We start from the raw sequence: 279,576 nt of genomic DNA, 5'->3' as shown, positions 1-279,576 counted from the left end.
ATCCCTCTCTTGTTCCGCTGGCCTACAGCTTACCTTTCGGACACAGTGCTTTAAATGCGGAATTCTTATACGAAAGTGCAGTCAGCTTATTTATCTTCATGTCACAACCATTCGATGATGATATCACATATTTTCCTGCTAGTGTATTGCATATCCCTTCTAGAAGCACTCATTCTATATCATGACTCTACCTCCCACTAACTTCAATACCACTTCCTGGTCAAACTATCTATAGACCAGCATGTTGAAAAGTTGAAATATAGTATCTTGATCGATGATCACATGAATTAGACTCGGCGTAGAGTGGATGAAAAGCATACCTGTATTAATGATGCAGTAGTCTCGCATGTAGACATAAATTAACATTCGTAACCGGTCCCAAAACGACACGAGGTTTCGATGTTCCAGTGAACGATGAGAAACATTAATTGAAAAACAACACAATCATTATTTCAAATATGTAGAACTGGAATTTGAAAAACAACTATAATTAGCCGAGGAGATTTGCGACAAAGCTACCACTTCCCCTATTGAGATGATTTCGCTTCACCAATTTAGCCCATATGCACAACTTGTACATTACATATAAAAATGAAAAGTATGGGATTTGATAAGGATAATGATGATTCCTTCCTCCCGATTTCCCGAAACGCCGTGTCCATGCATCACTCGTAACTCATCCATCTAGCATGTAGCTGCTAGTACCCTTGGTCGTATAATAACCCCCATTTGTAGATCCATCCTACATATTTGTTCCCTATAACCTATTTTCCCACACCGATTCCCCATCCCTGTTTCCATCTCATGATATCATCACAAATCATTCTTCGCACCCCGAACTCTTTCATGCCTCTCCCCTAATCATCCATTCTGTAAACCTGATAACTCATAATCATCATCCAGAACAAAAAGACAACCCCAATCAACATAAACGCCCACGCCGCAATCCAGCTCTGACAAATTGAGTGCTGCATCAACCACGCCAAAGTCGACGAGTAAGGGCCACTCTGCGGATTTGCAGTAACATACAAATTGCAGTTTCCATTTACGTTTCCCGTTGGACCCCAGAGTTCAATACTCCACACAATCAATCCTACTAGCCATAATACAAAGAGTATAAAAGTCCCTAATATAACGATACCGGGAAGCAATTGACGCTGCGAGATGAGCCAGAGCATAATAAGTAGAAATACGACACCGAGGGAAGCAGAGACGACCCAGTATGAGAAATACCAGGGGACATGGAGATGTAGCTGATTTTGGACAGCGACAAAGTAGGCGGAGATACCGAGGATGGTGCAGGAAGCGATTAGCATCATGAGGATCCAGAAGTTCAATTGAAGAGGCGGCCAGCGGTATTTTGTGCGAGTGCGGGTCAGGAGGACGGTGGAGCGATCGCGGATGCCGCTTGAGGATGAGGAGAGTGTTGAGACCATTTTTGCGGTGTTTAGTTGGTAGTATTGGTTATGTCGAAGAAAGTTATGCCAAATCGAGTTCTTCTATTTCCCAGCACTCTTTTGGTAACTCTCTGTTTGTACTTCGATTATCGTCTAGTTGGTTTCTGAATTTTATGCGAATCCAATCCACAAGTTTGAAGTCGCAATTGTGTCTTCTCCAAAGAATTCCTTCTTTTCGTTCTCGACCGTTATCAAAAACTTGCGATTCCAGGACTCTTTCCTATTTATATCCTTTCCTTTCCCTCTCACGAAAGAAATATCCACACCCAATCTCAGTCTCGAGAACAAATCTCGTATGATAACTCGTCCAAGCTCGTCCACGTCAATCCCCCTCGTATGTTATAATACCGGTGAATGAATGTTGTGTTGTCGTTCAATTTATTCGGTTTATGTTCCACTCAGACTCGAAAATCAGTGCACCTTGCAAGGTACTCGAACCAAGGGGACGTGCAGCTCAGAAATCTTCCGCTGGTACCTGTCTTACTATATTTGCTGGTACCGAGATAGTTTGATTGATTGATATCGTCGCGAAACTTTAGATGATGACTTTCGAAGTATGTATGATAGAGAAATGCAAGAAAAAGCTCAGAGAAAAGAAGAAAAAAACTAGAATATCGACGCGCATTAATACACCACCCATTTTCGCGGTGTGAATAATGTAAGGTTAATTGGGCGCTTAGTATTGGCGGGGGGTTGGGAAGCTGGGATGAAGTGCAAGGCACAGCGCATCACTAAAGCCTAAGAAAATAATTATGAGGCTGGTAGTACTTGGGTACTCGGTATGGAAAACATTGGAGATTCGGGACTTGGAGATCGGAGAATTGATTATATTTTTAGTAGCAGTTGTATCGGTGACGACAATGAGTTTTATCATCGGCGGTGAACTAATCAAGAGCGGGGAAATTTTGAAATGTTTTTGTATTGATTTCGTCGATGATTTGTACATCTATCTTGACTTCTTAAGCATGTGAAAGTAAAGTGATCCACCTGCCCCTCTATCCTTCTGAGTTGCGAAGTATTACCGTAAATGAAAGATCAAGTCCCATTATCTCAGGGCCACCCAAGGAATCCAATACCAAATGTATAAATAGTCAACCTCGATCTAAGGGTATATTCTTTCAAATGTCTCTTCAAGTATCCATTCCCAGTATCCGAAACACCAACTTAAAGCAAGCTCTCACCCAAAGCACATCTAACCAAAGAGCATCCAGCTCTAACAGTTTCATGTGCTCCAATATCATTGACACCAGGTTCAAGTGTAGGGTTGACTTCCACCAAATCCATAGCGATCAAAGAACCAGTCTCGTGAACACATTCAGCAATATAATCGCCTTCTCGCAAGGTCAAACCTCCACGAACTGGTGTACCAGTTGAGGGAGCGTATGTAGGATCAAGAGCGTCGACATCGAAGGAGAGATGGATTGGGGTATCGTTGCCGATGTGACCGAGTGCCATTTCCATAACTCTGCCAATACCATGTCTGTGATAGAATATTAGTGAACGCGTACAGAGTGAATTAGTGCGACGGGAACACAAACCTATCAATGTCATGCATACTGAATGCCTTAATTCCATTATCACGGAGGATCTTCTTCTCTCCTCTATCAACATCTCTCAAGCCGATGTAAACAATCTTCTTTACGCTGACCATATGCTCATCCTTCAACCACCCAAAGATCTCTGGCTTCTCTTCTCGTGCGAGACGTGTCAAGAATGCAACGGGCATACCGTGAACATTTCCAGAACCCGAAGTTTCTGGGGTATTGATATCGGCATGTGCGTCAACCCAGATCAAGGCCATTTCTCTTCCTAAACGTTCACGAATTGCTTTCGCAGTTCCGGATACTGAGCCAATGGCAATAGAATGATCACCACCGAGAGTCAAGACACAACGACCCTCCTTGGCATGTTCGTAAACTTGTTCAGAAAGCTTTTGTGTGACTGCAGAGACTCCGCGAGGGTTCTTCATGTTTCGGTGATCTGGATCCTCGGTAGGAATCAACTCTTTGTAAGAATGAACAGTGTTATCATGGTGAAGTTTGTATCCTAATTCCTCTTCGAGTTGATCCAGAAGACCACTTTTGATAAGTGCTGAGGGTGCGGCATCAACTCCCGGTTTACACTGTGTTGATTAGATTAGTTGGTGGCTCTGAGAGGGAGCAGAAGAGAGAGGGGAGGGCAACTTACTTGTCCACCTGAGAATCCAACAGCGACGACACCAAGTTGATCGGCCTTTGATAAGAACTTTGGTTGAACCATTGATGTGGTAGTCATTTTGACGGGATTTGTTGTAATGTACAATAAGATGAGGTTATTGTTGGTTTATTAGTTTTGTACGAATTAGTTGATTCAAGTTTCTTGATAGTTATCGATAGCGGAGTGTTAGTGGTGGGGAGGTAGTGATAGGACCTTTTTGGGGTAGATGTGTATTAACCACTTTTTGGGGGTGAATCGAGAGATGGAATTTAAGAATTTGAGAATTTAAAATGCAATAGAAAGAGAACAGAAAGAGAAAAGGAAACGTTGAGGTATTTGTAGAAAAAGAAATTTCTCTCCAACCGCTTCTACCTCTTTTCATAAAGTAATCGGTGGGCTCTTCCAAGATTAGCTTACGGGACTCTCTAACACTTCTCTCACCCAAATTTTCCAAATTTGACCCCTAAGCGCAGGTATTCGCGAGTGCACAATCGCGTCTAACACTTAAAGGAAGTTCCTTTCCACAGTTTCCCCTAAGTGATAATATACACGAGATGAGACAGATCCCATGATAAATCGAAAAGATTAGGGGCACCAATGAGGAAAGTATTTGTAAAGGTGTCAAGAAACGTTCGGAGTAACACGGAAACGAGCAACTTTGACGCTTTTGATGATTTGAATGTAATGGCATGGTGACATTGACGTTGTGGTGATGTTGATCGGTACTCATTTGATTGAATTTGGATAAGATGAATCTCATGGCGATGACTTGGTTTGACTCGAAAATGGGTCCGAGAGTTCCAAGAAGAACATGATTCAGATGATCGATTGTAGGAATGTTTATTCACGATGAGAAACAAGAGATCTAAACTCTTCTCATAAATCATTCCTCACTCAACGTGAAGAGGAGGGTTCAAAGAGGTTAAGTTATTGAATTCCGTTTATGATTTTCACATGAATGAGGGGAATTTGGAGGGGAACGTCTATTGAGGTTTAGCGCCAAGATCATGTGTTGGCTACTCTTCCTTTCGGCTTTAAGATAACAGCACTGTCATCCATTGAATCAATCCAAAGCAAAGCACATCGAATATTCACATCCAAAGAGTAGGTAATTGAAGATGCTTTATTCAGACTACCATGTCTTTACTTTTATACTTAAAGGATTGCAAGGAAAGATTAAAGGAACCCGAGAATTATTCCATCGTTCAAAGCATATAACAGAAATGGAAGTCGAGCTTTCTACCTTAAAGCCACCCATTCAAGGAAATGGAACTGTTGGTACTGGCACGGGGACCAGAAGAATCTCCAAACTCGGAGGGGAACCTTGAAGATATTCTCAAATCGAATAGTTCACTCTTTTTTGAAGGGCTTTCGACCTCAATTCCTTGTCTGGTCTCTTGGTGGAAAGCACTACATCGCCCTCATAAAACCATGAACCATAATACTTTGCTGGTTCGTACACTTCGTTGACGGTGAATTACGGGTATTCACAAAATCTATCGAATTATTACGGTAGCTAAAAACATAAAATCTCCGAGAATCTGAGGACGCCTACGCTCTTGTACTCTTCGAGCATCCCGGAAAACATTCTTTCGAGCACCATCAGCGTGCATTTTGATACTCACCCCCAAATCAACATGGAGGCAAGGCATGACCCAGAGGGTCGGAAAGTTCTTAAAACAACCATTAATAACCTCGAATACCTCTATGACGGCGAGAACGTTACGTATTTTGGACACAAGTTCATAGAGCTATGTCTTGGCGATGACAATCGTAACAGACCTGTTGAGTTCTGGAAGGCTCAACTCGCATTTCGAGGCTTTTCACCAAGAGGAAACGATATCAAGGCTCTCAAGCAACGTCTGGTTAATTCTAATACCGTTCAACCGGATACCATGGTCAAGCAAGGCATTCAGAAAATGATGAGGGCCTATCGCAAGAAGGATCGTGAAAATGAGGAGCCAGAACACCAAGCTCGACAGGCTCGACACGTGGAAGAGGGTGACCGGGAAGAAGATGAGGATTCTGATGAAGAACCTTTGGAAGACAATGAGGAAGAAGACAATGGCGAGGGAGAAGATGAGGAGGGAGAAGATGACGAGGGAGAAGATGAGGAGGGAGAAGATGACGAGGGAGAAGATGACGAGGGAGAAGATGGTGCCGAGGCAGATAAAGATTCTGAAGAATACGACAACGATGTTGATGATTCCGACGAGGAACTTAACGATGGACCATGGGATATCACCGGACACTGGGAATTGGAATGCAAAACTATGTCTTCAAACTACGGTCAATCGGAACCATACACCTTTGACATCTTCTCTGCACCACGCGGACAAGCCCGGCAAGTCTTCGGCCGTTTCAACCTTGGGGAATTCAAGGGTATAATCCGGTTTGCTCGTGGACGCAACTCTGCCGATCGAAACGAGTATCTTCTCAATCAGCAATTCGATCCATGGACTGCGGATAATACAAGACTCTATCGATGGAGAGGCAAAGATTGTCAGGACATCATTCAACTCGGCTCTGATTCACGTTCTTACACAATGACATTCTCGTGCGGCGGTAAAAGAGTCAACGGTGTCTGGGGCACACACGATGGGGATCCAGGAACTGTGGAATTTACTGGGCGAAAGGTCTCGGAGGAAGACATATTTACAGGGAGTGGGATTTTACACGAGTGGACGAATCACAATCAGCATGCGTATGATGCAGCTAATAAGGCAAGATGGAGATGATGCATTGTGAGGATATAATACGAGACGTAGATTGACTGACGGACTTTTGTTTATCACTGCGAGTAAGAGCCGACATTGAGTTGATAGCAGGCATGTTGGTGATGATAGACAGTAATCAATGGATGGGTTAACAATGGGTTGCGGTAGTTCTATAGTGGAATATCGTGGCATGTAGATGGATCAATAGTAGTGATGACAGATTCATTGGTACCAGAAGCACAGCTGAGTTGACAATTACCATGGAAAACTTTGTATTCTCATGATCCTATTCCGCCCTTCTTTTGTGAGTCGAACCTAATCATTTGACTCGGTGAATCTCACATCACGACAAAAGCTTTTCGAGATGGATCAAATTCGCCATGTCTAAATCTCACAGAGGTCACAGGATACATTTACAAAAATCTTTCCGATGTCAGTCAAAATTTTAAACTTTTCATTTCAATATTTTCTAATTCAAAGCGACGTTCCTAAGTTTGTACATAGACTTGTAATGCTACTAACGAACCCATTCATTAAAATCTGGGTTCGGGCGAGGAGAACCTCTCGGCCTGCCACAGCAGCGTTTGTGGCTGGATGTCGGTTTGCCGGGCAGTCCCGCTTTCCGATGTTCTCTGGGAAAAAAAGTGATCTATGCGAAAGTAGGTAGTTCCTTTTTCGGCGATTTCGACCATCTTTAAATTGGGTGTTCTTTACTCTAACCAAGACAATCTAGCAAAGACAGAGACGATGTATCTTTGAGCGTCGGAAGGCCATGAAAAAGCGCTCGGATCAAATTATCCATCAACACTCGATACAGTTCACAATCTAGGCGCCCTCTACTATGACCAAGGTAAGCTAACAGAGGCAGAGAAGAGGTGGCTTCGAGCGCTGAGAAAGCATTGGGACCAGACCATACATCAACACTCGGTATAGTTCACAATCTAGGCGTTCTCTACTATAACCAAGGCAAGCTAGCACAGGCGGAGATAATGTCTCTTCGAGCACTGAAAGGCAGGGAGAAGATACTTGGACCAAACCATATATCAACACTCAATACAGTCAACAATCTAGGCAATCTCTATTCTAGCCAAGGCAAGCTAGCAGAGGCAGAGAAGATGTATCTTCGAGCGCTGGAAGGTTATGAGAACGCTCTTGGCCCTGTACTCGTCTTATCTTATCTACCGGCATTGAACACTATGTTTGTCTTTGGAGACCTCTTCTCGCAGACTGACCGGAAAGACGTAGCAAGGGAGATGTATAATCGAGCATTATCTAGATACACTATTGTCCAAGGGCCTCTCTCAAAACTCTCTAGGGAAGTTGAAGATCGGCTTCAAGCGTTGCAAGTTGCATCTGTTGAGTCGAATATGGGTCGAGACGAGTTCATAGTGCCTGAAGTAGCGAATTCGAAGTCTTTGAAGTAGAAAATCCGCAAGCTAGGAAGGCGGCTGAAGGTTAAATAAGCAATAAGGGCTTCTTTCTCATGAATCTGCCATCGTCTTACAGGTATTGGTGTAGGTAGAGACAGCAGATCGGATATCTTTAACTTCTGGTCTAGAATCGATCTGGTGATCGCCGTTGCAATAATCCTAGCCACAATCTCAGCAACTCTTCGAATATTGGTGATGACCTCTTTTGAAAGGGAACTGGTGAGGCGAAGCAATAGAAGCACTTAGGTCATTACCTCGATCAGAAGTGAATATACTAATGCTTTATTCTACACCAAGGCAATGTTAAGGTTTCAACTTTCGGCCTTGAAAGGAAATGGGCTTATTAATCAGGAACGTGCCGAAGTCTTGTCCCCTCCGTAGATGAGCGTAATGTCTTGGCGTACGTCACCACTTCCACCCCACATGCACAATTAACCCTTAATGAAATCATCCAACCAGAACGTTCCATCCAGCCCCATGTTACCCCTCTAAACCGGATTCGTAAATATGCTCAGCAGCGACGAAACGGCGAAACCAAGCTTCAGTTCAAAGAACGGAAAGAACCAAGGCATATAAGCCGTTGATGCGCTAGTAAATGATGGCGTTTTTAGTATACGGAAGGGTATATAAGTCCCCTCATTTACGACTTGGCTTGACTTCTATTCATCAACACCAACAACTTCACACTCAATCAACACTCAAGCAACTACACAACTTTTCAAACACCCAAACACCCAAATCAACTTCATCGCAATGGATTTCGTCAAAGGTGCCCTCAAGAGTGGATCAGGAAGCTCAGGAAGCACTGGTAACACCAACCAAGCTGCTGGTGGTGCCGGAAAGGAGGATTATGGTGATAAGGGTTTGTTTGCCCCTCTCCCCCCCTCTCTCCCCATACTTTCGACGTACTTCGCAGTTGGCAGTCTACAATCGATAATCTGCGAATATCATATTAACAATGTACTCAGCTCTCGACTTCATCGAGAAGAAGACCGGTCACACTATGACCCGCGATCAGAATGAGAAGATCACCGACGGTGCTAGAGGGTTGTATGAGAAGCAGACTGGGTACGTTCTTTCATCTCCCCTATTCTTGCAACCCATTCCATATGCTATGAATTTCACTAACATTACCCCGCATGTAGATCCCAAGTCAACCCCAAGTTCTCCAACTAGATTACGATGTTCATGATGCATGATGGGAGGCTAGGGCGGATTGATGTTATACCATAGTTATGATTGGATGGGGTTTGGGATGGAATGGAATGGAATGGGTTATGGGTCATTACGAGATTTAATGAATTGATATCACACAACAATGTCCCACTTCTTCGTGAAGATCAAAGTGATCAATGGAATATTTGATTGATGCATAGCGATGAGATGGGATCTGAAGTCAGAAATTTCCATTCTCATGGCCATCATGCACCAGTAATCCATTCTTGTAAAATTGTTTCCCCAGTTCCATTCATTGATCCGCCCCCGGAATCCCTCTTTCCAATGATAGACAATGCAGCTATTGCTTTTCCACGCGATCGGTAAATAATTCAAGTATGATAAATACTAGCTTCTTGTCCGGCTCGTTAAGTATATTATCAAGAAGGTTAGGGGAGCTTGGAGGGGTAAGTTCTGCGTGACTGGCATTAACTTCATGGGCCAACTACGCTTATGTGAGGCTGAATCCCACTCTTCGTTGCTTACAATGACAATCCCAGTGCCAAACAGCCCATGCTACATATATTTTCAGGCTACCCCATCACCCGGAGGCATAGTAAGATTGTTCTTTGCCTTATTTAGTCGATAGGTTATGAGCCTTTCAACTGGTCACGCGCCGTTGTCATGATACATAAATCGCATCGCCCGACTTCGAATTTGGATATATTTACGATGGGATCTAGTAGGTGTTATAAATTGTTTGCTGTACAAGTCTCCTGGCAGTATCAATGCTTTAAATATCGAGAACACGCACAAAATGAGTAATCTAGGAGAAGACATCGCCACAGCATCAACATTCGGGTCTTCACCCCTCTTAGTTTCTCCGTCAGGTGATACTATCCCTCTCTCGACTGGATATATCCCTCTTCTCACAAACTATACATTGGAAGACGAATCTAGAAAAGAATTTCGAAAAGAAAATAAAGATGTCGAAAAAGATTCTCCAATTTACTTCTCAACACTCGAACTCGTACGTGATAATCAGTTCCTGCTACTCACCGGGCCCAGTGGGAGCGGCAAAACGACTTTCGCAAAACATCTTGCTTTTCGCCTAGCGACTACCACTACGAAATCAATTGGAGGTGGTTCTTATGTGAGAAATGGGCCAACTCATGTTCGGAACGAGTCTTGGGATTTTGAAGGTACCGATACGATACCCTGCTATTTTCCCATCTCTAGCGTCTCTCAATTCTCGATATTGCTTCTGGAAACGCTGCCTCAACTTATTGAGAGCTGCAGGGATAGTAGCAAGCCAGCGTGTCTATTGATCATTCTTGATTCTATCGAGTCTCTTGGAGAAGAAGGGCCACAACTTTTAAAATCTATGGTCCATCTAACCCAGAATCACGAACAAGCATCATAAAAAAACTACTCCTTCTCGGAGAAAGCAGCGTCGTGAAGAATTGGATTTTAGGTTCCGAAATAACAAGACACCATATACTACCACTTTCCCAAGTCAAGAGACGCATGTTCTTGCGCAATATAACTGGCTCCAATATCGAATACAAAGACATCGAGATCGGAATCGGTGACGCGGCAAGTCTCCCAGCATATTTTGCGCTTGCGTTAGAGACCGCTCATCATGGAGGAAAGGCAGAGGATTTATTGGATGAGTGGCTCCACGTTGTGCTTTCTGAAAACTATAATGATAGAAGAATCACACGAGAGGCATTGGATCATTCAACCCAGGAAGCGGAGCAGGACATTCCAACTCCATTTTCGTGTAGATTGACGATCAGGAATCCAGCGGTCTTCTCGAAAGCAATACAACACTTATTAGCTGCGCGCCAGCTTGTTGAAGATGACACGCAAGTAGCTATTGATCTATTTAATCAAAATCCTTGCTTGCCAGAACCGATTATTCGTAGTTGGTTAGTACGCCTTAGAGATATAGGAAGCCCAGAGCTACTTAAATCTCTTGAAGGACTGGTTGCAGGTTCTGGGGTAAATGCACAACTAGGCGCGCTATTAGTTTCAGATTTCATCTCTTCGTCCAGTCCACTGCATCAACGAGTTTCCAATCACATACTAGCGATCATCAAAGAAGGCACATTACCCATCACCCAAAGACTAAAAGCCGGCCGTACAATTTCTCTACTTGGAGATCCTCGAGATCTAACATCACTCACTACCGTTCCTTCCAACACATTCACAATCGGTTCTTCCACCCACCCAAATTCATCACCTCCCCGTTCTATCACCATTTCCTCGTACCGTATCGGCGTCTTCCCAGTTGTGAATCGAGAATATGCGATTTTTATCAAAGAAACAGGACGGAAAAGGAATAGTCCTGATGGTTTACCCCCCTCTAAAGATAATTTCCCGGCTACAGATCTCACCTGGTACGATGCGCGCGCGTATTGTACCTGGTTAACAGCACGCTGGCAAGCATCCGGGAAGATTGCTCTCGATGAGGAAGTCCGTTTACCCACTGAGCCGGAATGGGAAATTGCTGCTCGAGGTTCTCAGGTATCTGGCAATGAAATAGAATCATTGTATCCATGGGGCACAGAATGGAGCGCGGGTTATGTTAATTTCAAAGGGTTACCATTCACCGAGCGATGTTCCGTTGGTTTATTCCCTAAGAATGTTTCTCCATTCGGATGTTTCTATATGGTGGGGAATGTGTGGGAAAGGTGCAGTACATCGTGGGGTGAAGATGTGAGTACATCATCTTTTTCATATCCCTATCAAGGAGATGATGGACGGGAAAATGCAGATGCGGATGCGAAAATTAGAAGGGTGATAAATGGAGGATGTTTTGGTAGTTCGAGAGTAGAGGTTTCTTGTACGTGTCGTGGGAGTCTTGAACCGATGGAATGGCGGCGCGAGAATGGCTTTAGAATTGTGGTTGCAAATACAGGAAAACAAATTGAGTTGTTGGAGATATAGGTGACTCTATATTGCTGTGCACAAGTATATGATTGTTCTTTTGGGTGTTGCGATGATCATTTGTTAAAAGTGCATCATTAATGCGGAGCTGAGAATACTCCAAGCCAAGAAGTATTGACAATTATTGTGAGACAATCAAGTCATGATCAGGTCAAAGACGTGCGAAAATGAGGTCCTTCACAAATGAATAAGTGTTGTCCGGTTCATCGCGAGAAAAAGAGTTCCCCTCTTCCAAGATGCTCGAAGGTCGTATCTAGAGTATATGAAGCTTGAATAAATTGGTTCAATATTCGTAACGATGTATTGAGTTGAGAGCAAGAATTACATGGTAAATCTGTTCAAATACTCGAGAAATTACCCCAGTCAGGAACAAAATACCAACGGCAGTCGCGATATCACCTCCTGTTCTTGTGGACACTGGAGAGTCTTAATATTCTTTGAAATTGTGCTAATAACTGTGTAGTGCGATATTTCTTAGTTGTTGGAGTGAAGAAAAGAATAAAAAACATTGTGAGCCATCGCTCGTCGAATTTGTGCCAAATAAAAACCTGTCCCATTGACTATGATCTAGCAATGTAATCAGCACACCAAAGCCGCAAACCGATATGATTGAATGTCTTCTTATTGACCCGGTGGAGAACCCAAATGCGTGGATAAGAGCAGGCAGAAAGAAATCTCATGACCCTTGGAGATTTCCTGAATATCCAAAGGAAGAAAACAACTCCCAGACTACATAGAATAGCAGCAACTATGAGAAAAACTTTCCACGAAGCGCCACTGCCAGTCATCTCACTGATGTTCATACCGAAAAAGGATGTTACCAAAGAGAAAGGGAGAAATACGAAGGCAAGGATCGAGAGCCTCCCTAGCGAATTTGCCTTCTCCAGCGACTTCCTGGATTCCTTCAGAGAAAGATTTCCAACGTTCATTTGTAAAGTGTCGCGGACATGTTGTTCTAATCGATATGCCTCCTTTAATGACTTTCTATGTTGTCGTAACATATTCTTGATTTTTTGATTGTCATTATGACCATACTCAATCACACCCTGAGCTATCATTTGATCCTGATAGTCCTCGATCCTTGAAGTGATCTTCTCAAAACTTTCCAGAGACCCGCGACCATTATGCCATGCTTTCAACAAAGTGTCGTCCTGGTGAGCTCGGGATACAGCAGATAGTTTATAGTCGAGATCAGAGATCCATGATTGAAGACTCCAGTTCATATATTCGACATCTCGAGAAAAATAATCCTCCATGTCTTTTATTACTGGTACCAAGAGCTCCAAAGGGTTTTTCACCACGGATTCGACTTCTGAGTTGGTCATTCCACCCAAGAGTCGAGTGATTGCGTGCAAAAATTCTTCGGCTGTCTTAGGAATTCCTCTGTCTTTATCCACATTGCGAAAGAGAAGTTTATGGTAGTTGATAACCACTATGGTGTGTCAGTTTTGCATAAACTATTAGTTGGAATTTCAACAAACCAGTATTAAAAGTCGCATTTTTAATGCAGTAGACTGTGCAACAGGGGGTTGAGTGCTCTGTAGAATATTCAAATCCGAATTTTAAATATTGTTCAACTCCGTCAAGTTTCCCACCCGCGGCCCATGAGGACCTATCTTTTGGATAGCCCCCTATTGGATCCAGTACATGATAGAAGAAAGAGGGCAGGACCTTATACAAACTTCCTAGAATCCCAGCCGTGGCGGGATGGACTATTTGTGGTCGGTAAAATTCTCTGTAATTTCGCTTGGAGATGGAAATATCACACGCCAGGAAAAGAATCACTCTTGTATGTCTCAGAGATGGAATATTCCTGAGTTTGCTATTGAACGATGACTTGGAATGTTCAGTATCGAAGGTGAATTTGCTAGATTCAGGAAGGACGCCCGCGTCGGAACTCATGTCATTGATGATAGCCCAGCCACCATCGTGAGCATGACTGTCGGTGGTCAGAATTTCGGAGCCGATTGCGGAATATCTGTGCAAATTCAAAGTTAGCTTGCGTGCAAATCATATTCTATCGATTGTTGATATGCACCTGGGGTTTTCCTTCGCAAGTTCCGAAACTTTTTCCAAATACGGGAATTGTGCCTGGGAATTTAAAGGATGAGAAGCCATGTTTCCGGATACAAATTTCGTGTTACTTGAAGCCGTAAGTATAGTGTATTGTGTGTCAGGATGAATTAGAGCGATTGCTGAGTCTTTATCCTCCAGGAAATCGGCCAGCTCAGCTTGAGCTTTGGAATACCCCACATTGAAAAAACTCACACGTACCGTTTGTGATACCCATCACCAATCATCTTGTAATTTACCACCTGTGCCTGTGAGTGGAGTGTGGCATACTTTCTGGCCGCACGAGGGCCTGAATAACTGCTAAGTTTTGAAGTTGAGAGATGATTAAGAGACCAATACGCAGTTTAGAGGCGATTTTGTGATTCTGCAGTCATGAAATGAACATTTGATGATTTTTTGTCTACGAGCATAAAGATTTGTCCATCTCCCTCATCAATTTAATTTGGCTCGGGTCAATACATGGTAAGATTCTTGATCTATTATATGGGTCTTGAAATGGCAGCTCTTGGTGCTAGTTTGAATCACAGTAATTGCGAAGTGAATGAAGTCATTACAGAAGTGTAACTGTGGAAATAATTGATCCCAAAGATCCGCCCTTGCCAGAAATTTGCGGTCATATCACCGTTTTGCATGGATGGTTGGCAGAGCCTAGAGTTTTGGCTAAACCATAGTTAAGTCTGACGATACAAAGCAACTTTGCAAGTGAAATGATTGAAGAACTTGCGAAGGTGGAACAGGATAAAGCTCTTCAGAAGTGTCGGTTATGGATACTATCATTTTGCCCAAGTTGAGAATTTTGGCAATGAAATTGCGATACCATCAATCACTTGTAATTGCGTTATATTGAGGTTTGGAATAGATTGTAGAGTGTGATTGCTGATTGTGACCATTGGGCTTTAGGATAGAGATACGGCTGGTTAATTCGATACCCAGCGTCGAGCGATAAGCTAGCTGTAACTGCCATTGGTTGTGTCAAAATTGATTATGGCATGTGTGAATATCCAGCTGCATAATATTCTCCAACAGATGATAAGTAAGAACTTAAGGGGAATGATAGCCTCTAAACATAGACAAATGTTTGACTGATACAGAACAGTCCCGATAAGATGGTAGCGAGAGTCTTACATGCAAGTGAGACAGGCATTCAGTAGGATTTTGAATGAGACGATAGGATGACTTCATTGTAATGAGTCCATGAGAACACACTTGACTACTCCGTAAAGTGCAAGGCCAAAAGGAAAAACTTTCCTTCTCGGTGATAATCCTAAGATTCAGGTTGGAAAAACGAACTGTCCATACCAGTGTATCCCTTTGATGCCATTGTGAATAGGAGACCACAGATCTCGACTACAGATCTCAACTACAAGACCTGTATAATCAGACAAACAGACAAACAGACGAAACAGCATAAACCTCTAGACGACTGTAAACACCAGAGCCGTCGCTTATCTGTCAAATACTGTGTTAATTGTATTGATACCCGATACCTGCCCAGTCCTTGCAGTGTGTTGAGAGAGAATGTTGGCGTTATGGCGGGGTGAAATGTTTTGAGTTCTCGCCCACGCGAGCTTGACTCCTTCAGTAGCGTGTGTTTGGGTCGATGTTTGATAGTCCGTGCAGCTTTGACGGGTGTGAAACATTGTTGGTCGCCCTGACAAAAACTGACCCCGGTAACATTGAACCGAATGTTTTCTAGACTTACCGATACTAGGCATTGATAGACTTTCTTGTTGACAACGAATAACGATTTTATATGCACGTCAATTATTGAAAAGATCACAGCGGAGCAAAAGGTGAACATCGAAAACCTCTTAATTGATATTCTATGAATATTGCGGCAACGAGAACATGCTATACAAACCATACGATCAATTTCTCATTACCTCACCAACTCCCTAGACTTGTTCGTCGCTGCTATCATCATTTCAGCCAATTCAATTTATCCACTACGGTCGAGCGCATTACTCCTGACGAAAAGAACACAGCATACAGCATAGCATACGAAACCTGCGACCAAGTACAAATCGATATACAGCGAATGCGACGCGTTGAACTATCTGCAAGGCAAGATGGCGGAGGGAGATAATTACACAATGTCGAGTTTGTCAACAATGTCGGAAACTGATTCACGGCCACGAACTGCACGACAGGATTCGGAAAATGAAGCTTTTACATTTCATAATATTGGCGATTTAATGGCAGATAGAAGTGATAATGACGATTCGATATCTATGAACTCACAAGCTTTCGAGCAGAATAGTCAAACGGAATCTTACGACCATAGGAATTTACCTACTCTGTCCCCTCCCACTGATAGCAGTGTACTTTATGCACATAGCGACAACGGAGATAATCGAAGTGAGGGTCTGCTGAGTGCCGTGGATGCAAAGGCAATGGAACAACACTTGGACAATGTCGAATCAAGTTTCCTCCCGAGTGTTTCACCAATTGGTAAACATGGCAAGGCTGGTGCCGATGATACATATTTATTTGATGCGGGTCGGAATGGTGAAGAGTCCCCCGCAATGGAAGCACAAACTCCTAAGAAGAAGACATTTGGAATTAATGAAAATGGGGGCCATGGTTCTCCGACACCCTCTTCACCTCCCACTCCAGATGGTGCATACAAAACTCCAGGCCCTGCCCCTCGATATTCTGTGCAAGGAGAACACGATGATTCGGAACAAATTGGAAACACGACTTCTAACCTCGAAACTCTTTCGTCGTCCCCAACAGCCGCTGCCGCTGCAAGGACCATATCTCGAGCCATGTCAATGGCAAGCATGGGAGAGAATTTCGAAACAGCAGCACAATCCACCTCTCAATCACAGCAACAATCAGATGAGGAAGAGGATATGGAAGCTACACCCACAAGATCGCGCCAAAATTTACGTGCATTTGTCCAATCGGTGAATGATAGCTCAAGCCTACCCCATGACTCACCGGCTAGGAGTACAAACAAGCATTTAACAGTTGATGCCGGTACGACCCCAGGCGCCGCACTTTCAACACGCAATACAACTAGACCCAAATTTCTCACCAGTCGACATTCAAGTCAGCGATCTTCTGTGTCCTCTTTCATAACAAATTCTGAGAATCAAGACGATCGAAGCGATGTGACAGTTGGTGCAGATTATGCTTTGCAATCCGGAGGCGCACTTCCTTCCGGGGGGTTATCTAGAAGTGGAAGTATGACTTTATCTAGGACTATAAGCTTGGGAAGTATGGCATCTGGTATTGACGAAGGCGGAGATTCATTTGGAAGAGTGGAGGGACCATTGGCGACACTAGCCGAAGAAGATTCAACCCGTGGGAGGAGTGAAAATCAGACGAATTCTGCTCCAGAAACACCTCGTGCATCTAGTCGACCCATGGACCCACCTACTGATACAATCATCGCACGCCACGTTCGCAATGTCCAAGTGCCCGAATCAATGGCTAAAGACTTTCGTACGAAGCATGGCGTACACACACCCAGCAAGTCGGCAAGCTTTGCAGCATCCGCTCTGGGCCAAAGAACTGGTAAAAATCTGACTTTGAAGGAACAGAGCAGCACGATCGAAAGACTATCTAAGGAGAATTTTGACTTGAAATTGAAAGTTATGTTTCTCAGTGATCGATTAGACAAGCTTTCTGAGGAAGGTGTTAAGGAAATGATATCTGAGAATGTTGAGCTCAAGACAGGTCTAGCCGTCATGCAAAGAGATAACAAAGCTCTTCGTAAAAAGGTAAAAGACCTTGAGAAACAACTCAAAGATGACGAAGACCGACCATCCACAGCTCGATCAGGTACATCTACAGAAGGAAGTCAGAAGTGGTATCAAGAAGGCGCTTTTGAACGGGAGGAGGAGCTTCTTTACTTACGAGAGAAGGTTGAAGAATATGTGACGGAAATTGAGAGGTTAAGGAATGAGAGTCTTGCTCGGGAAAACGAGAAGAGAAATCTTACCGATTTGGTTCGTACAATGGGTGAAAGGCGAGGTCAAGATATTGAAACACGTGAAGAAATGGATGTCTGGAAAGATCTCCTTGAGCAAGAAACTGCCCGCAGAGAGCAAAGTGATGATGAGATAAAGGCTCTTCGGGAAGAGATTTTCCGACTGAAATCAGAGACGGCTACCGGAGGACAAGGATTGGGTCACACGACCCATATTTACAACATCACAAAGAGACGCGTCGGATCACCTTCGAGATCAAATTCCAATATGTCTGATCGCATGACAGATGATAGGAATGGTACATATAGCTCAGCAAGCACGTTAGCCGAGGAGATTAAACGGGATAATGAACAACTTCGACATGAAAATGCAGAGCTAAGACGAGAAGTCGGAGCACAGACATCAATGCTGACTTCAAGAAACCGCGAAAAAGAACGGCTTTATCAAGAAATCGAGGAGTTAAAGCTTGGCCAAAGAAGAGGTGGTACATCGGTGGCCGGCGAGAGCATATTTGAACGATCAGCATCACGAGCACACGAACGATCCTCGTCCAGGACTAGTGCGGGTACAAGACAGACGAGTATGAATGAGGCTGAACGCGAAGATTTCGAGAACAAGCAAGCCGAACTTCGAGACAGAATTAACAGCCTCAAGATACATAATCAGGACTTACAACGTGAACTCGAGTCTTGTATGGAAGATTTTGAGACTGCCGTGGAGCACAAGAAGGAAGCCGAAGGTCTAGCTCAAGAATTACAAGAAGCCTTGGATGTTGCCGAGAATGATCTACTCACAATGCAAGCAGACCGAGATGAAGCACTTCAGGGTCAAGAAGAAGCCGAGCTAATGTTTGAATCTTTACGTAAAGAAGCTCAAGAAGAACTTGATGGCTTTGCTGCAGAACAAGAGGAAGCTAACGCTGAGATTGAACGTCTTTCGGCTGAGGTCGCTGATGAGAAAGAGAACTTCAATGCGTTGCAGAATGAGATGAGAGAGATGAGTGATATAGTTGTTAGACTGGAGGATGATCACGAAAGAAAATCTAAAAAGATTCAAGATCTTGAAAGAGAATTGGATGAAGCCAATAGAGAACTTGAGGAAATCGAGAAGAATTATGTCGAATCTAACGAAAAGGTCAATCGATTGAATGTGCAGCAAGAATCGAGTCAAAATGAAATTGCATTCCTTCGAGAAGAACAGGATGGAGATAAGATCAAGATTGGGGATCTTGAGGCCGCTATTCGGAACTTGGAGAATGCTCTTCATGAAGAGCAAGAACGTTCTAGAGAACTTGATGAACGTCTTCATGAGGAAAGACATCAAAGAGAAATTGTTGCTAGTCAAGAAAAGCAAGAAGTTCAACAATTCGTCAATGATCTTAATCGTGAAGCAACGACCGCCAAGGATGAAGCTAGAAGATTACGAAAGAATCTTACTTCAAGAGAAGTGGAAGCTGCAGAGTGGAAACAGAGGCTTATGGAACTTGAGAGTAATCTCAGGGAGGCCCTTGGTGATCTGAATGGTACCAGGTCAAGTCTATTGAATGTAAGTTTGCTTCATTTTATTCTTTCGCGGGTTCTAAACTAATTTCTACAGTCCATTGCAAAACTTCAACGCGAACTCGAAAACACCATTCGAGATTTAGACTCCACCAAAGCTTCTCTCGCCGAAAAGGAACGTATGATCAAACAACGTGATGACCTCTTGGAGTCTCACGCTCTTGAGTCTCGCAAACTGGCAGATATGCTAGACAAAGAACGACAAACTCATCGTCTCACCAAAAATCAATACGAAACATCTCAGAAGACATCCTCTCACACAACTCGCACTCTCTCACAACAAGAATCTCGTGTTCTAGAACTCGAAACTTCACGTCAACAAGATAGGAGAAAGATAGCACAGCTAGAAAACAATTTCAAAGAACAACTGACGGAGAGAAATAACTTGCTCCTAGGTTTATGGGGTAGACTTTCAAGTCTTTGTGGTACAGATTGGTCCCATAATAATTCCCTCATCAACGGTCGTGCACTTCCATCTCTCGAGGCTGTTTCTACCATGTTCCCAGGTTTCTCAAAGAACTTGTTAGCGGCAGTCAAAACAATCGAAACATTAGTTGGTGATTTCAGAGGAAGAGTCAAGGATCTAGATAGGAGATTGTGGAAAGAATACTCGACCCTTGAAAATCGATTTGAGATGCAGACGAAGAAATTGGATAGATTGGAAACGATGGCGAGGAGTGCAGTGCCATTTAGTAGTATGGATAGTAGGGCGGAGGTGGTCAAGTTGAAGGACTTGAATAGGTCTTTGAAAACGGAAATATCAAGTTTAAAGGCTGCCAATGAAGTCAGATCTGGCGCTTACGAAACTTCTACTTCGCCATCACCATCTATTCCTACTGGACCTCGTCGTCGCATCGATAACTCTTTATCCAGATCCTCAACCATGACACGTCACTCATCTGCAGCTTCAAATTCTCGATCCCAATCTCAAGCGAATGGAGAGATGAATACACCAACGCGGTCAAACACGTTGACGCGAGTTGAAAGTAGTACAGGTGAATCAAGAGAAGAGGAATACAAACCTGATTTGCGCTGGCAAGTTAGATTACAGGAATTGGAGTATAAGTTGAAGGCGGAAAGAGAAGCGAGAAAATTGGATCGTACGAGTGCGGCGCAGAGACTGAGGGAGAAGGATAGGGAGAATAAGGAATTGCAGGAGGAGATGGAGAGGGGGAGGGTTAGAGGGGATAGGGGAAAGTGAAGGGGATAAGGGGAGGCTTGTTAAAGTCGAGAAAAAAACGTGGTGGGGTTAGGGGAAGGGAGTTGAGTGAAGATAGGAAGGAGTATAGGCGTAGGTGAATGGAAAAGGCGAATAGGAATAGGAATGGGAAAGGAAATATAGACTCATGAGGGTTATATCGAAGAGATGGTATGAATGGCGTTTTCGGCTCTGGTGATATCTTTCTTGGGTGTAGGTATGTATGCACCCTGTATGTAGCACAGCAAGCACAGCGCGGCGCATGGCGTTTGGCGTTTGATGTTGGTTAGGATGTGAGGGTGAATGGGGATGCGAAAGGTAGACAGTACTAGTGCTCATACTCGAATGGGGAGAGGAGAGGAGAGAAGGGATAGGAAAGGAATAAAATGAAATGAAATGAAATTCAATAGAATGAAGTGAAATTCAATAACATTCAATAAAATACAAATGATTATCTATCTATCTACCTACCTACCTATCTATCTATTTATGAGAATTTAGAAGTGAAATACGGTACACGGTATACTTTTATTAATGCTATTCGAGCTGAGGCGAGTGGAACGTAGTAGCGTAGTAGAGTATAGAGGAGTAGAGAAGTAGAGTAGACTCGTATACTCTCATTCATCCTGTAATGGTGATAGTAATAGTAATAATGAGAATGAGAATAATAAGGATAATAATCCATCTATTTATTTATTCATCTACAATGATAGTCAACTGCTATCAGCCGAAACGTGTTTTTATATTAAAACTCATTATTTATATATAAGAATTTTTTGATAATTTATAATAAAATACAAGTATTTTTTATATAAATTTATTGAGTTTTATAAAGGATCTAACAAAAATAAAAGGTAATCTTTTCTTTAGATTTTATCAATTGAATTATAAAGATTTAAAATCATATTCTTTTGAAAATAATAAGATTAACTAATGAAATAAACGAAAATCAAATAACTTTTTTGATATGTTGATTTAATTATATAAATTTTTATATAGTACGGAATTCACCGTATAGTATAACCTTACAGTACTAATCCCAGTATTCCTCCGGAGTACTTATTCCTGTGATCATTAAAGCTATTTCATTTATTTTATTTGTATATTTTATATATCTAATTAAACAAATATCTTATTCAATCAGAATATATAAATCAAATATAATCCTTATAATTATATCTCAAGTTAATCTAATTTATTATTACTTTATATATCTACCTTCTAATTTACCTTCTAATTAAAGTAATTATTAGATCTAGCTATTACCTTCGTAATATTATAATATAAATTTCAGAGGATTCTAAACTATTGAAAATATCAAATATTATGATAAAAATTCTATAAAAAGAAATTTTAAAAAGAACTTGATTTATAAATTAATAAAGATTTCAGTATTTGAAAATATAGTAAAACAATGATTTTTAATATAAAAATACTTTTTGCTAATAGTAGTTAGTATATACTATGTCTATTTATTTATTTATTTATTTATTTATTTATTTTATTATTTATTTATTTATTTATTTATTTATTTATTTATTTATTTATTTATTTATTTATTTATTCATTTATTTATTTATTTATTTATTTATTTATTTATTTATTTATTTATTTATTATTTTATGTATTTATTTATTTATTTATTTATTTATTTATTTATTTATTTATTATTTTTTTATTTCTTTATTTATTATTTATTCATTTATTTATTTATTTATTTTATTCTTATTTATGTCTTTTTCTCTTTATTTTCTTTCTTTCTTTATTTAATTTATATTTTATTTAGTTATTTATTTATTTAGTTCTTCTGTCTTTTTTTATCTATTATTTATTTATATCTTTATTTATTTTTATTAATTATTCATTTGTTTATTTATTCACTTAATATATCCATCAGCTCAAGTAAATAAAATAAATAGAAGGAAGTACGAGTATCTATAGTACTAAAACACTTCTTTCTACGTAATCAATAATCATTTTACATCAAAACCTATTATATAAATATATCTAGTTTTAATAAAAATAATACAACTATTATAAAGCTATTTATACTTTTACATTTATTCCTATTTACTATTTAATAAAAAATATTCGAATAATTTTCAAAAAATTTATTTTATTTATTATAAAATATTGATTGAAAGTTTTCAAGAATTTTGAATAATGAAATTTTATAATAAAAATAAGTAAGTTTTTAAAAAACAATTTAATATCAAGATTTTAAAGATATATATTATATTTTGTAACGATTTTAAAAAAGATTGAATTTTGTACTTAATTTTATTAATTTATAAATTATTCATTTCTTAAATTATAATATTATAAAATTTATTCAAAAGAATAATAATTTATTTATTTATTCATTAAAAAGTAATAAAATAACTTTTTTTTTGATTGTATTTTTGAGATCGACTAAGTAGAAGTATATGGTTATTATACCTATCTCGTTTCGATAAATTATTTAGATTTGATTACTCATTTATTTATATAGATAATCAATTAGAATATCAGAAGTTCCTAGGAATATATATATATAGATATATAGATATATGATTTTTATTATATAATTAAGATTCTTAAAGGGGTATATAGATAGATAGACAAATAGATAGATAGATAGGTAGATAACTATATTAAGAATCATTATTATAATTATACATCTTTATTTTCTAATTAACTAACTAACTTTCCCTTGCCTATTATTCATTCTCCTAATTAATTATAGGACAAGAGCTATGCGATATTTATGTATTAATAGTCGGCTCTTATAAACGACCAACTAGTTCCTAATTAGGGAAAGCAAATGTTTCCGGAAAGCAAATTGTCCTTATAAGATTTTGATATAGATTTTGTAATTTTTATTAAAAAATATCTGAATTTTATAAATAATATTATAAATTTTAAAACAATTCAAAAAAATCTAATATTATTAAAAAGCTATAATCTTATTAAATATATTTATATAAAAAGTCCAAAAATCATTCAAAAATTAAAGATTGTATATTAAAAATAAACTAGATTTCTAATAAAATTGAATGATTTTAGTATATTTTATATTCAAAATCTTATAAGAACAATTTACTTTTCGGGGATATTTACTTTCCCCGATTAGAAATTAGTCGGTCGAAGAACCAACTATTAGTTTATCTATTCACTCATCGATTTTCAAAATCATAAAGAATTTAATCTAAACTTTCAAGCTAATCTATTTCATTTCATCTCATCTCATCATTGAGATTCTTTCCATCTAATCTATGGGTATAATCACTACAAGTACCGTACTCATTTCCTCCTTAATTTTCGCCTATTTTCGCTCATCACAAAAAGATAATCCTCGCTCAAAAATCAAGACAAACACACCCCCCTTTATCTCTTTTCGTCCCTTTTATCTTCCTCTCTATCAACCGTCTTCATCTTTCCGGTCTAAAAACCCGTTCTCTTCAACACTCCCAAAATTTCAATACCAAAACGCCCCGACTCATTGTTTGAGTCATTTCCATTACACCATTCGCCACCCGCTTTGGATTCCTCAAAAACGCTATTTTGCATGCCATACACATGTAATTTTCCCTATGCCAGTCATTTTCCCAGCCGAAAAGAATGAAAGCCCTATTCCATAAAACGAAACGAAATCGAAGAAACCTCCCCACCTCACTCCTCAACCACCGTTCCTCACTCCTCTTCTCACAAATCCATCACAAAAGATCTTTCACAAATCCCAAATTTGCTCTATTATCATTAGAGACGCGTGCGTACTCCAACAATAACCTCAACACATAAATCTGCATATCCTCTCTCCTCAATACCTTATTCGCCCACTCTTGTCCTGCCATTGCAATTCTCTCCGCTTCCTTATCATGTCCTTCAATTCTAAAGTTCTCTCCTTCATACCCTAAGAAATATTGCATGATACCATAAAAATCCATATATCTATTATCCATTGGAACGAAATGCTTCCAAGCAATAAGTCGTGAATCGTGCCATTCGCGGAAAATAGTTGCTTTGATTGGTAAACTCGAAGAAAGTAAGAAACCTCTATATCTTCCTGAGAAAGAATTGCCATCAATGTCAGGAATGTACTTGTTCTTGAATTGTTCACTCATTTTCCGTCCTTCCTTGATCGAGAAATATGGATCCGTATATGGACATGTCCCATCTTCTCGATTTTCATCACACATCAATTCGATAAATGCTGTATCAGACCATTCATGTACCCAATCCCCCAATCGATTTTCTTGTTGTGCACCGATATTATACATCGAAGTTGGAAGGGCGAAATTTGGAGGAATCGTTTCCCAAGATTCGGCTCGAGATACTGATGTATGATTTGTCATGGAGACGAAGCGATGTCGTTGAAATCCTTTCCAATTATCTTCTTTGTTTCGTCCTCCGGTAGCGACACCTCTCCAGATGGCCTTGTTTAATTTTTGATGCCAAGGAACTCCATGATCATCACCACCTGTGAATCTCTCCTCTTTTACCCAATACATTGGTGCCGGTAATAGAATTTCGTTATTTGTTGGAAGTTTGGAACCACCGAAAAGAGGATATAACTCTTGAGTTGAAGAAATTGAGAGAGGATTAATCATCATTCCGTGAAGAGATTGTAAATCTGGTTGATGACAAAAATCGGCCGAGAGGCTATAATTCGAAACATAACCTTTAAAGGTATGTAAGGAAGAATGACCCATGGAAATAGCAGGTGTTTTCGAAAAGTCCGTCATAACCTCAGCTCGACGTGCAAGACTATCTGGATGACAACCTCTGGTAGCAATTTTCCAATATGGACCTATTGGAGTCAATAAACCAAACGCAGAATCTCTCATCGTCTCAACATACCTGAAGTTTCCCATTCTCTCTTGGGTGCGTCTGGTTCCCCACTTCCAGGACGTCTTGGAGCAGGCAAACTTCCGTAATCCTGAGAGACTACATTGACATCTGCAAGTTGCCTCGTAGCTCTCTCCACTTCCATATTCTCATTAATCAATTCCCATTGAGCCACCATTCTTGGTTCATCCATCGCATTGAGTGGGATATCCATATCTGGCAAATCTTTTTGTATAGTTCCAATCAATTGCAACCAAATTTGTGTCCAGAACCAATCACTATCTGCCGTTGCATTACCATTTCGAATACTTATCACCATGCCAGCATCTCTAGCTTGCGTTCTCATTCTGGCGGGAGTCACACCCCAATATGGACCTAAATCATGATATATTTGATCAAAGAAATCTTCAACCATGACGGCATCATTGTCTTGGGCAAATTTAAACCATGCATCAAATCCTGGGGGTGGATGTCTCCCTCTTCGTTTGCGATATTCTGCAGCGGCGGCATTAATATCATGACTTTCTTTTTGCAATAATTCATCAAACGTCTTTTCTGCATCGGCGATTAAAGTATCGATAGGATGTTCTTGCTTCGGTTTGGCAATGGGTAATTCGTTATTGGAAAGAGATTCCGAGTAGGGTGTGGAAGATACTTTGGATGTTGGAGGATCAGGTACTGTGGGGGTTACATATGTGAACGATGGCGATTCTGATGAACTTTTAAAGTAAAAGATTAGGAGAAGGATTCCTATTGCGCCAATGATATATCGTAGGAAACCTCCGGCTCTTCTAGGAGGGCCAGGGTACGTCATGAGGATGGGTGAAGATACTGGCATTCTTCAATGATGATGATATATGATTGTGAGAGAATTGATTGAGAGAAGGGCCAAGGAAGCAGTATAGAATTTGATAATGGTCGACCAATTGTCGAAATCGAAAGGGCAATGGCAATGTTAACGTCAATGGCAATGACAATCGCAATTGAAATGTTCGATATTGAATCTGGACCCTGAGTGTGAGTGGATAGCTTGGAAATTCGCGATGAGCCGAAGCTGTAAGATGGCGTTTGCGGGAGGATCGGGTGGACTAGATTTTGGATGGATGGAAATCTAACTCAAGTCGGAAAGGATGGCGTGGAAAAGAAAGACGGTGGTGAAAAGGACGTTTGAGAAAGGGTTGACGGTTACAGGATAGAAAAAAGAAAAGAATGTCGAGGATAATGATATCCAGTAGAGATGATTGAGAAAAAGAGTGAAGAGTGAAGAGAGACAATATTGAATTGGTGGATGTTGATCAATTAACTTTCTGATTTCTTCGTTTGGTCGTTTGTTCTTTCTTTCCTGGGACTTTCTAGTGTGAAAGGTGCCGCGTTGACAGCTGCAATTAAGTGGAGATGGGATGAGATGGGATGGGATGGGATGGATATAAAGGAGAAGAGTGAGAGTGAGAGAGATACGATCGATATGATACGATGGATACTCCAAGAATGAATGAATGACAGAATGATAAATCAATAAATGAATGAATAGAGTATAATGTCTCCCTCGAAAATCCGTTGAAAGGTTTAGATCATAATCGTTTCGTGATTTGATATCGTGAATTGGAACGAAGGATGGATGTGTAAGACGGAAGTTGTCAAAGCACGGGCGATGGATATGACGACTATCAATTCATTTGATGGTGAGTATGATTTAACAAGATTGACGTTGGAGAAGTATAATAGTAATTCTTCTCCACCCAGAAAGTGATCCAGTTTTCCAATCATGTAGGAGGAATGATGAATTGGAGGGATTGAAGAGAGAGGAGAAGAAGAGAGGACGAAAAAGAGTGTCTGTGTGTATATGGGTGGGTGGTAGAGAAGAGAATCCGAGAGAGGAGAGGAGAGGAGAGGAGGGGAGGGGAGCAGAGAGAAAGCGGGAGGAAGAGTAAATTGATAAAGATTAACGGGAAAATTATGGAACTTCTGGTACACGGTAAGAGGGGAAAGCTTCTTAAGAAGTGGATATGGATATGGATGTGGATATGGATATGGATATGGATACAAAGAAGGGAAGATGATCTCTCTGTGAAATGTCGAGGGGGTTTCCTGGAAGAATTGAAGCTTGACTTGGAGTTCTGGTTAGGTATTCATTCTGTATGTAGTCTTTAGTCTGGAGTTTTTACTCTCTTTGAATTCTCTACTCTACTCTACTCTACTCTCTTCTCTAGGTATATAAATTAAATAATATAATAAATGATAGAAAGTGGAAATATGAAAACATCCAAACATCCAAACATCCACACATCCAAAGATAAAAAGAGGGGTTCCAAGGTTATTCTACGAGTATTGTTTGGAAAGTTATTACGATGCACCGTTTGATTGATGAGGGTGCCCCAGTGTGCGTCAGATAGATGAAGAAAAGATGGTTCCCTTCCCATTGATCGTCGTGATCTTCTATTTCCCAAGGCTTGTTAGGTGCAAAGGCCTCGTCCGGGTCGGTATATGATTGATGGATGGATGGATGAATAGATTAATATACTTGGGTAGGTCTTTCGAATGAGTTGAATGCTTCTGGTTGAGAGTAAATGTGTACTGTGTTTGTGTTTGTGTTTGTGTTTGTGTTTGTGTTTGTATTCCCATATGAGATTCCTTTCAACCCTCACCCCGTCTGCGATCAAAGGAAGTTTCAGCCGATGGAGGATATTAAATGAGATGAATGAGATGAATAAGATAAATGAAATAAATGAGATAAATAATATAATTGATATAAATGATACCCAGAGATCGTATCTTGTATAACATTATCATATATCATCCATTCATTCATTCACTCATATTCAATATACACAAACACCCATCCAAACACAAACACACACATCCATGCATTTCCCTCTTCTTCCGAATGCTTTCATTTTATTTTCATCTCCATCGTCTTAATTCCCTCATCCATCATGTCATGTTGATCTCCGGCATTAAGATTAGGTATCTCCAAATTCTTTTTCTGTTTCTCGATCAATCTCATTTCATCCCATCGATACCCTCACAACCATCCGACGTCAAACGCTTCCCATTGACTGCGAAGCATAATAACGTCGAACATCAAGAGAAAAAGAAAAGTCGTGCTGGTTGGTACAGGGCGGGCCAAGGAAATGGCGTGGTGGGGTACATGGGTAAGGATAATCATTGGGTTTGGGTTATGCATTTGCATTATGATATATTATAGAGATGATACCTGTAAGATATCTTTATTTATTTATTCCTCCTTCCTTTTTCTAGAAAAATACACAGTAATTAATTATATAAGTATCTAAATATTGTTGATATACTTTTCATCATTATACTTTAATCTTATAATACATACATACCTAGTACTCTCGAATATACACAATATACATCATATCAAACTCACTTCCCTACCATCGACCATCCCATCCATACCTCCCTAGTACTCCATAATCCCCAATGATATTCCTCTCCCATCACGGATCAACATCAAAACGTTACAACCCGACCATCAATCCCTCTTCTCTCCCTTCTCAATGGTGCTTACCCTCACCTCTTGAAACACATTATGAATCAATCAATCAATCACTTTTACATCTCTTTTCATCTCAACCATTCAATACATGAAAGATCATGGATACTCGAGTAATGGACAACAAATCTTTCTTCTGTATGTAACCTATCCTATCTAGTCCGAGGACGCTTTTATTAACTACCTACATACATATATATCGTAATTAATTAATGATTTGAAGAATTGAATTCAATCAATTCGCTCTTCCATACAAATGTAACTCAATCTCCAATTCCATCAATTCCCATTCATTCATTCATTCCCATTCATTCCATCTCTTCTCTTCTCTTCCCTCTCAATTCTCTATACACAAACCCCTTCCATCCATGCATCTCCTCAAAACTTCCAATACATACATTAACCCATATATTACCATCTACCTACCTACCTACCTAGATAAGTAAAGCATAGTAAAGCATAGTAAAGCATAGCATAGTAAAGCATAGCATAACATTACTGAAACCAAACAATCCAACCAACCATCCAACCATCCATCCATCCATCCATCCATCCATCCATCCATCTAAAAATAAAAATAAAAATAAAAATAAAAATAAAAATAAAAATAAAAATAAAAATAAAAATAAAAATAAAAATAAAAATAAAAATAAAAATAAAAATAAAAATAAAAATAAAAATAAAAATAAAAATAAAAATAAAAATAAAAATAAAAATAAAAATAAAAATAAAAATAAAAATAAAAATAAAAATAAAAATAAAAATAAAAATAAAAATAAAAATAAAAATAAAAATAAAAATAAAAATAAAAATAAAAATAAAAATAAAAATAAAAATAAAAATAAAAATAAAAATAAAAATAAAAATAAAAATAAAAATAAAAATAAAAATAAAAATAAAAATAAAAATAAAAATAAAAATAAAAATAAAAATCTCATTCAAACTTCTACTATCTATTTATCCATCCATCCATCTCAAACTCTCAGCCCAAAATAGCCTTAAATCAAGCTTTTCCTCTATCGTTTCACTATCAAATCAAATAAATAAATCAAATAAATCAAGCAGTAAGTACATGAACTCAACAACCCATCTACATCCTCTCTGGGAAAGAAATATTTGTTTCTATATTACATCTCTTCCTCGCATATATTAACGGGATCTAGATTTTTTGGTTGTTTGATTCTTTGTGGTAGGGCGGGTGGGTGTGTACATATGGTATGGTATGGTATAGGATGGGATGGGATGGGATGGATAGGTATGGATGTGAATGGGTAGGTACAGGATGGGTAGGTACAGCATGTGTAACGATATGCCGTATAGTAAGTACACTGGTGGTATAATAGTAAGAGTTGAGACCCCGGCTTATCACACACTACCCTTTTTCATAATAAAATCCCTATAAAAAAGTCGTTTTCCTATATAAGCTTATTTCTTTTATAATTTATCTAATAACTCAAAAATTGATTTGAAATCTTTTATATAAGGAATTATTAGTTTGAGAGAGATACGGAAAACATGGTTTTTACTATATATAGGCCCCTAAATATCTATTTATATTCAATCTAAAAAACTAGCTAAATAAAGGGAATAGTAGATTTTATATAGACACTACTAAAAAAACTAATTTCCTTCGCTTTCACCTAAATACCTTTAATACAGTTGCTATTATATAAAAGTCATTCCCTTAAAATAAATTCCTTTAAATAAATTCCCTTATTTATATACTCAGAACTCTCTTTTATAGCTTCAAATACAATAACGAAAAAGAAATTCGTGAAATCATAAATATCCTCTATCTACTGATTAAAGTCCCTAACCTCTTACCAACAGAACCAATCCCTTCCTTTTCTTAATTCTATTCTACTCACTTTATTGCCTTAATATCAATCTTATTCGTATTAATCAGATTAGTAAAAGCTTGATACAATTTTCCTTTCGTTATTACATCAATTGGATTAATTGAATTATCAATCTAGATTACCTTAATAATCTTTTTTTGCTTATAGAATTGATATAATATTATGATATCAATTATTAATCTCTTTTTATTAATTATTTCTAGTTTTATGAATAGATTGTATAATGACTTGAAATTAGTATACAAAACTAATAGAATCTCCTTATTGAGAATAATACTAATTGTAAAAGTAATTGTTATATTGATATCGAATTTCTGAATTAATTTGTATAGTTTAAATACTAAAATATTATATGTAATTCTTTTATATTTGATAGATAATTAATAGATAATATTAGTATTATTGTATTTATTTATTATTATAATTATATAGTTTATCTGGAATAAATAATTCTTATTATTTATAAAAAAAATATCAGCAAAAACAATAATCTTAAGTGAATTTAAATTAAATAATATATATTTGAATTCTTTAATAGAGTTTTCTTTTTGCTATTTAATATGCTTATTCAATATCACAATATTATTTTTGCTGGGTTGAATTATCTATACTACTATAAATAGATTGAAAAATGCTTTAGATTGGTATATAATTATAATATATACTTCGCGAACTCGTTGTACAATATATTATTTATATATAAAAGTATACTTCTAAACCTTGCTATATGTATTATGTATATTCATGAATTCAATAGATATAAACTACAAATTGTTGTATTACTTCTTCTAATCGAAATAAATATTATTGCCTTTAAGTATAAAAATGATATTATTAAACTTCAATAAATAATTGTAAATGAGTTTTTTACAATCCTTAATCATAAAACCAATCTGTTTGAGTTGTTTATTTTTAATTTGTATAAATATATTATCTCTAATGATAAGTATATTATCTATTTGAAATCCTACAATATTAAATCTAGTTCCCTTATTATTAATATGTAATAAATAAGGGTCATATATGGATTACTGTATTTTAAGCTTTTTGTAGTGATGGGTATGGTATATCCAAAACCAATGATTTTCTGTTTTAGGAATACTATACAATAGTTTAATAACTAATAAGATTATATTAATTAATAAATCTATCTTTTTCGGAGTATAGATATAAAAAATACAATACAAGTTCGAAGTGGATTGAGTGTATGTCTGAATAATATCTCGAATATATACTTTTGTGCCTGTTTTTCAAATGCTTATAATTAATGAAATTAAAATATATTGATATGATTGTTGAATTATCAGGGATTGTATTAATACAGATATTTTATCAATATTATTGTATACTTAAATAACTAGCCTTGACTTACAAAATTCAGTATTTATTTCCCTTATTTTTAATCTCATTAATAAACTACAACTTGAAAATACATATACCAAAAGGAACATCCGAAAGTGGTACAACCTTAAATATACTTTTAACTATCAATCCATCAATTTCCTTTTTTCTGAATTCTTTATACAAAATAGGATTCTTAGGATTAGTAGTAAAACATTTGAGGTAATAATCTTATATATAAGCTTAAATCTGAAATATAACTACTTACAGAAAAGATGTTAGAATAGGAATCTAATTATTTTTAAATAAATCCAAAAAAGATTTCTTTAGATTCATTATATACATAACCACTGCTTTTGGGGGAGGTAATATAACTTTATCAGATTTTGACAAAGTTATCTTGAAATCAATATCATAATCAATTTCCTTAATCTCCTCAATACATCCAGTTTCTAATTGTTTATAATACGGTTTTACCAATGTAGACCTAAATCTTATAGATTCATAAAATAAATCAAGAATATATATTTCTCTTTTTATACTAATAAATAAAAAAGATTCTTTCCATTTACCAATAACTGTTCCATTACCTTTCCTCCAAATTAAAACCTTACTATTCAATAATAAATCATGAAGTATAGTTGTAAAGAATCCATTATATATATTCAAAATCTCTTATATTTGTATAAAACTATATAGTCTGTAAACCTTTATTATAACTTTAAAAATCACAACAGCATATTATTAAATAATAAATGTCGAAAAGCTGATATTAACCATACAAGGAAATATCCCAAAAACAAATAAAGTAGGTATTAAATCATCAGATCTAGTAATATCATTAATTGCTTTTATAACTATCTGAAGTATAACTGCCTTGTAAATACTAAGTTTATGAATTTCTTTATAAATAATTTCATAAGATCTATATAATAATATATAAAATCTCTTAACAATATTAATTAAATAATATATTTTTATAAAAACTGTCTTTATCTGAATAAACATTAATATAAAATATTATTAAAACTCTTTTCTAATAAAATTGATACCAGCATTATGAGTAATATACTCTGGTAAATTAACATATATATCGATTCAGTATTTACAGAGTTTATTCTATGTATGCTTTGTAGATATATTATTTAGCCATTGAGTAGCTTAAAAATATATAGCTTTATCAACAATATATAGGATTGGATTATTATTGATATAAAGTATATTAACAAATATAATATAATTAAACTCAAAATCTTTATCAAATAAAGAAAATTTGAATTTACCAAACGATTTACTATAAATTTGATAATAATAATAAAACTTAATAAGCTATTTGATCACTTTAAAGTTCTTATTATACCCAAAGTATTTAAGCATTTTATGGAATTTATATACAGATAAATAGCCGAATTGATAATGAATTTGTTACAATTTAATTTTGGTGAGATAGTAATTATTACTATTAACAGAATGATTAATCAATCTTTCAATATTAATATTCTATAGTAGAAATATATAACCAAATCGTCGATATATAGAATAAACGCTTTTAGATATAATAACAATATTATCAAGATTATCATACTTAAACCTAAGTTTATCCATATCAATTAAAAAGAGTAAAAACAAAAGGTTGGTTTTTATTACATTTTATTCTACCTTTTCAAATAAAAGCTTAGTATAAAACAAATTGATAGAAATTATTACTCCAATACCATACTGAATTATTATTTATTCAATAATAATTATATTATACTCAATATCCTTAATCTTCTTTTATACTAAATACTAATTATATCAACAGATAATCTCTCAGTTATACCCATATCGATTATAATGCTAAAGAATATATCAGCACCATATCGCTTATTGTTTATATTAAATATCTCAACTATTAACTTATAAGCACTTATAGTATTATTGAAATTAATTATTACTAAAGAATTATTATAAGCACCTATAAAAATAAAGAATGTCCTAGAGACCCTTCCAGAATCATTTATATTAATAAAATATTGATTAATAAAATAATTATTATTATTATTACTATTATTATCACTATTATTATTTTAATTATCTTCTTATTCAATATCAATAATAAACTACTCATATCGCTTTATAAAATTCTTATTATCAAAATTATTATATTTAATATAATAATTTGTTTTAAATTAGTCTTTTTCTTTTTATATATACTTATAATATCTATAACCCTTCTTCTTATAACCAGAGAAATAACAATTGTCCTTACCCTTATCAATTAATACAGAGAAAGATTATTATCCGATATATTTATTATAAGATTTTCGAAAGAAGGAATTTGAAGATTTATTATTATAGAAATATCGATTTATAAGAAATATCTTAGATAATATATCCTATTTTAGAAATGCTTTTCAATAAGAATTAATAATTTACTTAATCTAATTAATAAACTTTATAATAATTAAATAAAGATTATGTATTATAAAATAATACTTCAAAATACTATTATATATAAATAAGATCCTAATATAATATAATTAGAAATTATATATATTCCTGGAAATAGTATACTGAATAAAGCATAAATCTATAATTATTATATTAAACATTTTCTAAAATTCTTTAATCAAATTCTTTTTAATATAATCCTTAAAAATAATTCTATTCTACTTAAAAAGTATATTTTACTAATATTCAGATTTTTGAAATTATTAATTATTATTTTACATATACCCTTATATATTTTAAAAAGAATACTAAAATTAGCTTAATAAAAGTCTCTAGTAATATCTAAAAGTATAATAAAGAAAACTATCAAAATTATTTTAATTAATACAAATACCCTATAACAATATTCTACAAATATAAAGATCTTCAACTAAAAAGAATTATCAATATTCTTATACCTATTATTATCTTTATAGATCTTAAAGAAATTAATAAAATAATAACTCTAATTACATTAATCATCTTTTTAATAATTGAAATAATCAAAATAACCTTTATTTCCATTATCTCTACCATTACCTTTACCATTACCTCTACCATTACTTCTATTACCTCTACCACCATTATTACCTCAACCACCATCCCCATCATTATCATTTGAACTGTTATTATTATTAAATAATTCTGCAGGAATATTAATCAATGAAACTCTAAAACCTGATAAAGATATATTTCATATATTCCCAAATTAAAATAGAGATTAAAATAAAGCTGATCCTCCCATTATTGAGCTACTTATAACTTTATCAAATTTTAGCAAAATTAATTAACTAATTGTATCACCATCCTGAGGTTTGGGAGATTCGATTTGTAATCTCGAATTAAGTTTAACAAGGAGATAAGCTTATTTCATTAATACAAATAGTTATATTTTATTAAACTGATATTCCAGAAATTGATTTATAATTTAATTATAATATTTGTTACAATCAAATACTTCTATAAGAGTATCCTCAATACTTATATTAATATTAATATAAACTCTATAACATTACAAAACTATACAAAAGTCATATAATATTAGCTTGTTAATATTCCTTAATATACTTTTATAAACACACTCAAAATCAGATATAACTATATCCTGAAAAGATATATTGATAATCCCTATCTTCAAATATATAGTAATTTTAAAAAGAAAGTATTTGTTAGCCTAGTATTCTATTTTTAATTTAAATACATATTCTTTATAGAATTGTTTGGTTTTATTAAAATCCTTTAGAAAAGTATAATTTTAAAGTTCTTTTTTGAATCCCAAATTCTTAATTTTTTGAGTTTTTTTTTCTTTAATTAATACTTTATTAAAAGGAATATAAGGATTAGGGGAAGCGATAAGATAAGAATAAGAAAAAACATTAATTAGATTTAGATTTCTATAAAGAGAAATATTGAAATCTATTTATAAAGAATTAATACTATTAATCATTATATCGATATATTCTCTTATACCAATGAATTGATTAAATGAAACTAGTTTTTTATTAATATCAGGTTTCTTGTTAGCTTGTTTAAAGCTAACACTAGTACTTATCTGGGATATTATAATGCTAACAACAGAAAATAAAAGAAATAAAAGTGAAAAAAGTATTTTAAATAAATAAGTTAAGTAATTTATAATATTACTAATTAATATTAATTTGAAAGAAATATGGAAGATATAGTTTCTACTATATATAAGCCCCTAAATATCTATTTATATTCAATTTAAAAAGCTAGCTAAATGAAGGGAATAGTAGGCTTTATATAAACACTACTGAAAGAGCTAGTCTCCTTTGCTTTCGCCTAAATACCTTTAATACAGTTATTATTATACGGAAGTCATTCCCTTAAAGTGAATTCCTTTAAGTGAATTCCCTTGTTCATATAGGAATTATTATATTTAAAATCTTGAAAAATAAATAGATTATTTTTAGCATTTTTTTTTTGATATAGTTATAGGTTTTCAAAGTTGAAATTTTTTAAAATTTAGTATATATAATGCTTTTTCTATACAAAAAAAATCGATTTTTTAGATTTTTTAAAAATTCTAATTTTAAAAACCTATAATTATATTAAAAAAAATACTAAAAATAATCTATTCATTTTTTTTAAATAATTTCAATAATTAATTATAAAATATATCAATTTCAATAATTTAATTTTTATATTTATTTAAATAATATATAGTTCAAAAGTTGAAGAAATGAAGGTTTTTGGTGTATTTTCAACTAGTATACAATAAGCCGGGGCCTCAACTCTTATAATATAATATAATAATCTAGAATCTAGAATCTCAATATTTGATATTTGATATTTAATAATTGATTATATACTTTATCTCTACGATAAATAAGTATAATTTATTTAACAAGCAAGTAAGTATAGAATTTATCGTATAGATAAAAGAAAAAGAGCTTCTATAAGTATAATATAAAAATTCTATTCGAAGTACCTAGCCATAGTTATTTATTTTTTCAATATTATAAGATTGAATGTCCGGAGTATCTTTCTTTCTTTCTTGTATTTTAGATTAAAATTTGTTTTATATATATTATACGCGGAAAATACATACTAACTATATATCTATTATAGCTAGTATTTATAAATCCTCTTTATATAGTTTAGAAAAAACAATTAGTTTTTATTAATTTAATTTCTTCTATATTATAAAGTAATAACTAGAGTCTTCTATCTCTTTTCTTTATTAAAGATACTATATCTATAATAATTTTTTATAATATATATATATATATATATATATTACGGAATTCACTATAATATAACCCTATAATACTAATTCTAATACTCCTTTAGAGTACTTATTCCTATAATTACTAAAACTATTTCATTTCTTTTATTTATATACTCTATATATCTAATTAGATAAGTCCTTTATTTAATCAAAATATATAAATCAAATATAATTCTTATAATTATATCTTAAATTAATCTAGTTTATTATTACTCTATATACCTATCTTCTAATTAAAGTAATTATTAGATCTAGCTATTACCTTTGTAATAAGATATATATAAGAATTTATTATATTACATTCTTTCTATCTAGTATTATATCAATTATAATTATAATTATCTGAAAGACTTCTTTCTATTAATATAGTATCTATTTATAATATAATATAATATTATTATTGTATATATATATATATTATAATCCTCATCTCTCGCTCATCTCATTTTATAATACTCTACTCGTCTCTATTCCTTCTAGATATTATTCTTTATATTATATAAAAAATAAAGCTCAATAAATAGATAAATAAATAGATAAATAGATAAATAGATAAATAGATAAATAGATAAATAGATAAATAGATAAATAGATAAATAGATAAATAGATAAATAGATAAATAGATAAATAGATAAATAGATAGATAAATAAATAGATAAATAGATAGATAAATAAATAGATAAATAAATAGATAAATGAATAGATAATATAAGCGAAACTTAGTATAGATTATAGGGCCTCTTTTTATAGCTAGTATTTATAGGTCTTTTTTATATAGTTTGAAAAGAAGTTATTACGATCACATACTAAAGTATATCATAGAGGTTAAATAACTAGAATAAGAAAGCTAAAGAGGAAAAAAATCTTTAAAGAATATCTTTATCTCTTATATACGTCTAGTTCAAGCTAATCTTGAACTAGGCTGTGATGAGTCATCATGTGTGTCATGTGATATTTGTTACAGAAGTAATTAGTTCTTATTTACTTTCTTATATATTTTGTAAAATGTTATATAAAACTTTTCTCTCTTTTTTTTTACTAAAAGTATTATATTTTAATAACTTATTTATAATATTTACAAAAAATTACTTTATAATTCTATTACTATCTATTCTTTATAATAAATAAATAGATAGATAGATATTAAATATATATATAATATCTAGTATATTCCTTATAAATTTCAAATCTATTACTATTTATTTATTATTGATATTGTATATTATTGATATTCTATATTATTGATATTCTATATTATTGATATTCTATATTATTAATATTCTATATTATTAATATTTGATATTTATATCTTATATCTAGATATATAAACTTCTCTAAATATTCTAGATATAAGATATAAATATCTAGATATTCAATTTAACTTTTTAACTACGAGTTTATATACGGAAAGTATTTAGCCTATGGATATTTTGCTTTTGCTTTTGCTTTTTTATTTAAGGGTTTAAGGATTTAAGGATTTAAAAGTTTTGAGAGATAAAGATTAAAGATTAAAGATTAAAGATTAAAGATTAAAGATTAAAGATTAAAGATTAAAGATTAAAGATTAAAGATTAAAGATTAAAGATTAAAGATTAAAGATTAAAGATTAAAGATTAAAGATTAAAGATTAAAGATTAAAGATTAAAGATTAAAGATTAAAGATTAAAGATTTATATAAATCAATGAATAATAAGTAGATAGTAAGTAGTAAATAGAAGTTATAATTTATAAGTAATAATTTATATATTTTATTCTATCTTTACTCTATATTCTTTATTATTAATACTCAATACTCAATTCTTTAAACTCAATGTTATATGTATATTTTTTAAAGTCGAATTTGTATGTTTTTATTTCAACTCTTTAGTTGAGAGTTCTTTAGGGGGGAGGTTCATTGTATTTTGAATTGTGATTTATAAGTACTAGAGGGGGGAGGGGGTTGTTTCTATATGTAGGTTTTGATGGGGATGTTGTAATAAGAATATTATAATAAGGATGTTGTAATAAGGATGTTATAATGAGGATGTGATGAGGAGGATAGGGAGGGAGATGAGGGGGAGAGGGAAATATATAATAAATAGATAGGTAGATACGAATACAACAAGAATAGTATCTCCTGTATTTGTCTTCTCTTTCTTTCTCTTTCTCTCTTTCTCTCTATCAATACAAGAATGAAGTCTAAGTATAAGGGATTATTTTCTATTAGATAAGTAAATCACCTCTCTCTGTTTACTATCATATTTTCTTCCTATCATTTTTCAATGTATTGGATTTAGCCGTCATTCTCATTCTCATTCTCATGTTCGGTTTTTTTTTTACTTTACACTCTCTAACTACCACTTTGCAAGAAATTTCCATGCTTTATATATATATAAAAAGAAAAGATAGTTTGAAAAGATAATAGAATTCGAATTCGAAATCTATAAATGTACGAGTTGGATTACTGAATATGCATGTCTACATCTAATACGCACATACTCACAAGACGTCACTTATCAACCAACCCTAAAACCAAAGCACTTTGGTATCAGTCCCATTCAAATAGTATTTCAAATTAGTCCACACGCGAGGAAATTCACTCCAGGACATCGTGAAGCTCTTGAAGATTTGACTATAACTAAAATCTGTACATCCTCTTGGATTCACAAAAAACGCGTGGAGTTACTTAAAGGTACGAGTGAGTTGAGACGGAAGCGGGAATACTAAACCTCAATATGCAATGTGAGGATGATTCGATGTCCCTGTTCAGTAATCAGATTATGATTTTTTGCTTGATAGATCTATTGTTTGACGAATATGTAATAGTATACTATAGATACCCAATCTGTATTACGCAACCTTTGATAACTCGAGGAGAGTGGTATTTCGACTCCCTCCCTAGCTGTCAATCTCCTTAAAGTTTGTTATCTTTTCCTTTCTCTGCTGGATTTTTTTGCGGGATTTTCCTCCCGATTCATTGCTATTTACTGGGTGGGCTAGACCATAGCATGTAGATTGACATTCTGTGGATTAATGGCTCAACTCCTGTGGTTTGCTCTACTTCTTCTAGGAAAGGGCGTCTAGTTTCTTGAGTGTGATGATCGGGTTATTTTATGAGAAATATGAATATTGAGAACAATTCGATAAGAGAAAATGATTTAGAAAATACGGGATGGTAATTGAAATAAGCGATGGTGGAAAGGGGGATCCTTGAGTTTGCTAGCGAAAATCATAACTAACAACCTGAATTCCTCATTGTCGCCTCGAAAATGATGAAATATTAATCAAAGAATTGGAAAGATTTACTGGTAACATCGATGCAGTTTTATCCATCCTCCTTGTTTCCTAGTTTCCGATAAGAAAGATATCGACAGTAAACAGGTCGTGTAATCGTCTCAAATTAGCTTGCCATACAGCGATCAAAATCAATCTGGCTACGTATCATAGGGTCTATTGCAAACTGGATTTCTTTCTGATATGACAGTTTATCTTATCCTACTTCCTGATTCCTCCAACGAGTACTTTCGTAGGTGGACACAGATGTAGGACATAAAACGAGAAACTTCCTGTCTGCTTATATACTTCCATTTCGAACATTCTCAGCTTCTATTGGAACGATCGGCATTCGAATATAGGATTTGATATTACTAATTCTCTCCTTACTATCTCCACACAGAGATATCTAGATCGCGGATCAGATTAAGTATATCGAGCCCCTGATATTTTCTTTTTCAACACCTATCTACAATTCACTATAATCTTCACACACTCTCCCATCCGCTGATCTATAAAAAGATAAATATATCTCAAACTTTAGGATAGATAACGAGCTATTGACTAAATGTTTGAACACAGATCAAGAATACCGGTACATCCTTCATCTATTCGCCACTCAGGCTCGATCTAAGGTGTTATTTTGAAATTTCCAAGACTTTCACGGATATGTGCATCTTTGCTAATAAATAGAAATAATGAATTCGGAATTACAACAGTCGTTGGGATTCACGACAGCAGCAATGTGTATTGCAGTGGAGGACGATGAGAAAATTTATCGCTATATATGTAAGAGTGATATAATCAGTAGCCATGAAAATCCCAATCCTATACTATCCTATCCCTTCTTCCACTCACAATACGGAATTCAACATACAATAGTTTTAGTTTCAGGAATCAAAAGAAACCCAAATATCTCATCGTCTTGCATACTCGATTTTCAAGTACATCTTGTAAAGTGACTTATACTAGAGAGTCGAGATCAGGCGCTTCATGGCCATGTATTTTGCTTCTGCTTTGGATTCCTGGGGATGTTAAATTATTCGGGTCTAGTTTGATTTCATTGATTCACTTGTAAATGGAAAAGAGCATCATGATAAGCGATGTGGATATAAAAGAGACTAAATATGTTATTCGTCCTCCTTCAATTTTACGGATCAACCCAGTGAAAACCCACAGACAGGGTTTCGTCCTTCACGTTTTTGATTGATAAAGCAAGGGAATAAAGGAATCCAATTCGCGTGAAGTGAAGGTCATGTATTTCATGTAATTCAGTCTTGCAGAGTGTAACGGCAACAACAACGAATGTTTTTCGATGATGACGATATATCGAGAGACAGCGGGGATAGATTTTACCTTGAATTTGAGACAGAATAGTAATAGTAAGATAGATTAATAGCAAGAGTGCCAAATCAAATCAAGACCAGAGAGAAACAAAGACTTCAACATCTCTCGATACTCAAGTTTCCAATCAGACATAAACGCTATTCTCAATGTCCAATATACTTAAAATCAAAGCTCACTGTTCTGAAAGAAACTATTCCCTTTTTATAGAACGTCAATCTCCAGGCTAGCCTCTGGTGTACTTAAGTGTATGGAGACACTATCGTGCCAACAATAAGTGGTGAATCTTGCTTTACTACTTGAGCCTTGCGGGTCCGAAAATTCGTATATTCTCCATCAAAATAGACTTACAAAAAGCCCGGGAAAAAGATTCCGAGGTTTTGAACCTGGAAGAGGATAAGAGGAAGAGATTGTAGAGTCAGGAAACACAGCGTGGTGAAAGTAAAAGTTCTTGACAGCTTCGTGGTCTACTAAATCATTTGCTGTTCACTTCTTTCGCTTTCTCTAACTCAGATATTCGATACGATTTAAGAGCATAAGTGAGTAGAGGCATCTACCATCAAGCTTGTCAAATCTTTTAGTATTTGACAGCAAAATATATTTAGTAACTAGCCTAGAGTAAGGTAAACGATACACTGGCAATAATAAATCCCATTAATCAAAAAGAAATAAACGCTGTCATGTTTATCAGAGGAAGACCTGTGTCAGATCAATATCATTTAGCTGCTTCTGATATAAATGCTTCTCTCTGGCCCGGTCGACAGGTAGCTCCTTGGAAGGATATGTGTCTTTTAAAAGGTAAGTGTTGTGGAGTAAGAGAAGACGGACCACTTGATCTTTTTATAGAAGGGAATTACTTATTGATTGTAGGACAGGAGCAGAAAGTGGCCTTAGTGATCATGAAATTTCAACAGTCTAACGTCTAAACATGCATCATTGTGCTTTTTCCCGCTCGCAATGTTTCCTATTGATGGCTAAAAGCCACAATATACAGACTTCTCCAGTCAGCTCTTACAATATCTTGTAAATCCCCTTATGATCGTGAGCCTTCAAATTTGCATGCATTTGATTCGCCTCAGCTGCCTGCATCATCAACGGAAAAATGTCACTCCCACTAACCACCAAACTTTTTCCTCTTGCCATCGCTATCTTATCATCCACACTAAAGCCCATAGCCATTCCACTGGAAGGTTTATCATGCTTTGCCAATGTACTTTCATAAAGTGCAACCGCATCAGTCCATTCCTTCTCAGCACCCCACATACCGGGCAATCCCATACTAATTCTCGCATCCAATGAGCCTAGCCAGACAGAATCGATGCTTTCGCCGCATTCGGTAAGAATAGCATCGAGATTCTGGATTGCTTCGAGAGTTTCAATTTGGATTATTATGGCGGCTTGGTTATTTACGTTTTCCCAGATGGATTTGGAGGAATCAATGGTGGTGTCCGAGATACCCATTAGGTATCGAGCTGGAGGTGCTGAACGAGTACCATTTCGAACGGCGCCAAATTTGGCGGATGAGATGATTTGTTTGGCTTGTTCTACTGTATCGACTTGGGGGACGAGAATGGAGGCACCAGCATCTAGGGCATAGCCTATCGATGCGTGATCATGGCCTGACACACTACATATTATCAGTATAGATTTTTGAATGTAGTTATATGGGAACATACCGAACGATTGCAAAACTCTTTCCCTCGCTCATGAATTGAACATCATGAACCATTTGCGTCATAGTTTCCACACTCATGGAAGTATGTTCCCAATCAATCCATACGCAATCATAACCCAATTGAGCTGCTACTTTTGCAATAGGTGGCGAAGGTAGAGCGACGAAAAATCCAACTAGTGGTGCGATCTTTCCATCGTGTGCATCGCGGATAGCATCACGGGCTCTATGAGGTTGAAGAAGGGAGGGAGCTCTGTAGGCTAGGACTCCTTGATGAGAACTGGAGCCAACACCGTTTGTTAATGAGTCAATAACGGCGTTCATGGTGAAATGTGTAGTGAGGTTTGTTTGTCTTGAATAAAGAAGAGATGGATGGATGAATGAAACAGACTTTACTTCCCTTAACATCCTCCCCCTTTTTATATCTTTCGAACACGGCATAATCTCACGTTCATCGAGCAGTTAGTAATCATTTCCTGTAACAATATTGTCAGAACATCGCTGCATCTATCCCTTTCAGTAACACAAATGTTGATATCCAACAATATTGACGTAGAGTGGGCCCATGTTCATGTTCAAGTGCTTACAATAGCGTCGTTACGAGTACTTAGTGAGACTGCCGTTAGTGTGTGGGGCGTTGGATCACGAATTTAGGGTATGGTCCGCCATGTGGTGGAGTTCCGAGTGGTTAGAGACGCTAGAGATCCCCGTTTGACGTACTGATACTCACGGTTATTGATAGCCTGAAAGACAAGTGCTTACGATAGGTATCTTATATTGGAAACGATTCTCAATTCGGGAAAGAGGTATGCAGGATTAGTGATTCTGAATAATAAGACGATGATTAAATGATTGATCACTTCGTTGCATAGCATATGAACTTGGGATGGACAATTAGTCCGCCACTTGGCTTACTTGGTTTATAGGCTGTAAACATTATTTGCCGTCCCGTGCATCAGCCCTACCTACGGCGTAGCAATGGTCCAGAACGTTACACGATCTGAGCCACTTCTATCACTTTGTAAGCCTTTAATTAACCATACAACCACCTAACTTGATCATGTCTCACCGCCCAGATACTTCGCGTATTGTTTGAGATTTTCCAAAGGATTAGTATTTCAGGGTTTGACATGTGTCCTAATAAGCAAATCATAAGGATAAACTTATACGTGGGGCAATAACTGCCACGGACTCCTGCTTGCCGATTCGCTTACCAACGAGCCAACCCCATTGTGAGCATCCCTTGTCATCCATACAGTCATCGTGGAGCCCTAACTCCACAATCACCTCGATTCCATCTAAGAGTTCAGAAACATGGAGAAACGAAGAGCCCGGACTCACTCTGGACGGAAAAACGGACACACCAAAAATATGTTATCACTTCCGAAATTCATTTTTAAATCATAATCGATATTTTTAATCTTTGTTTGAAGCAGATTATTTACAGGTTGATATTCTATAATATGATTTTATTATATTTAATTTACTATATTATTTCAAATTATTATTGAATTTTGAATTAATAGTGTTTTGAAGAAAGTCTTGATTTTAGCGGCTTTGATGTGCCCGTTTTTCCGTCCAGAGTGAGCCGGAGTCCGCGGTTAAGAAACCTTATAGTCATCCCCCATGCATGTACAAGTTTAATACAACGCCATTGTTACTCTCCGGTGGGGAATCAGTGCTTTATTGGGGCATTATGGGAAGGTACAAGTATCTGAATACCTCCACCCCCGCCGAGGAACGGAAACGGTACCAGATTTTTAAGTCGTATTTGCCGTTGTGTCAGCGGGGTTAATCGGTCGAATAGTGGGTTATCTCCATATTTATAGTAGGTCTTCGGATTTGCTGTTTATTTTATTTCCATTCCCGATCCCATCTTGATGTCATGCTTTCATACTTTATCGATCAACGCTTTCAAACTTGCTCTTGAATGAGAATATTGGTGACTGGCATGCGGCCCAATACGATCCCAGTATCTCCAGCAAGAGTCCCAACACTCCAAGCTAACAGCGTTGAGTAGAATGGCCAAAGTATCTCATCGAGCAAATTGATGAATGTCGACGATGACTTTGAGAGCGACTGTGCAAGTGGGGCAGTATAAATAGCTCCTGTTGTATCATGAAGATATCTCTAGAGTTGGAAGCAGAATGCAGGTGGAAGATTCTATTTTCTTGAAGGCCAACCCTGGATCTTGTTTTCACCAAAGAGTAGGGACCTTTTCATACCCATGCTCTCTTTCATTCTTGCTTGAGCCTACACAACAATTCAATAACCGAAAGTCTCCAGAGCAAGCTCCTTTACACAGACAAAGTTTAGAACCAATAAATGAACTATAAAATGAACTATAAGATGACTCTTGGCCGTGATATGGACTTGCGATGACAGTGTACCCTGGCCGTCATGAATCATATGTATGATGCAGGAGGCTGTCTGAGTTAGGCAGCTTATAGCGTATCACAAGTTTTTGTCCATCTTGTTGTATCATACATATAGTATACCGTGGTTGATATTCACTTTCGAAAGATGGATATATCAAAGCAATCAATGACAATGATAATGCTCTTTCAAGGCTAGCGATGCTACACTCCCGCTATCAAAATGTTCTGTCATTTTGTGTAGAATTCTATCAATCGAATCAGCTTTCCAGGGCATGTAACGAAGTTCTAGCAATTGACCTCAATCAAGAATACATGGCTAAGTCATCAAGCCTGGTTGGTAGTTGCCACCTGGTCTGTGATGAGGTAGTATAAAAGTTATCCAGAGAGGTCAAAGTTGAGGAATGCATGTTATTTGTACTTTCCAGCCATTATTTTCGGTCCCGAGTGGAAACAATTTAGCGAACCTCGAAGTGTCGCATCACATCTTTAGTTGATATTGGAGAAATATAAAACTTAGGCTGTATCGCCCTTGATAAGTTCCTAATTATTGCACGTACCACGGCGAAAGAATGAGGCAAGATCTGTCTTTGAGACGGGCAAGATGGAATATCACAATCTAGCACAATGCTTAGCAAAAAGATCGGTCGGGCCTCAATTTTTATATTATCTACAGAAGTAATGGTGTATATTCGTGGCGACAATGTGATTCAGAACTAGCAACAACGGCAAGATTAGTAAAGCATACGACTGCACTTAAATCAGATGGCTGAGGGGAGGGAGGAAGTGCGTAGGCTTTTGTCAAAATATGACTTGGTTTGCATCTTCGCTGGAAATTACAGCTCACCATGCTTGACTCCAAGTATGTTTTTATTCGTTTCATATTAGCTGAAGCAAGCGGAGTGATCTACAATGGAACTTGGAAAGACAAGTTTCAGATATCTATGATACCCATTTGCACAAAGACTGGAAGGTAATCAACCGGACAGTCAATCACATTGTGCGTAAGCGAAGAACCATATTTCTATGGGGCAGAAACTTTCGAGTATAAGTGTAGTTGCAATGATGAAAGACTATGTATGTATCTTCCAGCGTCGTACACTTAACTTTCCAAGGCACTTGTGCTTCCTCTGAGTGATCCGACAATAAAGGTGACTGATTCGTCTTCTTGGAGAACTCCTAGAACTGCCTCGACATCTAGACGGAAGTTTTCCGACTTTTGCTTCTATATTCAGTTACAGACCACGGTGAGAACGGAAAATTAATTCCATGAAACCATAACGTATTGTATCTCCGACAACACTAGCAGTAACTAACAATACTAGTGTTTGTGCGACATGCATTCCAAACAGACGATTGCAGCTAGAATTTAATTAAATCTCCATTCAATTACAACCCCAAGAAAGATAGACACCCTTAACCTAGGCACTCTAGTACATCGTCGGATCTCTCATATGACATCTTCTCTGCTGGGGTCTACACGCACAAAAATTAAGATCTCAACAATTGGAAGATATTTATGTACTGACCTAGGGCTAGCTAGTGTAGATATGAGTGAATCTATGTTCAATGAGTGGGGGCTTAATTTATAAGTCATGAGGCACGGGGCATGATAGTATCAGGGAAAAGCATCAAACTTCGAAATCTTTTGTAGCTTTCATATTTAAAGGCAAGGGTTAAGCAAGAAGCCCAAAATACAATAAAATCACCCTATACAGGCGGTCATAGAGCAATAGTCAAAATACACTGGTCAGCCACATCGAGGACTTTAATTTTGCAGTGAAATTGTATAATGTGGGTAGAAGTTGCCTCTTGCATGATTCTTAGCCTACAGATAGTAGTGATATATACAAGATGAGGGAAGAAAATTCAACTGGTAGCAAGCCGAATGAATGACAATCAAGTATACAACTCCCAGCGACAATAACAACGATAACAAAAAACTCAATGCCACCACTCAAAACTATTAGCATTCAATTTGGATTCTAGTGGACTTCGGAGAATATGTGGGAAAGTGAAGCAGCATCTACGTAACAGGGTGGCATTAGAGAAGAAAATGGCAAGGAAACACAAGAGGTAATATGAAGACTAGTTAGAAATCGTGTCCGGTTTACCTGTGAGGTAAACATATTCATATCTTTGATATTTCTGCTGAGTAGAGTAGATGGAGACATGGAGCTCACTCGCTTGTTTGCAAGTGTATTTCATGTTGAACGTCATGGATGTAATGTAGGAGTATCTTGACTTCACCACCCAATCATAACGGGGGTCTGCGAAATGAATCATCACGGGTCTTGAAATGGAGAAAGCGAGGTAGGTAAGGATCAGTAAGTAACATGCAACAATCAAAGTTAAAAGTGAGGTTGAACTGCATATTGAAACAGTTCGTTTGAACTTTGAGCTCAGTTCAAGCGGTGGAAGGCATAATCTGGAGCGTACGACCAAACTGTAGAGAACCAACCTAAGTCGAATCAAACTAGGAATATCGAGAGGAACTGATGGCCTTGTTCTTGTCCCAGCGATCTCTCTCCAAGGAATAGAACTCTTCCGTAATGAGCGGTCACTACCGGTGTCCGACATGGCAGTAAAATTTAAAAAAAAAACCCAACAAAGAGTCAGAAGTATCACGAATGGAAGCAAAATATGACAACAACTCCATAATCCGGGTATCAAAAAATATACAGCCTCATAAATCGTGAAGTCAAATGGAGATACTCATCCCACCATGCTCAGAATCAGTACCTGGGAGCTCATCTCAATAACCCTCCTAGATCTCTTTCCATCCCGGTTACCCTCTCTTCTAATGCCTTCTTCTTCATTTCCAGCTCCCTGATCTCCCTCTCCTCTCTCCTCAAGTCTTCATCCGTGATCTCTATCTCTGATGGTTCCTCGTTCACCTGCTGATTGTCCTCCTCACCACTCTCAGTGTCATTCCCTCTATTCATCCTCTCTAATTCTCTTGTCTGTTTCTGCACCTTCTGTTCATGTCGCTTCACGCTCTCCCTTAATTGCGCATATCTACTGCGTAATCCTCTTATCCTCTCTGGAACCCCTTGTACAGGATACACTCCATTCAATTTCTCCGCTCCCTTCAATAAAACTTCGATATCAATTTCCCCCTTCCCAGTCTCAGTTTTGCGAACCTGAGAGTGTAACTCTGCGCCAAGTACAGCGGCAACAGCAGTATTTCGCCGAGGTGCTCGACCGTTAGGACCAGACGCAGGAGCTACCTCGCCGGATGTTACATTGAAGACTGTTTGGCGGCGGGACTTGGATGGTTTGAGCTCGGGAGCTATTTGGGTTGGAGGTGGTGGGGGCGGAGGAACAGAAAAGAGGGCGCGTTCATGAGGTTCGGTGTCGCGAATTAGGGCGGTAATGTCTTGATTGGAGAGGAGAGCATTGGTAAAGATCTGAGGAGGGGGAAAGCTGTGGTAGCGGGGTTAGTAGTTCGAATTAGTTTGAGCGAGAGCAGCAGTTACTTACGGTAATGAAGCTATTGAATCAGCCGAGAGAGCAATTTGCTCCAAATGTCTCTCTAACAAAGACATTGTAAAAGTCTAAAGGTTGTGTAGTATCGCGTGGCAGTATGATTGATGGATTTGAAGGTTATCAGTGTCTAAAGTCATTATTTACAATCACTAGGCACTGCACTTCATAATTATCGGCAAGGGTATCAAGACGCGGGACAAAATCCCGAGACCGGATTAGATAATCATCCGAAGCAGAGGAAACGGAAACTAGGTTGTCCAATTTTAATCACATGATATGCACTTCTCTTCTACAATCACGAATCACATCTTGACTTTTCTTCCCTTGTCCAAAGCAAATCTTCTGCACCTTTCACGGCAACATGATGTATTCCAATTGTATTTGTATCTCTCTTGTCTCCCATACCGGTATACATATACGTTCTCTCTCTCCCGCCTCTTTTTTCTCTTAGAAAGTTTCGATCGATCTGAACAACGCATTCTTGACTTTAATTTGAATCAACAATTGCAATTGGTAGATGTATAATCGTTCAAGCATGAGAGATGCATTGTTTGCATATTATCTATCCTTGACGATTTTCGTCTTCCATAAACCCCATCGTCAATCTTTCTCTTCCAGATTTCTTTTTCTTGTTTTCCAAATTTGATTATTGCTCAATTTTGGTTGCTTCCCCCCTTCATCTCTTAATGCTGCTTGTTGCTTATTTATCAATTTGGAGTTACTGACAACACATACATCGCAACACCATTCTTTCTTTCTTGCCCTGGAGGATACTCGGAAAAGCCATGGTAGGATAGGATAAAGCTATTTATTCCCTTTTCTTGAGGATTCGAAGTGCGTTTTCGTCTCGAACATTTCACACGCGAGGGAAATTTGCTTTTTCATGCTTGGGAATGATCGAAAATTGCCATCCAATCCATCTTTCCATCCAATATAAACTTCCCCAAGGAGCCACCATACATATACATATTCCACATGTTCAAACAATCCAACCAACTGACCGCATAGTGAGTGCATCAATGATCGATTGGCGGCATTGACGATTGACGACTCGCCGCCCACTCCTCATTTATCTACCGATACAACCATAAACTAAAGCACGCAAGAAAAAGCAACTCGTCATTAGTCTCTTCTCTTCTTTCGTCCATTGGTGAAGCTTATTCCTTGGTTATTTCTGCCCAATACCTATAGGCTGATCTATACCACCAACGGGTCCATTGTCCGTCCATGTATCTCTTATCTTGCTTGCTTTGATTGAAAGTTATTGTTGGCTGCTTCTACTTTCTTCCTCCTTCATCCAACTTCTTTCAACTCGAGGTTTACCCGAACATTCGGGTCAAACTTTTTTCTCCCACCCCTCCAACGCTCCCAACTGGTTACCAGAACACCTCTTCTTCAGGGTATTGATCTACGGCATCAGGAAAGTGTGGAGACAAAAAACGCATAAGAATATTCTTTCGGCTTCCCGCAAGTTGCAACACGCACTTTTTTCTTTCGGAAAAACTTATATTATTTTTTGGCCTTTTCTGATATACCCATTCCTCGAACGCCTCATCCTCAACATTTCGAAACAAGTTTGGTCCCCTTTTCATCTATCTAATAAATACCTGACGGTCTCAGTTCAATTGACCCACATTCAATTTATTTTTATAATTGAATTCGATGTTTATCATTGGTCGCCTTGTTTACTTAGATCTACAAGTTACGCTGACCCTTGTATCTTCAACCAGGACCTGGTCCCTCAGATCCCTCGTTAACCAGCTCTGAGACCGGACTTGTCTCCTTTTGACGGTTGACGATAGCCTCGAATCCGTAATTGCGAGGTTTCTTGGCACCCCAAGCTCATCTCGAGATTATCATGAACTGTGACCCTCCAGATCTTCCTTCTCCTGCCAGGAGAGATTCACCACCAGTTCTTAAACCTTGACCTCAATCGCAACGTACACATCTTTCACGCGCAGAACACGAAAATCTGATCGCTTTAGTCTACTTGAGGATTCGCAAAATCGCAGCTGTCAAACATGCGACCTACGACTCCCAATTTCAATTTCGCTCAAAGTGTTGGCCCTTCATCACCACCCGAGACCCCGACTAATTCCACCTTTACCTTCACACCTCAACGACCATCAATGAACTTTCCTCGTCCCTCACCTAAAACAAATGGGATTATACCTAATGGTCCAGGGCCCCACTTCAGTTACAATCGAGTCGAAGACTTATCTCCACGATCTACTTCTCCCTCCTCCGAATCCTCGGGCAGCGCAAGTCCGCCGCGATCAGAGAGTTCCCAACGCGCACAATCACCACTTTCATCACCTATCCACAGGCATTCACGGGTAGTGGAAAAGGGCAATTTTACGTTGGAAGAAATAACAGACAGCGACCTCGAGGGCTACGATTGCGACGAGGAACTTATAATACGACCCCACCAGTACGAAGACGCTGAGTCCGACGGAGGACATATTGCGCCTATATCTACACCAGCTGAGCTCGATCCACATTTCATCAGTGATCTACGCGATCTTACTGCACACGATTGCACAGACGCTTTTAACAATGAAGAACAAGACGGCTCGCCATTGGATGAGCATGAAGCTTGGGTACAGCGCAATCGGGAAGAACGTCGTCGTCGACGCCGCAGTTCAGCTACTGTACAAAAACGATCACTTGCGCAAAGTATCGGGAGCGATACTGACGATGAGGATTTAAAGCCGGATCATATAAGCGCAAATGAGGCGGGATCTAGTGCTAGAAGACTACGAAGAAAAACGTTCAATCATGGGGGAGATAAACGGGCGAGTCTTATATTTGATGATCCACCACCCCGGATTCCAGAATTGGAAGAACCAGATAGCTGCGAGGAAGTCCTTGAGGATGATACAGAATTGGATGATTTAAGAGAATTGCCATATTATGTCTTGGATGAATCTATGGATATCGACTCTTCTTCTTGAAAGTAATCCGAATTCAGGGTCATAAACATCTTTTGGTGAAAGATGATGAAGGTGTGCAGATCGGCGAGTATGGACATGAAAAGGGGGTGACGAATTAATGAATTATGAACAAGGTGGCATTTCATTGCATGAAGGCATAATACATATGACGGTGGCATATTTTTTTTTTTACATTTTTCAGCGAGACTTATCACTAGGTGGATTTCTTCATACGTTTGGTCCATTATCCATTCACATCAAACATAGCATTGCATAGTGGATGTAAGGATAGCAGTACCGGCCAATAGAGCCTGGGAATCCTGACTGAAACTCATGGTTTCGGGGTTTGTTTTATAGACTGGGTGGGGAGAGGTCAAAACGATCATGGCAAAAGACATAGGAGAATGCAAATAGATATACCTTTTATCGATATAAACCCGAGGCTATTGTATGTGGTTGTATTGGGATATAGATGTTTGGATGATCTGGGATCCGGGATCTGACGTTGAAGTAGAAGTTGTTAAGACTTTGAACTCCGTATGAACTGACGATCGATAGATATTGATAATCATATCTGGGAATATCGCTACAACTAAGCTGTTATGTTTGGTCTGGCAGTGACTATCTAGTTAAACAATACTCAATATCTAGCTTCTCGTCCAGAACAATGTGATAAAAGTGGCCAAAGACTTTGTTGGAGATTTTAGATATTTAAATTTGCCTATGAAATAAGTTACATGATAGAAAGAAGTCAATAAGGAAGTCTTCATAGTAAGTACCTATACCTATCTAGGTATTCAACAATGAGTTGATACAGTGGATCTCTTTGGATCAATAGGTGCAGTTTGTAAAATGTCTGATTCTGATAGACTGGTTGAAGAAGTGATTTAATGGCATTATCTATCTCGTCAAAGTTTAAACGATTTCAAGAATGGAAAGTAGGTTAGTGGAATACTGCAGTTAACAACGACGAATAGAGAAATGTATGAGGCGGCAAGAGTCGGTTGATTCAATTAGAAGTTCTTATAGATTTATTATAGAGACAAATTATGATCCCCAATGAGTTGATCCATGAACCAATGAAAAGTGTCCCCCAGAAGTTTGAACATGTACCTACCTACCTAGTACCTGTGGACATTGTAGATGTCCATCTGATATTCCCCATGGGAAAATACATAGGCTTAATAAATGTATGTGTACTGGCAAAAGACATCCTAGACTGGCGCTCGGACGATATTTATTAGCGCTTCCGAGTGAGATCTATAAAGCCATCTCTCGTACAATGTCTACCTTACCTCATCATTTAACCACCAAAAATTGAATTTATCAGACATTTGACGACCTTTTACAGAAGAACACATGTGGTGTTAATCAATATAGACGGCCCTTATTACTGTTATCATTTAAATCATCTGTCATCATCTCACAACATGAATACTACTTACCTCCCAGGTCATGGACCTCAGCCTTCGACTACTATACAACAACGACCACCGACATTATTTAAGCCCGAAATGATGCGCCAGCTACCTGCAAATATTTTTACGGAAGAGGAGAAAGTTAAATGGGAACACGGGTTGAAAGGACTTTGGGCTCATGTTGAAAATAATCCTCTTGATTCATTGGCACATCAAGACGCCAAGCGGAAATTGGTTGAGTTTTCGAAGTCAGTATCATCCAGGATAGTACAATATCGCACACAGCAGCAACAGCGCCAGATACAGGCCCAGCAGAATCAGCAGAATCAGCAGAATCAACAAAGTCAGCAGAATCAGCAGAGTCAGCAGAATCAGCAGAATCAGCAAAACCAGGCGCAAACTCAGCAGGTTCAACAAAATCAACAGAATCAACAACAGACTCAGCAACAGAATCAGCGAAGCCCACAGGCGCAACAAGCACCACAACCTACAACAGCTCCATCCAATGAGGCACCTCAGCAAGAACCAGCTCTACAACAGCAGGAACAAGCCGCACCGTCACAGGATAATCAAGCTACTGGTTTCAATGCTGGAACTTCTTCTCAACAGCAAGCAAGGCCTCAAGTTACTGCTCAGATGCCAGAGAAGATTCTGCAGCACGTCAGAGCATTTCCATGGAATGCCCCACAACACTTAACCCCGCAATCACCAGAATGGACTAAATGGATGGCAGAGATTAAAAACAAGTATGCAAAAGGCCTGATGCAGATGGAAAAGACAAATATACAGGCGAAGAGTATGGAAGATTATATTAGAAAGAAAAGAGAAGAAGGGACTGCAACGGAACAAGATGAAGCGGAACATCAGACGAGATTAGCAGAGGTTAAAAAACAACATCATATGGCCAAGAAGTTCGTGGATGACATTAGAGAGAGCCAGAAACGTATCGGATCAGGAAACGCTCATCAAGGTCAAAATCAGCATCCTCAACAAGCTCCTGCACCTGGCCCATCCAATGGAAATGCAGATGTTACTACAAGCCAGGGTGGGCAAGGAGCTCCAGGTACCACCCAAATGAATCAAACACAAGGAGCTCCCAGGCCACCTATGAATTTGCAGCAGCCACCAAACCCAGCGTTGCAGAATACTCAGACTGTCAATGCTGCTATTGAACAAGCTCGTAATCAACAAATGGGTGGCGGTAATCGACCTCCTGGGCCACAAGGACAGCCATCCCAAGGTCCACAAGTTCCTACGCCGAACGCACCTCCTCATCCAACTATGCCTCAATCTCAACCTGGGCAGGCGCAAAGTATCAAAACCGAACCAACAATGCCAGGTCCAATCAACACCGCCATTACTCAAATGCAAAACAACCAGCAACGTCCGGGCCAAACAAATTCTCCTCAATCAGCCATTCCTCAATCAGCCAACTCTATCAATGCACCAAACCCACCTGGACCACCAAGAGCTCTAACCCATCAAGCGGCACTACAAACTGCGGCTCAAAGTTATTCCAGCGCGGGTGGTCAAACGAACACACCTAATACGGTCATGGGTCACTCGCATACTCACCCGAATACTATGCCCAGGGAACAACAAAATCCAAGCTCAACAAAACTTCCAATTCCCAAACATTTGCCAGAAAGAGCAATCGCACCCCCACAGCCTGTCCAAATGGGTCAATCACGTCCTTCATTTACTGGTGGTCCATCAGGTGCTGGTAACGGAGTTATGGGTCAACCAGTTATTGCCAAGACTCCAGGTTACGTCCTGGATGGCGAAGGTGACCGCGTTTTGAGTAAGAAGAAATTGGATGAGCTTGTTAGACAAGTTACCGGTGGCGGAGAGAATATTGCAGGTGGCGGTCTGACTGCTGAAGTCGAAGAGGTATGAAATTTCCCTGTATTCCCATTACATTGATTTTCGAGCTCGTCCTTACTACCCCTGTCGCGGATACATAATACACCATGATTACGAATGGGCTGAAATTAATATAAACTAACACGATCTACTAGTCCATTCTTACAGTCGCCGACAACTTCGTCGATCAAGTCCTTCAAGCCGCGTGTAAGAACGCCAAGGAACGTGGCTCTAAAATTTTGGAAATCCGTGACATTCAACTCACTCTCGAGCGCGGTTACAATATTCGTATCCCAGGTTACGCCAGTGATGAGATTCGAACCGTCCGTAAGATCGCACCAAGCTCTGGATGGATCAACAAGATGAGCGCCGTTCAAGCTGCAAAGGTCACGGGTGGAAAGGGTAGTGATTAAAAATGCTGTCCATAATTCCAGAAGGCGTTTTTCTATTTGTTTATCCAGGATGTCCGATACATCTTCATCACTTCGCAATGATGATTCAAATTGACGAAAAGGAAAATGATCATTATGAATATGAATCGGGATAAATTTCTTAGGAGTCACTATACTATCAGGGCATGGGATGGATGATAATTGGTGTTAGGCTATTCATCTTAAATTGATGTGCATATGGCATGGAATGTCGTTGGCGTTGGAGGAGTGTTATTATGATGTTTTGAAATCATAATCTGTATTCTCTCTGGGTATGTGTCGGTCTTCTAATCAGATAGGTACTAAGATACCAAGGTACTACCTAAACACCATGGCACTTCATTAATCTTAATACAAGTTCACTATGATGTGATGTCTATGATTTCCTATGATCATTATGATAATGATGATGTGACGTTCAATAATGAATCTATCGCCGTCATCTGCTACTGTCTTTTATTGCAATGGCCTCCCACATTGGAATTAATGTCGCGTTCTACAACTCTGTCTACCGAGTACTGACCTATCCTGACGAGAGTATTTTTTGAATCTCTACACTAATCTACTGACCTTGTTCATTAACGTGCAAAATTTGCTCATCATTAAAGCCTCGTCTCGTCAAGGACCCGAGTGATGTCCTGTGTTGACACGTGATTCAGATGTGATCTCGTGCTTTAGGTCGGCGGCTGATACGAGATTAGAATCTTGGTTGATATCAGGATGGGCGGGTGATGGATTAGTCGTTGAAGTTATATTGTGAAGCTTTTATTAATAAAATTGGCAATTGGTATGTACGTTTGTGGTTGCAAATAATCAGTATTATGTACGTCAACGTTCTTCAATGATGTTTAAAAAGCCATTTTTTCGGTGTTCCACATTAGCTGGCTTGCAGGTTCCTTCGCCAGCTTGCAGTCGCCCAGCTCCCCAGGCACCCGATGACTCGCGTTAAAACAGCATCAATGGTCGCTAAGTGTAGCCGTAATAATCTTGAGCTTTGATGTTGTAAAGGTAATCCAAGATGTGAACGACAGCTACAACAACCATTGACAACTCAACTACATAACACCCTTTTTAATCAATAACCCTTTCAAACTCCTGTGATACCTTATACTCACAGAGTTATATTCTGTGAATAAGAGACTGATTATATCACTTTTAAAATCATCCAACGCGACTCGAAGAAAAGTACCTTAGCTCTACCACCCATCAGTCTAGGTTTACAAAAGGGCGACGTCAACCTTCAAATATACTCTTTATTCCGCAGTTATGCCTGGCAAAACACCATACAAGAAGGGCACAGATCCAGTCGAAAATGGTATCAACGGTGCGAAGAAGGATGATGCAAAGAGCTCATTGAAAGGTGGAAAGGGAAAGAAGACCAAGGAAGGCGAGGAGGAGATGACAGTCGTCGTACCACCATCAAAGAGTTCTAAATTATCAGCTCCTCCTCCGAAAGACGGTGATGGAGATGTAGCTATGGATGGCTCCGCGGAGGTCGAAGAAGGTGCAGGTGTTGAGAAGATTGATCCGGTGGCCAAGGCTGTTGCTGGTAAGTCAAGCAATCACCCAACATATATAAATAAGTATCTATCCACCAACAATAGCTAACATTTTACTTCTTTCGCAGATATCAAGAGCAATTTTCCATTATTAGAGAAAGCTGTTGCTTTGTTTGATGCTAGATACACACTCCGAGCCCTCAGATCTATTTCCTCTATTCGAAAACATCTCACGGCTGATATTCTGGCGCAAGTTATTACGGAAACTTACCCTACCGCAACTCAACAAGCAAAGGCTTTACTCATAGGTATTGACAGAGAGAATGCCACATTTAACAAGGCATCATCAAGTGAGATGGAAATCGATTCTGATTCAAAATCTGCCAAAAACGGGAAGAAGGAACCAAAAGAAATCATTCCGGAGATTGATATTTTCCTCAGCATCCTCGTACAAATCTTCTTCCTTGACAATAAGATGAATGAGAAGGGCTTTACACTTTCCAAGCATGTCACAACAGTCATTCATGGACTCAACCGCCGAACACTGGATTCTCTCTCCGCTCGCGTGTACTTTTACTGGTCTTTGTTCGCTGAACAATTGGCACCTCTTCCACCTTCTCCAGCTTCTCCAATTGTTGCTATTCGACCAGCTCTTCTTTCTGGCTTACGGACTGCTGTTCTACGAAAAGACATCGATACCCAATCAACTGTTATCGTACTTCTCCTACGAAATTATCTATCAACCTCCCATATCACTCAAGCTGATCTTCTCATCTCGCATACCAAATTCCCCGAAAGCGCCTCGAACAACCAAGTTGCAAGATATTTATACTACTTGGGACGAATCAGGGCCATTCAATTGAGATACACTGAGGCTCATGAACATTTGACAGCCGCAACTCGCAAAGCTCCTTCGAGTCCGAGTGCTGCAGGATTCTCACAAACTGCAACGAAGTTACTTCTTGTGGTTGAGTTGTTGATGGGGGATATTCCTGACCGTGCAACATTCAGAATCGCTAGTCTCGAGCGTGCTTTACAACCATATCTTAACCTCGTTCAAGCGGTTCGAGTAGGGTTGATTGCAGAATTCGAGGCTGTGATCACTCAACATGCGGAGACTTTTAGACGTGATGGCACTTATACCTTAATCCTTCGTCTACGACAAAACGTCATTAAAACCGGTATTCGAATGATGTCCTTGTCGTACTCGAGGATCTCTCTCCGAGATATCTGCATACGCTTGAAGCTCAATAGTGAGGAATCTGCGGAATACATCGTTGCAAAGGCAATCCGTGATGGTGTCATTGAGGCAACTTTGGATCGTGAGAAGGGGTTCATGAAGAGTAAGGAAGTTGGAGATGTCTATGCTACTAGGGAGCCTGGTGAAGCATTCCATGATCGTATTCGTGCTTGTCTTGCTCTTCACGATGAGAGTGTTAAGGTATATTTTCTTCTCTTATCTTACTGTGGCATGTATTATATACTAATTCGTATAACCACAGGCTATGAGATTCCCAATGAATCAACATCGATTGGAACTCAAGAATGCTCAAGAAGCAAGAGAACGCGAACGCGAAATGGCAAAGGAAATTCAAGACGGTGATTTGGATGAAGATGACCTTGGCGGAGACTTTGAAGGCATGTAAGATGAGACTTGAGGAGCGGAATGGAAGGCCTTCGAAGGTGTATACAAACCCGAATGCGAATGCAACTTGTAGCATGAGATGGTGAAGGGAAGAGAGAGAATTGGTTTGGTGGCACTTCATACACTTCTACCAGAACTTGTTTTGCTACTATTACCTCGTTCCCAATCTGGGATTTCTTTCCAGGAATTGAGAAGATTACAACCTACGACATACAGATGGCTGGAGGTTGGAAATTGGACCATGAAATGAAGGAAATTCCACTGCTACATTAGTTTTTTTTTTACTTTTTACACCTTGACTGAACTTTATTTGCATGCGAGGCAACGCATTTGGACGTACAATATCTATGCAGATGCTGGCCGGGGGTTAATGACTAGAAGTGTTATTTTTGTAAAATGACAATCCTTTTGATGCGTTACATAATATGGGAGAAAGTTTCTGTTTCTAATTTGTGGTTACTGTGACGATGATGTGTGATGTGTTTAACAACTATTGACCGGTGCTATGCAGAGCTTTGGACTGGGACAAGGTATGTGGATGATGTGGGTGGATAAAATATATATGGTAGCCTTGCAGCATCTTGGTGGAGAGCCTTGTGGATACAGAAGCCTTGTCGCGGTGCGGTGATGTAAACATTCTTAAAACAACTTCGACGCGATCAATGAATCTGAGAAATTTTATAGAGTGAATGATTCACTTATGGCAAAGGGAATTTTGAGCGAAGGAAGAGGAAGAGGGAATTTCAATTGTACCGCTAGAAAAAGATACGGTAGCAGAAAAAAGGTCGAAAGTTTAATTTTCCCATAATAACTACAAAAGTGGCAGCTGTAATCGAGAGCTTGAACATTACATTACAAGCTTCGCAATCCACGAATACAAATCTACCTCGTCACAAACAAAACGAACAAATATTGACGCAGCGCGCACTTCTTGACGGTGGTGATTAGAACTGCAGATAGGTTTAATTATCTCAGGTTTGCGACAATAAATCTGCTGGAGAGAACAAGCAGGAGTTTCTAGCAAATTAACCTTATCACCAGAAGAATTGCGATTCAATCCATTGCAAGGACGGCAACAGCGACGAGATTTCCACACAATCACAGCGGGAGTTGTTCCGTACAATTACGATATAATACCAAGGTTATAATTGGACAACATATCAATCCCTAAATTCCGAAATCAATTAACAATTTTGGGTGTGGTGGATTTCACAATTTGACCTTACCACCAGGGCCTCTGAGCTATTTACCCCCCCTTTTCAACCAAATATCGGAGAAAGTACGATACGATGCCATCACGAACCCTCCGAAAGCGCTCGCATAGAGCAAGCTCACGCGATACACATTCCAATTCAAATCCCGACCCAAACGCAAATACAAATACAAATACAAATGCTTCACCAGATACAATCACGGTACGAACTACGACGACAACAACTACTACAATGATGGTTGATAAGGATGGTGTTGAGGTTGAGGGTAGTAGGAGAGTCAGTGGAGGAAGAACAAGTAATGGTGGGAGAACAAGCACTGGTTCTGGAGAGAAAAGACAGAGAGGATTGGCGGAATTTGGTATTACGAGAAGTCCACATCCGCAAGGAAAGAAACGCGCGCGTGAGATCGAGGGAGAGGGAGAGGAAGAGGAAGAGGGGGGCGAGGATGGGAATACCATGAATGGTGGAAACATGGCGAATGAAACAAATGGAATAACAATTGGTCCAATGAGCTCTACCCAAGATCAAGAGGATACAAATACACCCAAACGCAGAAGAATCAGCACAACGAGTCGGGTTAATGGTTCGATTACTGTTACTGGAACTGGAGAGAGGGAAACACCAAGGGAAAGAGCCAGGGAAAGAGATGTTACAGTCAGCATGGAGAACTCATTACCTTCGCCCCCTGCTGAAGCAGGCGATAATGAGCATCATGGAAATCCGGCTGAGGTTGATGTTGGAGAAATAAGTTCGCCTTCTGAAAATAGAAGTGGTGGAAGTACTGGGACAGAGGCGGAGACGGCGAAGAATGTTGACGAGAAAGAGAATGATGAGGAAAAAGATGAACAAAGGGAAAGAAATATCGATGAAGTTGTTTTTGGAGATTTATGCTTCAAGAGTTGGTATTCGAGTTTTTACACCCGCGATGTCATCGGAAATGGAATGATAGAAAATCATTCTCAGAGTGTAAGTCAAGGAAGTGGAAAAAGCAGCAAGAGTGGAAAGAGCGGCAAGAGTGGTAAGAGTGGGAAAGGGGGAGACAGAGATTCGAGAGGACCAAAGGGTTTGCAGGTTGATAGATTGTTTGTCTGCAATTGGTGCTTTGGATATACAGTCCATGGAGGGGAGATGACGAAACATAGAGAATGCTGTGAGCGTAAAGGAAGAGTGCCTGGAAATTGTGTTTATGAACATGATGAAAACGGAGAATGGAGTGTTTGGGAAGTGGATGGAGAGGTTGAGGGTGTAAGTTTTCTTCTCTTCCTCCTGGTTGTCTTGATTGCACTTCTATACCGACATCATTCGAAAAATCTCTACTAATATCGCCGCAAAGACATTCTCGCAATCCCTGTCTCTCTTCGCCAAACTCTTCCTGGATAATAAATCGGTCCTCTACGATGTGCAGTCTTTTAATTATTTTCTTCTCGTTCACACCAATCCCGGTACGAAAGAACAACAAATCGTAGGGTTCTTCTCAAAGGAAAAGATGTCATGGGATAATAATAATCTAGCTTGTATTCTTGTTTTTCCTCCATGGCAAAAGAAGGGATTGGGAAGTATTTTGATAGGCACGAGTTATGAAATTAGTAGGAGAGAAGGACTACTTGGAGGACCGGAGAAACCAATTAGTGAGTTAGGAAAGAAGGGGTATGGGAGGTTTTGGGGGGCAGAGGTAGCGAGGTGGTTGTTGGAATGTGAGGTTGGTGTGGATACTTTAATGGGAGAGGATGAGGTAGTGGATGAGGAAGAGGAGCTTGATGTTGAGGTGATTAAAGTGGAAAAGAAACCACCGGCGAAGAAACCATCGGGGAAGGGAATGGGAAAGGGTTGGAGAAAGGGTATGAAGGGTGTGGGCATGCAGCCTCAATCTCTTTCTCAACCATCCTCTCAGTCAAAGGAAAATCCAGGACCAGCACCGAAATTAACGCCAAAAGCAACAAAATCGACGCCAAAATTACCCGTAACACCGCCCATGGAAGATACCTGCGGCGCAACTACTGTGGAAGCTATTAGTAAAGGCACATGGATAGCAGTAGACGATGTTCTTGGCGTCCTCAGATCAATGGGCGTACTTGAAACAGTCGGTGGCTCAAACAGAGATAAATCGGGAAAGACGAGTGCAAGTACACTAGGGGGAAGAATTGAGAAAGCGGGGAAAAGATATAAAGTTAAAGTAGATAAAGAACAAATCCGCAAGTGGGTAGAGAAAGAAGGATTGAGTTTGGAGAAGTGTGTAAGGGAAGAGGGGTTTGTAGAGGGATATGGATATGCGGTTAGTGATGTGAGTGGAGTCAGTGGCGAAGGGAGCTTGATGGAAAGTATTGAGGGGAGTGGGGAAGAGGTTGATGAGGCGGGAGAGGAGGATGAGTTGGCGTGAGAGGAGCTAAAAGAACATGGTATAAACCGGAATAGGTGTTTCGGTGTCTTTGGTGATAAATTTTAAGGGATCCAATTCGGTCGGAGTTGGTTGGGCTCATGGGGACTTATCGGTTTGGATTCAGTTTATTGTTTATTAGATACCATAGCGAGAGTCGTTTGAACCCAAGACTAAATATAAGTGCATTGATTTGATTTACTCTTCCTAGGCTATCATGAGTTCATGTGTGTGCATGGATACTAGATGATAACCCATTGTTTGGACTTGATTCAAATGCTCGAGTTCATTCTACTCTCGTAAAAGGGATGGTGATGGGATTGATAACATAGGAATTGAAGGATGGGCAGTAGGACTAAAGAGCAGAGAGGATTTGCATTTTGGGCAAGGGGTTTCAGAATCAGATTGTTGAAGATAGTGAAGGTAGGAGAGGGGGGGTATGATAAGAAATATTAATGTATTAGAATAAATTTGTCGATGGCTTGGATGCTTGGGAAGTCAATTGCAGAGTTTGAGAGGATTAGACTCATAATGTCAATGATAAAGATTGGTATAATTTTCAGCAAGAATAAGTGGTAAAAGTTTGATTGAGAAGACTAAAAGACAAAGCTAACTAGCAAAGGCAAATTAATGTTGAATTAATGTTTGATTGCCAAAGCAGAGAGTGTTGTATCTTCCTTGGTGAAAAATTTGGGAAGGGAAATAAGTTTTAGAGATATAGGAAACTAAGAGAAATCATTGTACTAGAGAGAGAAGCTAGAAGTGAGAGGCCGTCTCCTCAACTCCAGGCGAATTTTGAAGAACCATTCAAGGCAGAGGACAACCTCCAAAATGCAAATCGTCATTTGCAATAGCTTCCGCTTGATTAATCACTGTACTTCCATCCATCCGCTTACCTTTCAAAAAAACATGTTTGGTGAACAAAACCGTTACACTCTTTGGCGGAACTTCAAATCTCTCTGTCACCTCCGACTCTGTAAACTCGGTCAACGAGCTAGAACTTGAGGTCGTAAACTGATAGTTAAGCGTCACATTAACTTCGACGAGTTTGAATCCATGCGAAGCGCTGATTTCGACGCCAACGCTGTGAGACATCTCATCAGTCTTTGTCTTACTCAACCCGTATTTGATTTTCTTTTCGCGACTGAAAGGACCACTGCCGTCATTGCTCCAAACGCCTTCTGCGACCCAGCTTGTTCCCTTGCTGATTTCAATGAATGGGTTTGAAATTCCTTCGATGCAACGGGGATCGCTAACCGGATAATAGCATGTAAGTGGAAGACACACGCTAGCATTCTCAACTACATCGTAGCGTTTTCCGGTGTTGGGAATGGTAGTAGGGGTTACTTTGGGAACGCCTTGAGTGAATTCTTTAAAGGCGTTTGGGATTTTCAGCTGAGGAACGACAGCTATTCCGGTATTGGGCTTGGTAGGGGTGTAGTTGGGTGTTAAGTGGCCGCGGAATGTATCGGCAAAGACGGGAATATATTCACTCCCATCAACGCCGTTGTCACTGGGAAGAATATTCCAGATGGAGAGGCCTTGCCCGAAATCAGCACCACTGCCATTCCATGGACGAGTATCCATGTAAGTGCCGTACCCGACTAGGTCGGCACGTAAGCACCATACCAGACTGTTGAGATTGGGTTTGTTGAGGCTCTGGACCATTACATCACCCATTGAAACATAGCCAGATGGGGCAACGCTTTAGAGATAACAGTCAGCACCATTACATGGATCAAAGAGATATAACTCAAATCACACATCTTTCTCTGAGTGCAGGAAAATTCATGGGGGGCAAAGAGAGTGCATCAAGTTTTGGAATATGACTTACGGCCGCCACAGAATCGCTGCGACACTTCCACTCCCACCACCATACCCCCAAATTCTAGTCCAGTCAACAGGCCTTTTAACAGCGGTCCGACCTCCACTCGTGTTTGGATTGGCGCCGACTAGGAGCGCAGCTCGAAAATTTGTTTCGCCTTGATTGTTGCGATCGCTAAGACAAATCGAACCCATTGCGTAAAGGTCACCTTGTGGATTGGGGTGCCAAAATGTGCATCCTTGGGTAGAGCCGAAATGTCGATTATCCCATCCGAATGTGAAATCTTTGGTCAGGGTGACCCTAAGATCTCCGTAGTCGCGGGTCTGGTTGGGCATTTTGTTCTAAGGGCGAGTATTGATGATGATTGTAGTGAAATAACGCCTTCAAGGCTTTCTTTGGGACTTTCGTGTGATTTTGAATGTTATTAAGAATGTTGATCTGATTGCGTTGAGAAGGTATGTCTGGTCTCTTATATAAATATAGACCGGAACAAAGTTTTGCCTCATCTTGATAGGAGTTGAAATGGTTACACTACGAGCGGTTTTTGTGTGTCTCTGATACGCACCAATTCTGAATGCAGTGGCAGCCAAGGAGAGGGGTTATAGCTAGCCACAATTAACCATAGTGATAGCTGATGAGGGATTGCATAAAACTTTTATTTGATTGAATAGCCTAGATTGATGTTGGGTAGAAATCATCATGTACAGCATCAACTGGTCACCCGAGATTCAAACCGTAGATCAAAGGCTTGAATCATTAACTGAAGTTTTAAGTCTAAAAACTGGAATCTCTACTGGAGAAATGTAAACAAAATGAGAATGTATATATAGATTATAAATTTAATATATTGGGGTGGAATCGGAACACGAAAAAACCAAGGAAAGATTTTCTTGAAAAAACCCATTAATCTCTATTATATTTGAAGCAGAATATTAATCTCTACCCCCTCCCGAAATTACTGAAATAATATTTACCCAAATTAAAAAGATATCATTATTGATATTAAAAAAGAAAATCTAATATATCTATATTAGAATTATTAATATCAATATTATTAATATCAATATTATTAATATCAATATTATTAATATCAATATTATTAATATCAATATTATTAATATTATTAATATTAAATTTATTATATTGAATATAATTAATAAAAAAAAAATTATAAATTCCTATAATGATTTAGACTTTTTAATATTCAAAATTTTTATAAAAAAAATCTCAATTATAAAGAAAAAGACTTTTAAATATAAAAAAAATAAAGGATAGAAACTTTTCAAAAAACTTTGCTTGTTTCAAAAAATATTTTATAAAAGATATATTAATATATATAGCAATTGATATCCTATCGATATATTTATAATTATTTTATACAAAAAAAGAAAAAAGTCAGATCTTTTATTTCATTATAATATATTGTTTTGAATATATAATACTTCATTTCAGTATATAATATTACTGCGAAAATACCAATTTCGATACTATCTCGTACATCTCGCATAGTAGACGATACATTATTAACTATAATAAGAGGAGTAGTAACCTTCTATTATAAAGTATATATTACTAAAAACAATAACATACAAAACTATTATATTCTATTATTTCAATTCTATTCAGATTTTAGTATATTGAATGTAAATTGAGATCAGCTATATGATTATTATACTTTATAGTATAAGATTAAATCCCCTTTATTAATAGAATAATATTAATAAAACAAAAAGAAATAAGAAATATTAGGTTTTAAAAAGAAATTATATGTTATTAATATATTATGAGAGAAGGTAAATATAAGGTTCATAAATAATAAATTAGGGGGTTATAATAGAATAGTAATTTTTTAAAAAAGATTCAAAAAATCAAAAGATAAAAACAACTTTTTAAAAAGAATATAATATTACAACTAATTATAGTTTTTATAATATTTTGAAAAGAATTTAAAAAAAAAAGGATTATTGTATTAAATAAAGAGTATAGAGTTTTTATAAATATATTAAAAGGATTTATAAACGAAAGGTTTTTTGAATAGAATAGATTTATTGCTTAGAAACCTATCAGTCATTTTGCAATCCTTACAGTTTGAAGAAATTGCCATTTCAATTTCAAACTAGGATCCAAGATTCTCCTCCAAGGAGCAAATTATTATATGAATCCAGCAAGATTTCTGGATCCAAACCAGTCCTTTATCTTAATATTATGTGTGATACATGAATCTTGATTTAGTGCAATATAATCAATCAGGTTGTATGAGAGGAGGCCTCAACACCCGCTCACTGCGAGTACTGACAACTGTCGTTGAAATACCGCATATGCGACTACTAATAAGAAGGAGAGGGGTGTGTAACTCTTACATCAAACCGGGAGGAGAAGGTAGGTGAGAGTCTTGAGCACAACAGCATATCAATCAAAACTTTAAATTTGAACTTGATTTATTTGCCCTTGACTACCAACCTCCCACATTCTTCATGTCTGGGAACTTCGCAAGTCATGAGGGCAAGAGGATTCTGGAGAGCGTGCCAACCATCTTGACTGCATTACCACAAAAAAGTGCTTTGCAAATTATATGGTGCAGCGCAATTGGGTTGGCTGCATGTTGCGCTCTTTTCAAGTTGACACAATGAAAAGGTACATTCGTTACATAACATATGTATGCTCGTAATTGCTGAAATTGAATACTTGATGGTGCGGATGTTGGTTTTAGATATGTGCTAAAATTCCGAACCAAGCCAAACAGTAGGTAATGCGATAAACGGGATATATACACACATTTTGATCTGCTTTCATAATTCTATCTTCTTAGTCATTTCCCAGTCAAACTTTTGACGTTGGTATTAACTTTTTCTGATAGACGGAAAAACACATTCGTGTGTGGAACATCCCCCCGCAACCTTGTTGCGTATAAGATGCACGCCACTAGAAGTAGATATCGCCCGCCTCTTGTTGCAGAAGGTAACAAATCTCCCTCAATGCAGGTTTCATCCTGCCGAATATCGTATGGATTAATATTCGCTTTAGATCTCTATCGTAATTCCTAGAACGACTCAATGTTGTGCGCTGGATAAACTGAAGGTCTATTTTCCCAGTGAAGATCGTATGATTAAGGCATACAGCCGAATTTACCAATGATCCTAGACAGGCTTTCTGCTTCTCGCTACCAAGTTACGTATCAGCGAAGATGGCAATTGGTTATGAAATGGATTTCGCACACTGTGTGCGACTGCGACTAATCTTGAAGATTGTCAGAGGTATAGTCAAGCAGCCTACTTTCATACCCCTCCGGCGGGCAACACTAGTGATATGTCCTAATGTTCTGAGTAATTTGTTGATAGTTGTATGCGACTGCCTCCTTTGAGATATGTTTGGGCCTCAACATTAGGGTGGGGGCTGGCTTGGCTCGCAGAAGGGAGGTTACACTGTGGTGTTGCTTCGCCTGAGAGGCGGCTATGACTTACTTCAACTTGACTTTGCTGCTGTTTCAGGAGATCTCCCTCAAGGGGGAGAGGGTCATACTGGTAGACACAAACCTGGTAAACTACACATCAACATGACGTCTTCCTCCTAGAACCTCTGTGATCGAATCCCTTCTTTCATCATTCTCATGTGATACCTAGAGGTCAATGTCAGTTTCCATCCGTGTCCCATTTCTACCCTGGTTCTTGTCTACTTTAAATTTGGATAGGAGATCGAGCATTTATTGCGTGCTGAAATCAAGGAGGACAATTATGTCTGCTCTTTTCAGATCCTGCTCCAACTTTGGATAATAGATCCATATGATAACAGAAGGCTTTGAATGAAGGCGGTGACTCAACTCCAGTATATGGATGTGGGCGCCGTCAATATGATTGTTCAGCTTGATTCTTGAAGGGGTTCGCATTAAGTATTGAATTCAGAATGGGCCCAGGTACTCTTGGTTAGTCAATTCAATATTTCCAGAGATGTTGACCATCCCTCGGATGCATTGTGATGGTAATCTTTTCCCGTGGATTCGTCTCATCCTTCGTTCGTTCAGCCATTCATGTGCTTGAGAATAGCTTGGCAAGTCCCAAATTTGGCGTTTTTGACATTTCACGACATTGTAGTCAAAGCCAAGATATTCATGTTTTGTAATTTACACAATGCCGCCAAGCTGTGGGGGGAAAATTGAGGAATTGGAGAATGGATCTGATGATCACGTTTAATCACGTGTGCTAAATGATGTAATTCCCTGGCGTCTGCAGGGGACATGGAGGAGCGCAAGAAACTTCTTCCAACGTTTCTCATGCCCCGATTTCTTTTTTTGTTTCAATAACAAGGATAAACTCCAATTTATCTTCTTGTTCCATCCTCGACATCCCTCATGATGTTGACTAGAAAGATTATTAATGGCTCGATAGTAATCTCACGATCAGCGATTTTCTTACCCAAAAATTCAATGCACGTGAGATTGCCAACTCGTGGCACTTTGGCTTGGACTTCTGTATCTAGAGAATATCATGATGATGCGATTTCGAACTCCATTTCAAAAATGGCTGCGAAGGAAGAAATATCAGTGGAGGGTGCAGAGGGGCAGGTTATTGAGAGGTCAACTGAAGTGGCGGGAAAAGAGGTAGATGGAAAACATGGGGGAGAATTCGAGAAGAGGAGGAAGACAATTGCGGAAATGGATGAAGAGTTAATGGCGAAGATGGAAGGAAGAGAGGGTGCAGCTGGAGTTTCATATGAAGGGGGGAAGCCGGTGACCGATGGATTTGGGAGGGGCGTGAAGAGTAATATGTTTAGGGTCATTTGAGGAGGTCAAGGTTGAATTTGCATGGAAATGATGGAGGACAGAAGTCCCTGTGGAAGAGAACGATCAAGAAGTGAGAACTTGAGGTTTCGCAAGATACGAATTCCGAAGTCCGCATTGCATTACCACAATATCAAACTACTGTTAATGCATGCCTATCAAAGTCGTCGAATCACCATTTTGAGCGTCTCAACGTGTTTCCAGTAATGGAAGTCGCTTTAAAAGAATAAAAAGGCTGCATGCTTTCAAGTTAAGAAGTCGCGAGTTCACACGCCATTTTAATCACAGGAGTTCCCCCTTTATCAAACGCGGCAATTAGAAACCACAGCCAGGTCTCGACTACCTTCACAAATCCCTAAGAAATTTATGTCTCCAATCCTATTAATTACGCCTACAAGTTATTATCTATTAGAAAATGTGTCTTTGTTTATTCTGGCTTAAATGCAAGTGTAAAGTCTTTCGACGAGACCAGAATGGCAGTCACAATCAATATGTCACTAATGATCGAATATCTCAATCCGGGAGCGAATCACAGCCAACGCGTCTAGGAAGGAAACAAGAGAAGAGGCACAACACAACGAGAAAAGTTCGTTCTCATAATTCAAGCAAACCAAAAAATCCCAATAACATTACCCAAAGAGCAAATTTTGGCATAGAAAAGAAGAGTGGTACGAAAGCATCTCATTTACCCAGACTGAGAAGAACGAAGACTGTCAGAATTACGAGAGACTCAAGAAGGAATACAGGCTTTTGAGCGAGGAGAAAGATGGACGATCGCCAGGAGAGGGAAGCGGGAAGCGGTAATTCATCACAGACAGATATCCTCGGACACGACGTCGATGATTCAAGAGCGAAAAGAGATTTCCTAACAGGGACTTCAGCTGACACTTCAGAGACGGAAAGCCACCCTCTAAAGAAGAGAAAGGTTCAACCTGCGGATTTCGAACGTAGCATGCAAGACAGCGTTGCAGCGTGCAGCAATGTGTTCAATCCTTCATCGACCGACAATTTTGACGCTATAACGCATTCAAATGCCGATCGGAGTCATAAAGGTAGTTCAAACGGGACGGATACTTGTTCAAATAGGAATGAGAAACCTCGTTGGCAAGTTCGTTCACTCCCATTGAGCTCCCGAACCTATAAACGGCAGCATTTAGTTAGAAAAGAACGACGGAGAAACTGCAACATTAGCTCTTCTGCTGTCAATTTTTGTAATTAGGAGCAGTTCGATCGAAATAAAATATTCTCAACAACCAAACTAACTCGGAATGAGAATAGCGTTCAAGTCTGCCTAAAGCAAGCTGGAACCAACGACCAAGAAATAGAGAGCTACTATGACGGGTTTTGTCATACAACGACCCCTATCACCTATCTTCTACAGTCAGCAGAGGAAAAGATCAGTGAAACAATGATTGGAAACGACTTTTATTGTCGAAACGGGAGTAATACATTTTTGGAGAGTTGAAGGAAAGAAGGACCTAGCACATTTTGTGTTGCGACCACTTCCTCGTCTTGATTGGGGGATCGGCGAGGATTCAACACTCGGTTCTTACGAAGGGCCTTTGCTGACTTTAGTGGAGAAACGGTGGCCAAAAAATAAGGGTGATAAAAGCGATTTGCGTTGTGGAGAAGGCGGCTCTTGTAATGGACGAGTTGGAAGAATACATGTCTACGTATGTCTTATGAATTTTCTTCTTCCTTCGCCTCTATGCGCCTCTCTAAGTTGGCCGCGAAGAGCAACTTGCACAATTCCTGAATCGAGACCGAATAGCTACTGCAGATGGTATCTACGCAGTTGTAGACAGCGATGAGGGGTCTCATCTCGCATATCACATTGCAAGCGCTTCATGGGGTAGAGATTCTAAATCCCTTTCGAGTCTCGGCGTTCGCGTAAAAGGATCATTCATATGCTGAGTCGAGAACCCAAAAGCATCAGGTACAGATATTGATAAACCGCGTCTTTATTGGAAATGGTTGCAAGAGGAATTTAGGGGGTTGTTATGGACAGCCTTAGTACAGGAGCATTTGGTTATGGAAGGTTCTAAACATCTGCTTATTCGTGGAAAATCGAAGAATGAGAAAGTCAAAGAGGATAACATAGAAGAGAAGTTAAATAATGCAGAATTCGTAGCAGATTTTGAGAAAGAATTGATTGACTTAGATTATGCGGTAAGTTATTTCTTTTTCTGACCAACCATTTTCAAGCGGTATATTCACATCACAAGGAATGGGTCAAAAACTTCTCCAAGCTCCTGCGCCAAAGGAAACCAGGACTCCTTTGACATGTGCTTGTAGTAAGCAATATATGGATGTAGCTGCAAGTATTCTGGTGTTAGGGTCTCTATATTGCGCCTTTGGGGGACGATCATCCCATCTTCGAACTATTCGAGGCTGTAAAAGATGAAGTTTCTAACCAATGGTACTCTTGGGAATGGATGCGCTCTACTTGAGCACGCTACCAGCGTAAATTTTGTATAAATTTCTGCAGGTTTTCCGAGTGATTTGTTGTCTGAATCGTGAGGGCGATTGTAGAAATTTGAGGTTGGCACAGGTTTCAGCATAGCATCATTGAAGCTGTATGACTGAGAGGTAATATCAGATTCGCGAATGGGTTATCTTTAAGAAGAGTGCATGATTTGGCTTGCTTTACGTCAACATAACCCTGTGTGATATGGAATAGAGTGAGGCTAACAACAAGAGGATGGCATATATGACAAAGCAAACATAGGATAAAAACAGTCTAGACAACACAAAATTCAATGCCATTACTTTTGAATCCTGATCCAAAGTACGATCAGTACTTGGGAAAGTATTATCTGTTCAACGAGGATATTGGTGCTCAGTTGACCATAGAGTTCGAGAAGTAAGGTAATAATGGGGGTCCAAGTTTGTGAAGTAACGAATATTTTTCAACAGGACATGTCATAATGAACCATTTCAAATCAATTTATGATCTGACTAACCTCTTTTGAGGAAATTTCTACACTGATTTGAACGTAGTGAGATATCCCGGAGTCGCAGAAGAGCTAGCAACAGACTTTCCTCTATTGTAGCTTGCCATGGCTTCCCCTTGTAATTTTGAGACAGCAGATATGCAACATTAGGTTCTTGAGGGCTCTGAGTGGCGGATGATTTGCAATTTGTCGTTTCCCGATTACCGATATGAGGGAGCTAAGAGAGCTAGGAGATGTTCTCTGGTCTGGGGTATGATCGGACTTGTGGACTTGATATAGTGGATTGTGGATCTTTTCGGATGAGGTATGCCATTTAAATCTTTACCCAGACAATTATATGACATTCCATCTGTGTCTGTGATTCTATATCGTAAGCAATGAAGCTTCATCGTGCTGTTTTAGGTTGAATTAGAAGTCCTTCGGTATGGTATAACATACACTGTACTGACTAAGGAGAGTGGGGATATTTGTCGCATATGCAACCTGGTCATGAATTCAATTGAGGGAAGTAGAAACAAAATGGTATACATTGTATTACGTGTTTCTCACTTCAATACTCATTTTGTCCAATAATATGAAGTATCAAGCTCTCTTATTGTCGCCGAAGCTACCGCATAAATCAACGCATAAATGTGCACTGCCTAGCCGTAGCCATGTTGAAATATCTTTTTCTAACTAGATATGCAGTCAAAAATCTCGCACAAAAGCCTTGTACGTACAACTCATGATTTCATTGTGGTGATATATGAAGAATGAGCTTCTTTCTATGATTTGCAGTACTCAGTTGGAATTTCATCAAGGTATATTACCAACAAACAAACGATTTACTATCACAAGAAGTGACCATATACCTCAATGATCCTGAGAAATATGGCCTCACAGTCATGTATCATATCATACCTCACTTACAGATATCCTCTGCAGTACGTCATGCAGACCAAGTAGCGGAAATCTATGAAGTATTGTTGCATATCTGTAGCTAGGGCAGGGGGTGTTGACTTCGGCTATCATTACCCAATGTTATTCTCTGAGTTGTAGTAAGAGTTGAGGCCCCGGCTTATCGCACACTAGCCGAAAACACACCAAAAATCTTCATTTCTTCAACTTTTAAATTATATATTATTTTAATAAATATAAAAGTTAAATTATTGAAATTGATTTGTATTATAATTGATTATTGAAATTGTTGAAAAAAATAAATAAATTATTTTTAGTAATTTTTGTTATATAGTTGTAGGCTTTTAAAGTTAGAATTTCAAAAAATTTCAAAAAAATCGATTTTTTTGTATGAGAAAAGTGTTATATGTAATAGATTTTGAAAATTTTCAATTTTGAGATTCTATAACTTTTTTTAAAAAAATATTAAAAATAATCTATTCAATTTTTAAGATTATTTATATAATCAATTTTTATATATATAATTTTGAAATCATTTTTTTAATTATTAAATAAATTATAAAAGAAATTAGTTTATATAGGAAAACGACTTTTTTGTAGAGATTTTATCACAATAAAGGGTGGTATGCGATAAGCCGAGGCCTCAACTCTTACATTAGTATGCTACCCAATTGACCCCAGTCCTTGTTCGAAGGAAGTTGTTTGTTGCATATCTAGGCCAGGGTCGGGCACCTTCTCCTCTGTTAAATTTTCTGAAATTTTTATGGCCTACCTATATTTGTTTGATAACAGAGAGGGAACATTTTCCATCTTTGAATTGAGTTTGTAAGAGGGTTAAAAGTTGCAGAAATAACTTGTGTCTGTCGAAACATTACTTTGATGCAGTTGTTATGGGATCTGAGTCTCATTGTGAATGAGAGTCCTGCTGTCATAATAGTAGTCAAAGGGGGTTTTTATCATTATACAATCATCACAACTGTATGTATCTTTTTTGAAGACTGAGGAATGGGATGAGGAAACACTTTGTCTACTGTTCAATTGTCAACATGGAATCTTGAACTTTTAAGTGTCCTAGGAATATGAAAGGAATTATAATTGCAGCTAAATATGAGATCAGGTACCATGGCAAACTACATTCGTTATGTATTCCGATGATGCACTGGCCATGTTGTCTTTCTCGTCACAGACTAAGATTTTCAGGAAAGGAAGTTGTTGCTAAGACTTCTAGACAGGGGTCTTAGGAGTCAAACTTCTTCCAATCAAAGAGATCAAAGTAGTATTGTTGCACATCTCAAGCCTAAGCAGGGGTCCCTATAATGATGTTCCTAGGATTAAAAGATGAAGTCAAGATTCCTATGAGGTTCCATTACAGGGGTAAATGGTCAGAGAAGTCTCTCCGAATCCAGTAGTTGAACAAAAAACTCTTTTGTTGCATATCGGATCCTGGGTAGGGATCTGAAAGATTCTACTAGCTCCAAACTTAATAACTTTAACCCCCTTCCTCTACCTGGGAAAATCACTGGACCTGTTTATCCTCCTATCCCCCAATTGAATCACAAGACATCAGCTATGTTGTATGCCACAAGCCCAGGTAGAGGTCTGAGATAAGGTTCCACTAGCTCAAAGTATAATACAATATTCCTTGCCTTCAGCATTATTTAACTAATAATTCTGCTTTGTTGCAAGTCGCAAACCAAGACAAGGGTCAATAAGGTTTTGTCTTTTCCTGATCAAGACTGAATATACAGTTTTGTTGCACGTCTGCACAGGGGACAGGGATTCATCTCTAGTCCATCATCCACTAGTTGCCGCCTGTCAGATGAGAAAGTCAATATGGCACTTGAGTAGCTGATCACCTAGGAAACCTCTAATTTCAGACACATAATTAACTCTAACTTTAAACACATACTGAGATCGTTGCATCATCCATTTGCAGTACTAGGAATGCAAGTGTGAATTGTAGCTAGAATTTGTTGATTGGTTACAACTTCATGATCACATATCTAGCTATACAAGATTGATATTAACAAGTTTTTGTGGAATCTGTGATAAGATGAACTGTCAAATTTCTATCTCAGTGCTCGGACTGCTGTCTTAGATCTTCACTTCTCAAGCCCGAGGTTAAAGCTCATTTTGGGACCATCCCTCCAATTCATTTTGACAATGGTGATGACATGACCATCTTCAACTTTGAAAGACTTGTTTATTTTATTCACTTTCTCGAATTGCTTGCTCGCTCGCTGCTTTTGTTGGTTTTCTCACCGCCGGAACCCTCTTCAACCACCATGACAAAAAAAAACGAAAGTCTTCCATGTTAGTACCCATGTAGTGTACGAAGAAGAGTTATTAGTCAATGAAAGTCTCTGTTGATTCAAATTCTCTTTCTGATTGATTGTAGGTTTGTGTACATTGGTCATGTGATTTCGTTTATGTTTAGGGGAGGTTCTGCTTCAGGCCATTTTCATCCAAAATATCTGCTCTTGATGGGAATAGAATAAGACATACTGGCTCAGCCAGTTAATAGAGCTGCAAGAATGACCTCTGGATACTAGTCACAAATATTATTCTGGAAGTTTGGCAGAATACTATGGGATCCACCACCTCTTGAAGAGCGGCCACAACCTTGATTCTGTTTCCCGAGGCAACCTCAAAATTCCAAAGTACTTCTGGATTCTCTAGCGTGATTGAGAGACAGGGATTAAAATTAAGGCCATAACGAGATGAACGATAATCTGTGAGTCTTCAATCTTCTGTGCTGCTCATGATCAACTTTTAATCCTCCACATTTAGAAAGGAACTTCTTCCAAATCTTCATGTGATATCTCAAAGCAATGGAGAGTACGCGTTGGAACTCTTATTCAGTCCTCTAAGTAAACAAAGTATGTGAAAATCTTCCCTTCTTACCATTCATCCTTTCATACCTTCAAACTCTGCCTTTGTCACTTGGCTTGGACTGTGAAAAATTGTCTTGAAGCCTTGTTTGAAATTAGTGCCGCAGTCATTACTAGTTTTTGAAAGTGTTCCAGGTAGCTAACAGCTTACAGAATCAATGAGAAGAAGGATACAAGCCCTTAGGGTCGCTGCACAAACACCTAAGAGTGAGTCAAAATCCATTGAGTACAATCAATCAATCACCGGATATTCCTGAATATTCATGTATCAGCTTGATATGTTATCATCTATGAGACAATCAAGATACGAATGATGCTTTGCGCCATCTGCCAGTCTTTTAAACCGCCTTGCGAACCTCATTTTTCTTCCAAACTCAACGAGCGCGTACTGACTTTACACTTTTAGTTCATCAAATACTCTATGCAATAAATCGCTGGTTACCAGAATCTCACCTATACTTAATATTGAGGGTATATGATGGATCTTTGGTGGGTGCTTGATTGGGCGTAGGCCATCGGCAGCACTCACTTGATGTTCCTCTGCTACTCCTTAGTTGGTTGTAGTATGAACCTGGTTGCTTTTATACATACGACAGAGGCGGGTAAAGTTGGGATCCGATTCTCTACTGTGAAAGTATATCTCTTCAGCAAAGTTGTGTTTCAGACAACATGGTTCTTAGTAAAGGTGGCCAAGAAAATTGATGACTTCAATATACCTAGATGGTGTAGAGAAGAGATCAGACTTCTGATTTGTCTTGACAAAGACTTATATTGTCTCGAATTTCAAACCGTTCACACACATGTGAGTTGCTTCCTCTCTTGTGCTCCAGTGGCGGTATTGTACTCCATTTCGCGGAATTTTCATCTCAAAGTAAGATGGTTCAACTCGCACAAATTACTGATTCTCAATAGATAGAATTTGAGTCTAAACTTTTCTTTTGAACAATGGGGTCGTCAGTTTGTACAGACTGGCGGTACAAACTGATGGCCCTATTAAGGCATCGATAGATGTAATGACGAAGTAAGGTAAGACAACATACTATCACAACCCCTTTTACGGCGAGCGCTGCGAAGAAGTAAAAACATGAGATCTCTGTACACGCCACGCAATAATGAAGAACTTTTCTGATAAATGACTCTGTAGGGATAAAGCAATCTACTTGCTTCGATTACAAATGCGATGAGAGAATGGCTCTCTTAACAGTCTACAAAATGCGTGGAACATGGGTTGTGGCTGGTCCCGCCCTGTTCGCAGCAAGGAAAACTCTGGTCTTTCGAAGGACATCCTCCATGAGACTAGTTTCAAAAGCACCATTCGAGAATCCAGGGAGAGCTGGTGTGTATAGCTCCCTCTGGATTATCGAATGGCGTTTCGAGTCGTGCAAACCGATTACACACATAATTCTGACAAATGCTGCGCAAGTGGAAGGGGGGGCGTGGCAATGGCTACGATCAGCCAAGGAAAGCAAACCCACAATATGGTATTCACCCCGCTTATCAACTTGTTTTTGATCACGATCAACTCGATCTTGGATATACCTATGTCTCTCATTATTCGCCACATTCTCAACAGCAACAAGCATCGGGTCCAAAAGGCACGAAAATTCAGCAACCTGATCCCGCTGGAGATAACTTTGATATGGAAAGCAACCCTCTCAAGGACCCCGTCAACATTCTAGGTCGTGACTTCAGACTTTCTGAAGCTCTTTCGTATTCCTGGACCAGAGGGTCAAAAGGAGCTGGCAGATAGGTGATAGATTCCACACTCTGTAATATTTCTAATACATTACTAACTAGACATCTGCAGCCTCCGGTGGTTTACCTCCGCACAAACCAAAGGGTTTTGAGACTGCTCCAGCACGAGGGCTGATAAGCAAGCTGCGGGTTGGCGGGTGTAGAGGAGAAGCATTTGACTTTCCTGAAGATCGGGCTAACAGGCACGACAAGGGGGGGGTAGGAGTGAGGGAGGTGTGAATGAGGAGGAGTTTCCTTTCTTGGTCCTGGAGTCACCTTGTGTGACGAGGTTGCTCACTAGATAGTATATAGAACCAGTCTGTGGGTGATGTCATCCTAGTTGAGGACCTTGTACTCAGGGGATTTCAGGACGAGGTTCTTGACAAGGACGACTAGAAAGGTGACAGGAAGCTTACCGAGAAGAAATCAGAGATCGCTACATTGAAGGTTGATAACCTTGATAGCAGCTGATTTTGTTTTCTTCTCGGGGAGCTTCTTACCTCCTCTAGGCTGAATGGCAAGCTACTTCCGTCCAAAGTTGTCATTGACATCTTTGACCTTCTCTTCAAGCAAGTCTCGCAACAATCCGCGCCCAACTTCGAGACAAGCACATCTTTATGTAGAGTTAATATCCTTGAAGTCTTTGTTTACCTATCCTTCTATTCAGTACAGTCTTTGATTGATGCTTATAATAGAGGTCCCCAACGTGATAACATGCATGGTGCTGTCCTATGATGGTGAGTCTAATCTCCCCGATGACACAAAATTCTCGAAATCGTAGAATATGATCTGGATTGACACCAAAAGATGTTGTAGTAAGACCTGGATGACTAAATACAGACCGCTTCCATTTTAGCATTAGCGAAATTCTGCCCATCAATCTGCGAACAGGCTTCCCCACAAATAATCGGCCGCATCTCCAAGTCCAAAGAGCCGATCGGGACACATTTACGAAGCTCTCAGCCCAAGCTTTCTTCTCCCCAAAGTAATTTTATATTGAATAAGATTGATATATCACCCTTTATTATAAATCCTACCGAAACACTTGTTGACAGATAATTTACATTTTAGATCTTTTACCATTTTCAACCTTCACAATTCAAAAACATATTAAACAAAACTCGAGTCCACTTCAATACATCAGTTGCGAGACAGACATATTTCATATTTCGCAATCGCAAACGTCAAAATGGTATGTACTTTTACTTTTCCCCTCGTATTAAACTTCGGGGGCACTGTGTTTTCCAGAATCGTTTGGCTTTTGATTCTTCTCTACCTCTTCTTCTAATTCGCATTGAACATCTCCCTTTAAAAACTCCGATCGCTATTCTAGCTTCTTAAATCCAAAAACCCTCAAACTAACCCTCTTCCCTAGGTTCAAACACCCGCCCAACGCAAAGCAAACCTCAAGTTCGCTGCCGTCAATGAGAACAAACAAGGAAAATCAGAAGCTCAATTGCACAAGAAGGAGTTGAAGAAACAGAAGAGCCCTATTAGTAAGGGTTGGTTATGTAGGTTTTGACTTCTCCTTGTGTCTTTACTTCATAGAAGGGAAGATGGAAAAGAAATTGAGGGCTGCGGAGGAAAGGCAGGCCGGTCAGAGGACTGAGAAGAGGGGCAATTCAAGCAGAAGTTTAATTGGTGTGGGAAATGGGCGTTTCTCAATCGCTCATCGAATGTCTGTCAAAGAATCTTGGGCGGAAGCAGAAGTCCAATGGACAGACAGGAAGAAGTCACAGCCCAGCGAAATGTGCATCATGGAGGAATTTTGAGAGATATCACTATGCGCAAGACTCAAGCTAACAACTCAATCAATAGACCTATTCGCATTTATCCTTATTGGCGGATTATTTGTCGACCTCCTTTTCCGCGTAGTTTCCTATTTCAGCGGCGGTAAATAAGCGCATCGCATTCTATCTTATTCAATTCATTCATTCGATTCTCGCGATCATATATGCCAACTAAAAACGGAGGAACTGGGGATTTGCATTGTATGCAACCCAAATCATGTCGCAGTAGACGGAGGCTTACGAGCTATCGATATTCTAGGGGTTGGACTTAGTCTGCAATTGAGAAAAGCAATTGCGAAATTTGTGGATGGGAGTTTTATTTGGGTCTCGTTTTCTTATTCCATTTTTTGTATCCGTCAAAAGTAACCGGATTTCGATGGTCAAGGGGGGTTTTCATATGGGATCAATATCAATGAATGATTGATTTAGCGCTCCATATACATGTCAATTGAACATATTTCAAGTTCGAAAAGATATCTGGAACGAAATTGCGATATGCCTTAAATATCTTGATGTCTTCCATTTCCGTGCACATCTTCACTGGCGGATCGAAAGTCAATAATTCCGGCACAGCTACGAATATGTATACCTACCTGCTTGATTTCATGAACGGATGTTGCTTTACAAAATCTAGCTATATCCTGCATTAAAATATATTTATCTTTCATTTGGTTCTATCTATCTACTCATCAACTCGCTCAATCTAGAAGTCGAGGAGATACAAGATGGTGAGAGATGAAGGCAACTTTTAGGACTCCCATAACCCTGAAATGATAGGTAACATAAACAGTTAATCCAATGGATATCAAGATTCTACTTCATCAGCCCAGCGAAACAGATTACCCGCTCCTATCTCATTCAATTACCCGCTTGAATGTAGCCCTATGCGCCCAAACCTCTCCTCTTCCCACCTCCATCATGTTTCATCTTCATCCCATAATCATACTGTCTCTCCAACTCACTCTGCACTTTCTGAATATCTCCCTTGCCCTTAGCTTCCACCCCCTTTCCACTGACAGCGCCGCCCTTTCCAGCCCCAAGCAATCTCAAAAACTTGCTTTTCCTTTGCGCATCCCCATCTAGCGCATCTGCATTCCACTGAGCCGCTACTTCTTTCTCAACTTTTGGTTCCTCAGGCTCTTCAGTGGGTTTGGACTTCTTCTTCTTCGAAGATTCCTTTTCCTCCTTGGAGCGCTTGCGTTTTTTGCTTTCCTCTGCTACTGGTTCTGGTTGAGGAGTTTCCTCTTTGACAACGACAGGGGTGGATTTAGCCGCCTTTTCAGCCTTCTTGCGGGCTTTCTTCTCTTCTTTAGTTTCCTCTATTGGTTCTGTGACCGCGGCCGGTGTTGGTTCGTCGGCGACCACTTTTGCGGCCTTTTCGGCCTTCTTGCGAGCTTTCCTCTCTTCTTTACTTTCCTCCACTGCTTCGGATGTTTCCTTTTCGGCCTTTTCAGCCTTCTTACGGGCCTTCTTCTGTTCCTTCGTTTCCTCAGGTTGATTTAGTGCCATCTCCAGACTACCCAATAAATCGACACCTCCTTCATCCTCGTCCTCCTTGACGTTCTCTGTCGCAGGCGCATCTCCATTCTCTTCAGCTTTCTTGGCCCTCTCAGCCCTCCTTAATTCCTTCCTTGCTTTTCTATTTTGCTTTCCCTTCAAACTTACTACTCCCAGCTTCGCCTCTTCCTCTTTCTTTGCCCTTTTTTCGGCTTTCTTTTCGGCTTTGCGCTTTATACGGGCTTCTTTCAATGCGGCCTTTTGTTCTTCGGTCATTACTTTTGGCTCTTTCTCATATACACCCATTATTTTCTCTTGTTTTCGTGTATCCTTCCTGACACGCTGTATTTCTTTTTTGACGATTGCGTTTAATTGGCTCTCGTCTAGGTTAAATCTGGGTTTCTGTTTCTTCTCTTCTCGTTTCTTGGCCTTGGTCTCCTCGGAATCTTCTTCGTTATCGCTCTCGGAGTCAGAATCGGAATCGGAATCGGAGTCAGAATCACTATTCGATTCATTTTCAGAATCAGAAGCTTCTTCATCATCCTTGTCATCATCGTTGTCGCCCAAAATCTCGTTCTTTGCTGCAATGGGATCGAAAACAACACCCATTTTCTGTGCGTTTCTTCTCTTCGCCTTCATTAACCTCCTGAATTTAGCTTCTTCCCTTTGCCTTCTTCTAAGATCCCTCTTTGCATTTCCAGCTTCTCTCTTAGCCATCGCGATCCTCTGCTCGATTTGTCCATCCGAAATATCCCATAATGCTAACCAATTCAGCTCTCCTTCCGGTAGAGCGACTCCCTCTGGAATAATCGGTTTAGGTGGAACAGGTTTTGGTTCGTACATTTTCTTCTTCTTGAGTGCCGTCTTCGAAATATGTGATTTCTTCTCTCCATCAAGAAGATGAAGTCGTTCCGGATTGATACCTTCTGGCACAGCAGTATCTTCATTTTGGACCGACTGCTTCCCTTCGGCAAGTTCTTGTTTCCTCTCCAAGCTCTTCTTACTCTTCACGGTTCCATCTTCCAATGTAACTACCTCTCCCACATTAAAGGAAACTCCACTAGGATCATGGACCGCGGCCAATTTCTGGGCTTGGTTGACGGCGTTCAAGCGAATCTTGTAACGTTCGACGTCGATTGCGTGAAGACGATTTCTCTCCTTGTTCTTGTTGTATTTTTCTGGGTTACGAGTCTAGAAGCCCAAATTGAATCAGTTTCTTCCGCCCTACCAGCCAAAATTAGAAATTCGAAGACTTACAGCTCGTCTAGTCATGATACCATTCAATTTTCTAGCCTTCTTTGCATCGGACTTGGCCTTCTTCTTCTCTTTCTTCGCCGCATTTCGTACTTCGCGCGCAATTCGCGATCGCTCCTCTGTATTCCCAGTTCATTAGAATTTTCTATCCCACTTCAAACGAGGCAAAAGCATCTCAATTCTATGGCCGGGCCATATCCTAATGGATATGCAAAGAACAAATGAACCTACCTTTAGTAGCTCCAATAACCTTCGGCTTTCCAGCGGAAAGAGACTTAGCTCTATAACCCGCATCGCGCTTTTTCATAGGTTGATCGAACTCATGAGTCTTATCCACTCCCCCGAGAGGAATGAAGTTTGCTGAGGTTGCCATATTGTCTATGTGTAAAAGAATTACACTCGGAAAAAATCTGGCAGAACGAGAGTTTTGAATTTTGATATGCGATTGGGAATCTTTTTTTTGCTCGTTGTTGGTCCGAGCTCTAGGCTCCGATAAGGATAAGGATTGTGGTCACGTGTACTAGCCCCCCTTTCCTACAGATTGGATGCGCGAATCTGAATCAACGTAGGAATGTCAAGTACCAAGACTATAATCAAAGCAAGGAATTCTGCATACTTCAAAGTCAATTGAGAGAGAAAATATCGAATACTTTGTACAAATGCATTCACATGGATTACCTACAGAACTACATTGTGATCAAAACTCAAAAGTTTTTAGCCCATGACTACCTTTGTGGTATCTGTTGCAAGCTCCATACGCCATTGAATGCTTCCTAAACGCTATGCATATTACGCCTGTTCCACGACCCCTTCTTCTACCTTTGGCTTCTTCTTTTTCTTCTTCGGCTTTACGACATCTGTAGTCGTTGGAGCCATGGAAATTTCGCCTTCGCCTTCTCCTTCGTCAACTACAATTTTCTTGGCCTTTTTCTTTTTCTTAACCACTGTCGCTACTTCGCCTTCGACTGGTTTGGTCTTCTTCTTCGTCTTCTTCTTCACCACCGTTCCTTCTGGTGGAACATCTTGTGCAGCATGGATTCTCTCATTTGCTCGCTGCATCTCCAATCGAAGTCTTTCTACCTCTTTCATAGCCTTTACCATCTCAGCATCCTCTTTCTGCTGCCGCTCAAAGTCAATTCCGCTAGTATTGTCACCCTCAAGGGAAAATTGGCCAATATGACTCGAGTCTACTTGTAAAAGGGATTGTTTCCCTTTTGTCATTCGCGCCTTGATGGGTCCATCAGTACTGTTTTCGGAATCGTTTGCGGGCGTAGAAGTTCCACTCAGATTCAGAGTTTCATCGGCAGCCACTTGTATTCGTTGACGAGGCTTTTTCGAGGGCTTTTTAGTTTTTATTGTATTTAGACTTGTCTTGCCCAGGTCTAGCTGCATGATTGGTATGGCATCGATATCTAAATCTGGTCCATTGTTGGTTTGAATAATGTTATGAAGAGGCGTTGAAGTGCCAGAGATACTACCATCAGTCGGTGCAATGTAAAAAGGATCATCTCTATTTCTTTCAAGTCTTTCCGCTTTCCGTCGCGCAACGATATCTGGATCTAGGTATGACTCTTCGCTGCCTTGTTGATAAGACTGGGCAGGCTGGTCGGGACTTCCGCCAAGACGATTGATAGCAGGTTCATTTGATGAAATTGAAGTAGGCTCCGGTTTCTGATGATAATAGACTTCGAATTCGTCGTTTTCGGGCTCATCGAAGGATATCATGTCTACATTGCGCAGTAGGTTGTGCAAATTTGGATTGATTGGCTGATCAAGATCCAAATTAGATGGCAACGGAACATTTTTCTGCGCACTAGCTGCAACTGAGTTTAATTCCTGCCCCCTGAATAGAGAAGGGAGTGCTTGTGTAAGTAAAAGTGGTGCATCTTGCTGAACCGATTCCGAGGACGGCTCTTGACCATTTGTCGCTTCCGCTGCCAACTTTAACAGCTCTGAAAATTCAACTGCCCTCTCCTGGACCTCTAAATCGGGGTGCATTGCTAGGGGTTCAATGGCATTTATGATGCGTGCCATTAACAGTGACATCATTGTCTTCCGTTCAACCGTCCATAATGAATGCTCGTCATCGGCTATGATCGCAAAAACCTTTGGTAATGCTTGGAGGTACACAATGAGACTCTCAGCAGACGTTGACACCTTGGCAATATGCAGTAAGGCTGCCATTGTATTTTCTGGGGACTCCAAATAAGAAGCGTACTCCCCAATCATCCATGATATCGGACGAAGTGCTCCGTTTCCGGAGCTAACTTGACTCGACGTATCGTTAAAAGCTAGTATCAGTATTGAATCAGCAGCCCTGGCCGCTTGAGATCGAACTGCTTTTACCTTAACGGCAACATTTCGCAATTCATCTCCAATTCTTTCAGAAATATCGTCATCTGAGGATTCATCCATTTCTTGGTTTGAGGTCGCATTTGTGATCGGAGCATTCCTGACGAGTTGAATTAAAATATCGATATACCAGTCAAAATCGACGAGATTAGCATAATTATTTATCGAGCACATTTGGAGTATTCTGGTGATGACATCCACCTTATAGTCATCAGGCAATAACAAATCTTGTGATGCCCCCCTATCAGACCTGATGGCAACTTCCGGGGCCTCATCGTCTGAATCTGCTTCGGGTTCAATGTGACCAGCTGGTCGAGGATTTGAACTACTTGCAGGCATTGAGGGGGAACTTCGGAGTTGTCTCATCAACCTCCCAACAATCGACATCAAATTGTCGCTGCTGACCATGCCTACAACTAAGTCTAATGCGCGTAAGCGAATTGAGATATCAGGACTATCGATACAGTCCATTATTACATCTTCTTGTTGAGCGACAAGAAATGGGTGAGTAACAACAATCTTGTTGAAAGCGAGTAGAGCGACATATTTTACTGTAAATCTTTAGCATCAGTCATTTTCTGAGGAACTCAAGACTTACGATTAGGATCTCCCTCAACCATAATCATACCCCGCAACTTGCTCACACAAAGAGTGGCTATCTCTTCCCCGCCTGCCGATTCCTCACTGCTTCCTAGAATTCCGCCTAATATAATACCATTTATACATTCATATAGCAGTGACATTGCTGGAGTGGTTCGAATGATAGATGTCAGTGGTGGTAAAAGTTTTTTGACCAATCTTGGCTCAAGCGGAGTCAAGGTAGCGAACTAGACGTGTGTCAAAATATAGTTCCTAGTACAAGATTTGAAACTAACCAGTTTGATGAGTTTGATGGCCATCCAATTATTTCCACTATCAACAAGGAGCTCGAACAGCCTCGGGGCGAGTGGTAAGAAGTCTTGAGGTCTCCGCCATCCCAATTCACAAACCACATTGACAATTGCAGCTGTAACACTTGGATCTTCGCCTTCATCCATCAATCGCTCTTTGATTTTTGGCCATGCCGGACGTAATGTTTCTGGATAGACTAGAGCCAATCTATAAAGTGTGACAATAGTTTTCTTGCGAATTGTTGGATGGGAATGTGTCATTCGAGGTAACAAGTCTGAGAGAACCGATAGCGCAAGTGAAGGAGTAATGACATGCGGTAATGTTATGATTGGTAGAGACATTGTTGTCGGTGTCGCGGAACTCAAATCCTGTATATGCCTAAGTACAATACTTAAGAATCACTTAGAATATCGTACCTTCTTCAAGAGGTTTGTAGCCAACATCAGAACTTCAGTATCCGGTCGGAAACTCTGCACAGCGCCCAAATATCCGACTCGTTTCTGCAGGTATTTTGGCGAGGACATAACTTCGAGAACATGAAAGGAAGCCCATGACATATCATGTCCAAACATTTCCAGGTAAACCAGTTTCAGCAAGGCCGTAGCCTTGAGGTCTGCGTTTTATCCGTCAGTTAAAATGCACCCCCTTCTTCTGCCATAGATTCTAACCCATGTCGGATCCTTTGATTTCCGCACGACATTCTTTCAAACTATTTTGAATGTACTCCTTCTCGTTGCCTTTGTGGTTTCGCAGACCTCGAATGAGGTCATACAACGACTTTTCAAACCTGTTAAAGCTTTAGTACATTATCCTGAATGAAAGTATGGTTGTTCCGAGCAAGGGCGTACATCTTTGAGGGCTTATATTTGTATCGAGTGGTCCTCCATTAAGAAATTGGATTAACGGAGCGTTGAATGTTCAGCAGATACGACGCGCATGACTTGAGGCTTCCTGATATTTGGCGGAGATTAGAAACCAAATGTGATTGTTCCAATGCTGTAATGAGTTTCTTCTATGTTGACTGAAGATGCAAGTGTCCATCCGATACCCATCCCCCCACTAGCTTTACACCGCCCGCATCGATAAAGATATTAAGGCATTAACATCACAGATAAGGCATAAACTTTGAGAAACGTCAAAACAGCCGTGAGAGCTAAACTTTATGTGGAGAGCTTCACAATCACAAGCTGTCCCTACTTTAATCGATCTTACAACCCCAGATTTTCATACTGTACTCTTCTTCTTCCACAAAAGCCACATCTAGAACTTCCGAAATACTACAATCATGTCCTCTGCACTCTTACACCCACCTGCACATCTCCCGCCAGCACTGGCCTTACAAAACTCTCAGCAAGCTCCCTCTATATTGCGAAACACACCTTCATCGATATCATCATGGTCCTTAAGCTCGATTTGGACGGCTGCGGAATCACCAGAATTGTGGACTACTTACGAAAACCTATTAATGTCATGCTTGCGAACTGGTGATGAGAAATCTGCGCAGCTATGTATCAAGCGACTCCAGGAAAGGTTCGGGGTTGAAAACGAGCGGATTATGGCAATGAGAGGATTACTCTGTGAAGTCAACGCAGAAGACAATGCAGCATTACAAAAAGTACTGGACGGATACGAACAAAACTTGTCGGATAATCCAAATAACATGGTAAGCTTACTCGAACGTGTTTCCACAAAAACACTTACTGAGCTGTGTAGCCTATCTTGAAACGTCGTATTTCGGTTCTCAGGTCACTTGGAAAAACCTCAGAGGCAATTACCGCACTCAATGAGTTGTTGGACTTATCCCCCACGGATGCAGAATCCTGGGCAGAGTTGGCAGATCTTTATGTTTCGCAGGGCATGTATCCACAAGGAATTTTTGCATTGGAAGAGGTCCTGCTCATCACACCTAATGCATGGAATGTGGGCGGCCTAGTATCTTTCTTGGAAGCTGTAAATATGCTAACAACTAACCGCAGATGCACGCCCGACTCGGAGAGATTCTATACATTGCCGCAGGTGTGAATGATTCGAACTCGGACCGGTACCTTGCAGACTCTTTGCGAAGGTTTTGTAGAAGCATCGAATTATGTGATGACTATCTTCGTGGATACTATGGCTTGAAACTGGTTGGTCTAACCTCTATTTTGACAAATCACTTCTAACACACCATAGGCTAGTAGTCAACTTCTCCGCAAGCCCCCAACAAGTCGAAACAGCAAACCAGATAATAATCTGCCCTTCCCAGATACAAACACAATCGAGAAGCTGAATGAGACGGCTACATCTAAATTATCGGAAATCGTCCGACGAAGTGCTGCTAAAGAACCTGGCTGGGAGGGTTATGACGAAGCTTCCCTCATCGCCGCTCGTGAATTATTGAATAGAGATTCGGGTTCTATTACTCGTTGATATTCATAGAAATTGATCAGTTCTCAGAATGTGGAACATGCAAGGCACATCATCTTGATCCTGGAGACACAAGATCCACATTTTGGAACATGAATTCCCATCATTATTTTCAACGTCGGATGTATGCACTCGCACATTCAAAAGTGCAAGGTTCGATATGGTTTTTCAATTCGAAAATTTCTTCCATCTAAAAATTACGGTTACGACTTGCATGAGAATGTTACCGTTCAAATCCGTCATTTCAAATGTCATGGGCTAGAATTGGACAATCGAAAGGTAGGTTACAAGCCCCTCCCGAGGTCGTGGCACCAGTAGGAGCGCATTCATGGATTTCGGTGCCCAATCATTGAATTGGCGATTAGCTTTGCCACATTGGGCAAGAGGCTCGGAATTCTTGGGCATCTTTAGGCTGTTAAAAAAAGGCGGTGACGAGGTTTTTTTTAGGCGGCTCTGATTATCTGAACCTATCCGAACCTGAAAGAAACAATTCAGAGATGAGTCTTTTAGAATCGTGACAACGCACGGGTTTGGAAGGCCTGGTATATGTAGATAGAGTCAGCCTTGAGGGTGGTCGATTACAGCTGACACCGCAATAATTCCTTGATTTTTATCCCGAATACTACACAAGTTGTATCTATACATGAGAGTTTCCCATTGTCCAATCTGCTGTGCAACATCGTGGAGCCCTAGTTGTATATTTCAACATTCAAATATGCAGAAACATCATCAATCTAATCACAAGACCAACTACACCAAGAGGAAAGGCTGAAGGAACCAACCACACAAGCCCGAAGTTCCAGAATCAAAAAATCAAAAACCGCGAAGTGATACTTTTCCCTTTCGGTCCACAATTCACGCAGTTCTGCATGTTAAATTAATAAAAAAAAGCCAAACTCATGACTTTTCTGACACTTTTACTCTTCCCATAAGAGCCCAAGGGCTTTAAATTCGTACCCGGTTCGCAAGTCTTTTTACCCCTTCATCAGCAGACGAAGCGAATTTGTACCGGAATCTTCCATCTTTACCCCCCAAACTTGAATTCATCACCTCGTCCCCCCTAGCAACAGAGTACCATCCATCCAATATTTATTTGTCCTTCACATCATTCATCCTCTCGTTGAAACAAAGTCTTCTAACGGATTGAGAACAATTATTACATTAACAACCAATCCGTCTCCACTACGGAAGACTCTGAATAAGAAAGCAAAAATACACAAACTATCTCACAACATGAAGTCTACATAAACTACACAACATCATATCACACCGTCAATCTCTTTTTCCTCCTCTTTCATTTGATTTGAAATTCCCAGAAACCGAAAACCAAGTCAGTGGTACCGGAGTGATCATATCAACATACCACAGAGTACTCGAGTACTCACACATAAAATCAGTGTTTGATTATTACCATTGCCATACAGTTATTACCCCTCAGGACGACTAATTGGAAGACCCGTTCTTTTTTCTCCAGGTGTTCCATCTATTCTTTACTCCCCTCCATACACGGACCATTCATCATTTCCTCTCCGGCTTCCCCTCCCTTCTAGTATTCTTCTGGTTTCATAATCGTCTAGACTTCTAATATCGACTGCGGATAAAACCCCATTTGGAGATTCTTTTGGATCATTTTCTTCCTTGGAGTACCTAGGATCTCAATATCATACCTCGGATCATCTTACCTTTTGGACAACTTCACAAGGAAAGAAAGGTATGTTACAGTAGTTCGATCTTCACATAACTCAAGATATCAGATAGGCGATCAATCTTTTCTGTTACTTGAGAACTTCTATCGTTTCTTCCAGATCAACATCTTCTCCATGAACTGATCCCTTGATCCTTGTACTACAGTGTATGTGCAATGGCTCTTCAACCTTGTATACCGATAATGCTCGCTCTTTTCTCCATTTGCCGCGAGTGTGTGCCAATTTTGAAATGTCGCTAGGTACGAGGGTACTAGGTATATGAGACGTAAGAGTACCCAAAAGGATGCATATGGACTTCATTGATGAGAAAGAGAAAATCGAAATAGGAAGAACCTGGCAGCCTAGGAAACAATCGAAGGAATTAGAAAATACTACCTTACCTACTCGAACTAGCAGACGAATAACCGTCCAGCTCAGTTTGGATTGGTTGACAACGAATAATAAGAAATATACGCTAAAATATTCGACCCCTCGCAGCAGAAAAGGATCCGGGAAAGCTACTCGTGGCTACGTACAGACAGTACTTCTAGCCACTGCTGCCCACAGACCAAACCCAAAAAATTATAATCCACCACACCACAACTACTCCGTACACACACACACCTACCATCATCCATCATCCATCATTCATCATCCACCCATCCACCCATCCACCCATCAACTCATCCACTCATCCACTCATCCACTCTCTCACCCACCCACTTATTACATCCATTCAAGATCCACACACCACATTTTTATTTCTTGATTTCCCTTTCCCCTCCAAACCCTCTCTCGAAGACTCAATCCTCACTTATCGATAAAAATCTCTCCGCCACATTCTTCGAACATAAACCATCTCGTTCGAATAACAACACCGACAGTCGACAGTCGACAGTCGACGATTTCATCAGCGGTGTTACTTATCATATTAATATTTCAAAGTATCACTAAACATCGCCGCTTACATCTCCGATCAACACAACCTTGGATTGTCATAAACTATCTTAGCATACCCGTCGATTGATCAATACCGAACCACTTAACTAGTTAAGTTCGCGACGGCCCGCACAACCACTACAATTTATTATTACCTCTTCACTCAAACTACCAAAAGTTTGACACGACGCCGTCCAACCTTAAAAATCAATTGATTTTAGTGCTTTGACGTTGAGTCGCTTCTTCGTCTGCATCTTCTGCATACAATTCGTATAAACTTCACAGATTTTTCTGCAATACATTATCGGCAGTCCAATCCAGAACATTCTTCAAGAAGTTGTGAGGTGGGACATAGCTTGGGCGAAGACTCCCCCCCCCCCTTCAACAACCCATTTTCAAGGATATCTTCACTCCGACATTCTCGAATCGAGAGTCGTGGGTGGGAGATAATTCCTTGAAAGAGACATCCCGATGCCGTAAGTACCTAAATTCACAACATAACTGTTACACTGATAGTTGCGACATGGTTAGCGGTCTAGCTTCACCTATGCTGACTCTTTTATTCCCCATAGTCTTCGTACAAGGGGTCCAACAACTCGAATCACAATCGATACTCCTAATACCCAAAGTCCATATACTACCCCATCACACTCTACTTCAAATTCTAGATCCAATTCATTCTCCGAAGGATCGTCGGGTCACATTCGCTCAGACGATAGTCACGACTTTTCAGACAATTCCCAAGACTCTTGGAACGGACTAGATTATTCAGACGATATCGAACCCTCTGAATCTGCTTCACGGCCACGCGCACAGGCAAGATACATAGACAGAGGACAAATTAGTTCCCGAGAACATAGTACAGGTCGTCCAGCTCCCAGTGAACGTGCACACTCAAATTACGATCGCCCCGCACGCCGTCATACTCCGGCCGCTGAACGAAATCACCGCCCGTCTGCTTCTAGAGTGCACCGGCACACAGCACCGGGACCAGTAACAACCGTGGATCAACTAGATGACTATCCAGGCTATGGCCGAGGCTATCCTGCTCAGCAAACCGCTCCGTATGGTGGTAGAGTAGCGCCTCCGCCTGGATATGCCCCAAATGGATACCCCGCTAGTGCAAGTACCCAATATGCACCACCTTTTGGCAATCCCGCTGTTGCTCCTCCACCAGGGCCTGGTCCAGGAGCTTTAACACATTATGGTGGCGGATATCCTCAACAACAATACAACCAAAGTTCAAATCCATTTGCACCACAAAACCAGACTTCATTTGCACCGCAACCTTCCCCAAGTCCAGGCGGAGCCAGCTATTTCAACAGCCATAGCAGACACGATCCAATGGCGTCTAGGCACGACCCAATGGCATCTAGACATGATCCAATGGCATCTAGACATGATCCTATGGCATCCAGGCATGATCCAATGGCTGGACACAGTGGGCACAACACTCCTGCTGGATATCCTGGCCATCCTAATCAAGAGCTTATGCATTATGCACCCCAGCAAGGCTACCCCGGTAATCAGCCTTATGGTGGAGGTCAAGGCTATCCAGGGTACCCAGGATACATGCCTCCTGCTATGTCTCCGGGAATGTCTCCAGGAATGTCTCCAGGTATGCAGGCATTGCAACATGGACATCACGGACAACAACATGGACAGCATGGACAGCAAAATATGGCAATGGCTCCAGCAGGGATGCAATACTTCCCTCCTCAGTTTTCCCCGCCAGCTCCTGAGCCAGCACCAGCTGCCTCGCCAGTACCAGTGATTGATATTGAGTTGGAGAAGAAAATGGTTTTGATGGAGGAACAAATGAAAAATGCTAAGATAGAGTCTGATAGGGCTAAAGAGCAAGCAGAGGCCGCCCAAAAAGCATCTGAAGCTGCACAGAAGGCCTTGGCCGACAAGGAGGCACGAGAACTCAAAGAGAAATTGGATGCCGAAGAAGCTGCTGCAGCTGCACAAAAGCTAGCAGACGAGAGGGCTGAATGGGCAAGGAAAGCTAATGAAGCCCAAGCCGCCATTGAGAAGAGGGCCGCCGAGAAACAAGCCGAGTTAGAAAAGAGGGCTGCGGATATGGAGGCTGATTTAAAAAAGAAGGCCGCTGAAGCTGAAGCTGATTTGAAGAAGCGAATGGAAGAAGCTCAAACCTTACTAGCGGCTAAACTCGCACAGGAAGCAAAAGCGGAAAAAGAGGCCGCTGATGCCGCTGCTCAAGCTGCCTTGAAGGCCGAATGGGAGAAGAAGGCATCTGAAGCACAAGCGGATCTAATGAAGAAAGCCGCGACAATGGAAGCAGATCTCAAAAAGATGGCTGCCGATAATGAAGCTGATTTGAAGAAGAAAATGGAAGAGGCACAATCAGCTTTGGCCGCCAAATTAGCGAAAGAAGCTAAGGATGCTGCAGACGCTGCAGAGGCCGCACAAGCCGCGGCTATCAAAGCTGAATGGGAAGCTAAAATCGAGGCTGAGAAACAATTGGCATTGGCAAAGGGCGCCGCAGATGCATTGAAAGCTAAGGAAGATGAAGCAAAAGCTAGAGCAGCCGAAGAGGAAGAAGCAAAGAAGAAAGCAGATGAGTTAGCCGCTGCTATCGCCGCCGCGACCGCGGCTGCCACTGCGGCTGCAAATGCTGCTAATCCACCACCACCGCCTGCTCCACCAGCGGATGAGAAAAAGAAACCTATCAAATTCAAGGATGCCGTAGGCAGAAAATTCAGCTTCCCATTCCAGTTGTGTGCAACATGGGCTGTAAGTTATTCTTTCATTGTTCTTTCCCTTTAAAAATACAATGCAATAAGTTGTTAACAATTTTGTACAGGGCATGGAAGAATTGATCAAACAAGCTTTCCTTCACGTCGATATTATTGGTCCCCACGTTCAAGAAGGTCACTATGATTTGATCGGACCCAATGGTGAGATTATTCTACCACAAATATGGGAAACAGTGATCGAACCCGATTGGGCGATCACTATGCATATGTGGCCAATCCCAGAACCGCCAAGGCCAGCACCTCCACCTGGACCTCCTGGACCACCCCCAATGAATCCAAATGGTAGGCCCCGAAGTTCCCATGGATATTCTCATCATCATTTTCCTAACCGTCCTCCAACAGCACCCCCCAATGGCGTCCGACCTCCTGGGCCTCCCCCTGGTGTAGCTATGCCACCTGGAGCTGGACCTAGACCACCACCGCCGCCGCCAGGACTTGGAGGTCCTCCTCCTCCTCCTCTTCCTCCCTTTATGTCTCACCCAAGCGGCCCACCCGGGCCAAGAATCGTAACGGTCAAACCAAAAAAGAAGGAGTCCGGAATGTTGGAATGGATGGCAGGCAGGAAGCCTACACCTTCATCTAAAAGTATATAATCTACCTTACATATCTTTGGACCACATTACTTACTGAACAAATAGGTCGATCCAAAAAATAAATATTACGAAAATTGGTGTCACGTGAACCACTCACTTAAATCCTCATTGCCCCTTTGAACGCTAGGAGTGCCATAATAATAGCGACGATTTCGTAATCGAAAACTTTCTGACCTCAAGATTCTTTACCTGGAACTGGATCCAGGTCATGTAGATTCCATATGTCAATTCTGGCTGGGAGGCAGTATCTCAAAAGCTAGAGCTATTTCCTTTTGTGAGTTTTTGTGTGGGCGACGGGTTGCGTTTTGTCGAATTCTTAATTTTTGTTCAAAGGCATAGATCTTTCTACCTCAAAAAGGCGGATCGTTTCCTCTACACCAAAGATGAAGCTAATGTGTTTACATTCTTCGATATTTTCAATGTTTTTTTTTTTCATCTAGCTAATGTCTTTCAGCGTGCTTTTGTTTTTTAATTTTCTTAATATTTCGGGGGTTTCTCATTTGATACCATCTTGGGATATACAAATTTTCTATTGCGTTTTGAACTTCTATTTTGCTTTTAACGAAGGACAAGTTTTGGATGGGGAAAGGAGATATGACACCAAATGATTACGAACAGATGAGATAAGAACATGAACGAGAGATGAAAGGGTTGGATGGTGTTGGATAGGTAGGGAAATGGATGGCGCATCATTTCTTGTTTTATATCTTTACGGCATGAAATGGTGTTGAGTTTTTTTTACAATGAGGCATTACTTCATCCTTTTATTTTTAGCTGTAGTTCTTTTTTTGTCCGTCAATGTTATAGAATGTTTATAGGACTATGACTATTCTGTATTTGTTTCTAGCTCGTTTCTTTTCTTACAGATGAGATGCGGAGTATAGCAATACACGGGGAAGAAGTTTGAGGGATCAGGTTGAGTGGAAGATTGAATAGGGAGGAGATGAGAGGAAAGCAAGCAATTTGAATGGAAGAGATTTGTATTCTTTTTGGAGGAGGATGAGGGGCAAATATCATTAGGTATCTGGCAGTACTGTAAGAGAGGGGGGAGATCAAGATGCGGGGAGTGAAGTGCAGCGAGTCGGAGTACAGTAGTAGCTTTTACACAAACAAATATATTTACATCTTAAGAAAATACGTTATTGTCCAACCTCTCCAAGGTATTTTCTAAAGCTGTCTCACTGTGTATTACATGCACACACCACGCGAAGTGGTACGCGCTCCATGCAATTAAAATCCAGTCTCGATCTTCATGCCAAGTGAAAACGGATATACATATACATACGCATGACTCGGTCACTTTCGGAATATGTCGATGTGTTCTCGGCTCGCTCTAAAAACGTGAATACCCGCTATAGCGCAGTAGTACAGAGTTTTTACAAACGTGTAGATCATGTATGTATGTATGTATGCATGTATGTATGTATATGTGCATGGGTGAAGGCACTGGAGGGGAAAGGGGGGGGGGGGGAAGAAGAAAAATGTGGATTTGTATGGATGGATGGGTGAGTTGTGTTGTGTTGTGAATGTCCTTTTTTTTTCTTTGTACTCGGTGAGGTGGGTGGGCTAGGTGCCTACTGGGTGCGGGTGAGGGTTGCTGGGCCGGGTGTGTAATGTGGATGGTCATGTGGGTGGTCATGTGGGTGGTCATGTGAGGGGTGAGTGGTTTTGAAGTTGCTGGTTAGTGGTGAATGAGTGGATTGGTGCGCTGGAATAAGTTTCTGTATGGATTTTACGTATGGTTCAACCGATTGGGTTGGGTTGAGAGTGGTGATCTTTTAGATTTGGGCTTAGGCTTAGGTTTATTTTTGGGGGCTGGGTAGCGGGACGGGGGAGAGGGATAGGTAGGCTCGGTAGGTAGGGGAGGTTGATTCTGCGATTTTAGGACGGGAGCAGAAATGGAAGTCGTTTGAGTGTAGTGAATTAGATAGCTTCTGCTTCGGTACCTGAATCGCTGAATGAGATTGTGTGATTTTCATGTTGAGTGCTTGAAGGAGTGAGAAATTCGATGGAGTACATACTTGATATTAAAATGTGGTAGCGAGATAGGCTCACCGGGAAATTGAAATGTAGAATAGGCAGAAGGGAGGGATTGTGTACTATTTCGACTAGTAAATCAATGGATTTGTAGGTGTATACTTACTCATTGGAGCTTAATCAAACATGTGTTTTGATAGTAATATATGTATTGTATACTGTTGGGATAGGGATCATGTGACTGACCGCGCTAGCGCATGCGCTAGCGCCCCCGCACTATAGCATATACGTTCGTAGCCTTTAGCTTTTAGAACCTTAAGCAATATTATAACAGTGTGAATCATTAGTACTATATTACTTCACCATCCCCATGGTGATACCAACATATACGAAATTTGCTCACTCGCAAACTTTTACACGGTTGAGAGTATATTTACTTTTCTTGTAGTGTCTCAATATGGATTTAAATATCTATTTATGGGTTTAGAGATGGAGAAAAATATAAATTGAATAAACTTTTTTTTTTCATTATGAATCTGATTCTTAAAAATATAATATATCTTTGATGGAAATGGAAACTTGAGCAGATGCTAAGGAAATACTTCACAATCCAGAATATTGTTTTTAGGAATCTGTTCTGGAAATGTGAGGATTGGGTGCTCACCGGGAGCTCTCGGGCTGATTTGACGAGGTCATTCGTTTAAGTTTTCTATAGAAGACTGTATGAGTGCTGATGTGGTGAGTATATGGATTCTTCACGTTCATATGAGTATAATGGATATTTTTAAAGCTTTGAGGGGGCCAACAAATGACCATCATATTAGTTCGAATGATAGTGGTGTAAGTATTAAAGTATTTCAGAGGTAGAGTTGATCTCCTCGCTTTTGTATACATACCTCTATTCTAGAAGGCTACAACAATATCTAATTGCGAAACGCAACTTCTTACATATGATGGTGTATATCAGACTTCATGTATTATGTCTTAAAGTCTCAATTCATCTAGGGCTAGAAGTCTCAACATCAGTTCGCATGTACTATTATACTGAATGCGATGACGAGCAGCATGTAAAGTCTTGATTCACTCATATGCCAGACGATAAGAGGCTGGTGACAGTATTTCAAATTCATAATCAAATATATACCTATGAGGAATTATGTAGTATATTTATCTATTCTACGGAAAAAGGTAGTACTCAACCCAAAAACCCCTTGAAACTCCTGCGATATACTTATATTCCTGCACGCGCACATGAACCTACTCTGAGTATATTAATTAATTATCGGTCATAGGCGCGGCGGTCTCAGATCCCCTCGAAACATGCTGAAGTCAGTATAGACTCAATGCCAATCTCAAGGTAAGAGTTCTAGCCCCTGCTCACCACACATGTAACACTTTTCCAACTAAAATATAAGATTATTCACCTTTTCATATCCTAGTTTATTTACTATAATAAAAAAAAAAATTAAAAAAAAAATTCAAAAAGATTTAAAATTATTAAAATTACTCGAAAAAATATATCATTTATTTTTAAATATTTTTATAATAATGTTTTTAAAAGATTAAAATTGAAAATTCAAAAAAATTCGAAAAATTCGCTTATTTTGTATAGGAAAAACATTACAAATTAAAAATTCTGAACTTTTTTAATTAAAAGCTTATATAACTTTTCAACAAAAATGATTAAAAATAAATTAGAAATTTTTATATATAAAAAATAAGTTAGATTATCTATTAGCAATTTATTTTAATTTGATATCAAGAATTATATTAATTGTTTAATATTTTAATTTATATAACAAAATATGAATTTTGCAGGGATTATATCACAAAACATTACGGTGTGTGGTGAGTATGTTCGATAACTCTTATATATCGTAGAGGTAGGTAGGATCTGATCCAGACACATTACGCGAGCGGCGAAAGTAATTGGTAGAGCTCAAGAGGTTGGCCAGTATAGTAGACACTTAGTCTAACCTCTGACTAAGTGGTGTGTATACTATATACTGAGGGGTGCAGTAGATGTATTTAACTCACAAGTCAAGAATTGAAGCATATTTACCGGCGGCCTGGCGAGTACACACAGCTTCGAGTTTTGGGGTGGCATTTTAATTGCCGAAGACTTGAAGGATGAAGAATAGTGATATCCAGCACCTGGATGTAGAATTTAAAATCACGTGTTGGTTTAGAGATGGCATAGATTGGACATAGTAAAAATGCCAACCTTGGGGACAGCCGAGAACTTGTCTGGAGGCAACAACCGTAGAAATAAAAAATTGAGATGTGCAACAAAACTTTTTCGGCCTCGTCTTATTGACTGCAAGTCTTTCTGACACAGTATTTGCGCCGTATAATTCACAGCTTGTGAGGAGAAAATTATTATCCGAATATTCATTTGAGATACACAATCAAATTCCGGTAGAATATTATTTTTGAATATTTTCTTCCATGTCACTTATATGTAGGAGCCCAATAGTGGAGGAGTATCGCACAGCAGTATAGGGATGACGGGAAGTCTGTCAGAAGCAAGAGTATGTACAATTCCTACTAAGAATCACTATTATTGTAGTAGATGTAGGAGACGTCGATGCCGTATCTTGGGAAGATTGGGGATGCATGAAGCTCATAAAAAAACAGATGGCTTGCGTTTTAGATTTCCAGGAAGTTCAAGACTGATCAGGTGGGATCGATTCAATCATCAAACTTATTGACAATCTGTAATGATGGAGGAAATAGGATCGGCGATAAAATACTTGCGGTCGGGAATCAGATGTAATGTATAGTTATCCCGAACTATTCATCGTGAGAGACGAAGAGTAAGCCGTTTGCGCTTGATGAGTCTTCAAGATTTAACTTGCGAATTCAGAGAGCTGGAGACAAGAGCCGGAGTAGATGAATCGCTAAACCTGTTGACTCAACTTATTTTTTGTGGACGCTGTGTTCAGGCGCAGTTGGGTGATGAAGCGAGCGGGTAGTAAGGTAGCAAGGTACGAGAAGCAGCCAGAACGAGTAAAGAAGAAAATGGAAGGTAGTATCATTTCTGTGCTATATTTGGCCTGATGATCGGGGGGTGGGGTGAAGGCTAAGGCTGTTCGTGAAATTTATGCTGCACTGCAATATACTATCTTGATTGTGACTCCTTACCATACTGACTACCCATAATGTGAGTAGGTAGGTATGTATAGTTAGCTAGGGTATAGGTAACGTGAAGGTGCCAACAAGTAAATCGACATGGGGCAGTTAGACGATGTTCACTGGAAGATAATAGCAAGGGATCTGAGCCCCGGTCAAAACGATTCACTGACTGAGATTGGAGCAAAACATTCAACGAACTGTGTTAGAGACGGATGTCCAGAGATACGTTTCTCAATGCGTGGTTGCATTTGGTAATTGAAACTGTTTAGAGTAGATTGTGGGAAGATTCTGAGTCTTTGCGGGAAAATCTTTCAAATGAGTGTTGTGGGGTAGGAAACTAAGAGATACTAAAGAGGAAATTTTTGGTAATGCCTGGACGTCATGGGAACTGAATGCGTGGGGAAAAGATAGCACGATTAGTTGTAATTGCGCACTTGCAAATCAATGCTCAAGAAATATCTAGACTGGACTCTCGAGAAATGTGGATTGTGATTGAAAGATGCGGACTGCTGAAATCGAATTGTGAGATCCAAAAAAAGGCCATTGAAGCTTGTCAGGTTCTGGAATAGTGACGAAAGCAAAACTCCTCCACCCATGTCCATATCCACCATATCGAATGCCGGATATCGTATAATATCCTCGGTGTCGCTTGTATTAATTTGTCGGTATGAAGGCACCTCCAGATTCACATCACAATTGACCCAACATTCTCCAAGTATTCTCATGATCGGCAACTGAGATTTTGTCAAAATGTACATTTTATTCACGTTTGCAACGTGGAAAGCAAGCTTCATAAACATTTTTTAATGGAGATGCTGCATTCCTAGCTCATGATGCGACTAGACCATGTAAATAAACCCCATTCCGACCCGATGACGCTGAAGAATTGTTCAAAATCCTGTGATAAATGTTAGCTCGCCCAATTCTGCACACAAAACTCCCCCAAGAAAAAAACATACTGAGAGGAGTGAAGAACCATCTGTTCTTTCCTGATGTGTATCTCTCCTCCAAAGCCTTCTTGACGGTCTTCTTGGCCTCCTCACGTTGAGAAACCTCCTTGAAGGTATCTGCGGAAACGACACCCTTCAATCCCTCCAACTCAAGAGTGTAACGTGTTGGCATCAAGTGGTTGTAGTTGATGACCTTGATGAAAGGCTTGACCTTGCTGCGCTTGGTTTGCTTGGCCTTGGACATACGGCGGGTGATTTGCGATGGGTAACGCTCGATACCGGCGACCAATGCGTGAGGGTATGGGTGGGACTTGTTGCCGGCATCCTGGGGTTGGATGATCACGACCTGTAATTATTCCTCCATCAGCAAATATTCCTTACAACTCCAATTCGTGTAGTCCATTTGTCGTCGCTCTTTGGTTCATAAAATTGCTCGATTGAATTCGTAATTTCGTGGGAAATGGTAAATAAATGGTGAAGAGTGAAAATTTACCTTCTTTCCGGCATATCTGCCTCTGGTGATGATGGCAACACGGCCGGTCTTGAGGACTATAAGTTCAAATTAGAATCTTCGTAATCTCGCGATCTATCATTCCGGAGTAAACGTACACTTCATGGCGACTGTGGTTAGTTGTCGAAGGGTTTGTCGTAGTCGTAGTTAATTCGAGGTTATTCAGAATTCTTTTCCTAAAATCTAGCTCGGTGCGAAAGAGCCCTCGCTTATCATACACGTGATGGTGGCGCTAAATGTATGTGGCTGGTAGAAAAAAAGATGTGGCTGTCGAGTAAGAGCCCAATTAGGATTTGATTGGTTATCAATTGTCCGTTCAAATTTCATCCTATTGATTGATTCGCGCTAATCAATTTATCCCAAAACGGTCTGTGCTCAATGGTTGCCCCGCTGCGTCCCCAGCCAGCTCATGAAAAGTAAATAAACAGTTCCTGACCGCCGTGTTTTACTTTATGGATTCCTTTCAAACTTCTTAATGAAAAACCCAGAGACACTCTATGCTCAGTCGATACCCAATGCCACTTGGCAATAACAATTAATACAATCATAACCCCCCTTGACTTTTTGCATAATTTGGGGTTTATTCCCATACTTTCTTCACATCAACAAGTCACTCCATTATATTTGGATTTTGTATCGCGAAGTTCCTCGAGTACATACATACTACTGGATCTTCTCCACAATATCAACATTCCACATAAACACATTCCGGGGATTTATCCTCCGCAATGCCTTCTTCAGAGAGAGAATCTTCTCGCGATGGCGATAGACTTGCTCTTGTACATAGAAATTCCGCGCATTCCATATCCTCATCAATAGATTCTGGACGAGCAATTGTTCCAATGTAAGCTTTTATTTATCTCATCTATGGGTCAATGCAATTCTGACTGTGATTTTACAGGTGGGATAGTTCTGATCCAGAACGCGCACCTCCTCCACTTCCCATGAACCCCTCATCCCCGAGTGTCTCATCACGAGGAACTTCGGCTGCTATCAAGTCTGCACATGCGGCACTTACTGAAAGAGCTCGCGACAATACTTATTTCATCAACATACCACCCCCAAAACGCCTCACAGAACCATCTCCCGAACGTTTACTGATCAAGGGTACTGCTCCCGGTCATAAACGAATGCAATCTCTGCAAAATGGTAGCGTTAGAGATTTGAGTAGTTTTATTGAAAGTGGAACTTTCGGTCCATTGAAACCTCCAGAGAAAATAACAGCAAGACCTCCTACACCACACGCCAGCAAGGATTTCTCATTCGACCAGTCGCCAGAGAAGTTTACCGACAAGATGTCAGATAAAGATTCGGTTCGAGCCACTACACCTACCAAAAGAGCCGAGTCGCCTCGGGAAAGACGCGACTCTATGCATGTACGACCTTCACTGCGCCGGCCACCCCATGGTGGGTATGGCGAAAACACGCCTCCTCAATCAGCCACGATGCAGGCTCTTCACAACATGACGACTAAGGAGACAGATCCACCTCTTGCCAATGTTACCAATGGCTCTACTGCTTTAGTGCGACAGCCTCAAACGTTCGATGCCATATCAAATCAAATTCTCAGTCTCACCAGTATATGTACCAGCCTTCAGCGGGAGATGGCGCAATTGAGTAGAAGAAGTAAAGATAACGCGACGGATCTAGTCAGCCTTAAGGAAGCGACGAATGCCAGGGATGAGGATATACGCAAGAGTCTCCGAGAACTGGTGACTGGCTTGTCTGATGCTGGCTCCGAGCGTACATTATATGGAGGCAACAATCTTTACGCGGATAGCAAAGGACACGCTTCACCGTCCTCATCACGAAATTCGAAAGGATTTTCGCTTCCTCGAATCCCTAGCCCAAACAGCTTCGCTGCTTCATTGGACCGAGAAACCTTATTATCCACACCACTTACGAGAGATCACGGTCGAGAACATATTAGCGACGCTGCTGCGCATGCTGCTAGTGTGGCTCTGCTCGAGAAGGTACTGCGAGAGATGGGCACTAAGGAAGGACAGGAGCTGTTAATATCTCGACTTACGGAAATCGCTGAGCAGCTTGGCCGAGAAGGCATGTCGACAGCCAAAAAACTAGAGGACTTGGTGGAATTTATCAAGAAAAACACTGAAATTTCTCAAGCTCTAATTGCCCGTCACAACAACAATCGCGAACAAGAGACCAGGGGACGTAAATACAGCTTTGAAGAGGATTCGTCGAGATTAGAGCTGGATTTCGATAGGCCGGCTTCTGTCGCACAGAAACTAGAGGCTCTTGTCGCAACTGGAGCAAACAGAGACAGGCGCAAGTCACAAGGACCTAATCGATCGGGTGAAGTATTAGGTGATGATGTCATTCAAGTTATACGAAGTGTCAAGGATAGCGTCGCTCAAGGAGGTGGCCTTACCGCGGAAGTCAAGGCGCTTGTTCGAGAACTTCGTGGTGAGGTTTTAGGTATGGGACGAGAGATTGGCAGAAAATTGGATCAAGCCAGCAAGGATGGAGCTTCCAATGGTGCTGATGTCAGTATTGTCGTTCAAAATGGTCTGGAGGAATTGAAAGAGCATATGAATCAACTCATCCGTGAAAGTCGTCGACAAAACTCCGCTTCCGCTTCTACACAAAAGATCGACTACAAAGAAGTCTATAACGTGGTACGCTCGGCGGTAACTGAAAAATCCGAATCAAAAGAAGATATTATCGATGCAGTTCGAGAAGCTTGGGAAAACTACAAACCGGATATCGAATTGCAGCATTTTGGTCTCGAGCGAGAGGAACTATTGGCATGCTTGAAGGAGGGCATTCAAGAATTCGCGCCTCAGAATGAACCCGGAGCAACGCGACAGGAAGTCTTTGCCGCAGTCATTGAAGGATTGAAGCATTTCACTCCACCGCCAGTTGATAACGAATCTCTATCCCGAGACGAAATCCTCGACGCCGTTCGTGAATGCCTTGAGGAGTTTGAGTTTCCAGCTGCACCAATGCCAGAGCCTCGCGAACCTGAAGTCACCAGAGACGACATGCTTGATGCTGTAGCAGAAGGTCTTAGAACTTTCGACTTTTCTGCAAATCCTACGGCACTCAGTGCAGAGGTTCTTCAAGGTTTCACTCAAACTGAAATGATTCAAGCCGTTAGAGAGGGTCTCAAAGAATTCGACTTTGCTGCTCTCAATCGTGGTCATGATGACATCACAAGAGACGATATGGTGACTGCTATTCGAGAAGGGCTCCAAGCATTTGGACTTGCTAACCAGAATCGTGAAGTGGATGGAGGTGTCACTCGAGATGATGTGGTAGGCGCAGTTACTGAAAGCCTACACACGTTTGACTTCTCCGGTAGTATTCATCCACCACATCATGACGAAGAGGCCATCACTCGCGACGACATGTTCGAAGCTGTAAGAGCAGGTCTTGAAAGCTTCGAATTTCCCACTTTAAGCAGAGAGGTCGGAGATAGTATTAGCCGAGAAGACGTTTTTGATGCCGTGAAAGAGAGTCTCCACAATTTTAACTTTGGCGCACTAATACCAGCCTCTGACCCCGAGGAAAAAGAAACAGGAATTTCTCGGGAGGATGTCTTCGAGGCTGTTAAGGATGGCCTGCAAACATTTGATTCCGCTCTCACACGCGAGGTTGGTGGAAACACCGGCATTAATCGCGGCGACATCCTTGACGCTGTGAAAGAGGGACTTCATACTTTTGATTCTGCTCTTACTAGGGACGTGAGTGGAAGCGGCAATCTTACACGCAACGATGTAATGGATGCTGTCAAGGATGTTTTGACTACTTTCGATTCAGCTCTCATCCGAGGAAATGCCGAGACTGGAGCAAGCCGCGAAGAAATCGTCGATGCAATGCAGGAAGTCATGACCAAATTCCATGGTTCATCTATAGCTCAAAGCCCAAGTCAAGGAATTACTCGCGATGATGTTGTCGATGCTGTACAAGAGGTTCTAGAAGGATTCAACTCGGCTCTAACCAAAAGCGTTGGAGGTCCTGCAACTCGTGCTGAAGTTTTCGAGGCTATCAAAGTTGGTCTTGAAACACATGAATCTAGTGGTGGCATAACTCGGAATGACGTCCATGAAGTTATCAAAGAGAATCTTCAGAGCTACCACATCGAAAGTGCCCTAACCCGCGACGAAGTTGTGGAGGCCGTCCAAGAAGTATTGACGGCATTCGATTCTGCATTAACCAAAGACGCCTCTTCAACAGTTACACGAGATGATGTCCTTGGGGCAGTGAAAGAAGGACTTCAAGCGCAGACATCTAGTATCACTCGCGATGAAGTTCTCCAAGCCATAAAGGACGGCCTTCAATCGAAAGAAATTGCATCAACTCGCGAGGATGTCGATTCAATTACTCGGGATGATGTATTTGATGCTGTGAAGAACGGATTTGAGATTCATGACATTGGAGGAAGCATCACCCGGGATGACATTCTCGAAGCAGTCAAAGGTGCTAGTTTCACTCGTGAAGACATACTTGATGCTGTGAAAGATGGACTCCAAACCTTCGATTCGGCTTTGACAAGAGGTGTCACACCTACATGTACTAAAGCTGATGTTTTTGAGGCTGTACGAGTTGGTCTACAATCTCAAAGATTCCCACCAACAGTCACGCGTGATGATGTATTCGAAGCCGTGTCAGATGGCCTTCAGACATTCAACTCCGCCATTGTTAGTGTTAGAGAGGCAAATGCTAGCAAAGGCGACGTCTTTGACGCTGTCAAGGAAGGTTTCGAAACATTCAACAACGCTCTTACTCTTGATATCCCAGTAGGTGTTAGTCGTGAGGATGTTCTAGATGCAGTGAAGGAGGGGCTACAAACATTTGACTCGGCGCTCACTAAAGAAAATGATGTCAAGGTTAACCGAGAAGATATTCTTGAAGCAGTCAAAGAAGGCCTCGAAAACTTTGATTTCGCTGCTGCTAAGGCGTCCACCGAATTGAGCCGAGAAGTTGTGGAAAACATCACCCGCGACGATGTTATTGCAGCCGTGAAAGCAGGATTAGAAAGCTCACCTCAATCTGTTGACAACTTTACAGCTCAAGTCTCCGAACGCATACGTGAAATCATGGACTCTATACAAACCGAATTCAAGACAGTTTCGGATGAAGCAAAACAACAAGTCGTTGCAAATGGACGCAGCTCCGAGCAATTACTCGATGCAACTAAAGATGGATTTGAGAAGCTCCGCTCTGACATCGAAGCTTACGTTGATCGAGCCTCTGATGTCACAGGCAAAGATGAGATTCTGGAAAACATGCGGGATAACTTCGCCACGCTTCGTTCCGAAGTGGAAGAACTTATTTCCAAAAGTTCAACTACTGGCTTCGAAAATGTTAACAGTGAACTTGAGCATCTTCGAGGTTCTATCGCGTCAGCATTGGTTCGATCAGGAGCAAATGATGACAAGGATGAGATTCTTGATGCCTTGAAGGAAGGTTTCGATGGTCTTAAAGCTGGTATGGAAGTTTCCCGATCACGAGATGTTGACGAAGAAAATATGCCAGGAACCGGAGAAATCATCGACGCTCTGCAAGACGGGTTCTCTGTTCTTAAAGCCGAGGTTGAAAAGGTTGCCAACAAGCCTATCGATATGACTGTTAATCATGAAATTCTCGACACACTTAAGAAAGGCCTAGAGAATGTCAAAGCCGATCTTGAAATTCTCAAAGAGAATCATAAGAATGAGCAAGCGCTGGCAGAAATCTCTGATCGTGCATTGGTTCCAGCTACCGACAGCCTCTCTCATAATGATATTGGGAATCTAGAGATGCTCATTACCCAGCTTGGCATCAAAGTAGCAGCACTCGAGTCGAAGGAACAACCTGCACCACAACTTGCTCCTGGTTCTGTGACCAAAGAAGATTTAGCCAAAGTCGAGGAGCTACTTCGAAATGTTCAAGATAAAGTGGAGGGAGTTGTTGCGCGTGAGGTTATCCCCGATGAAGCTAGAGTCAAGAAGGAGGACCTTGACGCTATTGAGATTTTGCTTCACAATACAAAAGCTAAGCTTGATGAGATCGATCCTGAACAATCCGCTAGGAAGGAGGACATTGAGACTATGGGTGTTTTTGTTCTTGAAACCCGAGACGGTGTGACTGCATTGATTGAACATCTCGAGGAAGTCTCGAAGAAAGATGACCTCACTTCGATCGAAACTGTCGTCGGCGAGGTCATGACTGCCCTTGCAGAACTAAAGGAGCAGGTCGGTAACGAATTCAAGAGTTTAGACAAGGTCACAAAGACGGACGTTGAAGCTGTTGAATCTGTATGCCTTGATATTAAATCTGCTATCGAGCAAACCGTCCTTCCAGAATTTGCAGCTTTAGCCACAAAAGATGAAGTTACCACACTGGGTACTTTGGTTAAGGAAACCGCCGGTCGAATTGAATTACATGCAACAACGAATGCCAAAGCTTTCGAGGACCGACAGGCCGAGACTGTTGGTGTTAGTGAACGCGTTACAGAAGTCAAATCTTTCCTCATGGAATTCAGAGATGCAGTTAAAGAGAAGCTTGACGAAGGTACAGCCAATGTCGAGACAGTCCGCACATTCCTTGAAGGCCTTGGAAAAACTATCAACAAAAATGACACTATATCCGAAGATCTCCAAGCAATGTTCCATGCTATGACGGAAGAGTTTGAAAAGACCAATGCTGGTATGGTCGGATCTAAGCTCGAGACTGATGAAAAGTTTCAACAAACATGGGATAAGCTTGATTCACATTTTGATGAAAAGTTCACTGAAATCATTACCAAGTATGACGAGCTCCAGAACTTCTTGGAAGAAAGAGCCACAGCTGGTGTTGAAAAAACAACAGAAGTTGAGGCTAATATCTTGAGCACGAAGCAAGTGGCCGAGGATGTCAAGGGCCTACTTGATACGTTAATAATTGCTGTGACAGATGCTTCCGAAAAGATAGAAGAAACTTCAAAGACAGTTTTCAACCGAGTTGATGAGACTTTCATCAGAGTAGAGGAAACTCACGCCGATGCTAAGGCCGAGCACCAGCTCACACGTGAACAAATCTTGAAGACTTTGGGTGTTGTAGAAGGAGTTCATGGAACTGTGACGGAGTATAATCCCCAAATTCTTGACATGATCAAGGATGTTCTCAATATGGTTGGTCAGCATTACGAACATTCAAAGAATTCAGTAGAGACAATTCAGGAGAAGATCGCCGAAATTCCTCCTCCACCAGAGATCCCACCTCCTGTCGAATACGATGATACACCTGTTCACGAGAAGCTTGATAAGCTTGTGGATCATGTGCAAGAAGCTGGAAAGTCTGTAGCACAATTGGAGATGCTTGACAAGATACATCGACAAATGCTGTCAACTGCTGCAGAAGTTTCTCAATTTGTCTCCACCCAAACCCAAAAAATTGCAGATGAACATGAAAGCAAGGAACAAGCTGCCGCAGAAGCTGCCATTGCCCTCGAAAGACGTCTAGTTCAAAAGGAACAGGTTGAGGCATCAATTGCTTCACTCAAAGGGGAAGAGAGAGCTATGAAGGAATATATTACCAAGCTTAAGACTGACAAGGAAGATTTGCTTCATCAAAAGATGAGACTTTCTTCTGATGTTTCTAGCTTGGAAACAGCTTTAAGAATCCGCCGTGAAGAATTACAGGAGATGGAAGAAAGAGCCGAAGGTCTTGAGAGACGCATCCTTGAGGGAGTCATTGATCATTCTCGAGCTCTTTTATTGGCGAATGGTAATCGAAAGAAAGCACGAGATCCCATGAGTCGTAAACGAAACCCTGCTCAACGCAATTCAACGGCTCATTCTATCGCCTCGAGTGTCGCTTCAAAAACTCCATCGATTACACAAGGTGCTGTTAATATGGCAATGAAGAATCGCTCTCCTACCAAAGGACCTCAAGCCAATCAGGCACAAAGACGCATTCTTTCCCTGAGTCAAATTAACAATAATCTTTCAACTGGTAATTTCAAACGCACTCACAGTGTCAAACAACCCAGTGCTTCTAATCCACGTAAAACTAGCTGGGGAGGAGACTCAAACAAAACTAGCAATTATGGGGAACTGAACAAGGAGAATCTGGCATTGAAAGAGTACGAAGATGAGGATGAAGAAAACAAAGAACTAGTCCATCTTTCTGATCACGAGGGCGGAAATCAAAGCGATTCAAACACGATGAGGAGAAGCAGCCATGGTACTACTGTTATCACTGGAAATGAAGGAACAGAGTATTCGGAGAGTCTTGATGGTGGTGGAAGAGATCGAGATGAGGATAGAGATGGGGAGGAGGGATCAGAATCGGATTATGAAACAGAAACAGACTTGGGAACTAATAGTCATTTGGGTACCGAAAGTGAATTGTCGAGTAGTAGTTTGGGACATGGAAAGGGAAAGGACTATAATGCGGTGGTATTGTATGAAGAGGAAGTTGTTTAGTTCATTGGTCATTGGAGATGAGGGAATTGATATGGAGAGTATTGGATTTTATGGAGAGGCTTCTCGTAAGCTACAAATTTATGCGGTAATGGTCTAATTCTTGTATCTTTCTTGACCCACTTACTCGCCTTGGGAAACGGAGGAAGGGGTGGCTTTTTTTTCGTCACAAAGCAGGGGATTACGACAGAACCTACAATATACCCTAGTATGTCGGTTTCTTGATGAAGTCCTGATTCAAGTTTATGACTGTTACATTTTTTTCTTTTCTATGAACAGCGTTTTAGCGATTAGTATATTTTATATCCTTTTGGTTGTGGTATTTTCAATTTCAAAGATTCCCTTGCGAAGGCGGTATTCTAGGTATTTAGATTAGTAGTATTACAAGTACAACTTTTCTCTTCTCATAACTTCTCTCTTGGTATCATTCATTGCATGCATTGTGAGTAGAGAAGTGAATCCGTCGCCATCAGTATCTTAAATACTAACATAATTACTCGCATCGACATAAAACCACCCATACTACCATTCTGAAGTTACTCCCTCTTCAAAACTTTCCTCCCCGCCATCCATGGCCACAAAACTTCGGGCACCCTGACCTCTCTCCTCTTCTCATCCCATCCATTCTCTAAGATAGCAGCCACGATCCTCGGCACCGCAAGCGCCGTCCCATTAACCGTCCACGGAAATGCAATTTTCCCTCCATTCTTATCAATATCAACTCTCGTCGCCAATCTCCTACTTTGATAATCCCCACAGATACTTAAGGATGTCACTTCGCCCCATCCATTATCTCTTTCTCTGCGCGAGGGAAAGAAGGCTTCGATATCTATTTTGCGCATAGCTGAGGCACCGAGATCGGTAGAGGGCATTTCGAGGATCCGACAGTGAAGACCGAGGGAGGTGAGGATGGTGGTTTGGAGGGAGAGCATTTCGTTGAATATTTCTGTGGTTTCTGGGAGGGAAGGAGAGGTCCAGGCGAACATTTCGACTTTGGTGAATTCGTGAACTCGGTAGAGACCTTTGGTGTCGATACCACGGGCGCCAGCTTCGGCGCGATAACAGCGGGACGTGGCGATTGTTTTCAAGGGAAGGAGAGATTCGTGGATAGTCGTGTTTGCTTTCATTCCCGCGAGAGGGATTTCGGCGGTTCCAGCGAGGGAGTATGTTGGTTTTGCAGTTTCGGCATCGGAAGGGGATTGGGCGATGGAGTAAATTTGTTGTTCGTCTGATTGATCGCGGGGTTGGAAACCGCATGCTGATGCGATGTGGGAATAGACCATTGAGGGAGGAGAAACGATGGACCAGCCTTTTGAGAGAGCGAGAGAGAGGGAATATTGGATCAAGGCTTGTTCGAGGAGTGCGGCGCCATTAAGTAAATAATACCATCCCCAACCGGAAGTATTTGCTGCAGAGGAGAAGTCAAGGAGATTCAATTCGCTACCTATGTGGACGTGAGACCGCCATACTCGATCTGAGGAGGCGGCTTTGGGTTCGGGATGTTCGTTGATGGTTCCTATTACTTTTGGTTCTGAGCCGCGGGGAGTGGAATCGGATGTAAGATTTGGAATTGCAGATGCGAGAGTATTGATTTCTGTCATGAGCATCGATTCTGAAGATTCTATTTCGGAGATTTTATCCTTCAAACTTCTAGCTTCTGCGATAATCTCCTCTTTGGAAAGGGCGCGTAACTTTTGAATTTCTTCTGACCCGTCATCTCGTATTGATTTTGGATTTGCAAGTTGGAGTTTTAATTTATTATTTCTTTCTCGTAATGCTCTTCCATCGCGTTGATGTTCGTGCCATTGTTCGAATAAACTTATGATTTTAGCTGGGTATGTTGATTGCACTTTGTAATTCCTTTCTAGACAACTTTTTTCATACAACTCTGGATTGGTTCGTATGTGTTTTATATCGATGGATTGTTTGGGTGCTATAGAGGGTTTAGGTATTTCGGAACGTAAACGTGGAGAGACATGGTATGAACGACGAGGAGATGGTCGCAAGAGGGATTGAAATTGACATCGTAAACACGTAAAACGGTTTACCGTTGACATTTTGGATATTGAGGGGGAAAGGATGGTGGGATGATATTATTTTTTGGAAGCTTAGAGCTAGCTGTTGAAACTAAGAATATGAGCTGAGCTTATTATTGGGTGAATCTAAAATGCGGGGTTCCGTCGGTCAAACGATTTTCCGACCCCTTCGCCAAAAAAGTTGCAACCAACACCAAAAAAACAGACCAGATGGGACTTCAGATTCAAAAAAGGATAACAAAACAACGAAATGTCCAAAAATTGATTTTAAGATCGGATTCAAACCGATTGAACTCAGGGTTACTCCCTACGTAGGGCTCGAACCTACAGCCTCAAGATTAGTCATCAATATAAGATATTTGATAGAAGTCTTGCGCGCTACCATTGCGCCAGCAGGGAAATCAGAAGATTTCTTTGTAGATTGTTGAGGAAGCCTGCCTAATTTTAATATATTACCCACAATACATTGGCTCGCGTATCAAAAGCCGGGGGTTTCATGCCCCTCATTAAATGACAGTAGTAAAACTTGCTTCAGACTACGAGTATAATCTTTCAATAATCTCACTCGAAAATACAAGTCTAAACGACCATTACATCTTCAAGTTACAATTGTATATCGACAGATCTCATGTGAATCCATCGCTGGAGCATTATTTAACTACTAATATTGAGTCGAAACATCAAGAAATAACATAAGGCCTACTAAGTGAGTGTATTCGATTTTATTATCCCGACGATAGCTTCACTCATGAACTAGACACTTACAAATGAATTACAGAGAAAAAGCCCATACAGTCTAAAAAATCATACACATCTAAATCAAAATATGATATAATTATCTAAATAATTCTTCGAATTTTTCTAAAAAAAAAATGATTAGCTTTCTACTATTGCTTTCCTATTCATTTGAAATTAGCATAGTAAATTTCACACCTGAAATAAATCATCACATTATTTAGATAATACTTCTTGAGGTTTCTTTCGACCATTTCTTTATACTCAAGTGCCTCCCGACTGCGGAGGAAAGCGACGTTCGAACTGAGTATGTTTTCGATCAACCTCACTCTGATCGATGTGTCGGCACACGTCTTATGCTGAAGCTCTAGCTATATTTCGAGGCTCCACATATAGTTACCATGGTACTCATTGTTCACCAAGCATCACTTCAAGACCAAGTCAAGTAACATGGAATTAAATGCTTTACATGAGTGGACTATGAAACTGCGAGAAGACGGAAGTTTATTGAACCATTGTTTCGCGTACTTTATCGCTCTTAAAGTAGCCATTCGACGGAGTTTCAATACTGTGTTCCTTTTACGAAAAAGGTAAAGAAAATGTAAATAAAGGATGAATTCGCGCCGTAAAGGCTACAACGACATGTAGAAATGGTCAGAGGGCGGATACAGGATTAGAGGAGGTGTAGGGGGAGTGCGAGAGAAGAGGATAGACGATCCCAAGGAGGGCCAGGAGGACCATGAGGAGAGATCTCAAAGAGAAGAGGGGAGGTCGGGACGTACTGTAGGTCTCCTTCTCTGAAAATTTGCTATGTCTCTGTCAAGCGCAAGGGATACAATTTGCGGCATTGAAATGATTTTTGCATTATATTTGAGTACCACAAGCTTGTTGTTATTCAACCTCCATATTCCTTTGATCCCTCTCTCTCTTGCATTTATCGATTACAATATTCACAAGAGACGTTGGTCATATACCTCTCTATTTTTCTGAGTGCGGAGACCGAAGAGAGATTTGTAGTACATTCAAATTATAATTTGGTATCTTTTGATATTGCATGTTCTATCTCATGAATGCTTGAAGTCATGCTTTGGATGAAGTGAGGTTGAATTCGGCTTAGACCAATACCCAACTACCCGTGGACCTACCTGATAGTAATACGGATTCCGACACGCTTCACTTGTCATATTCAACTTCACCATCACATCATAGAGTTTCTCAACTTCTGAGTTTTCACATGGGGAGCAGGGACATCTTCATCAATATCGCGAATACAATAAAAAGAAGCAGAAGTAGAAGTATTTACCGACGATTACCACATAATAAGTATCTTCATTGAATAACGAAAGCCAGACTCAGTAATCACACTTCAATCTACAACGAAGAACCTTCAGTACTCGGTCTATCACCAGAGTTTTTCTCAACCAAGGACTACAATTTTTCAATATACTACCCGCATAAATCTCTTGCTCCTTTGATTTAAAATACACATATGCTTTACCAACAGTCTGGCAGGCTTCATCAGTATCATAGCTCGATCTCACAAACTCATCCATCTCTTTTTTCAACCCAGAGACCATAACTGAGGAATTTTCGAATGAGGTTTCAATATCAGCTTTTACTTGTAAGGCCTGGTTGAAGAGTCGACGTATTTCTTCACGTGCCACAGCCGATTCACCTAATCTGACAGCGGTGATATCTTTATCAGAGTTCCCAATATTGTCATATGCATAGATGCTTGTAGTCCCTGGAGCATGCGTTGCAAGCTCTCTTGCTTCCTCGGTCCCTTCGTTTTGTCGTGTTTCAATAATTGCGGTCCTCCTGAATGAATACATAGTGAAGCGCTGAACAAAACCAAGCGTGAGAAGCGTGGTACTCAAGCGGGGATTTAAAGCGGCCGTCTTCATTGCCTTGGCCTCAAAAAGACTATCCCCCTTTGTACTTTGCAATAATATGAGATGAGCGTTAATGCGGTCTACCTTTGGTAGCTGGAATGTCTTGCATAAATGCAACGATTCAATGGTAGGAAATTCGGGGCCAAACGAGCCGCGTTGGAAGGCTAATCCAGTGAGAATAAATGCGAGGTCTAAGTGGTACCGAGTTGTCTTGGTTGGAAGGAATGTAAAAGTTCTTTGTGGATCAAATCTCATCTTTCCATGTGGGTCGCGGTATCCTTTAATGTATCTGAAAAGCAGTCTAACTGCGATACCTACAAGATATGTTAGTACCATCGACCAAAGTGGCTCAGTATAATAGACCAACTTACCTCGGTTGCCAGGAGTAATATAAAAATCTACATCACTCCATCTCAATGTTTCGTCCACAAGGATGTTTTGTTCTGGGTCTGTGATGAGGAAGTAATATTCCGGTGTCAAGCATAATGTTCAACTGGTAGCGAATGTTCCTATCCAACAACCCATCTCGGGCTTCACAAACGACCTGAGAAAATCGAAGGTAGGCATTGAACGATAAGTTACCTACCCTCTTATCGGGATGGTAAAGCTTCAATAGTTCTTTGCACACATGGGTTATATCGTCGGTGGTCGCACCGCGAGCGATCCCCAATTTCTGGTAATAATTGTGAGAAATAACGGGGGCTATCCTATTCAGATGTTAGTAACCAAGGTAGCTTGGTTGTGATAATTGATCTCACTTGTTGGTTTGCTGCGCGAAGGCGACAGCTTCCTTCCTACCGGGGGTCCTTGGTTGCTTCGTGGATGTTGTTGTTTTTTCTAAAAGAAAAAAACCGAGTTTGTGGGTATTTCTGTAAAGTGATCTTGGTTAGCGCGAATTTGAGATTTCGGAAGCGAACTATAATGAAGTTGAAGATGAGAAGGAGTGAAGGTGAGGTGTTGGAGAGGAGCTCCGGTCCCGTGACCCTTGGTATAGCAAATATCTCCAAGGGTCACGGGATTGCGCGACATTGATCCCTCCCCCAGGTATGTTATCTTAATGTTTATAATAATGAGCGGATATTTTATTAGAAAAACTTATTAGAAAAACTTATTAGAAAAACTTATTAGAAAAACTTATTAGAAAAACTTATTAGAAAAACTTATTAGAAAAACTTATTAAAAAATTTATCAGAAAAACTTATTAGAAAAACTTATATCTTTATCTATATTACTTTTTGTGTGAATAAGGGAATTCATTCAAAGGAATTCACTTCAAAGGATTCACTTCAATACAAAGGCAACTGTATTAAGGTTATTAGGCGAAAGCGAAGAAAACTAACTCTTTCAATAGTGCCTATATAAGGCCTACTATTTCCCTCATTTAGCTAGCTTCTCAGATTGAATATAAATAAATATTTAGAGGCCTATATATAATAGGAACCATATCTTTCATATCTTTTTCAAATCAACACTAATTAGTAATATCACAAATTACTTATTTATTCGAAATACCTTTTTACTCTTACTTCTTTTACTTTCATTATAATATCCCGGGCAAACACTAGCACTAGCTTTAAACAAACCGGCAAGAAACCCGAAATTGATAAGAAACCTGATACTGGTAAGAAACTGATTCTATTCGATCAATCTACCAGCATAGGAGAATATATCGATATAATGATTGATAATACTGATCCTCTATAAACAGGTTTCAGTATTTTCTTTTATAAAGATCTGAATTTAATCAATACTTTTTCTTATTCTCATCTTATCGTTCCCCCTAACCCCTATATTCTTTTTGACAAAGTATCAACTAAAGAAAGAAAAGCTTAGAAAACTAAGGATTTGGGGTTCAAAGAAGAACTTCAGGATTATACTTTTTCAAAGGATTTTAATAAAGCTAAACAATTCTATAAAGAATATATATTCAGATTGGGAATAGAATATTATATTAATAAATACTTTCTTTTTAGAAAAACTGTATATTCGGATATGAGGATTACTAATATATCTCTTCAGGATATAGTTATATCTGATTTCGATTATATTTATAAAGGTATACTAAGGAATATTGATAAGCTAATATTATATAACTTTTATATAATTCTATAATGTTATAGAGTTTATATTAATATCAATATAAATATCGAGAATACTTTTATAAAAATATTTGATTGTAACAAATATTATAATTAGATTATAAATCAACTTCTGGAATATTAGTTTATTGAAATATAATTATTTGTATTAACGAAATAGGCTTACTTTTTTATTGGATTCGATTTGAGATTATAAGTCGAATTTTCTGAATCTAAAGATGGTGATATAGTTGGTTAATTAACTTTATCGAAACCTGGTAAAGTTGTAGGTGATATGATAGGAGGATTAGTTTTATTCTAATTTTTATTTCAATTTGGGGATATACGAAATATATCTTTATCAGGTTTTAGAATTCCATTAGTTGATATTCCTATAGGATTATTTAATAACGATGATAGTTCAGATAATAATAATAATAATAATAATGGTCGAAATAATAACGGTGATAGAGGCAATAAAGATAGTAATAGAAGTAATGGTAGAGATGATGAGAATAAGGATTATTATAATTATTTTAATTACTAAAAAGATAATTAATGTAATTAGAATTATTATTTTATTAATCTTTCTAAAATCTATAAAGATGATAATAAGTATAAGAATATTGATAATTCTTTTCAATTAAAGATTTCTATATTTATAGAGTATTGTTATAGAATATTTATATCAATTGAAATAATTCTGGTAGTTTTTTCGATTATATTTTTAGATATAGCTAGAGATTTTTATTAAACTAATCTTAATATTCTTTTTGAGATATATAAGGGTATATATAAAATAATGATTAACAATTTTGAAGGATCTGAATATTAGCGAAATATACTTCTTAAATAGAATAAAATCATTTTCAAGGATTACATTAAAAAGAATCCGATTAAAAAACCTTAGAAAATATTTAATATAATAATTACGGATTTATGCTTTATTCAGTATATTATTCCTAGAAATATATGCGATTTTCAATTATATTATATTAGAATTTTATCTATATGTGATAATATTCCGGAATGCTATTTTGCAATATGTAATCTTTGTTCAACTATTATAAAGCTTATTAACCAAATTAAACAAATTATTGATTTTTATTAAAAAGCATTTTCGAAGTAAAATGTATTATTTGAGATATTTCTTATAAATCGATATTTCTATAATAATAGATCTTTAGATTTCTTTTTTCGAAAATTTTATAATAAATATACTAAACAATAATCTTTCTTTATATTAATTGATAAAAGTAAGGATAATTATTATTTCTTTAATTACAAAAAAAAGGGTTATAGATACTATAAGTATACAAAAGAAAAAAGATTGATTTAAAACGGATTACTATATCAAATATAGTAATCTCGATGATAAGAGTTTTATAAAACAATATAAGCAATTCATTATTGATATTAAATAAAAAAATAATTAAGATAATAATAATAATAACAATAATGATAATAATAATAATTATTTTGTTAATCAATATCTTACTGATATAAGTGATTCTAAAAAGGTTTCCAGGATATTCTTTATCTCCATAAATACTTGTAATAATTCTTTAATAACAATTAATCTCAATAATACTACAAGTGTTTATAAATTGATAGCTGAAATGTTTATTATAAATAATAAGTGATATGGTGTTGATATATTCTTTAATATTATAATTGATATAAGTATAACTGAGAGATTATCTATCAGATATAACTAATATTTGGTATAAAAAAAGATTAAGGATATTGAATATAATATAGCTATTACTGAATAAATAATAATTTAATATAATATTAAAGCAACAATTTCTATCGATTCGTTTTATATTAAGCTTTTATTTAGGGAAATAGAATAGAATATAATAGAAATTAATTTTCTGTTTTTGTTCTTTTTAATCAATATAGATAGATTTAGATTTAAATATAATAATCTTAATAATATTGCTATTATATTTAAAGATATCTATTTTATATATTGATAATTTAACTATACATTTCTATTATAAAACATTAATATTAAAGAATTAATTAGTTATTCTATTAATAATAATAATTACTATCTCACCAAAATTGAATTATAACAAATTCATTATTAATTCGACTATCCATCTGTATACAAATTTTATAAAATACTTAAATATTTTGGGTATAATAAGAACTTTGAAGCGATTAAATAGTTTATTAAGTTTTATTACTATTATCAAATTTATAATAAATTATTTAGCAAATTCAAATTTTTTTTGTTTGATAAAGATTTTAAATTTAATTATATTATATTTGTTGATATACTTTATATTAATAATAATCCAATTCTATATATTATTAATAAAACTATATGTTTTCAAATTGTTTAATAACTAAGTAATATATTTACAAAGTATATATAGAATAAACTTTATAAATATTAAATCGATATATATATTAATCTATCAGAATATATTATTTATAATACTAATATTAATTTTATTGGAAAAGAGTTTCAATAATATATTATATCAATATCTATTTAGATAAAGATAGTTTTTATAAAAATATATTATTCGATTAATATTGTTAAAAGATTTCATATATTATTATACAGATTTTATAAAATTATTTATAAAGAAGTTCATAAACTCGGTATTTATAAGGTAATTATACTTTAGATAGTTGTAAAGACAATTAATGATATTATTGGATCTAATAATTTAGTATCTATTTTACTTATTTTTAAAACATTTCCCTATATAATTGATATTAGCTTTTTAATATTTATTATTTACTAGTATACTGTTGCAATTTCTAAAGTTATAATAAAGATTTGCAGATTATATAATTCTATATAAATATAAAAAGTCTTGAATATATGTAATAGATTCTCTATGATTGTACTTTATGATTTATTATTGAATAATAAGGTTTTGATTTGGAAGAAGAGTAATAGAATAACTATTAATGAATGAAAGGAATCTTTTTTATTTATTAGTATGGAAGGGGAGATATATACTCTTAATTTATTTTATAAATCTATAAGGTTTAGGTTTATATTAGTAAAGCTGTATTATAAGTGATTAGAAACTGGATATATTGAGGAAATTAAGAAAATTGATTATAATATTGATTTCAAAATAATTTTGCCAAAATCTGGTAAAATTATATTATTTCCTTTAAAAATAATAATTACGTATTTAATAAATTCAAAGGAATTTCTTTTAGATTTATCTAAAAATAATCAGATTTTATTTTGATATTTTTTTTATAAATAGTTATATTTCAGATTCGAGTTTATATATAAAATTACTATCTTGAATGTTTTATTATTAATTCTAAAGATTTTATTATATATAAAAAATCTAAAAAAAAAGAAATTAATAAATTAATAACTAAAAATATATTCGAGATTATATTACTTTGAATATTCCTTTTGGTATACATATTTTCAAATCGCAATTTATTGATAAGATTAAAAATAAAGAAATGGATACTAAATTCCACAAATCGAGATTAATCATTTAAGTATATAATAATACTAATAAAACATTTATATTGATATAATTTCCAATAATCCAATAATTATATTAATATATTTTAGTTTTATTAGCTGTGAGTACTCGAAAGATAGGTATAAGAGTGTATATTCAAAATATTACTTAGATATATATTCAATCTACTTTGACCTTGTATTGTACTTTTTATATCTATATTCTGAAAGAATGGATTTATTAATTAATATAATTTACTAATTATTAAATCATTATATAATATTTTTAAAATAGAAAACTATTAATTCCCAAATATATTGTATTTATTATTATAAAAGCTTAAGATATAGTAATTTATATATAATCCTTATCTATTATATATTAATAATAAAGAAACTAGATTATATTATAGGATTTCAAATAGATGATATACTTATTATTAGGGATATACATTTATATAAACTGAGAATAAACAATTCAAGCAAACTAGTTTTATAGTTAAGAATTATAAAGAACTTATTTAGAATTATCCATTAAAATTAATAATATTATTTTTAAATTTAAGGGTAATAATATTCATTTCAACCAAAAAAAGCAATATAATAATTATAGCTTATATTTACTGAATTTATGAATATATATAATATGTATAGTAAGGTTCGGGAAATATATTTCTATATATAAACAATATATTATATATAAGCCTATAAAGTATACATTATAATTTATATATTATCTAAAGTATCTTTTGATTTATTTATAATAATATAAATAATCTAATTCAGTAAGATAAATATTATAAGTATTAAATAAGTATATCAAATAGTAAAAGAAAATGTTTATTAGAGGGCTTAAATATATATTATTTAATCTAGATTTATTTAAGATTATTATTTTGCTGATATCTTTTTTATAACTAATAAGAATTATTTATTTAGAGTAGATTAATATAATTGTAATGATGATAAATATAATAATATTAATATTATGTATTAGTTATTTATTACAATATAAAAAAATTATAATATAATATTTTAATATATCGAATGATATAGTTAATTTAGAAATTCAATATTGAGTATAATAATCATTTTTATAATTAATATTATTTTGGTAAAAAGATTTTATTAATTTTGTATATTAATTTCAAGTTATTATATAATCTATTTATAAAACTAGAAATAATTAATGAAAAAAGACTAATAATTAATATTATAACATTATATCAATTCTATAAATAAAAAAAGATTATTGAAATAATCTGGATTAATAATTCAACTAATCCAATCAATATAATAATAAAAGGAAAGCTATATCAAGCTTTTACTAATCTAATTAATATAAATAAGATTGATATTAAGGTAATAAAGTAGATAGAATAGAATTAAGAAAAAGAATTGGTTTTACTAATAAAAGGTTAGGGACTTTAACTAACAAATAAAGGATATTTATAATTTCACGAATTTTTTTTTTTCTACTATTATATTTGAAATTATAAAAGAGAATTCCAAATATATAAATAAAGGAATTTATTTAAAGAAATTCATTTTAAAGGATTCATTTTAATATAAAAACAACTATATTAAGATTATTAAGCGAAAGCAAAAAAGACTAACTCTTTCAATAGTGCCTATATAAAACCTACTATTTCCCTCATTTAGCTAGCTTCTCAGATTGAATACAAATAGATATTTAGGGGCCTACATATAATGGGAACCACGTTTTCCGTATCTCTCTCAAACCAACACTTTTTCTCTAAATATAAATCTTCAATTCAAATATATATATTAATATTATATTAATAAATTTTATAATAAATAATCCCCTCTTATTATATAAATAAATCTTTAATATTATTTATTCTATATTTAACTTTAGTTGTGAATATATTTCGTTCCCTTTATAAATAAATAGAGAAGCGAAATTATACGATATTAATAGTAAAAAACACTTCTACTAAAATCCTTAAAGACTACTTTCATAGAGCCTTCAAATCCCTATGAAAAGCTACATTTCTCAGTACCTGATTTATGTTTTAACCTTAGGGCGATTGGATAACTATAAACGCGAATAGGAACTGTGCCGCATAATACATTAATCCACTTCACTCCACCCAACCGTGTATAAATCCAACTGTTGGTATGTCAAAAACAGCACATTTACCGCCGATGGACATTTACCAACTGATCAGACCAAATATCGGCTATACCAACCGTTTGTTGTTGGCACTTCATCATGAAATTACAGACTATAGCTCTAGTAGCCCCTAAAAGACATAGCAAGTTGATTGCACATGTTACTTTCCGACTCAAATTTGTAATAAAGTATATACAAAGTCTAACAGCATGGACGAACCATTAATAACCCAGCTACTCAGAGTGGCTGGTGCCATATTGGCTATACTTGTTACTACATTTGTAATAAAACTATATCGAGTGCGGAGTTTCATTCGAGGACTCCAGAAGCAAGGTCTTGTACGTTCTCAAAACCCATTTGGTGATCAACCACCAATCAGCTTTCCATTGAAAGCTAAAACATCAACTAACCGATCTCAAGCCTATGCCACCCCATCATTGGTTACTCGGACACATACCTCTCAGCGCAAGTATCATTGGCAGTCTCCCTCCATACGCCCACGGCGTCTACGTTGGAGACCAAATTCGCCAAAGATATCCCCATCTCGACAGCGCCTTCTACCTCGATAATTGGCCTCTCGCTGCCCCAATTCTCGTCGTGCTTAAGCCGGATATGTTGTACCAACTGACTCAAGCAAATCAAATCCCAAAAGACAAAGGCATTCGTGCATTCCTAAAGCCCTTGACCGGCGAATCTGATTTGGTTACTTTGGAAGGCGATACTTGGAAATACTGGAGAGCTATATTCAATCCTGGATTTAGTGCTGGTCATGTGTCAAGTCTGGTTCCAGGAATGATTGAAGAGATCAAGATATTCAAAGATCTGCTAAAGAAACATGCGAAAAGTGGTAAAATGATATTTCTCGAAGATGCCAGTTTGAACCTTACAATCGATATTATTGGTAGAGTTGCAATGTGAGTGAAGCCTCTTTTTATTCTGGCAGGGCTATCCTATATCGCCAACTAGCATACCTGATGTATGCTCTCAATCTCTGGAAGCAGTATAACGCCCAAACGGATTCATAAACTTAGACGTATTGAATGTCCTAGTTGAATTCAGAAATCGAAAGCTTCTGGTTATCGGAATACAATCCAGACTACCAAGAACGCCACTTTCCGAACATTGACTGATGCAAATACTCTTTACCAGGGACCACAGATTCTGCAGCCAAACTAGCTACAACGACATGACAGCAGCATTGCGAAGGCAACTGTTATGGTGCACGACAGGCATGAACATTAATCTTTTGGAATACATCAATATCTTTCGCCCTTTTGTGCACGCATACAATAGCTACCGAATGAACCGTTACTTGTCTCGAGAACTCGACAAACGCTATCGAAACATCAAAGGCACTGAGATACAGAAAAAAGACAAATCGATTGTGGATTTAGCGTTAAAAGCGTATCTCGCGGAGAATCCTTCAGCAACAGGTATCGATAAAAGTTTTCAGAATTTCGCCATGGCGCAAATAAAATTATTCATCTTTGCTGGCCATGACACCACCTCTGCTGGTGCAATCTTTACATATCATCTGCTCTCCCAACATCCAAATGCATTGGAAAAAGTCCGGGCAGAGCACACCGAAGTACTAGGGGCCAACATTGCGGATGCTGAGTCTGTTATTACTTCCAAGCCACAACTCTTGAACCAGCTTACTTATACCATTGCGGTTATCAAAGAGAGTCTCCGCATCTACCCCACTGTCGCCGCGCTTCGCGATGGACAATCTTATTTCTCTTTGATAGGGGACAATGGCCTTCGTTTCCCCACCGAGAGAACAATAGTCTGGGGCGATCATTATGCCACACATCATAATCCTGCCCACTGGCCGCGAGCCGAAGAGTTTCTTCCAGAACGATGGATCGTAGCCGAAGGCGACGAGCTCTATCCGCCCAAAAATGGATGGCGACCATTTGAGCGCGGTCCTCGGAATTGTATTGGCCAGGAAGTAGCCATGACGGAAATAAAACTCATGCTTGCATTGACCATTCGAGATTTTGATTTCAAGGATGCTTACGAGGAGTATGATGACATGAAGGGCAACCCAAAGGGTTTGAATGTAAATGGTCAAAGAGCATACATGATGCTTCGGGGAGGCGGCCATCCGGCAGATCATTATCCATGCAAGGTAGCTTTCGCAAAGCAAAAGTAATCCGGCTGGAGGGAATAAATTGCATTATTGGACCGATCAGGATATCCTGCGATTTGACAATTTTGCAAGTAATAGTGGTATAAAACGAGGTTATGACCCTCTCAACTTATGGGTATCTATATGAAGACAAAAATCAAGATTGAAGAGTAACAACTCATAATCCCAAACTTTGGGTGATATCAAATTCTATGAAAGATGATTGATGGTCAGGCTAAACCCAATGTGCTATGTGCTATGGTATCATGTCCTACTCCGATTCGCCAACTTCTTGTCTCCCATCTCCTCTATCTCTTTCTTCTTATGATAATGTGGTGCAAGCTCATACAACCAATTTGCTTTGATGGGAATGCAACTGCGCATGTACTCCTTTGTAGTTTGTACAAGTTCATGATAAACAACTAACTTGATAGGAGGATCATTTGCCATCAATACTGACGAAGGATGTATGTACACTGTAGTATTTCTCTTGACCGTCCGATAACTATCTCCATCCCGTTGTAATCGTGCTGCATTAGCGAAAAATCCGGCCGTAATCGCTTTCTGAATAGGCTCCAGATTTGACGCTCCGCAACTAGCGATCGTAACTTCCACGCGTTCACAAAGCTTTGCAAGTTGATCTCGAACATCTCTAGCTCGAGTGAGGGAACGTTGCTGAAGAAAGTTCTCTTTTGCCCAGATAGTACTGAAATCATTGTCCACCCATTGATTCCAAATGTTCAAATAGGTGAGGTGGTCCCCTCCTTCTTTGATCGTGAAACGCGCTCTAGCACTATCTGCGTGCACTCTCTGTTCTCCTTTGGGACGGAAAAATAGTGCCGAACTTTCACCTAACATTGCCATGATGCTCAATACTTCGTCAGAGCATGCCAGTTGGTCTGAAGCAATGATGGACTTCGCAACTTGAGGATCTGTTGGGAATTCGGCCATTTGTCTCCCAATTTTGGTTAGTTCTCCACGGTTGTTTAATGCAGACAACGCGTACAGTTGATTGAGGGCACCAATTAGGGTTTCTGTTGGTGGAGGGTCCATAAAGTCAAAGGTCAAGAGATCGTTAATTCCAAGTGACTTAAGCAGTAGAACTGTACCATTCAGGTTTGTTCGCTGAATTTCAGGAGTAGTACTTTCTTCCATTTCATTCATAAACGCCCATTTTGTGTACAAGCGAAAGCACTTTCCGGGTCCTACACGACCAGCACGACCACTTCTTTGATTTGCAGACGCTCGTGAACATGCTACTGTAACCAACTTCGACATTCCAGTCGCTGGGTTATAGATATTCTCCTTTACAAACCCTGGATCGATAACATAAACAATGCCGTCAATGGTCAAACTCGTCTCTGCAATATTGGTTGCCAAAACAACTTTTCGTGCTCCTTTAGGTGTTGGTTCGAAAATTTTGGTTTGGAGATCGGTTGGAAGATTTGCGTAAATAGGACAAATAACGAGCTCAGGCACTCTCGAACCCAATTTCTTTGAGATATCACTTATTCGTTCTTCCGCTGCCTCAATCTCATCTTGACCTGTTAAAAATATCAGCACATCACCACTTGGTTGAGAGGTATGTATCTGAAAAAGTGTAGTAATGGCAGCAGCAAGATAATTAGCTTCTGGCTGTGGGGTATTATAAATTTCGACTGGATAACTACGTCCTTTGACATTGAAGATAGGAGCGCCATCGAAGAAGTCTGAGAAAGCCTGTGCATTAATTGTCGCGGAAGCAATCAGAAGTTTAATTGTTGGCCTCTCTTTGGCAAGATCCTTGAGCAAAGCTAGAAGTATGTCGGTATGCACAGTCCGTTCGTGAGCTTCATCAATCATAATCACCTGATACTCGTCTAGAGAAGGTGTAATCATGACCTCTTTCAAAAGATGACCATCCGTCATATATTTGATGAGAGTTTTATCACTTGTACAATCTTCAAAACGGATAGCGTAACCGACTTCATTTCCGATCTTGCATCCCATTTCCTCTGACACACGTTGAGCAACGGACATAGCTGCCACTCTCCTAGGTTGGGTAACTCCAATTTTCATACCATCTTTAGTATACCCTGCTTCATGGAGATACTGTGGTAACTGAGTAGTTTTACCAGATCCTGTCTCACCAACAAGGATAATGGTTTGGAACTGATCAAGAGCAGCCAAAAATTCGTCCTTATAAGCATAGATTGGAAGATTTTTCCTCGTCTCCTCAATTGTCTTCGCTTTCTGCTCGGCAGCCTTCAATTGTTCACCTAAAAATCTTGCTTCTTTATCCATGCCTTGTCCCGGTAATTTCGAATCCATGATCCACTTGATCCCTTGCTCCTCGTCCAAAATGTAATCATATTCGCCCTGGTCGACTCGTTCGGTGCTTTGAATCTGGTTTCTGGCGAGTTTTTCTTGTTGCCTATCCCATTCTTCATGCTCGGAAACAAATTTCTCCTGACCATATTCATCTCTTTCGACGTAGCGTTTGTATAGTGCATCTTGTTTCTTCTTTTGATCGAGCTTTCCTTTCTCTGTGATATAATCGTCTGGCATAGCGTAGCCATCTCGGTGATCATCAATTCTTGATCTTTCGTCGGCAAGTCGAAGAAGCTCTCTATTCTTGGCAAACTCTGCTTTCTCCTTCTTTGATAAATTGGAATAAGGGTCATTAAGCTCCCTCGTTTCGTCCTCAACCTGTCTCCTCAGCAAAGCAAGACGCTCCGCTTCACGCTTCTTCAAATATTCTTGCCTCGACCTTTCCCTGAGATCTGGCATTGCAGCACGTCTTGCAGCAGCATCGTCGGCCAATGCTCTTCTCTGTGCCATGATAGGGTCGGATCTATCCTCGAGTATTGTCTTCGATTTGTCGGAATTCTTCGACAAAAGTCTCTGCGCGAAAGCATCTTTCTCTGCTTGATCTCTCCTTCGTTCTTTTTCTGAATCCGAGATATCGTCGTCTGAATGTACTGTTTTAACCCGTTTCGAGGCAGGCTCCTGAAATTCTGGTTCGTCCTCGGAAATATATTCTTCGTCGCCCCATCGTCCCTCATAATCATCATTCGCCTTATTTCGGATGGTTTTTGAGCGCTGCTCTGTATCTCTACGCGGGGACCTCTCTCGACGAGGTGACTTTTCTCGGTGTCTGTCGCGCCGCGAGGAGCTTTCGCGGTGTGACTTTTTCTCCTTCCTCTTTGCTACCACTTTTGCTGGACCTATTTCCTCTTCCTCCATAGGAAGAAGCGCGTACTTTTTAGAAGCCATGCTATTTCAATGTATTTGAGATCTCTTGATAAATAAAAGCGGTTTGAATCAAGTGAGACGGGCGACTTTCGTATGCTTTCGTCGACTATTGAATAACATTATAATAAAAGTCGCAGCCTCGCGACATGCACGATGTGATTGCTTGTAGCTCAAATAAGTGGGACGCAAAGACAGCCGATAATTACCCGACCATTCAATATGGCATTTTTGAACCTCACTTCAATGATCGAATTTGATGCCATGTGACGGAATGGGATGAACAACAATTGAAACTAAAACAAGTGAAGCGGAAAAGAAGGAAAAATACTGGGCAAAATGAACCGCACTTCGATGAGTCTCTTGAGGAGCTCAAAATACCTGGCAAGGAATGGCGCATCCATATCGCAACGACGATTTGCATCCTCAGAAACTCCTTCACCTACTGTAAGCCGTCCGATTATTCTCAGTAGATGCATATTTTCAGTTCACATACTTTTGCCAATTTGATTCTACGTTAGAGCTAATACCTACCAAGCGCACCTTCTACAAAACTTTCACTCGCCCTATCGCAAAAACTCTCCTGATGGCAACTTTCATATATCAATTGACCTATTGGGGCTGGGTGAAATTGGAGAAAGATGAATTGAAAGCAGGCAAACGTAGGGAAATAAAGGAACTCGAGGAGGAATTGGAGAAAATTAGCGGAGGCGCTATCAAGGGCGAAGATGTGAAAGTCAAAGGTATCTAAGGCGAGATGGTAATACCTATGCGCGGGGACGAAGCACACAATCACATAGTCACTTGAAGAACTATGCAGAGTAAAAATGAGGATGGAGGACTCTTGCGACCAAATAAAGTCGCTCTCATGATCTGGTGATGGTGGCTACTAGTCTCGAATATTCAGTCGCTGTCGCTGTACCGCGACGGCTTTCAGATGAGGTATCGTTTGCGACATACCCACCAGGTTCATGCTCGATTTTGTGCAAATCGAAATTGGAACATAGATAAACATTTTCTTTGTGCGCGGCCTTCCTGGAAACCGGTTGACTATCATTACGAAGAAATGAGCTCCAAAATATGAACACGACAAATATACCAAATTATGATAACCATCGACGTGCCTGCTTGCTCAAATTGCATCTTGATGTTTTGCCGGGGACGTTTTGCGCTTCGTACCGTGCATGATGTTGAAGTCTCATCGAAGTCGATCATAAGTCAGTCATTGAACATTGTATTAAAATTCACCAAAAGTTTCATGCGACGATTCTTTCATCACTTCCCTACTATTATCATCTACACCTCCGACTCAAAAGTTTAGCAAAAAATTGTATCAAGTGTAGCAAACACACTTTCTCTTCTCTGTAATGAAATTTCTACTTACTTTGTCTAACCCCAATGGCTCAGGACTGCCTCCTCTTTTTAAATAAATGTATTGAACCAATGATGTAATGTGAAGGAAGGAGTGGGCATTGATATGAGTAAAGAAATTGGGTAGGGAAGGAAAGCAATCGAGTTACGTCTCACGATTCATAGATATCACATTGATGACAGCACGTGGTCACCGCATCTTGCCCGAATAATCTTTTTTTTTCTATATAATTGTCAGCAGAAACTCAGAACGGGGACTTGCCAAGAGAGCCAGAGAAGAGAGAGTATGTTTGCTTGTTTTGATGCGGGTCAGGGCTTGTGCGGTTATTTGTTTGAGAGATTGGGTACGGCAGTGAATCAATGGTGAATTGGTGGATGGACGAGAAGTGCGTAGTTGGGAAGCGAATAATTTTTGGACGGGGGCGGTGAAGTCGGGGTGAAGTGATTTGTATGTACGAATGAGCGACGGACAGAAAGTTTGGCTCATTAGAGTACGAGGTTATGATCTTTCGATTGATAAACAAAGATTGTTTATATGCCATTCATGACATCCCGAGCTTCGCATGAAACTAATAAGCTTCCTTCACCAAAGATAGCGTTGCATACCTAGTAGTGCATTTATCGATGTTTATATTTACAATGATACCACATATCTATACCATTGAGAGTTGTGTAGAAGCAAGAGTAGTATATGACGTAGCTAAATTTAAGATGTGAAGAATTAAGTGGAAATAGTTTTGAACAATCGTATTACACTTTTCCAAAAAATGGTATCTATCTAGCCGTCTATCACTTTGGCATATGTGGAATATCACAATATCAACCAACTCCCACTTATTTTTTGTATAAACCTTAACCGTGTTCGATTTAAGCACCCTTCCATTTTCCGAATCGAGCCCAATCTCTATACAAAGTTCCCCAAACTGCTCTAGCACTGGAATCCAGCCCATCAACCACAGCCTTGCGACCTTCCATATCTGTACATCCAAATATTGCATACAGCCCAGGTGTCATAACAGTTCTAACCTCTGACTTCATTGTCATTTCGAGGTTGAATTTTATGTATGTCTGAAGTATGATGTGCATATGCTGGCCGGCGATCTTTTTGGCTTTGGCGACAGCAGATGTGAGATTATTCACGGATGAATGAGAAATGGAATTAGGTGTAGGGTCGCAGATCAGGGTGAGAAGACGAGTAAAAGATTCGGCAGCTATTGGGGAGAGAGTATTCGAGGAAGATGAAGTGATACCTGGTTGAAAATGTGGGAGCCAGGGAGGCGGGGTAAATGCCTGAAGAAGTCTCTTAGAGGTGTGCGAGTGAGCTGTAAAGAGGCAGCGGAGAAGAGGTTGTAGAACTTGGATGACAGAATGAAGATGGCCCTCAAGACGGAAGCGGTGGTTAGTAAGAACGACCTTCATTAACGTACACAGACGAATGAAGATATTGCTCGCTTGTGAAGTGGGAAGAGAAGGTCCTTTGCTAGAGCATATTATCGCAACTATTGCAAGAGTACGATCAATAGACCATTGGGAGAGAGCACGACGCTACAGATTTATTAGCTACATCTGGGGAAGGTGGTGGAATGAAGATTCTTACTTTTGTTTTCAACATCATCTCCATAATTTCCCCTAGCAAAGCAAATACTCGATATGAATTGGTCTTGATAATCTGCGAGCAAAACAGCTCGTATGCTAGACAAAGATCCATTGATCCTTGGGAATTATTTGCATCAACAGGCTCGTGTCCGATATCTATGAAGTGTCAGCTATAATCTGCAGGAAGTGAAAGCACAGTAGACATACTATCGCAGGCGCAAATAACATATTTGACAGCTACCAACTTGTCCAGTTGAGTCAAACCAATCAGTTCTTCGCCCACTAAACGCTGAACCAGCTGTAATTTTTCCGCGTTGTCCATTTCTGAGATAATTGTCTCCATCTTTTTCTTTATGCCAGCCCTACCGGCAGATGTATTAATAAAAGCCTCTAAAGACATATGCAGGATTCCATCTTCGTTGCTCGACGCATGAGTAGCAAAGAATTCCGGCAACAGTTGGCGTACATCATCCACTTCTGGTTTTCCTTCATTCAGCTTGGCAATATATAGTTGACCTTCTGTTGCGAGAGGTTCAATCTCTGATGATTCCACGCCCAGAGATTCCAGAGCCTGAAGAATAACAACAACTGACAATGAGCCATCTTTATGATTCCCAACCTCATCTATCTTAGGTTTCTTTTTCAGTCGCCTTTGCAGTTGAACGAGGAGAAATTCTCTGAAGGATGTGCAATGGTTAGTCAAATCTTGGTTGCTGACAATAGCTAGATCATTAAGTTGCTTCGATTTAGTTGTAAGAACAGTAAGTAATGAGTGTGATGTGGAAATGAAAGGCAAAGTCTTCTCGCCCTTGGTCTTCTTCTCGTCGCCAGTAAATTTCGAGAGTTTATCTTGGAAACAACTTATGGCATCTAAGATGTAATTGCGATTTTGAGACTGATCCAAGTTACTAGTCACATGTCTAATAAAGATCAGTAAAGAAATAGCCGGTATGATATCAGCATGGATGATACGTACGACAAAGTCAACTTAACAAGCTCTCTCAGTGTAATAAGAGTTTCCAATCGCTTAGGCATCTCCTCGAACCCGACTTTCTTGATTAATTTCTCAATCTCTTCGAAATCCTTGTATTTCATGCCCTTGTATTGAATTAGCAACGTCTAAAATTTTGCTGATTCTACTAACTGTGTGAAATGTAGGGCGATGCATGATCTTCAGTTTCAATGCTAGCACAGCGGGATAACACTCAGGGGACTGTGCCAAGATATCTGTTGACCAACTCTGCATAATCCGTTCTCTGTACTTCTTGCTCATCACTTCCAATGGAAGTCTTGTTAGAGATTCGATGACAGCATAATTACATGTAAGAGTAGCAGTGAGAGGATTTTCTTCTTGAGTTTGACAGCTCAGTAGGACATCGATAAATCGACTTATGATGCTAGAATGGTTGAGTACACAATCTTGACGCAAAACTCCGAACCACAAAGAGGCGAATGCTTCATAATTCCATACATGCTCAGTTGTAGCGTCCTTAGTCAAAGAAGCTATCCAGAGGATATTTCTTAACAGCAAATCGAATGCATTGTCTTGTAACTTTATGCCAAGTTCTAGAACACGGGGATATTCTTGAAAGAGGCAACTGTAAAATGACCATGCAGTCCATTGGGCGCCTCGTGATAATGTGTTGAGGCGAATAGGCCACTTTTCAGTATTTGTCACTTTTTGATCAATCAAAGCACCAATAGAAGGACCTAGTTGTTCAAGACAACGCAAAACCACTGGTGATGAAAGACTTTCCAATTTAGTTCCAACTTCGGCCGCATTCCATGCTGAGCATGCACATCGAAAGATTTCCAAATTATCCAATCCTTTCTGACCGAAAGTATGGGCCGAAAATATGGTAAAAGGGCTCGCTTGCTGCTCCCATAATTCAGCAATTTCTTCCAGATGAAGAGGTTGCATCCAATTGAAGGATCGAGTCAAAACCCTCCAAGCTCGCCAGCTATATCTGTCATTCAATTTGCCAAGATTCCCGTTATCAAAGGTGACATGGTACAAACGTGTTCCGATGATATCTACGACATCTTCTCTGGAAATTGAATTCGCAATAGCTTCAAGAATGGTAACAACAGCGTTAGGTTGGTTTACGATCTCGATGGCTAGCCAATCAACTAAATGTACTATTTGTTGAACAGTTAAGGAACTTTCCAAAAGCTTAGAAAGCTCGATCTGTAGGGCTTCATCCTCCCAAGCACAAAAGGTATCCGCCGGGAACATTGCATCTTCATTTCGTGTTTGCTCAAAATTAACAAGCTGAGAGTACCAGTGGCGCACAAATCCAGAGAGATCACGAGCTTTGGCAAATTCATCCATCAAAGGAACGACAATCTCGGATACAATATGTCGAGATTGATCGGGCCATGTAGATTCGAAATAGACGTTAGTAACTCGCTCCAATACATCGTTCAATAGATTCGTGTCGCTATCGGCGATGAGGAAGACATTGGCATCGAGTTTCATCACTGTTTCTAGAAGGTACCAATCCGTGCTTCCCTCAGGTATAACATACTCCGCCGTTAAACTTTTGAGTTCTGGGAGGCCGAGATCCACTTCGTGTTGAATGGAGCGCTGAAGTATTTCGCGAATGGCAGAATTATGCGCTGCTGTTTTAGTTGGGGGCATGGCAGCTTTTAATGTTGTGAATACTGTCTGAAGCCAGGCATTATCTGATGGTCGTCTTCGGCGGTCTCCATTAGACTGCAAAGACCGAATCGCAATGTCAAAAAGAATAGGCGCATTTGCGACATCTTGCAGAACTAGGACTCTCGTCAAACTCTGTAACAACGTAGAATCTTGCTTTTCTCCGGCGCTCGCTTTTGAAGGAATGATGATATTTCGAGCAATCAATTTCTCCAAAATATCCTTCCAATCCTGTGTGGCTGAATCTACCTTCGTCACTTTTAACAACGCTAGTAAGGGTTCTGAGCAGTGAAGAGAAAATTGCATAAGATCTTCAGTTCCTGCCACGCGGTAGTCCCAGATGTCGACAAATGGGGACATCAATTGGGACGATATAACCAGACCAGCTCTTTGACTTAAAACCATCTGGCAAAGAGACATCCAGGAACCTAGAACCATGGCGGACGCTTCAGGCGTGGTTCGTACGACCGCTCGCATATACTCCGTGGTAAAGGCTGGACTTCTGCCATTCCCTGCTGTTCTTTGGGAGGAAGAGACTTTGGTAGATCGAACGATACTATTGATAGCAGCGTGAATCGCCATAACTAAAGCTCGAAGGCCCTTGGCAGGACCATGATACGTATGGGTGACTAGTTCCCCGGTCCGTTTGCGCTTCTTCGAGATAATCGATGTTTCCCCTGAGTCCGACCCTGAAGGTGAATCATTGTGTGCCTCTATGCTAGATTCGTCAATGTCGCTGATCTCTTGTGCTTCCTGTAATGTCTGTTGTAGGGTTACGATAAACTTTTTTTCGGTGAGCATGCGTGCAGTATTCGCTAGCGGAATCGCATTCAACAATAAACGGAACAGGTGCCATGATGACGGCGTGGTTCTAGGGGAGCATTATAAGCTTATGATCTTCAATCCAAAATGTAATAAGCAATATACCTGGCAGTTTTATCCTTGGGAGACTGCAATTTCTTCAAAAGCCACCGTAGAAGCCATTCCTCTCTTCCATGAAACGAGCCTGCCGCACACTTCTTCTTGAAGACTTTCTCTTCGTATTTTTGATTATCCAGAACAGTAGCGACCTTATCCAAATCAATATCAACAAATTTTCCAGCTTCACGAATTTGTTCCTCGAACGGTGCCGATGCTTTCTCCAGCCCAGCAAGCTTTTCTTGCGCAATTCGAGATTTTGAATCCTATGCAATTATTAGAACAAGTCTCAATATCAAGATACCTATGCGACCACAAAATCACTTACCATTATTCAAAACTCTCATTGACAATTTGAATTGGTCAAATTCCCCTCCCTCGTCAATAGCTGAACTTTTTTTTGGAAGCCGTTAAATCAAAAGCTGTAAGTGGCATAGTCCTATGACAAAATATGTTACCGCCTTCTCAATCAATGCTAGCGCGTGCACGGATAATTATCTTGACAGAATAAATTTTCCATCTTTACTACAACTTCGTTCCTTCCTTGCACAAAACCACAATACAATTTTAAACGTTGCTCATTGCTAAATATGTCTCAAGACGAGATTCCACCAAGCAATGAAGGTACTGTTGCTGTCGAGGATATCTCAGCCTTGACTATCCAGGATCCTGAATCATCCGTGGCTAATGATCGTCCCGAACTTCCCCATCGGTCTCACAATCCCGAAAACAACATGAAGAGATCAGATCCGTTTCAATTTGGTTCTCGATATCTCAGTGAAAAAGACAACGTCTTCGAATTCAATGCATGGGATCATGTCGAGACTGATGATACTTACAAGGAGTATGCAGAACTACAATATGCGAAGCAGCGCGAAGCTCCTGTATCGGAATTTGATAAAAGTATGTATTTTTCGCTTTCTCTTTTCCCAGAATACTGTGCCAATTTTCGGTACAGTGCTACTATGACGATAAATCATAATTCATCTGAGGTTACTAGCCTCTGAATGATACAAATATAGCAATGTCTTTCGCTCCTATCTGACTGTAGTTTAATATCTGAACTTTTTTGAACTTTTGTTTCTACCAAAAACTAACAGATTTTCCAAGGCAGATTCAATTCCGATCCCGCCAAATGGTGGAACAACTTTTACAAAAACAATACTGCCAATTTCTTCAAAGATCGAAAGTGGCTCCAACAAGAATTCCCCATTCTTTCTCAAGTGACAGAGCCAACCTATGGACCTTGTACCATTCTGGAAGTTGGTGCTGGCGCAGGTAATACTGCTTATCCAATATTAAAACATAATCAAAATCCTGAATTAAAAATCCATGCTTGCGATTTCTCCAAGAAAGCAGTGGAAGTGATACGTGCGAACGAGGCATATGACACCAAGAATATCCAAGCAGATGTGTGGGACGCTGCTGGCGATGACCTTCCCCCTGGATTGGAAGAGGGTAGTGTTGATGTTGTGATCATGATCTTTATCTTCTCTGCACTTTCTCCTAGTCAATGGAATCGAGCCGTTCAAAATGTCTTCAAAATCCTCAAACCAGGTGGCGATGTGCTATTTCGAGATTACGGCCGTGGTGATCTTGCTCAAGTGCGTTTCAAAAAAGGTCGTTACCTAGAGGAGAACTTCTATATCAGAGGTGACGGAACTCGGGTATATTTCTTTGAAAAAGACGAGTTAGTCAACATCTGGACCGGTAAACTTCCTGAGTCAGATGCTCAGGCTACAGATTCAACGACAGAGCAACAGGGTGGCTTCGATATCATTGATCTAGGTGTTGATAGAAGGTTACTGGTTAATAGAGCCAAAGAACTAAAGATGTATAGATGCTGGATGCAAGGCCGATTCAAGAAGAAGAGCTTGCCGAGCACCGATTCAAAATAAAAAAATTGTCCATGACACACTGCATTGATTTTTGTTCGTTATGTCTTGAGAGTGGTGTCAACTGTAACCTGAAAAATTCTCGCCGCAACTCCGTGGGGCTTCCTATTTAGATCTTCTTGGACATATTGAGATTTGGTTCTCAAATCTCTTGGTTCACATCAGACTTAGAAATCCGTTACCTCCATACGGCTCTTCTCCTGCATGTACTCACAACTCTTCCATTCTTTGTTTGGACAACCTTCACAAGATCTGTAATCGTGACTCCACGTCCAATAAATTTGAGTAATCAATAGAGGTGACCGGTGTAGATCTAGAGTAGCATTTTGATTTCATCATTTGATTCATTGATGGACGTATTAATAAGTATTTCTTAAATCATCCGCATGTTGCTGAAAGCCATGCTATAGGGAGGCTTGAGAGACGGTACTGTTTATATGGTTTTAAAACTGGGTTAGAGTTGGTGTTCACAACGCTGTATTGAATGGAAATACAATGCTAGCTGAAATTGCCCTGACTAAGTGGTATATTCGTTCATCTGATATGTTTCGGGGGTTATGTACCAGTGTAAGAAATTGATCCGCATTGTGGCAATATTCATACGTTTCAATACTCAGAACCTCGTCACTTTTTTGAAGAACATTCCCCGCAGAACCTGAAATAGGAAGACGAAACGATTGATAAGATTGGCTTTAGGCTGTCACCCTAAATCTCTCATCACTTCTTGAGGGAACATACCTTGCCACACCTCTGGACTCTTTCTTTGGATTATTACATACCAATCAACGATGATGCAACTAAAAAGAAAACAACCTGTAGCAGCTCGCAGGTCAGCCAGACTAGCTAAGAAGCGTCGAACTAATAAGTTGGAGGAAGATGGACAGACACCGCAGCAAGATATCGAAGAGCCAGAGGTTAAGGCAGAGCCCGAGTCAGAGGATGAAACATCACTTGCCGGTAAGTTATAATACCCACCATTTCTTAGAAGATGATCTAATATCGCTGTTAGTTACGCCCAGAATTAAGGTCGACGACGGACGTGATGATGGCGCCGATGCAGATGACGAAGCTGAAGACATCCAGGGAGGAGGCGACGTGGATGAACGACCCGGATCTTTTGAGAGTGAACCGGAGGTAAATACCCCTGATGATGAAACGGATTATGACCAGTACATAGTGTACGAATCTGACGATCCTGAGTATCAAGAAATACGACGCAAACGTGGTAAGCCTTATTCTCGATCCCGTGTATAATCAAGCTAATATGGTGCACGCAGAGATACAGGTATCACCATTGCCCAACCTACCGCGAATTCCTCGATTAATCACAACACTTCGTGGTAATAGCATAGATACTCCGGATCAACGCCTCACAGCAAGTTCTGGAACTAACAGGCTCCCAAACTTTCTCGATAAATACGGAACCCGGCATCATATCCCCATCGAGATCTTCAAGCAAATATTAGACTACCTGTATCAACAGAAAGATGACATTACCGCTACTTCAGTATCCCTCACCAATGTTTTTAATTACGGACTTGTCTTCGATGTTTTTGGACTCGGTCTGCGTAAGAGAATCAAGGATTTGCTACAGTTTCGACCAGTGGAATCATGGGAAACAGGTTTTTTTGATCTCCCATTTCTTTCTGCGCCATCCTCGAGGCCCACAGTTTGCCTTCGACATGTTCTTCATTCCTGGTTTCCAGAACGACTCACATGGATTCAGTATGGCAAAAAACGTACGTATCATGGTCCGATCTCCCTCAAGCTTATAAAAAGACATATAAGAAGAACTAAGGCGGAAGGACGACGGATGGCGCTTAAGGAACATAAAACACGACTTAGACAAGGTCGGGAGAATAAGTTGGAAAGGCAGAGAGACAGAAAAGAGCGTATCGAAAATAGACGCAACAGAAGAATTGCCAGGTTGTCAGAAATAAGGGAAGCACATGCGGAGGACTCAGAATTCTCAGATGATCATGATTGCGTTGAGAGTCAATGTGCTCTTAATCCCGAAACGGCTCACAAGAAAATACATTATATCTCCTCCGGGCGCGATCCGGTTACAGATTCCGAGGCAACGAATTCTTTTGTCGAAGACTCGGATGATGTAGGATGGGCGACTGAGGACTCAATGCTAGCAGCATAGTTTATTCAAGAATATGAGCTAAATGTCTGCAGTCGCAACGCTCATTCATCGTGATATCTTTCACTGTGCGATTGTTGAGCAGGCAGCGGAAAATAAGGCTGGTGTCAATTGCGATGTAAGATGGTTCTAGTCAAAAGAATGGGAAGTAGCCAGAATTATAAGTTTTACTGATTACGTGTCAAGTAGGCATTATTGATTGATTGCTAGCGATGAGTTTAGTAAAACACATTTGGGGTGGTAACTAAATAAATGGGACAGGGGTTTTCCGATCCAGTGTATAATCCCTTGTTGTTATATCCGATTATATTATCGTAAGCGAGGGGGAGAGGGGGTAAGGTTACATACGAGAGTCTTTCATTGATACTCGTGAGAGACCGCAGTGAATCAAATTGAGGAGAGCTGGAGACTTTGTTTTCATTAGCAAATAGGGTTATTGCGGACTGCATTTTCATTTCCAAAAGCCTCGAGTTGTTTTATTTACCAGCTACAACTTGATGCACATCTCGAGTAAAGATTGTGCATAAAGAGTTTGTTGCTTTTCGTGAACAAAGACAGAATTGTCTACTCGCAAAATCTTTATTCTGTGCTAGTTGACAGTCCCCGCAAATGTATTAGTGTCGTGAACTTGCTGCCCAAACAAAGGGGAATTGACCATTCGGCATTATAAGAACTTATTTTCATGAGAAACAAATCGTAATGTAGCAAGTAACTTCTGTTCTCTACAACATTCTTTTCATTTGTATAATCGATATATAACACCCGTAACGATGGGCCACGAACTTCGTGAACATATACCAGTCCTTAATGTGCAGCCAATCTTCCACCTGATCGAAGCGGAAATCCTAGATCTTTCATATGAGGCATTGGTACTGCAGGTTGATGGTAATGTGAGATTGGATAAAACAGCAAGAGACCCTGATGCCTGGAGAGCTCGTATTGGTGATGAAGTGGTGGGCGGTCCTGATGGCGACCCTCCTGGTCAAATAGCAACTAAACTGGCAACGCAACCAACCGGTCCTGAGCTAAGAGATAGGTGCACAATGTCTCTATGTGGTGCGTAGAATTCACGGGTACTTGCTAAGGCTTTTAAATAGTAAATAATGTTTACATGTGTATAGGAGAATTGGGGACGCTTGGAGCCCCTGGAGCAATGCCGAAAATGATACTAGCGGTTAGAGTTGATGAACCTCATGATAACACACTTCAACCCCCTCCGCTTGGAATTGCAGTTGGAAAGGAGAATAATGATCACTTTTTGAGGAGAGGAGTTTCTCATATAATGTCGCGCGCAATGAACATCAGAAGGGGAATTCCTAGCAATTTTGATCCCAACGATGAGGATCAAGTCAATGAAAACGAATGGCAAATGAGTACACCTCTATCTATTGCATTTCCTCTGATAGGATGCAGAACTGGGTACGGATATATTAACGCAGCCGAGTAAGTTTTGATTTTCTACGCAATGTAATGGCTTTGGTTTCAGTTGTGCTTTGTCAACCTTTTTTCGCTTTGGCATCTCTTCACAATACATCCTGTTGAGTTCCCGCAACTGCTTGATCCCCTCTTGTGGGTAATTGCTGACTTCTCTTCTTTCAGAAATATCCTGAGCGCAATCATTGGATGGTATCACGATCCAAGATACACCCCACAGTTTGGTAACGCTGCAATGCGCGCTTTCAGCATTCCAGATATATATCTTGTCATTCCCCCAAGAACCTCTGTGAATGTACGCACTCTCAAGCCTGCATTGATTCGATCTGCCTGGGAAAAGGCATGGGAGTAAGTAATTCTCCTTCATGTTTCTACTGTACTCTGTTTTACAAACCACACGATGTCATATGATACAGGTATTGACTGTCTTATCTATAGTCGATATTTGCCACCTGCTATTGGCATTCCACCCGTACGTTATTCTAAAGATGTCGAAGATAACCTGGCCGATCAGGTTCGACAACACGCGACCAACTATTGGAAACCAGGTCTTGGTCAGGTGTTATTGATTGATGGTGTGGATGATGCGGCAGGAGGATTTCCATTAAACCTCACCCCGTGGGTACCAGAGACCATCACTGCTTCCTGGATCAGACGTAATTGTAGAGTTCTTAGAGGAGGCAGAATAAAGAGATTGACTACAATTTGAATTTGACGTAACTTTGAAGGGGGAAGGGAGGATGGAAAAGCGTAGACTAGATGGAATTGTTGGATTATGATTGATTTTAAAAATATAGCATTGATTATTGCAAACTTCCCATCTCTAGATGTCGTTCAAAATGCCCATCTTACATATGACTTATAATAAGAATGAAAGATTGTCACTCGAAGCCCATTTGTATCACGGGCAAGGAAGGATGTACCACGAAAAACAAGTTCCACATAACAGCCACATGCTGCAATGTAAATGAAAGACTCTATAAACGATACGATTGTGAAGCTGGTTGCGTCCTCGTTTAATAACTCTCAACAAATCTTATATATAGGGTTCAATATTAAAGCCAGTTAATAGCAGGAACCCCAAAAGTCTGGACTGAAAGTCTGACAACGAAAGATGCTGATCCCCCAAGACGATTAAAGTGTTCAGGCAATTTGCAACAACAAATTCCTTTCGCAATTCGAATAAATTTCAGAAAATGGCAGTGATGAAGGGTCACATATGGTCTACTAGCCCAGATGATTCAACAAACCTGATTCTAAATAGAACAAGATGACGATATCAATTGCAGTGCGCATAATCGTTGGGCGTCTAGCTATGGCCTACATAGATTTATCACGATGATATACATTCATGATACAAACATCACCAAGTCAATTTATCCTGACCATCCACCGATGCTTAACTAGAGCTCTCGTCCATTAAGACAGACTTCCCACCTGATTTGACATTGACCCCCACTGCTGCTAACATTGCGACAAAATGGGCATGCTCGTATAAGGTTACCTTATCAGAAGCCTATTTTTAATTTCGATTCCAATCCTGGTTTCAACAAAGAAAACCACACTATTCAACCAATCCCTTTGAACATACCAGTTCTGACAATAACGTTGGAACTATGCACTGATCAGGTGACCAGTTATAAATACATGAATACAAAGCTGCCCCTGGTTCTGCAATCTGCTGACCATAAGCGAACCATTCCCCTTGGCTTCGGGGTTTATCTAAACCCCGCCGAATCTGCATATAGGAAATAAGCCAAAGCGAACATGCAAAAAGTCGTTCCTTGCACGAAATTTGTTCTCACATTTCCTTTTTTGGATGCAAAAGAGCGAGGAATGTGAAATGAAGTAGGGATTAAGAGCTTGTTTTTATCAATGATTGCTATGCTGATGACCTTCCACCAATACTATCTGGGTGGCGTCAAGACGATTCAATCCGTGGTATGCATGAAGATGTTTGAGAGTCTAGGCAGATATGACGCAAATATATTATCATCCATTCATTGAGACATGGAGATGTCAGATTTGAACATTCCGTATATTATGAGAGTAATTATAAAAAGGTAACATTCCCTCGACTTCAAATGCTGCAGTTTGCTACAGCTTTAACAACATCAAGATCACCAAGCGCCAAGCACAACAACTTAGAACATGACTTACAAAAACTCCATTATCGTCACTGGTGGGACCATTAACTTAGGTTACCAAGCTGCTCTTAAGATAGCAAAAGAACATCCAGACTACCTCATCGTCATTGCCTCCCGGTCCGATAAAGAAAACTCCGCCGAATCCATCAACAAAAGTCTACATCAAGACAATACTATTTTCATGCCACTCGATCTTTCCGATTCGAAAAGCGTTCGAAGTTTTGCTGAGAAAGGGATCGCTGATTCCACGAAACCTCAAATTAAAGCTTTGGTTTTGAACGCCGGTCTTCAATTCCCAGCCGGTCTCGTGATGACACCCGAGGGATTGGAAGCAACCTTTGCCATTGCTCATGTGGGACACGCACTTCTTTTCTTCCTCTTGTGTCCACATCTCGCGCCTGATTCCCGCGTGATTTTTACTTCGAGCGGTACACACGATCCTGCACAAAAGACTGGTATGCCTGTACCCGAATACATTACCGCAGAGGATCTCGCCCACCCTCCAGAATCCATGATCAAAATTTCAGGCCGGAAGCGTTACACCACCGCTAAGCTTTGTAACGTACTATTCGCCTACGCGCTATCGCGTAAACTCGACGAACGGGCCCCTGAGCGCGATATCACCGTTACGGCAATGGATCCTGGTCTCATGCCCGGCACTGGGTTAGCAAGAGAAGCAAACATGTTCGAGCATTGGCTTTGGAATTCTGTTCTGCCACACCTGATTTGGTTACTTCGCTTGGTTGCAATTCCAAACACACATACACCCGCAGAATCAGGTGCTGCACTTGCTAGACTTGCGACTGCTGCTGATGTTGAGGGCACGACGGGGAAGTACTTTGAAGGACTAAACGAGATCAAGTCGAGCAGGGATAGTTATGACGAGAGTAATCAAGAAGACTTATGGAATTGGACAGTCAACTATTTGGCAAAAGACGAACGGGAGAAGTTAAGATTTGAGTCACTCAAGTGAGAGAAGACATTGAAAGAAGTCATCAAAAACCCCTCTCCGTTTTCCAATCTCTAATGTAAGAATAATTCCAATAAATGCTGCAAATGTTCCGTTCCCCTAGCCAAGAAATCAGGATTCCATTATGTCTTGTGGCGGTTAAAAAGGAGTTGAGAAGATCTAGATGCGTGATTTTCACAGAGAGTCGAAAGATATACCATTGTTATTATCGATGGAAGAGGAAGGTTCTTTTGAATGGCTCGAGAATAGTGCACTGAGTGGGGCATGTCGGAGAAAATCATCATTAAGCTCCCGCTGGGCAAAATCACGACATCGCAAATTTTACCTAACAATCCTCGCAATTCCTCACCAATTTCATCTATTATTGAATGCTATGTTGGGTGAACCAATGAGAAAGAAATGAGTTACCTATAAAAATCCACTTAACCCCGAAACTTTTGACAGCTTTCGGTTCACGACGGCATGCCTAGCTTCACATCCGTCATACTATCTGGATTTGTTCTTCTTGACTTCTTGTAAAAGCTTGGATTAGTATCACGTCTTCATCTCACCATATTCATCATATTCTGATGTACAATTAAGAATCGTCTGATTCCCTTTGTAACCCTAACCTTCTTGCATTGTAACATTAGCAAAAACCTCGATATATTCCCCTTTCACGCATAATTCATAACCTTCAGTACTTGAGCCATTCAATATCGTCATAGAATTCAGGGCTTCAATAGCTTCCAAAATATCGACAGGATCCCCGTTCTTCAGAAATCAATACCAAAAACATGAGAGACTATTCGAATAACGCATCAAGTCTTCCCAAATATGGGGGTACGGATCAAGTTGGAGAGAACCCCAAGACGGGAGTTGGAACACAAAGCGATTATAGTCAAGGTACAATTAGAGAACCATCCTAATAATCGACTAGTCTTTTTTCGCTCGTAATTTCTGACTCTGAAATAGAAGAAGAGGAATCCGCATACCAAACTAATGATGCGCGCCGTCAAATTGGTCCAATTTCAGCCATTTTCTTGATCTTCAATCGCATGATCGGAACCGGAATTTTTTCGACTCCAAGTACCATTGTTGCTCTTTCCGGATCTGTCGGACTGGCACTCTTTATCTGGGTTGCAGGTATGCTGATTGCCGCAGCTGGTCTCGCGACGTATATGGAATTTGGTACCGGACTTCCACGAAACGGTGGCGAAAAGAACTACCTCGAATATGTTTTCCGAAGGCCCAAGTTTCTCGTCACTAGCATGTACGCTATGTATGTAGTACTACTCGGTTGGGCGGGTTCGAATTCCGTGGTATTCGGGGAGTATATTTTAAGTGCCGCCGAAGTTGAAGTAACTCGTTGGAACCAGCGTGGAGTAGGAGTGGCCTGTATCACAGCCGCTTTCTTAATTCATGGATTTTCTGTGAAGTGGGGATTGAGACTTCAAAATCTTTTGGGAGTTATAAAGCTTCTGATTCTTCTCCTGATCATCATCTCGGGGTTTGTTGCGCTTGGTGGCCATCTCAGAATCGAGAAGCCAAACAATTTTACAAATGCCTTCGAAGGAACGACTGGTAGCGCGTAAGGAAACTTCCCTCAATTCAAATATCCATCTGACTTTGTGTAGTTACGGAGTTGTCACAGCTCTCTATAACGTTATCTGGAGTTATATCGGCTATAGCAATGCCAATTATGCGCTTTCCGAAACCAAAAATCCAGTCAGAACACTCAAGATGGCTGCGCCAACAGCTCTCGCTATAGTCGGTGTGCTATATATGCTTGCAAACGTATGTTGGCGATATCGAGATTTTCCACGGAATGATACTGATGTATAGATTAGATTGCATATTTTGCCGCCGTACCAAAGGAGGAAATCATGACTTCGGGTCGTATATTGGCCGCTTCATTTTTCAAAAACATGTTCGGATCCCGCGCCGAACGTGTATTGTCTGTTTTTGTTGCCCTTTCAGCGTTCGGAAATGTTCTTAGTGTCATATTCTCTCAAGGCAGAAGTAGGTTGCTTCATATGACTTCCATCAGAATATCTTGCTAAAAATCCTTAGTTGTACAAGAAATTGCTCGAGAAGGAATATTGCCATTCTCCCGACTTTGGGCAAGTAACAAGCCTTTCAACACACCATTCATGGGCCTCTTTGAACATTGGCTGGTGTCTGTGATCATTATGTTAGCTCCACCACCAGGAGATGCTTACAACTTTATTCTGAAGTATGTCCCCATTTCCTCAAGATCTTGCTATCGTTCAACTAACACTACCCAGTGTCATCTCATACCCACTTGCGGTAGTAAATGTCTTTGTATCTCTCGCTCTGCTTATTCTTTATGCTCGACCATTTTCAGCCGATCGCCATCCACAACATTGGGCTCCACCTTTCCGTGCTACTTGGCCTGTGGTACTATTCTTCCTCCTCTCGAATGTCTACCTTGTCGTTGCACCATTTGTTCCACCTGATGAGGGACAAAATGTTTATAAGAGTCTGCCATACTACCTTCATTGTGTTGTGGGCATTGCATTCTTCGGTGCAGGAGCTATTTACTGGTTAATTTGGGCTCAGATATTACCCAGAATTGGTGGATATAAACTTGTTCGAGAGAGCATCGTCACCGATGATGGATGGAGTGGAAGTGTTTTTAGAAGGGTCAAATCAGAATAGATGAGAAGCAATTGGAGTAACAAGGGGGTAAAGGAGTAGAAATTATTGGTATCAACACTTTATAAGAATAACCATAATAACAACAACATATTCAACATGTAATAGAAAGTAAATAACTGAGGTTCTGATGATCGTTGTTGTTGTTGATGTTGATGTATTGCTAGTTGTGTAAATAAGGCTGAAATATAACATCCAATCACACATACGCTATCCCTCATCCAATCTAGCTTAAAATGCCACCCTATCATACCCGCTTCCCGCCTCCCGCCTCCAATCCAGATGAACATGTTCACAAAGCAACTTATGTCAAACTCACCTTGCAGTAAATTCACAGCGCATAACTATAATGCTTCATTGAGACCCACAATCATCTGGATGCCTCAAATACCGCGTCGTTCTCCTCGCGCAAATTGATATCTGTTATCCGTAAAACAATGGCACCACTACTCGAAGATCCTCGTATCCGACAGACCTGGAATCAATTCTCACAGAATGCGGAACATGCAACAGAAAATGCGGCGGCAGGAATATGGACTTTTCAACATAATTATTTAAATCCTTGCTTTTCGACCATTGGTAACGGCTTCAATTCGTGTACAGCACAATGTTTCCCGGGACAGGAAGAAAGGGCGAGGAGATTGCGGGAAAGAGGGCGGACAAGAGGACGCGCAGAGTTCAGTTTCGATTTTTATGACGATTGGGATGAAGATGAGGGGATTTTGGGAGGATGGGGAAATGATGAGTTGGATAGGTTATTGGCAGGAAGTGGATCGCATTCTGGAAATGTGAATGAAGCGCCAAAGAGGAAGAGAGGGATGAGTTACGGAACAAGAGGAAGAAAGAAAGGATTAGAAGGCGACCCTACAATTATACCGAGTACGAGCGCTATAGGATTTCTAGGACGTTTACCTTGGAAGTTAGGTGGAACACTAAGATACAAACCCAGCGCTGCAGATCTGCAAGAACATCCTGGAGCGCATCGATCGGATTATAATGGAGTTGGAGAGGAGGCAGATGCATTAATGGGAGATGATCTTGATGATGATGTGCGGGATTTCATGAGAGGACATACGAGAAATAGGAGTTCGACGCAAAGTTCAGGAGAAACTTCAGATTCATTTCGATCGAGAGGGGATTTATTCCCCAGCGATGAAGAAGATGCGGTACCTTTAAGTGATGAGTTTGCGATGGTACTTGAAAGACGAAACACAAATTCTGGTACAGACGATAAGAGTAGTGGGAAAACGCGAAGTAGTAAAGGCAAAAGACCTGCGCAGTCAAGGGATGCGTCACGAACTACACAAACATCACAAACATTACGACCAAAAGGCGTCCGCTCGGGTTCAGGGACATCATTACAGAGTACTCCAGATCTCTCGGAACCTGACTTGATCAATACCTTGTCAATTGAAGATTTACAACTAGAAGAGGAAAGAATACGTTTAGAAGAAGATGAAGAAGTGGAAAGAAAACGACAAGCAGCGTTACGATTAGCGCAGGAGCGAGGACTTCATTCAGAGAGTATCTCCGAACCCATTTCATCAGAGCCAAAGCAGGATATAGAAGAAGTAGAAGATGAGCCAACTTCACCTGAAGCAATTGAGGTAGTACAAGACACCGAACTACCTCCAGCTCAATCGGAATCACAAGATGAGGAAGATACTACGGAAAGAAAGAATGTTGATGACAACAAAGAAAATAATTTTGTCCCTGCGAGACTGCCGAACTTTGGTTGATGGCATTCGATCAAACACGTTACATAGCCAACTGTTGAAGAAGTCTCTGAGACAGCAATGACGAAAAGTTCAAATTCGGCAAATTTACCTACCATTTTGGTGATTTGCCGTCACCAAACTAGGCTTGTCCGTACCCCAAGCCTGGGATTGACATACCGGTATTACGCACAATCTTCGTCTTTCAGAAGCATAGAGGTTTCTCAAAGAAAGGAGGACGTACTGCGCACGAGGAGTTATAATTTTCTCGTCAGTATCAAGTGAGAAGGGCATGAAGGATTCAGGCTCCAAGCTACAGTTCCCGAAGATGTTGTATTGAGTTGAACGGACTGGTAGACTACAGCAATGCCCTCCGAAATTCTAATCTCATGCAAAACATCCTAGTAAGATCCATCTGCACAACTCAGCATAGCAGGCGGAACTTCGGCGACGATGATCATGAGCCAAATGAGCTGGAATAAAAATCGCGAAATAGGAGGGAGGGAAGGACAAGTGGATTATCACTAGTTGGATCTCCGACTACAGGTGACAGGTAGCAGAATACAGATTACAAACAACAATTGATAGTTGACAATCGATAAATGTCAGAATAGGCAAACAGGCGTTACCAGAGACAGAGACAGAGACAGAGACAGAAAATAAGCATATGCGAAGTGCTCGCTATACTTGGATGATCGATGACTCGGGGTATTCATTCGATGATGTGATTCATACCTAGGTATGATATGATCATCACAGACAGGAGTTTAGATGGGGCTACCTAGTTCGTTTGGAGGTGGTAATGTAATGTAATGTGCTTTTTATGGGGTTTGGAGTATGAAGTATGTGAGGGAACTGGTATTGGAGATGAGATGGGATGGGATAGGATAGGATAGGATATCTAGATATTGTGGATAGTATCATGGAGCGGTTAATGAATGAATCATACACGCTTTCTGAGAATATTGTGTTAGTATGTTATGTGGTGGAGCGTGGTGTAGTAAGTGTTAGTTAGCTTGTTGGTGTGAAAATCCTATCATCTAAATAGATAGGTATTGTTATTCTTTAATCTTATCTTTCGACCAGGATATTGAATTGAGCATATTGAACCCCGATTCGGCGGAAGAGTATATCTATCTACATCCATGGATAGGTAGGTAGTACTCAGTCCCTCAATCTCCCAAGCGCAGCCCTAGATCACTTGGACACTATACCCTACTCTCACCCCAGCCAAAATCTCATCAAAGCCCAGAATCATACGATTCCCATCTCCAGTCCTCTCCATTCTTTCCCCTGCACCCAAACACCCCTCGCTCACAATTTACTCTTCCCCGCATTCCCCAGCCCCGCACTCAAAAACCCATCCGCCTTCCGCAACATCTCCACCGCCTCCCCAACCATCTCATCCACAATCACACCCGCCGGTTTGATATCTTCAATAACCCCCGCCACCACCCCCATCAAGTGCGGAATATCTACATCTTTGCCCTGTTCCATATCGTATTCGAGCGGCGTGATTCCTTTCTGAGTTAATTCTTGGATTTTGGCCGGTTGGGATTCCCAGGCTTGTATGTACTAGAACGACAGGGAGAAGTGTTAGTATAATACGTAACTTGCTGATCGATAAATCAAGGAGATTGTGATGATGAGGATGAATGAGAAGGAAAAAGGGGGGAGGGAAAGTGATAACAAAAAAAAAAAGGAAATCTCACATCATTCATCTTAACTCTCAACGGTCTCCCCGACACAACCAACGTCCTCAACGTATCCTCAAACCTCGCACTAACCACCTCTTCCTTATGAATCCTACTACACCCCGCCTCCTCACTCGCCACAAATCTCGTTCCCACCCACACCCCACACGCCCCCTGCATCAAACTACTCGCCAACCCCCTCCCATTATAAATCCCCCCCGCCGCAACAACCAACGCCGTCTCCCCCTTCAACATCGCGGGGTGATATCTCCGCGCCACATCCACCACCGCCGGTATCAAAATACTATTCGGGATATCCCCCGTGTGTCCGCCGCCCTCTCCTCCCTGCGCACACACAATATCCACCCCCGCATCCAAAGCTTTCACCGCATGTTTCGGAGCCCCAACCATATTCATCACGAGAATCCCAGCATCGTGTAATCGCTTAATGACGTGTGGCGGCGGGATCCCCACCGCGGAAATGAAGAGTCGTGCGCCTTCTTCGATGGTCACGTCGATAAGCGCATCGAGTTGGCCGTGGGTATAATCGTGGTTTGTGGCGCGAGCGCCTTCGCCTACTTTGGGGAGAGCGAGATCGACCCCAAAGGGAAGAGAGGGGTCTGATAGATTGGCTTTGAGGGAGTGGATTATCTCGCGGAGTCTGGGGGGGTTAGTGAGGTTTATGAACAAAAGAGGGAGAGGGGATGTACTGTTGAGGTGTGTATCCTAATCCTCCTATACAACCCAATCCACCTGCATTACTGACTGCAGCTGCAAGTGGACCGCCGGATGTACGAGCCATGCCGGCGAGAATTATAGGATGTTTGATACCGAGTAAAGTGGTTAGGGGAGTGGTTATTGGACCTTGAGTCGCCATTGTGTATTGATTTTTGTGTTTTCGTGATATGTGTTTGTGTTTGTGAGATTACAACTTATGGTACAGAGTTTTGGATTTGGGGAAACTCAAGGGGGATACATAGATATAAAAGACCTTAGCGACTGATATGGGGAAATGGATGTGTGGAGAAGATGAACATAATGGAAGTGAAACATGGTAAAAAGATAGATAATATGGGGTAAGACGGATAAGGTCGTTGTGGAGTAAACAAAATCAGGGGTTCTGTGGGGAAGTACCGAGGTTATCGGATCGATAGATCTGCGATTCGTTGAGATGAGGTTGTAGGGGTCGAAAGGAAATCACATGAAAGAGAACGACGTTGTATATCAACATTGAATCGCGAAGAGATTGGATTGATCAAAATGTCTTGACATCTTGATGTTGGGTATATCTAGATTATTAGAAAGTGCTCGCCAGGTATAGCATAAAATCAATATGATATCCGAATTCCTCATTCATTCCACTCCGTTTGCATTATTCGACACGTTGATCCTCCCACACCTTTGCCTTCCTCGCATGTTTGCCCTCCTCACACCCTCCTCCCCTCCTCTCCTCTCCCCTCTCAACAACAATGTGAAATCTCAAACGCCGGCGGCACCGCACCCTTCTCATTCCTCATCGCAAGTAAATGATAGTAAATCGTCATACTATCCTCCGGACTATCATGAAGCAAGCTCCGCCACTCGCTCTTAAACATAATATACAACGCCGGCCCGAACCCATGAAACTTGCGTGCCGTTTCGTACGCGATGATGGTGCCCCGTTCGCATTTCTGCAGAACCATGAGGAAAATCCAAAGACGGCATGCTGATCGCGGCCACGTCCATTGCGGAACGCTTTCAGTGGTAATTTCATCTCCGCCGGGGAAATCGCGAAGTTCGCCTTCGAGATAGCCTGCGAGTTGAGATTTCACATGGGGAGGCGATAAAGCAGTTTCCGAATGTTGGCCGGACATCTCTGATTCGGAGGATGATCTGGATGCCATTTCAAATCGATCGTGAGATTCTCTTCCTGTGAATAAACACCTCAATGTCAGTGATTTGAAGGCAAAGAAATGGAAACAAGAAGTTGCTTGTTGAACTTTCACCGTCATGATCCCAAATTTTAATGGGTATACATACTTTCCAATCTTTCTTCTCCGAGGTTTAAATTCTCCTCTGTTGCCTCCTCTCTTGTCTCACTCTTTATCCCCTCGAAGATCGTTGGGAATTGTGACATTTAGGAATTCAAAGTTCGAAACGGTAAAGTGGCAGAATTGAATTGAAGTAGTGATGAGGTTCAAGTTGAGAAGCTTTAAATACCTATCAACACAGACCTCTGAGAAAAAAAAGGGGGATATGTACAAGTGAATTACCTACTATTGAAGTATCAGTTGGTACCTACTAAAAGCTCACATATTAGAAAAGTACACAATCAGGGTCTTAAAGATCCCGAGCAGACGTCATTAATAACCCTAGAAGAGCTTTAACTAGAGTAACTGGAGTTTGGAAAGAGTCTCCATTCTCCACACACGCTACAAGGTCTACCCCGCCTTCTAGCCTTTCTACCGCACTCTTGACTTCGCCCTAACCACCTGCGATCTTCAGTCCTGTGTATGATTTGATAGGTATGTTAGTAAACACGTACTTCAGCCTCATTCACTGCTACTGAAATTATGAATCTCATGCGAGTAATTGATTTTTCTCGGATCAACTGTTATATCAATGTTAGTATCGTGTCTAAATGTAAACCCTCATTGTGAAGATGCGAAACAATGAAGCTAGGAATCGAGATCCTGAGTGATCATGTGCTACAATTGACATACTTTCTCTTCAGCCAACTAATCTCTATCTACACCAATTAATGAATCATCAACCGCCATCTCACTACTCAAACTCCATAGAATCTCAAGTTCAGGTCATCTAACTCCTCGCCCTCCTCTCCGTCAATCTCCTCGACTCGTCTTCAAGACTACTGTCAAACATTCGTATACTCCACCCACAAATTAAGATCCATCCACTCCCTCTTTGATAGCAATCCCCCATCCAATCCTTCCTCCACCAATCCCAAACCATGTTTGAAAGCGTTCCAAACTCTATCATCAGAAAGCGCAGAAAGCTCATCGTGACCATCCAAACAACTTGAGTAATACGAATGAATCAGACCACTTGTGTAAATTACCTGATCCTCGATGCATTTTCTTGGTTGATGATTCGTAGTTGCATCATAAACGATATTGTCATCATCATCTCCGAGCCAGTCGTTTTGCTTTTGCTCCAGGAGGTCGCTGAATAATGCTGAGAAGGACCTGAGTTTGGTTTTGGAGATGCGGATGAAAGGAGGCTGGGAGGGATGGCTGCGGGGACGTTTAGGATTTTGAGGGTGCGGAAGGAATAAAATATATAAATTAATCTTATCGACGGGGCTCTTCTGCTCGTGGGCCTTCTTCTCTCTGTGTTTTTTTTGGTGCTACGAGGAGACATCGATCCTTCTTGTTTGGATTCTGGAAGGTGTTTCGATGAGTTCGACGAGTTCGACGAGTTCGACGATAGAAGATGATCCACTTTGATGATGTAGTTATCTGAAAAAGATCTTGATTGATATTATAGATCTGGAGTACATACGTATTGTATCCAATGGCTCACCAAGTCCCAACTCTGCTCTCACAGTCTGATCATCCCGAGCCAAGCTCCATTCACAAAGCGAATTCTCCCACTGATTCTTCAGCTTAACATACAATTTTTCCAATCCAAAACGTGTCAAATTAGCTTGTATTTGATGTATCTTTTCTACCGCGCCATCGAGATTTTTCAATAGGGTTGTGAGATCCTTGATTCGTGATTGATACACCGAGATAGATGTGACGGTATTGTTACATAGATATGAAGAAGCTCAGAAGACAAACGAAAAATCGAATCATACATTGTATAATGAGTGGAAAATGAGAAGTGGAGGATGGAGAAAGCTGGGAGAGGGGTATTGGCTCCACATGACAAGGTCAGACAGAAATAATAGGCATCTTTTCTCGCTTTCATTAAGGAGAGTGAATTGCAACATGACTCTCCCATGAAAAAGTGGTTCCTTTTTCTTGCGCCCCCATATATATCAGCGTGGGTATCTCTGAAAGTGCAAAAAGAAGAAGAAAAAGAGTAATTACTGTTGTAGTATTGTAGTATTGGTCAACTTGTGAGAAAGTACATGATTAGAATCGAATGCAAAAACAGCAAAAAAAAGACATCCATATCTCAACCAGAGCTCCGGACCTTTCTGGTCGCTACACCAGTGCTAAATCCTAATGGATTCAATCCCGATGCATTCCAAATCCTAACGTATTCCTCAAGAAAATACGGGTGAGCGAAAAATTGCTTGACCACCCGACGGCACCACTAAGACATCATTTGATATGGAGGAAGCGAGGTTGTTTGGGTAATGGATATATATCTAAGTGGCTATGGTTGAAGATACTGGTTTAGTAACTTTACCAGCCATGAACATCCAAATACTCTTGGGGAAAAGATATCATATCCATAAACCAATCAACTCATAGCTTCAAAAGGTTGGGAAACTAGATATTAAGAGCTGTCAAGTTTGGAATTACGTGCACTTGCATAACCAAGCATTTGATGATTCAGTACCCAGATGAACCGCGCGCTCATTTTATCATTCCTTCTTGCTTTTCTCTATCCAAAACTATGTATGTAGTATATACTAGGTATAAATATTGTCTCTTTCTAAAACTGTATCAAGGTATCTATGCATCACGTATCCCAATTTTCACACTCCGTCTATCCTCTTACAGATCTCTATTCAATCTTTCAATCATCACAAAATTCTCACAACCTTCAATTGTCCCTCTCCACCATCAACCTCCACCCAACCACCTCCTTCAATTCTCTTTTTCCACTTGTTGCTCTCATCTCTCGCCGTCACAATCGTCATTCTCAGTACTACGCCTTCTCCTTGGCTACTCTCATGTTCCTTCTCCAGTTGCTGTTCTTCCATTTTTGTGCTTGTCCAACGACCAAAAGCCCAGTTGAGTATATACTTTGCAGGTTTTGGTGTTAGATCAGAAGTAGAATTTGATGAGGATGAGGATGCAGAGATGTCAGATTCGGGCGGCGAGAGAGAAGAATCGGAAGGTGGAATAGGAGAACTTGAGGATAAAACTGCCTTGATGCGGTATACTTCATCTTTGGGTGCTTTGGTGAGGAGTTTGTTGAGGGGAGCGAGAGATATTGCTGAGGATGGAGAAGATGATGTGAGGGTTATGGATAGGACTTCGACTTCGGATTGATGGTCGTGAGAGTGTTCGTGTTTCTGATCGCCATTCTTATGATCATGACTATGACCATTTTCCTTTCCATCAACATCATCAACCAACCCCCTAGCCAGTCCCCCGTCAACTCCGCACACAACATCTACTCCCACTGATCCCTTATCACTCTTGACCCAAGCGACCTGAACTTCCAAATCCCCTAACCTATCTAGACATTCATCGAACCTTCTCTCACTAACCCCCTCCCACTTATTAAAAACCACCAAATCAGTATATTTCGCTTGTAATCTCGCCGTATAACTCGTATCTTCATACCCCTTCCAATTCTCCACATCAATCACCGAAATCACACCATCCAATACATAAGCCCCCTTTGTTTCCCTCGCAATTCTATTAACTTCCATGGCTAACGTAGCAGGAAAAGCCGACCCAGATGTTTCGATTATAATTCTATCCAAACTCCCCTTCTCTTCCTCCCCAGTTGCTTCATTGACTTTGACTGGTAAACTTTCCTGCAGTTCTTGAAGCGCCGAAGATAGAGAACCGACGAGATTACAACATATACATCCGTTGAGCATTTCCCGCACAGAAGTTATAGAAGATGAAGAAGCAAGTTGCGAGTCGACAGCTAGATCCCCAAATTCATTTTTGAGAAGAGCGAGACGGTAGGAGGGGTTGAGGGCGTGTAGTTGTGGGAGAAGGTTGAGGATTAATGTTGTTTTCCCTGAGCCGAGGAAGCCGGTAAGGATAGTTATAGGGATTGGCGACATGATGAGAGAATTCCGAGGTCGTGTTGAAAGAGGGTAGTGGAATTCGTGGTAGGTTGGAGTGGCGGTGATGAGGTGATGAGGTGAGGTTAATTATTGAAATATACGAGTAGATAGAGGGGTAGTGATGGGTGGAGGGGAGGGGCACTTGGGGAAAAGAAATTCTCTTATCGCTTAACCTTATCGCTTCAGTGATTGTCATTCAACCTTTCATCCTTACCTATATTGGTGTGTCTAGGTTACCAGATCAGTCATTTTTAAAGGACAAGCTCGGGCTTTGAAGCCTTCATTTTGGTGAAATATAAATTTGATGGTATTCAAGTACTTTATATTAAGAATCCAATTCTTCGTTACCGTTGGGCTAAAACATTGGAACCAAAACTGCCATCCTTCATCGATTGGAAGAACAGTTGAAAGTTCAATTGATCCCTCACCTAATCATAACCCCCCACCCATTGCCGTCTCTCCTTCTCCCGCAGCCAATGCTTCACGAGGTGCGAGCGTATCACACTAAATTCCAGTGATTTGGTACAAGATACATACTCAAGTGCCGTCACATGTACTTTATCTGGGCGTCTGACAAATTTTACAATCATTGGACCTAAAAGTCTCCGAGAGTGTTTCGAATAGAGCGCGGGAACGGGAGTCTTACGGCTTCTTACCACGAAACCACGATGGCGGAGATGAGCTCAAGTTGTTGGCACTCGCCACGAATTCATGTTCCTATCCGTGAATATTCGATCGGGGAACACAACATTGATTAATTGCATGTTTCCTTCTTTCGTTTTTGGCTTGGCAGTATGTTAAGACTTTACCTCCAAGGGTATCAGGTGAGAATCATGAGATGATGAGAGATTCTGACAGTGTAAGTAGTTAGCTGCATGAGAAGTTCTGTGAGCAGATAGTTTATGGAGTAAGCCTTACAAGTCCAGAAAGGTCTGAGCGATTTATTCGTCGATCTCCCCATGAAGTAATTTCCACATGCCCACTTAGTTACAGATCATAGCATCAAAATTTGTTTAGCATCTTATCTTTTTCTCCGAAGTAGGACTGGAGGTGAAGCCATCTTTGCGCTGATGTCTATTTTCTTCAACTCACCGCAGACGCGTGTGCTTGAGGATGTAACATTGCACAACGGCACGATACTGCATCATGCAGGAGAACGATTCAGGTACAAGTCAAGGGCATGGTCGGAAAACCAATGGAGAAAACACACTGGTATTCTATTGAAATTAATTCCACCAGTTCCTTGTTCGTGCCATTGAGTTGTTGACGCTGATGTTATCACCGAGCTGTTCCTGAGTCTGTAGGAATCTGAATCAATCGAATAGTTGAGAGTGAGCGGCTGACCAAAGAAAGATTATTGCCGCCCTTTTTACATCATGACCACACGTACATATGTTGGAGTGAGGGGCTAATATCAGATAGTGTCCTTGCCGCCGATGATTGTAACGCTTCACGGACATTTGTTTGGAGCTGTTCTTTGGTCATGTCGAAGCTCAACAATACTGCACATAATTAATGTTATCCACGGATCCCTCGATAAGGTATTGAGAAAGCTTATCGTTGATTGAAGGTTGTCCTATGTGAAATGCTGTGTTTTTGAACTTGATGTGCTTGTAATTGTTGTTCACATGTGTAGTGCAGTGCATCCCAATTATGGAAACACCCGCCACATTCAAATCACACCTGCCCAGAAGCAAAAGTAAGATCTTACAAAAGGATCAAGAAGCTCATTTCGGCCATAACCCAGCCAAGCGAGCCAAGCTTCGGCACGATGGAATGGAATGATCCTTATCATGATTTCATCGAGGCTTATCAACATGACATGAGAATGAGAAAAAGACATCGACATCGTTACAATGGTTATCGTGTACTCCTAATGTCACGCTGAAAGGATTAAAGGGTATTCATAGGATTTTCTCAGGGACCGACAGGAAGTGCCAGATGCCAATGAGATTTCTTTTTGTTGGTTCGGCTGAATTTTGATTGATTGCTTTGCATACGGGACCGGTACCTAGGAAGGTAGATGTGCGGACCTTGTTCTTATCGGACGGTCAATTCTTAAGGCCGTGAGTCGAAGAGGATTCAAGAGAAGATAATAATGATTTAAAATTGTGATTAATTAGGTAATTGGTATATCACAATGATTTTCTAGTCTGATATGATAGACCACGAGAATGTGAATCATCTCCTGTTTTCCTGATTAAAGAGATTCACTTCCACAGTCGGACAATTTAAATGATGTTCATGACGTGCAGTACCACTCTATCCCATTTGACAAATCAACTCTAAATTCGAAAATCCGATGAATGTGTATTTGGTTGGTATTAGTCTAAATACGATGAGAATGATATGGGATAGGACATATTTCGAAACTTCCAAAGCTTAAGAGTAGATCATTTTATCCACTAGATGTTCATGAGGTTAAATTAAAAGCGCCCTTTCCCCCCTAGAAAAGAAAGGTCTGCCCCTTGGATGAGATGGTTGATTGGTGAGTGTTTTTCCTGTATTTGTATGGGAACCAATGAATCTAGACTTCTCGACTTCGACTGGGTTTGCCGTTTCAAAACAGTAAACTAAACGCCAAGTGGCCGAGTTATTAGTTAAGAATGGACATCGCGTTTTGGTCAATGGGGTAATTATAGAAATGACTGGGATATTTCAAAGGGATCTGGAATTATTTGATGCCCTTGCAAACTGTTTGCCCCTTCTCGATATCTTTCCACTCAAGTTGTCAACTCAGATAATAGCCCCCAATGGCAAGATTGACGAGATCCATGTAATCGGATGGTTCATCCGGACGTCAGGAACAAGAGACCAAGAGACCAAGAGACCAAGAGACCAAGAGACCAAGAGACCAAGAGACCAAGAGACCAACAAATTTCCCATTCCCGACGATTCGACCACCCTTATTAACATTGCAACATGGCCTCCTCCCTCCATAGCTACCTACCTAGTACCTACTAGGTATTCACTTGGAGCACCTTTCCGCCCGGATCTCTTCCTTTCTCACACTCCCTACCAAACGTTTCATTAACTGACCTGTCATGTTGGAACATTTCACTTGAATTCTTGAATTCTTGGGTCGCGAATAGGAATCAGACATGGGGAAAATCGAACCGTGTCCCTCTATCTACCTAGTAGTTTCCCCTGCATCCCGATTCTGGGCTGAGTCTCTTTTACCTTAATCTTCCTTCATACATGTACTAGCGTATATTCACATGGTTTCCCGCGTTGAGGTGGGTAACACTGCATATTGTAAGAGACTACAGGTCATGGTCATATAATATAAGATTCCGTACTTTTCTGTATTATGTTTCCTTTCCTCACCCTCTTGTGAACTTTCTCCTCAACACACTTTCGTACTTTCGTACACCACATTCATTTATTCTTTCTCTGCGTGCTATTATTCATTCCTTCATTTGCTCCTCTGTTGATACAGAATCTTCTATTCCATCAAACACCAATTGAGGCCAGTCACTCTTGTGTTTTTCATTCACTTTTCAACGATCCTTCAGCTTTCAAAACAGTCGCTTTACAAATACCAGCGCCATCAGACTTGAATCCATTTCAAAGTACATATTCTACAATCAAACTCCTCATCTACACTCACTCCGTCATTATGGTTTTCTCAAAATTGGCCCTCGTGGGCACATTCGCCGCTTCGGCCACTGCATACTCTGCAACTGCAAGAACTTTCGCTGTCAACCACTTCTATGGAACAGAACCTCTTCTCACCGCCCGTATAGATCCAATAGTTAACCCAGGAACCGTTGGAACACACGTTCATACGATCCAAGGAGGAAGTGCTTTTGGCATGACTATGGGGGATACCACTGCTTTGGATGATTCTAACTGCACTTCCTCCCTTGTCAAGAATGATAAGAGCAATTATTGGACCCCCTCTTTGTATTTTGTCGATCCAAACGATCCCACCAATATTACAGCTGTACCCATGTTCTATATGAACGTTTACTACTTGTAAGTGACAGATGCTATACATCTCGATAAGAGACATACTAATATCTCAAAAGCTTCGAGCCCACAACCGACAAAATCACCGCTTTCCAACCAGGTCACCGAATGCTAGTTGGAGATGCCACTCTCCGTACTCCACCAGCAGGAGGCGGAGGATCCATCGTCGATTATTCGCTCGGAACACCTCAACCAGTCCAAGTTACCTGTCCACGTACCAACTACGATACTCCATCTTACCCCGCCGACTCGGACGGATTACACGGAGTAGGAATTCAGGACCCGCAAAACAAGGGAGCAGGTGTTGGATTTCCAGATCAAGATTGTAATGGATTCGCTTCACCAATGCGTCTCGATGCTCACTTTCCTTCATGCTATAATCCTGCTGCGGGATTGACTGATTACAAGACAAACATGGATTGGCCTACCAAGGGAAATTGTCCTGAGGGCTGGATTCATACTCCTCATATTTTCTATGAGGTTTATTACAACACTCCTCTCTTTGCAAGTCAATGGACGCCAGGTCAAGGCAAACAACCTTTTGTTCTTGCTAATGGAGATCCAACTGGTTATGGATTCCATGCTGACTTTGTAAGTTGATATCTTCTCCAGCAAAATGTATTCAATATACTAACAAATTCATAGATCTCGGGTTGGGACGTAGAAACTCTTCAACAAATCATCGATAACTGCGACGCAGGCGATAGCGGTATGGATAAATGTCCAGGTCTCATCGGTGGTCTCAACGATCCAACCACATCTTGCACTATCAAATCACCAATCGATGAAATTGTTACCGGTACCATGTCTGCGTTACCAGGTAGTAATCCTATCGGAAAATGGGGTTCTGCTGTTGCCAGTGTAGCTTCTTCCGTCGTCGCATCTGCTACTTCTGGTATTGCTTACCAAGCTTCTGCAGTAGCTGTTGGTGCTTCCTCAGCTGTTTCTTCAGTTGTAGCTGGTGCTTCATCAGTCGCTGCTTCGGTATCCAATGTCGCATCATCTGTACTCGGAGTTGCCACATCAGCAGCAAGTATTCCCATCCCAAGCATATCTCTCCCCCTCCCCCTCTACCAAACACCAACTTCCGCCTCATCCCAACATTCTCAAAGTCACACCCGCAGCGGCGCTTCCACAAAGGTCGCAGCTGCATCATCAGCTGCCAGCGAGGTCGTATCTTCCAGCGTCATCACATCCGGAGGTCAAGTCTTCACATCCATCCTCACCGTCCACACTTCCACACTCATCTACAAAACCGTCTCGGTTACCGCAGGACAAGCTCTTCCCACCGGCTCGAGCGTCTCTTCTAGCACTCCGGCTGCTATCTCCGGCTACTCATATGCTGGCTGTTACGCAGATCAAGAAACAAACCGCGCGCTTTCTGGCGTCACATTTGCAGATGTGGGTAAAGCTGCTGTGTCCAACTCAGCGTGTGTAGCATACTGTGAAGAAAAGGGATATAGTGTTGCGGGAACAGAATATGGAGGACAATGTTTCTGTGGACAAAGCTTACCAAGCCAGACACTCGATGCGAGTAAGTGTGCCATGGCGTGCGAGGGAGATGCAAATGAGATTTGTGGGGGTTCGTTGGCGTTGAGTGTTTATTCCAAGAGTGGCGCGAGCAAGAGAAAATCGAGACACGTGCATAGACATGTGCAGAGGAATTAGACGGGTGTCTGGCGAGCATTGTCTCTGGGTGCAGTGAGCTGGTGACTCTGCATCGTAGGGATGCTAGTGGTGGATGGTGTGGAGGAACATACAAACATAAAACATACATAACCTTCGTTCTCGCAAGGCGAGCCCTTTGATTCATTCTTCTTTCTTTTTCCCTGAACAAATTTTAGAGATTTTGGAGCAATTTGTTAGGATAGACAATCCTTTTTGAAAAGTATCTCGAACAATCAATCAAGTCTTCTCAACTCATGGTTTTTTGTGGACTGTAGGTTAGATTGAGATGTGTATGGTAGTTATGAAGTTTACGAATTGATGATTTTTGATTTTTGATTATTATATCGATTATTATAATTTTAACTAATGATATCTTGTCTCGGTGGTATCTTGTCTATTCTATATTTTCATACTTTGGGAATGGAATGGAATGGAATGTTGGGTTTGTAGGGGGGGGGGTATAGAATCTCTGCAGTAGGATAATCATATGGTTATGTAGGTAGTGAGATATGAGGGTAGGAGAATGGTTGGATAATATAAATCAGAATATTGATTGATGTGTATTGGGATTTGACATGAGTTGGAATTGGAATTGGAATTGGAATTGGAATTGGAATTGGAATTGGAATTGGAATTGGAATTGGAATTGGAATTGGAATTGGAATTGGAATTGGAATTGGAATTGGAATTGGAATTGGAATTGGAATTGGAATTGGAATTGGAATTGGAATTGGAATTGGAATTGGAATTGGAATTGGAATTGGAATTGGAATTGGAATTGGAATATCGAGTAGGGTGATGATGTATATTGGAATAATGGAATGATGGAATGATATGAATGGGAATAATGATTTGGGTTGGGTTGAGATGAGATGAGATGGTAATTGGGATGATAGAATTGGTGAATGGATTGGAATAATGGTATTAATTGGGATGTTGATGTGGTTTAGGTTGGGTTGAGATGAGATGACATGGTTTTAATTAGAATAATAGAATAAATTGGAACGATAATATCCCCTAGACTGTCACTCCATGGCACCTTCGCTTAAAAGGATCTAATTGACCAATCAGATCATCAGGATTTTGAGAATTCTTATAATTTTGATACGTTTTTTTATAATAATGATTCAACACTTATAATTTTAATAAAAACAAATAATATATTTTGAAAATCTTTATATAATCTTTTATTTGTTTTTTTTTTCTAATAAATATTAAACTTTTGATTTAATATATATTTTTTAATATAAATCGTATAAAAATCGCTTATTAATTTTTTTTTATTTTCAAAGATAAAATATAATAATATTTATAAATCTTGAAACTATTATTTTATAATTAAAAAACTATAGAGATATAATTAATATATTTAATGTAATTTTTTCAATAAATTCTAATCTTTAAATATAATATCAAAACTTTTATATATAATATTATTTATAAGGTTATTAATATTCTTGCTCAGTGTACGGACTATATAGATGCTATGGAGTAACAGTCTAGGGGATAAAATAGAATTATAATAGTATAGAATATTGATATAACTTATTAGGATAATAATTAAAATAGAATAATGATTGATACGTCCTACGATAATAATACGAGGGCGTGTCTTTGATGATTGTCGGACTAAAATTTAAGCGAATTTCCTCACCAAAACCATGCTTTATTCTATATATTTATAAATATATAATAATTCAAATATTTATTATAATATTTTTGAAATTTGAAAAGTATAAAGAGATTTAATCAATAATTAATTTCATATTAAAATCATTAATTTTAGATTTGAATTGATAATAAAATTCTATATAGAAATTCGATTCTTAAAATAAATATTATTTCTTATAAAAATTTTAAATATAAAAATTCAATATAAATTTTGATTTAATTGAAAATTTCAATAAGAAAATTAAAATTATGTTATTAAATTTTTAATAAAAATTTATTACTTTTATAAAATTTCAAATATATAATAATATTGATTGATTTAATATTGAATTTTAAAATGAGTGAGTTTGTGTTAGAGTAGATAATAGCAATGAATCAACTAGGTGTAATGTAGCACAAAGACTTTTCATTAATCCTTCTAAACTATGAAAATTCTACAATTTATAATTGTGCGCGGGTTGGCGTCGGCCCGAAGTAGCCCCGCAGGGGCTACTCACGTGCCCTCGCCAGCCCTTACACGGATTGACCGTGACAGAGCCCCCCATATTGCACGTCGCGTCCCGAGACGTGTATGTTTACCTCCCGAACTCGGCTCGTGTAACACAAGAAAATGGGACGCCGAGTGATCGCGTCCGTGCCGCATGCCAAAAGGAAGTAAGAACGCCATAAAGCCACAAACAATCAATAAACAACATTCCAACGCGTTCACCGCTCTCACTGGCAGATCACCAGGGGCTCTATAAGTTCCCTCCAATTTCCTGAGTTCGTTTCCCCTTCTAGCAGATCATTCTTTACTACCTTTTCACTAGTCCTTGTCTTATCATGGCTGCCCCTCAACCCATCGGCCCCCAGGCGATTGCGGCTCGGTCTGCAGTAGGTCCTGCTGGTTTGATTATCCCTACATGTCTTCGTTGCTCCAAGCGTATTGCGTCCTCTGCCCCCGAAGATTTCTGTCACTACGACAAGGGTCCTCACGCTAAGTGTAGCTACTGTCGTGCCCAGAAAAAGGTCTGCCAGTCGGTGCCTCCCCGATACATTCCCGACGTCAACTTGCTGTATCAAACCCAAGCTTTTTGGCAGGCTACTCCTGCTGGTAGTCAAGAGGAAGAGAACGCCGAGACTGTGATGGTACGTCGAAATGAGCGCTACGTCAGGAGTGTGGAGGCCTTTTTGCGAAAGGAGGATAAGCAGGGTGGTACTAAAAAGCCAGAGTCATTCGAGGCATTATCTCTGCTTGCCATAAAGAAGTTGGATCGAATAGGCGATCTCATGGAGCGCCTTGTGGACTCTTATCGAGCTGTCGTCGGTCACCCTTCGTCTCCCCATAGTGGTGCTCAGCTGACTTCTTTGGATTCTAGAATAATTTGCCTGCACTGGATGCCGCTGTTCCAGGCTCCGTCATGAGACTGGTAGCCGCAGTAGATTCGGATGATGAGGGCGACTTCATGGCTCCGGTTGTTCACCCCCGCGCTGTCAACGCCCCCGCCCCGCCCCCTGCTCCCCCAGGAGGTAAGGCTCCGGGTGCCGTGAACATGCTAGCTGGTTCGGAGGGCCGCATCCCCCCTCGTACCGACACTCAATCGTCGTCTCGCCCCCGTTCCCGCACTCGTTCCTCTATGCCCAAGAAGGATCGCCTTAGGTATCCTGATGAGTCCCTTTCTGATCTTAGTGGCGACGAAGAGGACGACCCTTTTCTCCACCAGGTTACCGGTGCCCCTCAACGTTCTGATGTTCCCCGTATTTCTAAAGGTGACATCAGTATTACCACCCCTCAGGCGAAGAAGCGTGCTGCCGGAGATTCGACAGCTTCTGCCCGTCGATCCGCCACCGGGAGCTCGGCCACCCAAGCCATCCTTCCTCCTCGTAAAGCTTCCCGTGCAGTTTCGAAACAAAAGGCAGCGTCGGTTGCTGCTGGTTCCCTCTCTGATTCTCGACGTCGGGACACTGGCGCTCCGCCAAAGGCTAAGGCTCCTCGCATGAGTCGTCCCGTCTACACTGGAGAGTCTGACGCCGTTGCGAGTTCTCCTGAAAGTGTTCGATCCCGCAAACGCCCGCGGGTTGCCGACAACCCGTCGACGGAGGTTCGAAAGTCCAGCGAGGCCCTTGTGAAAATGGAGGAGAAGGAAAGTGTGGATGAGGATGAAGTGGATATGCCTTCGGCGGATGAGGGTGAGCGAAGCGATAGCGATGTAGGTAATGCTATCTTTGGGGTTCTCCTCTCTACACCGGATCTTCTTGATGTGTAGGGTAGAAGGATTAATTCTTGCTATAGGACCCTCTCAACACGCTAATGTAGCGATGCCTTTACGACGGCGTCCTCGTGTTAGTCAAAGGCGTACTCTTGCTAGGGACGAGGCTTTATGGAAGGAATGGCGACAATCTCATCAGCCGAGTACCGACGAAGATTCAGATAATATCGACCCTGATACTCATGAATTGAAGCCTGAAGCATTCCAGAGACGTCAGGATGAGTTGGTGCGCTTGGCAGTAGCATGCGGTATGCCGGCGAGTGAAGGGTTGCGTCCTCGTTCTTATCAGGGTAGAAAGGAGTGGAGGGAGGAACGTCGCGAACAGCTTCGTATTGCTGGTGGTTCGCTTGTGGGTACGCAGCGGAACCCTATTGTCTTGTAGCTTTTTTCCTTTTTTCTTTTGAGCTGTGTATTGGTAGTTCTCTTCTTTTATTGTATTCTTCCAGTACTTCTTTCGCGTTGTCGAGATCGCGGGGGGCTTCCCACGTATCTTCCGCTGGTTGGTAGCCTTTCCATCGGACTAGGTATTGAACACCTCTGCCTCTCTTTCTATGTGCTATGATCTTCTCCACTTCGTGTTCCAAGTGATCGTCTATCTCCTCTGGTGGCGGTGGGTCAGCGGTACCCTGTCGTTCATGCCATGGTTCCAGTAGGGAAACGTGAAAGACATTGTGAATCTTATAGGTAGGTGGTAGCTTGAGTTCATATGCTTGACCACTGGTTTTTATACCTATTACTTGAAAAGGGCCTATGAACCTGTCCGAAAACTTCTTTTTGGGTCGAAGTTGCTTGATATTTCGGGTGCTTAGCATCACTTTGTCTCCGATGTTGTATCGCTGGGTTATCGTGCCATCTGTATCCTTTGACTTTCGGTCTATAGCTGCTTGCCACAGTTCTCTCAATTTTTCCCTTTCTTCATTGAGGGAGGCGATTCGCTCGCGTGCTGCTGGTGCCCTCCCTGTGGCATCGGCGTCCTCGCCGATGTAGTGGAATGTTGGTAGGAATCCGTACATCGCTTGGAATGGGCTTGTGTTTATTGTACTATGCCACGTAGCATTATAAGTGAACTCTGCGAGTGGTAGTAGTGAAGACCAATCGTCTTGTCGGTAATTAGAGTAACAACTGATATAGTGAATCAGGTTCTGGTTCTGTCGCTCCGTTTGCCCGTCGGTCTGAGGGTGGAACGCAGTAGACAACTTGCGTCGTATTCGCAGATAAAAAAGAAAACTACTCCAGAACTTGCTTGCGAACTGTGGTCCCCTATCTGACACGATACCTTCCGGTGCCCCGAAGTCCTTAAACACACTCTGCATCAGCGTTTGAGCGAGTTCCGGTGAGGTGATCGTTTTATTAACGGGTACGTATCGGGCAAGCTTCGTGAACCTGTCGACAACCACTAAAACCGCATCATACACATGCTTGCCCAATTTCGATGGGGGTAGATCTGTAATGAAATCCATAGTTATCTCTTTCCAAGGTCCATGGGGAATAGGGAGGGTCTGTAACTCGCCGTAGGGCTTATGCCTTTTGACAGCGGTACGCTGGCATACCGCGCATGTTTTAATATGCGTTTTTACATCCTTCCTCATTGAAGGCCAGAAGTATTTAGATCTCAAGATTTCTAAAGTTTTAGAGACACCCCAATGTCCACCCGTAGGGTCATCGTGATGGGCTTCCAAGATCTCTGCTCTCAAAGCAGAGTCTGGCGGTACGTAGGCGTTCCCATTGTGTCTAAGAAGCCCGTCGGCGCCCACCTGCCAAGGTGAGGCGACTCCAGCGGAGCGCAGTCTTTGATTCAGGTACTCTTTATTCTTTATAAAATCGTCATCCGCTTGGAGACGCAATAAAGCATTTCTCATCGTCTCTGATACTGGCTCGAATGCTGTTTCGTCTCCTGCTAAAACACAAGCTATCCGACGTGGTATCGACTGTTTGCAACCAGTTTCAACCAGTGAACACTTGAGTTCACGGAACGGTAGGCCACACCCTTCCCTTTGTAAGAGGCCTATGACGTTACGCAGGGGCTCCGTCTTCTTGACGGGGGAACTTTGAAACAGATTCATAATCATCGACCTATTCTTCAGTTTATTCTGAAGGGTCGGAAGCATATCATTTATACCGTCCGTATCGACAGCGTAATCAGGGCGGCGCGACGGCCCATCTGCGGGATTCAATCTTCCGGCCCTATATACTATCTCGAAATCATATGCAGCCAAAACCTCCGCCCACCTTGCTTGCCGGCCATTCAGGCTTTTCTTTGTCATGAAGTGCTGGAGGCTGTTGTGGTCCGACTTAACCACGACAGTATGTCGACTCCCTATCGCATAGTGGCGCCACTGTACGAAAGCGGTATATATTGCTAGTAATTCTTGATCATGAGTGAAATATCGTTGCTCCGCTGGACTCAGCTTCCTCGAATAGAACGCGATGGGGTGCCACCGTTGGATCGGTGCCTCTTTGGTTCCTTCCGAGAAGAGCTGTGACAACACGCAACCCAAAGCAAAGATCGACGCATCGGTTTCGATCATCATACGGAGTAAGGGGTCGAAATGCCGGAGAATAGGTGCCGATGTGAAGGCTTTCTTTAACGCTTCGAACGCCTTTTGTGCTTCGTCAGTCCACTTGAATTCGACCACCATCTCTCCTTTCTTCGTTCCCTTCAACAATGCGGTCATACCGTGAGCCACCGCCGAGTAGGCCCTGATAAACCGTCGGTAAAAGTTCGCGAAACCAAGAAACACCTGTACATCTCTAAGGCTATTGGGTATTGGCCATTCCACTATGGTCTGAATGCGGCCTGGTTCCATAGTAACGCCTGCGGGCGAAACGACGTATCCCAGGAATTCCACCTCATTGGTATAAAAGACGCACTTCTTTAGCTTTGCGTAGAGCTTGTATTCGATGAGTCGCGCGAGGACCTTTCGGACATCCGTCGTATGCGTGGCTCTATCTCTTGAGTAGATCAGAATATCATCAAGATACACCACACAGATGCTATCCGTCAAGCCGGACAAGGCTTGATTGATATATGTCTGAAATGTCGCAGGGGCATTGGTGAGGCCGAAAGGCATTACCCTATACTCGTACTGGCCATACCGCGTGCGAAACGCAGTCTTCCACTCATCCCCCGCTCTTATGCGGATTCGATGATAAGCGTCCCGTAAGTCTAGCTTGGTGAATATAACACCTTGTCGGAGTCGGTCTAGGGATTCACTGATAAGAGGTAGGGGGGTTCGATCCTTTCTGGTGATCCGGTTAAGCCCTCGATAGTCGACACATAGTCGATGGCCTCCCCCCTTCTTTGGAACGAACATGATAGGCGCCCCTGCCGAGCTGATAGACCTTCTTATCCACCCTTTTCTTTGGTACTCATCTAGGTACTCTCGTAGTATTGCTGACTCTTCCTCTGATAAGGAATAAATCGGGCCCCAAGGGGGGGTCGAACCGGGTTCGAGGTCAATGCGATGCTCCATCGGATGGTGTTCGGGCAGAAGGCTACTTTCGTCTTCCGAGAAAGCCTTCTTGTACTCCTGGAATTCTTCTGGTATCTCATGTGAGGTCAATGCGAGTACCAGGCGGCCCCCTTTTATTTTTGATTGCGAGGCCATTTTGTCTGGGAAGATCGCGAAGACTGCTTTGCCTTCCTTCATTTCCCGGTAAAATTCTTTCGCAGGAATGATCTCGAGATTGCTCAAGATGGGGCGGTATCGGAGTGACGTCGACTTCCAATCGATATCGGGGTTGACTGTTTGTAACCACGGGAGACCTAGGATGGCGTCTATCCGTGGTAGGTCCAGCACCGCTGATGTGAAGCTATGAGTGTGGGTTCTCTTTTCCCCTTTTTCATCTTTCACTTCGACAGGGAATTCATGGTCCCCGTACGACGCAATTGCGGTACCATTTGCCGACACAAGGGGAGTGCTTTTCTTGGTAGGGGTCCAGTCCCATTCGATACACTTGCTTTGCTGTATAATATTGGCTTGCGCTCCCGAGTCGACGAGGCATCGGAGCGCTATCGGCTTGCTGTTGTTATTAAAGATCGCCGTGACTGTAAAGATTGTCCGCCCTTCTTTGTGTGGACCCAGCGTCAATGGGACGCTCATTATAATTGCTGGGTCTAGGCGTTTCCCGTGCGGGTAGCCTCAGGGGGGTTATTTTGGCACTCGTTTTCTTTATGCCTTCCCCCACAACGTCTACACGCAAAGTCGTTCCGACAGTTCGAAGCGATGTGCCCTTTCTGTTGGCATTTATAGCATATAGCGGTCCGCATACGCTCCGCATACGATACGTTGGCGGGGTGTCTTGATGTCTTGAAGGATTCCTCTCGAGAGGGTTGATTTGATTCTTGGACCTCTGTTTTAACAGTTAGGGTCGGGTTGTTTTCCAGGTGGGGGCGTTTAGATGGATTTCGATATCGAGAGGGTGATTGGTTATGCTTGCGGGATCGATGTGAGTCCCCTGCGTCTCTTCCTCGGAATAATTTCTCCACACTTTCCAGTCTACAGGCTTGTCTTATAAGCTCATTGCGCGACTCAGGTTGTTGTGGGGATTCCGATATTTTCCTGGCTATACTGGGTAGTAGACCCGCTAAGAGCCTCTCGACCCGAACACTCTCCGCCTCCTGCTCGATGTCCTCCTCAAGGCCTTCTAGGTAGGTTACGAATGCGTTCACAGTTTCTCCTTCTTTTTGCCTCGCATGCACGATCTTTTGGATTGCTCGTCGCTGTCTAGTCCCTTTGTCCATGATAGCGTCATACATGTACTCCCTGAAGTTTTCCCAGTTCATCTCTTCGTAACTTGACTCGCTCATATACCGACGCCAAATCGCCAGGGGCTGCCGTTCAAAGTATTGGATGACATGTTCTATTTTCTTAGTATCGGTGGGAAAATGGTACCCACCGTCGCTTCGAAACATGATTTCTGCCTGGAAGAAGAAGTTCTTAGCTTCCTCGATATTCTTTCCTTCGTATTGTTTCAATCTCTGCAACTTCGGTGGTTTTCCCCGATCAAGGTTGGTACCCTGGTGGGTTGCATTCGGTACGGCTGCGGGTCGGTTATGCTCGACCGGGGTGGTTGCATATAAGATGCGGTCCATAGCCACCCTGTGAGCCTCTCTCATAGCTGCCATTTCTTCTTTCATTTCTTTAAGTTGTTGGGCCAACGACACATCCTCGTTGTCACCAGGGGGGTGCAATTGGGCCGAGTGGGCATCGCTGCCGATACTCTGCAGGAATTGATCGATAGTTTCACCGGATTGGTCTTGAGTCGCACTGCGGGTATCCCGCTCTCCCCTTGGGACAGGTGTTCTTCTTGTTGAAACCATAGTGGTACCGATGGTTGCTCGACTAAGAAATAGTTGACGGATTGCTCTATATAGGGGAATGAAAAGAATTGTTAGAGTAGATAATAGCAATGAATCAACTAGGTGTAATGTAGCACAAAGACTTTTCATTAATCCTTCTAAACTATGAAAATTCTACAATTTATAATTGTGCGCGGGTTGGCGTCGGCCCGAAGTAGCCCCGCAGGGGCTACTCACGTGCCCTCGCCAGCCCTTACACGGATTGACCGTGACAGTTTGGGTAAATTTTGGTGTAAAAAAGTGCTTGTGTATGAACCTGGCAATTATTAAAGATATGCCCTCGTACAAATTGGAATGATGATGTAATTGGGATGTTGATATGAGTTGGGATGTTGAGAAGTATTGAGATAATAGTATCTTATATATTGGGATAATAATAGAGATTGAAATAATAGTATATTAAATTGAGACAACAACAAAAGTTGGAATAATAATATACAGTGGAATGATGATATAGATTAAGTCACAATATGAGTTGAGATAATAATAATAAGAAGAATCAAGACAACCATACCAACTGGGACAACGTTAACCATATCCGAGCCGAGAGAATGCGCAAAAGGAAGTCTGAGTAGTCGGGTACCAAAGAAACCGCTAAAAGTGCCTGATCTTCCCGACTTCGTGAGCCATACGAATTAATCACATCATGTCAATGGATATCAATCTTAACACTACATACCAGTCAGTATACGACGAGTAGATGAGTGGTCGCCGAAAGGGGCTAAGGTTAGAGAAAATTGAAAATATGTGCTGGATATACTCGTACTCGTACGGTAGATGTGGATATGGATTTACCTGATGCATGGGAATATGTATATAGTGCAGATAAATGATGTGAATATCTAGCTAGAGAGATTGGTAAGGTGATGGGATAGGATGGGTTGGGAGGGTGGTGGAATGCGTATTGGTGTGGGAATGGAAGTACTTCTCTGGATTTCAAGTATGGGGTACCTACCAGTGGCTTTGAGCAGGAAAAGCTGGAAGAAATACCGGTATTGAGGATACGAGTTGGATGTGTTGTTTGAAGATTAAGTGTTTGGGAATGGGAATGGGAGGGGAAGGAGAAGGGGAGGGGGAAGGGGAAGGGGAAGGGGAAGGAGAAGTAGGAGTTAGATATAAAGATTCTGTTTCTGGATTTATAGTCTCTGGTGAGTATGGTGGCATTTCTGTTGTTAAAAAAAAAGTTATTGTTTAGTAGAAGGTCAGTAATAGATGTGAAATCCCATTATCCCATGAACGAATATCAATATCCATTCTACAGCCAGATACTTAGCGAAAGCATCGAAGCGAAATTGCATCATATATTTGAAGTACCTACATATTTCCAGCTAGCTACTATGTAGAAAGAAGAGAACAAGTCCTCAGATTCAACGAGGAAAGATGTACGAAATTGAGGACGAAAAGTTGATTTGTATTTTGAGTATATTTCGGAGTTATAGAGATATAGATGTTACGCGATAGAGAAGATGGATTAGGAGAATAGTTGTAAATGGCTGAAGAGATGGAATAGGTATCTAATTGTAATATTATTATTATTCTTATATCGAGAGTTTTCTATCTATATTATCTCATATCGCATCACTACATCCAACAATTCTCGTATGAATATAGATGAACGACTTTAATTCAACATCTACTTTCCTAATCCTAAGCGAATACCAAAGAGATTAGCTCTTCAGTAACCCGTATTCAAGGCCTACTATCTGTATACCATAGCTAGCTCTTTATAGATAGAACACAATATTGATATTGAGAACCTACCTATCATCGTAGGTGCTCCATCCTGTATCCTTCTCAAACCAACAATTCTACTCCTAGGAAATGGACTGGTATGGAATATCCATACATCCCGAAATAGATCCGCTATATTCACAATATAATACACAACACGAATCGAAGATATATATATATATATATACATTCAGAATACTTATTCCTTTACTATTCCCGTACCTGCTATAAACATACAGTAATTCATCTATTCATTCATATACTCATATACAACCATACAACCACAACTTCCAACTTCGATCTTCCATCTTGATCTCAAAAACCTAGCTTTCCCGATCCCATTCAGGAAAATCATAAATACCAATATGTATTTCTCTACATACCAAGTATTATCTATAATATTATATATATCGATTAATAAAATAATAAAAACCTATACTATATCTATATAAACCAAAAGCTATTAATCAGAAAGAAAAATAAACTACCATACCTAGAGTAGATACTAATAACTGATATACAATTTATTCTCCAAGTATGCTATTGATATTCTGTAAATTGTTAATAAGAGATGAGATTTTGATTTGGAGAGATGGGGAGGGGATTGGAGATGTGCTGGGATGAATACTTGGATGTAAGATATATATATTTATATGTATATGAGGAGATCGCTCGGGAGGCCCGAAGGTCTTATTAGGGAAGTTCGGGGGGGGGGGGAGGTGGGGTGGGTTTTCATTTCTTTTCCCATCTACTTCATTCAATTAGAATCAGATACAGGCGCATCGCATGATCTTATTAGCATAGCTATATAGGTCGAATCGATCATGAATTTACTACTACTACTATATATATATATATATATATATCATACCTCAAAATCTCCACAATTCAACCTCCCCACCCACTCATCCCCTTCTTCTACAAGGAAAATCACCATAAATCTCCCTCCAATTTCCAAATTATATATAAAAGTTCCTCCTCCCAACTCCCAACTCTATCCCACAACCTCAAAGCCCCAACCTCAAAACCCTCACATCTCATCAAAACTATTCATCTTTTCAAATTCTCAAATTCTCAGACTCTCAAAACCCCCAATCCCCTTAATCCCCTTTATAAATCTCAATTCCAATCCGAATTTCATATCAAGAATCTGATCTGTCTGAGTTTATCCGCGGGATATCTTAAGAATATAAATAGGGATATGAATTTGAATATCTATATAAACTTATCTATTTATCTAGGTATTTATTTATTTATTTATTTATAAAAATTTATCTACCTTAATATAACTTGACTTAACTTAACTCGATTTCACTCGATTTTACTCGATTTCATTTGATTTTACTCGATTTCATTTGATTTCACTCGATTTCACTTGATTTCACTCGATTTCACTTGATTTCATTCGATGGTATTTAACATCACTTGACTTAACTTAACTTTCAGCACTACTAATAAAAAGAGATATATATATATATATATAAAGAAATACAATATTCATATAACAAAAAATACACAATACAAAACAACCTACAAAACAACTCAATAATCTCCTTATAACCTCAAATAAGAAAACTAAAGATAATAAATAAATAAATAAATAAATATCAACTTCTCTCTCTCTCTTATCAAACCTATATTATACCTCCTCTGTACTACAGCTACAGCTACTCTACTTAAACACGCATATCTCTCTAATCGAAGTCCCCCTCCCCCCCTCAAAATAAATAAATAAAATAAAACAGAAGGTAAGACTAAAAATAAATATAAATGAGTAAATGACATAAATAAATAACTTATAGTATATAGTATATAGTATATAGCATATAGTATATAGTATATAGCACATAGCAAATAGCATACAGTATACAGTACATAGTATATAGTATATAACAAACAGTATACAGCATATAGTATATAGTATATAGTATAACTACTACAACTACTACTATTATAACTATTAGTACACCAAAACCGAAACAGAAACAAAAACCGAAACCGAACAGAAATGAAATGAAAAATATCTATTCACATCCTACATTCTACATCCAATCTGAACTATATACCTAGATAATCTTATATACTTATATAAATAAATAAATCTACACGAATAATATTTTAAGCGCTAGGTATATTAATATTAATATTAATATCAATATCAAAACCAACAACTTCATCTTCATCTTCATCTTCATCTTCATCTCCATTTCCATCTTATTCCCTACCCAAATACACAGCACAAAAATTCCCAAGATGAGAGGCGTAGAAAGAATCAAATAGCTACCACCAATACTAATAGTATCCATAGTTAGAAGAGTGCTAGCTATAACCAGCGATAGGACGATAGAGAAATTAACAATCTCGCTCGCGACATTAAAAAAAAACTTATTTTCTATATCGAAGAAACTCCTCTTTTCCCTCCCTTCTTCCCCATCTACTCCTAACACTATATCCCCTCTCCCTATCTTCAACACGATTCTCGCACCGCGACACCTGCTCCTCCTCTAATTTCGTCCCTGCCACTAACGCCGTCGTAAATCTCTCCGCCGTGGCCTCCGCGTCATCAACCCATATTCTTCATACTACCCCCCTCTCGAAAATGTACATACGCACTCGCAGTCTACATCATGTCAAATCTATAAGAACGGATACCTATCATTGTCATTTCCTTCATAACCATGACAAGGAAATCCTTCTCATCTTATGCCATTCAAGAATAGAAATGCATTCATTCATAAATACAACCATGCAAATCCAAAACAGACTCGAGAATCTGAAATTTCATGACTCTGTAAGCGATATAGTCAACACCTTCAACATCATTCACAACCTTGGATGAATGATAGATGTTCTTCCTACCCTGTTGCAGGATCCGATACTGTCCCCGTTACCATACCCATACAGGTCCTCCCCTTCCTCCAAGATTTTACCAATATATCGAGTGACATCGTCAACAGCAATGGACAAACATGTTGTGTAGCTAGCGCACCGTGTATTGAGAAATCATGAAGAGCATCAGAGCACACCCCAGACTTAGGATGGGGGAAACTTATTGCACAATTTTGGGCATGACTGCAATGTTATGGGAAGGGGTTATTGACGATAATGGGTTGAGAGATATAGTGAGTGCACAAGGCAAAGTTTTGAGTCACCCACAAGGACCGTTGCCATGTCTTGTGTTTACAAGTAATTAACAAGGTCAAAACGTATTTGTTCGAAGAGGATTTACAATTGGTTTGCGATTTTATTGTTATCGATAGATGAATTTTGCTTTCATTTCGATTTACTTGTGCAATTAGATTGGGGTATGAACTGATGCTGATACAACGATAATTCTAATGGATTATATGGTACCATTCTCAGTTTGGGGCTCGAGTATGTATGATGAAATGCGATAGAATGTGTACAAAGTAGTAGGATAGATATGCAGGTGAAATAGTGTTGCCCAAAGAAGAATATCTTCGAGACAGAAATTACTTGAGTAAAATCTCAAACATGTGAATACTGATAACTAAGCTCGAGTATTGTTACTGTGAAAGCAAAAGGAGTAAGGAGATATCATAAGGTTCTTACCGATACAATGTCTGCTTTGCTGGTCACACTAATGTCCAATCGAACTTTAGGGCCATAGTCTCGGAAGTTTATACATGTGTACGGGAAGGTAGGCTGAGCTGAGAAATATGAATGTAGGTTGAAGTCAAATAAATGCACGATGTTTATTAACCTGATAAGCTTGCCCTATACTTGAATGACACGCAATTGACATGCCATATTTCTAACAATATGGTGGAAACTTGATAAGCCAATATCAATGTCAATTGACTAGATATACTTTATATCAGATTTGTAACTTGTTGAGAAAAATTAAAAATGTCGGTCAATATCAGAATTGAAGTCTTTCATTCGATATATGAATATGCAATACCCATACGAGTACATAGGGTGTTTATGAAATGTGCAGGTATGCTAGAAGTAAAACGATCGAATCGAACTGTTTACCCTTATTGCACATCTGTACACTTAAGCCTCGATGATCGCGTGTGTGCGCGGGATTGGAAACACTCGCTTCCTTTGATTCATGTGGTTTAATATGAGGGGTAAGATGTGCCTATGTATGATACATATCATAATAGTCGAGATCTTTTGAAACAAAACAAATCAAATAAAACAAAACAAATCAATCAAATCAATCAAATCAACTCAAATCAACTCAAATCAAATGAAAAGGAATATTCCGAGAAGATGGAAGAAGACAAGTCCAGGTTGCCAGCACAACCCATATTTGCTTTCATGGTAATGATTTGAAGCATGCCATCATCATCATAATCATCATCATCATCAATAAAGCAAAAGATTCTTGATCGCTTCAAGGTTCAAGTCTTATGATGTTATTGGATACTTGAGACTTTCCAAGTTTTCATCTATCCATGATACATGATACACTAGGTACAGTTTGTCCAGGTGTAAAAAGTGTATGCATGCAGCGATATGTACCCCATGCCAGGGATTTCTTTGGGTCTTTGTTTAGCATTGTTGGAACATTGGGTTGTCCTCTTTCAATCGTTTGTGAAGAGAATGAATGATTTCTCAAGTTGAGTAGAGTATTCAAAGCACCAGGAATCTTTTTGCGTTTCAGTTATAATGATATGTGAAAAGATGTGATTGTGATTGTGATTTCGATTTTGATTTTGATTTTCATATTGATATTGATGTTGGTTCATGTCGTGTTGTGTTGTGTTCTGTTGCGTTGATGAGTTCAGATGATCAGGTGATTGATGGAATGAAAATGAAGATGATTGACCACCAGAGACCAGAGGCCATGAAGTTGTGCGATATCGGCGATAAGGTTGTCGGTGAATGTTAAATTGTCCTCCGACTTCGTATACTCTGTATGGAGATACGCTTGATATGCTCTACGGTAGAGAAGCATACCGGTACTCGCTCCTATACGAAGTACCTACTAGGTAGTTATGTGACCGACCGACCGATCAAAGGCAGAGGCAAAGGGCGTTCTGTGGGGAAATCCTTGAAAGGGAATGTGGCTGGCTGGTTGGCTGGTTGGCTGGTTGGCTGGTTGGCTGGTTGGCTGGTTGGCTGGTTGGCTGGTTGGCTGTGGCCCTTCTCTTTTACCTCTCAAAGGGAGATGTTTATTTAAGGGTCCAACCAACCAGGGCCACAAGGGAAAAGGACAAACGCATGTGATCAATGTTGCATGAATGAAGGAGATGCGATGGGGCAATGGAAATGAATGGGGCGATGAAGATGAGATAGATCATACTGAGGATTGAGGATTTGTTGGGAATGAGATGGACAGTGAGAATCAAGGGTTGAGGTACGAGTATGAATATGTATATATGTATACTGTAGATGTATATAAGAACTATCGACGATGAGGGTGATTGTCACGCATAAAGATGAATTTGCACGATTCAACCCACAAGATTGAGGAAGAGATTGATCGTCGTCGTCTTCTCTCGTGATCCGGATTGAATGGCGGAAGGATTGAATTTAAAATACAATGGCTGATAACGTGAAGTATCTAGTAGGGAGGTACGATATGTATATAGGTATTAGGACTCACAATATCAATAAGCTTCGTGCTTCTCCTCTTGCTTTTCTTCTTCCTTCACTCACGGTACCAGACTTCACTCCCTGACTTCACTCCAAACTGCCTTCTGCAGAGAGAAGTGTATTAGCGTCATAACTTCGATCCAAAGTGGTATAGCGCCAATAGATAATGAATGATAATCCATGATAAGACCTTTTGCATTTCGATATCACGAGTACGATTCATTCAAACCAAAGAGAATGAATGACTGACGGACTGACTGACTATCTGACTGATTTGGAGGAGTTCTTTTCAAACGACAACAAGAAAAGAAAAGAAAAGAATAATAAGACTCATCAGATTATAAATCTTTCTTCTCTGTCTATTTATCTCTGACTTCTCTCTACATACAAATCTTATTATTACCAACCTACCTACCTACCTACCTAGTACTAACTCACTAGGTACTTCTACCGTACTATCTACTACTACCTATCTATTCACACTCCATACGCCATACCTACTCATCCTTACACAATCATCAATATCATACATCTTAACTCTTAACTCTTAACTCTCCCTCGACATACAAATTCATTCTCGAAAATACCTACTATACACCCTTCTTTCAATCTAACTTCCTACTTTCAATCGTGATACTTCACTGCAACATTAAACGGCTTTTATCGAATCATTAACTTGAACTCGGCAGATTGTCTACAAACAGCCTTTCGTTATCCTGAACCTCGACAATAACCAGCCAACCGGGTTCCAATAATCTCTCTCCGCCATCAATATCGTACAACACACGAGCCGCATATACCTTTCTACCTTCTGCCTTTTGTCTTTCTGCCGAAGACCTTAGAGAGACCTTGGCCATTTCCTGAAAGGCTTGCCAATAACTACCGAGGGCGCGCATATCAGCAAGCTCAACTTCGATACTGTTACCTAGCATATTTCATCGTCGTACAACCTCCTCATTCTAAATCTTCTCGATACATACAACTTCATTCATCTTTTCATCTTATCAAAGCGACAATAAGTGTGTCGATGCAGACGATTATTTCATCAAGGATATTGCCTCTTTCGAGTTGTTGAGTCGAGGGGAGGATCTTTTAAGAAACTGAGAAGGATATTATACCTTCCTGGATGAACAATCGCAGTTATGGCTTCAACAACTACTTCAACTTCATCCTTGTCGTCAAGGCGACAGAAGACAGGCGTGGGATCTTTTACTATCAATGAGCAAATTGGTAAAGGGAGCTTTGCCACGGTCTATCGGGGTACACATATGGTATGTAATTGAGTAGATGGCAGCCTTGTCATCTTATCTACTGTTTATGATGATTCTTGAGAGCTTTCTGGACCCAGATCTCTCCGACTCTTGTCTCATATTCTCTGATACTTCTAATGCTAACGCGTCTTATCACAGCCCAGTGGAAATCTCGTGGCGATAAAGTCCGTAAACCTATCCAGACTGAATAAGAAACTCAAAGATAACCTATATGTCGAAATCGAAATATTAAAAAGCCTTTACCATCCTCACATCGTTGCCCTGATTGATTGCAGAGAGTCTGCGTCGCATATACATCTGATGATGGAATATTGTGAATTGGGGGACTTGTCGTATTTCATTAAGAAGAGAGATAGACTGGCCGATAACCCTACGCTTTTTGATATGGTTAAGAAATATCCTATGCCAGTTGAAGGCGGACTCAACCAAGTTGTAGTTCGACATTTTTTCAAACAATTGTCAAGTGCTATGGAATTCTTAAGGGAACGGGACTTCGTACATAGGGACGTTAAACCACAAAACTTACTTCTCATCCCATCACCGGAATGGATAGCAAAGAGGGCGAAAGGTGGTCCAGAAGCTATGAAAGCGAGCAAGGAATCCGTTGTGGCCATGGTTGGAATCAATTCACTACCGATGCTTAAATTGGCCGATTTCGGTTTTGCTCGATCGTTACCATCTACTTCGCTTGCAGAGACTTTATGCGGTTCACCCCTTTACATGGCACCCGAAATTTTGCGTTACGAGAAATATGATGCGCGAGCCGATCTCTGGTCTATTGGAACGGTTCTTTATGAAATGATGACAGGAAGGCCCCCTTTCAAAGCAATAAATCATGTTCAATTGTTACAAAAAATTGAGAAAAATCAAGATGAAATTAGATTCCCTAGTAGGGGTATCTATAGCAGAGACTTGAAGGATATCGTGCGACGTCTCCTCAAAAAGAAACCGGAAGATCGAATAACCTTTCCAGAATACTTTGCTCACCCAGTTGTGACCGAACCAATTCCTGGCCTGGTTGGAGATGATCGACCAAAAGAAAAATCTCCGGAAACTTCAATTGTCCGTCAGCCATCTTTGAGAGATCGTCAACGTGAAAGTCCAACTGTCAAGCACATTGATACGGCATATGAATCATTGATTACGAGAGATATTGGGGAGCAATCTCCAAGAAGTCCTCATATAGAATCCAATCAACATTTTGGGACAGAAGGTCACAACGCTGGACGTCCTGGGTCGAGAGATCGACCTCCTCCAATTTCTGCTGCAACTGCTCGAAATGTGGATACCTTACCCAGACAAAGAGACCGCAAGGATCGCACGGAACCAAATTATGCTCCAATTGTAAGAACTGGGTCCAGGAAACAACGTTACGATGAGCAAGCAAATTTGCAAACCAAACCCGAGATTCAATCGAGTAATTCCATAACTGAAGCCGAGCAAGATGTTCGTGATGCTAGAGAATATGTTCTAGTTGAGAAGAAAGCTGTTGAAGTCAATGCTTTTGCTGATGAGATGGCTGCAAATCCAAGACTTGGACGTGCTAATTCAACGCCTAAACAATTACCTAGAAGGCATACATCAATGGGAGAACCAAATTCAACAACAGGAGCTGTAGCTGTACCGCCTTCGCGCACAGTTCAAAAAGCATCAGGAAGAACCCAACCAGATACATCATCCGCGAGAAATTCATATGGTTCTTATGGTAAAACTGGTAGTAGTCCATCAACTGCTTCAGCTATAGCTAAAGCACTTCAAGGCGCAAGTGTGAGAGTATTTGGAGTTTCTTGGTCTCCAACTCTCATTGGAAAGGGTCCATCTCCACAACAATTATACAATCCTTATCCCACTTATCCTACACCTAATGCTGGGTTGATTGGAGACGGGCGACCTATTGATGAGGATCAAAGAGTTGTCAACATTATTGAGGATTCCGCAACTCGAAGTGATGTTGTTTACGGATTTGCTGAAGTCAAATATCGACAACTTATTCCTTTAGCACCTTCTATGAATCATGGCCTAGGAGGTCCAAATCCCGAAAGAATGGGTGATGCTATGGATGAAGATGATGGTCTTACCGTGGAGGCTATTGTCAATTTATCCGAAGAAGCACTTGTATTATATGTCAAGTCATTATCACTTCTTTCAAAATCTATGGATATCGCAGGAGCTTGGTGGTCACGAAAGCAACGTGGTGGAATCATTAGTGGAGGTCACACTCCAGGAAGTGATTCATCTTCAGCAGCTCAAGCAGGAAACCGTATTAACGGTGCAGTTCAGTGGGTCCGAACTCGATTTAATGAAGTCTTGGAGAAAGCAGAACTTGTTCGACTTAAATTGATCGAGGCTCAAAAACGACTTCCTGAAGATCATCCAGGGCACCCAAACAATCGTTCAACAGCTTCAAGATTGGTTGGTGGATCTTCAACCACTGATGGTGTTGTATTGAGCTCTGGTATCACTGCTGAAAAATTGATGTACGACCGTGCTCTAGAAATGAGTCGTACAGCAGCTATCAATGAATTGGCAAATGAAGATCTCCCTGGTTGTGAAATTTCATACACAACTGCCGTTAGAATGCTCGAGGCAGTTCTCGAAAATGATGAAGAACTTATTCCTCGAAAGAGATCATCAAGTCTACGGGAAGATAAGGAGAAATCTGAAGGGGGAGAAGTTAATGGTATCAATTTCGGCGATAGAAAAGATGTCTTGAAAGGTAAATATAATTCTTGGTTTTGTGAAAGGTTATATTTGTAACTGAAATGCTAACTAGAAACTAGTACTTCAAATGATTCGGACCCGTCTTCAAGTCCTCAAGAAGAAGATGACAGTTATTGCTAAACATCAATCAATGCCACCTCCATCATCATCTCCACGTCGAAGTTATAGTGGAGGAACTACTCCTACCATGAATAATACTCCACCGAAATGAACCATATACAGACAAGCAAGAAAGCTGGTCTTTCGATTAGTCAAATGCATTATGATAACATGGACGTAAACGCAAATGCATAGTTTGGGCGTCATTCGAGTTTAACATCTTTCTATCTTTTTTCTCATTCATTTCAGGCTGATTTTTTTGTATGAGTTTTTAGAAATCTTTGGAATTTCTTTGTTTTTATGTGGATTAGGTTGTTCTTTCCTTTCCTTTGGACTGGAGTACTTGGATCCGTGATTCATATGGGAATTTCATTTGAAAGCAGGTACATACGACGTTCACTTCGTCTCACAACCTACTGATGATTATGATGGAGGGTTGGAATGGTTAAGATTGGCGTTTTTTTTTTACTTCATACTAGTATGGTCATTTTCAGTTATTGAGAGCTTCCGAATACACAAACTGCTCAGTGTTTTCTTTTCTATTTCTTTTCAAATTTTTGCAATATTCAATGGGGTTAGGTTGGGAAGGAGGATGGATGGATTGAAGGTGTTTGATAGAAACAGACACGCACACGCAAATGAATGAATGGATGGATTGAATCGGACACTCCCTCTCCTCTCTTATTGGCGCGATACACCCAGGGATTTATTTGGATTTGGTGTTTAGTTGGGACTTTGATGTTACTTGTTGGATTGGATTGGCGGTTTGGGAGGTTGTTGAGGGATTTTTTGAAGTTGGTTGGTTGTTTTTAAGAGGATGAGGAAAGGGGATCATCGGATATGCGTGCGTGCGTGCATGGATTGCATTGATTTGCATCGTTGTATCTGAGAAGATATCTTCATATCATGTTATGAAATGCGGAAGCGGAAGCGGAGGTTGTGGATAAGAAGCCAGGAAGTTGGTCAACTAGCAAGTGAGAAGGCGGTTAAGAATGATCAGGATTTAGGATATTGGATTTCGGAGATTGAGATAGGAATGGGATGGAATAGGACAGGATAGGATAGGATAGTATGATGAAGATGTATCAATCACAATATGAGTGATCCATAACTACTTAGGTATCTTGAACTATTCGTGAGTGAGTGAGTGAGTGAGTGTGTTTGAGTAAATTACTAATCACCGGTTTCTTTTTCTATCTTTCTCCTCCTTTCCCTTCTTTCTTTTTGGTTCATCCATTCATTCATGAATCACCGCATCGATCGCTGCTCACCCGTGATATGTACACAAGATGAATAATATAATATATAAATATATATATATGTATGTATGTACGTCGTCAGACGTTTGAAAGTAGATAATAATGCGTAAGCTGGTAGGTATGAATATCACACATACACATCTCACATGCGACCATAGACCTGATACTCATTCTCATATCGAGATAATCGGATATCTTATGCTTCGATATACTATGCTATACTATCCTAATATCCCAATACCAAATACCATATTTTCCTCCCTTCTCCCCCAAAGATCTCACTCACCCAGGTAGGTAGGTAGGTAGGTAGGTAGGTAGGTATACTTGCTCACAACCCACCCCATCTCAAGGATCTCAAGAATCCCAGGAATCTCAAGAAGAACAAGAAAAACAAGGTGCGTTGCATCCAGCAAAACCTTCATGTTTCCATCCTTCCATCCATCCATCTTCCTCCCTTCTTCATCGTCCAAAGTAAAGTAGGAAGTAGAGAAATCAAGAAACAGTAGATACCCCCACCAGAAAACCCCTCCCACGCATCTTTGCCTTCTAGGTACAATTGCGACTTCAACTTTATAGTTGCGTAACGTCAAGCAAACCGTCATGTTTTCCACCCAATCACTTTTCCCAATATTGCATTGCATTTCATTGTATCAAAGAACTTCAATGCTCAATCGTCAAGTAAATTGCCACAAAAAAACAGTAGATACCCCCCAAAAATCAAAACTCCTTCTTCCCAATGCCTTTAGGTATAATTGCGACTTAGAGTCAAGCAAAACGTCATGTTTTGGTCGCCCAAAACAGTAGATACCCCCAAAAAACTCCTGGTATAATTGCAACTCATGAAAGAGGAGTCTCGCAAAACGTCATGTTTATGTATCATTTTTCCCTCCCGTTCGCCGATGCCAGTTTAGATCGTAAAACATCTTTGTAATGAGAAAAGAAAAAGTAAAAACAGTAGATACCCAAAAAGCTTTTGTAAAAACCCTTCTCCGAAGAACGAAATAAACCCCCATTTTTTAAAAAGAAAACGCGTGTACTAAATGAGAATTGGAGTTTTTTTTTAATTTTCCAATGGGATGTGAACATTCTTCTCGCCTGCAGGAATAACGGTATCTTCTTTCTCACCCTTGAGGTTTGGTAGTTCATCAATAGATTCCTTGATGATGGCGAGAGCCTTTTGAATATCTTCCTCGCTGATGACAAGAGGTGGTGCAAGACGAATAATGTTCTCGTGGGTTGGTTTGGCCTATGGAATGTTAGCCGTATTCATCTCAAATAATTTTCCATCATGAAATAAAAAGGAAAAAACTTACAAGTAATCCCTTGCTCTTCATCAACATACACAAATCCCAAGCACTGTGACCACCAGTCTTTGACTCATCAATGACAATAGCGTTCAACAAACCCTTTCCTCTAACCAACTTAATCATGGGACTGTTGAAATCTTCCAATCCCTTTCTTAAGACATGACCCAACTTTTCAGCTCTCTCAGTCAATTTTTCTTCTTCCATGATTTCCAAAGCACGAATAGAAACTGCACAACCCAATGGATTACCTCCATATGTAGAACCGTGAGTACCAGGTTCAACAGTGAGCATAACTTCCTTTGAACTCAAAACGCAAGAGACTGGGTACATTCCACCAGAGATGGCCTTTCCGAGTGTAACCATATCTGGTTTAATACCAGACCATTCTGAGCAAAGCATACGTCCAGTTCTACCAATACCAGTTTGGATCTCGTCACAGATCAAGAGGACATTGTGTTTCTTGCAAAGAGCATGAACCTTTGCAAGATAATCATCATCTGGGACAACAACACCAGCTTCTCCTTGAATTGGTTCGACAATAAAGGCAGCAGTATTCTTTCCATGGGCTTCGAGAACAATTTCAAGATCAGATACATTGTTGAATCTAATTTGTCTCTTGGTAGTTGGGCATTCAGCACCGACACCTGGAACATATGGACCATAGTTATCGCGAGATTCAGGATCGACGGACATGGAAATTGCGGTCATCTATAATGTAAATATAGTGTTAGTATCATGCAATAGAAACAATTCGAGCGCAGCGAGCTATGGGGGTTTGGGGGCTTGCCCCCATGAAGAAGTTGTAGATGACGCTCCGCTGGCCCTCCGGGGGCCACTGCCGTGGAGGCAGACTAGAGGGATGTGAGATAACGAGAAAAGATTAATGCAACATACCGTTCTTCCATGAAAGTTCTCCGCCGCTGCGAAAACGAGGGCCTTATCCTTCTCAACGCCCTTAACCTTGTATGCCCACTTCCTCGCAATCTTGATCGCCGTCTCTACCGCCTCAGCTCCCGTATTCATTGGCAAAACCATATCATAACCAAACACCTGCTTAATCTTCTCCGCCCACTTAGGGAAAACATCATTATGGAATGCTCTTGAGGAAAGCGTTAGACGTTGAGCTTGCGCACACAGAGCCGCCACGAGCTCCGGATGACAATGGCCTTGATTGACGGCGGAGTAGGCAGAGAGACAATCGATGTAGTGGTTTCCTTCGGGGTCCCAGACGGAGGATCCAGAGGCGCGGGCAAAGACGATGGGGAGGGGATGGTAGTTGTGGGCTGCGTAGGCGTGTTCGTCGTGGATGGCGGAGGCGGTGGAGGTGGAATGGTATTTGGATTCGGGGATGCTGGTTACGGGGGAGAAGGTGGGGGCGGTGGCTTTGAGTGTGCTACCGGTACCGTTGGTGGTGGACAGGGTGTCTGCGTGGGGAGCCATGGTTGATGGGAATGTGATTTGTGATGGATGTTTTTGGGGGTTGTGCCTTGTGGATTGTTACTATTATTTTGAGATTTTGTTAGAAATTGAGATTGTGAGATGAAATAGAATTTTGATATGTAATTGTAAATAATTGTAAGATGTTGTGTTGTGGTTGTAGTTGTTGTAATGATTGATAGGAAGTGTAGGAGGAAGTGGGATGAAGTGGGATGAACGTTTGAAAGGAAAGATTGCTTGCTTGTACATAAAAGTACACCCAAGGATTAAACTAACGATTAAGTACCGAATTAGTACAATATTTATTACTTACTTTGTATTTATGGTATAATGTTCGCTTTGTTAATAAATTGTATGTAAAAATGTCGATATCAAAAGTATCAATGGTAGATACAACAAGTCGAGTCTAGTCAAGTCAAGTCGAGTCAAGCCAAAGCAAGGGATTCAAGCCTCTTTATATACTCGAGTAGACCGGGAGAAAATCATATTTATCTACTTCTCTTCCTTCATCATCCAAAACTCACTAAACCCCTAAGTGCAAGTATATCCCATCTTCCCACCCAGCTGATCTCTCCATTGACTAACAGAAATTTCCCAAATCAAGACCATTCTACCATTTTACTCGCGTTTCCTGTCCATCCTGCTTATACCTGCACTTAGGGGAACAAAAGATTCCAAAACACATCCGTTGCTTTCCGTCCCTCGTCACCCCTTGCTTATAGGGTTCGAGTGAGGCGGAGATGATGATTTAGGGTGTACTTTAGTGGATACGCATAGTCTAGGTTTCTGCATGTACCTAGTCGCTCGGGGGTGAAAAGAGGATTGAGAGGGTCCAAGATTCATTTGGATCCTATCATTGGGGCTTTGATATTCTAAGCATAATCGTTCCGAATTTGATTGGATGAAATGGGTTTTGGAATCGAGGAACTTGTCTTCCAAGGAAGCTTCTCTTTGGAAGGGAAGGAAACATTTCTTTTCTAACAGAGACGGGATTGAATGATTGAGTGAGTGAGTGAGTGAGTGAGTGAGTGAGTGAGTATGAGAGGTTAGATAGGTATGCTCGAGATATGATCTGAATGATGTGTTAGAGTATATACTATCAACGTCGGGACATACATATATGAATGAGATGGAGTGTAGTACATACCAAACAAGGGTTTCAATAAACCATGGTTTGTCCAAAGCCAAGCAAGAGATAATGATAGCGATACAGAAGATTCAATTGATTGCTAGACATGAGATTTGGTAATTCAAATAACTGGTTGATGGTATTGGTGGCATTGGTGGCATTGGTGACATTCGATAGGAATCCTTGACTCGATAGACTCGATAGATATCATTCTTGCATTCTTGGAGTGCAGTGCTTGTGTGATGAGAATGTGATAAGGCATCCAGGCATCCAGGCATCCAGGCTTCAACACATCAAGTCCACCAGTCTTCAATGTTCGGTCGGCTAAATACCGGCAACCACTCCCACCACACAAACACGTGGGCAGCTTCTTAGGAAATGAAATTACATCACGCACCAGGACTATCGTAGAAATAATTTATATGTCCTCCAATTGTACAGATCACATACATTGGATATCCCAAACTTTTCTTCCTTCTAACATTCTTTCCCTCTTTTCTTATCCCATCTCATCCTCATGAACAACTCATCGTCATGTCCAATCCAATCCCGTCCTCTACCAAAGAGGTAAAATCTTCTTCACCACCTACAATACCATCACCTCCTCCTCATCACCTCACCCACAACCTCTTAAATTCAGATATTCAAGAAAATGGTCTTCACGCTCTAGTAAACATTCAAACTGCAAAAGATATTTGGACATTCCTTCTAGTATTTAGAATTTTCAATTCTTTTCTTGTCAAAACTTTCTTTCAACCAGATGAATATTTTCAATCGTTAGAACCGGCTTGGGAATTGGCTTTTGGAGAGGGGAGTGGTGCTTGGATTACTTGGGTATGTAATCTTTTGATATTTTTAGTGTTCTGATTCTCTTTACGTTTCGTGGGTGAGGGAAGTGAGAACGATTTATAGAGGATGGAGAGGAGAGAGGAATAGAGACTACGGTAGTGATTTTACTGGTGAAAGGGGGGAGGGGTCGAGGGGCAATACATTGAGAAAAGTTTCTCTGTTGTTGTTTCTTGATATACCATTTCCAAATATTCGGCCGCCACGGCAGTGGCCCCCCGGGAGGGCCAGCGGAGCGTCATATACATATCTTTGTTCATCTCATTCCATATAATACCAGTTTAAATCAATTGACTATTTCTCCTTTATGGGGGCAAGCCCCCAAACCCCCATAGCTCGCTGCGCTCGAATAATAGATACTAATTAGATTAAACAGGAATGGCATTATCAGTTACGATCTTCATTACATCCAACTCTTTTTGCAGCTGCATATTATTTAATAGATAAACCTATGGAACTTGTGAATTTCTTTCCTCAATTTAGAGCTGAAGTTTTAGCTGTATTACCAAATATTATTCAAGCTATATTTGCCGCAGCTTGTGACTATTATACTTGGAAAATGGCAGAGAAAATGTATGGATTGGGTAGTAGAACTGGTTATGTTACTGTATGTTTATATCTTGAATATATAGAGGAATGGAAAACTAATTTGCATCAGCTTCTCATGAGTGTATTAAGTCCTTGGAATTGGTTTTGTTCAACAAGAACTTTTTCAAATTCTTTGGAAACTAGTCTAACAATTACTGCTTGGTATTTTTGGCCTTGGGATATGGCAATTAATTCTGGAGAGAAAATTAAAGAGGGAACGAAAGATGCATCAACCACGTCTATATCTAGAGGTGTTTTCCAAACGACGGAATCCGTGAACCAGTAAGATTTCTGGAGTTCTATATTTGAGATTCATCATCTAACTACAACAGTCTTCGATACTCCCTTCTTCTTGCAGGTATTGCTTGCATTCTTAGACCAACCAATCTTTTAATATGGTTTTGTGTCATAATGCCAATCATCATGTCCCTCATACCTGGAGTATCTCCAAAAACAACTAAATCACCCATCCCACAAGATTACATTGTTCTCCTTAGAGAAGCCATCTTATGTGGTTCGATCATCCTCATCATCTCAGCTATTTCTGATCGTCTCTACTTTGGAGAATGGACATTTCCACCATATCAATGGCTTCATTTCAATATCTCTCAGAACCTAGCCGTATTTTACGGCAAGAATGATTGGCATTATTTTTTCTCCCAAGGTCTACCACTTTTACTACTCACTTATCTTCCATTCACGATTCTGTCGATTTTCAAAACCTACACACCATCTACAATACCAAATCCAGAATTCACCTCCAACCTCCAAACAACTCTAACACAAATCACTGGTGTGATGATCTTCGTCTTAAGCACAATCTCTCACAAAGAAGTTCGATTCATTTACCCACTTCTACCTATTCTTCTCCTTCTAACCGCACCATCAATTACATCTTTCTTCACACGCGAAACTCAAATCCCCACAGGCGATCCCTCGAAATCGAAAATCGAAACCACCACAATCCGCAAACCTCTTTTGACTATCCTCATTCTCCTCAATATAGCCGTGGCAGCTTACACAACAATAATCCATCAATCCGCCGTGATATCAGTAACTACATTCATTCGCCACAAATACGAAACAGAAATGCTAGATGCTCAAGGAATCCCTCTGCATTCTCCAGATGCATACACATATCTAAAACACTACCCCGCTTCATTCGATGAAAACGCGCCTCCTTCACTCAACATCAACTACGACATCAAGAAAGAAGAAAACTCCCAATATGCCCAAAAAATGATGGGCACATCCACAAACCCAGATTGGGACGGAGGAACAGCAGACCACGCAAAACCGTTTGTGGGCTTCCTAATGCCCTGTCATAGTACCCCGTGGCGAAGTCAATTGGTGTATGAGGGATTGGCAGCCTGGGCGCTAGGGTGCGAACCCCCTGTGCATTTGGAGGTTGGCGAGAGAGAGGGGTATAGAGATGAGGCGGATAGGTTTTATGATGATCCGTGGAGGTTTTTGAGGGAGGAGATGCTGGTGGATGGGGAGGGGGAGGGGGATGGGAAGAAATTGTGGCCAAGATATATAGTGGGATTTGAGGGGGTGGAGAAAGATGTTAGGGAGTTTTTTGAGGGGGGTTCGGAGGGAATGGGAGAGGGAGAAGGAATGAGAGAGGGAGAAGCAGCGGGTAAAGGAAGGAAAATGAAGGAGATTTGGAGGGAGAGGAATACGCAGTGGATTGATGATTGGAGGAGGACTGGGGATGTAGTAGTTTGGGAATTTGTATAGGGGGGGGGATAAGGGGGGGATAAGATAAAAAGTATGAGGTATGAGGTATCGGAAGAACAGAGAACAGTAGATGATGAATGATAACCGATAACCGATGATTGAGGTAGGTAGGTAGGTAGGTAACCTTAGACAGAAGAAGAAGAACAGATATTAAAAATAGAAGATCTTACATAACATATAACATATAACATATGGAACGGATAAAAAGATAAAAAATAGATGGGTGATGTGTATCTATCTCTCTATCTCTCTATCTATCTCTCTATCTATCTATCTCTCTATCTATCTATCTCTCCACCCCTTCAATTTTCCCAAAATCCATCCCATACATCATACATCATACATCAAACATCAAACATCAAACATCAAACATCAAACATCAAACATCAAACATCAAACATCAAACATCAAACATCATACATCATACATCATACATCAAACATCAAACAATAAAGGAAATAAAATAAATAAACACGGAAAGTTTGGGTTTGGGTTTGGGTTTGGGTTTGGGTTTGGGTTTGATATTGATATTGACTTCTCTCTTTTCCTCTTCCTCTTCCCTCTTCCTCTTCCTCTTCTCTTCCTCTTCCTCTTCCTCTTCCTCTTCCTCTTCCTCTTCCTCTTCCTCTTCCTCTTCCTCTTCTCTTCCTCTTCCTCTTCCTTTCCTCTTCCTCTTCCTCTTCCTCTTCCTCTTCCTCTTCCTCTTCCTCTTCCTCTTCCTCTTCCTCTTCCTCTTCCTCTTCCTCTTCCTCTTCCTCTTCCTCTTCCTCTTCCTCTTCCTCTTCCTCTTCCTCTTCCTCTCTCTCCCCTCTTCTCTTTCTCTTCCTCTCCCTCTCTCCCTCACTTTCTCATCTGTAATCTGTATCTATATATCTAGATAATTAATCCATGGATATCGTACGGATCAAATCAAATCATATCATCCGACATGACATATATTTCATATTCTTCTATTCTTCTCTTCTCTTCTACTCTTCTCTTCTACTCTTCTCTTCTACTCTTCTCTTCTACTCTTCTCTTCTACTCTTCTCTTCTACTCTTCTCTTCTACTCTTCTCTTCTACTCTTCTACTCTCATACTCTTCTGTACTTTTACCCTGATTCTCTTATACTCTCTCTCCATACCCTCTCATATCTTCTATTCTCTATGCATGCATGCACCCACCCATCCACCCATCCACCCCTCTCAAAAACCCTTCTATCCCCGAACCCTTCATCTCAAATCCCAGTTCCCAAATCCCAAATCCCAATTCCCAAAACTCGAATCCCAAACTGTAAGAAAACCTTTTTCTAACCCTCATCATCCACATCCAATTCTCCACCCCTTCCTCCCCTTCCTCCCCTTCCTCCCCTTCCTCCCCTTCCCATCCTCGAAATCGATACTCCCCACCTAAATCCCCAACCCCTTAACACAACACCAAAGCACCACCGGCACAACCACATTATCATTCCCTCCCGTGAGAACCGCCTCAGTCAAACTCGCCACCCCCGCCGCCACAATACTTTTCCCCACCGTAACAATCCATCCATCTGCCCCCTCCTCCAATCCCCCCAGCTCCCATCCACCCCCCCTCACCCACCCCTTCGCCCCCACCAACGCCACCGCAACCACAACCATAAAAGCCATACTCCCCTCCAAACTCTTTCCTCCTCCCCAATACCATTTCCTCTTTCCCCACCTTCTCCCCACCAAACTCGCCGCCGCATCACCCAATCCTACACATATAACTCCGGCCACCATAGCAATTTCCCTCTGTCTCTGCGGGATTTCCCATCCTTTCCACGGATCCCTCACTTCCCCCTCAAGAGACTCAGACGATAAAAACCTCTCAGAAGCGACTCCAGATCCCGAAACAGAATCGAGCACTCCCGTCGAAGAACTAGAAGAAGAAGAAAAAGAAGACGAAGAAGACGACAAACTCCCCAAACTCAACCACAAAGGCACCGCACATCCCACCCCCAGAAAAATATGACTAACAACCACCGGTCCCTTCAAATCCCTCCCATCCACATACGGCGTTAAAAATTTCGCCAACGCCCTACTAATCGGTGGCAACTGACTCGCTCTCAGTAAATCCAGCAGTAAAAATACACCCAACACCAACGTCATCGCCAACGCACAATAATTCGGATCCACAAACGTCGACGGCAACAGAATAAAAACCATCATGAAATGAAAAACTTTTCTCCTCGTATCCACCTCATATATCTTCGAAAGGCGGAACACAATCGCGAGACCCGTAATGATAATGAGAAGCCAGTAACCCAAGAGTACAAGCCGCGTATTCGCCGCGCCGAAATCCTGAGTACGAATACGTTCTACCCATCCCCTTTCCGCACAAATCTTTACTCGTTCATGTAGTTCCAAATCATCGGAAGAATAAGAACGAGAAGGTAAGGGAATCCATCTCTGCAAATTTGCTTTCACAACCTCGAATCGAAATTGTGGTAAATCTCCAAACATATATCCCAGTGCCCATCCCACAGGTTCATAACCTTGCAATGCTTCTCTGCCTACGTACTCTCTGATACCCAGTAGGACAATAACGAGGATACAGATATATACATAAACAGCATATGCCCATTTCCGAATCGAAGCTTGTTTATATGTTAATTTAGAAAATGACTGAAGACTAATAGACGCCGATCTTTTCTTCCGACCCGAAGGTGTTCTAGTTTTTAATTTTGAAGGACTAGATCCTGGTAGGGTATTTCTTCTCGAAATACCTGAAATCTCTCCATCTAAGAGGGAGAATTCCGAAGAATGTACTTTCCCACCCTTGCCCTGTGAATAATGACGATGAAGTTCATCATCACTCGTATCACTGACGAATCTATCTTTAGCAAAAACACTCAACGTATTTGTACCAAATGATAAAGACCTCCTGCTGAATCTGAACCCCGAATATTTAGGATCAGGTCTTCTAAATCTCCAGGTGGGAACTCGAGCTAATGCAACACCCCATCTAAGAACATGTGTACAAGTAACTAGAATCCCTATACCACCACCCCAAAGAAGTGCTTTGAGAATCACCGCTTGAGGAGATGATGCTCTGAGTAGTAAACTGATAAGAGCAGTTGATAGCAATTGTAGTTCGGCTGCTAGGAGACTAGTAGTTGTAAGGTAGTAAAGCGTTGTACACAAAGCTTGATGAAGTGGTGGTATTAAAACCAGAACCTCAGGATTCAGAGGTAATGACTCTCTACTCAAGAACGGAGCTCTGGTCAATGTTGTCGTAAATAATGGCATACATGCCAATACCCAATGTAACATATCTCTCCCTTCGAGACCTCCAATAGCAGGTATTAATTTCTTCGGTAATGTTGATATCGCAAGTATCATACTTGGTAATAGACCACTAGGATCACTGACTGAAAGCAAAATCGAAACGAGCATTGTTATTGTAGGGGGATATAATAAAGGAGCAGGATCAAATGTTGCAGGTATAGTAAGAGGGAATGGCGAATTCCATGGCGTTCGCGAGCTTAGATGTCGTAACAGTCGAAGTGGATATAGAGCTATTAAACCACTTATAATAAGAATTTGACACCCAAGTTCTTCATGGTCAGCATAGTTTCTGAAAATCTGGAGGTTTAAGCATACCATTCTTCCACAGATAGAGTATTTCCTCAACTCCTTGACTCCGATATATTATACCTCCAACAAAACATAATAAACACGCCTCAGTCGTTCTCCTCACAATTTCAATCTTCCTTCTCTGTTTAAACTTCTTAATCAATTTTTTCTGTTCCTCTTCCGTAAGTATCTTCGAAGTCGGCACTGTAGATCTAATCCTCCCATTTTCCTTCCAACGAATTTCATCATCCAAAATCGCCGGACTCAACAATGGACTAGGCGTACTTGATATATTACCATCTACACCTCTCAATCCTTTATGTGGTTTTATTCTCGGAGCAGGCAGACCTTTGAGAAAATGTTCATCATCTGCCTCAGTCCCACTATCGCTATTCGTAAATTCGATATACCCATTTGACGATCCATTGACTGTTACCCTCACACCATTATAAAATTCATCGTCTGTGTTTTGTGCCGAACGTAAAGGTGATGGCGAGACGAGAGCTCCCGACGAAGATGTTCTCGTTCGAGAGCTAGAAGGTCTGAGATTGAAAGAGGATTTAAAGGAAGGCGGTTTCGAGGCAGACACTCGGGAAGTCCATTCTTCTCCCTTCGAATTCCCAACAACCGGATTCCTCTCACTCCTTTCGCTCCCAAACGGGATCTCCTCATGTCGTTTGTGATATGGATGTGGACTTCTTTCCAGTCTCGGAGCCCTCTCTCCCATAATGTTATCCCTCGTTTTCCCTCTTCGTGCAGCTTCCTCTCTCAATTTCTGCGCATGCGATTGTTGGGTGTGCGATTGCGATTGCTGCATAGTCGATGGCATCTGCTGTGTTTGCATCTGTAACTGTATCCGGGCTCCCGAGTCCTCCCGTATCGCAGCCTTCAGCCCCAAATCCAAATCTAACCCTTCCTCCATTAATATTATCCCTCGCTATGAATCTCAACCCAAATCTCCCATTAATTCATTACTCTCTTGCCGACCAGACCTCAATTACAATCCACTCTCAAAGTCTTGTTATCTCAGAAATCTTAGGAATTAAAATGGGCGCAAAATAGAAACGGCAATTATGGTTGAATATCGAGGATTAAAGGAGAATGTATCAAACTACCTAGAAATCCGTGGCATGAAAAATCTCATGATTACATTACGAAAGCTATTCACATGCCAGATCTTTGAATCATTACTCCCCACGTAACCAATCCACAATCCAGAGCCAGAATCCACGAGGCTCTGAGTCCGCTAGCGGCCGCTTCAACATCAATTTTCTATAAATAGTAGGGAGAGTAACATAAGGCTGATATCAGATGTAGATCATTGATTTTTGGACTATTTGACCCATTGGATGATATAATGTTGAAATAACATGTTGTCAAATGCTAGATACTTCGACACTCCTATTGTTCGAGATTGAATATAGTGATAAGAAAAGTATTGTCACATTGTTTCTGAAGGAGAATTCACAATGAATCGTAATCAATTAGATGAATTATTGATAGAATAGTGGTTCTGCTCATTTGCCCATCCGAGATCAAATCACGCTCATCAGGGCCGAGAGACTCAAGAGTTCGCTGTGCACGTATGTACTTGGTAGTATAATATATGTATGTATCATGCTAATAAGTAAGTCCAGGAAACATGCCCACCAATCCGTTCCACCCATGTCATTCATCAACGCATAATTGCTCAGCTCGCTCAAATTTTCTTTGGATATATCTCGTTTGGTCTTCTATCCTTTCATTCTTTCCTCTCATTGAATAGCATTTCTTGGACCGAAAGAAGCCCCATTTCACAATCGTTCAATGTGTCATCCCGTACCATCTGCAACGAGAACTGAAAATGTAAGAATGAACAAGTGAAAGGAAAAAAGTTACCGGAGATAATCAAGGGAGAAAATCAATGGCTTGTATCCATATGCCGCTAAAACGCCCCATCGCCAAGTATATGTTTCTTGTGATGCCCAATCCACCATGTCATTAAAAATCAATTGAATATAAACCAGCCTCTAAGACGCCACCACATGGTATGCATCCATGAAACCTCATAACCCTTATATGCATCCACCGACCCCTGCCATAATCGCAAATGATAAACTCCTGATTGTAGCCATTCTTCATTATAGGGGTATTGCGCTTCCCTTTGCGCCAATATTTTCAAAAAGAAAACTGAAAGAAAAAAAAAATAGATTGTGATGTGAAATAAAAATTGAATGAGAATGTTTTCCCAGGGTGCTTTTTCAAAGTGTCATCCATACATGTCGCGCATGATAGAATGGATTGCTTGTCCAGAATAAAGATTAATAGTCCCTTGGAGAAACTCAGCTCAATTGCCTTGAGGTTGAGTTCCTGTGATAATCGAGGAGATAGCCATGGCACTTCGTGAAGTTGAAGACGATCCAGGGTTTGATGTATTGGACGAGGTGCCATTGTTTTGGTAAACTTGGTTCGATGAATTGACAGGAGCGCCATTATTTTGAGAGGGGTAACCCAAGTGAGGAGGAGGCAACAGGGACGAAACATTATTGCATTGAGTAAGATGATTCGAAGAGCCGGAATTAATAGCATTATTGTAGTTAGAATGGCCAGAGAAGTCGCTCGGAGGGTTGACAGAAGAGACATTATTGCTCTGAGACATTTGATTTGGATTTGTATAAGGATTCATCTTGAAAAAGTCTTCTGGTGAACTAACATTTGCGCCATTCATGTTCTGAGACCGAGAGGCCATTGAATTGGCAGCAAAGTTGTTGTTGCTGTAAGAAGCACTCTTCATGAAATCGCCATTGTTGTTCTGAGTATTGCGAGAATTATTACTTAACAGACCCATGGAGGAATTGTTCATGTTTTGAGAGCGAGAGGCCATGGAATTGGCGAGGTTGTTATTTGCGCTGTATGAACCACTGTTCGATGAACCCATGAAAGAGTTGTTGCCGTTTTGAGGAAGTGGGGTCATTGAAGTATTGCGGGAAGGAGTGCTCGATGAACCCATGTTATTGTTGTTCTGAGATAGAATTGACATTGTACTGGCAGGAAGCCCATTGTTTCCATAAGCGGGGTTAGAGGATATCATGGAATTATGATTTTGAGTAAGAGAGTTCATTGAGCTTGCAGGAAAACCGTTATTGCTGCGAGAAGGCACGCTCGTTGAACCCATCAGAGAGCCATTGTTGATTCCAGAGAGACGGGCGAATGAGCTGGTAGAAAAGCCATTGTTGTGAGAAATGTTGCTCAATGAACTGACAGAAGAGCCGTTATTGTTATGAGAAGTGTTGAGCAAAGAGTCATTGGGGAGCGGAAGGCCACCTGGAAACGTCATTGTCGAATTGTTCAATGGTCGTAAGGCTGTAGCCACGGCGCCCTTGCCAGAGTCAAATGAACCAGCATGGATCATTGCAAGAGACGACCTATTACTAGTGATTGGTGTAGGGATTTGATATCTTTCCAGTTGACTTTGCTGTGTGTTTTGTTGCAGACCTTGATTGCCAATTTGTCGAAGGGCATCGTTAGATTGCTCAAAGTTTTCGAGATCTTGCCCAGTCATCTGAAAGTCTTCGTCTAAATTACCCCGGATTGGTACGTCTTTTGCAGGAACGATGGCTTGTTGGTCATTCTTTCTCGATTGCTCTTGCTGGTAGACTTCTTGAATCTTCGGCTTCAATGCTCTCCAACCTCGTTCTGAGCCACCATCTCTGAAAATTCGAACGGCTGCTTTGAATGGCTTGGTGTTGATGATAAAGTCCTCTGGAATATCTGGGAGATCTCGCTTCGCAAATGTGAGGAACAGGATTCTCCGGCTTTCGCGATTAGCATCATTCGGCTTGCGACCTTTTGCTCTCTTCTCACGGACTGCAGCTTCGATTTGTAAAACGAGCTGCATGATCTTTGCGTTCTCGGCCTTCTTTGCTTCGAAGAAGGCATCACGATCTTCTTCCAACTTTTCCATCTTCTCTTCCCAAATCTGGCGGGCGGTGGCTTTCTGCGCATCATTATGGGTAGGATCCTCACGATATGGATCGGGTGTGAGTGCTTCATATTCCTTTATGATGTTTTCGACGTCGGCAATCAAGTAGTATTTGTATAGTCTGTGTGTCGACGTTTGAATTGCTCCAGGGTCTCCTTCTTCGACGTAATCATGAGGTTTACCAAAAGAGTCGTACATGCTAACGGGAATGCACGCCAACAGTCTGTCAATGACAGGCAGGGAATACCTGTGTTGTCGATGTTTCTGGATACGATCTTCTCTCTCAATCTTTCCCTTCCAGCAGTTGAGACACCACCTCTTTTTCCAAGCCCAGTGGGTTCTGCTGGCATCTTTGTTCTTACAACCAGGTTCCATGCAACCTTTCCCTCCTAGAAGATCAACGTATTGCATTGCTGATAGCCCTGGAATTTCATCAGGCAAATTGTAACCATAGTTTTCTCTGCGGCAATTTATATGGATAGATTTCAAGTCTCTAACCCAATTGCACCAGCTGCGGCAGATGGTGCGAGCTTTTCGGAGAAATATAGGAGGGCAAAATTCGAGAATGCGGATTACAACGTCGGCTGGTATCTCAAGGTCTTTCTTCTTTACCTTCACACAACAGTTAGATCTATCGACATGTGTATGAGTGAGTGGGCACACTTACTACCTCCAACTTATTTGTCTTTTCAGCGTTTTCAGCCTTTCCAGCAACCTTCAATAGCCTTGCCTTCTTCGCGGCAGCCTTCTGCTCTTCCGTTTGCACCTTGCGCTTCCTTGGGTTGGTAGCTTTAGTCATTTCCAAGTCCATGGGGGTTTCTGACCGACTTTGCGTACTCGATCGAGATTCTACAACAAGTAGGTTTTCAGTTTGAGGAAGTTTTTGCGCTGGAGCCAAAGTTGGTAAAGATGAACTGGATAAAACTGAACTGCTCGAACTCGATCTTTCTAGATTAGGAATTGGGCCTTGTCCACCTTGTCCGCCATAGCTTGAATAGGATTGATTTGCGAAAGTTCGAGAATCTTTTTGTAGTCGAGCAATCATCTGCTGTTGGAAGTTGCTTCGATTCGCGGGGATTTGCGAGGCAAGGACTGAATCCGATCGAGAGAAAAGATCGTCCATATTTTGGGGGTATTTAGTTGCAGGGTTTTGTTGTTGAGGTTGAGGACGTAAAGGTTGATTCGAAGAGAGTGAATACGAATTATTGCTGGAGGGGTAAGTTTGTTGTTGAGAGTAGTTGTTTGTGTTCACTGCTCGTAACAAATTGGCAAGTTGTGGAAGTTCGGTTTGACTTTGAGTGACATTAAAGGAAGATTGTGGTCGGTAATTGGAATTATTGAATGGTTGTTGTTGTATTGAGTTTCCGGGACGAATGTGAGAGTTAAGGTTACTCGCAGTCAAGGGCGAGAAGGCCATTTGATTCATTTGACCACTCATTGCAGACGATTGAGAAGTTGAACTAATGATATTTCCAGAATATGGAAGCTGAATAACATTATTGTCTATCATCATGCCTGTGGGCGATTCTAAATCTCGCATGGTAAGAAGGGTATTATATGTCTCATCACCAGAAAGTATTTGCTGAGCTGGGAAACTAATATTGTGACCTTCGAATGAAACACGGAGAGACTTCAATAACACTCCCTTGACGACGTCTCGAGCGATACCGAGCGACTCTTTAAATGCAGCTTCGAGATCGATATCCGTATCGCTCGATGCGAGAGATGATATAGGAGGAACACTCATATTATGATTGGGTGTATACCTCGTATCAACCGATGGGTTATGAAGTCGGTATGGGTGAAGGACAATCGATGGTGATGAGGATGTCGAATCGCTTTTTCCCCACCCGTAATCAGTGTCAATGTGTAATGTTCATCCAAAGATTTCCCGGATCCGTACAATGATTTCTGCTGAAGGTTGATTATATTTACAAGAAATCGAATGAGATTTGGTGGTGACAAGTATAATTATTTGAAAGGAAAGCCTTTTCTTTTCCCGCCGATGTGTGGGTGTCGTGGTGGATGGTGGATGATGTTGTTGTGTGATTTCTCGAAATCTTTTGTAGATGATGTGGGAGGAAGTGAGATTGGGGGAATGAATTGTGAGATGAGATTCTTAAGGACCACCGTATCGAAAGTCTGGAGCTAAAATTGGTTGTGGTGGTAGTTGTTCAATTTTTGACTGCCCAGTGATTTTAGCCCGAAACCTTTTTCTCCCTTTCCTTTCTTGACCGATCCTCCGATCCTCAGCCTCGGTGCCACCACTCTTCCAAATTGTTCAACTGACTGATGGATTGATGGGTTGATGGGTTGAGGGAATGACTGATGGACTGATGGACTGAGGGACTGACTGATGGATCGATAGACTGATAGATTGATGGATTGTACAGGCAAGGCAAGCTCATCGATACCCAACTCTGTTTTTCAAAAGTCCTTACTGTTGTAATCAATGTCGTGGGAACGGTAAACCGAAAGCAAATGATTCTAATCCCAAGAATGATCAATTCATGGATTCGGATCGAATATCGAGTTGAAAGAGAAAGAGGGAAGAGAAAGGATTTGATTTTCCTGTTTTCAAATGAGTCGTGAAATCGTCTTTGCTGTCTTTGCTTTAAGTCGTTTAACAAGGTTTTAATCAATCGAAGAAAAGGCTACTCTTGGACTAATAATAGTAGATTTATTCGCCCTTTCTTGGTGGTGTACGGTAGTATACTATAACATGAGGTGGGCGGTTAGTTTTCACAACAGGCGGGTAAGGAATTGAAGATGGATGTGTGTGTGTGTATGTGTGTCTGTATGTGTGTCTGTAAGTGTATGTGCAGGTAGGTCTGTGTATATCCTAAAAATTGATTAGGATTAGGATTATGATTTTGATGTTGTGTTGTGCTGTGTTGTGTTGCGTTGTGTCGTATGGTATTGTTTCGGAACCAAGGTTTCAAGGTTTAATCCGGAGACGGACTCCCAGAATCAAACGCTTCATAAGTCGGGTACTCTCTCTGTAGGAGTAGAATGAGTGAAGATATAAATTCAAGCAAATATAACATACCTTTCGGTCCACGCGTGAGTAGAAACAATATCTACCTACCTAGTCGTAGACGATATTGATAATGAAGGGGTAAATTTGTCCAAGGATCACCTGATGGGAGAATGTTGAATGAGATGGTTCCTCGTGGTCAACACTACCAGTATTATCAGTAAATCAAGTAAGAGTACGAGGCAAAACGACTCATACCAAGGTTTTTCAAGCCACCCACCACCATTTAGTCGAGGAAAAGGAGGTTATTGATAAGATGTAAGACTTACCAAAGTTGGAGGGTTGTTCGATTATTTGTTTGCTTGCTTGCTTGAGTGCTTCCTTGATTGATTGATTACTCAAAGATCCTATTGATGGTTGTGACCTGGAGACAATTCTTTCATCCATCAAGTCTGATGGGTAATATGCATCCTCGTGATGTAAGAGAATACATACAACTGTACATACAACAAGTATGTTATGGATTCATGACCCATATACTAGATACTTGCGTAGATACTTGCGTAGATACTTGCATAGATACTTTTATTCAACACGTCAATACCTACCACCCTACCTACCTGGGTATCCTACCCACGATACGGAATAACACATCGGCTTTTGGGATAGATCATAACCAAGAATATGACAAAGTGCTACTACCTCGATTTGAAGCTAAGTACCAGTTGAGTGGGAAAAAGAAGGTTTGTGAAAGGAAGAAAAAGATGGAATACTTAGGTGAAAGCAAAAACATTGAATTATCTTTCCAGATGAGAAAATGAAGATGTAGATATCATTCTCTGATATGTTGTTGTCGATAGATACACTCAACAAAAAAAGAAGAATTGAAAAATTTCACTCCAAGACGCGTTTGTTTGCGCGTTCAACCTTCCCAACTTCCTCTCGAGACTATTTCATAGGTCACATGTTCCAAAGACTGGTTGGCTACGAGAGAAGAAGAGGTACCTGACCTCGAGCTGACCCAGCATTGATAGCCTTGTAAATGAGGCAAGTACGACTTGTGATACGGGATATCCGAGTATTCCGTTCCGTATTTATTACTCGCTTGGAGATACAATACATCCACTCATAAGTCAACTCTTTCTTTATCAAAACTGGAGCTGCTTCAATGATTTTCATGTTCCTGAATCCACAATACTGTATCGATATGATGACTCTTTTCCAATAGTGCATGCTACTCCTCGAGTCACATTCCGAGTAGGGTTGGGCGATTTGATGATATATAATATCGTATATCGCTCAGTCAAATATAATATATAATATCGCTCAAATTGCATTATATTATTATTAATCATAAAATCCTATAAACCCCTATAAAAATCCTATAAAAGGCTATTTTGAAGTTATTTTGAAAAGAAAATAAAGTATATAAATCACATGATTAGCACATGACTAGTACCTGACTTTTGAATCTAATTATACACTAAATTGAAAATTAGAACCCATCAAAAACTTTTTCTAAAAACGACCCACTTTCATTCATCCTGATGGTCTTATTGGCCCGAAAAACACGTGCATAAACTTGGCATAATATTTTATATGCCTCAAAAAGTGTTATAATATGAAATTATATAATCATGCCTAAGATTATATAATTCGCCCAACCCTAATTCCGAGTCCACCAGGTCTAATCGGTTCCGCTTGAGATTCAATTCAAAAGCAGCATCGAACAATTCTTGCCCTTTCTTCGACGGTGTAGACAAGGTTTCTCCAACAATTACCTAGGTAGGAATCTCACCAATTTGGGGTCAAGGCTGCGAGTAGAGAGACTTGAAAAGATCCTTGATGTAATGGAAGAGGCATATATTCACGTACCTACCCCTACATAGGTAATGCTCTCGTACTCAACAACAGCAGCACTTCGGATCTACTACATTACATCCGTAGATGACTCTTCTATCCATATTTCTTCAGACCAATATCACTTCCTCATCCCACTCCCACTCCCTCACGGTGCCTCACCCTCACTCACACCCAAAAATGGATGACTCCGATTTTCATACATCCGAACTCAAGATCCAGACTCATTCCACACCTTGCTGCATAATACAAACATGCAGAAAAGCCTGTACTTTGTAGAATAATTGAAGAACTTCTCCGATACCGGTTTGGGGGAACATGCTAAGCTCCCCCGCAAACACTTTAAATATTAGAATTCTCCACCCAGTCCACTGTTTTCAAGAGTCACAACGTCAAGATACCCAGTAGGAATTCCTTGGACTATGGATCTCCAACTTCGAAGGAAGATCCCCATGTTAGATACTTGTCCTCCTTTTGTATGATACAATGTTCGGTGAAGATTTTCGATGGTTCTTGGGTGGGAATCGTGAGCATGAAGCAAAAGTTACAGCAACTTCAATTCACGCTTCAATGGAGAGTTTCCCCTGGTTTCTGCTACTGCGAGCTTATCAAAGACATTTAAAATGCTGATGTACATGTACAAAAGCAAAAGGCATCCCAGGTAAATCTACAAGCTACAAACGAAACTTATCACTCGTTAACCATTACCCGAGTCATATGGTATGTATGGGCGTATGGATACCGTATAGTAAAACAGTGAATGGCAACACGGCACTTCTCAAAAATATCCTTCCTCACTAATCAAAAGAAAGATGACCACCAGGTGGACTCTTCCCTTCCTCGGCCTCGATTAATAATTCGATATTCCTCCGAATTTAATTGCGGGGAAAACAACCTCATCCCTTGTCCACTTTCTGCAGTAGGTGTCCGATCAATCACTAGTTAAATAAAGTATTCTGAGTCCGGAGTATGCACGCACGGTAAGCTTTGGTTTTGGTTGATTCAAAAGCAGCTCAACATCTCTTTTAATATTTCTTTTCGATTGTTCTCTTGTGCTTCTTACTCTTACTCATCTCTCTCATCCTTACGTCTTGCCTTCTGTGGTGGTATAAAGGTGTTCTGTCAATCGAGTTTGGCCTTTCGGCGGTAGCCAAGAAGAAGGAGTATCAAAATGGGGTTATTCGGATCAAAAAATAGTAAGTGTCAACTTGTTCTTTGCTAATCATTTATATCATCACCATCGTTATTCCATCACAATAGCTTTAGAGCTCCAGTATAAGAAATAGACTCGATGGCAAAAAATTTGTCTGGATGTCTAATTGATCAAGCGATCTACCGAGGATACAATACAATATCTCAGCTCAGCTCAGCTCAGCTCAGCCCAACCCCAGAATTTTACGTTTTCCGAGATGAATCTAACTCGATCCAGAAGAAACGGGATCTTCCCCTCAACCCTCATTGTCGGAGGATCAAGAAGCCGCCTATAAGGGAAATAATAGCTATGTACCAGACATTCCATCCGCGGAGGGTCAACCAGAATTCGATGAATTGCAGGTGGTTTGTCCCCCGCATACAACAGAGGCAAAACTTATGCGAAAAATCGATTTACGTGTGATCCCATTTTTGTAAGTAAAGTTTCCTATGTATCCCCAAATCTCATTCTGACTGTGATAGATGTATCTTGTATCTTTTGGCCTTTTTGGACAGGGTTAATATTGCCAATGCCAAATCTTTCGGACTCTCAACAGATTTGAAATTAACCGGTACGCAATATAACACTGCCTTGACTATCTTCTTCGTACCATATGTCTTCTTCGAAATTCCATCCAATATTCTCATGAAACGTCTAAATCCAAACATTTGGCTTTCGTCCCTCATGTTCCTGTTTGGTCTCGTTAGTATTTGTCAAGGACTCGTACAAAATTTCTCCGGTCTTCTCGCAACCCGCTTCTTCCTCGGTCTATTCGAGGCCGGTATGTTTCCAGGTTGTTTCTACCTCATCGGTATGTGGTATAAACGATCTGAAGCCCAACGTCGCTACTCCTTTTTCTTCAGTAGCACCACATTGGCTGGAGCATTCGGTGGTCTTCTCGCTTCTGGTATTGGGAAAATGGATGGATTGAGAGGATATTCCGGCTGGCGTTGGATTTTCATCATTGAAGGAGTCCTTACCTGCGTTGTCGCCCTAGCATTCTTCTTCCTCATTCCTTCATTCCCAGAAGATGCAAAATGGCTCACTCCAGACGAAAGAGCATACGTAAAAGCCCGCCTCCAAGTAGATCAAGGAAGAAGCGCAGCAGAGCGCAAAATCACTTTCAAAGACGCATGCAGGGTCTTCAAAGACTACAAAGTCATTCTCGGAGGCTTCATGTATTTCGGTATGATCATCCCAGCCTACGGATACGCATTTTTCGCCCCGGGTATCATCTCCACCTACGGTTACTCCCCAATCCAAACACAACTCCACAGTGTACCTCCATGGGCGTGCGCATTCGCATTCGCAATGTGTATTGCTTTCGCATCGGATTTCACACGTCATCGATTTGCATTCACCATCGCGCCGATTTGCGTCGCAATCACCGGTTTCGCTATCCTTCTCACCGTTCACGATAATACTAAACTTCAATACGCTGCGCTATTCCTCGTAGCTATGGGTGCGTACTCTGCCATGCCAGTTATAGTCTGTTGGTTCAACATGAATCTCGGCGGTCACCACCGTCGCAGCGTCGGCACGGCGTGGCAAGTCGGGTTCGGTAATATCGGAGGAATCATCGCTACCTATGCTTTCCTTGCGAAAGATGCCCCGGAGTATAGAATGGGATATGGAATCTGTTTGGGCTTCTTGTGTTTGAGCGCGATGTCATGTTTGCTCTATTTCATGGCGGTCATGTTTGAGAATCGCCAGAGGGAGAGGAGACCGAGGGACTTGGGTCTCACGGAGTATGAGAAAACGGAGTTGGGAGATTTGAGTCCGGATTATAGGTATTTGTTGTGAGGGGTGTTGGACAGAGATGATGATGATGATGATGATGATGAGGGTTGGGGATATGAAATGTAATCAAAATACGAAAGTGGTTAATGGGCAATGGGCAATAATGAAACGAAAGGATATGATACGATATGATATGATATGACAGTATACGAATCGGCATGTATGTATAGCACAGAACGATCGATACCAAAAGTTAATGACTGGGAAAACGTGGGCGTGTTTTTAGTTTGAAGGGTGGAGAGAGAGAGAGGGTATCTAGGTAGTTAATTACCTATGGGTATATAGTTATTCAATTGAATATAACATGCATTATTCACATATCGAATCTCATATGCGCATCGATTGTTTTGTTCCTGCCTCTTTTCTTTTTCGAAAAATAAAATAAAATCGGGAGTGGGAAGGGTAGATTTTGTGTCGAAATCTGTTTCTCGTAAAATTGGATATGTAGCTCCGAGTCTTTGAGTTTTGGGGGTTGGGGTTGGGATTGGGGAAAGATGGGATTGGGGAAAGATGGGATTGGGGAAAGATGGGATTGGGGAAAGGTGGGATTGGGGAAAGATGGGATTGGGGAAAGGGATGAGGGAGAGCGGGGGGCAAGTGAACCCTGGAGGGTGTTGAAGAATATATCTGGGAAGAGAAGGGGACTTGGGTGGGGCTAAGGGGGAGAGGGGGAGCGCTGGAGGGAGGAGGGGAAGGGTAAGTTGTGAACGAGAAGAGAAGAAGAGGAGGATTGGGATAAGGAGTAATGAGATATGCTCGAGTATTCTTGTTACGGGGATATTCCCGACAATATTTGGAGGTCTTGGGATACTTTTGTGGTCGAACGTGAGTGTAGTTTTTGTGTTTCATGTGAATTGAGAATTACTAAACATTGATTTACAGTCTAATAATCGAAGAAACATATTTGGCTATATCGTCTATTTCAACTGAAAACGCACACTGCTCTATGAGATGCCATATACCTACCTAGAAATCTAGGTAGATAGTGAGAAGAAGATACTGATGGTTCAAGGATCGAACATGTTTCGATGAGGCTGAGGAGTTGAATTGAATAATTATATTTGGAGACATCAGATGAGATAGGGGGGCCAATGAATTCTCGCTTTCTTTACTAGCGTGGAAAATCTATTACAGCGCGCTCAGAAATTTTTCAATTTTTCAATTCCAAGCAACGGTTCCTACCTTTTCGACAACGACCGGATGTGAAAGTTTATTGCCTCACTGTACCAACAATATTCTAATACTATAAAATGGCTCGGGAAAAGTGGACAAAGAAGACATCAAAAGGTGGAGATGCGCCAAAATCGCAACCACAAAACAACAAGTCAGACAATAAACCCAATGATGACGACGTGTTAGGATTGTGCAAGATTCTCCTCCCAGAGATACAGGAGGTCATCAAAAAAGGAGTGGTCCCTCATGATAGCATATTACACTCAGTTTTCCGCAACACATTATGTACAGCTGGGGTAGTGCCGGTGATCAGGAGTCTTACTGCGAAAGATAATCCTGAATCAGCTGAAATGACACACCCTGAAGGTGTCACAGTCAATAAACTTACAACTGCAGTGGTTGACTTGTTCAATGAGAATATAGTAAGGAAAAGTGTAATCAATCACGTCCCCGAGCCTCTATCTCACTCCTCCGAACCAAGCGACGATAAGGGTCGAAGCCTAGCAATGATCGAAAGTCAGAAACATATGCGTCTTGAATTCCTTGTCACATCAGCGTAAGTTCGCTATCATGCATTGTACTAGTGCCTGACATCAAATGCGATGCGAACTGACATTTGAGCTAAGTAATAGGAAAGTGCCCGTCGAATTGCCTTTGAACGAGAGGATAGTTTTTATCATGAAAGAACACGAAACATCTGATGAGCCTTACTTGACACAAAGCGACTTCCCAGAGTACATTTCGATATCAGAGGAAGTGTTGATGAGAGCTTGTCCGTTCATACGAGCGGCATTTAGCTACAAGGATATGGGCAAATTTGACGATCCGGGTGACATCTGCATTTACGATCCTGCGTTTACAGCGCACCGGAAAAGATGCGTTGCGCAACGCAAATTGGTTTACCTTTCAGACTTGGTACATTCGTCGTTTCGTGGTACGGCAAAGCATTTGCACTCTGTATACGATTTGAAAAAGATTGACAAATGGACAGCCGATACGTTTTGGAAGCATACGAAGTCGTGGATTTTGTTCTTGAGGGGAAACGATTTCAGCGAGAACATCTCCTCCACTGCAGAGATGGATGAAGTATGCATGCTTGCAGCGTTCTTGGGGGCCAAGAATAATGCAACGACGGCGTTGAGAAATACATATCAGCATCAGAAGGACCGTGCCACAAGAGAGAAACTACATCCACGGCCTCAGACACTGCTGAAGGATGAGCCTGGAAGAAAGAGAAGTCCTCCTGAGAGAGCAGTTCGAAAGAGTGATTATGTTGCAAATGATACATCCAATGAAATGCTCGGTAACACTGGTTGGCGAAGCAGAGACGATTAGATTTCTGATTCTAATCGAGTTGCATCATAACTGCTGCTGTGGTGGCAATAATTTGGGTTTGGGTTTGGGTTTCACTTCTTTGGATGTCTCGCATCATAAGTCAGCATTGAGCTGCTGGCATAAAAAGGTTCATTGGTTCTGTGGTCTGGCCAATACATTGGGGAGCTCAAAGAACAGTATCATGTTAGGCTCTATCTGGGGTATGCGAAGGATCAAAAATACAACAGAGTATTGAGGGCAATTGAATGTCTCGTTCTGCGTTAGGGCGTAAGGAGAAACAAAGATACCAAAGATTGCTGGAAGTATTTAATGTTGGCTGGGCTTTGAGATATGGACAAAGTAAAGGGTACCAAAGAGCGTAGAACAAGTTTTGAATACCCAATTTCGATTGGAGGCAATAAATAGACTGGAGAGCTTGATGTATGGATATATTCTCAAGAAATATCTAATGTTTAGTTTTGATGAGGCATTAAAAAGCAACTCTAGGGGTTGCACCAATACCTCCTCGATCACAGATATTAGAATAAAAGTGAGCAAAGTTTATGTTGCAAAATCAATCCTAAATGGCAGTGAACTCACAAATGAAGAATTTCATCTCAAGAGGAAAGGCCATGGGCAGCTGTAAAGCGAAGATATTTTCATATCAACCTGAGCTTCGTGGTTGCTCGACCCACCGTTTTTGTCGATATTAGCTTCGGGTAACCTTAACCTTAATCAAGGAGACAACGGGGCAGTGAGAATAACCATAAAATCATGTAGTATCATACCCATATGCAACCCAATCTCCATTAAGATCTCTTGTATGGATGTATGAGATACTCCTCAACATGGCGAGCATTGCGAGGATGGCTGGTCGTTCTGATAATGGATATAATTCCGAATAATGGGCTCCCGTGATTGGTGGAGTCGTCCTGCTTTGTCAGCCCCGCCGTGAACCTGCATGATCTGCGCCTCTTTTATTTCGTGCCTTGCAGATTTCTTCAAGTTTTCTACTGTTCTTCTGCTGAATCCTGCGCTTTTAATTGACATGTACTTCTTGCGATAGGTCACTGTACCATCAGGTACCACGCCATTATTCTACACCTGGTGCAGCACCTCCGGTCAGAGTACAATCTACAACCTAATATCTACATGATTGACCACACAAGACTTCGGTTCACCGGGGCTACTCCCTACGGCGTCCCTTCATTACAAATGGAATGACTCCGTTTCCCCGTTGCAGAAGCTTCATATCTACAATCATAATTGTGCCTTGACCTACCTCGTATCTGGTACTCGGCAAGGAGCGGGGCTAAAAAACCTCGATGCATCTTACTCCTCCCACTCTACAGATTCAATTTTTATATGCGAAGTTCGCTGTCATGGGCAATCCACTTGCGTCGCTGTTAATCGCGCAGGGGCAGCAAGGCTGCCTAAAACTTCTTCAAGTATTTAAGGAGATGAACCCATTGCAAACATCATCTGTCAACTCAAATTTTATCTTTCTTCGTTTACCACCACTCATTCATTCATAGTTGAATTACAATATGTTGTTCTCTGCAGCCTCGATTCTACTCCTCACAACACCCGCTCTCGGGCAGACCCTTAATGCCTGGAGACAAACCGTCTACGGAGAAGGATGCTGCAGCTACGCGGTAGATGGGAATGTAACGACTTATGATGAAATTGACTCTTTGCCAGAACGTCTTGCTCTTCTATTCAATTTTGAAGCCAAATATATCGGTTTTTACGTTCAGTCCTCCGGTGATTACATTACCGACTACTATGTTGAAGCTTATGAGCCAACGACGGGCAAAGATATTATTGTTGGAAAGGTTTCCGGCGCTACCTCTAACTTTACTGTTGTCAATTTTTACAACTCTGCTGGCGCAGCTGAAATCTTCACAGACACGATGTTTTTCCATATCACTGGAGCATCTGATGGAGGCAGTACCACATTTGTGAACGAGATATATCCCATCTACTCAGGCGACACCATTGTATACCCCCCCGGACAATCCGCTCAACCCTCACCAACTCAAACATATACAATTCCAACACCGACTTCAACCGTTTTCCCCACACCCACAGCTCCGGGTATAACCCTCAATGCCTGGCCCACCATCTCCGCCACCAAGCCCATCGTCCAGGACTCCGCATCCTCATATGTCGATGGAAATCCATCCACCGGCTTAGTCTCCTCACGATATTTCCTTCTTTTCAATACGCCAAGCACATACGAAGGATTCTACATCTTATCTCAATCGCCCAACTATATCACCGACTATTACGTCACGGCACAAAACCCTATCACATATGCGAATGTTGAAGTCTGTCGCGTCACGAATGCCACGTCGAATTTCACGCTTTGTGCATTTGTGGATGAGGATGGGAAGGCAGGGTTTAGAAGTGCAACGATCTTTATCTATCAAGATGGTGCGGAGCAAGGGGAACTTAATGAGGTTTATCCTATTTGGCCGGGCGATGTGGTTGTAGACCCTAATGCTTAATGTCGGAATGAGTTATGATATGATAATGATAATGGATGTGTTTTTGTTTTAAGGAAGGGGTTGACTGAAAGGCTTTTGGGAGAACTTTCAGGAGAAAGGGAGTGTATATCAAAGATTTAGATATGTTGGGACCATAAAAAGTGATGAACAATGTCAGCTACCAAGATTTCTCCCCATCCCTTGATATTTTTCTTTGTTAGTATTTCCCGCGAGCTGAACTTCCATCTTAGTTTGGACACCGCAGAAACTTCATACTTTTGGATATGTGAAGTGACCAGGACTTGACTCTCTTGATCTTCCGCAGGCATGTACATTCTTAAAGTTGCGTAACAGTATCTTTCGTGAGGACTTGCTCGGAATACATATTCTATTTACTAAAAATTGCACTAAAGGTTTAAGCTATTTCTCTTGAGTGTGAAAATGATAAGAGATCGGGTATTCAGCACAGTCTTACAGATAACAGAAGATTTCAAAACTAATTACGCTGTATAGCAGATGGAATGGAATCTGGAGGATAGATAAATGCCATTCAGAGATGCTTTGGGTATTTCCACAGATCATGACTTCTCATCGCTAGGTATTGTCCAGGTGTGAAGTTGATCAAAAATGCAATATGATCTATTGATCTTGATTAACAGCGAATTTACTGCTTCATATTGGAGCCCAGAAACAAAGAATCACCACCAAAATGCAGAGGATTTTAGGTTTCTGGCATATTGCTTTCTTACTCCCAAAGTACACCATTTGCTTTTGTCGCTGTGTCTTGCTCATGATCTCCGGTTGGTAGATGTCTGGAAAGAGAAGGGGGCCGAGTGTATGGAATTGACTATGAACTGAATCGGCTGAGTGTGACTGATGATGAGAGTTGATGACAGTAAGTTAAGATGATGAAAATGTTAGATGGACGGGTATTATTGCTCTGTGATCACTCCATATCACTCTATGTTCTTCTAAAGTATCCAGTATTGTAGCATCTTCGTTGATAAAATATGAATATCTGCGAACTATCTACCAAACTAAGTTATATCAATTTTGAATGGATGATTTACGAACAAGTCAGAATAATGATTATTTCTTCACCAAACGCTCGTTTAGATCCTTCAAGTATCCACTCCTCACATGATTTTTCCACGGCTTTATTAACCAGAGCCATTATCCGCTTTGCTGGCATGCGTCGTGTAAATCATCTACGGTTCTCGAGTGAATGCTGCAGCAGACCTTATGGTTATCCGTAAACTTGATTTCATCTACAGGTTGGTAATGATAGACGCTAGGGATAATAGCAGGGCAAGGGCGAAGTGGTGTGGTAAATTATTTTGACATTACAAATTTTTGGATATGGGATGATTCCTCTTTCTGTAATGAGAACATGAGCATCATGTATAAAAGAAAATACCTGCAATAGATCCTGTCGAAGGGTACCTAGGTACCTAGGTAACACATCCAAAAGTTAAATTATGTAACATATCTATTAATAGTATTCGCTATTCATTCAACCGTCAAGATACTACATGTGTTTTAACCGAGCATATATCCCCAACAAAAGTCCACGGTGGGTGGTGAAGTGGTTAATCCCTCTGCTCCGTAAGGAGAACTTGTTTGTATCGGAGATAATAGCTGTCGCAAGTTCTCCGCCCACGGAATGATCTGTTAGTATCGGAGATAATAGCTGTCGCAGATCATTCCAAGTGTTTGTTTTTTGCTTTTTCTATCTTTTTGTGGAGCTCCTTTTATGCTGTGGTTCTTTTGCAGCTTCCTTGGCTTCATGATAAGTTGTGTGATGACAGTCATCTTGACTTCACTCTTTTCGATCAAATTCAATATTCTGACGAGTGTTGTGGACTGGTAGAATGCCATGTAGCTACACACGAATGTTACAGGTCACAAGGTTTTATTTCTTGACTATTGATGATTGAAGATATCAAAACTCACTCCTCTAATAAGCATATAACAACTTGAATTAGGCGAGTATATCCAACAAAAATCCACGGTGGGTGGTTCGGTGGTTAAAGCCATCGGCAAGAAGCAAAACCTTGTTAGAATCAGAGATAATAGCTGTCATGAGTGAGCGGCCCACGGAATGCGCTTGTTAGAATCAGAGATAATAGCTGTCATGAGACATTCCACGGATTTTTTTGAAGTTTCTTTTTGATTTTTTGTGGGTCTCATTTTGTGTTGTGGTCTTTCACAACTTCACTTGACGACAACGTACGCGACGACAGGGTTTTTGACTTCACGCTTTTATGATGATTTTTTTACTTTTTCAAGGATGTGTGGAATGGCAAAAGACCATTGAATCATACACAAAGGTTCCAAGTTGCAAGATTTCATTTACTGTTTGTTTGAGGTCAAAGATATCAACATTCACTCTTTTACTACGCTCATGAGAAGTACTTCAGCTAGACAAGTATGTACAGCAAGAGCAACGGTGGGTGATGTTATGGTTGATCCCGTTAATCCTGATGAGCTTGTTAGGATCAGAGATAATAGCTGCCGCAGATAATCTCAAGTGACTTTTTGCACTTTTTTGACTTTTTGTGGGACTGGCTTCTTTCGGGAGTAGGGGGTGGGGGGTGCGGGGTTGGGTAGGCGGGTAGTCTCGCTTGATGATGAACTTTGCGACAACTATCTTGACTTGACGTTCTTTGAAATTCCACCCTTTTGACGGGTCCTGAAGTGGGGCAAGACCCTTCGACAGTGAATCATATATTTCTGATATTCTCTTCTGTCTCAAAGTTTCAATATTTCAAGAGTACAAATTGCCGTTTGGAGCATGTGAGTCATGAAGCAGAGAGGATAATGAATTGCAAAAATAGGAAATGTTACAATATTACAATGTTGGCCAGATAATCAGAGGCTTCTGATACAGCCTGTGATTCAGCCGCTCTCTTCACATTTGCAGATCAATATTCACGCAATTAGATTGGCTTTTGCAAATAATCAATAAATACTAATGGAAACAAAGACAGCTGCCTCTAGGTACGAGGACCAGTGTTAAGGTAAATTCTGCAAACTCCCCAACCAAACGACATGATGATATCAAAGAAATCGCCTTCCTACATACATCTTTCTCTATTCTTCGCTCTCCCTTCTTTGACCAGTGGTGACTTATCTTCGTTAAATCTTATCATGAATGAAAGATGCCCCAAATACATTGTTCTTAAAGTGAATAAGAGTAAGACCCGTATCCTCCACTCATAAGAGTCATCAAGGCATCGCAAATTTCTCCACAATAGAACCTCAACGTCTTTGCCGCGGAAGACTTAATTAGCGTTCAGCATCAGGATTTTCCATCTTGATCTTCTTGCCTGAGGGTCTCGAAGGACCTGCAAGAGAACTAGTGTTGCTGTTAGTGGTTGCAGGTCGCTTTTGAGTTACCGCTGGAATAGCGGCAGAGCTACCCGAACTTTCAGAGTTGGGCACTAGGACGCGTGGTGGGCATTGTGTGCGTATTGAGCTCCGGCGGCGACGGAGATTTGGTTGTAGTGGTCTAGATTGTCCCATGGCAGCGCCTGGTCCTGAATGCGGCTGTATATTACCTTGAGTCTTACAATTTAGTTTGCTGCCGTTATTCTGAGGAGCTGAAGCAGCAGGGACGTTAGAGTTACCTCCCTGAACAGCGTTGGAGCCACCTGCTTGAGCAGCGTTAGAGCCACCTGTCTGAATAGCGTTAGGCATGGCAGAAGATACGATGCGATTTGCTCTGCGTAGGCCGTGAGTTAAGGCCGGGCCTGAAACCGTGAGAGTGCTGACCATTCTGCCTGTATTACGATCAGAGGTGGGCATAGGCGCATAGGGCTGTTTGAAAGCAGGATTTGTGTTTTCAGACCCAATTGATTGACTGTCGCTAATATCCAAACTACTAGCAGCTACAGACATACCGGTTGATAGTCTAGCACCCGTTCGAGTATTTGTGGCTCGGCGAGTAGGATTATTACCAGGATTTCCGATGATAGAAGCATGACCAACAATACCAGTATCTGCGCCAACGGGATTTTGTCGAGGGCGAGCGAGTTGATTAGCGGGCTGAAGAGCTGCGGCTGGAACTGCGAGAACCTGAACTGGGTGATTACCAGGAGGTGGTAACCTGTAGCGCATAAGCTCTAGAAACCCATCACGATCCGTCGTGCGTGGCTGACCTAAAGATTCAGTCAGTCATAACTATGGGGATCGATGCTCAAAGATACATACCACTAAAATCCCTCAGCATGTTATTCATGCAGGTTTTATATTGCCAGATATGGTACGCCTGTTGGAAAATTTCGGCGATAAATTGGTTAGGCTCTTCATCCTTCAAGTCGGCTTCAATTTCTTGCCAAATGATCTGAGCCCTACCGAGAACATTTTCTTCAGTTAACTTTTGCTCTTCGCTAGGATCATAAACAAATGCCAAGAAACCCATTGGACCAGGTCTAGGGCGGGAGAAGATCCAACGCTTGAAGAAGGCATGATTCTGGATGATCTTGAATAACTGTCCCCAAAGCGCAGGTACCAAGTTGATACTGTGCAGATTGAAGGATTCGAGCTCATTGATGATCCCTCGTACCCAAGCAAAAATTCCTCGGCGTTCCATAAGTCCAATTTCTACAACGGTATGGTTACCAGACAAGAGTGGCTTTTGAGGTGTGTCAAAGGAACTGCATATATCATCGGCACGAATATCAATAGGACATTGTGGGTGTAAGCGTATTCTAAATGCTAGTTCTCGCCGGGGAGCTGCGTTAGCCATACCAGGTTGGTGATTTACGTTAGCCATGCTGATTGTGTTGATAAAGCTCGAATTTCGATGGATAAGGAAGATATTGTGTTGAGAATATTGATTCTCTTGATAAGTTTGGTGAAGAGGTAAGTTAATCAGGGAATTTATGAGATTGTTATGTCGAGAATAGCAGGAAATAAAGATTCACGATGGAGTAACTGAGTGCTTTTAAGAAAATTAAGGAGGCCCAGTGCAGACCCGTAAGTTCAGGATAATCATTGAAAGCACTGTACATCAGCTGTACTACAACTGAATTGTAACTAATGGCACCAAGCTGTAGATCTAGCCCCTCAATTCAACCTATCAGGTCTTCAAAAATGAAGGAAAGATCCGTGACACTTTGCTGATGGCCGTACTTATTTCAGCCAACTACGGCTCTTCGACATTGGAAATTTCTCTATACCAATTTAATAAAATTCACATAGTCCCTACCACTAACGGAGGAAAAGCAATGAAGAGTCAGCCGTATAAAAACAAAAGCCAAGCAAAGAATAAAGGTAGATGAATCAGGTTCGATCTTTAATTATTCGAATAAAGATAGCCAATGATGAAATATTAACTCTAAGCATGTGTAGTCTGACACATAAAGATTGAATGTAATTGCGAGAGGATTTTCACCTTGAGATGTGTATGATGTTATCTTTCATAATTTAAGCGAAACTAGCGTGTGCATTTCCAAGGTCAAGTCGAGAGGAGGTACATAGTAAGAAACCAAGATAATGGAGGGATATTAGACTCTACGTATTATAAAGCAGTTAGTTTGTCTGGATTAGCATCAGTGGAACATCTTCATGCATCAATGAGAATTATTAGAGCAGAATAATCAACATTTGAGACTAGTGGACTCCATTTAATTATGATTAAATTTGAATTTTTAATAATATTCTAACTGAGTGGGAGTCTGAATTATTAAATTGTCAGGTTCATCAAGCCTCTATCCGGACTATTGAAAACTCTGGCAAAAGTGTTTGATCTTAGGACTGTAAGTTTCTCAGATTTCACACGCATGGACACGGTATATGTACGCAAGTGATTTGTGTATTACACAAGAGAATTTGATATGAGTGTTGTTAATTGATTTACAGGAAACTGACAACTAAAACTAGAAATTATCATGGACACAAGTTCGCTCTGAATTAATGAAAACCTCTGAATGAATGAAAACTGGTGGAAAAAGTTGCGAGACTTGAATGCCTAGAAAGCATAACCGCCAGACTACCAATACATGCGTCATCAATAGATTGCTATAGACGCTATAATAACACTGTCTGGTCCAACACACTAGACTTCGTTGACTGCTCGCCCCTGCCGTTCCCAAAAGCTCACAGTAACTCCCCAATGCATATCTCTCCAGGATCATCTCATGCTAAAAGGACGATAGAGCGATTTGGACTTGATGTTCTTCGCAGGAAGTGGCATATCGCTCGCAGGTTTGTCCGAGGCGAGTTCATTTCTCGAAGTCTCCACGCTAATAGCGTCCTCCATAATTGGTGCTTCGGCCATCAGTTTATCACCAGCAGAGTCTTCGCTGGCAGTTTTCTCGATAATAGGTTTAGCGCTAACCTTAATCTCGTTGGTAGACTTATGGTCTATAGGTTTGCTGCCGGTCTTACTTTCCTCAAGAGCTTTCTCGCCCACAGACTTTTCACTGCCAACTTTTTCTCCAATGTGACCACCACCAACAACTTTGTTTTTTACCACCTTATCTTCGGCGGCCTTTTGAATTACCCCCGGGCTTGTAGGATTTTTGAGATTGCTTGGCCGGTATTGTTTGAGGAAGTTTGTGTACGGAGAAGCATAATCTGACGGGGAAGTTGTGGGATTGTTGCTAATTTTCGGCTTCTTGTTATGACTTTCCGGAATAGTGTTGTAAGCCTCACTGATAGGTTCGGGCCTTTTCGAATTGACTTTTTGGAAGTGATTTGCCTTGTCGTCTTGCTCCACATTGATGGGAATAGACATGGTCTCCTTGGCTTTTCCGATATCGTTAACTTTCGTATTGCGCTGATTGTGATTGCTAGAGACGGATGTTTTTCCCTTGGGCGTGCTCAGATTATTCTCCGTGGCATTGGGTTTCTTACTACCAGTATCCGTGACTCTGTTCCGTGTTTTCTCTCCCGCACTACCGAGCCCCTGTTCGGCTGATCTTCGATCAAAAGATCCACTTCTTGTTTTGTTTGCTTTTGTAGCTCTTACTTTGCGTTGATTGCTAGGACTATTGATAGATTTCCTAGGATTGACCGGAAAGCTAAAATGCCTAGTTGTGTCTCTGATATGTACAGAAGGTATAATTTCTGAGGAAGAATGTTCAACTTCATAGTTCTCTTCAGGAGACAGGACAAGTGAACTTCGATGGCGGTCAGAATCTCTCGACTTGAGGCTTTTGACAGGTGTAGATGTCGATTCCGGTGAAGGCGTATCTGAAATTACAATCACATCGTTGTTTGGGGCACTGAGGGAGATTCTGGTATCAGAGGATCGACTTCCGGTCTTGGTGCGTGTTTCGCCGCTATGAAACTGTGCTGACTGTCCATCGTGAGAGGTCGGTAAATCTTGTCCATGGCTGTTTCTACCACTGAAAACTGGCTTGAGTGCTGGTATATTAGTCATAGGACCTTTGGATCCACCACCAAACCCCTGAGCTCTATTCGGGTACCTGTCATCTCGACTCTGTGGTGCAGGTAGGATGAAGCCCACAGGAACTTGAGAGGCCTGTGAATATTCTATACCATCGTTATATTTACCACCCGCCATATTAGAAATATTGCGCGATGGCTTATCGCGAGCAGTGGGTGGTTGGTACTGTACACCGGGGTGTAAGCTAGGCGACTGTTTACCTTTGACCGATAGGGTGACTGGCATTGCAGAATGAGGTTGCTCCTGAATCGATTGAGAATATCTTGGCAGTTGCAGATGACCTGTCTTCGGCTGCAGTATCGATGGAGTTCCGGATGAATGTGTTCGACTTGGGTGCATAATATTATCGCCTGAGTTTCCTCGTCTTGTGCTGTATCCTGCGGGAAAAGCTTCTACATTTCTCGCATTATCACTGCTCGCAGGCGCCATGGGACGGGGAAAGTAACTGCCCAATGGTATGGATCTCTCCTCTGAAACTTGCGTTATATTTGCAGAATCGATGCTACTGATTCTAGCATAGTTTGCCGCTTCTGCCATTGTTTCCATGTTTGGAAGGACAGAAAGACCTGTTGATAGTTGTCGTTAGTATGTGGTTTAAATAGAAAGAAGACATGCACTTACCCCGAGTATAGCGGGCTTGATTGACTAAATTGTTCTTGATATTCCAAAACCACCCAAGATGGTCAATCATCTGATCGATAAACGCGCCATCTTTCTCTAGCCTTAATTCCCACTCAAGATCAGTCCAGACTTTATGCGCCGAGGCGAAAATATCATTTGGTGTCCAAGGTGGTTGGATAGGGCGTGGAGAATGAGTTGCATGAACTCTGGGACGTGTGGAGACCCATGAATAAAATTGAAGGATATTTTGGTACACACGAAACAGATCATCTGCGGCCTTCTCATTGCCTGGATTCAAAATGCCCATTCTTTGAAGTTCATCAATGATATCATGGGCCCAAGCAGTGATCCTGCGACGATTCATCGATGGGAGATCGTTCTTGGATCGCGCAAATGGGTTTAACATATTGTAGTTTTTCAATTTTTGTATTTCGATGGACAAATCTTCGGAATATTGCTGTGTTTTTGAGGAAGACGTTGTCAATGTCTTGAATTGGAATTCTGTCTGTATATCCTATTCAATTGAATACGGCTAGCGTACGGCTAGACCACATTTCCAACAAATATGAAAAATTTGACTTTCAAGCGAGGTCAGCCAGTGAGAATGGGTCACACCATGTGGTAATTTCGTTTACAAGAAGTGAATAATGCTGGACATTGGACGATATGCTAAGAACAAGTCCGAGCTTTCATGAATATTACATGCTTTATTTTAGTGTTTGCTAATGTTGTAATCTTTACGCCAGATAATGATCTAGTGAATTTTGGTGCATAACAGATACTTTGTTGTAATGCATATCAATAAAGGGTCACCTTGTCTTACATGCTCAATGAGTTCAAGCTCAAAATTCCGTCTTTCCATTTACATATTTCTGTGTTACCACTGAAGTACCTCGAACGTACGATTCAATGAATTTATTAAGTCTATGCAAATTGGTTCACTTGAAGATATGATGTCACAAAGGAGAGTAAAGAAGCTCGATTATCTAGTTGTCGCTTACGAAAGGGGCTCTGGTCCCTAAGATGAATACATAGCATCATCCTGTGCTTTGAATAAGAGATAATTGTTGCTAAAGTAAGCCGTCTTAAGAACCGCGGCTAATGATAAGGGTAGACATCTCTAAACCAAGAAAGATCAGTATCTCAGTGACGGTTGCCAAGACAATTAGACTTGGAGCATTCACGAAAAAGAGCCGCCTTTAGCTCTTGTGGTATTTCGAGGTTGGAATTTCATAGATGGGTCAAGCAAAAAATTACCGAGAGGAAACCTACGAGAAGGGAGATGGGAAATATTCGCAGATAGAGTGAAGCGTATACCAATACTAGACGGCGACTGTTTGACCTGAACTTTAAATGGATATGTAATGGCTAAAGATTCGATTGGCATTCGAATGTAGTCCATCGAGCTTCTGCGCAAACTTAACTACTCGATTTCAATTGCTATTCCTTAAAGCTCAGACACCAACCAGCTTTACCGATAGAACACTAGTGGGTATATAGACGAATGGGATATTGCAAAAATTAACTAGTGAATATCTCTTGATATATCAAATCACTTATTTTAAAAATCGCTACAATTCTTGATTAAAGATGGAACAATCAAAGTGTGAACTCTGATATAAAACAATTGAAGAATGAATTTACTTGAAATATTGAAAATTGAGAAGTGTCCTGTCAATACATACACCCACTGGTGGACTATAGGTAGAATTCAATCATTGCCCGGTGACCAAAGATTTGAGCACATTCACTCATTAGAGTGTCACCAATAACAACTGAATAGAATGAATACGGCAGCAGACTTACAGGTTTACCCCTCAACATTAAGCCAATCAGTACTGCGTTTGGTACGGAAAGTTGTGAATATATCTGACTTGATCATACGATTTACCATTCAACGAATGATCACTACTAGACGAATGCGTACTGTGGCAATGAAAAGTCAGAATTTTAGCGAAGCACGTTCGTCTAAAATTTAAAAATTTAACAATAGAGCCCGGACTTTGCCCTTAATAGCAATGATTGAAGCACCTACTTAGTAACTTTTTTCTATCACGCACAAAAGGATTGCTTGAGAGAACGTTATTCATTGCCAGCGACTCGACACCCTCTTCAATCGTTCATCCCCCAAAAGAAAAGATTCAGCAAGGCGAGCTTTGCATGAAAGCATATAATGAGCTTCCCCTTAAGAGAAGTCTGGAGCGAGCTTCTGCGCTCTACCTCAAACAATGAAGCGGTCCTGAAAGAGCTTCTCGAAGGTCGCCCAGAGATCGAACGGGCGGTAGATTTAAACTGCACATTTATGAATTATATTTCTATCATCTACAAGGTCTTTAACATAAAGATAGAAGGTGGACAGATTGATCCAAGAGGTATGTAAGATAGCGATTTATAAAGGAGACCAAAATTGACAACTGCGTCGACTTAGTTTGGCTACCCAGCGACCACGAGTTTGTCGAAATGTTAAAGTTATTGGTACGCTACATAGACGACATCACTACTTGGATTGAGGACCATGATAGAACCGGCGCGCCTTGGACGTCTATTGGTGGTAAGCTTCAGTGTGCCACAGATCTAGGGAACAAGCTGACAAATTGCTTAGAATTCTACGCAGAGTCACTGCTCGAAGTCGACGCGCAGTGTCAGAGATGGTGGGTATTGGCCGATATGACCATCTTCAATCCGACCACCACTCCGTTTAAGGTACTTCCAACGATGCCGCTTAATGAAGAAAGTGTCCTGGAAAAATTCGATCCCGCTAACTTCAACCGGTTCCAAGGGGCACGATCATTTTCACCCATGGAAAATAGCCCCATGGACAGAAGTACAGACAGGAGTACATTTGAAGCTTCGCTGTCGCCAGAATTATCATTAAAACAACGTCAAACTCCCTCTACTGCTTCCTCAAGTTTCAGTTACCAACCCGCAACGATATCCCTCGACAAAGGCCAGATAGCAGCCGACTTTACTGATAGTTGGAATGGTGTCGAACATTCAAGCTTTTTCTCGCACAATTCGTATGGTGATATAGATCAGGACTTCCTATATAATGGCGACGTCGAACCTGGAGGACTTGGTGTACAGCAGACTCCCGTTTTAATTCCAACGACACCACGATTAGAACAGAACGGATTCGTAACATCACATAATCCGAGTTTATCATTCCACTCACCTGTTGAAAAGCGAAGCGGATTCTGTCAGCCAATTTCTCCGCCTGCCCAAAAGATCGCTATACCACGGCTTCAAAAACAAGGAACTTTCGAGCCACTTTTTCCACCAACCGAACATTCCGAACTTCGTTCTTCTCTGCCTACTCCACAGACTTCCACTTGTGGACTACTTAGAAAGCGAGGCTACTCGAAAGTTTCGCCGGAAGTTTTGAATGAAAACCCAGAAAAGAGACGAGCAGTAGTCACAGAGATGCCGCAGCATAAACCGGGATACAAGGGAATGCAAGAGTTTTTACCTGGCTCTAAACTTTTGCCTGGTAGTTTGATGCATGGCTCATCTGGCAGCGCTCCGGGATTTTTCGGTAGAGCCTACAATACCAATTATTCAGCCTCGACAGCTTTCAGTCCCTTCAAGAGAAGCGCGGAAACGCTGCAAACTAAACACAATACAGTTCCACACAAAGTTGCGATCGGTTCGCAAATGGATTGGAGCAACATGGTTTCAACCGAAAATTGCCCAAAAGGGAGAGCCAGAAACATCGTTGCCACACAGCAGGACTGGAACGACATTGTGTCAGCCACCTTTGACTCAAACACAGGTCTCGAAATTTCAAGTCCAAAAATTAGTCGCGATCCCTCGAGCTTACCAGAAACTCCTATGATGTGTACAGACATGAATATAGGATATGGACGCCCGGCTACATCCCAGCAGCCAATGTACTTCAGCTCACCAGTGCACTCCTCACCGATAACAGGAAGTAATTCAAGGGGGTAATGTATCCGGCTTCATCCCATTAAATGGAAGTCGACTAATACTTGGTTTATTAGTGCTGGTCATAAAGGCTTACGACGAATGCACCACAGTGCAGTCAAGAGAGACTATGTTTTAGGTGAAGATCAATTTTTTGAAAACTCCCAGTCAAATTGTTTCAATCCATGGTAAAGTGTTTACTTGTCTATGTAAATCGTCAGAGAATAGGATTGTGTTATTAGAGTTTGCATCGTCTGAGTAGCAGACAAGTACTGTGGTAAAGAAGCAGAATTGGAAATGATCGCGAGGTGTATGCTTTCTCATTGCGAAGGATCGGAGGTAGGACCAAAATTGTGGGTAAATGTGTGGATAGGACTTAGGGGAATTTAAAACTAAAGAGCATATGCTTGATGCTCTAAAAAATCCAGACACGACTCTTCAGTTTGCACTTTGTAAAGCTTTGGAAAGTGGCATGCTCATACCTCTACATTTGTATGTGTCTCCAACTTTGGGGCGGAAAATTGGCCGGACCAACGCTACAATACTTTACAAACAATCGGTGCCATTCATGGTTCATTCCATTTCATCTTCTGTGACCTTACGCCCCGTGACGCAGGAGTGATTCATTTCTAATTTCGATATCACTATTCGTGTAGCCCCCCGAACCTGTAGATGCGCCCGCAATACAATCCTATTTGTACAAACATTTCCAATATAAAACTCTCATCCTTTTCTATTTACCTTGTTGAGCATCCTAGCCGTTGATATCTGCTGTCTATTAGTATTTGCAATCTTGCGTACCCCGCTCCGCACGCCTGCACGTACCTGACTCTTCGTATTTTGACCCCTTACTGGCAGGCCCATCGCATGCCTCCTCCCACGGTAACTACCCATCGTCCTCATTCTTTCGATGTTATCCTGCAACCTTCGTTTCAATTCGGTCTCTAAAGGCATAGTGGACAGCTCAGCGGTCAGAGATGTGACCGTTTTTTGTGACAAGGAACCGACAGTCGCCGTGGGATGGATGTAGTGCTTGGCCATAATACGAGCTGAAGCTTGTTTCCCTAAGCCATAGAAGGACTCCAACGATTTCTAAACACCATGAGTATGTGTACCAAGAATTGTAGCAGGCTCAATGGGAGTTGGATGGGGCCTTACCTTCACCAAGTTTCTCTCAGCGAACGGGGCCCCCAAGATGAAAACCTGCAACCAATGTCAATACCAGAGTAGAGAGAAAAGATCGGGACAAATATACCATATTCAAGAAGTTTTGATTATACTGGCACAAGGGATATACGTCTTCAATGTCTCTCACAGTTCTTAATCAATCATAAAGATGTGAAAGTTACCTATCAATTTTTGATAACGCACGGACTTCTTGTATTGACCCTCAAGCCTTCCTATTCCGAGGTTCGCACGTGCCATGTGGCGCTAAAGGTAATCGACACCTCTCCACAACACATAACTCGAGCTTCCTCTGAACAACATCACTTTGTCTCTTCTAAGGTTTTTCTTGGAGGGCACATTATCTTCATTCTAAAAGTACACCTCATCAAGTCGATATTCAATTGACTTCCAAGATGCTCACACTTCAACGTTTTGTAGTCTCAGCACTACTTATCTTAACTGTTACCTTCCTCTTCTTCGCTCAAACGGCCGAAGCTGCCAAAGGACCAAAGATCACCCACAAGGTCTACTTCGACATCAGCCACGGCGATGAACCCATGGGTCGTGTTGTTCTAGGTCTTTATGGCAAAACCGTCCCTAAGACTGCTGAGAACTTCAGAGCTTTGGCAACTGGCGAGAAGGGATTTGGATATCAAGACTCTACTTTCCACCGTGTTATCAAGGGCTTCATGATCCAAGGAGGTGATTTCACAAAGGGTGATGGAACCGGAGGCAAATCAAGTAGGTTGCAAAGTCTGCGAGCGAAGTACGGGATTCTAACAATTGATAGTCTACGGAGCTAAGTTCCCCGATGAGAACTTTAAGTTGAAGCACTCCAAGAAAGGTCTTCTCAGCATGGCCAACGCCGGAAAGGATACCAACGGTTCCCAATTTTTCATTACTACTTCTACTCCCGGGTAAGTCATTTCTCGCAAGTCCTGCAATGGAACTTCATCATTCTAACACTCTTCATAGCCATCTTGATGGTAGACACGTCGTCTTTGGCGAAGTTTTGGAGGGATATGAGATCATCGAGGCAATCGAGAACGTAAAGAAGGGAGGATCAGATAGACCAGTTGAAGCTGTCAAGATCACCGAGAGCGGGGAATTACCAGTACCAGAAGAAGGTATCCACGTGGAACTCTAGAGTAGACTCCTTTTGCGGCATGCGAGCATGATTGGGAGGACTTACTGATTCGTCTGTCTTACGTGCTGTAGATGTGTACGGTACTGCTGAATTTCAACCCGGCATGGAAGAAGTCGAAGTTCCTCTTGCACCAACCGATCCTTCCACTCCTGCTGCTGCCACCGCAGTCATTCCAGTTGTTGGTACCCCACCAAAAACCGAGACAGAGGAGTTTGGCTATGCTGATGAGGCTGGTTACACTCTTATGCAAAAAGGGTTATTTTTGGCTGTTATTTTAGGATGTGTGGCCTTCTACGTGCGAATGAATAGAAGGAGCAAGAAGTTTGAGAGGTCAATCGTCTAGTTACATAGCTTTGCATTTAAGATCACTCTTTACAAATATTGCTGGTATCCTCAGTCTATTCGCATTCTTATTTTCTATCTGATTTCTATCTTTAAACATGATATGGTACAACAAAACAATTCTCGTGGATGCTTGATTCCTGTTAATTAACCCTAGACTCCAATAAATCTCCTATTACCAATACCCCCAACATTTAGACCAACTCTGATTTAGACCAAGGATTGTGTATTGCAGCGTCGATCGGTCGCACCAATGAATTTCTCGACCACACACGCTTTCTCAAGTACTTCAGGTTCCCATTCCACCCAGTATTCGCTGCTCTTACCAACTCTCTCGAGCCATGGTCCCAATGCCTTAAATGCCATTTCCACACCCCATCCCTGGATCATCACCGCTTCTTGGTTGTTCTTCACTGCGTAGTGTCTAATTACAAAATTCCAATCCACACTAATACAGACACCCCCTTCATGCCAGTCATCTAGATTGACCATACCCTCGAGTGCAGGTTCTGATGTGGCGGTACAGCCCTTAATCAGGCTAGAAAGCAAGCTGGATTCTTCAGTTACCCACATGACTTTTTCCAGACAATGTTCATATTCTCCGCTCGCGGTCAAGCTTTGAATCAAAATGCACTTATCCATGTGATCATCCGTCCCACGACGACTTGGTCCAGTAGCGGTATCGCCTCTCCAATCACTCGGTTCTTCGCGATCTGGGTTGTGAAGAACGGCATTTCCGCCAGGCACGTAGGGATCCTCATGCTTTCTTGACACTCTCTCGCGTGCGTAAACATACCCCGCGCGAGGTTTCTGCTTTCTGAGATTGTCGTCCCCTGTTAAATCAATGATTTCGTATCTCGCCTTCTTGTTATTTGTGTCTCCCTCGTATGACGATTCCCTCTTTGCAGAAACGGTCTGCTGATTGTTATTTGAAGTTTGTCCACATCCAGCAGCAGGTAAATACTTTCTTTTCTTGATGTAAGAAGACAGCTGCTTGTGCATGATCTCTCTATCACTCTTGCTGACTAGGAGGAAATCAGCTAAAACTCGAATGTTCTCCAAGTCCGCCGCGGTTGAAATGGCAGATCTCAACTTCTTTTTGTCCCAGAAATCAACCAAACAGCTAGAGTATAACCAAAGCTTATGAACAGGCCACTGTGCTATAGTGCCATAGTTCATATTGGCGTCATGAAATTCTGAGGTTATGACATTGTGTATAGATACAATCTTTCCAGGCACCTTAATCTTCAGTTTGGTCGACCTTTCTGGGTCGTGACATATATCATCGTCGTCATCTTTCACGCCTCCACCGATCTTTCCTTCAAACAACACGCGTAGCATAGGTATGGTGGAAAAGATTGTATCCTCAGAAACCACAGTATAGTAAGCGCTGGGGTTCTCTTCCGTGCATCGGAAGGCTTGTATGATTAGTGGCCTTTCGATTGAACCAGGAACTCTGGAATTGAAGATCCGGTTAACTTTTTCCATGCTTTTGAATCATGTATCTTTTTGCTGCGATTGTGTTGGGATCGAACATACGGGTATTTTGGATCATTAGGTTCCTCATTTTCAAAACCATCGAAAGCTCCACTGGTAACCCTCCCAGGCTGGCTGGTTGGTTCTGCTTCAAGTGCCGGTGGTGATAGTGGCTCGATCAATGCTGAGGATGAAGCCACGTGAGAATTTGCAGGATTAGAGGACTCGACAACGCTGTTTTCGTCTACGCCTTTGGATTCAATCCTTAGTAATTTTCGTAGTTCAACAACTGCATTGCAATCGAGGTCAATTGATATGTAATCCTCGTTCGCAACAAATTCTTCGTAGTCGTTGATTAGTCGCCGCAATCGTGGTATTTCCTGGATTGCTCGATCACGGAGTCTCGAAATCTCCAAATGCAACTTCGACATTGCTATTGATTTATTGTCCCGCACGGAGTGACACAATCTGGCTTTGTTATTCCTGAGCAATGAGCTCTTCAGGTACCCACAGAAAGATGAGAAGTGTTGGTTTTAATGCAAAAACACAATGTAGATACTGAAAATGGGAAACAAAGGGTTGCAGAGAATATAGTCAACAAGAATAATTCACCGCGACTTGTTGAAAAACGATACGCGTGCCGAAATATTGATATCAGACGATATAACACGCTTGCCCTTCCCAGAACGCGAAAGAAAATGCCCGCTTGGTCAAATCAAAGTGGATGCAATACATCCTTAACATTTCATCTTCGAATACCAAAGTAAAGTTCCGATTATGGAGGATCATTCACCTCCGCTGCCTATCAGGGCGAAAGATACACAAAGTGTGGTTCAGAATGCGTTATCTAAACAAGATATCGACTTTCGTGCAGCTGCAGATGTTCACTCAGATCAAAAGATATTTGATGGAGCAGGTATGTGTTAGAATATCTCCATGGCCTTCATTTTCCAAACATTCTATTTTGACAGTCAGAAACTGATATCATTGCAGGTTCTCCCGAGCCTCTTTCTCATAATGTCCGAATAGAACCTGCTGCTGTCTACAACGATGTTGCGTCCCAATCTCAACTCCCATTGCGAAATGATAATAAGGAACAACAGAACTCCAATCGCGGTGCGAGAATCAATCGAGACAAGCTGGGAATGAGCGCAGCGGGTTCGATGGACTCTCAACGTTCCCCGAAGAAGAAGCCAAATGGCCGCGTTCTCATTTGTGAAATTCTTGGTCCCGATGGAACACCTTGGATGCCAAAGTTAGGAAGGTGCCGAAGAAAGAAACTACGGGCGCGTTCCTTGGCAAAGGCAAAGGAACAAATGGCTCTGGAAGAGCAACGTGCGGCTGAAAAGGAAAGGAAATATTCAGAAATGAAAGACGCGCTGTGATCTCTGCTTTAGGGAACATTGCGGCACGGAGCATGGATTTTAAGAATGGCAATGATAAGAAGTAATCCCGCGAGGAATCAAAACTCAAACATATATGTGAGATCATCGTTTTAGTCACAACTCTTGAGCAATACGTATCTACGATATACTGGTACAATATTCAAAGGTACTTCCGTCATTCAAGCCAGCATAAAGCCAAGATATAATGAGATAGTCAATTCTTCCCTCTTCCTGTAGTCAATCTGATCTCTTCGAAATTCATGAGGATGTCATCAAATTATGTTCAATGAGTAACATAGCTTAGCTTCATCATAATAAATAACAGCATCTGAAGATAAGACAAATGTGAAATAACCAACAATGTATACACTTGACAAAAACAAAAACTTTCACGGTTTACTTTCGCATTATGCTCTACCTACTTCATTCTGATATATCTAACTTGAATGCAAGTAAATTTCATTATTTGAAGTCCACGACGAAGATATTAGAAGTGCAAAGCCCTAGGTGGAAAAAAATCGAGCGGCAAGTGATACATATCAAATCAAGAGACGCAATCAATCCTCGGAAATCGCACTGCAAAAATGGTGGACGATGGACAAAGTCCTGGTGTGCCGCTCCCTGGATTAATTCGATGTTATGATAGAGAGATTCATAGACGTAGTTGAAGTAAGGGAGAAGAGTGTTATTATTAGTAACGGAACCACTACGAGACAAATGATACCAGGCCCTTGTGTGAGCTGCCCCAAAAAACTCATGGGGGGCGCTACTATTAAGGAAGAAACAGATGATGAGGGTTATATATTTAGACAACGTCACTTTATCAATAACCAGAACAAACATGTGGTGTGGCATACCTGTTAAGCTTCGGCGTCCAGGCCCGCACCGTTTGTTCTCCGTAAGCTGTAGATTTTTTGCTTCTTTTTGTTCCCAAGATGTTTGCCCCACTCTAAATGAAGAACCGATTTGAGGAAAGACCAAGAAGCTGAGGGTCATATATTGAGATAGCATCGCTTCATCAAAAATCAGAACAAACATGTGGTGTGGCATACCTGTACTTAGGTTTCGACCGACCAGGCCCGCGCCGTTTGTCCCCGTAAATTGTAGATTTTTGCTCTTTTGTTCTTCCCAGAGTTCCCCCACTCTGTTTTATCCACTGTTTATTTTTTCTTACAAGATTTCTACTTCCTGTGGGGTTTTACGCGTTTGCTGGTGATTTTTGCCCGTATTTTGATGCCAAAGTTTTATTGTGGGCCCAGCTCGTCTAAAGTCTCAAGCGAGATAATTGAAGCTAGCAAGCCAGGGAAAGGATGTATCTAGGTAATTGAATACTAGCTGAGTACTTGCAAGGTAATACTTATAATGTGTTCATTAGTTATTCGGATCAGAGTGCACCCACTAATTCTAGGCCTCAATATCCGCATATTTGTGTGTACAAGTATCACTTCCTTCGGGTGTAAATTGGGGTTGCTGTTCGATAAGCTTTAAATGACGGCGTGCTGCTTCCTCTATTAAGCCAGCTCTAGAGCTGTCAACCATACCCAAAGGACTGTACTTTGTTACCCAAGCATTTGTTGCTAACGCGCTTTGCAGGTTCGAGACTGACCGCAGAGGGAAAGGTATTACCTTCAGTTCATGATAACAGAGCTGTTACAATAGCTGTTAAAACTTTCCTGTTATAAAAGGAATAGGTACAGAAATACACAAAAGTTAAAACATCATTTTCGTGGGCTAATAATGCAATCGGAATTTTAGACAGACTACCAGTGGGCATATGGACTGACGGGATAACATGAAAAATTCACTTCTAAATGTTTCTTAATATATCAATTTGTATATTTTGAAATATTTTTAAACTATTTATGGAAGATAGAACAATGAAAAAGTAAATTCTAATATAAATCAATTGAAGAATAAATTTGTTAGAAATTTCGTCGAAATTTGAGAAGTGTCCTGCCAATCCATGCACCCACTGGTGGACTAGGCAGTGTCACTCCAATAGTTCAACATGCGTAAACAGAAGAAAAGCCTCCACTTTAATCGAAAGCTCAGGTAGATACTAGTACGTTATTAGTTGTTCTATGTCAAGCATATCCTGTCAAATCAGATGAGGCAGCCGGATGTTTAGTACATTCTATTTCTAAAGACTACCCCATCTCATCTGGTCGCACAATATCAATCTTATCAGCTTCGAATCAGATTATTGATAATCTCAGGAATCAGGGGGATAGACATTTCAAAGTTTTTGCTTTCTCGATCTTCACTTGAGTGTATAACTATACTTTCCTGAATATCTTACGATTCTTAAATGAGTTAGATACTTGTATAGAAAGGACTCTAAAGCTTAAGGATAATCGTATTAAATTAGGTTTCTGTGTGAACTATACCGTAATTTCAGTATTTCAAAAAAACAGATTACAATGTACTATCCGAAAGCTAATATTAGAGGCTTTATATAGCTATAAAGTGCATCAAGGAGTACCTAGTAGTTAGTTTGCGTCGTGAGAAAAGAGAAACCTATCTCAAGGTAGGTAGTTTCAATTTCTTCAGGAACTCCTTCGCCTCTTCAATTGATCTTCCATCTTTCGAGTCCCATCTATCAGGCTCTTTAGGTTTATCCCATGGCGCACAACCGTGTGGCCAAACTACTTTGCTCTCGTCCTCAGCAGTCCACCATCCCCTACCACCAGCGAGATATATTTTCTCCCTCCTGTCCATAGATTCCTTTGACGGTCGTGATCCTCTACCCTTCTCAGCATCTTCCGTCATCTTCCATTCGTTCTCCATCACACGCAATTCTAGAAGTCGACTATGGTCCCACATCACATAACCCCATTCTCGCTCAAATCTATGCTTATCGCATAAAACAAACTCAATACTATTGAATAATTGGTGTGCCCACCTCCATACAAGTTCAGGTCCCTTGTCATCATCATCATCACACCATACAGACTTATTGACATATTTATCATCATCTTCGTTGGAATAATCCTCAAGCCAATGATACAATTCATCTTCCCCACTACCATCTGTGGAATTCCTAAGCCCATGATCAAGGAGATGTGACGAATGCTTCGGAGAATCTTGACAGTAGGCTTTGCAAATTTGTTCGTAGCTCTTCGCTTCGAGCATGTCACGGATTGCAAAAAGACCACGAGCAATTAGGGGCTCGATATATTCTGGATCGTCAAAAGAAGCGTACTGCATCCTGCATTCGGCCCATTCCACATCATGGTCGACGAGCTCATCGAAGCCTGCGTCGATGTGTTAGTTCTTTAATTAAAAAGTATTAAAAAGAAAATGCACTCTACCAGGAGCAATGATGCGAAACATATAATCGTGAACGCAAGCTAACTGTTCATTCTCCCAGACTGAGAAATGATTGAAGAAGATTCTGTTCTGATCTAAATGTAAATGATCGCTAAAACCCCCGTAAACTACACAACAATAGATTTGCAAGTGGTAGAAAGTTCGTTGAATCCTCCTTTTTTCCTCATCTGAGGCAGGAAGTTGCCACATAGCTATTGGGATGTTTTTTGTGAAAATTGAAGATGCAAAGGCTTTCGATATAAAATCGTTCGTGAAATAAACAACATGAGAATGGAGTTCACTTAGGAATAGCGCATCACAAAGTCGCAAATTGGAATAGGCTTTAAGCTCGATATCTCGACCATTCTCGACAAAATAATTATCGTATTCGTCGAGGACATCATCTCTGACAGGTGTCTGGCGTGAAATTGAAGCAGTTAAAAGTGCTTCGGATAGCAACTCAGAGCCTATCTCATCAGTCAGGACTTGCTTAAGAATCAATTGCTCTGCTGAGAGGAAAGCGTTGTATGTGGCTTTGCACGTGAGAATGATGGACAATAGATCAGGGACGTTTTCGATGAGACACTGAATAGCTTGTATTGCTTCAACGGGAAGTAACTCCAGCCTGCTCTTTGATTCTTTCATATTATTTGGTTCAAAGTTGGATCATGTAAGCTGGTATATCTAGGTACCTACATATAGTTATGGTTTTGGCTGAGCGAGGTGAGTCAATCAGGATTGTGACTCATCGCGACCGCTATGCTGAAAATTATGTCATAAGGCTTAATAAGGCACCACCAGGCACATATCTTACGTATCTATGGATGTCAATTCGTGTAATACTTTTGGTCTTATTTGATTCAATTGCCTCGAATACATGTCGATTTCTTTCTAAGACCCAACCAACCATCAATATCAATGCCGTCTCAACACTTCCAATTACCCATTAAAGGGTCTTGAAAACGAAAGTGCAAGCCCCTGCGTTACGACCACGGCTTGAGGGTGAGGTTCGGGGTGATGCAAACGCGGACGGACACTGAACAAGCTGTTTTGTTTTGCTTCTGTTTTAAATTTTCACCTTGTGCGCCCAGTCATCAAACTGACATCTCAGTGAGGATTGTCTGGGCAGGTAACAGACAGTGACTCGTTGTGTTCGAGACTATTAAGTCTTCAGTTCTCTGCCAATTGAGGCTTTGTTAAGATTTAGCTCCTAGGATACTTTCCTCGCTGGCATGCGCACGGGAAACTTAAAATGCCCAATACTTCTCACATCTTCTAGCGATGGTTTGTGACTAAGAAGGACTGTTAATCGGGGATTGTAGCCATTCAATGAGTCATGATGGGCACATTTTTGCGGAGATTGCCATTTGTCGATCTACCATGGTCTTCTGTTTGGTTGAGCGACCTAAGTGCTCCTATATGATTCCATTTGTCTCTTACTTGATCTTACTCAATGCGACAATCGACGTAGATTTGTGGCACTTATACATCTGGCCAGCATGGGTACACCCTCACATTTAGAGACCTCTCTTTCCTTCCTAGCCAAGTTAATGGAGCCAGATCCAACACCTTCTCAAGATATCTATAAGAGGCGCAGAGAGTATTAGATACCTGATAACGAGAGGGAGCGTAGGTCAGAATCAAGAGCCAGCAGATCAGACAAAAATACCAGTAGAAAGGGCAAGGAGAAAGATGAAGGCCCATCAAGCAGAAGTCAGAGAAATTAACCCCTCGGCTCGAACACGGAGATTGAAAGTTCTCCGAGCGGTATTTACGGGAATAGCGTGAAGAAATCATTTGTATATATTTATCTTTGATACGTTTCTAATTAGAGGGCTACAAGCAGCTAGTTACAAGCTCCAAAAACAATGAAACACACTTTTTATTTTATCCTAGAATCCGAATTATATAAAATGATAATAACATACCAATGTAGATCTGTCTATTTTATCTAGCGTACAAGATACCTAGCTCGTAAAACCAAGGTTACGGTGAGTTTCTCATCGGAAATGACTGTTATGAAAATATATCAAAATGAATCACAAGGTTGATGCTGAGCCTACCGCAAGTGAATGTAGAGACTAACCAGATACTAATCTACCCTCAGAATTCATCAAAAAAATTGTTATTAGATTTTTTAATATCATATTTCATGTCTTCATCAGCCAATGATAACAGTTGATTGAACTGGACGACAAGTATTATCAAAAAATCTTTCACAAAGTCCCATGAGTTCGTACATGCACTGATCCATGGATGTACCTGCTGAGCCGTATTTTACTTAAGCGATGGATCACATGACCCTCTGAACAAACAGACTTGACAATGTTCTCAAGTTTGACGGTAGCTAGACCTTCCAATTCCAATTGAAATAGTTGTTAAAAATTTATTTTTGAAAGCCGACAGAATTTTTATCAAGACCCTTTTGCTAGCAGAAGTCATGACATCCTTTACGGAAAACGACATGTCCACTGTCTCCAGAAATCCGTAGGTTGTGTCTTTTTGCTTGTAGCTCAGAACACAACCCCTTGAGAATGGAAACAAGAGCCATCAACCATCAGCCTTCATTTCAGCAAGACTAACATTTTTCATTGATCTAGTACCCTAAACAAAGACCATAAGCCCCCGAAACTCATCACCTTCCAATCAACATTCCTTAAGAATGATCACGAACAGATTCGCATAACCAAGGCATCAGAAGCCATCATATTCGAGAAATTACCTTTGATTCAGGTAATATTTGACTCAAAACTTAATGGGACGTTCAAAGACGACAAAGATCAAATTTGTTATGATCCAGAGCACGCAAGAACGGAAAGGCCCGCATTCCCCAAAATCTCAGGAAGGATAGTCTATATGTACAATTTGATCCAGTCAAGCCTCAAGAATAGAGGACGGGAATACGAACAAATTGTAAAATGGAACACTGGAACGCTTTGGACGATGATTGATTGTCTTGTACGCTTCTTGGATGGGAAACCTTTGCCTCTCGATTCTAAGATGGGTCTTATGGAAAAACATTGGGACCTGGAATTGATAGGTATTGAAGTACTGGCAATATACCTTGGATGCACTGAGATAGATAAGAAAACTGTGCGCAACGCGTTGATTTCATATATGCGCCGGCTTCCTACCTCTGATTTCGCAAATTCTAGCAGTTCCTTGGAGAAAACATCCGAAATAACGAATCGTGCGAAAATGTTTAATAGGAACAACTCCGGACAAGCTGAGATCATTGACTTGACCGAAGAAGATCACATTAGTCCCCCCAAGACTATTAAGGAGAAATCACGATCAGCGCCCAAGTCGCAGAAATTAAATGCAGGCCAATTGGCTTCTATTCCAAAGAGGTTGAGGACCGAACCTCCTCCTGGTTCTACATTAAAAAAGTCCATTCAGGCAGCCCAGTCAAAACTGAATCCACGGAAGTCGAATAATGGGAATCAGCCAGCTGCTAATCTACACGATTCGAGAAGCTCAATACAATCGAACCAAATTTCAAAGGGACAAAAGAAATCAAAACAATCAACTCCCACTCTACGAAGATCGAACGAAAAATTATATCAAATTACCACCTCCCGGACGCCAATAGAAGAAACTCGATCAAAATTTTCCCGTCTAGGTCCTCAATCTATGCCAATTGACGCTTATATTAGCCTTAACGAAACATACGGTTGCTTTCTTCATGTGCACATAGGCTCAGCAACGAAAGGATCAGGACTGATTGGCCGACTACTGCAGGACTTGCACATGGGATTCTTTAACAACGGAGAAATGTCGAAAGTTGTTGGGAAGGGTCGCAACGGGAAACCTATGTTAGTTTGGGATGAAGTATTGAAATACTTCAGCGTACCTGGAAATGTGGTCGAAAATATGCTATCATGGAGTGAAGATGATCGCTGGACGCCCATGGTGATGTTCATTGAGCGCTGTCAACTGGATCGTACTTTGTGGCAAGATTGGGATGAGCGAGATTTAGCTCTCGCCAACTATTTCGACATGTTTGTGAAGGCTACTCCTGGGGCGAAAGATGTCTAGGCTGATTCTGATTGTTACCTTGACTCCATATCATGGACCTTTCGTTTTGGTTGAGTGATTGTTGGTATTTATGGAAATAATAGGAGTAAGACAGGCAGAGTTTTTCCTGTCAGAGTAGGGGAGGAACACGCCGAGGGGATGGGGGATAGCGTGCAAGGATATCATGAAGTGTTCAGGCTTTTCATGAGAAAACACACTTCTCATGCAAAATTCATGACAGTAGGTTTTTCCAGGATTATGTATGCAGAAAAACTAAAGACTGTATTGTGAGTGATAGATAAATGATATTTACATTGAGGTGAAAATCTTACGAGCTACTAGATGCATATGGTGGCTTGCTTAGAGTCCCACTTATAATCATGACTAACCTAGACTCTAACTTGACCTCACTTCATCATCAACTTGAGGAAATTGCAACAGGATGATCGCCCTTCGTGTCAATATTAACTCTTGAGCTTGAGTGGAATTGGTGCATTGATTTTATCAGACTGAACTTGTCATTGTGAAAACGTAGAGACCAGATGTGTGTACATAGAAGGCATCTGGTATTCGCATGATTCCTCAATTTTGACCCCTCCGAGACCAGAGAAGCGTCCACCAAATAATTGAGTATCTGATGTAGGAGTAACACTATTCATGAGTTCTGGACTGGGACCTCTTTCATTCTTAATCATCACCCTTCTCGCCATTGTTCAAAGCTACCCATTTGGCACCATGTGTAACGATCTTCTCATCTGGTATCCATATCCATGCACATATCTAAATCCGCTTCACCTCCTAATTAGATTCGCTATTTCCCATCTGTGGAGGTAGTCGTGTTCCATCGCTTTAGAATATATCAGTCACTTGCATACTTCATTATGGAATAGAAGTAATAGTTACCTGGTTCAAAAGCCATCATCTCCATCGCCAGATGCACTTGTGAACCCCATTGATTGGGGTTTGTTCTTTGCTTCCGGACTTTCAGCCTTTATTTCTAATCTTTTGCGTAACTTAAGTTCCTTTCGACGCTGCCGCTTCACTTCTTTTGTAATAGCCTCCACAATTGTAGGAATTTCTTCGCTGCTGTGAATTCCCAAAGCGATTTGTTTCTTCTCCTCTTCCATCCATTGGAAACGAGCCATTCTTGCCCCTCTCGAAAAGCCCAATTTTTTCTCTTGAGTTCTCGGAGGTTCTACCGTTTGTGTGTAAGATTCTTCACCGTAATTCGAATATTCAAGATCAATTCGAGGGGAAGTGGCGTTGGAAGGTTGCTGACTAGAAACTAGAAGCTTTTGTTAACACATATATTTAGCTGTAAGAAATTTTTCAAAAAATACCGAATTGCCTTTTGAACGGATAGACAGGGTCAAAACTTTTGATGCTTGGCACACTAGCCCTGCCTTCCACCGCAAGTTCTGAACCATCTTGTGATTTAATGTCGTGTTCATCGACTATCTCAGTGTCGATTTCTTCTTGCTTGTTCATTTGCGCCATATTGCTACTCGGGATTCCAAAATCCAAAATGGCTTTGTATTTTTGTGTTGTGTGGTCTCGAAAATACAAGAACGTGATAAGAGAATGGTATGAAGCCTAACATATTGGCTTAACCGTCTACCCTGCGAGTAAGACCCTTACCAGGTTTGAAAACGACACCCAGTGACGAGCTGCTTTGATAACAACTTTTTTTTGCACGTATTGGAACAGTATATATACATTACCAGGACTTTTTTTTTGTTTTTCTTTTGCAAGTTTGAATGTTTTTGCAGAGTTATTTTACTACTTGCTTTTGGTCGCGACTGACTTAATTGTGGATCTTCGGATCCTCTCTCTTCGTGGAATTAAACGACGACTACTGTTGTGGGGCATGTAAATAACGAGCGAAGATGTTGGCCAATCATAAGACAAGATAGTGCAATACAGGATTTAATATATATGTTCGATTGCAGCTGAATAGAATCTGATCATCGTATGCAAGTGATCAGTAAGAGCACAGTATATGAGGTTTCAAATGCTTTTACGATCAAGGCTCGCAGGATGGAAGCAAAAGAGGTTTTAGAAGTCTGCAGTCGCCCAGTTCATTAGATCTTTGGTTCAGATAGACCGATTTAAAGATAAGGGGTTAGTTGGTCTTGGAGGTTAGCTCTTATAATAAGAAGGAATAGTATTATTATAAGGATAGTGGAAGATCTAGTCAGTTTTAGCTTGAGGGATAAATCGAATATATAGAATAAGAGTTGAATTGAAGTCAATTTAGAAGAGCTAGGCTGAGTTGAGATGAAATTGCTTGCTTTTTCCTAGAGTTTCTTTAAAGAATATTCTAGGTTTATATAGTTTATAATGAAATTCCAGTATATTTCATGCTTATAAATAAGATCGATTTAAATCGTATCTTATAGAATCACTTTAGATAATAAAAAGAAAGTACAACCAATCAATTTAGCGATATTTCCTGTATACTTCCATCTAGTTCCATTTCATTCTATTCCATTATAAATCAATTTGATAAGAGATACTATTATACAACTATATGATAATATGATTTTATAATATAAGATCATATCATATGTGTATTAGTCATCAATATATCCCTTATTTGATAAGATATTAGTAAGTGATTTAGTGGACTTATTATGAATCCTCACAGTTGGTCTGGAATGACACCCACTGCATTGATACGCAGATTGCCAGAAATCTCTCCAGCGGTCCTTTAACATTTCATAAAAACTGTATGCGAAACTTCATTCCACGAAACTCTCAGGTCAGGTCAGGTAAACCGCAGATATCCTCGAAGAGTCAAAATTTAATTGAAGTCTAGACGAGTATTTGTTTCGGGATAACAGTAAATTTCTACCAATTGAGCCACCAATGAAACAACGGGACCCCCCCCCCCCCACAGATTCTTATTGTATAAACCGCTAAGGTACAATCATTTTTGTTTTCGAACTCTTACTACATCTTCTTGACTACATCTTTTTGACTGCATCGAGAGCATTTCGCCAGTCTACACCTTCAGTCTCCCATCTCATTCTATCAGGACACACCAGACCCAGCTGCTGGTACTGCTCGGAACTCGCCACTCTCAATTCCCTTAGTTGGACCACTGTCGATATGTAATACCTCCTCGGAATTTATTGCTTCGGTGTCTTCGTGGTTCATTTCTGCTGTTTGCTTCAACTCGCGCGTGTGGAGGAACTGGATAAGTAAGATGGCGAGGAGAGCTGCGATGACGAATCCAAATGTAGCTGGGAAGCCACGACCTGTTTAAAAGTTAGCAGCTGTCCTCTGTTGAAAAGGCCTACAAGGTCACCTACGAAATGTGGGTGCTTCGGTTTGTGGAAAGATGACAATTGGAAGCCACGCCGCTACCTGTGTTTACACGGGTGAGTAATTTGACCGAAGCCGAGTCGCCAAAGATACTGACAGCGTACTGCAAGCCATTCATACTGCTTATAACAATAGCTCGCTCCTCGCTATCTCCTGCACATATTTCATTTGCCCATGCATAACTAGTAGTCCAATCCGATATTAGCAATTTTATGAAAAAAAAAAGTCGGCAGATATACAAACTTACAAGACTGCAGTCATGATTTGAACACCGTCTGTGAGAAAAGCAAACTCTTTCAATTTTACGCTTTTTGGCCAAATGGCAAGAATTCCGTTGGGAATCAATCCATAAGTCTTTTTTAGATCAGTTGTTGGGCTTCATGGTCAAATCCGAGCCAGTAACTTACTAATGGTCCGATCACAAATGCAAAACGACTTCCAGAGTAATCTGCCCCAAAGCCCCATAGAATGACACAGAAAGCGGATATCAAACTGGCACCTGATGGGATAACGTTTCGCAAAGTGACAGAGAACTTCTCGGATTTCAGCCAAATAGCAAAATAGCTACTTGCTGCACAACTTGTCCCGTACAACTAATTCATCAAATTAGTGAGTGAAAAGTGTAGGTTTACGATCACCTTACGATATAGCCCAATACAAGCGCATACCACCCTGTCGGAAAACATCAGCAATCTGATCACACACAATCAAAAGATTTTGGTCTGGCCTACTCCATCTGGTGAACATGCGTCTAATTTTGGTCCATGTTATTGGTACGGGAGCTGCCTTTCCGGCCTTTTCGACTCGTTCAATTGCAAGCGCACATTCGTGTTTTGTTAAGTACCGGGCGCGAGTGGTATGTGGTGTGTCAGGGAGAAGGAATATTGTTGCAAACCCAACGGGAAGAGTCATGATCTGGAAATTTGTTATACGAAATCCCTGAATAAGACTGGAAAACTCTTACCCCACACACAATATAGAGCCATCGCCAGCCCGCAAGCCCATGGCGCCCGTTAAGATTTGTGTAAACCGCAGCTTGCTAGACATTTATGAGTTTCAGGAAGTTCAGGAAGTTCAGGAACTGAATTTGCGTACCAGATAACCGCTAAACGCTGTTCCGAGCGGGGCAGTCATGTGAAATATAGCAATACGCTTCGCTATTCAGACCCAGGAGATATCAGAGACTTGCAGTATTAGTTTAGGTTATGTTTTAGAACTTACCGAGCTCAGTCTTGGTATACCTGTGTTGATTTATTGTTAGTTTATGGTTTGAGAATTCATGATAGGGCTTACCTACCACGAGCCAAGTATGAAAAGCATACATGGGAAGAATGAACTTTCGAAAAGCCCAACCAGAAAGCGAAAGGCGTACAGCTGTGGAACACTGTGCATTCCAGCTTGTGCAAAAGTAAAAGTTCCCCAGCCAATTTCCATGAGACCTAGCCAGTAGCTCGGTCGGACTTTTTGAATTATGAGAGTCGATGGTATCTGCATAATAGCATATGCGCAGGTATAAAATGTTCCCTAGGAGAAATTGTGAGCACTGGTCTATGGGAGCAACAGTAGATGCATAGACTCATGGAACGACCAAGGGTCAAAGAGCGTCTTATAAGTCCATGCACTCAATGTTGAAGGGAATGAAAAGCTCCCGGGCTCACAGCATAGGTGTATTGATTGCCGAACATCTCAAGGTCTTCTTGCATGCCACTATTGTAGTACTTCAAATTAGAATACCCGGAAACGAGATTCAAGACACGATTAGCCATACCTAACATAGGCATTTGTAAGATTGTTTTGGTCAAGATATTTCAACTGACGATGACTAGTTTCAGTAATGTTCCAACATTTAACCAGAGGCATGGACTGATAACTTTACTTACGAAAAAGCCTAAGCATCCAATACTGAGAATAGCAGCATCGAGCTTCCGCAGAAGCTTTCGCTCTTCAACAGACTTGAGATGTGTGTCGGTATCCCATATAAAAGACCGAAACTTTCCAGTAAGTGTCAATAATCAATTATGATATCAGGAATTGAAGGGACTGACCGACTGTTTTGCTGCAACCTGCGACATAGTTTCGTGAGAAAATTTGAAAGCACTATAACGGATCCCGCGTTCACAAGAAACAGGACCCTGATATCAAGATAAAGCAAATTATGAATTGAATGGCCACAAATTACTTTATATGCGATTGTGACGTTGCGTGCTTGAATTTTGCTATCACATCATTATTTCACCACCGATTGCTGCATCCATGAAGCATCACATTGGCTCAAGGTACGCATCCTTGATGTGCATTCTACCCATGACTGCGGGGCGATCTTGTCATATCGTATCCCAAGACTGATATTGATGATTTGTATGAGAAATGTCTGTAGTGGTATGCAGCGAGGATAAATTATAGCATGTATGAATGAATAATCGCGGCCAAAAAGAAATATGAATCAAAGATGAAAGATCATCTATGAGAACTGGCTGGGAGTTGAAATTGACTTGAGCCGGGATTAATTAAGCACAGGTATGAGAAATGAACCATGCACATATTTTGCGACTGCAATAAATTCACCAAAACTTTCATTATCATTTCAATATCAAGCCAATTTGGCAGATTTAGAAACAAGTTATTTCGTTCCCTACCACCTTGAATCATCAAGGAAGACCAACTTCAGAACCCCCACGTTCGGTAGCCCTCCAAAGCGGCCGCATCATCCGCTACGCTAACATCTATCTACCATAAATTTCCTCAATCATCACGATGTCGCCATCCCAAGTCTGAAGTCACGTTCTGAGCCTCGTCCGCAACATAATCGTTCCCACGTAGTCTCTTACTATGTGCCTCATCTACCGACGATATGCCTGATTCCAGAGCTCTCTTATTTACAAGAGAATTACCTGTAGGAAAAGAAAGGTTAGTCGACCAAAATCTATTAACCACGCGCAGAGGGAGCCCAGTGTTCCGGAATTGAAGACTAGGGAGGTCAAGTAATTCGAATTTGACAGCAATTCGATGGTCGACTCGGATTCAACAACTCAAACCATTCGAATGTTTCACGTCGATCCAGACCTTCGAGCCCCGTATTGTCAGACTGCAATCCCGATCACTGAAACCTGCATAACAGTACAATAATAAAAGATCTTGAGCGCTTACCGGTTTTAGTAGGATCACTATGATATTCCTTCGACCTATGCTTCCGGTACCTCTTTCGTAGGAGAGCAGTTCCCTCTGTGTTCGCACCAAGAAAACTACCAAGCATACAAACTTCATCCAATTCCGCCTCAGAAGAAATCCGCTCCTCGAAGGATTTTCCATCGACGAACAATACCCAAGTTCTCGTGTTGAGCCATATCTTCTCAATACTCCATCCGCAAAGTATTCTTATAGCGTATGGAGACTGAGAGCCTCGTATCTCATTGAAATAGGTAGAGTCTATCAAGTTAGCCAAGTAGATGATTTTCGCTTTACCAATGCATCTCTTTTTGTTTCGGGTTGATTCAGGGTCATAGATTGCCTTATCATCCAGATCTGGAAACATCCCGATTCGTTTTACATCAAATGCGAAACCTGCGAAAGGACACATCTGAAAGAATTTCTCTTCTCCTACAGTAATAAATTCTGGGAATTCGGTTTGCGCAAGGTATGGTACGTCGGAAGTCTCATGCCGTTTGAGAAAGTATATTCTTCGGTCTTTTAGCGGAGGCATTTGTGAGATCTCCCTATGGCACAGGTAAACTGTTAATAGTCTTTTTTTTTATCGTCATTGACTCGGCATGGAAGGACGAACTTACAAGGTACTAGGTGCGGGCTTCTTTGACGTGTTCGGAACATAATTGGTTGGCTTTGGAGGTGGTATCACTGCGGAACCGATGTACTTCGAAGGAAGACTGCTCGCTGCTTGGATTGCCGGATAATGACTGCTATTATTCGCCGGCTTGGTGCGCAAACAGTCTCGCACAATTTTTCCATCCTTTTGAATGCCTTTGTTGATGGTGGAAACCAAAGCTCTAGAAAATTCAGTATTTGGTACCTCGCTTGAATGCGCTTTCCTGATTGAGGGATGCTGTATAGCTTTGGAAGATTCTCTGAGAACGGGAATTATTCCATCATGGCGCAATATATCTTCTAACAACGGTCTGATTGGAGATTTCTCCGACACCCTGTGATCATTAACAATTCTCTGAACCTCCGGCAGAAGGAATGAACACAACTTGACCAAATCTGAGTCGTCAGACTCCGATGATAGTTTGCGCTTATTCATATTTGATTCTTCTTGTGAAAGATTGATGTGTCGCGTCCGTGGCGTATGAAATCAATAAAAATGAAGAAGGGGGCTCAGATCTTGAAATATTTGACAAGATTATTGAACAAGAGACTTACAAGGACGAGCGAAGCCTGAATGTCCCACATTGCCGGAGTTGTACGGTTGAGAGCGAGAATCGGAAGTGAATTCAATGCATCACGTGGTCCGTAGTTTTAGATTGAGCGATTCATAAGAACGAAGCAAATGAATCGTTCAATTTGACTTGCAGATTATAAGTGCATAGCCTATCGAAAGCATTTATATCCTGTAGAAGAACTTTTGGGAGCTTCAGATCATCACTTAGATTGTGCACGTGGTTCGCAAAATAGAATTTGGAGTTTGATTATGACATCTTAATGGTCTCTGGCCTCGACTATGTATTTTGGTTTGTCAAAAGGCTCAGATGCCTATTACTGTGCTATAATATATGAAACATAATAAGTTTCTTTTGGCAGTGTTGATGAATTTCATGTGTAGGTAGGTACCGTACTTGGACAGGAAATCGAGTGAATTTCAGTGGCCCCCCTTATCTCGTCCCAACTGTTAGCGAAATTCACCCAGGCAACTAGAATTGCGCTAGCTCAACCTCGCAAAGAACCCATTTGAGAGTTTAAGTCTTTCACCTCCAATCAGGCTTTGCTTGTTAATACAACAAGAAGAGAACGACGCGACAGCGATTTCTTCAACAATTGTTTTCTCTAGCTACGTCTGCTTCTGGAGAAAGAGATTGTTTAAGCTTGTCAAATACAATAAAGTATTCTCCCACACTCTATTGCTTATTTTATTACGGCCTCACAATCTCTTGTCCTTGCGATAAACCTTTACAAGTCTACAACTCTTTTTGGCATCTTTTGATCACTTTAAAAATGTCGTCCACCACGGCCCAGGATGTGCTTGACATCTTTTACAAAAAATTAGTGTTACCTGTGGCAAGCTCTACAGGAAATTTCAGCGCGAACGATGCGGCGGAACTCGATAATTTACTCAAACCTGTAGAAAAGCTCCTTGGAAAGCTGGGTGCTCCGAAATTGCATGATCTTGAACATAACAAAGATTTTTCCTGTGACGTTGATCAGAAAGATCATCAAGATGTTAAAGACGGAGATCTAGCCAAGGATGATAGGTAGTTCAAACCCTGCTATTCCTCAATCCAGAATCTGGACTAATTTCTGTCTTGCATCGCACCAAACAGCCTCAATCGCTATGCCGTCAAAGAATTTCTGTTGGTTTTGCAACATCACGAAGACCCCATCAGGCCAATCGATGCACCTAGTCAGCCTGCATATTTCTGTGTCGATGAACAGACTGCGTTCAATTGTTTCCCTCTTTTGCGCATGTTGTTCGGAAATTCATCGCGTCCGATTAACTCCCACATGGCACTGCACAAGGACCTCTTTTCTCCACCTGCCGATGACAATCACATCGTCTTTGACCCCGCAACAACGATGGTGACGAAGCTCCTCTGGGAGAATAAGATTTTATACATCGAAGAGCTTTTAGGTTCTGATTTGGCAAAATCCCAAAAGAACTTTTCGTCAATCAAACACGAGACACCAGAGACGGTGATGGAGTTTATGAAAGTTTGGATAATTTGGCATCAGGAACGAAAGATGTCCTTCTCTGGACCTGGTGATATGAAAAATATTGAAACCTTTATTGATCGTGTATTAGCGTTGACTAAGTATTTTGGAGCGACTGTCAACGAGATCGAAGATCCTAAGACTATGCGCATTCTCTGCTGGTGGAGCTGTCATCAGAGACCCTTTTCAAGTAGTGTCTCTCTTGACAGCAGCCTTCAACATGCAGCAATCATTACTTCTCATTGGAGTGCGAAACAAAACGTTAATAGCACACAGGCGGAGCTGAATAGGTATGTCATGTCTTACTAGCAAGAATGTGATGCGTCATGCATAGAGTAATAATCCAGCTAACCTGTGTTATTCGACATAGGATCAAAAACTCCGAGATCCGGTTCATCGATACGATGCCAGAAGGTTGTAGCAAACCAAAGTTCTACACCTTCAGCAAGGCCAAAATCTTCGGAAAGCTTCCATTGCTTCTTACAGTCTACAGATATAAGCTCGCTGGCTCTTTAGGTGACCTGTCGGACGAACTAATGTATGACCCTGATCTCTCCGCCCAGAAAAACGACGAGCATCACTCCATAGGCATCTATTTCCAAGCCTTAATGCGTTCCTCATTTATGGAAGATCAACCTGGTCATGCAAACGTTACCACGAACCCAGCAAGACTTCGTCATGCCTTTTTCAACTTGGGACTATGGGCAAATGGCGCTCCATTAAGAGAGTTGAGCAGTAGAGACTACCAAGATCTTGCTGACTTGGCGGTATTCCTTGGGGTCAAGAATGCCAGCTATGACCTGTTTGGTTAGTTTAATCATCCCCCATCATGGAATCATCTATTGAGACAGGATGAACGAACTTTACCTTCACATGCTGACACTATTTTCTCAACAGTATACGAGAATAATGTTCGAAAAAATGCCAATAGACACGGCGCGAAATTGAATCTAGGGGCTTAGTTACAAGATACTACAAAGAGGCATCTTTCTTATTTGATAGCGTGCGAGAACGAGTTCAGTGTATCCGGTCATGAAGATTGTCGGGGAATTATTTTATTTTATGTAAGTTGAATGTTGGTCTTCGGATACAGTTCAGTACACTTCTGAAATTTTTGCCGGATATTGAAACTACTGTTACTGGTATTTCATATTCGAAAGTTACAATTTGATTATTTCATTTCTAGTGGAGAATTGATAGGATTTCTAAAATATAAAACTTGATATATCAAGAGATATTCAAAAATCAATTCTTGCAGTGTGCCATCAGTCTGTACACACCTGGTGATCTGATGCTGGCTTGACATGGGATTCAGCACACTAAATCCGCATTTGATAGATGGCTGTGTATTCGACGGATAATGTTGTAGCTGGAGTACGAATGGTTGTTCCCTTCTTAATGAAAATAAATACCAGGCACCATACAAAAACTCGTAGATTGTACCATTTACATTGTGCATCAATATTTGTAGTCCTTGAGCGTCCTTCCGTGACCTACCTAATCCATTCCATTTTTCAGGGCAGACATGTGACACTAAAAACTCGGGTTAAGAAGCAGAAAGTTTGAGATCGGAATCTATCTTGTGTATTATTAATGTGTATCCCAGCTACTCAGATTAAATGCTTCCAGAGCCGAAGGCCATGCGGTATCGTGTCGCATTTCTTGAAAATACAACCTAGACGCCCAGACCCGGCATGAATCATGTGATTTTTAACCTTTCCTTTGCATTAACCGTGAAATTCTGGAGTTGTTCTGTTTCCAGGATTGAAAATCCGTAACGTAAGGGGAGAAGTCCAAAAAGAGATAAGGTAAGACTGGCTAATATGCCTGACAAGCCGCGTTGGAAGTCGCAGCAAGATTAACTAGCACCACATTTACCTCCACCAATTCAGCTGCGGTACCAGCTCAAAGAGAAATCGGCAAAAAAAAAAGTTGGGGCGCAAATTATGCTATGATGCAATTTATTCTCTTCTCTATCATCATCGAGAGGGGCCACCTTTAAGACCAGCTTGGGGTGTAACAACCTAGCGGCCCGGGCTTCTCAGATGGATAATGGATTTAAGATCCATAGACATAAGGTCTATCCACTGTACCAGCAGGCCATTCGGTCTTCGCGTTACAGACAGAACCTGCATTATTTAATTATATATACTCAAAACCTCGCTTAAGTTTGTGACTGGACCCATTTTTGCTTGATTCCGTACTGTTGGACCCGCTTTTACTTGATCCCGTACTGGCGTACTGCTTCACGACGAGTGATAAAATCTTGTATGTCGTCTTCACCTTCACGAAGGGGAGCAATTTTGGGAGTGGAAGCAAATACAAACCCTTCGACTGAAGCATTTAGTCAAGCGCCCGCAATTGTAAATATTCTTATCGAGTAAGTCATCACCAAAGCAGTAGCAAGAAAAACGTTGCCGAGTGAGAGACAGAGAAGAAGATTGCGAAGGCTAGTGAGCTGAAGATGTTCGATATTCCAAACTAATAAGTCATGGAGTGAAATCCTGGTTACTGGTGATTCTTCACTAGCTACATTTCTAGTGAGCAACTCCCCGCATGAAAAGGGTTTGGGGGAGAGGATGGGGCGCAAATAGAGATATCATATCTTTGTGGACAGGACTAATACCAGTACGATCCATGTTCTTGTATTGTGATTCCTAGTAATACGCCACTTTGATTGTAACTCTAGCTTCTTATTCCTTTTCTAAAACACTTTTGAACATCAGATGTTGTAAGTCATTGAATACTTTTTCCCGAAAGTCCTCAGCACATTGACCTGCAATTCTGGTCATCATTTTTCTAGGAATCACATCTAGTCATAGCGGTTTTCTTACAGAAAACTAGAGTCCTAGGACGGATTCTGGTTCATTATTATCATAAACGTAATGGTAGTAAACTTTTTCTTGAAGGTGGCTCCTTCCGCTCAAAATTGAACCTCCTCACTTGAATGTTCACAACGCCTCATCACCCATTTGGTACAATGATTTCCTGAGGATAAATTTTTCTTTGAGGCGGTATGTTACTATTGGTATCCACATAGTTTATGCCCTGTGATATCGCAGTTCCCGCTATGCTTTTAACTGTAATCGTAGCTTCAACCATTCCATTTTTATGTTTGTGCGACGTCCGACGGTCCCAGATCAATCCCCAGTAGTCGTTCATCTGCGGGCAGACTTTCGTTAACTTGCTCACTGTGAACATGACGTTAGCATTCGACCTGGGAATGGGTTTGTACATCTAAGTAACGGACTGAAGTTGTTTCGTCACGAGTGGGCTGTACTTACTGAGAGTATCAAATGACAGATCTGTAGCTCCAAAAAACACAGCAACATCGGCCATGTCTTGTATCTCATCCATTCTAAGTCCATAATTATGGGAGCCTTTCACAAAAAAACCAAGGTTCTTGAAAGCCATCCAAATCCTGCTTGAGTGAGTAGTGATGATTTTATATTACAGCTGCTTCTTTGCGTAATCACAACCCATAAAGCTCTGCACGTAAAGAGTTACCCAATGTTGTGATTGGTCTCCACCAATTGATGTATCGGGGTCATGTAGTATTTCATCGTCCCTGTCCATAAGATCACCAGAACTCTTGGCCAGATAGAGATTATTGATCACGGGGAATCTGTCTAGCATGGCGAGCCTGTTTAAGACAAAAGATTTAGGCGTATATGTACAGTTTGGATCTGCACCAGCCTCAGCTGCTCCTTTTGTCTCGACCACGATCCATCCTTAATTGAAAGCGCTTTTGCCTACATTCAAGTTTATTTCTGCACGGTGAAAGCACAATAAGCCTTGACAACTGACCAATTTCTGGGATATTGAGTAGAAATAACAGAGCTTGGGCTGTACCAGACGTTCGAAAGGGATGGGGTATGCTCGAACAATTTGGAGCCAGATGAAAGCGAATATGATTTGGAATAGGTCTCTACATCATTGATTTCTTTTTTTTGCTTTTTTGACTGTCTTTGGAGATGCGCAAGTGAATCTCGCGACTCTCACGATGTTGCAGATCTATGATCCGATTGTCTCGGGCTTCTTCCAGAACTGACACGCTAGCTCACCATCAACCGCAAAGACTATCCAGTAATACAGAGCATCAAATACTCTTTCTGATACCATAGATCGTACCTCCTCATATTCATCCTGCTCTTTAGCTTCGCTGGATCCCAGAATTTCCTCGATATAAACCGCTCTCGCCCATATAAAGTGCTTCTTAACATTTGCAAGTTCTGGATCATAGATTGTGGAGTCATCTCGTTCGAGAAGGGGATCGGGAGTTCGGTTTTCATGTCTTCTTTTCGCAATATTTTCTTTGAACAATAACGCAAACATAGAAATTTTCTCCAGAACCGCGTAATCTGGGAGACACCATGAAGCAGGCTGGCCCGGTGAAGAGAGAGGTGGATAAACATCTTCGTGATGTTTGAAAATCCACACGATAGGTTCGCTGGTCTCTATGGGCTTCTGTAAAATCTTGATCGCAATTAGACCCTTCTCTAATAGCCCTGTAGTGATAGAATTTATTATTGATAAAGCATCCATTTCATCATTATAATAGAATATTCAATACTTTAATACTATATTAAATAGAATGTTTTTAAGATATTAATCGAATTGATTTAAATCTCTATATTTTATAAAGCTTATTTTAATCAATAGGGTTTTGACAAATTTCTTGGATTTGAAAATTCAATTTTGAGTTTTAGTTTAAAGTAATTATCTTTATATAAAAAAGTTTATATGTTTTATAATTAGATTATATTTCTATTTATATTAGGGGCCTGCGAGCCCCCGGACCCCTTGCTTTTTGAGAAAGTATAGTATAATTATATTTATAATTATAAAAATTTAAAAAAAGAAATTTTATAAAAAGCTCACAAGCGAATTCGGTTTATCTTATATTATTACTTTTTCTCAGAATTCATTCAGATTTCAATTTCATTTAGATTTTACATTAGATCATCAACTATATCACTAAACTACGAAAGCCGTTGAAAGTATAATTCACGTGATGCTAGATTAGGGGGAGCTAGCCCTGATCAGTACTAGTGAGAGCTCTATCCTATATAGAGCTCTTCCCCTCAGAGTTAGATACACTATACTTAATATAAGATAGTCCTTCTTATACCCTTACTTTTTACCCTATGCTTCTCATCTTTTCCCTATAGAGAGTCATACTTAAAACAAAAGCTATGTTCATAATGAAGGAGCAGGCCAGTGGAATGCATGTAATATTGACTATGTAGATTAATTTTTCTAAGGTAAAATCTAACTATGAAGTGGAAGTGATATATGCACAGTAGCGTAGTGCACGTGCCACAACTTCCAACAAGCTAGTATATTAAGATAATTTTTATTAATAATCTACTTATAATATTCAATATAAACCCTACTACTTCTTTTAATTAATTATATAAGCTCTATCAAAATTTACATTATATAAACTTTAATCCTTAAAAAAAAACCCAGTTTTAAAGCTAGAATTATAAAAACTATATCATTTGAAAGCCTCTAGCTTTTTGTATATAGTTATCACTTTTTCTTTTCTTCAATTCATGTTAGCTTAAATAAACTCATTTCAAAAATTCTATAGCTAATTCAGAAGATTCTATATTCTAACACTATAATACCATAATATCAAAAACATTATAAAAGATTTATAACCAATTAGATAATGAGATTGTAAGTCATTTTAAGCCGACTATAAAACTCTATAATAAGTCTACTAAATTACTTATTAATATCTTACTGATTAAGAGGTATTTTGATAAATAGTATATATATAATATGATTTTGTATTAGACATTTTTATTATTATATAGTTATATAATAGTATCTTTTATTAAATTGATTTATAGTAGAATAGAATAGTATGGAATAATATAAAAAATTGTTAATAAAATGAACTAAATTGATTAGTATACTTACTTTTTATAATACAATATAGTTCTTTAAGATACAATTTAAATCGATCTTATTTATAAGCATAGAAACTACTAGAATTTCATTATGAACTATCTAAATCTAGGATATTCTTTAAAGAAAACCTAGGAAAAAGCAAGTAATTTTGCTTCAATTCAATATAGCTTTTATAAATTGATTTCAATTTAATTCTTATATTATATATTCGATTCATCCCTAAGCTTAAACTTTTTACCATTTTTCACTATTATTATAATAATAATATTCTCTTATTACTATTAAAGCCAACCTTTAAGATCACTCAGCTGCTTACTCATAGGATCTTTCGCAACAATATATAAAATGCTCATCGAAACTTTGAAAATTTGAAGAATGAGGTTTGCCTCCGAAGCTTGAAATCAGATTTTTGACTAGCTAAATAATAACAGGGTTGAAGGTTTGAAAGTATTACGGAGTTGAATTGAAGCCTTCAAGCTAAATCGTTAGTTTCCTACTAAAATTATCTAGCTCCCGGATCTTCTGGCTTTCCCGAGTATTTAAATCAATGCAACGTCTCTTCGAAAATGACAGATGGATTAGAACTTGGTTTTTCTATAATATTACAGTAGAATCACGAGATAAGATAAAATTCCACACGGCGAACAAGAATCATGGGAAACGTTGGCCAGCCCATCCCGACAAGCTGAGTGATTCACGTCGAATTAGACACAGAATTTTTGAGAGAAGATATGGGATGTCGTATTTCTCATGAAGAAGACGTCGAGGAGTCGATGCGAAGAAACACACGAGTACAGGGTAATACATGCACGTTAAAAAAGTATCGAGTCCTACTTGGAATCACGAGAAATAGACGGTCTGGATGTTTCATTCTCGAATCAGAAATTCTTATAAATTTGGTATATAATGAGCTACTAAATAAAATTCTATTTGAAAAGATAAAGAAGATTTCTCGTCCACCTGCCATATTTATGAAATATGTGCGATTAATCGAAAGAAAAAGCCACTGAACCGTTGAAAAATCCCACGGCTCCAAGTATATACAAAGGAATCGAATAAGTTGAAGGTATGTGAAACAATCTGAAAGAAATATACAAATATGAGGCAATGGATAACGTCTAGCTACATCTTCATGATATGTTGAGGCTCAAACATCGTCACCCTCGTCACTAGATCGGAATCTAGTTGGGATTGCACTGTGAGTACCAGATGCTATATGCAACACAAGTTGTGCCAGGGACGCAATTAGTGGCTCCAGTCCAGCCCTGTCCACCACATTGGTTCCACTCATTGACAAGCGGACCGCCAGTCGAAGTAGGGCTGGCGCTAGTTGTTGTTATGGTCGTGATAGTAGAGCCTGGAGTCGTTGTAGTAGCGGAAGTAGTAGTGGAAGTGATTGAAGATTTGCTGGTAATAGTGCTAGTAACAGTGCTAGTAACAGTGCTAGTAATAGTGCTAGTAATAGTGCTAGTCATAGTGCTAGTCATAGTGCTAGTTGTGACTGGTACGGTTACAGCTGGCTTTCCGAGATCCACGTTGACCGCATCGAGAAATCCGGCATTTGCGTAAAGTTGACTCATATCCCACATCATGACGCCGCCAAAACTGGAGAAACTCTTTGAATATGCGATGACGCTCGCAAGAGCGGCCCCAGAAGTGTACCCAGCTCCAGCTCCAGTGTTTGATGGTATGCCTAGCATGACTTTAACGTTAGGGTTTAGTGATACTGTCTTGGCCCAGTTGTCCCAAGTGTCAAAATTGAAGTTGTTCTGTGTTGAAACACCGGGGACGAATGATTGTACTCCGCAGTAATTGTTGTAGAATTGCACCCAGACGATATCGAAAGATACTGTTCCAGCAAGCATTGGTCCATCTGCGGCATCAGGGTAGGGACACTGTGGAGCAGCGGATAGAAGCCATGTTTTGTTTTTATCTGTATCCATCAACGAGCGGAGCTGATTTCCAAATGTAGGCATATTGGATACCGTGCTTTCGAAGTCAAAATCAAATCCATCAATTACAGCGGTTCCAAAAGGTCGAATGTCACCAGAGGTGTCAGGTCCAAACCACGACCAAAGGTTATTTGCAGCGGTTATGGCAGCTTGTGTGGATGTGAAACCGCCCTCGGTATAAGTGGCCCCGCCAACAGAAAGCAAAATTGTCTTGCCATATGTCTCCTGGCATGTGGTAATGTCGGCTCTAGATTGGATGTTAAGAGAAGGTGCTAAGTAAGGAGTTAAGAGTTTATACTTACTCGAGCTCTGAGCAGTAAAATAAAGTAGATCCTGAAATTACCGTGCATGGGTCTCCTTGGTTGGCAAAGTTGAGGACTGGCGTGTTGATAGAACTCAAAAATGCGAGGGGGATGATCTACGCGATTGATTAGAAAATTAGATAGGGACTTCTTTGAGAGTATGTCTGTACGTTGATTTCCGTATCTTTATCTTATTAGCTTTGTTAATATATGTCGTTCGGCTGAGGGAACTTACTTTGACAATAATATGAGAGCCGTTGCTGGACATAAGCTCCAGAGCCCTGTCCATATGAGTTTTGTCCTTTTCTGAGTTAATACAAAATCTACAAGTAATGCTAGAGACGTTCAGGCAAGCTCACCCCAATAAACGGCAACATTACTCTGCGAGGTCGGATCAAAGCCCGCAATCACAGAAGGAATACTGGCAATAATGCCCGCAAGAGGAGCGAGTGCAGAGAGCGACGGCATAATTGAAGAAATTGTTGAAGTTCGGTTGTGACTGTGAGTCTAGAATGAACTGAGTGGATCTTGAGAGTTTCGAAAAGTCCAGCTATCGAAAGTGTCTACTTTGAGTGAAGTCTCGTTGTTTATTGGAACCACTCTTTGGATGGTAGACTCGACCTTCTTATACTTACTTTTGTTATTTTCACAACCAACACTCAGGCGATTACATAGCAGTGCATTTGTGGCTCCTCTCAAGGTGGCCACACGTTACTCAGATAATTGAGTTTAACAAACAGCAACATCTCAATCAGGTTGCAATCAAATAACAACTTTACATTGAGTTCTTGGAGGTAAGAGGTCAAACGACGATATTGACAATTTCCCAAAACTGGGATTCCCACATTCCAACCATTGACGCCCACGTTCATTCCTCACGGAGGTAAGGGGTTGTTAGAATGACTTCTCGATAAGGAATTCAATATCCGCGAGGGCCTACTTAGTATCTACTTTCGACTGAAAATGTGATATAACACTCTCCTCGGGAACAAGAAACAGTTCCAAGAATCATCACGGGCGCGGAATTTGAGGAAATTAAGGACTCAAATCCTGATGGATGGTGATTAAGTCGCATGTGAGAGACATCTGGAATTACCTTTCCCCGGCACATGCAAAACATTGAATATCAAAATATGGAAGGTGGGTGATAAAATGCCCGGTCGATCGTCAGGGGTACAAGATTGCCGATAAGCCACTTGGTGGGATGAAGGAAAAAGTGGATTTACCCCAGCGGTTAGGAGAAAACGACTTCAGCTTGAGGGGCTTCAATGAAACGAATGATGAAAAAGCTTATTGTAACGTTACTCGGTGACCTGATCAGGCATTCTGTGTACACTCGAGTCGGCGCTGGACAAGATTTCAGAATATGTGTCAAATGTTTCAATCCGTCCATTTCGGTCAGAAGACTTCTGCCGAAGGAATGAATGATCAATTTTACCCACAGGTCTTTGCGATAAGCAGATAAGGAAATGTGTACACAGTTCGCGTGGAACAAGAAACTTTGGCTGCTTCCTAGTAATGCTTCGTCATATCCGTGCTCCACGAGATTATATCTTTCCATCGTGATGAATCTTGATAGTCAGGCGTGTCTAGTAACCTTCCATTGCAACCCCAGCGGATGGGAAATGAGGTACCAACGACCTTAGGAAGAACTTCGGCATTAATTCGGACGCTAACCATTTTCGAGATATCGACATCCTCCTATATTTTGCAGCCAACGATGCGTACCTAAGTCTTTGGGGCTTGAAGTGGAAGCGAAATCTAACCACAGAGTCCAAGAGGTGGAGAGTGCTTTTGGTAAGGATAATCTTTGGCGTGGTCGGTATTTGAAAAGACATGTCGCAAATACCAGCATCAGATGAGCTTGTACCCCATAAGGTTAATGTTTAAGATCGACGCGTCACTCCTCCACGTGAGATGAGAAGCTGCACTTACACACAAATACTGCTGATGCAACAGCGTCCGTGAAATCAAAAGCCGAGTATTTGACTGCTCAATACTGCCGGTGTATGCATCGAAGTTTGACCCTTGTGAAAGCTTTCGCAGACGGCCATTCTGGTCAAGCTTGATGAGAGATTGTATGCCTCAATTGTATGGCCTCAAATTCTGGAACATGCATTATGTAACCACCGATCGGTCCTGGTGGTCTGAATATGAGACACGGCGGCAATTCAACAAGCTTGGAATCTTGGATGTAAATGTCCTAAGTTTGTGAGGATACCAAACTTATTAGAGTTTGAAGACAAGCTCGCGAGTGACACGAAAAATGGCACACGTGTCCTTTTAACCTCAATTCACGTCAATTACCACAACTTCAAAATTAATTATTAAATCACAACATAATGGTATCAACTCGCCGCGATCGCTATGAGGATAAAACGTATCCCCAACAGCATAATAGAACCCCTGTTAAAGCTAAAACCCAGGCTATGCTTGATGGAATAGCTGATGGAATTGTCACTACTTTCAAAGCTCGAGTATTCAGGGCCTACAATGTCGCACCTCGCACCGGATATCGACATTGGCATGATCGCGATCCAAGGCGTCTACATGATTCTACAGTACGTAAAGAGACTAGAGGAGCAAAAAAAACCCTTACTCCTCGCGATATACGTGCTATGGAGATCATGATCCAAACGGAGGGTTTTGAGGCTAGATCCCTCAATTGGAAGCAATTGGGAGAGGCATGTGGATTAGACCAATCCGGAAGGACTATTGCACGAGCTATGGGATCTATGGGATATCGAAAATGTATAGCTTGTTGCAAGGGATGGGTTACACAGAGAACAGCTGCCGCTAGACTCCAATTTGCCCGCGATATGCTAGCTAAATACCCTAATCCGGAGGATTGGAGAAGAGTTAGGTTCTCTGATGAGTGTCATTGGGGTTTCGGGCCTGAGGGAAAGTATAGGATCATTAGAAAGCTAGGCCAGAGGCTCTGTCCTGAGTGTATTCAGCTCAGAGGGGTAGAAAAGGAGGAACACCGCAATAAGCAACACTGCTGGGCGGCAGTGGGCTACAACTTTAAGAGCAATCTTATATATTACGATGTTCCTGGGAACCGGAATGGCAAGTTGTCCCATAAGGTTTATGTCGATACTATATTGGATGGGGAGGTAAAGCGATGGTTAGCTGTATCGAAGGATTTCGTACTCGAGGAAGATGGTGATTCAGGACACGGCTATGGGGGCAAGAAGGACAATATAGTGAAGAAATGGAAGAGAGATCATAGTTTAGAAACCTATCAAAACTGTCATGATAGTCCTGATCTCTCAATCATCGAAAATATCTGGCAAATCCCAAAACAAGTCGTTCGGAGGCATGCCCATTGGGACGATACAACCATGCGGGAGCTTATAAATGAGGGTTGGGAGCAAGTTACTATTGAACATATCAATAAACTAGTAGATACTATGCCTCAGAGGCTTAGGGATGTTATTAAAATGAAAGGACAGCTCACTGGGTGGTGAAAAGGTGGTCAAAAGGGTGGTTTTTAGAGTGGTTTCCCCCTCGAAACAACTCACTTTCAGAGGGAATTGAACCACAACACTACCTTATATCAATTATATAATTATATCACTCAAAACAGTACCCTATATAGCATCGATATTAATTTTTTTATCTTATACTGAATCTTAAAGCTCTGAATATAGCGAATTTAAAAGTCTCTGTCAATGGAAGCGAGTCGATCTTCCGTAATGAATTATTCTACGAATATTGCACTTAGAATCATAAAACTTATATAGAATTAATCTCTGATATCGAATTAATAAAACTACCATATTATTCTTATTATAAATATAAAAAGTGGTGGTGTTGAATCAATTGAAAGAGAGGTGTTGTTCCATTGAATGAGAATTACGAATTTGTGTGTGCCATTTTTCCTGTCACCCGCGAGACAAGCTACGCTCTAGTACCCTGTGATTCATGACTAAGCAAGCTTACCTCATCGCTACACTCAATTTAATAACGTGTTTCCCCCCAAAAAAGCACTTTTTCGAATATCACCTAGTCGAATTTTTGAAATCGGAAAATCCAATTCAATTAATATAGTTTCAAATTGAAAAAATTTTGTATTATAATATAGATCTTAATTGATAGAATTTATAAATAAAGTTTGAATAGAATTGATCAAAAATTTATGGAATTGGAGGTAATTGAATGAAATTATGATTTTTGAAATAGTTTTTAGGTTTTTGAATTTTCGAAATTCAATTTTCATTTAATTATTTTCAATTCAATGAATTTTTGATTAAAAGTATTCAAATTTTATTTGTTGATTTTATCAATTGAGATTTATATTATAATATAGAGTTTTTTCAATTTGAAGTTATATTGATCGAATTGAAAGTAATTTAATTATTTTAATATAGGATTCAGCAAAAAGTTGATTAGATCAAAAAAAGTCACGTTTTGGAAACACGTTATTAAATCGAGTATAAACTCAAACCTCACGTCCATCAACTTGACTCGAAACATGTGTTATTTGACAACGTTCGGGAGCTAAGGTTACGACATTAACTAATCTTTCGTAGGATGGGCGTTTTCCTCATTCGCTTGGATATATCACCCTCAAAATTTTGCAGGCATGTTATGTTATGATCATCGCGCCTTCCTCCCCAAATAACTAGCCCTGTCAGCGTCCCATGTATGGTGAATGAGAGAAGGGCGACACAATAACACTCATGATCCCTGACTAACCTCCAGCACCAAGATAGATACGGTCGAATGGAGTGTCTACTTACTGTCAGTATCGGTTTCATCGTTGCAGATATCCCTAATCGAGCTTTCTTTCATTCCTAAGAATTTTCCCATGTTGATCATCTCTGCCTTTTCCGTATCTTCCACCACCTTCTCACAATTCTTGGCGCCTTTCAGTCTGAATCCTATACGTCTAACTGCTCTGAATGCCTCCCAGTTATTTAGATCCTTGACTCTGTCGTATCCGTCCAGCTTTTGGGCGAACCTGGAACGCATAAATCTTGTAAAGTAAACACCGACATAGTGGTAGGAAGCTTTCCGGAAGTTGGTATTCTGAGGATCGTACACGAGACGCTGTTCACCATCTTCACAGGGTAAGAGACTGTGATCAAGGAGATGTAAGATGACTGGACATTTTTTGCACAGACTTTTCCACGGAAATCTAACCCAGTTATTGTTCATACCTGGTTGGTAAGCCAAAGGCTTCATAGGATCTTCGTCTTTTGCTAGGAGGGTGATATGCGTGCACGCTGCTCTATCTTGGCCATCGTTTCTAGTAATGCGATCCATTGGTATGTGATTGGTGGAGATCAAACTACAGAATTGAAATCGCACTTACACACTGCCATCCGGCTGATAGACACTCGTCCCTGGAGTCATCGGAAACATAGAAGAAAACTTAGGGTCCGTTCGGATCGATTTCTTATTTAATTAATGAAATCTCTAATAATAATAAAACGACAAGGATAATTAAATTATTAAAATTAATATATATTAAATATATTTGATTGAGATTAACATATTTGGAATAATATTGGAATATACGAAATTGAGTTGAAAATAAAGAAAATAATACTTTTTCTCAAATACGTTTGTTCAATTATATTTCAAAAACTATTATTAGTTTATTATATAAGAAAGGTTGAGAAAATTTGTTGTATTTATTATTTTAAGATTATTAGACTCAATATTTTATTAACTCAAATATTATATTCACTTCGAAATATTTCAGCTATATATTAAATCTAATATAATCTAATATATATTAAGCTCAATATTACATTCGGTAAATACAATATTGGGCTAATATTTCTAATATATTAGTATAATATCCAAAAAAAAATCGATCCGAACGGGCCCTTAGTGGGAGCATCTTTTTCGAAAGTTTGAGCGTCATTTGACGCCGCAATTACACATTCAATCTTTAAGAAGCAGTTCCGGACTTGTTCGAGCAGTGACTCAGAAATGCTTCATCGCTCCGAAGGTATAACAGCTGAACGGCTTCGCTAACTTGCTGATTCAAATTTATAAACGCACCAAGAACATCTTCACCGGCTGGTGGAGCCATTGCGGCCAATTGTGAGGTGAAAACTTTTTTTACGTCGCCCTGGCGCAAGATTACTGTTTCGTTGTAGGAATGAAAATGGTTGACGATCTCGATTGAACTTTGCGTGTAATGATTAAATAATGCGAGAATGAAAAAAGACGCACAGTATGGAGTGAATTTTTCAACTTGCAAATACCTTTGGGAAGGTAAACAGCTTCCCACACTGCAAGCATTAGGATAGGAAGAGAAAGTTTGAAGAATAATCTTCGGTTTGTTCGGTGTTGATTCAGGATTATTAGCAGCTGAAGACCCCATTTCTGTTGTAGACTTCTGGCTTGATTAGCCGATACTTCTGATGTAGAGACCGTTTTATAAGACTTTTACTGTCGTTAGACTTAAATCCATTGATAGTCGATATCTCAGTCTAAATTTTACTGCTGGTATGATGAAATAGTGGCGAGAAGGAAGGGTTATTCTGTATCTATAACTACCTAGGTACTATTGGTCTTAAAATTTCTATGGTATCATTTGCACTTCTCTACCTTGAAGACTTGTTATAAACTAATTCTTCAATCTTTTGACACCAAAACTCATACTTTTCATTGTTCAATTCTCAATCAATCATTAAAACAAGTTTCAAGATATCAGGATATCGAGACTGAGTTTGTAAGAGATATCGCCAAACCAGTTTGTGCAGTATCCCTTCAGTCTCTGCACCCACTAGTGGATCGTGCTTGGTGGAACTTGTGTTGTGATCTCAAGTCTACTGCTCCATAGTGCTGCCAAAATTTTCAACAACCTCGTGTGTCCCTCTCGGCTTCATCTGTATAATCTAAAGCTTATCAGAAAATAAGAGTAGAATTAACTGTAAATGCCATGCCGGCCACTTTATTCTCTGGAGCTTTCTTGAATGGAACAGGAATGAGGTACAGATTATGGCGGGGGTGGTACTATATGATTGTAGTTACCGCTCATGCTTTATGATCGGTTGACACAGTGGTTTGGGGTGTTCAGTCCCATTCTTCTGAGAAGCCCCATCTACGGAGTTGTAGCGGCTTCGGTGAAAAAAGCACACTGCAAAAATAGAGCTACGTATTGTCGAACCAGAAATAAACAAAAAGACCAAAAATAAACCTCAGTCTACGGACTTCAAATCAGAAGTCCAATCCTTCTCAAACACCTTTTTGTTTTGCGAACTTACCTTTGGACTTGGGATTTTTTTTTCTTCTCATTTTTTTAATGTTGACACAACTGCACAGTCCCAATTTTGCAGCCGGTGCCTGCTCCCAAGCAATATTTTTAGGCACTAAAGCATTAGTTGGGGTTGACAGAAGCCCATATTAGCGACAATTTTGTGAGGCTTCAATATTCTGCGGGGACAAGGGTGGCTGATGTATTGTGCCCAGACTTAGGATCCACCTGAGAAACAATTCAATACATTGTAACCTAGGGCAGGTGCAATAAGTGATCGAAGAGAGATAAGACGTAGTATTCTTTCGGAAATCTTTCAATACGCGGACATATATCTTCAATACGCGGACATATATCTTTACTGCGGCACAAAATTTGTGTTTTCGAGGCTGACCTCTTCAAATAAGAACAGAAGACATTTTAACACTTCTTGATTCCTTTCACTTTCACCAAGACCTGCACTGGAAGTGCCACAAGACAACCAGAAAGTTATGTGACACACAAGCAAGCATTTCATTTGGGCCTCGAGTGTATTTTCCACGAGAAATTCCGCAGATATTTTTCTCTCAAGGACTGACCACTTTGATCCAGGGATTACAAGCCAAAACTCGATGATATACTAGCATACCCTCAAAGTTAGCAAAATGAGGGTGCCATCCCGAATCATGGTTTTAGTGGGAGGTCAAATACATCAAATGATGGCATAAGATCGCTAAATTCACAAAACAAACAGGCTGTCAGATCTTGAAGAGCATGCCGCAGATCAGCGAAGGGGTTTAGTGTGTCAGAAAATCAGTAGCGAGGGTATCTATACAAATTGTGTGACTCAATCACCGAAACTTTGGCGTTGAGAAGGGGGATACGACTCGCTTTGGCTGCAGAGCGGGGGTATGGAATGCGATTATCTGACCAGAAGCTGCGGGGCTACACGGCTCCTGCTAGTCATTTTTGACGAGTGTTTAGCCATAATTGCACAAGGCTCGGTCGAAATTAACCCCAAAGACAAAGGTCATTGATTCAAGCTGGATAACATTCCCCAAAAACGTCACGGGCTTCAATATCAAGAGAGATATCATAATGACAATGATACTTTAGTTTCATCCATTACTCTTGTTCGTTATTCTTACATATTATTCTTCGAGCTCATGGGTCAGATCTCCCGCATCCATTGCATTAAGCTCAGCATTACTCATACTTGGGCAGGACAAGTAATGTGCAGAGATCGCCGAGACCCTCACTGCGGGCTACCATAATTTCTCTTCGGGGATATTGTGTACCCTAATGGAAGTACGCAATAACTTAAAATTTCGAAAATGGGAGGGCGGTGGGATGTTGCGGTTCTGAAGCGCGGATCACGAGCAAAAGAACTTGTGGGACATACTACTAGTTTTCCCGCAGTCTAAATGAATTTAAGATTCAAAACGAGTGGTCACCTACCGGGCATCTCTTCTCCGTTGTGTGAGATCACCGCATCATGCGTGATTATAATTCTTCGTTATTGTCTACTCCGCGTCTTAAAAGTAGGCCTTACCCCGCTTTCAGACTCAGGGATCTGGTACAAATAATGGAAACCACATAGGAATTGATTTTCTTATATTGATTGCTATCAAGCTGCTTCCGCTGAGAGATTTGAGCCCACAAATCGTAAGGATAGACCTCCGCATTGGAAATAGATCGTGGACAGGGCACAATCGAATGGGACGATATCTCGCTTGTCATTGATACCTGAGGCATCATTATGCGAAGCGACCTCGCGACCAACAGAAAAAACCGAATACCAACCCTGTAAAATAAACAAAAATTTGAAAATAATTCTTTTTCAAAATTTAATATTAATTTAATCTTATATTTTAAATCTTTTTGATTTAATATATAGAGATTATAAATTAATAAATAAATATTATTAAGGATTTGAAAAGATTATATTGAATTGTTATTTATATATCAAATTTTAATTGAGATAAAGATTTTTAGTGTTCGGGTTTTTCTGTCGATCGCGAGGCGATGTGCTCGACAAGATTAGAACCTAGGTACCTAGGTAAGATCTTACATTAAGCGGAGAGAACTAGAATAACTCTTGATACCTAGTTAATGTCTTTTTGATTCTAGAACACATAGAGAGTCACTCGAAATTATTATAATACAATTTATGATAGTATTATTATATTCCACGACTACGAAGTCTCTTATGATCGAGACTCGTTTGTAATCGTAGAGTCTTCGAAGCTTCGAATCGTAGTTCAATAATAAAGATTACCAAATTCGCAAATCAATTACAGCATTCGAATAATTTGAAATGTCATATTTTGTTGATTGAAATGTTATACTATCTTCAGATTCCTAAATACTATTAGATATTCAATTCTTTGTATTATAATATAATAGTCCAGACTATTACAATATTTACAATTTCTCTAAAATATTCAAATAGTACCTACACACTATACGATCGAGCACTTCACTCTGTAAATCCCAATAGTGAAGCTAGGGATTTTGAGTTTATGAATTATTAATTGTATACTAGTATCCAAGAGACTAAATAAAGGAAATAGATTATAGACATACAGTGCCTGCGCATTTCACCGCCCCGGGGAATGACAAAAAATATATAATATGAAGCCGAAGACCTCGTGTTCTGAGATTATCGAAGGAGCGAATCTTCGTGTGCCGTTTCTTTGGTCCTCTCTGAAACATAGGCAAGACTAGGTAGACACATATAATCTTGGGTGGCGCAAGTTGCAACTAAAGCTGCAGTGGTAGATCATATTTGCCTGATTCGGTTCTCTTAACCCAGGGAACCCTAAACGTTTTCTGGAAGGGGAAAGAGAAATAAGGATCCCCAGTTTGGTATTGCAGACTCAAGGATACTTTCTATATACACGTCACTTACATCAATTCCCAGATTCGCGGCTGAGGACCCACAAACATGTTCAATTTTGAGTTGAAGTTATAAAGGAGTACTTCAAGTAGCCAGGAAAATTGGACTTTATCACCTTTAGAGGGAATATGGTCTGCAGTTAATAGTAACAGTATTCAATATTTGTAGATGCATGATAGTGCATTGAAAATTGTATTGCTCCACTTATATGTGGAAAAACCATGCCATAGCGTTCCTCTATTTATAGCTGGGTTTAAACTTATCGAGGTGCTTACAGGTCCCGATCTTGATAAAAATGTCCGTCTAACCTCCCAGTTACCTGCGATATTGCTCGACATGGTATCAATTCAATCGGCCTCCTTCATTGAGCCGGCAGCCAAAACACTCTAGCCGAGGGTGATTCGGCCACGAGAGTATTTCCGCGTCTTGCTCTCTTTTGTTTCGGTCAATTCGTATCGAACGCCTCCAGGACCGTTGATGGTTTCGAAAGAGAATGACTTCAGAGTTGCGTTGTGGAAACAATTTGTGAATGGATATACAGAGGCTTCTACAATAAATCAAGTTAGCTGAGTTTTGTTGGCAGGCGAGGAGTCAAAACAGGGCGATTTAGGGTGATCCGGTTTGAAATAGTCGCCAAAACCAAGTATGTGCACCCGTTGAAGCTTCCATAAATGAAAGAATTTTGGTTCATCTAGGAAGATTTTAGTTCGAGAATATAAAATGAAAAACTTACTACCACCTAATTCTGCCTCTAACAGTGTCTCTAGAAACCCGGCATGAGATACAATTGCTATCTCGTATGGCACATAGTATGAGCCACTTACCGAAAGGTCGCCGTCTCTGACATCAGAAATCAAGCCACGACGAGTCAACTCTTGCACATTCCTAGCGATCTTGAAAAGTGATTCCTTGACCTTAGCAGCCCGGGATAAATCTATATCTTTGCTGTATTCCCATTCAGGCTTGATGAAGCTGAAGTCTATTTGGTGTCCAAACATCTCCTGAAGCTTCGCTAGTGAAGTGCCTGTGTGACAGGGACTAGATCCCCATTCTGTTTAAACAAAAATCAGTCAAGTTTCCGAAAACAATTGAAAATGCATATTTCCATACCACGAAGTGCATCCCAGGCCTGAATTTGGTTAGCTGGCTTATCCAGCAAAAACTTCATTACATCTCTAAATGTAATCATGGCTGTTTCAATTGTGCGGGTCATTGGGGAGCAATAGATCTGCTTGATATTGCGATTGGAGTTGAGAACAGTTCTGACTAGTTCGCACTGTCGTATGCCATCGAATGTGAGCTTTGGATCACGAAGCAGGCGACGTATTTCAAGTTCTCCGACGTTGGAATGTGCCTATGAAGTAGTGGTTAGCCTTGATTCTGGATCCTTATATTATGGAACTCACTTGTCCATGTCTCATAAAATGGAATATCATGAGACGATCGGCGCGACCTTCTCTCGGTGGACTAGCGTGTCCTTCGAAATCATCTGTTAAAAGGGTAGATAATCGTGGAGGCATCCATCTAGATAGTTTTTCGTCTACATGAGACGATTCAGTTGTAGTATTCGAATTCATGGCTTGTGTAGTATAAATGTATTCTTCGTGGCTTAAAATTCCAATGTAAATAATGACAGGGGAAGCAATGGAATAAAGGATTATTCTCGACTTTATTGATTACTGAAATATATGTAAAGGTTCTGAAATCATGCAAAGCCTAAAGACCCGAGAAAGAAGTTGTGTTTTTATGTTGATTACTAGAATAAAGTTGGATGGCCTTAAATGAACATGTAGGTTAGTACAGCAGACTCTTAGCGTCGCTCGCTTATCATGGTTTCTGTATTGATGGAAGAGCATTGGATACCTAGCTAGAGTATCATTCACAAAAAATAGAAGTGATTAAAATGAATACACTGAACTTCAGAGACAAACAACGCTGAGAATCTAATTGAATGGCAGGAGCTTTATTGGTCTGGTATCTTTGGGGTAATGAACTTCTGCAGAAAACGCGAAATGCTCACCGAAAGACACTTTCGAAAATTGCTTGAAAGTGTACAAGGCCAGAAAATCTACGGAGCAAAAAATACTTGTACTGGAGAGAAGTGATTCCCTTAATATTTTTTTCAGATGTGGAAGCAATTCTATGAGTACTTACTGCGTACAAAGTTTTACTGACAGAAAGGTATGATGTATAAGAACCGAGATGAACCTTCTCATGAGTGACAAGTAAGCTCTCAACTGGTGATATGCGAAGTTCCATGCGTGACAAAACCTAAGCATCCTAGTTCAAAGGGCGTAAGATGAATTGGTATAAAACAAAAAGGCGATAGTTGTCCATAGTTCCTTTCATTTAGTTTGATCATGACGGGCTTAAAGCAAACACACTGTAACCTTGCTCACACTCAGTTTTATACATTCGGAAGAGGGAAATAATGATTTCATGACGCAGAAGCGGACACAGGTGGCAAGGGCAACGATAATTATAGGAATAATTCAGATCGCACTCTCAGGGAGGACTGACGTTTGATCCTACCCTATCACTGGCTACCTGAAGTATGGAAGAATGGGGAACACAGCTGATTCAATATTCAAGAGATAAGGTGTTTTTTGTGATTAGTTGAGACTGTTGAGTGCTGAGATCTCAATGTAGCTGAACAAACAAGATTGTTATTTCTATATTTTCACACAACGTTTGACTCGTAGGGGTTGATCGTTAGTTAATAAATTCTCGCATTATGCATACAATATCAAGAGGACTGACATAATTTGGTAAGCAATTCATTGATATCATAGATTAGATTGTGCCTATGTACACGGAAGCAGGAACGAATGGCTTCCTTCTTATAATCACACTGGAGAAAAGAACCATTGTTCATAGAGTATCCCAATACCATGCTGCTGATATGCCAAATAGTAGGAACTTAACATTCGGCGAAGTTAACATTGTTATCTCCACTGCTTGAAATCTCTTCAGCTCAGAGAATCAAGTCATAATCTCCACCACCAATTCTCGCTACATCAAGAGAGAGACCGTTTAAAGCCGACATCAACGCTTGTTCATCCCTAGTTTGTCTCTCTCTGAGCCTTGCAGTGCGCGCCTGGTATTCTTGTTGATACGCCGTCTCCCAATCTGCAAGGTTTAGTCCATGGCCATAGACATCCACTTTCTCGTCCGCATTTGATCTGGCAGCTTTATCGGCAACGACAAGCGCATTTGTGTCCCCAAGCTTGCGACGTTCCATCAGATATTCCATGTGGTCGATTTTTCCCTCCTTCGGCCTTCTGGTCTTACGCTTCTTGACAGCACCTTCCGAAGGCTTAGCTTTAGCGTTAGCGCCACCATTATTCTTGTTCTTTTCTTTCTTTGATTTTGTATTGGGCGCGTTTACAACGCTCTTGTTTGTTTCCTTCCGTTCGCGTTTCTTCTCAGCAGAATCCTCGCGTCTCACTCTGGAAGCATCGCTTTCCGGAAGGCGTCGCGAAGTCTTCCGATTATTTGGTAATCTTGGTCCTATAAAGACTTCACCTTGGCTTGCGATTTTTTTGCTTTTATTGATAGCTTTGTCGGTGGCTGATTGAAGTGCTCGAATGGTGGGTTGTAACATGCGCGCCATTTCAGCTTGCTGATGAATCTGGCCAGTGTTGATAGATGTGTGTTGTTTGCGCTTCGTGTTGCGATTGTTCAAATTGTTTATGATTCCGCTGACAGGATGATCGAGACCTGACATGTCAACATCATCATTCGTATTATTGTTTCCTGATCTGGCTGTCAGTTAAATGAAAACACAGATTTTATCAAAGTGCTCTCTCACCTGGGGAGTCTTTAGAAACTTTGAGGGTTTGCAAGTTGATCTTGAGAGAAGCAGTCTGAATTCTGTTGTTGTTTGGGTCGCGGTCGGCATACTCTGCTTGTATCTGAACAGAGCTACCTTCCATGTTCTGAAAAGGGAACATAGAAGAGGGAAATTGTTTCGCAAACATATCCATGATTATGTCCTAAGTGGTTGCATGAGATGGTGGATAAATCTTGGATGCGTACGGTTGATGGCAAAGCAAGAAACAATTGAAAGGTCTGTTTTACTCATGATTTGTTTCTTGTACGATGGCTCGCTTAAGCAAGCAACGGCAGCAAAACTTCCGCTGCCATTCACTTTCCACGTTTTTGATACTGAGGACTTCGTGGCAAGATATGAAAACTAAACTGCAAACCTAATGAGTTCTTATCATAAGTGTAGTTCTCTCTTGTTATTAAGAGTTTGTCGATGGTGTTGCATTTGGGGGATCACTGCCAGGTGCTCCAAATTTCATGGCAGTCATCGATAAGCAAACTCTCTTTTTGATCCAGTTGATCTAGAAGTTTATACCGCTTTTTCCATTCTCCATTATGGCATTTGTTCAAAGACGAGAGATGAAAAATCATTTCACTTTTCTCACGTGACTACATGTCCCCCTACAGTTTGTGATGATTCCTCTGCTTGATGAACTCCACGACACTTCGGCCTTTCAAGGGAAAATGCCGGTCAATGTATCCATGCCAATAGATATGATTTCAACATACTTCGATTTTATAGTCTTGACCAACCCTCGCCAGCGCGTAGGAATGAACTGTGCTAGGTATTTCCAGAAACATTTTGGAAAAGGTTCAATCACCCTCAACAGAGAGCTTTCATGTGAACGATAGAATTACAAGGTTGTGTGAATGATGATCCTACACCATCACGGAGTCAAAACTGACAGCAGTAGCACCTAGTATAAATGAGGAATTACTCGATGTTGATTCTATGTAGTCAGGATAAGCTATGATATGTATTAGCTCCAATCTTGTCTAATCTTTTGGTTTGCAACAAGATAAGCCTGTGAAAATACCAATGCATCATGAACACACCAAACACTCAATTGGGGTACTAACATAGGAAGTGGAAATGATTTGAAGTTTCAATCAATTTCAGGATTCCAAATGAATTCATTGGATTGGTTTAGACATTTGATAATCTTCATTGTTGAACTACAGTCAGTGTAGGCAATAGTATACTACAGTGAAACTGTAGCGCGTATTAGCATATTGATATTACAGCTAGTACATATAGAAAGGAGATTATACCACTCTCGTACATATTCATATACCTAAAGAATACTAGCAATATACTGAAATATTGGAATCCAATATAAAACATACATTCCCTATCCAAATTAGGCTAGAAATAAGGGATTCCTATTCAATTTGAAATAAGGAATGGAATTTTATTACCTAATATGAATAGGAATTCCTTATTTCTAGCCTAATTTGGATAGGGAATATATATTTTATATTGGATTCCAGTATTTCAGTATATTGCTAATAATATTGAATAACTAAATGATATTGAATACTTTCAATGATATCGAATTCCATACCACATATGTATATATTTCGAAAAAAACTCTATACACACCACTATCTAACCCGTATACGGATTACGGGAAATACTATTGCCTACACTGACTACAGTACAGACGATTGGATACTCTGAATACGATGCGAGGTTAGCGTAGAAGATTTGTGGGGAGTGCATGGACCACAGTATCCTATTGCACAGGGAAGCGAAGTCAGCCTTCTCAAGAGGGACCTGCACACGCTCGAAAAGCGTATTGTATAACAGAAGTAATCTAGATCACTTCCTTGAGACGGAATTAGATGGAGATAAGGGAGTCTCTTTGTGGAGATATACTCTAAGTCCGGGGCTCGCTGTGAGATGTTAAGCGGTTGCCTCAGCTTTGTTTGACCTGATTGATCTAAATTCGCACATATATATGTATCCAGTGGATGATCCATCTCCTATTGTACACATCAGATTCCTACTTTCTCCCATCTAAATATCTTTCCATCAAAATAAAAAATCGCTTGAACAATCATGCGTAAAAGTCAACGCATCTTCATGACCGGGGCCACTGGCTATATCGGGTCCGTCATTACCGAACTTGCCATTGCAGAAGGCTACGAAGTCCATGGACTTTCTCGATCTGAGTCTGGAGACGCCAAGCTACTTCAAGCCAAGGCAATTCCGGTTCGAGGCGATCTTACCAGCCTCGATATTCTCCGTCGCGAAAGTTCCGAAGCAGATATTGTTATTCATCTTGCGACAGCTTATCATATCACCAATGCCAGCGCGGGCTATGATGCTGTTTGGCCAATTGATAAGGCGGCAGTGGAAGCTATCGCAGATGGATTGGATGGTTCCAATAAGCCACTTGTTGTAACAGGGGGTACACTGTTTGTCTCGCCAGATCCAGATGGTGGCGAGACTACGGAGACTTCTCCAGAAGATCCGGAACCTCTCAATACTCGTCATCAAGCTGAAGCTCATGCTCTCAAGCTGGCAATGAGGGGAATCAGGGTCGTCGCCATACGCTTGGCACCGTGGGTATTTGGAAGAGGTGGAAGTGGAGTCAAAATATTCATGGATGTCTCCAAGCAGGCTGGAGAAGTGACGTGTGTTGATGGAGGCAATAATTGCACGACCACTGTTGATGTTGATGATGCTGCAAGACTTTATTTGCTGGCTGCCCAAAATTCAAAATCGGGAGAAGTGTTCAATGCTAGCTCGGCTACTAATGTTACCTTCCTGGAAATGTGGGAAACTATGGCCACGGCCTTAAATGTGCCATTGAAACAACGTTCGACAGAGGAAGCCATAGCTAAGTTAGGTCCGTTTCTGACAAAGTTCATCTCGGTAGAGAATAGGGCAACGGGAGCGAAAGCTAGAGATGTTTTGGGCTGGAAGCCCACCGGAATTAGTATATTAAAGGAGATTAGTTCGACCGCTTCTCAAGGCTAGAATATCCATTGGCTTCCCCGAGATACTGCAATTGAACAAGTTTTTTGAGTTTCTTCTAGCGATAAATCAATTTGTTTTGAGGTTCAGTAGTGTACAAAAGCTGAGGGGTAGTGAGTGACAGAGTTTATAGAAGAACATTGATGGCGAAATTAGGCTCCAGTGTCTTGACAGTCTAAAACTACCCAACATTCGGTATTTCCACCATTCTAGGTGCCACGCAGCGTAAGCTAGTCCTCAGAATTATTACTGGGCAGCTCTCTAAAGATTGACGTTTGTTTAAACTGTTTCCATGAGTCTTTATCAAACCGGTCCAGTTTCTATCGCATCTGCTTGTGAGCTGTTTGATTCCATGCACAGAGACTTAATGACACATAGCACTTTTAGACGGTGATGCGGCATCTGCTATATGAAGCAAACTTCAAATATCAATACTGTCTAGATATTAGCCATTTAATTCCAGTAAACGCATAATATTGACATTAAGTATAAGCGTTCTCTCATTCTCCTCTAGCTCTACCCTGATTTCAAAGTATAAGCTAACCTTTAATTAACATCTCATCTCTACTCCAAAAGAATTTCATAGAAAATTTCTCATCCAGTCGGTTTATTTCGAAACTAGTCCACCAAATCTGATATTCTGTGCACATTCGATAGAACTCGTGATCCGAGTTTCTACTACAGCACTAATTCCGCTCCGTTTTCTACAGATTTGAAACATATCCAAGATTGTGAATGCTGACTATTGGAGAAAAGCTTCGAGGCTGAGAACAAACATATTCTCTTGACTGCAAATAGGGTCTCTGAAACCTACACCTGGTACTAGCTCAGAGTGAAGGAATGATATTCTCATTTCTTCCACTGACTAAATCTTAGATCCTTGTGCCTTTCGCTGGCATTATACTATTGAGATTCCTTTGCTTGAGCCAAGCAGCTGCTTTATTTTCCGGAGTCTGTTCCTAAACTCGGTAGCATTCGCGGTTCCTTCGATTAGAAAATAATATACACATGATGGGTGGCCATTTATGCATCTTTTCTGAGAGAACTGACTTGTTTTTGGATTTGCTTTCTTCTTATACCACATTTTGACCACGTAGCGTTTGTACCTCGGTTGGAATTAGAAGTTTTTCATCTCTCCATACACAGAATCGCTAAAGGTCCCATAATGAAAGCTCTCACAGTCGAGGAAGGTAAAGAACGTCATAACATTGAGCTCAGTCTTGCCAGGTCAATTATGTATGACGATTGAATCTACCAAGATAGTTCTTGAAACCTTATCCATAAGAAACTCTCACAGGGACCAAGAACTCATTTAGCAGATTATCTGGTATGAATTAGCCTAGATATCGGGGATGATGCTCTGGTTCATTTATTCTCGGCGAATCTAAAAGGCAGTGAAAGTAAAGCTTTGATATTTACACCAACACTCTCAAGGACTGACAAGGTGGAGATGAAAGGAATACATTAGACTACCTAGATAAATCAGATATTAAAAAGTCAAAATATAGGTATACAAAGGACTAAGTACAATGGGACTAATTTGCAATGTCATAGTTCCCACAGTAAAGAAGAGTTCCAAAGGGTTCTTAACAAAATTAGAGAAAGTTTCTTACTGAAGGCTAACTAAGCGCATATGTCCTCTCTTCAGGATTTAGACGAGAGCACCCTCTTACCTAAGATACTTTTCAAAGTTCATTCAAGGGTGTTCTGGTGTGGGAATAGGAAAAATACATTAGATAGGTAATCTATATATATATATGATTGACAAAGCCTTGTAATAAAGATTAACCAATTTGTTCTCTGTATGTCCTCAGTCCTGCATGAAATATTCAAATCTTTAATGGTATTAAAATTCATAGAAGACTTTCACACTGTAAAATCTTTAAACTCATATCTAGTTATCCATTTCTCACCTTCGAAGTTCAAATCAAGTAAAATCATTCACCTAACAACCACTGATCAACCAACTAATTAATGTGGCGTCCACTAGAAAGCTCGGAAGATTACCGAGCCCACAAACAAGATTAGCGTGGTGAGGGCTATTGATGGCTCTTGGTTCTTGATGATATCCAAGTCCTTCTCGAACTTGAAACTTTTAATTCTTTACAACAACACCAACCTTGAGAAGATATCCCCTACACAAAACTTCTGTACTATCATAGATTTTCTTTCTATAGGTGTCCTTCATACTTCTTTCTTCTTTCGTTCAATAAATTTCTCTCGATCAATCATATACCTTTCACTTATCCAGACAACTTGATTACTTGAAAATGTCTTCCAACGGGGATAGAAACGACCAACTTGAAGTGGCAAGACTTCTTGACGCAAACTATTTTGAAGATCAAGAGGTCAAAATCAAGGAAGAACCCTTGGAGGAAGAGACTGGCGTCGACCAGTCTATTCCTATTTATAATCCGTCTTTTCATCCAGATCTTGAGAGCCAAGCTGATGGATATCGTTCCAATTCACCAGCTCTGTCCATTCGACTACGAAGAGCTGAAAGACCTGCGTCTGAAATGCACGCATTCACGGCAGTTGGTGTGGCCGCTTTGACTAATAACCGGCTTTTGCAAGAGCGTCTCAATAGGTTATTATCTATGCCGCACTCAGAAGACGAGTTCCCTGATGATGAGTTATCTCATACTTTAGGATCTCAATTAAATGATCGCGTTCACAACCCTGGCTATAGCCAACCCAATCCTGCCTATTCAGAAACTCACCATAAGCAACTTGAGTCTCACCCACCTCAAATGTCCGGTTATCCTCAAAATTCATTTACGCCAGAGCATCCTAATCAGTTGGATGGTTCCCTTGATCATCAGTTTCCACAAACACCTTTCTCTGATGATCTAGATGATACAATAGAAGTTGACTCGACTATTTTCAACACCATGGTTCCTTCCGAAGATTTCTCCGCTAGCCCGACCCCAACTCTGCAACAAGAAGTTTTATTTGAGAACCGAGCACCCTCTGCACGTCGTGCAGGTCGTCAAACAAGACGCGAGTCTGCCACGTCTAGAACCAATAGAGCTGGTGTTGGGAGTCAGAGACACCGTGCCAGACGTGCAGAAGATTTTGCTCCTCCCCCTGGTGCGATGACTGCTGCCGATGTGATGGCTGTTCACGAGAACAATATCCGTCGTAGAAACAAGCGGTACAAGAGAGCCGGCATTAAGCAACCACCTCTCGACGATATTGAACAGGAAGTTGTCGAAACACTCAACGAACTTGGTGTCTCGATCGATGCCAACGACATGTATCTTCAGCATGTCTATTCACATAGAGATACGACGCTTGATGGAAGTTTGAACGAATCCGCAGACAGCACGATCGATACAATGGATACTGATGAGACAGTAGTACCACTTCTTCCTAGTCTTCCCGAGGAACCTGACTTTCCAACAAGCGCTCGCTGGCGAAGCCGTGGGCCAGACGGCCAGGCAAGAGCAAGATGGGGATCTGCTCGATGGCGAGCAAAGGGAAAGGCACAAAAAACGCAAGCCTGGAAAGATGCGACCGAAGATGAAAGAGAGGCAATGGAAACTGCTGCAGCAAATGCTGTTGTGTTCATGTAAGTTTTTTATTCTATCATGACTTAGGTATCAATACTGACCGAACTATAGTGCAGACCCTATTCCGGTTGGACCTGTACCACTACAATCTCTTGTACCATGGTTGAGATCAGAAAGAGCTATCCTCTTACAAGAAGTGACCGACAATAACAAAAGAATCCAGACTTCGAGCAAGAGATTAGATACAGTGGCTGAAGCCTACAACCGGCGCATGCAAACCAGAACACAAAAAGCGGGAGAGCTTTGTATTGCTACTGGTAACGGTGAATCTCGCAAGAATTCGCGGTTAGTAAAAGACCGCACTCCACCACATAGGACAGCAGAGGCGATCATGTCCAACTTAAAAAAGTGGTCGGAATTGGGGGATACCTGTCTATGCAGCCAACATCAGCGGTATCCTGTCGGTGATTTCGAACGAAGTGGAGATTTTCCCCATGGCCACGGGGTTGGGGAATGCATACCCAAGAACCGCAAGGATGATGCTTGCCATTGTGATGATCATCTTCGAGATTTCAATGGGGAGTTCCCTCCAGGACATACAAAGGCTCGTTGTAGTCACCTTCTCATTCGATCCAACAAGTGATTGAACCCACTTTTCAAGGACGTATAAGAAGCCTTGTTGCTACTTGTGTGTCACAGACTTGGCAAACTTGTTCCGTTTTTGTTTGTTCGGTTTTTGGGCTTAAACTTTGCGGTGGTCAGTTTGTACTGACACTGACTTTTACTTGATGAATGGAGGGAACGTTAGAGAAGTGTGGCAGTGATACATAGGACCTTGATCTTGATTGTAATGAGTAACAACCTTGATGCTTTTTTCACTTTCTTGAAGTGTTCTTCAAAGAACCTTGGTGTACATATCGATGATAATAACTTGCGAAATCCTTCTTCTGCTAGTTCGAAGTAGCAGTTTGCTTCTTGGAGGAGAGTTCCAAGTAATACTAGTCCATAGAATTCGTTGATTTTATTGATAATTGTGCACCTCGAGATTTGTGAACTTTGCGTGAAATAGACTCTGGCTGCGTCCAGCAGCTGTCTGGTGAGATTACGGCGTACTCACCACAGAGTATTGCGTTCCTGCTTTTGAAACCCATTTCTCTTCGCTTTTAAAGACATACCTAGTATTTACCGCCAATGATTTCATGCGCAGGAAAGCTTATAATAGAGTAGCTTTGAGTGTTTCCCAGTGATTACTTTTTGAAGTTACAATGAAGTGAGGTTAGAATTTAGCGCCACGAGACAGAGCTCTGATAAAGTTAGCCGCGCAAATGCCGAAGTCTACGATTTGAAATTACAAGCCTGAATTGCAACCACAGACAACAACAGGATATCAAAAGTCAGATATCAAGCCTTGACGAACTCAGGTATTGTTTTGCAATAGTTATAAGAAAGCTCAAAATGCCAGATGCATTGCCTTATTCAAAGATTTCGAGTGTACATGTTCGAGAGCGACTGCCATGAGATTGTTTCACCCTTTCGGAATCACTCCGAGATTGCTTCTCTCAACAGTGCTAGCCTCTTCTTTTGCTTTCTCTTCATCCTATATTTAAGGGCCTGAGACTTAGTGGCGAAATAGAGAATGAACAGGTGAAGGTAATTGAAGTTGAGAAATGGATTTCAGAGAACGGGTCATTGGCACCGTTGCTGGGGTGCTTTTCATTCCCATGATTCGATCTCAGCACAAAATTTTCTCAGCCATATCTTCTTTGCAAGTCTTTTGCTGTTGTAGCTTTATACGCAATTGGTTATCCTCATTTAGAAATGACCCCTAGTAAAAGCGGTCTCAGATGGATCAGTCATGTTACACAAGAATTGATTGATAAAGACTCTTTATTTGGTTAGTATCCCACCTGGTAATTTACACAAATTCCGACCCCAAAATTTCGTACACATGAAGTATATAAGACTCCCCACCGTCTCATCACCCAGGATATCATACTCAGCAAAGCAAGATTTCATCTTCCCATGATGTGCGGCTGTAGCGGATCAGGTCTTATTCTCCAGTTCCAGATCACTTCTTGACCATTACTCAAGTACTTGCTTGTTTTTGGTTTTTCTTGTGCATGATGGAGATTTTGTGAAAGAAGATAAGGTTAGGTTAGTTACTGTTGTTACTGGAAAAGTATCATCATTGACCCTCTCAGTGCTCATTTCAATCCTATCGGCTCTGCTGTCAATCTCTAAGTCACGAACAAAATATCCTGCAATTATCAGTCGATCTTATGACTCGATCATTGTAAGATTTGCACAACAAGAATTGTCGGGAGCGATTCGAACAGTATCCAAAGATCCATGAGTGGGCACCGATGCCTCATATTGATCAAATTACTAACTACTGCAGCCGGGGCGTGGCAAATTAGACCGAAATCAAGAATGATGGTTTCAAGGAGAAGTTTTCACATCTATTATATAGAGCGATAACCAAGAGTCTCTAGATCAGATGACCTGAGAAGGTTATATCAGCTTAGCCACTAGGGTTCTCACTCTCTCACTCTCTAGATGCAGCTCCATTGCCCATTTCTCATCACCTTTTTTCTACTCAACAAAGTATATAAATGTCCCCAGGACATTTGGTTCAAATCAACTACTTTGAACGAAAGCAACAACACAATGTTATACTTTTGAGATTACTAGCTCTCTACACTTTGAATATCTACTCGGTTTTTGAATCAAGAAATCTGGATTTGTGCTTGAATACAGCTTCAAAGACTTTCTCATTCCTTTTCGCCGGTGAGCATATCACTGTCGATTTTAAAATAGCCATCTGTCGAAAGTATACCACAGTCATCGCCATTTCTCTGATTATCATCGTCTACTCTTTTCCTTCCGTTCTTCTCCCTTCTCCTCTACTCGTCCCTCCATTCCACCAGTTCTTTCACTACAAGCTATTAAAGCCCCAGAGGAACCTCAGAGTATACAAGCAGTCCAGTAATCCCAGCACCATTTCTACCTCCGATTCCAACTCGGATGTTTGTCAAAGATTTTGCGAAAGGAAAACCATCGTATCAAGTTAGTTTATATACCAATCAGTATTCCTTTCTAAAAACCTCCCTTCAAATCAACAAGAAGTGGGGCGTAGTAACAAATATTCAACCGTTCAAACGACATGAAATCACTTCTGAAAAAGTTAGAAGGGTATAAGAGCAGCCAGAAGACTCCTAGTAACCAGCAATTATCCAAGCGAATGCGTAGGGTAGGGCAGACAAGACAAGGCTTTCCAGTTGAAGAAACAGATGGCCCGAAAGACCCAAGTAAACTTTTCAAAACTCACAGGCTACTTTTCTATAAGTGTTACAGCCAGGGAACTTGTGTGTTGTCAAACTGCGGTATTGTCGTATATAATATTCTCGATATTAAGAATAAGAATTTCAAGAACATGACAGCAAGAGTGGCACACAAAGCTGAAAATACAAACCCCTTTCACAAAATGACGACGATTATGTGCTGAGAAAGGAGGAAGGAGGAGTCTAGCATGTTTTAGGAGCAGAGAATCTAATACCATATCGACTGAAATTCCAACGAAAATAGAAACCTAATTCATCTTGCTGTCGATCATTATATTATAGAGAAAGGAAAGGGGAAATAACTCTTGGGTGCGAATTTTGCACACATCAGCATCCGAGCATTTCAGATCAAACCATCGCTGCTCTTGAAACGATGCTATATCTAGGAAACCATACACATCCTCCCCTCATTCCCCTTCACCTAGCAAACAATCCCAAACAGATCTCCGAATCGAATTCCACAGGAACCCAATTTGCAAATACATCTACCCGCCCACCCATATCCACAGACCAATTCCTCGCTCCAAACTTAGTAAAACTATATACATCGAATCTCAATATACACAGATATCCCCCCTTATCAAAACCCACAACCTACACTCCATTCCATTTCCCACTACCCACCCAGAGTCGAAACAAAAAGCGAGACGTGGATTGAATTGAATTGAATTGAATTGAATTGAATTGAATTGAATCATTCTAAAACACATCTCATCTCATCTTATCTTACTAACAACAAAAACACATTTTCAGATCTTCACCGCAAACAATAAAAAATCCACACATTCCGATTTTCCAGTTGAAGTTTCGATATATCCCATCCATCCCGTTGGATATATACCTCAAATATTTTCATCACTTTTAAAACATCGCCATCCGCGAGCCTTAGATTCGTTCATCACTACAAGATAGCAAGGCCCCTCCTTCCGCATAAATCCACATCAAGAAGAGTAGCGAGCGAGCGAGCTAAAACTAATACTCATCCCATCTCATTACTACTGAATCCCAATGGCTTCCCTCATTCGAAAATTCTCTCTCTTATGCTTATTTTGTTGTACTATCGTCTATCAAATGTAACGGAGTTATATAAAAATTATGATTTTTGCGCGGATGCAAAGAAAAGAAAAGAAAAAAAAAGTAGGATCCAGCTTGCAATATGAGAGTTCTCTCTAGTGTTTAGAGCAATCTAAATGAAAGCACTCATCTCTATTACAGGTTTAGGCTGAAACCTATACTGTGAGCGAAACTTGATACTGGTCACGTGACCTCTTTCTATAGCTAGTATTTATAGGTCTTTGTTGGTATCACTATGGGGATGGTGAAGTAATATAGTACTAATAATTTACACTATTGTAATATTACTTGAGATTCTAAAAGCTAAAGACTACGAATGTATATGCTATAGTATAAAGGCACTAGCGTATACGCTAGTGCGGTCACATAATCTCTGTTCTAATACTAATGATTCTTTTAAAGTTATTATATCGTATCTTTTCTAGTTAATATCCCTTTTCTAATATAACCATTTATATTACTAATCTCTTTCAATTTATTCTGTAATTTTAATCTTTATAGTATTATTATTGATTAAATCCTTTAGAGCTTGATACAACTTAGATTTAGTTATTATATCTATAGGGTTAGATTTTCTATTAATCCATTTAATCTTTATAATCTCTTGTTTTTTATATACTTCTCAAATTATTATTATATTAATTATTAATCTCTTTTCGATAGTTATATCAAGTTTTGTGAGATAGTTGTATAATAATCTTGAGTTGATATATATAACTAATAATATCTTATGGTTTGAAAAGATCTTGTTAAAAGTATTTTTGATTGTTATATTAATATCAAAATCTAAAACTATATTATAGAGCTTTGATGTTAGTACGCTCCTAGTAACTTTTTTGTATTTAATTGATAATTAATAAATGATATTAGCTTTATCGAATTTATTTATTAAAATAATAATATATCCAATTTAAAAAAATAAATCTTTATTATTAGTAAAGGATATATCTGTAAATACAATCAATTTGAGAGAATTCATATCAAGTGGGACAAATTATAATCCTTTTTCTAAATTGTTGATTTATTATTAAATATATTTATTAAGAGTATTAATATCTTTTTTTTTTAGATTAACTATTTGTATAGTATATAATAAGTTGAAAGCTGTTTTTAATTGATATATAATTATTATATATATTCTTCAAGCATATTGTATAATATATTAGTCTTTTATTATTATTAACTTTCTAAACTTGTTATATGTATTTTGTATATTAGATGGTTTTGATTTGATTAAATAAAGGTTTTTATATTATTTTTTCTGATTAAGATAAATTATGTTATTATTCTATTAAATAATCAAATTATTATTAAACTTGAGTGATATATTTAGTATAAATATTTTATACTCTTTTATTATAAATTTAACGTTTTTGAGCTTAGTTTATTTACAATCTATAAATATTTTATTAGCTATAATAAGTATATCATCTGTTTGTAATCTGATAATGCCGAATACTGTATTGTTTTTAGTTGTATACAATAAATATAAATTGTAGGTCGATTATATTATTTTGAGAATATTAGTATAATGCTTGTAGTAGGTATTAAATTAATAATTTCCTATTTTCGAGATATTATATAATGGTTATATAACTTGTAAGATAAAGCCTTTTGAAATATCTATTTCTGATAGTGGTTAAATATAAAACTTTTGAATTAAATTCGATATCAATTGTATATATACTTGTATAATATTATGAATACTTATAATTATCTTGTTTTTAGGCAGTATAGTTATTATTATTAGTATAATATATTAACTAATATATTGTATTATAGGTAATTATATCAAAATAATACTTTTTTCTTAATCTTTTTATATTTATATAATCAATCGGGATTTAGAAAATACTTTATCAATTTCTTTATTCTTAATTTCGTTAATAAAATAAAAGTTAAAAATTCTTATACTTACAAGAATATCTATAATCTTTATAAATTAAAAAACACTATTTTCTATAAATCTATTAATCTTTTTTTATTTTAATTTTATAAAAATTATTGATAATAGAATATCAATAAATATTATATAATACTCAATATACTATATATTATTAAACTCATTTTTTTTTGATAAAAAAATCAATAAATTCAATAAATATTCTATAAATTCAATATTTTCTTTTTTATAAAAAAATTATTTATATTAGAATTATTATTTAAGAAATCTATTATTATTGAGATTAAGGATTTTTAAATATATTCAAGAAAATCTTTTTTGAATTCCTATTCCTAATAATAACTAATAAAAAAATAGATATAACTTTGTTAGATTTTAACAAAATTATTATATTTATATTAAGTATAGCAAATTGCTCTTATTATATTAATTCAGTTTATATAAATAGTATTTGTAATAATTCAATAAATAGTTGGGGTTAATTCTAAGACCGATTTTATATATTCTTTATATAAGGTTTAATTTGAATAATACAGAATTCTATTAATCTATTTAATAATTATATTATATATATCTTATCTTTTATATTTAATAAATAATATAATCTTATTTATTCTTTATATTCTTTTTATATTTAAATCTTTAAATTAATAAATAAATTATATAAAGTTATTATAAATAATTCATTTTGTTAATTCAAAATATCAGATATTTATTATATTATTTATAATTTATAAATCTCATTCATTACTTTCTTAATTATTAATTATTTTTATAAAACTATAGATATAGATAAATCAGATTTAGATGTTTACGAATATATTCCAAAAACTAGAAATATTGGAATTAATCTATTTAATCCTATAATATTGTTTATTACTTTTATAATTATTTATAATATCATCTTTTTTATAATAAAACTATTAAGTTTATTAAAGATAATAGTATATACTCTCTTGATGATTATATAATAGTATTTAATTATACTAATTGATTAATATATTTTAATTAATATATTCTTTATTCTTATTAATATAATTATAATATATTAAACAAATTCTTTATTTATAAAGTTCTTTCTAGTATTATATATAATAAAATCTAATAGATTAATATAAATATCTATTCAGTACTTTTGAAGTGTATCGAAAATATGTTTTGTAATAATATTATTTAGTTATTATATAGCTTGGAATTGTATTTCCTTATTAATAATATATAGAATAGGGTAAATATCAATATATATTATATCAACTATAATTGAATAATCAAAATCAATATTATTTTGTAAATTAAATTTAAATTAATTTAATAATTTCCTATATTTTTGATAATATTAATAAAATTTATTAAGTTTATTAATCTTAGTTTTTAAAATATTATTATAATCAGTTTATTATAATACTTGTAAAAGTCTATATATTAATGAATAATTAAAGTAATAGTATAATTATTATAGTTTTGTATTAATAAAATAATATTTATTACTTTTAATAATTTGTTATATAAACTATTATATATTTATTTACTATAAAAGAATAATACATTTATTATATCAGATATAAGAATAACTCTTTTTTATTCTTACAACAACAATATCAATAATATTATTATAGTATATATCAAAACAATTTATATTATTGAATAACAATAGGAATAGTATTT

At 40.3% G+C, this 279,576-nt stretch overlaps 74 protein-coding genes across 74 annotated transcripts; 41 read left to right on the top strand and 33 right to left on the bottom strand.

The window, feature by feature from the left end:
- Positions 1-857: 857 nt before the first annotated feature.
- Positions 858-1,436, bottom strand: EAE98_010213 (uncharacterized protein; the record flags this gene model as incomplete). The annotated part of the gene is made up of 1 exon (XM_038957834.1): positions 858-1,436. One exon carries the CDS (start codon positions 1,434-1,436, stop codon positions 858-860), a length of 579 nt encoding a protein of 192 aa, XP_038805846.1.
- A 1,185-nt stretch (positions 1,437-2,621) lies between these two features.
- On the bottom strand, positions 2,622-3,731 carry EAE98_010212 (uncharacterized protein; the record flags this gene model as incomplete). The annotated part of the gene is made up of 3 exons (XM_038957833.1): positions 2,622-2,937; positions 2,996-3,579; positions 3,645-3,731. The coding sequence occupies 3 exons, from the start codon at positions 3,729-3,731 to the stop codon at positions 2,622-2,624; spliced, it is 987 nt and encodes a 328-aa protein (XP_038805845.1).
- Positions 3,732-4,771: 1,040 nt separating this feature from the next.
- EAE98_010211 (uncharacterized protein) lies at positions 4,772-4,981 on the top strand (the record flags this gene model as incomplete). Its single annotated transcript, XM_038957832.1, has 1 exon — positions 4,772-4,981. The coding sequence occupies one exon, from the start codon at positions 4,772-4,774 to the stop codon at positions 4,979-4,981; it is 210 nt and encodes a 69-aa protein (XP_038805844.1).
- Positions 4,982-5,290: 309 nt separating this feature from the next.
- Positions 5,291-6,391, top strand: EAE98_010210 (uncharacterized protein; the record flags this gene model as incomplete). Its single annotated transcript, XM_038957831.1, has 1 exon — positions 5,291-6,391. The coding sequence occupies one exon, from the start codon at positions 5,291-5,293 to the stop codon at positions 6,389-6,391; it is 1,101 nt and encodes a 366-aa protein (XP_038805843.1).
- Positions 6,392-7,211: 820 nt separating this feature from the next.
- On the top strand, positions 7,212-7,794 carry EAE98_010209 (uncharacterized protein; the record flags this gene model as incomplete). The annotated part of the gene is made up of 2 exons (XM_038957830.1): positions 7,212-7,220; positions 7,246-7,794. 2 exons carry the CDS (start codon positions 7,212-7,214, stop codon positions 7,792-7,794), a joined length of 558 nt encoding a protein of 185 aa, XP_038805842.1.
- Positions 7,795-8,553: 759 nt separating this feature from the next.
- On the top strand, positions 8,554-8,976 carry EAE98_010208 (uncharacterized protein; the record flags this gene model as incomplete). Its single annotated transcript, XM_038957829.1, has 3 exons — positions 8,554-8,662; positions 8,769-8,868; positions 8,946-8,976. The coding sequence occupies 3 exons, from the start codon at positions 8,554-8,556 to the stop codon at positions 8,974-8,976; spliced, it is 240 nt and encodes a 79-aa protein (XP_038805841.1).
- Positions 8,977-9,772: 796 nt separating this feature from the next.
- Positions 9,773-10,378, top strand: EAE98_010207 (uncharacterized protein; the record flags this gene model as incomplete). Its single annotated transcript, XM_038957828.1, has 1 exon — positions 9,773-10,378. One exon carries the CDS (start codon positions 9,773-9,775, stop codon positions 10,376-10,378), a length of 606 nt encoding a protein of 201 aa, XP_038805840.1.
- Positions 10,379-10,482: 104 nt separating this feature from the next.
- Positions 10,483-11,907, top strand: EAE98_010206 (uncharacterized protein; the record flags this gene model as incomplete). Its single annotated transcript, XM_038957827.1, has 1 exon — positions 10,483-11,907. The coding sequence occupies one exon, from the start codon at positions 10,483-10,485 to the stop codon at positions 11,905-11,907; it is 1,425 nt and encodes a 474-aa protein (XP_038805839.1).
- Positions 11,908-12,467: 560 nt separating this feature from the next.
- Positions 12,468-14,025, bottom strand: EAE98_010205 (uncharacterized protein; the record flags this gene model as incomplete). Its single annotated transcript, XM_038957826.1, has 3 exons — positions 12,468-13,339; positions 13,389-13,885; positions 13,946-14,025. The coding sequence occupies 3 exons, from the start codon at positions 14,023-14,025 to the stop codon at positions 12,468-12,470; spliced, it is 1,449 nt and encodes a 482-aa protein (XP_038805838.1).
- Positions 14,026-16,049: 2,024 nt separating this feature from the next.
- EAE98_010204 (uncharacterized protein) lies at positions 16,050-20,678 on the top strand (the record flags this gene model as incomplete). Its single annotated transcript, XM_038957825.1, has 2 exons — positions 16,050-19,463; positions 19,515-20,678. 2 exons carry the CDS (start codon positions 16,050-16,052, stop codon positions 20,676-20,678), a joined length of 4,578 nt encoding a protein of 1,525 aa, XP_038805837.1.
- Positions 20,679-24,370: 3,692 nt separating this feature from the next.
- On the bottom strand, positions 24,371-26,340 carry EAE98_010203 (uncharacterized protein; the record flags this gene model as incomplete). Its single annotated transcript, XM_038957824.1, has 2 exons — positions 24,371-25,464; positions 25,515-26,340. 2 exons carry the CDS (start codon positions 26,338-26,340, stop codon positions 24,371-24,373), a joined length of 1,920 nt encoding a protein of 639 aa, XP_038805836.1.
- Positions 26,341-43,051: 16,711 nt separating this feature from the next.
- On the bottom strand, positions 43,052-44,036 carry EAE98_010202 (uncharacterized protein; the record flags this gene model as incomplete). Its single annotated transcript, XM_038957823.1, has 2 exons — positions 43,052-43,667; positions 43,717-44,036. 2 exons carry the CDS (start codon positions 44,034-44,036, stop codon positions 43,052-43,054), a joined length of 936 nt encoding a protein of 311 aa, XP_038805835.1.
- Positions 44,037-48,744: 4,708 nt separating this feature from the next.
- EAE98_010201 (uncharacterized protein) lies at positions 48,745-49,708 on the bottom strand. The gene is made up of 2 exons (XM_038957822.1): positions 49,571-49,708; positions 48,745-49,513 (listed from the first exon to the last, which is right to left on the bottom strand). The coding sequence occupies exons 1-2, from the start codon at positions 49,633-49,635 to the stop codon at positions 48,838-48,840; spliced, it is 741 nt and encodes a 246-aa protein (XP_038805834.1). The 5' UTR covers positions 49,636-49,708; the 3' UTR covers positions 48,745-48,837.
- A 1,889-nt stretch (positions 49,709-51,597) lies between these two features.
- EAE98_010200 (uncharacterized protein) lies at positions 51,598-52,530 on the top strand (the record flags this gene model as incomplete). The annotated part of the gene is made up of 1 exon (XM_038957821.1): positions 51,598-52,530. The coding sequence occupies one exon, from the start codon at positions 51,598-51,600 to the stop codon at positions 52,528-52,530; it is 933 nt and encodes a 310-aa protein (XP_038805833.1).
- Positions 52,531-53,939: 1,409 nt separating this feature from the next.
- On the top strand, positions 53,940-56,203 carry EAE98_010199 (uncharacterized protein; the record flags this gene model as incomplete). The annotated part of the gene is made up of 2 exons (XM_038957820.1): positions 53,940-55,817; positions 55,946-56,203. 2 exons carry the CDS (start codon positions 53,940-53,942, stop codon positions 56,201-56,203), a joined length of 2,136 nt encoding a protein of 711 aa, XP_038805832.1.
- A 1,062-nt stretch (positions 56,204-57,265) lies between these two features.
- Positions 57,266-59,801, top strand: EAE98_010198 (uncharacterized protein). Its single transcript, XM_038957819.1, has 3 exons — positions 57,266-57,770; positions 57,849-59,161; positions 59,223-59,801. Exons 1-3 carry the CDS (start codon positions 57,488-57,490, stop codon positions 59,364-59,366), a joined length of 1,740 nt encoding a protein of 579 aa, XP_038805831.1. The 5' UTR covers positions 57,266-57,487; the 3' UTR covers positions 59,367-59,801.
- A 273-nt stretch (positions 59,802-60,074) lies between these two features.
- Positions 60,075-63,141, top strand: EAE98_010197 (uncharacterized protein). The gene is made up of 2 exons (XM_038957818.1): positions 60,075-61,824; positions 61,913-63,141. The coding sequence occupies exons 1-2, from the start codon at positions 60,655-60,657 to the stop codon at positions 62,954-62,956; spliced, it is 2,214 nt and encodes a 737-aa protein (XP_038805830.1). The 5' UTR covers positions 60,075-60,654; the 3' UTR covers positions 62,957-63,141.
- Positions 63,142-63,509: 368 nt separating this feature from the next.
- On the bottom strand, positions 63,510-65,291 carry EAE98_010196 (uncharacterized protein). Its single transcript, XM_038957817.1, has 2 exons — positions 64,788-65,291; positions 63,510-64,658 (listed from the first exon to the last, which is right to left on the bottom strand). The coding sequence occupies exons 1-2, from the start codon at positions 65,111-65,113 to the stop codon at positions 63,761-63,763; spliced, it is 1,224 nt and encodes a 407-aa protein (XP_038805829.1). The 5' UTR covers positions 65,114-65,291; the 3' UTR covers positions 63,510-63,760.
- Positions 65,292-69,126: 3,835 nt separating this feature from the next.
- Positions 69,127-69,555, top strand: EAE98_010195 (uncharacterized protein; the record flags this gene model as incomplete). Its single annotated transcript, XM_038957816.1, has 1 exon — positions 69,127-69,555. One exon carries the CDS (start codon positions 69,127-69,129, stop codon positions 69,553-69,555), a length of 429 nt encoding a protein of 142 aa, XP_038805828.1.
- A 763-nt stretch (positions 69,556-70,318) lies between these two features.
- On the top strand, positions 70,319-70,771 carry EAE98_010194 (uncharacterized protein; the record flags this gene model as incomplete). The annotated part of the gene is made up of 1 exon (XM_038957815.1): positions 70,319-70,771. One exon carries the CDS (start codon positions 70,319-70,321, stop codon positions 70,769-70,771), a length of 453 nt encoding a protein of 150 aa, XP_038805827.1.
- Positions 70,772-71,583: 812 nt separating this feature from the next.
- On the top strand, positions 71,584-71,847 carry EAE98_010193 (uncharacterized protein; the record flags this gene model as incomplete). The annotated part of the gene is made up of 2 exons (XM_038957814.1): positions 71,584-71,721; positions 71,758-71,847. The coding sequence occupies 2 exons, from the start codon at positions 71,584-71,586 to the stop codon at positions 71,845-71,847; spliced, it is 228 nt and encodes a 75-aa protein (XP_038805826.1).
- A 7,370-nt stretch (positions 71,848-79,217) lies between these two features.
- Positions 79,218-79,929, top strand: EAE98_010192 (uncharacterized protein; the record flags this gene model as incomplete). The annotated part of the gene is made up of 3 exons (XM_038957813.1): positions 79,218-79,220; positions 79,404-79,539; positions 79,847-79,929. 3 exons carry the CDS (start codon positions 79,218-79,220, stop codon positions 79,927-79,929), a joined length of 222 nt encoding a protein of 73 aa, XP_038805825.1.
- A 771-nt stretch (positions 79,930-80,700) lies between these two features.
- Positions 80,701-82,942, bottom strand: EAE98_010191 (uncharacterized protein; the record flags this gene model as incomplete). The annotated part of the gene is made up of 3 exons (XM_038957812.1): positions 80,701-82,506; positions 82,573-82,688; positions 82,801-82,942. The coding sequence occupies 3 exons, from the start codon at positions 82,940-82,942 to the stop codon at positions 80,701-80,703; spliced, it is 2,064 nt and encodes a 687-aa protein (XP_038805824.1).
- A 231-nt stretch (positions 82,943-83,173) lies between these two features.
- EAE98_010190 (uncharacterized protein) lies at positions 83,174-86,808 on the bottom strand. Its single transcript, XM_038957811.1, has 6 exons — positions 86,661-86,808; positions 86,481-86,599; positions 86,229-86,425; positions 85,797-86,180; positions 85,520-85,748; positions 83,174-85,472 (listed from the first exon to the last, which is right to left on the bottom strand). Coding segments are annotated over exons 1-6 (3,045 nt in total). The 5' UTR covers positions 86,663-86,808; the 3' UTR covers positions 83,174-83,358.
- Positions 86,809-87,097: 289 nt separating this feature from the next.
- On the top strand, positions 87,098-88,221 carry EAE98_010189 (uncharacterized protein; the record flags this gene model as incomplete). Its single annotated transcript, XM_038957810.1, has 4 exons — positions 87,098-87,475; positions 87,526-87,732; positions 87,789-87,938; positions 87,985-88,221. 4 exons carry the CDS (start codon positions 87,098-87,100, stop codon positions 88,219-88,221), a joined length of 972 nt encoding a protein of 323 aa, XP_038805822.1.
- Positions 88,222-91,313: 3,092 nt separating this feature from the next.
- On the top strand, positions 91,314-94,277 carry EAE98_010188 (uncharacterized protein; the record flags this gene model as incomplete). The annotated part of the gene is made up of 5 exons (XM_038957809.1): positions 91,314-91,318; positions 91,415-93,599; positions 93,670-93,904; positions 93,965-94,207; positions 94,261-94,277. The coding sequence occupies 5 exons, from the start codon at positions 91,314-91,316 to the stop codon at positions 94,275-94,277; spliced, it is 2,685 nt and encodes an 894-aa protein (XP_038805821.1).
- A 5,940-nt stretch (positions 94,278-100,217) lies between these two features.
- EAE98_010187 (uncharacterized protein) lies at positions 100,218-100,893 on the bottom strand (the record flags this gene model as incomplete). Its single annotated transcript, XM_038957808.1, has 4 exons — positions 100,218-100,225; positions 100,287-100,623; positions 100,771-100,826; positions 100,887-100,893. The coding sequence occupies 4 exons, from the start codon at positions 100,891-100,893 to the stop codon at positions 100,218-100,220; spliced, it is 408 nt and encodes a 135-aa protein (XP_038805820.1).
- A 623-nt stretch (positions 100,894-101,516) lies between these two features.
- On the top strand, positions 101,517-109,202 carry EAE98_010186 (uncharacterized protein; the record flags this gene model as incomplete). The annotated part of the gene is made up of 2 exons (XM_038957807.1): positions 101,517-101,632; positions 101,690-109,202. 2 exons carry the CDS (start codon positions 101,517-101,519, stop codon positions 109,200-109,202), a joined length of 7,629 nt encoding a protein of 2,542 aa, XP_038805819.1.
- Positions 109,203-109,735: 533 nt separating this feature from the next.
- On the bottom strand, positions 109,736-111,256 carry EAE98_010185 (uncharacterized protein; the record flags this gene model as incomplete). The annotated part of the gene is made up of 1 exon (XM_038957806.1): positions 109,736-111,256. The coding sequence occupies one exon, from the start codon at positions 111,254-111,256 to the stop codon at positions 109,736-109,738; it is 1,521 nt and encodes a 506-aa protein (XP_038805818.1).
- A 2,085-nt stretch (positions 111,257-113,341) lies between these two features.
- EAE98_010184 (uncharacterized protein) lies at positions 113,342-114,891 on the bottom strand (the record flags this gene model as incomplete). Its single annotated transcript, XM_038957805.1, has 6 exons — positions 113,342-113,398; positions 113,473-114,176; positions 114,234-114,311; positions 114,445-114,569; positions 114,621-114,699; positions 114,780-114,891. The coding sequence occupies 6 exons, from the start codon at positions 114,889-114,891 to the stop codon at positions 113,342-113,344; spliced, it is 1,155 nt and encodes a 384-aa protein (XP_038805817.1).
- A 6,855-nt stretch (positions 114,892-121,746) lies between these two features.
- EAE98_010183 (uncharacterized protein) lies at positions 121,747-123,692 on the top strand (the record flags this gene model as incomplete). Its single annotated transcript, XM_038957804.1, has 3 exons — positions 121,747-121,875; positions 121,958-122,451; positions 122,687-123,692. The coding sequence occupies 3 exons, from the start codon at positions 121,747-121,749 to the stop codon at positions 123,690-123,692; spliced, it is 1,629 nt and encodes a 542-aa protein (XP_038805816.1).
- Positions 123,693-123,932: 240 nt separating this feature from the next.
- Positions 123,933-126,923, bottom strand: EAE98_010182 (uncharacterized protein; the record flags this gene model as incomplete). The annotated part of the gene is made up of 1 exon (XM_038957803.1): positions 123,933-126,923. One exon carries the CDS (start codon positions 126,921-126,923, stop codon positions 123,933-123,935), a length of 2,991 nt encoding a protein of 996 aa, XP_038805815.1.
- A 315-nt stretch (positions 126,924-127,238) lies between these two features.
- On the top strand, positions 127,239-127,650 carry EAE98_010181 (uncharacterized protein; the record flags this gene model as incomplete). Its single annotated transcript, XM_038957802.1, has 2 exons — positions 127,239-127,346; positions 127,438-127,650. The coding sequence occupies 2 exons, from the start codon at positions 127,239-127,241 to the stop codon at positions 127,648-127,650; spliced, it is 321 nt and encodes a 106-aa protein (XP_038805814.1).
- A 1,487-nt stretch (positions 127,651-129,137) lies between these two features.
- Positions 129,138-133,774, bottom strand: EAE98_010180 (uncharacterized protein; the record flags this gene model as incomplete). Its single annotated transcript, XM_038957801.1, has 7 exons — positions 129,138-129,815; positions 129,868-130,022; positions 130,074-130,786; positions 130,843-130,964; positions 131,011-133,396; positions 133,453-133,709; positions 133,772-133,774. 7 exons carry the CDS (start codon positions 133,772-133,774, stop codon positions 129,138-129,140), a joined length of 4,314 nt encoding a protein of 1,437 aa, XP_038805813.1.
- A 259-nt stretch (positions 133,775-134,033) lies between these two features.
- Positions 134,034-135,341, top strand: EAE98_010179 (uncharacterized protein; the record flags this gene model as incomplete). Its single annotated transcript, XM_038957800.1, has 2 exons — positions 134,034-134,346; positions 134,554-135,341. 2 exons carry the CDS (start codon positions 134,034-134,036, stop codon positions 135,339-135,341), a joined length of 1,101 nt encoding a protein of 366 aa, XP_038805812.1.
- Positions 135,342-136,126: 785 nt separating this feature from the next.
- EAE98_010178 (uncharacterized protein) lies at positions 136,127-137,487 on the top strand (the record flags this gene model as incomplete). Its single annotated transcript, XM_038957799.1, has 3 exons — positions 136,127-136,295; positions 136,348-136,563; positions 136,616-137,487. 3 exons carry the CDS (start codon positions 136,127-136,129, stop codon positions 137,485-137,487), a joined length of 1,257 nt encoding a protein of 418 aa, XP_038805811.1.
- Positions 137,488-138,254: 767 nt separating this feature from the next.
- On the top strand, positions 138,255-139,627 carry EAE98_010177 (uncharacterized protein; the record flags this gene model as incomplete). Its single annotated transcript, XM_038957798.1, has 4 exons — positions 138,255-138,540; positions 138,606-138,927; positions 139,084-139,266; positions 139,357-139,627. 4 exons carry the CDS (start codon positions 138,255-138,257, stop codon positions 139,625-139,627), a joined length of 1,062 nt encoding a protein of 353 aa, XP_038805810.1.
- A 1,442-nt stretch (positions 139,628-141,069) lies between these two features.
- EAE98_010176 (uncharacterized protein) lies at positions 141,070-142,038 on the top strand (the record flags this gene model as incomplete). Its single annotated transcript, XM_038957797.1, has 1 exon — positions 141,070-142,038. One exon carries the CDS (start codon positions 141,070-141,072, stop codon positions 142,036-142,038), a length of 969 nt encoding a protein of 322 aa, XP_038805809.1.
- A 343-nt stretch (positions 142,039-142,381) lies between these two features.
- EAE98_010175 (uncharacterized protein) lies at positions 142,382-144,820 on the top strand. The gene is made up of 6 exons (XM_038957796.1): positions 142,382-142,920; positions 142,990-143,605; positions 143,652-143,811; positions 143,865-144,036; positions 144,088-144,250; positions 144,303-144,820. The coding sequence occupies exons 1-6, from the start codon at positions 142,812-142,814 to the stop codon at positions 144,694-144,696; spliced, it is 1,614 nt and encodes a 537-aa protein (XP_038805808.1). The 5' UTR covers positions 142,382-142,811; the 3' UTR covers positions 144,697-144,820.
- Positions 144,821-145,130: 310 nt separating this feature from the next.
- EAE98_010174 (uncharacterized protein) lies at positions 145,131-146,432 on the top strand (the record flags this gene model as incomplete). The annotated part of the gene is made up of 1 exon (XM_038957795.1): positions 145,131-146,432. One exon carries the CDS (start codon positions 145,131-145,133, stop codon positions 146,430-146,432), a length of 1,302 nt encoding a protein of 433 aa, XP_038805807.1.
- Positions 146,433-147,722: 1,290 nt separating this feature from the next.
- Positions 147,723-148,979, bottom strand: EAE98_010173 (uncharacterized protein; the record flags this gene model as incomplete). Its single annotated transcript, XM_038957794.1, has 3 exons — positions 147,723-147,983; positions 148,121-148,763; positions 148,813-148,979. 3 exons carry the CDS (start codon positions 148,977-148,979, stop codon positions 147,723-147,725), a joined length of 1,071 nt encoding a protein of 356 aa, XP_038805806.1.
- Positions 148,980-149,562: 583 nt separating this feature from the next.
- Positions 149,563-150,218, bottom strand: EAE98_010172 (uncharacterized protein; the record flags this gene model as incomplete). The annotated part of the gene is made up of 2 exons (XM_038957793.1): positions 149,563-150,011; positions 150,122-150,218. The coding sequence occupies 2 exons, from the start codon at positions 150,216-150,218 to the stop codon at positions 149,563-149,565; spliced, it is 546 nt and encodes a 181-aa protein (XP_038805805.1).
- A 2,583-nt stretch (positions 150,219-152,801) lies between these two features.
- Positions 152,802-154,025, bottom strand: EAE98_010171 (uncharacterized protein; the record flags this gene model as incomplete). Its single annotated transcript, XM_038957792.1, has 1 exon — positions 152,802-154,025. One exon carries the CDS (start codon positions 154,023-154,025, stop codon positions 152,802-152,804), a length of 1,224 nt encoding a protein of 407 aa, XP_038805804.1.
- A 2,647-nt stretch (positions 154,026-156,672) lies between these two features.
- On the top strand, positions 156,673-157,062 carry EAE98_010170 (uncharacterized protein; the record flags this gene model as incomplete). Its single annotated transcript, XM_038957791.1, has 1 exon — positions 156,673-157,062. One exon carries the CDS (start codon positions 156,673-156,675, stop codon positions 157,060-157,062), a length of 390 nt encoding a protein of 129 aa, XP_038805803.1.
- A 585-nt stretch (positions 157,063-157,647) lies between these two features.
- On the top strand, positions 157,648-160,355 carry EAE98_010169 (uncharacterized protein; the record flags this gene model as incomplete). Its single annotated transcript, XM_038957790.1, has 3 exons — positions 157,648-158,006; positions 158,060-158,591; positions 158,646-160,355. The coding sequence occupies 3 exons, from the start codon at positions 157,648-157,650 to the stop codon at positions 159,666-159,668; spliced, it is 1,914 nt and encodes a 637-aa protein (XP_038805802.1). The 3' UTR covers positions 159,669-160,355.
- Positions 160,356-177,394: 17,039 nt separating this feature from the next.
- Positions 177,395-180,455, top strand: EAE98_010168 (uncharacterized protein; the record flags this gene model as incomplete). The annotated part of the gene is made up of 3 exons (XM_038957789.1): positions 177,395-177,523; positions 177,662-180,239; positions 180,304-180,455. The coding sequence occupies 3 exons, from the start codon at positions 177,395-177,397 to the stop codon at positions 180,453-180,455; spliced, it is 2,859 nt and encodes a 952-aa protein (XP_038805801.1).
- A 2,207-nt stretch (positions 180,456-182,662) lies between these two features.
- Positions 182,663-184,349, bottom strand: EAE98_010167 (uncharacterized protein; the record flags this gene model as incomplete). The annotated part of the gene is made up of 3 exons (XM_038957788.1): positions 182,663-182,848; positions 182,916-183,617; positions 183,804-184,349. 3 exons carry the CDS (start codon positions 184,347-184,349, stop codon positions 182,663-182,665), a joined length of 1,434 nt encoding a protein of 477 aa, XP_038805800.1.
- A 1,660-nt stretch (positions 184,350-186,009) lies between these two features.
- On the top strand, positions 186,010-188,649 carry EAE98_010166 (uncharacterized protein; the record flags this gene model as incomplete). The annotated part of the gene is made up of 4 exons (XM_038957787.1): positions 186,010-186,309; positions 186,698-186,928; positions 186,980-187,191; positions 187,242-188,649. 4 exons carry the CDS (start codon positions 186,010-186,012, stop codon positions 188,647-188,649), a joined length of 2,151 nt encoding a protein of 716 aa, XP_038805799.1.
- Positions 188,650-189,077: 428 nt separating this feature from the next.
- On the bottom strand, positions 189,078-193,323 carry EAE98_010165 (uncharacterized protein; the record flags this gene model as incomplete). The annotated part of the gene is made up of 3 exons (XM_038957786.1): positions 192,253-193,323; positions 190,052-192,206; positions 189,078-189,492 (listed from the first exon to the last, which is right to left on the bottom strand). Exons 1-3 carry the CDS (start codon positions 193,145-193,147, stop codon positions 189,078-189,080), a joined length of 3,465 nt encoding a protein of 1,154 aa, XP_038805798.1. The 5' UTR covers positions 193,148-193,323.
- Positions 193,324-194,551: 1,228 nt separating this feature from the next.
- On the bottom strand, positions 194,552-197,933 carry EAE98_010164 (uncharacterized protein; the record flags this gene model as incomplete). The annotated part of the gene is made up of 2 exons (XM_038957785.1): positions 194,552-196,798; positions 196,854-197,933. The coding sequence occupies 2 exons, from the start codon at positions 197,931-197,933 to the stop codon at positions 194,552-194,554; spliced, it is 3,327 nt and encodes a 1,108-aa protein (XP_038805797.1).
- A 4,261-nt stretch (positions 197,934-202,194) lies between these two features.
- EAE98_010163 (uncharacterized protein) lies at positions 202,195-204,018 on the top strand (the record flags this gene model as incomplete). The annotated part of the gene is made up of 3 exons (XM_038957784.1): positions 202,195-202,219; positions 202,453-202,648; positions 202,698-204,018. The coding sequence occupies 3 exons, from the start codon at positions 202,195-202,197 to the stop codon at positions 204,016-204,018; spliced, it is 1,542 nt and encodes a 513-aa protein (XP_038805796.1).
- A 1,247-nt stretch (positions 204,019-205,265) lies between these two features.
- On the top strand, positions 205,266-206,523 carry EAE98_010162 (uncharacterized protein; the record flags this gene model as incomplete). Its single annotated transcript, XM_038957783.1, has 2 exons — positions 205,266-205,744; positions 205,815-206,523. 2 exons carry the CDS (start codon positions 205,266-205,268, stop codon positions 206,521-206,523), a joined length of 1,188 nt encoding a protein of 395 aa, XP_038805795.1.
- Positions 206,524-208,049: 1,526 nt separating this feature from the next.
- Positions 208,050-209,012, top strand: EAE98_010161 (uncharacterized protein; the record flags this gene model as incomplete). Its single annotated transcript, XM_038957782.1, has 1 exon — positions 208,050-209,012. One exon carries the CDS (start codon positions 208,050-208,052, stop codon positions 209,010-209,012), a length of 963 nt encoding a protein of 320 aa, XP_038805794.1.
- A 3,267-nt stretch (positions 209,013-212,279) lies between these two features.
- Positions 212,280-213,768, bottom strand: EAE98_010160 (uncharacterized protein; the record flags this gene model as incomplete). The annotated part of the gene is made up of 2 exons (XM_038957781.1): positions 212,280-213,151; positions 213,204-213,768. The coding sequence occupies 2 exons, from the start codon at positions 213,766-213,768 to the stop codon at positions 212,280-212,282; spliced, it is 1,437 nt and encodes a 478-aa protein (XP_038805793.1).
- Positions 213,769-215,127: 1,359 nt separating this feature from the next.
- EAE98_010159 (uncharacterized protein) lies at positions 215,128-217,435 on the bottom strand (the record flags this gene model as incomplete). Its single annotated transcript, XM_038957780.1, has 2 exons — positions 215,128-216,974; positions 217,030-217,435. 2 exons carry the CDS (start codon positions 217,433-217,435, stop codon positions 215,128-215,130), a joined length of 2,253 nt encoding a protein of 750 aa, XP_038805792.1.
- A 1,767-nt stretch (positions 217,436-219,202) lies between these two features.
- On the top strand, positions 219,203-221,089 carry EAE98_010158 (uncharacterized protein; the record flags this gene model as incomplete). The annotated part of the gene is made up of 4 exons (XM_038957779.1): positions 219,203-219,401; positions 219,458-219,580; positions 219,632-220,957; positions 221,028-221,089. The coding sequence occupies 4 exons, from the start codon at positions 219,203-219,205 to the stop codon at positions 221,087-221,089; spliced, it is 1,710 nt and encodes a 569-aa protein (XP_038805791.1).
- A 459-nt stretch (positions 221,090-221,548) lies between these two features.
- Positions 221,549-222,208, bottom strand: EAE98_010157 (uncharacterized protein; the record flags this gene model as incomplete). Its single annotated transcript, XM_038957778.1, has 5 exons — positions 221,549-221,641; positions 221,692-221,718; positions 221,776-222,042; positions 222,109-222,153; positions 222,206-222,208. The coding sequence occupies 5 exons, from the start codon at positions 222,206-222,208 to the stop codon at positions 221,549-221,551; spliced, it is 435 nt and encodes a 144-aa protein (XP_038805790.1).
- A 322-nt stretch (positions 222,209-222,530) lies between these two features.
- EAE98_010156 (uncharacterized protein) lies at positions 222,531-223,607 on the top strand (the record flags this gene model as incomplete). Its single annotated transcript, XM_038957777.1, has 4 exons — positions 222,531-222,858; positions 222,908-223,034; positions 223,093-223,244; positions 223,336-223,607. The coding sequence occupies 4 exons, from the start codon at positions 222,531-222,533 to the stop codon at positions 223,605-223,607; spliced, it is 879 nt and encodes a 292-aa protein (XP_038805789.1).
- Positions 223,608-223,816: 209 nt separating this feature from the next.
- Positions 223,817-225,513, bottom strand: EAE98_010155 (uncharacterized protein; the record flags this gene model as incomplete). Its single annotated transcript, XM_038957776.1, has 2 exons — positions 223,817-225,062; positions 225,146-225,513. 2 exons carry the CDS (start codon positions 225,511-225,513, stop codon positions 223,817-223,819), a joined length of 1,614 nt encoding a protein of 537 aa, XP_038805788.1.
- Positions 225,514-225,859: 346 nt separating this feature from the next.
- On the top strand, positions 225,860-226,467 carry EAE98_010154 (uncharacterized protein; the record flags this gene model as incomplete). The annotated part of the gene is made up of 2 exons (XM_038957775.1): positions 225,860-225,998; positions 226,076-226,467. 2 exons carry the CDS (start codon positions 225,860-225,862, stop codon positions 226,465-226,467), a joined length of 531 nt encoding a protein of 176 aa, XP_038805787.1.
- Positions 226,468-228,947: 2,480 nt separating this feature from the next.
- On the bottom strand, positions 228,948-230,421 carry EAE98_010153 (uncharacterized protein; the record flags this gene model as incomplete). The annotated part of the gene is made up of 2 exons (XM_038957774.1): positions 228,948-229,721; positions 229,779-230,421. 2 exons carry the CDS (start codon positions 230,419-230,421, stop codon positions 228,985-228,987), a joined length of 1,380 nt encoding a protein of 459 aa, XP_038805786.1. The 3' UTR covers positions 228,948-228,984.
- Positions 230,422-232,240: 1,819 nt separating this feature from the next.
- EAE98_010152 (uncharacterized protein) lies at positions 232,241-233,814 on the top strand (the record flags this gene model as incomplete). Its single annotated transcript, XM_038957773.1, has 2 exons — positions 232,241-232,263; positions 232,377-233,814. The coding sequence occupies 2 exons, from the start codon at positions 232,241-232,243 to the stop codon at positions 233,812-233,814; spliced, it is 1,461 nt and encodes a 486-aa protein (XP_038805785.1).
- An 887-nt stretch (positions 233,815-234,701) lies between these two features.
- On the bottom strand, positions 234,702-235,290 carry EAE98_010151 (uncharacterized protein; the record flags this gene model as incomplete). The annotated part of the gene is made up of 2 exons (XM_038957772.1): positions 234,702-235,078; positions 235,134-235,290. 2 exons carry the CDS (start codon positions 235,288-235,290, stop codon positions 234,702-234,704), a joined length of 534 nt encoding a protein of 177 aa, XP_038805784.1.
- Positions 235,291-236,609: 1,319 nt separating this feature from the next.
- Positions 236,610-239,192, bottom strand: EAE98_010150 (uncharacterized protein; the record flags this gene model as incomplete). The annotated part of the gene is made up of 15 exons (XM_038957771.1): positions 236,610-237,053; positions 237,108-237,162; positions 237,218-237,302; positions 237,368-237,474; positions 237,528-237,713; positions 237,764-237,792; positions 237,852-238,035; positions 238,085-238,159; positions 238,216-238,277; positions 238,342-238,361; positions 238,418-238,644; positions 238,779-238,827; positions 238,889-238,932; positions 239,001-239,111; positions 239,166-239,192. The coding sequence occupies 15 exons, from the start codon at positions 239,190-239,192 to the stop codon at positions 236,827-236,829; spliced, it is 1,488 nt and encodes a 495-aa protein (XP_038805783.1). The 3' UTR covers positions 236,610-236,826.
- A 670-nt stretch (positions 239,193-239,862) lies between these two features.
- On the bottom strand, positions 239,863-241,375 carry EAE98_010149 (uncharacterized protein; the record flags this gene model as incomplete). The annotated part of the gene is made up of 3 exons (XM_038957770.1): positions 239,863-240,011; positions 240,268-240,833; positions 240,906-241,375. The coding sequence occupies 3 exons, from the start codon at positions 241,373-241,375 to the stop codon at positions 239,863-239,865; spliced, it is 1,185 nt and encodes a 394-aa protein (XP_038805782.1).
- Positions 241,376-242,283: 908 nt separating this feature from the next.
- On the top strand, positions 242,284-243,907 carry EAE98_010148 (uncharacterized protein; the record flags this gene model as incomplete). The annotated part of the gene is made up of 4 exons (XM_038957769.1): positions 242,284-242,540; positions 242,610-243,287; positions 243,368-243,804; positions 243,903-243,907. 4 exons carry the CDS (start codon positions 242,284-242,286, stop codon positions 243,905-243,907), a joined length of 1,377 nt encoding a protein of 458 aa, XP_038805781.1.
- A 3,104-nt stretch (positions 243,908-247,011) lies between these two features.
- Positions 247,012-247,542, bottom strand: EAE98_010147 (uncharacterized protein; the record flags this gene model as incomplete). Its single annotated transcript, XM_038957768.1, has 1 exon — positions 247,012-247,542. One exon carries the CDS (start codon positions 247,540-247,542, stop codon positions 247,012-247,014), a length of 531 nt encoding a protein of 176 aa, XP_038805780.1.
- Positions 247,543-249,800: 2,258 nt separating this feature from the next.
- EAE98_010146 (uncharacterized protein) lies at positions 249,801-251,742 on the bottom strand. Its single transcript, XM_038957767.1, has 5 exons — positions 251,533-251,742; positions 251,409-251,474; positions 251,344-251,357; positions 251,174-251,289; positions 249,801-251,118 (listed from the first exon to the last, which is right to left on the bottom strand). The coding sequence occupies exons 1-5, from the start codon at positions 251,639-251,641 to the stop codon at positions 250,101-250,103; spliced, it is 1,323 nt and encodes a 440-aa protein (XP_038805779.1). The 5' UTR covers positions 251,642-251,742; the 3' UTR covers positions 249,801-250,100.
- A 1,773-nt stretch (positions 251,743-253,515) lies between these two features.
- On the top strand, positions 253,516-254,643 carry EAE98_010145 (uncharacterized protein; the record flags this gene model as incomplete). Its single annotated transcript, XM_038957766.1, has 1 exon — positions 253,516-254,643. The coding sequence occupies one exon, from the start codon at positions 253,516-253,518 to the stop codon at positions 254,641-254,643; it is 1,128 nt and encodes a 375-aa protein (XP_038805778.1).
- A 1,267-nt stretch (positions 254,644-255,910) lies between these two features.
- Positions 255,911-256,444, bottom strand: EAE98_010144 (uncharacterized protein; the record flags this gene model as incomplete). The annotated part of the gene is made up of 1 exon (XM_038957765.1): positions 255,911-256,444. The coding sequence occupies one exon, from the start codon at positions 256,442-256,444 to the stop codon at positions 255,911-255,913; it is 534 nt and encodes a 177-aa protein (XP_038805777.1).
- A 5,212-nt stretch (positions 256,445-261,656) lies between these two features.
- Positions 261,657-262,847, bottom strand: EAE98_010143 (uncharacterized protein; the record flags this gene model as incomplete). Its single annotated transcript, XM_038957764.1, has 4 exons — positions 261,657-261,817; positions 262,004-262,321; positions 262,381-262,624; positions 262,677-262,847. The coding sequence occupies 4 exons, from the start codon at positions 262,845-262,847 to the stop codon at positions 261,657-261,659; spliced, it is 894 nt and encodes a 297-aa protein (XP_038805776.1).
- A 1,397-nt stretch (positions 262,848-264,244) lies between these two features.
- On the bottom strand, positions 264,245-265,256 carry EAE98_010142 (uncharacterized protein; the record flags this gene model as incomplete). The annotated part of the gene is made up of 2 exons (XM_038957763.1): positions 264,245-265,026; positions 265,082-265,256. The coding sequence occupies 2 exons, from the start codon at positions 265,254-265,256 to the stop codon at positions 264,245-264,247; spliced, it is 957 nt and encodes a 318-aa protein (XP_038805775.1).
- Positions 265,257-267,160: 1,904 nt separating this feature from the next.
- EAE98_010141 (uncharacterized protein) lies at positions 267,161-268,084 on the top strand (the record flags this gene model as incomplete). The annotated part of the gene is made up of 1 exon (XM_038957762.1): positions 267,161-268,084. One exon carries the CDS (start codon positions 267,161-267,163, stop codon positions 268,082-268,084), a length of 924 nt encoding a protein of 307 aa, XP_038805774.1.
- Positions 268,085-270,351: 2,267 nt separating this feature from the next.
- On the top strand, positions 270,352-272,236 carry EAE98_010140 (uncharacterized protein; the record flags this gene model as incomplete). The annotated part of the gene is made up of 2 exons (XM_038957761.1): positions 270,352-271,652; positions 271,705-272,236. 2 exons carry the CDS (start codon positions 270,352-270,354, stop codon positions 272,234-272,236), a joined length of 1,833 nt encoding a protein of 610 aa, XP_038805773.1.
- Between the last annotated feature and the right edge of the window lie 7,340 nt (positions 272,237-279,576).

The sequence above is a fragment of the Botrytis deweyae genome (genome assembly GCF_014898535.1).
Source record: "Botrytis deweyae strain B1 chromosome Unknown BDEW_034, whole genome shotgun sequence".
NCBI classification, from domain to species: Eukaryota; Fungi; Ascomycota; class Leotiomycetes; order Helotiales; family Sclerotiniaceae; genus Botrytis; species Botrytis deweyae.
This window is presented reverse-complemented; position numbering and strand designations above follow the sequence as displayed.

Bases quoted from the DNA above. Each gene is read 5' to 3' on its own strand.
- EAE98_010190 (XM_038957811.1), bottom strand. The intron at 86,426-86,480 runs GTTAGAATCTAT...GATAAAACGCAG, and splicing joins AATCAAAGGATCCGACATGG to ACCTCAAGGCTACGGCCTTG. The intron at 85,749-85,796 runs GTTAGTTTCAAA...ACACACGTCTAG, and splicing joins CCATCAAACTCATCAAACTG to TTCGCTACCTTGACTCCGCT.
- EAE98_010198 (XM_038957819.1), top strand. From the start codon at position 57,488: ATGCCTGGCAAAACACCATACAAGAAGGGCACAGATCCAGTCGAAAAT. The intron at 57,771-57,848 runs GTAAGTCAAGCA...CTTCTTTCGCAG, and splicing joins GGTGGCCAAGGCTGTTGCTG to ATATCAAGAGCAATTTTCCA. The intron at 59,162-59,222 runs GTATATTTTCTT...GTATAACCACAG, and splicing joins TTCACGATGAGAGTGTTAAG to GCTATGAGATTCCCAATGAA.
- EAE98_010201 (XM_038957822.1), bottom strand. From the start codon at position 49,635: ATGTCTTTGTTAGAGAGACATTTGGAGCAAATTGCTCTCTCGGCTGAT. The intron at 49,514-49,570 runs GTAAGTAACTGC...CCGCTACCACAG, and splicing joins GATTCAATAGCTTCATTACC to CTTTCCCCCTCCTCAGATCT.
- EAE98_010197 (XM_038957818.1), top strand. From the start codon at position 60,655: ATGCCATCACGAACCCTCCGAAAGCGCTCGCATAGAGCAAGCTCACGC. The intron at 61,825-61,912 runs GTAAGTTTTCTT...ATCGCCGCAAAG, and splicing joins TGGATGGAGAGGTTGAGGGT to ACATTCTCGCAATCCCTGTC.
- EAE98_010196 (XM_038957817.1), bottom strand. From the start codon at position 65,113: ATGCCCAACCAGACCCGCGACTACGGAGATCTTAGGGTCACCCTGACC. The intron at 64,659-64,787 runs GTAAGTCATATT...TTATCTCTAAAG, and splicing joins GCAGCGATTCTGTGGCGGCC to CGTTGCCCCATCTGGCTATG.
- EAE98_010146 (XM_038957767.1), bottom strand. From the start codon at position 251,641: ATGCCGTCGCTCTCTGCACTCGCTCCTCTTGCGGGCATTATTGCCAGT. The intron at 251,475-251,532 runs GTGAGCTTGCCT...AACTCAGAAAAG, and splicing joins TAATGTTGCCGTTTATTGGG to GACAAAACTCATATGGACAG. The intron at 251,119-251,173 runs GTAAGTATAAAC...CATCCAATCTAG, and splicing joins TTTTACTGCTCAGAGCTCGA to AGCCGACATTACCACATGCC.
- EAE98_010175 (XM_038957796.1), top strand. From the start codon at position 142,812: ATGAGAGACTATTCGAATAACGCATCAAGTCTTCCCAAATATGGGGGT. The intron at 142,921-142,989 runs GTACAATTAGAG...ACTCTGAAATAG, and splicing joins ACAAAGCGATTATAGTCAAG to AAGAAGAGGAATCCGCATAC. The intron at 144,251-144,302 runs GTATGTCCCCAT...AACACTACCCAG, and splicing joins GCTTACAACTTTATTCTGAA to TGTCATCTCATACCCACTTG.